Here is a 288,358-nt window from a genome sequence, read left to right as displayed (position 1 = left end):
CATGCAGTTGAGTCCTTTGGATCAAGTGAGTGGTCACATCACATTCAAAGAAATTGTTTGTGTGAATAAAGTGACTTAGTGTTTGCAGGATTAGGCTTCAGGGGGAAGGTCAGTGCAGAATGAGTAGCTTTTGGAGAACAGCTGCAGTGTTTCGAATGGCCCTGGTCTGTTGTCTTAACAGTCATTTCTCCGGACTACAAAAACCACACTGTGCTTTCCAGGATCAAGCTTTACCTTTCACTACCCTGATACCCAGAAGTATTTTATAGGTATAAAGTCCATCTGAGTGTATCAATTCTTTGCTATCTAAAATTCTAACTTACCTCATTACCTTTACTATCTTTCTGTAACATTATACTACAGTTAAAAAAAATGACCCTTATTAATTAGAAAACATTTGTTCTACAAATTAACTAAACACCTTTTCTCTTTCTTTTGCAAACACTCACCACTATATAGTGCCTCATTGTTTTCACTCCTTGAATAGATGTCTTTCAAAAGCACAAATAAAGAGAATTAAATGCTGTGTCAAATGGTACCGCATGTTTAAACACCTGCTTCCCTTCATCAGTCCTTCATAACATTGTTAAATGATAATTATACATACTGATGAGTAACGAATCAAAATACTGTAATCTATCATGAAAAGGGTTTTGCTAATATTACACATAAGGTATGAATGGAATATTTAGACTGTTCCCGTGAGAGAAAACATACCTCTGTATACAGAGCAAGACAGACACACGGAGAACTCACTGCATTTTTCTCTCTGCAGTCAGCATCATACAAAACGTAGTTTACAACTCATTTTGGATTTCTTATAACAAAAGGGTAGTTTGGGGCTTTTCTGATGTTTTGCTCTGAACTGAATATTGCAGCCACTTTCCAAATTCTTGTTATAAAAACTTTATTAAAATTGCCCCTGCCTGCCATGTGTCATTGCCTCCTGGCACTGCCCTCACTCCTGTGCTTCTTCTCACACCACAAACTCCCTGAGGCAGGGGCTGTCAGAGAGTCCTGTTTAAACAGCAGCTCCCAGGCGTGGTTTGGGGAGGCACAGGAGGCTGGAGTGATGCACCTCAGGTAGAAGATGGCCCACTCCATATTTCCACCCATTCGTTTTAGCTCGTTTTAGCTCACTGCTCCTCGCAAAAGCAACGGGACTCAGAGCAAGCAGAGGTGCTGCGGTAAAAGTTGAGTTTCCCTTTCTGTTCTACTCGCCATTTCATTTCCTAAATGGCCATTAAAAAATAGTAAAATCAAGTCAGATTAATTTTTTAATGCTTTATCTGAGCTCAAAAACTTATATATCTCTAAGGTAAAAAGAAATCCCACTCAAAATGGTGAAAAAAGAAAAGAAAAGCAGGCAAATGTTTTACTGGTATTTGCCAGTGTCCTTTACTTTCAACAAACAGCGAAGTAAATGGCCCTGCATAAGATTGTTTGAAAAGGGGGAAACTGTGGCAGTCCACACTGCTGTGTATTTGAGGTGCTTGGCACCAGAAGAGTTAATGCTGCAGGACTCACTATGCCCCAAAGTAATTTTGACATTTCCAGTACCACTTCCTATGCCCTCAAAAGTCACTGTGTGTGCAGCAGAACTATTGAAGCTTCTGTTTTCCACAGATTGTCTCTTATAGGCATTCTCTTATGTCTCATAACGAGTTCACAGTGCAACCTGTTCTTCAGTGGGGGAAAAAAAACAGGGTCTCTCCCTTTATTCTAGCCACCTAATCTAAGAAATTCGTACAAAGTTAACGTTTTGAGAACTAAACTTCTTGACACCAATCTCAGAAGTTGGGACAAACACATTGCGTCATCTCAGGACTGCATCAGCCTTGTTGTTTTAGAGAAAAATAAAGAAGTAAAAAAAAAAGAATTAAAGGAATGTCTGTTTCTATACTTTCCTTGTTCTGCTTCTAGTGGGCTAGGTCATGGGGTAAAATACGACATCCACATGCAAATTCCTGTCGCTCTCAGAACTTGCACTTGGTATTCCTGCTACAGTTGCAGATTTGTGAGCGGTCTCATGACAATAAACTGTTAGCACGTGGCAACTAGCTTGTAAGCAATCAATAAAGTGAAATGCAAGTGCAGAAAGTATCTATCAAGTAATATTGAATAATACATTTGTTAAATCCATGTCAAAGCTTAGAAACAGTTTGTTAAAAGGGTACTACTTTCATAGGGTTTGCTGCTCTCTCAGCTAAAGCTTCATTCAAGAGGTTTGTTGCCTTCTGATCAGAAGCAGAACAGAGAAGGAACAGCATTCATCTCTTATCTTTTTCTAATTCACATCTTCCACTATCTGATAGGTCAAGCAGGGTTAATGCTAAAGATAACATAGGGCTGCTACTACTACATCCCTCTGCACCAGACACCACTGTGAAAATTAAATATCAGCTATGCAGAACTCCTTGGGTGTCATCTGTTAAGAATGGTAGAATATTCCTCATGAAACAGCAAGCCCATTTTTGTTATCTTGATCTTGAGCCACACACAAGACCTACAAAATACCTTCCACAAACAGGGACTGAAATTCAGAACTCTAACCGATACGAGTGAGTCCCTAGGGATTCAGCAGAATTCTTGGCTTTGCAGCACATTCTGTTGTTCTCTCGACCACATTAACTTCTCATTAACACTTTTGGTGTTTCACAGGCAAAAAGTACTTGTCTCTCTCAGTCTTTAAGTGTCTCACAGTCTTGCTGACCCTCCTTTGCTGATATTCCTTTCCACTCAACAGGTAGCAAACACTCTTTTCTCTCCAGTTGTCTAATTGATTGATATAATCAGGTTAAAGTCAGAGCAGTTATTTTAAGTTTGTATTTAATTTGAAGGGTGAAGCTTTCTTATGAAACACAGAAGGACCTACGTAAAACTTACCTGTTATAACAGAAAACTTAGACAACTGTTTTCCAACAATGGTAGTTGTTTTAAGGGATCTATCTCTCTCTCTCCCCCAAGATATCTGGGATTGTTCTGCAGTTCTCTATGAAAAATAGCAAAAAAAAAATCACCCTTTTTTGAGATATGAATACTGATGTTCATAATATTTGCTACATGCATGTTACAGTGCAAGTTTGAATGCCTGAATGACATGTTTTGCCATTACGGTGCCAGTTCCAGAACTCTAATAAAATATGTGCTAACCACTTGCAGGCCTGTATCTTGCAGACTGTCTACCTTTCAGATGATAACTCAAATAATTACCTCCACAGCATAATCCATGAACAGGAGTACCTCAAAGCACCTGCCTGTTAGGTGAATTTGAGTCACTTGCACCTGGAGGGTGGTTCATGCAGTCCCTTTGCTGAGAGTCTTGTTCCCTGCTGTGCATTTCCTCACATCATGCAATATATAATAGTCTCACACAGTCCTAGACTGCAATTTCATATCATTTTATCCTTAGAGGTGTGATTTTGTCTTGAAAAGAAGCTTTCTTCAGAGTCTAAGCAAACTATCTGCAAGCTTGTCACTAAACCAGCATTCCAGCAATTTGCTGTTGTCTTATTCAGCAGCATCTCTTAATCAATATGGCTTAACCTTACACAGCTACTTCAGTGTTTAGAAAGTAACTTTGGCTCATGTTCTTTCCTGTATCACACAAATTTAAGATGCTGTACATAGTGTACCAATGCATTTATGTATAATTAATTATATTGGATTCAGCAAACACACAGTGCAGATGGGATTTTCAAAACTTCCACTTAATTTCAAGGGAAGCAGCATCAAGCTAACACTAAGCTTTTTTTTTTTTTTTTTTTTAATTCCACCCTATCTGTCTTTGACTAAAACCCTAGGAAGCAATTTAAAAAGCTGAGCCCCAAGGAATTTAAGCAGGCAACACAACAGGGCTAATTATGCTTCTCACTGACAGAGATGTAAATCTAGAGCAGTTCTTTAGATGTTAGCAGAATTACTCCAGTTTGCAACTGAATCTTGGGTGCTTTCACCTTGGAAAGTGAACTTCTAGACAAATGAACTACCAGGTCATATGGATAACCGGGCCATACTTTAGATTTCTTCTTGTTGTCAGCAAAATCATAGGATGTAAGCAGAAGTAAAGGTTGACCTTGCATTTATAGAAAATTTAAAATCTGAAGTCATGGAAATGTAACTCCATATTTTATTATTTAACTAATTACACTTAACTGAGTAATTTATTGAAAAGGCTAACTGCAGTATCAGCACTGGTACTTTAAGTATTGATACTAAAGAATCATCATTGCTCCCTCTTTTCCCATTCCTTTTGCGTCTATAATAACAACAGAAGTTTGATTTCCCCTCACTTTAAAGTATAATATAATCTCAGAGATATTATATGTTAAAGCACTACAGCATCGACAAAAGTCTTGTAAAATAATATCAATATTATCTGTTGTGTTATTAAATAAACGATTTGTCCTACAGCTTTTGTGAATGTGAGGTATCATGTAAAACTGGTAGGTAAGCAAGACAGCGTAGATCTCCACTAGACTTTCTTCCTCCAGCATAACATATTGTACTCTGAAGTAATATCCTTTACTTAAGTGATAAATTATTTGAGACTGAGACTAGAGGATTTTTTTGGTTCATGAATTCTGGCCTTTTCTTGAGGCTTCTCCAAGGAACTGATACTCTCTCATAACAAAATAGAGACATCACAGAACAAAAATATATCTTAGTTCTATTCCTACTAAAAATCAACATTTTTTAACAGAAGTAGAAGATATGCCAGACTAATAATCAGTGAAGAAAATTCAATCGTTCTTGTATTAAATTGATATACATCTTTACAAAATACCTTGCAACTTTATACATGCAAATAGCTGTGAGGAAAAAAAAGGAAGTTTTGGTGTTGCTTGCTTACTCATTCAGTTGAATTCCCACGTTGTCCTACATATTTCAGCAGCAGAAGTTTCAGTGAAGTTTCTCGTGAAGTTTGCAGAGCAGGGGAGGAGTAATAGCAGAGATAAATAGCACACAACAAAATACCTGCAGTCACCAGGAAAACTCTCATACTAATAGAAAGGGGGTGCTACATGCCTGTATATTATGTAGTTATTTGCTCCAATAAAACTGAGTGCAAATTGCTACCAAATTAGAAATACAATCCTTGTAAATGAATAATAGAAAGAATAACATCGCAAAAGTTTGGTCTATACAACTTTGTCTACATACTGACAGTGCCTAGGAATCTTAGGAATAAACTACACTTTTTCACCAGCACAAAAGTGCCAGTAAAATACCTCTTACATACAAACTAATAGCAGCCTTATAGTTCTTCGATTAAGTTGTCCTGAAGCTGTCCTGAAGGGGCATTTGAATTTGCTAGCAAACCCCCCACACCTTTTGCTGGAAGACCTTGTGTCTCCACTAGGGGGTATTACCAGTATAGCTATATTGCCCTAGTCAACCAGCAAAGTCTGCCTCTCCTCTTACTCTTCCAGTGTCCTAATTTGCACCAAACTCAGCAGGTTTTTGCCAGTCAGTGACTAGCAAACTCCCTGCAATGCTGCTGTCGGTCGGTGTGACATTCCCAAGCTGCTGCATTACAGAAAAATACCCTGAGAGATTGTGAGACCCACCCTCACCTTGCCCAGCAAGAACCTGTTTTGTTCTAGGTACTGTAGAGAGCTTGAACTTAAATTATCCGGGTAGCCCTGCACACCTATGCAGACATCCACTGCTGACTGCAGCAGCATTTGGACATCTCAAGGCTGTAAGACTATGGACTTTACTTTTGTATGCCCTGACAGCTGGAAGTGAAGAGGAAAACCAGGGTATAAGAGCAACTTGCAGTAGAGGAAAAGATGGTGTGAACAAGCTGCCACATTCTTTGATTATTCGGACTGCTGAGGAAAGAAAGGTATGGTGACAGAAAGGCGGGCTGGGAGTCTCCATAGGTTGGCAGAATAAAGGTGTGAACCCACTTGAATCTTCAGCTTCATGCTGACTTGGTTCATAAAGACAGACGTTCACTGGATAATCCCTTAGCCTAGGCTTTAATAGTCCACCTCCTCTCCTCTCCCATCCAGTCTACAGTCAGACTGTAAAAATTGTGACTGTTTATGATCTTTCTAATCATGCAGCTTGAGGGCCAAGAGGAACCAGGATCTACCACGTGCAACACGGTAGAGAAAACAAGTGACAGTTCCTGCTCCAAAGCCCCTAAAGTCTAAAGGCGATACAGGCAGGGAAAAGGGGCCAAGCTAAATGAACAGCATCTGAACGGCAGCAGCCACAGTAATGTTGGCTACATTCTTTATAGCTTTTCAGCAGGACTAGCTGGGTGTAAACATGAAGGAAGGGAGAGGGCTGCAAGCCAAGTAGCAAGGAACAACTACTACATCAACGCAATGAAACACAGGCTTTACAGTGACCTTTGCAAAAAGCAGTGGAATAACATCTCAAGTGACATTCTGTTAACTGCACCACCAGCTCTAGTGCCTGGCTGCTTCCACCCTAAAAAGCTTGTGGACAGTGACACGCAGAAAGTGACCATAGTTTGAGACTCTGGTGGTCAGAGAGGAAGAGAATGGGGTAACTGGTAATAGGGACTGCAGCCCTACTCCTGCCTCTTCCTTCTGCATTGCTCTGGTACTTCACCGAAGTGCCTTCTGTGGCCATCCTGAGACCCTTGAATTACACCCAATGTTGAAAAGGAATTAGATGCTGTCATTGGAGGAGCTACATGTTACACTTGAAAGAAGGAAATTAAGGAGAAAGAGTTTGGGGTCCTACTTTCCAGTTCACACAGATTTCAGTAAATAAAAAACAGTCAGCAAACTGGCTTTTTGTTATTAGCACTGTTATTAATTATAGTATTATTCATAGCTAGTAGTTAATTACTATTAATTATTAACAGTGAATCAACCTTATCTTGGCACCAAGTACTGCTTCTGATTCTCCGTTAAACCTCTCTAGCCACAGCAAGGTCACAACATGCATCCTCAGGGTATAAAATTCTGCTCTCACATGTAGAAACATAAACTAGATTCATTTATATTAAAGCAAATTCATCCACCTAAGTGAAAAAGGGCTTTAAAGTAGCAATACTGTACATACATCACTTGCAGTTACCGTCAGGTCCTTTTATTTAGAAGGGTAAAAAGCACTTCAGATGTGATGAAAATAAAATATAGTAGCTATGCTGATATACAGTAATTCTCTGTATTCGTGCAGGGGAAGGTCTACAGTGAGAGATGGGAAGCATTTCAGCCCAGATACAGATGATAGAGATACAGAGGAGAAACGTGCAGAGTTATGCACAGGTCCTTCAGTAACCGTGGATTTTAGACCGGCAGGAGGCAACGTATCGAAAAAATTGTTTCTTCAGACCATTCTTCAGACACATTTCCAGTCTCCCACTGCAGGCCCTGTAGGCCATCCTGAGCGACCCATTCAGTGACAACCATTTCTGCAGTGCACAGCAATGTCTACTAAAAGCATATAATACCAGGGTTTCAGTGTCATTTTGTCACCACGACTGCCATCGGCAGTGATAAAATGGTAGTGGCTGCAGGAAAGGCCAGTACCCATTGCAGCGGTCGCAGCAGGTAACCGGCCTCTGCACACAATAAACTATATTCAGTATAAACCTAGTCTTAATGCAAGAGGTAATGGAACGTATTACAGAGTGTAATTCCCTATTTAAAATACTCTGGTGAATTCAAGCAAGAGCTGCAATTGACCAAGTCAGAAAATACTAATGCAAAACTGATGCTCAATTCCAGTGCTGCCAGTTCTAACAGAATATTTTATAGGAGTATGCATCTCAGGCACAGCATGTTGCCTCCCATAGGCAGACTTAGGCGGGTTAAATCCTATTGCCAGGCCCAACATTTTAATGCTAGAAAGGCAGAGGCAAAAAAAAAAAATGGTCAGGGGGTAGGGCTAGAGTTGGAAGAGTAAGAGTATGGTGATCACCACTGAAAGTTGACTCCCCGAACTATTCAGAGAAAATAGGAAGGAAATGAGGACAATTAGAACAGTTAAAATGTAACTGACAGAAAGAGCTGAAAACCTTTTTTTCTTCCAGTTCCTACTTGTTTAAACAAAGCCCTAAGGAGCTACAATCAGAGAGGTCTGCAATGGATCCATGGCAACAAAAAGCCCTGGCCTATGGCTACCATCTTTCCCAGCACACTGACATTAATTTACTATATGTATGTGTACATGTTTCAGCAAAAAATCACTGGGCTCAAGCTTCAGTCACCAAAAAAGGGCGTCATTAGCAAATGAAAGAAAAAATATAACAGGTCAGCAATTTTCTTGATGAACTCATCTATTTATTTTTATTTGAAAGAGAAAGATGAAATTATTCTTGTAATTTTTGTGCTTTGTAGCTCCAGTGAAAAGAAAATTGCACCTATAAAACTGACTTTGATTCTTACACAGCAGATGAATAATAAAATCAATGCTTCAACATCTATATATTCCTAAAATACTCCTCATAGAGCCATCTGAACACCATATTAAATGCAAAAGCTCATAGTACTAGCAATGGTGCTAAAGATTACACTGAGTGAGCACAACTCCAGGTTTTGTTTGTTGTCATTTTGTGTTGCTTTATAATCCCTGTTTGGGGAAAAGGGATTACTTAATCTGTTAAAAGATCAAGAGCTATCCAATATCATGAGAATACTAGCTCCAAGTGTGATCAAAACAGAAATTCCTCAAAACATCACTAGGTATGAAGTATACACAAAAATTAAAAAAAAATAAAATAAACAATACACAAGAGACAAACAAAATACAACAACATATAAAAATGAACAAAACCATCCCCTACAGCTATGATAGGGATTTTTGGTATGTTATACAATAGTGATGTGGCACTAGTGTTTACTAGAAAGAGTTTTCCAGTTGTGGCTGGAAAAAGGTAGTCTAAGACCATGCTTTCTGTTGAATGTTTTCTTGCTGTCAGCTTGTAGGCCTAGCTTGCCCAGCAGAGATGTTCTTCCATGCATTCCCTCACTATATGCTCGCTCCATCTGTCACACTAGGACCTCTGGTATCTCACCTTTACCTGTCCCATGGCTAACCCTTCCCAGCTTGCCAGGAATACTACCGAGTTACCAGGCAAACACGTTGACTGTGGACTACAAGTTACCCTTTGTGCTCTTCGGGGTCCTCCTCCTCCTTGTAGCAGAATGACAAGGTCAAAAAGGAAGCAGCCTCCAAAACAGAAGCCATCCATTCCTGCACAGGACTTTGGTGAAGAGCACTGAAGTGCAGAGTAACCCACTATGAACGGGATGCCAGTAGAACAGAAAACCCACACAACACTGACTGCTACACAGTAGTCATTATGAGACTGTACTTCACAACACTGCCATAAATGTCTCTATCCCACAAGATTACTCTATTCAGGCAGGTTGTATAATAAGGGACAGCCTATAACGTATTAAAAAAGGAGTTTAATTTATTAGAATTCTGTTTTTGCAGGCTGAATATATTGTTTCTAGAAGAGATTTCAAAGGTATAACCGGTGGAAGGAGACTTTCAGGTGGCAAAATAGAAATTTTAGCTGATGGTGAGATTTGCTTTATACAGGTTTGTAGCCTGGCAGGTGCTCTCTCATGATCAGATTTTCTCAAGTAGCTTCTCAGCTCTGTAAACGTGCCACACTAGTGAACAGTTTCTGAAATCAAATACTCAACAGATAATTTATTAGAAATTGAATCATTTGGAACTAGACACCATTTAAAGCCAGAATCCCTGACCTAAAATTTCAGCTCCCTGAGTCCAATGCAAAGAGGAGGGATTTGTCCAGCATATATGCACTGACATTCTTGACCTTCCTAAAGTAATCATAAATAAGTAACCTTGTATATCAGAGTCTTATCTCAGTATCATTCTAATAGTAGATTAAAGCAGTGTATCAGTATCAGTTGGAAGCATTTCACCTTCCAGGCCAAAATCAGGAACCCATTGCGTGCATCCTAAAGCCACCCACAGAAGACTCACATGTAGGTAACACCACCCTCTGCTGTAATTGTGTCTACCAGCCAGTTCAGCAGTCTTTGCCCAACAACCACAGCGCTTCAGGACATGCTTACATTTTGGCACGTACATTAAAAAACATCAAAGTTCACTCTTGCAAAGTGCTGAGAGGACTGTAAGGGGACTGATAAAACCTCGGATGTCAGTAATGATTTAGAAAAATCTTACAGTACATATGGGATTTTCATCATGTGGGCAATACCTTTGGTAATCATTCTGGCCATAAGCACATGTACATGCTTTGCTAGAGATCAAGCAACATACTTGATGTTCACCTAGCTCTTTTGCTGAAACAGGACCCTCATCCCGATCCTGCTTACTACCAAACTACCAATATTACCTGGGACCAGTTAATGGCCTCTGACGTAGTAATGCCATTTAAATACTTTTGTAAGTAATAAATACAATTTACTGTCTTTCACTGCATAAATTCTGTCATTTTGTTTCATAGTGTAATTTTTTTTGATAGGAACATTTTAAAGAGTCAATTACATTTTAACTAATTTGTTTGTTTGTTTTTTTAACTTGTCTGCAATTTCTGAGAAACAGCAGTCTGCACAGTTAACTCTAGGGACTCTTCTTCACACCATTTATAATTAAGGTAAATGTGTTCTTTCAAGGTTTTAAGAGCTGTTGTGCATGGGGTGTCCAGCAGGACCACATTCATCACCATTACTGTTCAATATGTTTGTGAAGTCGCTTAAAGGTCTAATAAGGCAGAACAGGAAGGCTGCTGATGGATATCTCTACAAACAATACAGGATATTTTCTTTCCTGAGCCCTCAGAAGAGCTATAGTTCCAGCTCAAATGCCTGTAGGATCTCCAGGCCTTGATGTTACCATGGCAGAAGCGATAGCAAACACAGATGAGCCAACTCTTTATAAAAGAAAATATGAAATATAGTCTATTTGTTAGGGACATAAAACTTCAGACTGCCAAATCTTTTTGGCAGGCAGAGCCTCATAAAGCAAGATGAGATATTATTCACTGTTCCTTATTTCTAAAATATCTGCGAAAAAACACTATGTGTTCATGCACACACACAGATTTGTATTTGGAAAAGTTACTCTGATCAAGCTTACTGAACTTATAATTCAAATATTTATACTACAGTCAACATTCAAGGATTGCTTCACTCACCAAAATGCAGGAGCTTCTGACATTGAATATAACAGCCATTATAATGAATTAACATAAAGTCTCATCTTCATGGGAGTGAGACAATATACAGCAGCTAAGGACCTGTGGTCTGATATATATAAGACCTACTCACTCCTATCAATCTATAATAGCACATGGAAAGACACAAGTATGTGAAATAGCTTCTAAATATTTAGTTATTATAAAATTTATCCCTGTTTTCAACTTGAGCAGTCAACTATGTTGAAGACGCTTAGTGGCTGAGTGTGGGAGGCAGGATGTAAAGTTTAGGTTTTGCCCCACATACCCCCAAAACAAAAGATATGCTATTCATTAGAATTACTATACGTTTCAGTAAGAGAAGTATATGCCAACTATAAAAATGAATCCTGCACACTCAGATATCTTATGACTGTAGAAAGGCATCCAGTAACGAACCTTGTCACCCTGACTAGCCTAAAACAGTTTTCAGAATATGAGTAGTTCCCTCAGCAGGTTAATCATAACCTGAGGATAAACTGGTAGATACAGGTTTTCTTTGTCAGTTATATTTAGCATTCCACCTAAAGAGAAAGCACCTGCAGTATGGCAGTGGTTGTAGGGTTTTGCAAAGGTCTGACCTCATCATGATTTAGTTGGCCTAATACACAGGTATGATTTCTTTGTAGATTAAAGAAGCATTGTAATCAACGAGGAAAAAAACATACTTAAAAGTAACAAGTAGCTCAGATATTCATTACTAGCCATTAACCGGATTTTCTAATGAATACGACATTAGGCATTCATTAACAATCATTCGTGTTTATGTGGAACAGTGGCTGTATAATGAAGGTTGATAAATGAATAGAAATGAAATGAGGGAATTTTGGACACTTGTAAAGCAATTAACTTGTTTGGCATTAATTACACATTGAAAAGCTAAATCAAGTACATTTGGAAAGCCACTAGGACAGAGACACAGCCCAAGAGTAGATATAAAGACTAGATATAAAAGAAAAGCTTTATTTCCTTTAAATAAAGAAATACGGCCGTAAGTACAGTATTAATGACAAAGTCCATTTCTAGCAAAAAGATATCGGATTGCAGCCTGCATGTTAATAAAGAAAAAAAAGTTAATGAAAAGTTAAACAATGAAGCCAATAAAATAACCCCTCGCAGTTGACAATGAAGTGCAAACAGGTGGTGTACTAGAGAGTTAATGTTTTTGTTTCTTAAAGGAAGAACCACACAAGTGCCCACACACTTGAATATATGCTAATAAATGAAACCACCTAGCAAATTAGATGCTGGAAATGAGGGAATAGGGAAGCTCATTTTACAGTTATCAGGACACTTTCCTTCTAATGAGTTAGTAACCTGATCTCCCGAGGCACTTTTGACTGCATCATTTCTGCTCGGCGCGGCCCCAGTCCTGAAAAGAGAGGCTTTATGCGCCTCTTCAGCGGCAAGGAGGTGCAGCAACTTCAGTGGGATGTGACACAGCCCCAGGAGACATCACCCACACATCTCTGCTGCAAGAGGTGGACACACAGTATCAAAGCTCAGGAACAAAAGGAGAGAGATGACTGAGAAGCAAATAATGGGCAAATTTTCGCTTAGCTGGGAGTTGCTGAAGGAGAGGGAGTCTCCTTTAGTTTATTTAGGTCCTTCCCCTCTCTCTTCGCATGCCCCATAGCACTGCCCTCGACAGTGCAGTGCCACGCCACCCCCTGTCGTCACCCTCACCTCCTGGACACCACGCAGCCTCCAAGGCTGCAGGAGCAGCTCATCCTGTTCTTGTCCACTCTCTACATCAGTTCAAGAGCCCAAAGGGTGCTGCTGTCCCACGCGAGAGCTGGCATCTCTGCTGCCAGAGAGGTGGTAAAGTTTGGTCTGGGAAATGAAGTGATATATTGCAAACTTAGAGCTCCTTGGGCCATGGCAGCAGGTGACACCTAAAGAAAGGTGCCCCTCCGTCAGGATGTCACTCCTCCTAGCAGACAGCTGGCCTTTTTTCCCAGCATAAAGCCAATGACCAAACCGGTGCCAACTTCCTACCCATGCCATTGACAAACGGAAAGGACTTTTCCCTGCCCGTCACTAGTGCCATAAAACTATGATTTTAATTTTATCTCCATTAAAGACTCATACAGATGCTCACACATCCTGAATTAGATCAAGAGACCTGTCAGCAATGCTTCCTGTTTCAAATAGATTCAACAAACACAATGTACAAAACCTAGCTCCATTTCCAAGAATCATTAACAGCCTTTCTCTCTAGTCAAATGTTCTGCCACTGATTACACTTATATATTGCCAATATAATTGAACTAAAAAAAGCATACAGAAGATGACTCATATCCAGATATTTCTGCAATAAAAAGTTTTACTCATTACAGCAAACACTTCACCTGGCACGTGCTATCCAAACACAATCAGTGTTCTGAATTTGTATCTTATACTATAAAAACTGCTTATTCCCTTATGTGTTGCAAACATTTTCCACAATAGAAGTACTAAGTAAATCTCATCTTGTTGCAGTAAGTCTTGTTTGGGTTCACAATCAAGTTTTAATGGTTACATGAACCACAGGATGGTTCATACCAAAGATTCCCAACTACCACAAAGATATGACCAACTACCGTACTACAAATTACCCTCCATAAGTAGGAGTGGCTTCCTTTAATATTTATAAAAAATTTTTTTAAACTGGGTCAGTGGGCTTTTGCTGCACTGTTGTGAGGCTTCCATGCTACCTGGGAACCCTGGCAAATTTTCGGAAGGAATCAGCACCACTATAGGAAATCACGAATCCTTAACTAACATATGCTAACTTTTCTCCTAGGAACAAAAGCAGCATCTCTGTTGTCCCCTCACCAGAAAACACCAATCAAAGAAGACTCTTTTCAGGAACAAATGTTAGCTGGGAACTTCAGTTGTGTTTAATTAAGTTCTTCCGAAAGAAACTGCATGCTGTGGCACTGAAAAGGTTATCAGAGGTCAGCTGCCTGCCATGACTTTGTGACCTCCAAAAGGCAAAATAAAAGATAGTGGTATCCCTGCTGGTAAGATTGGCTTCCGCATTTGTTTCCCTCCCTTTCTGCTTTAATTTAATAGCAATCAGCACAATATGGCTGCTTTTCTTCTAACAATAGGATGGGCAGAAGTTAGATTTACAGCACTGCAAGGGGGAAAGCAGGAAAGAGGGGAAGCACGCTATGGCTCTTGATCTACAATAGGAACATCACTTTGATACCCATAAATAACTTGCAAACCTACTTAAGATTCATTGCTGTCAAGAGCAGACAGATGTGCACTTTTTAAAATTTAGTATGAACTTTATGGAGCATCTCAAATGCCCAGCTGTTAAATGAAACAACTGTCTTTAAAACTGAAAGATAAGTCAGGCTACAGATCCATACTGAAGATATAATGTATTCTCAATATTTCTTTGTTCCATTGTAGAGGAACTATTATCATAGATGTACGAACCAAAATTTAAATCACTAATACAGCAAGCAAAATTACTGAGTAGGTTGAAAGAACTCTTGCAGTATCCTCCTCCAGGTTACTTTGATCACAGTAAATGTGCACTACCATCTCTATCACTACCAAAGAACCCAGAATAGACAGGATTTGACCTGAAGTGTCCAGTGGAAATGTCTGTGTAATTCCAAAGATTTCAGAACATCTATGGTTATTCTGCCATCCTCATAATATACTTAAGGCACGCACATCCATATTAATAAGTTTGCTTCAGGAATTCACTTTCTTCTTTTAGTGACGATGAGTTAAAAGTGAGTTGTTTAACCTTCCAATTTCATTTAATCTTTTTACAGTGCAAGAACTGTAGACATGAGGAGGTAGCAGTTGTGGTGTTTTGTGAGGACAGGCAACTTTTTCTTTTTCTTTTTTCTTTTTTTTTTTTTATTCCTGACCTATTCCTTTCTCATTGCCCTTCATGCCTTTGAGTACTTCTCTGTTTCATTCCTGCACTATAAATTGCTTTCCATTGAACATTCTCATCTTAGGAAATTTGTCTGCAGTTTCCTTCAGATCCAGCATGGATGGCACCATATGCCTTACTGATAGATACCCCCACCACATAAAATCCTGGTCCCATCCAAGTCCGTGGCAAAACTCTCATTGACTTCAGTAGGGCCAGCCTGCTCCCCACCTTTTCACTCAAAACCAAGCTCATCCTCTCTCGATCTCCAGTGCCACCTGCATGCTTTCTCTTGCGTGAAGGACTCTTACTGCAACATCAGTGCAGCAACTCCACTCCCGAAGCCAGAGAGGAGGCAGGGAGACTTGAATCAGGCTGTAAGGGGGCAGTCTCCTCTCAGAGAGGGAGCCTGAGATCATAGTTACTATAAACACCATTCTAGCTTCTAAATCCTAGCAGTTGGGCCATTCACTAAGAATGAGAGATGATTCCACCCCTTTTTAGATCACTTACTCATCTGGGTTTTAGGAGAGGTCAGGGAAGGGGAGGATAATTCGCTGCAATACTGCAAAAACTTCCACTGAAATCATTCAAATTTTAGCTACAGTGTAGTCATACTGTGAATACTGGTTTCATTTTTAGCCTCATTAAATATAGAAAATATTTTTATATTTGAATAAATCACTATAGTACTGGATCTCAGGCCATTATCATGCTAAACAGCATGGAGGAAAAAGATATGTTATGGCAAGGCCCTGTTTTTTCCTCAGTAATCCCTTTAGTGACAAAGTATTGGCACTTTTGTTTGCTGGGTGAATTATTCACTGGAAAATGCACTTCGATATGCTTTTCCAAGAAGGCATATCTCTATATCATACTGATGTGCAAAATTTTCAAAAGCTATTATCAATAACTGTATTAATTCTAGCAGCAAGGTCAGCTTTACAGTTCAGAAGCACACATTTTAAAGTGATTAACAATTAGAAAACAGGTTCCAAGATTAAAGCTATGAGAGATAAAAAGACACAAACTACTTTTGTTTTTTTGCAGCAGCAATCAATCCTATTCTTCCCTGTGCTTGAATTTTCTCTTCTGTTGAAACACTATAGTCATGAGGCTTTAATCAATACACAAAGCAATTACTTTCTAAAGTAAAACAATCTTAGGTCACCTAAAGATAATGGAAATCATACAGGCACTTATTCATGTCTAAATGCCAAGCTTCTGGTTTCACTTCCAGACAAATCCAAATGACAAGGAGTACAATATTTATTTTCCCTAGTAACGCACCAGGATACCACAGCGTACACTTTAGCTGAGTGCAATCTCCTGTGTTTGTCTTCAGCTTGTTCCACATAATTCAGTAAAATACACAGACAAGTGCCACATCTGGATTTGTAACCTAGGCAGCAAATAAACTTAGTCTGAAACCTCATAGCAAAACATGCAGTTTGAAATTTTAACTACTGTGGTAAGTACCTCATTTATCTAACCCTACAAAGAGAAAAACAAAATACAGGTGATCAACATCATCTAATTAAAATGAAGTTGCATTGGTGAGTTTCAATTTTAATTACTTTAATTTTCTAGCTCTTATTTTTGTTATAAAATGGAATATTGAAAGGAGCACTGGTATCAGTACACTGATGTGGCAACAAACTCTCTACCCAGCCCTATTCTGAGAGTAAGCTAAAACTATCTTCCTGACAGTAGTTATGTTACTTTAAAAGCACAAAATGCAAATGAGAACACTTTACCTAATGTATCAACTTTTTAATGAAAAGCACATGTGAAACAAAAAAAAAGCATGAGAACAAGCATAGTTCATTTAAGTCAGAAAAGAGTACTTAAGAGTAATCAGCACTCTACAGCTCTGTACAGTTCAATATAAAGGTTAGCAAAACACTTTTCATGTTTTCATGACACTGGATTCAAGGCTATTTTGAAGACACTTACAAACATTTCAGTGTTTAGGAGACTTTATGAGTCAGTAAGTGAATAAGACCTTTAGGCTCACACTCACCTTGCTTGGTGTGGAGTTCTTTAATACTAATTGCTTTGAAATATTTTTTTTCCAAAAAGGATGGCAGGGCTGCCATGTTGAGGAGCTGGTCAAGTTAAAGATTTTTATGCCCCTCTGAAAATAAAGCATCTTTCACTTTCCCTGTAATAGCAACTCATTTATACCTTGTACAGGAGATTACTTGGTGTGGCTTGTTTGAGAAAGCAAAGTACCTTTGCTAGCACTTCCAAGGATTTCATAAGTGCATCTTAACCGCCTGTGCTGTTCCTTAAGACCCAGTGTTCAAAATCCCCAGGGAGAGGCAGAGTGCAATGGGAAAAATAAATAAATACTAGTCTGAATATTATCCACCCAGCCTCGATGGCAGCCAAGTGATTTTTCTCAGGTATTTTCTGCAAGGGTATGAGCTCATCCTGTAAAGGATAAACTAGAGGACTGTACACTCCTGAGGCCTCAGGAAAGCCAAGGAATTCGATTATAGGCATAAAACCTGGTTGTTTAAAGGATAAACAACAATGAGAAACTAACCTTTTGAAAAACTGATCAAAATTGTTCCATGTAAGAAAATTCAAGGTACCATTACTGTTTGTGGTTAATGAGGAAAGAACACTTGGAAAACAGGCTACATACTAGCATTAGTCAGAAGTGCCTGTGGTAAATTGCAATTTCTTACCACTCTCAGGCCTTTACACCATCTTTCCAAGGGGAGTAAAACAACCAGATCTCGCTGTTGAGACTCTCTAGGATGAACTCAAGTAGCCCTGGAACAGAATTCAACTGGGTATGGGGGAGAAGGGAAGATTATTAATAAAGCAGCTTACATCATCTCAGATCATTTCGCCAAGTGGTAAATTCAACCGTGCAAGCAAAAGATGCAATTATGGGCCCATCAACTTTAGCTTTGAACCTGCAAAGGATATGTGAATCCCCATCTGTAATGAGAGTGGTCCCACTGTCTCACAGTACTCAACAGAGTTCAAGTTAAGTCCGCGCATTAAACCTGTGTACATCTGGGACCTGAACCATTGCAGCCAATTTTACTGTGGAAACGAATATTGATGAGGTCTCCATCTGTATTAATATACTGGTATATCTTCAGAGGCCAGGAGGAGATGCAATAGGAGGAGACCTCCTTCCCTTCACAGCTTAGCTGAACCTTCCCTTTCCTATTTTAACCCCCTAATCTTCCCTGTAGACACAGAGCCAAATCCAGAGCCTCCCATAGAGTCTGCATGGGTGAAACATCAGGCAAAGGTGTAGTACAAGAGAAGTTCCAAATCACAAACTGGCATGTGCAAAAGGAGGAGACAGAAACACCTGGGTTTCTCTTTGAAGGCTGCTTGCTGCCAGGTAAGTTGGGGTGAGGGACATGTTCAGGAAGTTCAACATCTGAATTCCTCTACTTTATATACCAGGGGAAATTGCAACTTGCCTAGACTGCGCAAGACCAGAAGCAATGTGACACCTGTCAGCTTCTCTGCCTTTGATTCAGGGTACTGCTTTCACAAGCCAGCTCCCACCACATAATTTTTGCAATTGTTTTTCAGTTGCAAAAGTTTTCAGGTTTTACCCAAATGCCAAGCTCCTTTTCCAAACTGTGTTGCTTTGATATGTTTGGCCTTGAAAAACCTGCCTCTGGAGAATACCTTCTTATCAACCAAGAGGAGGAGTCAGAGAAAACTATCTGCATTAATATCAACTGCATTTAAAATTCAAGTTCACTGAAGCAATGCATTTCAAAATGCAACCTTTGAAAATAAATGGTATAAAAATAAGTCAGAAGTGTTTTAATATGTCAGGGAAAGACAAAGATAAAAAACAAAAATAACTTATTTTTTACAGCTACAATATAATGATACTTCATGTTCTGCATCAAATAAACAAATATGTAACTTTTTGAATTTCAAACTTTGGAACATATATTTTGAAGTCTTGAGATGTAAGGCTATTGTTGCAAAGAAGAAATTACACTGGCAGGATTTTTATTGATTTAAGTCAGTGCACCTTTACTGACCTTAGCAGGGGTGCACCTCTTTAAGGACCTGGTCTCAAACTTTGAATATTAATACAAATGATTCTTGGAGAGCAGCCTTCAGGCTGTTACAACAACACCATAGAATTTGCTAGTAGTGGCCTACATTGTGCTTCAAATCCTTCCTCCATTAAAAAGAAACTTGAAATACCTTGCCTCAACTCTCTGCTTTTTCATATGGAAAGAAAGGTGAGTTTTGTATGCTCTTTACTTACTATAACAAGACCTAATAATGTTGTATTATGATAATAAATAACATGAAGTAAAGGTTAGCAAAACGAATCTTTTAAATAGTATACATCTACCTTACTTTCCAGCACATTCATATCACAGTTTTTCATTCAAACCAGGGGTTTCTTTTCTTATAGCAACGTTTTTTAATCCAAAAGAGCTACAAACTGTAAAATTGCAATTCTAACATTAAATAAAAATTCACAAAATTTGTTTGGGATGGCCTACGCAGAATTAAACAAAATGTGAACACCAGCTGAGCAATATGACATGGAAACTACAACAGGGTACTTGCTGCCGAAGAACCTCTTTACCCTTGCAGTTGTCAACCACATGCCACTGCATGGAGGATCCCAGAATACTTCCCCTTGGCCTTAGACCCAAGTGGCCCAGCACAGGGCACTCTGTGAGACCTGGTCAGAGCTTACTAAGGTTGATGGAAAGTATTACTGCTGCTGGCTTTGGAGTAGGCACTGATCCTTCCTCCTGATCACAAGTGAAGCTAGAATGGAACAGATGAGTGCAGTAAGATCAAGTCACATACCTTCAACTATACTCACTAGTTCATTGAATAAATCTTTGTCTTCTGTGTGAAAATAAAACAGTCATTTCTTAGGAAAACTAAATTATAGCTGGAAAGAGGATTTGGGATTAGTCTCATCCCTCCCATAAAGGAAGAGCTGGATGGTTAACTAGATGATTTTTAGAAGAAATATTCTTCTCTTTCCTCTTACCTTTCCCTCCATTCCTTTGGCCATGATGGTTTTGGCAGGATCAGTTTAACACAAATTTTCCTATTGAGGATGCTGATCTTTTTTTCCTTCCCTAACCATAAGCAAAAATCTTGAATTTTCTTGTATTGAAATATTTGATCTGTTTTTCTCCAGAAAGGAAGTTTGTCTCTATTGTTGTTCATCATTTGGAACAACTGGGTCTCTCCCTGATAGCATGTAATGGCAATTCTTGGCCCTCCCTCCGAGTGGCTGCCTGACATAAGATACTAAGAGCTTTACAGAGAGCTCTGACGCCCTCCCAAAGAGATGTAAGAAATGTGCATCATGCGTAGAGGCCCCAAACTGATATGTGTGCATTGCTCTTCCGAGCAAGAGTGCCGTCTGTCTGTGTCAGCACAAAAACTCACCACAGAAACACATCTGTTTCAATTAAACCTGGATCCTCAGGCATAAGAAGTCCACAGTGAAATCTTTGCAAAAAAAATGAGGGAGCCCGAGGCTAAAATAGGATATATCTCAATGTAAGAGCAATAGCCCAGTGTAAACCACTTCAGTTTCTAACTCTGAAGCCAGTTGAGCAGGGGGTTCAACCTTGCAGAACAAAGATTACAACTGGGGCATCCTAGTTAGTTCTCAATTTCATCCTGATAAGCGACAGAACCTTGATATTTGTCACAGCATCAATTCTTCCCTCCCTCTTTTTGTTTTTATTTTACAGCCACTTTTGTATAACAAGCATTCCTGGGCAGTATTCACACAGCTTTTATTCACTGCCTAAAAGTAGAGAGGATGCTTTCAGTGTCTGGTTTTGCTCACAATTTTACACTGGCAAAGTTCATTCAAATCCCTTTAAAACCTCCAAACCTATCTCCAAGCCAAAAAGGTACAGCTTCAGAAGGCAAAAGAAATAAATCTCTTTGAAATGCTAATGGAGTAGAACATTTTCTGCTATTTCAAGAAATAATCTAGCTTTTGGGGAAATTTGTAAAGAGTTTGCTTTAATGAAGATATTTTAATTTATGACATGCAATTATAGTTCAGTGGAAACAATATTATGCTGTCACAGCCTTGTTCCTTACGCTGCGAAAATAGAAACACCATTATGAGAGAGGCTGCTGTTTTTAAGAACTCACAGTGTTTCACCAGCTTTGTTGAAGATGTACAAAGAACAAAGCTATGTTTAGATATTTCAAAGGTACCTTTTTCTTTTTACAGTGGCACTTCAGTTACTTTCCTGAAAGCGTTTTGAAAGCAAAAAATGTCTAACATGAGTCTAGAAGCTTTGCGGAACTGGAATAAAAATAAATATAGACAGTGCAATACTTGACATTGTACCAGCAACTATGTGCATGATTAAAAGACTACCTATGGCATTAGGCTAGGTCCGGTAACAGAGAAAAGACACTCTGCCTTAATATTGCTAGTCGAACTAAATTATGGATTTGGGAACACAAAAAAAAAAGGCTTCAAAAGAAAAATAAAACAATACTACTAAAATAGGCCTGATTATGTGGGTCACTAAGTACTGTGTATTTCCCCTGTAGCTTTTCATAGTAGTTACTGTTGCCAAGGGAAGCTTGATCCTCCCATTACGTATGTTTGTCTTTCACATCAGAGCCAGTCTCTTTTCTTTCTCGGCCCCAGAACTGTAACAGAAATAAAAATAAGGAACGAACCCCCATTATCACCCAAATACCTACAAAGCCGAGGGAGCGACCGCAGCGGGTCGGTGGGTCAGCCCCCGAATCATTGATGCACTTGCTCCAGCAGCCCCCTGCCTTTTGTAGCCGGGTCAAAGCCAAGACCTCTGCTGAGTGTCCTCAGTGAAGAATTAACAAGTGTGACAATTTGTGGTCCCTCCCCCCCAGGCCCCCAGCCCTGTCTGTGTGAATGCTGTAAATAGAGACATCTGGATGGAGGCCTTTCACGGCAGTAATTGAAAATGAACGTGGATCAAGTTCTGGCCCGTTGTATTCATAAATCTTCAGGCTTAATTACATTAAAGGGAAATCTAGGGCCCAGCTCTATGGAAACGGCAGATTCTATCAGGCTCTCAGATCATGAATCTTTAAGATAAGTGTTTTTCCTCTCTTTAGGACAGTCAGATGAGAAATTTTGATCAGGTCTTTCCAGCGCTAGAAGCCTGGCAAAGATCTATGATTGTTCTTTGTGGCTTTCTTTTTTGTTCACACGTAACGCAGTTTCGCGAGCGGGGAGTTGGAAGACGTGCACGTTTAAGGAATCGGACCGCTGCATTGCTCGGCATTGACGAGATCGATTCTGGAGGGCTGTGCACACCCTCAACGTGTAAGTTCAGGAGAGGGGAAAGGCAAAGAGAGTTCAGCACCATGATTTTTGCACACACAAAGTCCTTGGTCCTGCTTCTCAAGGCAAAGTGGAGTACGGTAAGCAAACAGGGTCTGCAACTCCAGTCGTCCGTTCATTTCCACATTCTTCAAAACAGAAAATAGACTTCGAGCTCAGTGATGATTTTCAGCACACTTCTAAAAATGTAACTTTTGCTGAAGAAACTGACAAAACTGATATTTTGAACAATAAATAAATAAATAAATAAATAAATAAACTAGTGGCAGCAGGGAAAAATTCTGGATTTTGAATGCAACTTTCCAGTTTTCCAGAGCTGGTTGTTCAGTGAAAATATCAACTCTCTCTACAGAACTTTTCCTCTCTTTAAGTAGCCCTCATCATAATTTGCAGACTCCACAGTGAATTTGGTATGGGATACAGGTTTTCAACGCAGCAGAAGTTTTATTGAAAACACCATGAATGGAATAAAAATACACAAGTGCCAAGGTGTTTTTGAGTGAGGTAAGGGATTTCCTATTCCCTACCCCAGAAAAAGTGCGAGTGTAGGCAGACTCCTTTGATTACGTTCTGCAGGAACTAATTCTATAGTATGTAAATAAGTTGACTATTGTGTCCCACAGACACCTAACATTGTCAGTGAACCACAATAAAGCCAAAGAAAACCGATCCCTTCTATTCAATACACGGGACACTGACTCTTAGTAAAAACACAGTACAGCAAATAATAAGGTCCTGTATCTTGCCCTTTATACTTATTCTGAATGACGCTGTGTGTTTTTTCTGGCTTATTATTTTATTTACACACATTTTAAAGCTAAACATTAAAATGCAGCAAAAAAAATTTAAATAGCTCAAAACAGCAAGAAAGCTCATGAGTTTTCAAAAAAAAAAAGTTTCCCAACTACAATATTGTTCCCATGAAATTTCAGCTTGAATGAACTTTGATATCATTGTTATAAATACCCTATTAATTAATAGCAGGGGGAGTTCCATACAGAAATCAAAATTAGGTATTCAGTCCCCACAGTTACCAGTTCTCCCCTAATAACACACATTTTCACCATTCCTTTCCTCAAAGAGCAGGGAAGTTCTGCAAAAATAACTGAAAGTAGTTAGCAAACAGGTCTCCCAAAACAACAGCCTGTCTTGCCCTCTACCTTAGAGGCACACTGCAATAAATAAAAGCTCCTGAAAAATATCTCCCAACTTGGAAGTGAGAGTAACTCATCCTCTTTAACAAATCTTGATTCGGTTCCAGAACTTGCACAAACTGCTTTGGCAGAAAACTATCAATAATGTTTGCTCTGTTGGGAGAAGAGCAGGGTTACTTTTAGCCTTCAAAGAAGCAGCACTCAAGTAATAAGTGTTTCTGATGTCAGCATTTACTGTCAAATTGACAGAAAGGGCTGGGTAACCAGGCTAGGATTATTTATTGGAAACTCTGAACCAGCAGCACTGTAAGCTTTTACAGAGAGGACAAGCTCACAATGTGACTGCAGTGTGGGAAGAGCCTCTGTGTGTCAGCAGGCTCTAGGGGCTGCTACTAAGCTCCAAAATTACAGGTATGTACCCAAGTTCAGAGACAGGTTTTCCACCAAAGCAAAAGGGCTGATAATGTTGAAGTATTCATTTTAAAGTAAGACCAGTCCCTCGTGTAGGTAGGCTTTTCTTAACTAAAAGATTTACTTGCAAATCTGCTGTTTTGCTCCAGGAATTCTACTCCTGGATTCTAGATTTCATCTTTTACCCTAATTGTAGCTTTAATTGCGTAATCATTTAGGTGTAGTCCATTTTGTAGAGATCTTGTCATGTATTTAAAGGGAACTCCACATTTTGAGCCCCCATTCTGCTGTCTTTACTACCACTGAACAGGAAGACTACTCCAGTCAAGGTGGCAGAACCACATCTTGGGGTTTTTTACCACCCACATTATTAATTACATTTAGGAGGTACCGAAGTTGCTTTCAAATGTTATCTCCCTTCCCCAATTCTGAATCTTTCAAAATATGCCAGTGATCACAGCTAATTCCTATTATCTACTTGCATTGTGCTCTTGTGTTCTTGCAAAAATTATATTGCTCCTTCTGTTACAGCACCTGTTGCCTCTTCAAACTGTTTTTCCTGTGTTTCTCTCTTCCACCAGTATCATCTCTTATAACTTCCCAGCGTACCCCCCCCTTGTCAGTGTGATTTTTCCATTCTTTGATATGTGCTCTGGCAAGCCTTGGTACAACAGTACTGAAAGCTCCTGTGTGCTGCCACACTCCTGCAAACGCTTTGACTTGTGCTTACATTGAGAATCTGACAATTCCTGCTGGCTTCAGTGCAAATGCCCCCATTTAAACATGGATATGATAATTTATGGGAGCTGGGGCTTTAAAACATGTCAGGGTCAGTTTGTGTTTATGAAAAAGAAAAGTAAATCATCAATTTTACACTCTTCTTCCTGGCAAGAAATATGCAAAAACATAAAGTTAAAAAAAAAATTAACTGACATGATGGATTTCATCCTGGTAGTAACTCAGAAGTGTTTGTCTGTAGTCTTCTGGAGGTAATAAACCTCTATCAGGATGTTTTATTGGCCTTAAATTATTAAATATACAACAGAAAACATCCATTGTGTTTGCGTACAGCAGTGAGCCGTACTTTTCTTTGTTGCCTGCACTGAATTTGATTGTGAGTTAAGAAGGTAAGTTAGTGAGTCAAGAAGGTAAGTTAATGTCTAGAGTGTTTTTTCAGGGATTTCTTTCTTTTTTTTTTTTTTTTTTTTAAGCGTACAACATGCTTACACCTGTGCTTTTATGAACAAGGTGTTTATATGAATCAGGATACATGCCTTCTGCACAATGCTGTTTAAATTCTGTAGGGACCTGGTGCCTAACTCCTACTGATATCCTTGACAATTGCAGCTCAGGTATCTCTTTTCCTGTACGTAAGAGCAAAGCCTTGAAAATGTGGAAAAGGGTGGATGCTCCAGAAACACTGATGGAAATACTTTAAAAAGTCCATTAACGATAGTTAACTTTACAACATACACTCTGCAACACAAATCAAATCCTAACAGTAGATTATACAGTTGTATGTTTTCTTCCCTTCTTTCCTGATCATAAACGTATAGCTGTTGATAAATCCCACCATGTGTAATAAACACCCACTATGATGGGTGTTTAGATGAACACCCATCATGAATATTATAGATACTAGTGAAGAGCATCTGGTCAGTCAGCAGCCAAGTAATGCTGATCCAGCTAGTCAAAATTCGCAGTTTGCACAAAGGTGTTTCATGCAGAGACTGTTCTCTTTGAGACATTAACATGTTTGGGATGAAAATGCTAGTCCTTGTGCAGTGGGCAATACCAGACCCTACTATCAGTTGCACTGAACTCTTCACAGGGAAAATAGTTTTATGGGAAACCTCTGTAATTTATAAGAGCCTCTGTGAATACTGATACAAATTTCAGTGTTATTGAGCTATATATCATGAAAGATAATTACTGGAGTATTTTAAGGTTTCGGCCTGAGCTGGTTACTGCACCTACACCTGAAACAGAGCATGTCCTGCATTGACCCAGGAGCCACAGCCATTCCTGGGATGCCTAAGCCCACTCCATAGGAAGAAGATATCAACAAGAATGTACTGCAGTAGCCTTTGAGAGAGAGATGCAGGGGGGTCTCCATATTAAACAAGAGAAAATTAAAAAGTCTAAAAACACCATTAAACCTACAAACAGTTTCCAGTATTTTACCCACCAGATGAGTTAAAACTTTGTTATGGGCATTCAAATATTTGACACCATTTCTCCTTTTACATTTCTTCTCCTGCTGACTCTACAGACTATATACAGACTGGCAGACCAGCCATAAAAGTTGATTTCTTGATGCAGTTCTGTTACGCCATTAAACAAGTTGAATATATTTGCTACAGGCCCAGAATCCTTGAAATATAGGTTTAGGGCATCATCACCAAATTTAATTTGCCCTTAACTGCACTGCCTGAATTTTTATATATATGTGTGTGTATATGTGTATATATGTGCACATGCATGTGCATGTATATGTGTGAATCTACATATATACATATACATACATACAAATATATTCCCAGTAAATTTAAAGTTTCAGGAAAAATATGCCCAAAACCCAGAAATCTTTTTCATCACATACAGGCCTCACACTGTCTCTGCATATGCTGAAAAGACCCAGTGACAGCTGGCGAGGTCATTGTAAATGAGGGAAAAAGAGAGTCCTGTCTCCATTACCAAATGGCAGCAACTAATCACTGTCACATCATGATGTGGTTCTGAACTGTCTACAGGTTTATTGTGGCCATTAACCTATTCAAATATTCTACTTGAGGAGAAAAAAGTGTGGGGCCCAGTTCTTGGATCCCAGTCTTCTGTAGTCATTTGAACCAATACAGAATCAGTGTAAAATACCACCAAATCTGACCATATCTATACCAAAATAAATACAGTGAGATAAGGTAGAGCCTAAATGCAGAGTATATTACTGTCTACAATCTTTATTCACAATCTTTTCCCCTGCAACTAATACTGAGCGGCTTTCACAACTTCCACTGAAAATCAAGCTCTTGTATTTACCGCATAGCAAGGGGAACACACCAGCCTTACTAAGGCTTTGCAAATTCACACACTGCTTTGCCCTCACAGCAGCTTGTTAATGCCATCACACTTTCGTACCGGTAACACTTTATGGCCACCTTGCAATAGTGCAAATCATTACATTGGTGCAGAGGAAAAGTAAAACAGACTACAGGAAGGAAGGTCAGGAATTTTCTTTTTCCTCCTATTTTTGGAATTAACCGTCTGTCATATAGTTACATTATCTTAACAATAGGAGGTTGATTCCCACGCTGATTTTCTTATGGGCTGTCAACACTACTGAGGATTATATATAAGCAATGAATAGTTTTTCCTATAGACACTACAAAATATTTTAAGTGAGTCTCACGAATCCAAAGGAGTGTTATCTGAGAGTCATTTGTTCTTTTCTTGCCTCAAGGAAATGAACTGCGTGAATGCGAGACAAAACAACATTATATTAAGCATACGCTTACACTGCATGAGGCTGACATTCCCCAAGAACTCTGTCCAGTCACTACTATACCTAGAATAAAATCATATCTAATGACCAAATAGACAGTGGGACCTCCTGTCAGTGAACCTCATACAAATCTTTGTACATGGAAAAGTTCTTGACACTATGTAATCAACATTTAGTGGTGGTTAGACACAGTGGGAAGTCTCTTCATCTCTGGAGCTCAGGGTAAAACCTGGTCTATCCACAAAGATAGCATAAGAAAGGAGGGAGGTTAAAACACAGGACTGAGTTTCAGAAGCCATGGCTTAAAATTGCCACAGGCCAGGCAATGTAACCCTCCCTCATAACCCTTGGAGATGGCATCAGGTCTGCCTACGCTCACATCGCTGTAGCTTGCATCAACGCACCCCAGCTAGCTCTAGTTGCCGAGCCCGGGTCCTGCAAGGGGGCAGGTGCGGCAGCTGGGAAATCAATGCTCTGTTACTGCCGAAGTGTTTCCTCAGCTTCTTGAGTATGTGTTTCAGCCTCCTCTAAACTCTGTACTGCCTCCGCTACATTAACCATACTCTAGCTACCTAATGTACACACAGGTGATTCATATAAACGTGATCTTCTGTCACAAGGACCTTCACCTCTTGGAGAGGCACCGAGACCATCTACCTGAGGAACTTAACCTACATCCCCCTGTGAGCCCTTCCAGGAGACTTTCTTCTCCACAGTCACAGAAGCAATACTGCAGACTCTAGACCTCAGAACTATACTTGACCTGTCTTTATGATGCACCTCACATTGGAAAATAGGAAAAAAGACTAACTTAGGTGCCTTTCTACTTTATAACTACCTTAGAGGCTCAATCTCATTATGTGCTTTTGCAGTATCTAAATCTCTAACAATGCAATCCCAGATGAAGTTCCTAGCTGATGCTCTACAAATTGCTATAAATAATGATCTTTTGTAATAACACAAGTAGTTATCTTATGGACAAATTCAGCCTTTCACATTCTTCTTGAATTGATATTATAAAAAGGTATTCAGTATAGAGGAAATTTTCAGAAAATAATCAATGGAAAGTCTGAGCAATAATCATCTTCTTCAAAACTGGACAGATTCAAGGAAAAGTTGAAAGTAACTTATGAACCCAAAATCTTGCATGAACTCAAAATCTTGTACATGACAAGCAGTGTGTGGGGATGCTTAATGCATCTGCCATTCTATAGCTGCATTTTATTTAGTGCTCTGGAAGTACAAATGCTTCCCCACTAGTGGAACTACACAGTTTCCAAAAGCTGTCTTCCATTGAGAGGACAATTGTTTTCTATAGAGATGAGAAACAAATACCCATGACCCAAGTCACCTTGCCCCAGCAGGCTTTTGCTGCAGCTTCCTCTGTGTAAATACAACAAAGTCTGGCAGCAGTCAATCCTGCCAGCCCACACTGAGCCACCACAGAGTGCATTGCTATTTACCCTTCCTATTAATCTGTCAGTGTTCTAGTCAAACACGTAAAACAATATGGTGCGTGCATATCTTGACTAGTCATTGCTAAGTTACTGAGGAGCAACATGAATGAGTGGAAAACCATGCAACAAACTATAACGCTAGATTTTTAAGGTATGGAATATTGGAGTTTTCAATTGTCAGTTTAAAGGAAGCAGCCATGGTGTTCGTAGCGTGGTGACAATAATGTGAAAGCTAGAAACTGGATCCAGTCTGCCTCTTTCAGCGTAGAATAAATGGGCAGTGTTTGTTTTGCTAAGATGTAGGTTTAATACTGACTCTTTTATAAGCTTCCCACCCTGTGCATTGAGGAAATAACTATGAGACTTGGGATCCCGTACTTCAGTTGACTCCACACAACCAAACTGCTGCCACAGTGCTGAAATCAATGACCAGAGTTACCAGAGATGTGGCAGGCCCATATTTTGAAGCATTTTGAAATATATGAAACACTATTTACAAACCCTGTTCAAGAAACTCAGTTGAATCCAAAAGCTACTTAGTGGAGAGTCCACTCTAGTACTCCTTACTTAGACAAATTCAGCTCAATCACAGTAATTCTTGCCCAGTAGAGTGTCTTTAAAAACAGCACGTACATTCTGACAGATTGCTGCGTCAAGTATATTGTTTGCCCTTCTCTGAGAAATAATATTATTTGATGACACTCCAAGGCTTTGTCAGAGCTGAAAATTTGCCCTGCCTGCTATCTCTTTAATTCTTTTTTTTTTTTTTTTTTTGGCATGAATAAAAGGAAGAGTGTATGTATGAGAAAGCAGAAATACAGGAAGTAGGCTATGGGGTGTATTCTGAGTGTCAAGAAGACTTGATCTCGATCAGAATAATCTTTGCATAGTCAGCAAACTCCCCAGAGCTGGATGAGAACTGGAAGAAAGCCTGACTGTAAACATTACAAAACTAAATGACAAAGCAGCAATAACATTATTTAGTCATTTCCAAAAATAGCTTGATTTTTTCTTTACTTTATGCTCAAGATGGCAAAGTTCTACTTTGGCACTGCTGGAAGAGGAGATTGCTTTTGCATATATATATATATATATATGCATATACAAACTTGCATGTATGTATGTACACATATATGTATACACATCAAACTATGTCAAGTAATTCATAACAAACAAATGCATACTAAGGATTCACTTTCGCAATCACTTCTATGCATAACTTTATGCATATAACTAGTGCCATTGACTTCAGTAATCCTACTTACACATGAAAGTATGTAGATGGATAAATGTTTTCAGATGTTAGCCTCAACATCTCACACTTGCCATGCTCATCATAACAAAAATACACAAGGCAGTAAGGAAATCCTAGATCAGGCTGTAAATTTTCCATGGAATTAGTGATTTACAAGGCGATAGATTGTAGAAACTAATTATGCTGTAATTGTCCTAGACAATATCAATTTCACCATGAGGCTCACTGTCTGATCAACTTCAAGTTGACCAAAATAGGCCGCAGCATACATCTCTTTGGACACCCAGAAGGCAAATGGTTGAGGGATGTCCAGAAAAATGTCCGGAACTGATCCAAAAGCAAAGAAAATATCTTCATCTCAGTCCATGCTCAAGTGACAACTAGCTAAGCATACAGAAAGTAGAACTACCCCTCAAAATCAAGCTCTCAGTTTCAAGGAGTTTTAGGCAAAATACCACCCTTTCAGTAACTTGCTGCTAGTCGTACTAAACTTACTCAATCTCGTTATCACAAAGGACAGGTAAGTACATCAGCATTTCAAGACAAATAAGAGAACTACAATTTATTGGTAACATTTTTAAGGTGGTAAAATCCCTGATTGCACTTGGCATCACTATCTTTTTAGACTTGCAAAGAAATGCCACAATTGTCTTCTGGTAAAGCCAAGACAATCTGGGAACTGCAGCAGCTGTCCTGCCCCATCTGATGGTGCAGCCTTGCAGCATACATGCTAGCATCTAGGCACTGATAGTATTATCCCCAGTCATAATCAGGATTTCTCAAAATGCCCCAAGGTTTGTCCATAACTAAAACTTTTGGTTATGCTTTAGCTAAAGATAATAGATCTCCATTTAACTCTAGGGAATTACTACAGTTGCTAACTCCTAATATAAGTGTATCTCAGAATGCTCCATTAGCCAATATGAGAGGAACTCATATGTATAAATTTGATTTGAAATACAGAAAAGCTTCCCTATGTCTTGTGTTCAGAGGCTGAAGTGCAACTGAAGTTTCTGAACATTCTTCAGTCGTAAATGAGTGACAATTAGACTTGCCGAAAGGGGTAAAAATTTGCAGCACTGAGATCTCGAATCAGAGTAGCGCATCCCTGCTCAGCAACTTCACTGAAGTTCTAAACTCATGAGCTAAAGTCCACCAAGGTCCTCAGAATGATTAATTTGTATTTTGTTTCAAGTCTGTAGTCAAGATTTATGTAAGGAGTAAAAAATATATATATATTTCAGTGTCCTTAACACATTCAAATCTCTCCAGAAAGAGAATCACTAGAAAAGCAGGTATATGACACTGTGAACCAATTTTTAAACCACTACACCTTGAATAGGCTTCACAGCACACACCAGACCCCTACCAGGTTAAGTTGCAACATAAGAGTTTTGATGCTAAATACTTCTTCTCCTTCTGCTGAAATTCTTGTGCTAATGTCTTCAGATTACTTAGACAGAAGTAAAAAGCTTCAAATTATCTTAGAAGAAAGAAAAAATCCTCTCTTTAATAAAATATATTCACTTAATCAAGATAAGAAATTTACCAAAGTAAAACATTTTTTGGTCAATTTAAGACTGCCGAGTAAAAGTACATACAGAGGGAAAAGTCAACCTTTAAGGAACTACAACTAGAAGGAAAAATGAAAGCTAGAAACAGAAAAGAGAAATGAGCCAAGGATCTGGAAGATCAAAATAAGTTACATAAATTTTCTAGTAGCAAGGAAGTTTATTTTATATAACATCTTGATTTTATGAAGTAACTAACAGCTTTGGCTATTTGGGGAGGAGGGAGGCAACTCTCCTGGATCCAAAGAACATCTTTGCTATAGCTTTCAAAAGGCAATCAAGAAACCTTGCTAGAATAGTTAGCTATTCTGAAGTGGAGAGCAGTATCTACTTCAAGGAAGTTTGGGGGCATCCCTCACGATATACCTATAGGAAGAAGAAGAAGTCCTGGGGTTCAGTGACATGTATTCCTCCAACCTCAAGCCAGTGAAGTGGAGGAACATTTTTAATGGTCTATGAATTACATTTTCTTATTTTACTCCAACATTTAAAAGGAAACAAAGCTTTTCAACAAAAACAAAAGCTTTTAATCACATTTGACTGGTTTCTAGCATGTTGCCATCATAAAAGTCTACACTGTAAGAACAGGCAGACTTGGGCTAGTTGGTATAAATCAGCAAGCTCCTTCAACTTCAGCACAGCTCATCACTTTACACAGGTTGAGGATATGGTGCCGTACCGCTGGCTGTTTCAGAAGCATACTTCAGAAAGAATAACAGAGCCTAGTTTCTGCCACATCTTCTCAGAACAGCACTGATATCCTACCAGATTACTAGGCTGATTTTTTTCATTTCGTTTTTCATTTTATTTCTCTGTCTCCCAAGCTCAGCATCCTCTAAATGCAGGTATTCATATTCAGTAACATTTCTGAGGCTTTTCTAGACACCATAGCCTCAGATAAGTTTAAAAAAACAGTGTTGTGCACAACTGCTACATGCAGTGTAACCTGAAAACCATGTCTCTCCCTTCTATTTATGTATGTTTTTGTGTGTGTCCTTCACAGCTCTCTCTTCTCAAACCACAGGTGTTTGCAGGCATAATGCTCCCAGTGCTGCAGCAAAGAGTTTATTGTGAAGAGCCTTTTCTTTGCCACTTGTCCTAAACCTGTTCGCAAAGTGCTACATGCGTTCTACCGATCACCATAAAAATCAAGGAACAAGAAGTCCTCTGTAAGCCTGCCCAGCAGCGCCACTATGACATTAGTTGCGACAGCTTTGTGACCCTGCATTGTCTCCCATTCATTCACAAGCTTTTTGCTTTGCTTTCCCTTTTTCCACTCCCTCAGAATGGGGGGAAAAAAAAGAGAGAGAGAGAGAGAGTAGGGGGAAGCCTTTATAGGCATTTTTATCTACTGTAAAAAAAAAAAAGAAAAGAAAAGAAAAAAAGCATGTGTGCATTGGGGTAATAGATTTAAAAAAAAACGCAATGTGACAGCTACTTTAGAGAACACTGCATGGAGTTACAGTAGCCACGGTTTCAAAAACCACCTGCAAACAAGTGCAGATACCATAGCAAACTACTGTTAGGATTTCTTTTTTCTTCTTTCTTACATGCTCCTTCTTTTTGTTTTTTTAAGATCCCTCTTACCATTCTGCACCCAAAGTTGGCAATGAATTTATGTGACAGCTATGAAGTTAGTCTTAAAATTGTGAATAGTGGCTAGCAGTTTTCATGCCCTCGGCGTTAGCATCTTCACACAGCCGTGAATACGGGGGCAGAGGCTGGTGAAAGGGATGGGAGCAAGGGGGGCAGGCAGACTGCTTGCTGGGGGTTTCTCTCTTATTTATCTGTATACAAGTATTTGATGCAGCAGGGGAGAAGGAGGAGACAGGAACATGATGCAAACAGCGAAATACAAACGCCAGAGCTCGCTCTTATGCACCTGTGAGCACATGCTTGAGAAGGGCCAAGAAACGAGCAGAGCGAGAGCCCTGGGGATGTTTTCATCTCCTTGGGTGCTGGAGGAGAAGGGAGCTCAATCAGGAGGGGAAGCAAGCGGGACACAGAGTGAAAGGCCTCAGGTTTTGCTTTCATTTAACCAGGTGCCTGAGTAGGTTTGAGGAGCAGCGGCACACAAGCCGTGGCTCCAGGGCTTGGCTTGGGAAGACAGGTACCAGAGAGGACAGGGTGTTCATGTCCAGGCACACTGGGGCTTTAGGAAGGGGAATGGCAGGCGTGGGCTGACGAATTTCATGTGTGCTTAAGTGGGAGAGGGAGGATTGCATGGGGTGAACGAAGAGGAATAGAAAGGTGCCTAATGAGCGTGGTGAAGGGCACCGTGAGCTGGCTGGGTCAGGCTGGGGCTGGGAGCAAAAGGCCAAAGAGCAGAGTAGAAGAAGGGTCCTCATTATCTCCTCTGCCCTGGCGCTGAATGTGGAAGGGGGCAGGACGGACGGATAGTGGCGCACGACCGGACTGGGGCTGCGGGAGGGGCGGCCAGGCCGACGCACAGGCTTTAACGAGCTGGGGGGAGAGGGAGGCAACTGCGTGTAGAGAAGGGCAGTCGTGGGCAGCCTTTCATTTCCCCTGCTTTTTGGCAGGGGAGACAGAAGAGGAAATAGCAGAGAAGGGTCCGAGTCCTCAATCTCCTCACCCAGCAGGAGCTGCAAGAGGTGTCGGTGGGCCGGGATGACGGCGGCAATGCTGGGGCGTGGGGGGAGAAGTTCTTAGTGGCAAAAACTCAAGCCTGAAGTTGAAGCCGAAGAAGAGAAAAGGAGCAATATGATCAATACGGTTTCATTGTCAAGCCCCCGCTTACCTCGGCGGGAGACCATCTGCTCCCTGTCAATGCATCACCTGCTTGTCTGGGCTGTTGGCGGGGCAACGGGTGGGCGGAAAGGGGGGAGATTAAGGAGGCCAGAGGAGCGGGGAGAGGCGGGGGGTCACTCCGCGCCGCTCGGGCAGGCAGGGGCGGAAAGGGACACCGCGCTCCTCGGGGTCTGCAGCTGCCGGCCGCCAAGGCAGCCCTTTGGAGCTGAGGGGCAGAGGACACCACCAGCACGCACTCACGCACACCCCCGCAAGCTCAGGAGTGCTCCAAAGAAACCTCCTCTTCCTCCTTTTCAGGGCTACTTCTCCCATCCCCGTGGGGGAAAATAAATAAATTAAAAAAAAAAACTGCAGTGGTAACCAAAACAGATGCCTCATTTCTTGACAGTTTGCAAAAGCCGCTTCCCACCACGGAAAGTCAGTGTTTTGCTCCAGAGTTGAACACAGAGATGCATGAACGAGCTCGCCACAACAGACGCTGGGGCAAGAAAGGGCTGCGAGCACGGCTCAGAGGGGCCCCCGCACAGGCCCGCAGGCCAGTGCTGCAGTCTGCACAGGGAAACGCAGCCCAGTCCTACCGCACTCCCCGAAAAGCAAATTCAGTGTAGAAGAACATATGGAAAGAGCGCGAGAGAACTGAGAAATCGTTTTCTCGGGCAGGAGTGCAAGGCCTCTCCTGCCAGGCAGCATCATAAGAAGCCAGAGGCTCCCTCCAAAGGGAAAGTTAAAAAATGAAATTAGATTTAAAAAAGAAAATGGAAATAAAATTAAGAACTTTGCAAAGAAGCACATAAAAATCCATAAAACTTAATGTCTGTTAAAAAAAAAAAAAAAAAAGCAGAAATGCTCAGGTGTTTCATAGCAATGAAAGCAATAGGTGACAAGTCTTTAAATACAGACTTATTTGATTCTGAATATTGTTAACATTAAATATCATCCACTTTATCAGCAGACAAATTATGACTTCCTGGATCTCAGACCTAGCAACACCAAAGCGCTTCTCCCTTCCCTCAGATACTGTTGCAGGAGATAAAACATTGCTGGTGTAGTGCATCCTCCCTTTTGGTAGCTACAGACCTCCTGGTTGCCTATCTGTCGCCGTACGTTTGGCCCTGCAAAGGGAAGGAGCTGCCTCCTGCTTCTGCAGCGACGGACGGGCCCATGCTCAGCAGCGGCCGTGCCCCCACGGCTCCTGCCTGCCCCCGGAGCTTGCCCTTGCAGCGCCACGACGGGCTGCACCAGCCCCGGGGAGCAAGCGCCAGACAGAAGCTGGCGGGTAGCACCAAAAAATGTGAATTGCCAATACCAATGTAAGAGATGACGGCTAGACAGGCAAGTCTCCTGCACTGAGCGTGAGATTTAATGAGACTGCACTTGATCACAAACAAACTTGGGTGAAATGAAGTGAAAAATAATTTAGGATAGATAGCTGCATGAGAGAGAGGGAGAGTGTGCCTGCTCCCACAGAGTTTTGCACAATATACAGCTTCACTGATTTGGGGGAGAGGGGAGACGTATATACATACGTAGAGCTTTACATACATATATGGACATGTGTACATACACATTCCCGTGTACAACAACTTCTCAAGAGACCTTGCATCTGTGCTGTCTCACAGCAGAGTTTCTGGAACAAGGCCTTACGTTCTCTGTGTGTTACAGCTGTATTACACCCATCCCAGATACTCACAGTGATCATCTTTTGGTTACAAACATCAAATGTAAGGCAGATTCTCCCAAAAGCAGGCTAGGGTTCCTCAACCTTTGACGGGAACAAGGGCCCATATGGAGTTACACACTAAGTCAACAACACCAGGATTTTGGACAATGTCACACTCTCCTGACAAATAAACAAATGAATAAAACCCTGTGGTGTTTCTTGCTGGTCTGCTGAGTTTCTCATTAGTAATTTTTCTTGAACTTTTCTAACCCCAAATAAAAGTTCCAGGTAAGAATGAGGGGTGTATAAACATGAGCACATAAGAAGCCAAGTTAAATGTTCACCCTTGCAAAAAGTTTTCCTCTTTACATATCACTCATCGGGAAGCAAATTTCTTGGAAGAAAAACTGTCATCTACATTCACTAAAACAACTGTATTTGGATATTGTTATGCATTGCAAAGCAAAAACTAAGCACGGCAGAAAACTACTTCCAGTTTTAAAAATATCTCCTGTTACAGGGAGTGAGTATAATATACGGGCATAAGTGCAGAGAGGGCACAAGTTAACAGATGACATGACCTTCCCCAAATCTTGTTTTACCACAGTGAAACCATAAGTCAAACCGGGTAGTGCTTAACTCATCCTTCTAAGGTAAAGTAAAGGCTATTAACCTAATACCTGTAAAGCTCTAAAGCCGTGAGGCACTACACATATGTTTTCATTAAATAATTTGTGTGAAAATGGCAGCTTAGTATACCTACAAATGAAGCTTATTAAATCACCACAGCAAATTTTTCCAAGCAGTTAAAATCAAAACATTCATTCCATGTGACCCATCAGGATGGAAAAAAAAGAAAAAAAAAAAAAAAAAAAAAGGTGTTTTCTTGTTAGTTTGTAATCACTGTTGAAGTAGTTTTTCATGTGGTACCACACTTGCATCTCAGAAATGTTAATGGAGTTTTCTATTGACATACTGAACACAACAAGAAGTACATGCTTTTAGGTGTCACAACTAATAGTCCTCACTGCTTGCATGAATCAATAAGGAGAAATCAGACTCTTAAAGATGGACGTTTTGTTGCCCAGAATGTTATTCTTTCATTATCTATCATACAGTTAAAAGCAATCCACAAAGAAGGAATACAGGATATTTGTATTCTGGATTCACCACACATTTTAAAAGTATGCTTCCAAGCTATTAAAAGGTGACCACATCAATTATAAGGTAAATGTGGAAAAAATAGCAAGAATCACTTCTAAGAAAACTAAAATCAATAGGTGGATAACTAATACAGAGAAACAAAGGTAAAGCACACTTCTCATGACAATTTGTAAAGTACAACTTCTGCAATCGCCTCTATGAACTTGCTGGGAAAGTGGTCTATATCTCTAGTGCTAGATTGTTTTTCTATTTTTCCGAACAAAAGACTTCAATGAATTCATTGCTTACAATTCAAGATGTAATGCATCAAGACAGAAAGCTTTCTTCTCTCTCTTGTGCAGAGATTCATAAAGTCATGTAGAAGACTACATCCACAAGGACCAGAGATTCTGAATGTCTTTTTGAATCTGAACTTCAGAAGTCTAAACAGTGAAACGCTCCCTACAGAAAGGAAGCAGAGTTAACATCTTTGTGCAAAGATAATTCAATCGAGCCAAAGAGTTTCATACCAGGTATTTTGTTAGCTAGAGTTCCTCAGACTTTTTACTATATAGACTGTGTTGATGTAATGCTTTTGAATTTATATGAGACATCTAATTTAGTGAACCACAGTTCCTTGATGAAAAGCAACTTTGCATGTATGAATGAATGAACATGACACATTAGATGAAGCAAGCACTGATTCATGGGCTGATTTGTCAAACTGGAGTAGCTGATGACAAGGATGTGTTATCAAAGCAATGAGAGGTCACCCTATTGAGGCAAGGGGACTACACAGGTTGGAAATTTTGGGGTCAGACATGAAAGGACCGTGTGCAGATGACAGAATAGTGAATTTTGTTACACCCACCTTCCAGTCAGAGGCTGTGTACAAGTATTGTACTTGCATGTGTAAAGGATGAACAATGTTTTCTGACTGGTAAGTGCTTTGTCCTATTTGAGAATTGCTGTGTGATATCCATTTTCTTTACTCATTTAGTCATCTCTTTTCTGGGCTGCTGCTTCCACTTGGAAAAAGAAAACAGCACTACAGCACAGGATGAGCAAGCTCTTGCAAGACCCTCAGAAATCCACTGGCAAAAATGTTCAGGAACTTTTGACCTAGGGGAGTAGGAAAACCCTGTCTAGATAAAACGTTAGCCCAACAACCACATTTCAATAGGTACGTTTGAGATGCAAAACTACAGATCGAGGATGATGGATACTGAAAGACGATTTGGAAATCATGTTCTCTATAATAGTGGGAAAGATTAGAGCTCTACTGAGGTCTGTACTTTATTTTACAGTGTTTATGGACAAGGAATGAGGAGGACCGCAAAATGGCTATTACAAGACTCTAGTCTCCTGTATGAAACACGGAGAGGTTAAGCCTCGAAAGGACAAGAGAGAGCACCTGAATTAAGCTCTGCTAGAGGGTTATACAGAGTAAGAGTGTATCTTTCTGCATTACCTAGAGCAGTAGCCTAAGGACATTTATTTCCTGTACTAACAGAATTTATGCATACTCAGAGCTTTTTTTAAAAAATGACAATATTATCTACTTGATATTATAACTCCCAGGCAGCAGATACACTGAGTACGACCCGTACTGATGATGGCAAGCAACTGGTGAAGAAAGACCTTTTAATGCATTAGACACAGAATCCTGATACCATGTTCAAATATTTTTGATATAACATGCCATGCTTTTAATCTGCCCTGTTTAATGTATATATTTTACATTCAAAAGTCTTATTTTTCTCTTAGCCAGTACTAACCATATTTCTGGTAGTAATTTCTAGGCTTTCCAGGTAACACAAGAAGTGCAAGCAGCTTTCTGCTGCTCCAAATCCATGCGGAGACTTCGGACTCATGCAAACATCTAGCCAGGGCAAAACAAATCTTAAGAGCTAGTACCACATCGACCTAAGGAATGACCCATGCAAATTTAATTGAAGTTCTGTCTGCATTCTGAAGTGAAAATTAGACTCCCTGTACAATCTACCAACAGTGATACTTAAAATAAAACAGTTTAGCAACATTTTTCTGCCTGCATATTAGGAAAAACTTTTTTACTATGAGGGTGATTGAGCACTGGAACAAGTTGCCCAGAGAGGCTGTGGAGTCTCCTTCCTTGGAGATATTCAAAAGCTGTTTGTACACAATCCTGGGAAATGTGCTCTTAGTGACCCTCCTTGAGCAGGGAAGTTGCACTAGATGATCTCCAGAGATCCCTTTCAACCTCAAGCATTCTGTGAATATAGTTTGATGTCAAAAAGGCATTCAGAACTGCAGTTTTGAAACAACAAACCTGCTTCCTTCTGCATCTAACATTAATGACAAACAGCAGGTACGAAATAATGGGAACAGAAAGGTTTTCATTTAGCCAGAAGGTTAATTCTGGAGAAGAGGAAAATCAGCATTCCTGGAATGCTAAGCCACAGCTCTCTATCTTCTAAATCACACTAATTTTCATAAATGTTGGGCACAGCTTTGAAAATATTTCTACAAGTAAGCCTCGCCTTCTAGCCGGAGCAGCCAGGCATGTGCCTAAGAACTGAAAGAGCTGTCTAATAGCAGATGGGACATCCAGAGAGACCAGGCTACTTGTGAATACTGAAACGTAACCTCCTGCAAGACACTACAGCCAGGACCAATGGGATGCCACATTCCTTGAACGCACTTAAAACTAAACGCTGGGGCTAATCTTAACCCCAAAGATCATGATTTTGACTGAAACAATCCAAAGTGAAATAGTCTCTTTAAGTTTTCTTCTCAGAACATTGAACAATTTTAATAAATGCAAAATTTTTGCATAGGATAACTTTAATTTTGTAGAATGTGACTGTTTCCTTGGGAAATCTCTTTGACAGAAAATTCCTAGTTGTTCTAATAATCAGTTTGTTAATTCACTGCTTTAACCATGATGTAGGCAGAGAAAGAACAAGGATATCCTGATGGATGATCCATCCCTAGGGCCAGCTATTACACTGGAAATATTTTATATTTCCTTCTGGAAATGCACAGGCTTCTCACATTTATCAGGAGTTTTACCGTTTGTATTAAATTAGTACTCAGGTCCCATTAAACATCAGACAACCTCTGAAAAGAAGGACAGCTTCTGATCCAAACGAGTTTGTATTACAGCAGCTTAAAGTAGTACCATACAAATACATATAAAATCAGTAGTAAATCTGTGAAACACCACAAAACATATGAACATTGTGTTATATTATCATTGACACTGAAGAGATCCCTCTCTAAGTACTACACATCGTATATAGCATATAATCCTGAGGGCCTTCCTTTCTAATAAATTTCTAATAAATTAAGCAGTTGAAAGGGAACAGCCTGTCTCCAAAGCACTTTTAGAAGCTAAACTATGTTCCTCTGCAATAGAGCTGCATTGTCACCCTCTTGACTTGAGTGTGTGTCCTAGGATTCCCTTTAATTAATTTGAGTGAAAAGAGATTATTAATTTTATGCATGTGATAGTTCAAATTGCTCTACGGTATGGAGAGGCAAGCCCAGAGTTTATTCTTCTTTTTGCAAAATTACCTATGGCTGGCAAGTAGAAAGCAGAGCTCCCTCTCATGGAAGAATAACGCATATTTAATACATCAGTGGCAGCTTCTTCTGTGAATCAAGTCGTAAGTTTGCAAAGAGAAGATGACATCAAATTCTTCTAAATATGAAAATCTGTCAGCACAGGTAAATAAAAATATTTGGATAAAATTTAGCGATAAGGAAAAATGACTTTGAAACACATTTAGCTGGATAATGAGGTGGTAATGAATGCAGAGCTGCACTTTGTATTCCATTCCGGCACACTGGAGTCAAGTCTGGGCAGGATGTGGAGCCGAGACTCAACCATTCCTGCCATGCATCACTGAAATGCACAGCATGGCCTCATGTTGATTATTGCTGTTTTCTAAGAGGTTGTCAAAACATGTAAACTGCCAGCAGGAGATATACTTTTAATAAAACTGCCCAGCCTCTGATTATATTTTTCTGATATAAAAACAGCATCCTTTCACATAAAATGATCAAGTGAGCAAGAGAGCATGTAAACCGATGCAGCAGCATTCCCAGAAAACAGGATTTTCATCACAAGTAAGCAAACTGGATATTTAGATAGACTAATGTTCTCCATGCTCTCTGTTATGTGACAAAGAGATGGCTTATTCTGAACTGACAAATACAATGTATTTGCACTGTGAGTTACCTTAAGTTTCATGTCAGTCAATCTCTTATTTTTTTCAGTTAATATGTCTTAACTCTACCTTTGTGGGTGAGAACAGACAAGCCCAGACCACTGATGCTTTTTTAATTTTATATGCGAATGGATAAGGACTGTAGCACTGAGGTTTTAGATGAGCCAAAAAACTCTCAGTCAGGTGAGCATGTCCCCAGGACTCTGTGGATGCATTCAGTAATGTCTCTTGTCTTTCTCTAAAAGAAAAGAGACAGACATGGGGCCTAACTTGTCCACAATCCCTACAGCAGTAATCTCTGGAGATGTATGAGTGGAGCGCCTTAATAATATAAGCATTTATGTCTCATTTCAGAATGAAATGAAGTACTTACAAACTACATTTCAGTTTTTCTATGAGATTTAGGATCCTACATTTCTAAGCTGCTTGTAGAATTTTACCCACTGAGTGGAAAACCAAGGACTAAGGAAATGTTGGGTGTTTAATAGACAGAAAAAGAAGATGAAGTCCCCCCTCCTCTGAAACAAACACTAAGTACTACCTACCCTCCATGCACTGAGAATGTGTGCAAATGCAGGCAAGCACATAGGAAAAATTATGATTAGTGATCTACATTCTGATAGCCCTTCCCTGAAGGGCTTACAGACCTCATTGTGGAGGAAACCATGAGCTCTTCTTCAAAGCCCCTTGAATCACAGCACTTCAGTTCAAGAGCTTGGCAAAGGAATAAGGATTGTAACATCCAGTCCCCACAGAATGAAACTCATTTTATCATGGGGCAAGAGCAAAAACAGGTTAGCAAACAAACATTGAGCTTTAGCCATACACAACTTTCTTTCTGTTTATGGTATGTTTTAAGTTGCATCTAAACATCTCAATACAGAAGTGTTGTCTTGTTACTGCAGTCTATTAGGATGGCTTTTGTTTTTATGTACTCCTTCCTCTCATGGTCACAGACTCAGTAAAAGTGCTACTGCTTGTTTAACTATCTTTCTTTTTTTAATCCACTAATAATTGTCCTTATTTAAATATAGGCTTTTCATAACATACCTGTGGGGGGAAAAAAAAAAAAAAACAAAAAACAAAAAAAAAACAGCAGCCTTTTCAACAAAGATAAAATAAAAATGGAAAAAAATTATTTCTCAAAACACTTCTCCCACAAGTCCCTGTCAATTATCTACTGAATTTCCATGATTTGTCTTTCAACCAAGTTTATCCAGGGTTTAATTTCAGGCAGAGTTTTTGCCTCTTCCATTAACTTGTTTTTTTTTTTTTTTTTCCTAATGGTTTACTCTTCCTTTGCACATCATTCTTCTCTGCAGTTTCCTCCACCTATCCTTTGTCTGCCTGTTCTATAGACTCCTTTTCTCCCCTGCATTATACAAATGACACAGAACTACCAAAAAGTCTATTTAATTTTTCTTCATTATAGGACAGATTTATAGTCCTGTAGAAAAATGAGCTGACATCAAGGTAACCCTTTATTTTGAAGGGGAAGTTTCCTCCAAATTAGCATTGCTAAACAGGAAGAAAGAAAAAAAGGATTACGGACATATTTTTCTTTGTCTACTCTTTTATTCCTAATACCAGAAATAAATTTTCTCGATCTCTGTTGCTGAAGAGGGCAAACTGCAAGGACAACTTTCCTTTTGCATCTCAGAATCAAAGGTCGAGACAAAGCTGGCAATAGGCATATCTGCACTGGCATTTGTTTAATGAAATCCAGTTGTGACTCAGCACTACTGGAGTTGGTAAACAGGTGTTTTTTATTTAAATGTATCATTTTCTAAGTATTCTAGGCTTCTTTTTGCTTTTTTTTAATCCACCTACCACAATGCCTTGAGTGACTTCCTGTCAGCGTGCCCTATGATTAATAATCCTTAACAAGCAGACTAAGATAAGTACTGTGCTTCATCCCTCAGCTGATGGAAATGTTTGTAAACATGGCAGAGGAAAAAAAAATTACATGATGCTGTCGTAAGTGGTTAGACACCAGGAAACTCCAAAACTGAAAGAAATGCCAAGCAGCCAAGCAAACACCCATAGCAATGGTTTACTATCTTTGTTCAGCCAATTGACTACAGCAAAAAAAGGCACAGGCTCCTTTTCAGTGCTTTCTTTCATAGAGAAATATGAATGTTAATCAAGAAGCTGTTAGAAAAATCAATAGACAATGTCTATCAGAGTCCTAATTAGCATACATAACCCAATAATACTCTTTATATAAGGCAAGGTGCTTATTACATTGTGATGGAAATCATGCAGCAAGTAGACTCAATGTGCATTTTTATTCTTTTAAGTCATTTTTAGCATTAGAGAAATTTTTCAACTCTTGAGAATCTCAGAGTTCTGGTTGGAGAGAAGTGAGAACAGAAAGATTCCTAATATCCCAAAGCGTCCTCCAACTATTAGACTCACTTTATCTTAATCACAAGATAGAGTTTTAAAACAATAGCCAGTTTTCCCTTGCACCAGTAATGTATTCTCTCTCTCCTCTCTGACTACCCATGTATCTAGTTCAAGTAGTCCCATAGCAAAGATTAGCTCAGGAAGAGCCCTAATTTTAGTTTTGCTTCTCCCAGAATCTTTAATTTCTCTCTCTCTCTCTTTTTGTTGTTGTTGTTGTTGTTGTAATTATTTGCTTCTGGCAACACACAGGCTTTTGCATCCAGGTCCTGCTACTCTCCAGCGAGTTTCACACTACCTTCTGGGGCAGCATGATCCTTCACTCCTATAGGAGCTGTGGTGTGGGACAGAGATGCCGTCCTCACCTCCCCAACTGCACTGCTCTGCTGACCCAGCCTCACAGGCTGACCCCGTCTACAGTAGCCTTGTCCCCTTCTTCCTGTGTTGACTTGCCTTTTGCTTACTGTGACAACTCTAGAGGTGTCATCCTATAGGAGCTTTGACACTGAGATCTCTTTTTTTCTTGAAGTTCTGAATGAGAAGACAAAATACAAGTATTTCAGCAAAGTGCTGATCCTTTCTCCAAATTTCATCCTGGAAAGGGTAACTTCCAGTGCATTGACAAAGTCGAGCTGTGTTGTTATGTACTATTTCTGAGCTACTCAATGATATGAGGTTTTCAATTGCAGACGGTAGTGAGGACCTGACTTTCAGAGAATTAATTGTCTCCCACAAAGCTGAAAGATTTAACTTCAGCTCACTCAAAAATGCTTTGTTCTTCTTTCTGGTTTCCATTATGGGTTTAGTGTAATACTCCTCAATGCAGTTTCTGCTAGCCCACTCTGCCAGACTTAACTGAAACTAAAACACACCAGCAATACAGAGCTACTGCTTACAGAAATAATTTTTTTATAGTCATCCTCAGTTTTATGCACACACTTCCTGCAAATAGAGAATGATGCACCACTTACAGTTTCCCCGCTTCCCATATTTCTAGGAATATCGTAACTGACAGAGCATTCAACAGCTTTTTTAGTAATTGTATTTACTCCTGCTACATGGTGGTATTTGAGGACCTTACTATGCTTGCACAAACTCCATTTTATTCAGTTTGCCTCCTAACATTTGGACATATGATCTTCATAACACCTACATTTTTGTCCAAGAAACTCATCCTTAAAGAATTCCAAAATACCAGAAAGTCCATATGTTGTCATCTCCTACCAGAAGGTGTACTATGACATAGAGGCCGTTCTTTCCACGTTTCCTAAACCAGAGAGGGGAAAAGTCTCTTGGAAGCTTCATTATCAACGTCAAATTGAAGTTTAATGACTGACATTGAGATTTTCTCCTACGCTGCAGTCAATGGTTGCAAGCTGCAAAGACACTCAGAAACAGGATATATATTCACTTCTTATCTCATACTAAGACCATGTTGCTACAGCTGGACTGCAGTGATAAGCCTACCAGGTAGCTGAGAGGTAGCTCACCTGGATGCCTGGAGGAGCATTCATTCTGCTCCATTGCATTTTAGCCAACACTAAACATCATATAAGCCATCCTCCAGTCCAACTATTTATTAACCCTCTATTTCCAGTCTTTCAGGAAATATCTTAGAAATGTTTTTAAAAAGCTTTTTAAAATGCTCTTGTCATTATTCAGAGAGATTTTGTTGCAAACCAGGCTGGTGTTCTTCAATTAAAAGCTGTATGATAATGCATATACTTCAGGGGATTGTTGAAGGTGATTCAATTTCATTGTTTCTTGATTTTTAAACATCTATTTCACAATGGTAATGTTCTCAGCATAATTTCATGTGGCATTTTAAAACAACTTACATTAAATTAGCAATGGAAGTATAAAACCCAAAGATAGAGGCATAATTATCCAGGGAGCCGTATCTTTAAGGCAACATCATGTACAACTTCTCCATTAAAACCTTATGGGCAATGTGGTGAATGTTAGATAGCACAAAATAGGAAACTTCCTTTCATCACTGTCTCACATCAGTGTGACAGCAGGACTCCACAAAGTTTTGTTTATGAGGGCCACATCATGAATTGGAGATCACAAAATTTAGCCCCAAGCCAACACCTATGGTTCCTGCTCCCTGTTTCTCTCCCCTCCTCCTCCCACCTTTCCCATCCTCTCTCATCTCTTCAGGTCCCTGGAACTCCGAGTCTAGACTGGTCCCCACCCTGGAACATGCTGGGCCTGGCCCCAGCACCACAGCACCTTTGGAAGAGAGCGTGCCAAAGCACTATGCACAACCCACAGGGAGATGGGGAGGCAGTGAGATGGTGCAGGGCACCACCGCTGTGTCTGACTGCCTGCTCTAGATTGCTAGGTCAGCTCCCAACGCAGCAAAAAGCCCTTTTGTCTTCCCATGAGAAGGATTTGCACAGAAACAAGCAGGCACTTTGGGAACCTCTGGTCTAGAAGCTCTTGGCCCCATTTTGCTCCCACTAAAGTCAGTGTTTTATCAGAAGACATCAGTGGCTACCACATCAGGTCTCAGTATGTTCAATTAGCAGAAGTAATTGCATGATATAAAAAGACTTTTTGCCCTTTTTGCCTTTTAAATAGGACTTTTCTCTGCCTACTTCATGCTAGACCCCAGGGTAAGTGAAGCCACAACATTGCCTTGACTATATTAAAACCCCATTAATCAGAAAAACTAAGCTAGACGTATTTCACATTTAAGTTACAAGCAACAGATGATTCCCTTTTCAACAATCTGCTCTTCGCAAGAATAAACTGGAACTCAGATGGGCTTTAATAACAATATAATGCTTTGGTAAATTAGGTACACAGGAGAAGATATATAGCACATTTTTAAGCATTCTTAGATGACTTCAGTCCAGTTTACCAAAAGTATGCTGTACTCCTAGGCCTTGCAGCCAGTAAGATTTGTAGTTCACTTACTTACAAAATTCATCTTTTCACATATTTACTGAATGAATTCACCATAATGAAATACTCATGACAGAAATATTTCTAGCAGTGCTTTGCTAATAATCCAGAACTTCTCTCTCTAATGTTTCAGTTTCTAATTCTTATTTTTGTATGAAATATGTATCGTGTATGCAGACAGTTCTATATACCTTTCTTTTTAAAACTGAAGATATTTGAAATAACTGAGTTCCAGACGATTTTTCTGGATGAAAATACAGAACACAAACCTGTTTTTTCTAAACAATGGACTACCATGCTGATATCTAATCCCAGTCTTGTCTGTGCTAACATAAATCAGGACAAAAAATAAAGCCAAAAGGATGACATGAGGTCAAACTAGTTTGAAATCTGACTGAAGACCACACACTTTTCATCCTTTAGAAACACTCATACCATTTTGCAGTTCTTTGTTTCCACAGATGAAATTAGACAAATCACTTTCACTTGCTTCTCATTACTAAGCTTCACTTTACAATTTTCATGTACCAGCATAAGACTAACACACAAATACTCATGGATTTAAATTGAAATAAAAGAAAATTAAATTAAATGATTCTCTCCAAAGGAAATTTAGACAAGTTATAAACCCTCCGATGCCATTTCCTTTGATGGTATGGAGGATTATCAAATAGTAGTTTTGAGGTACCCTTCAAATTACATATTTCTATCACAAAAATTCCTGCCTGGTTCTCTACTCACTGCATGGTGAGCCCAGGGAGCTTTCTCAGTTTCACCAAGGCATTAGGGGAACAGTTTCTTTAGCTTATGAACAGCAAAATAACATAGTCACTGTCTCAACAGAAGAGGCCTCATCTGAGACCTCACCGATCTCAGTGAATCAGTGACAGTTTGGACCTGGGATCAGCAAAAAAATTAAAAGTGATTCAAGTAATACCCAGTGTCCAGAAAGGCAAAAAAATAAAAAGTCAGGGCAAAAAGTTCTCCATTCTGCACTCACTGGGATATAAGGATCATTGGACAATATGGTATTCTGAGGTCACAAGGCAATACATTAAATATTATATATTTAAATGTACTTCATATGTTTTAACGTATGTTTTGCTGCAGTTACATTTTTTTGTCTATTTACTTTTTCCCTTAGTGTTTAAATTCAAGTGAAAAATCCTTAGAGAAAACATACAGTCGTGGTGAAATGTATTTCCCTGATTTGTTCAAACTACTATGGAGAACTTTATTTGGATTTTTTCCTAGTTACATTTTTGAGTTTTGTCTAATTAGCTTTGTTTCAAAATTTTTCCCTTTTTGCTTTAAATATTAGGACTCATAATCTACTGTTTGTGACACTCAGATTCCTTCCACAGCTTCATACGGGAGTTCATCGTGCCCTTCAGCTGCTCACAGTCCACTTTAAACAGCAGCTTTGTCCTCTTCAGTTTGAAATAAAAACCTTTAAAATTAAAGGCTGCTAGTTAGAAGCCAAGAGCCTACATCTGAACTGCATTGAAGTCTTTGGTTTTCCTTTTATTTCTGTGGGCTTTCGATCAGTTTCTACAATCTTCCTTGTTCACTTATAACCACAAAGAAGAAATTTGCTTTCCTTTATCAAAACCATAACCACTCAGATAAAAAAAAAAAAAATAGTAATGTTATAGAGTTATAGTTGTTTTATGATGTTATAAGCTAAAGACTCATTATGTTTCTCCTCTTAGACCTCTTCTAAGAATCTGAGTAGGACTAGTCGATACACAGGAACTGCACTGATTTTAAGAGGCTGCATGAACGTCTGCAGAAAACGCAGTCAGAAAGCGCTCTTGTTACAGCGTGTTGTTACAGAGCGCTTCCCCGACGCTAAGCCAAGCACGAGCCTGAGGTAACTCTGCCAAAGTTGGTGGGCTAAATCAGGGACAAAATTTGGCCCTTTACGTTTTGGAATCTGAACTGTCACTGCCACATGGAGCCTGGATTGACTTATTAAGAGTTTGACGAGAGGCACTTGGTATTCTGCAAGGAAGATGGCATTTGCGTATGTGTTGGGAATGGAGGAGTTATGGCGTTTCTATGGGTCCTGCGAGCCTTTTATTTCATTCAGATCCCCACTGCTGCACAGCATGAACTGACTGAGCCCCAGAAGAGGTTAACTAGCACAACAGCCATCATTTGTGAGGAGTGGGAAAGAGCCATGTGCTGCACCAGCTTCTTTTCAAGATGCCTGATTTTTTTTTGTCTTCGTACTGGCACAAGGGCAAGCACCCAACATAACTTGTCTTGAGGAGCTTGGCAGCACTCTCCTGTCCTGGCAAATGTGATGAAGCCAAATAAAGTAATCTGTACATTGTCTATTCCTTTGCCTGAGTGACTTAAGTTTGAAAGAAAAAGCAGGGGAGGAGACGGGGGGAAGGGGAGAGGATAAGACTTTTAGATTTGAGGGTCTGTTACCATTTATATTGTAAGCAGCTTACTTTGGACAAACTAACTGAAATTATCTATTGAAATCTCACCTATTAAGCAGAAATTATTTTCTGAGACAGCTCCTTCTTCTCCCATCCTCCTCCTCTCCTTTTTGAAGCCATCATTGCATAGATTTATTCTATTCAGCACTCACATTAGCAGATGTGAATGAAGGAATCTGACTGAGCCTGTCAAGGCAAAGAAAGCCATGAAAGAAGAGAGAGAAGAAACATTACACAACTATAATGGCAGCCACAATGGAAATATGCTGGCGTGGAAACAATTAATGCAATCAGTGCTCTAAGTTCACAGCTTACCCTGAAACCAAGCAGCCCCTGGAAGCACGAAGCTCTGGAAGCTGATCACAACATAAGGACAAACCCTGAGCCATGGGGGAAAGCACAAGTAAAAAGGCTTTGCTGTGCATACAAAGCTGCTCTAGGAAGGGACTTCAGCAACTGACTTCTTTGCCTTCACCTGCAGTCGCTGACACACGCCTGAGCCTTGCTCAGGGACGAGAAGGCGGCTGAGGGAACGTACTGTCAGAGTTTGCCTCAGTGATGGGGTGAACCCTTGCAATGACGCTACTGAGTGTCAGGGCCGTTTTAAGTGGCTTTCCTCTCCTGCACCAGTCTGAGGATTCCAAATCTTTTCCCTTCCCACACCAGAACAAAAAGTCAAAATCTTGAAAAGGTTTGCAAATGAATAGCCCAGGGAGGAGTGGCAGGCGAAGATCAACTGAAATATTTTCTTTTGACAATATCAGGTGTTCCAAAAGAGAAAAATGATTCTTTTCTTCGCTTGGAAAAATGAAAAGCTTTCACTTAGAAAATCTTGAAATGGGCAGTTCAAAGAATTTGAAAAATTTTCTCTCAGATCTTTTTTCAGACTGGTAAATTTGTCTAAGGCAGCCCTTTCCTGGAAACAGGCATTGTCATGATTAAATACTGTCTCCAGGAAAGAAGAAAGAATGTTTCTAGAGGTTTCTAACTAGCTCTGTTACAAGTACATCTACCTGCAGCTGGACTAAGATGTTCCTCACAGCACTTTAACTTGGGCCTGGAGTCACATAGGAGTAGTAAGTGCAGCATAATATTTGCACAGCAGAAGTGCTAGTTTTCCACAGCTCACACCACTGATGACCCGTGGTAACAGAAGCAATAACTGGACCAAAAAAGTAATACAGAGCAAGCCTTCTTACTAGCCTACACAACAACAGGTATAAAACAGGATTAAAATTCATGATCTAATTTGGATATATTTTTCTTCCGGGATTAAGCAAGACAAAGGAAGACAAGGGAGAAAAGTGGAAGTTTTCCTCTCTTATTGTGATGTAGAAGTAAATACAAAGGCAGACCTGTTGATGTGAGTGATCAGATGCATGGTGGTCTAAATCAATAATCATTCCTTGTGCCTCGAGGGCAGAGACCAGGCATGCCAGCGGAAGGAGTTGCTAAGGATCCCTTCTGAACACTGCTGATGATTTAGCCCATCCATCTCCTCCACCTGCAGGAGCACCCTGGAGAAGGTAGTGAGTTCTACCCTTTGCAGCAACATGATTTAAATGTCTTCTCCACAGCCTCAAATTCACAGGCTCTCTTCTGCCTGCTGCACAGTTACAACAGCACTTTGGTCCAATTGTCATTAAATCTCACATTAGGTACGTATACATATATTGTCATTCCGTTGGGCATCCATTGAACTTAACTAGTTCCTGTTCCCTCTGCTCATTATCCAGACTTACTTTTAGAAGAAACTAACAATCTCAATAATAGGTTGAACAGAGTTAAAAAAGAGATTTTTTGATGCAGATTATTTACAAAGGAACTCTTTATTTTCTAAAATTATATGTGCATGGATTCTATGATATGTTTCTAGCTTCTCCCTGCATTATACCATTTCATTTGCATCTTGTTTCCTTTTATTGCAGCAATAAAAGCATGGTATGCATCCTGTGCTTCTATTTATAACTTATCTTCTCGTATATACAGAAATGACCCCTCAAACGTTAAGGAGATTCATCAGGGTCTTTTTCCTTTCTTCCTTTCTTTTTAAAATCACCTCATTCTTTTGTAGTTATAAATAAGGCTTCTCCTTTTCCCTTTTGTGAAGTCTACGGTGGCTATCAGTCATTGCTGTACTTTGCAAACTTGCTACACACTAAGGTGGTAAATCACTGTCAGAACACAGCTACTGTATAGCTAAATGGGGCTCTGTCTCATATTAGTGCAGCAAAACATGAAGTGGACCTGCAATATCCCATTTCACCTAAAAATCCAAAAATACACAGTTAAGGGCTGATATTTTCAAGAAGCAGGAGTCCCCAGTACATCTTTTGTCCTTTATGTTTTCCAGAGGAGATGAATATGTCTCCACGGATTTTTACAGGAGTCTGGGTGCCCCAAGTCAGCCACTATCAGAGCACTGACTGCTTGGAGACATTTAGGACTGCTGCTTTGCAATCCCATGTCTGGCCCAAGAAACAGTCAAGGAACAGAGGGAAGGGGAAAGAGAAGGAGGGAAATGGTAGGTGACACAGAAAATCTGCCTGAAAGAACAAAGGCCGAACAATAGTTTTATTGTTACAGAAAATAAATGAGTTGCAAGTCAGTGGAAACATTCAACACTATCTAAAAGACAGCTTGTTAGAGGAAGTTTTGCTGAAAGCCAAAAAGTAAATCGGATATCAAGTGTTGCACAGCAGCTTTCAAATATCAGTCCTAGTCTCAGACTTTATATACAATGGAATTAGTTTTCTTTTCAAATTTTAATTTACAAATAAAAAAATGTATATACATCATTCAGTTAACTTTTTGCTTTGATTTATATGCAAACCCTAAGGAAGTATTTAAAACATACATAGGAACACAATTCTTCATTTCTCTTAGTTCAAAACAGTGTAGAAAACATAAAAAAGATGATACAAACATGCCATGCTAATTAGATTATTGTTAGAACATGAAACTTCTAACTATTTGACAAAAAAGCAGAGAAAATTGGGAGAGCTGCAGCAAGCCGTGGTGTTTGCCAGCTCCCTATTAAGACAGGGTGTAAATAGAGGTTAGACTCATGCTTCTGTCTGCAAGGAGGTCACATCAAACTGTTTTCACCCCACAGGCAAGGTGAAAACAAGACCACACATACAAAGAGGAATTGAGCTTCAGCTGGCATGACTGGAACCAATGCCAGTCAAAGAGTTCATTGAACAGTTCAATCATTTATCTTGACAGGATATGATTCTTTTCAGGCTCCTTCTAGCACTCAAGCACAGCCAGCTCCTTAAATACTGACACAGTATTTAATAGCTCTAATGATCCAAATGAATATTTGGTCTAGAAAATTAACTTTTGATAACAGTGGCTGATATGCTTTCTTATGGCATACTGAGTTTATCAAATGTTATGGTAATTTCTCACTGCGGAAAACAGAATGTCAGCTTTTATGGAAAAACTCTAGTATCATTTTTTCAAATGAACGCTTAGAGAGAGATTTACAGTGGTGTATACCACACAGGTTGCCAGAGTATGAATTTGACAGTTTTAATGCCAAAATATATACCTCTATCACTTGAGAGGAAGTAATAATGCCATTGGACCTCCAATTCAGCAGGGTGTAAATCATGTATTATGCATTCATCCCACTTAGTTTGCATTTCAAACCTAAAATTATTGGACAATTTTCACATTCTCATTAGTTATGTTACTGATATATTTCCCCTTTACATTGCTACATGGGGAAAAAAATGATCTTTTAGTAAAGAAGATTTAGCCAAGGCTGAAATTAGAATGTAGCAGGTCCGTGATTTCTAGTGACTTTGATCTGGCTGAACATGTTCAGAGGAATTTCCAGGTTTCACAAGAATGTTGTAAGTTTGTTATAGGATTTCTTTTCTGATCCATCCCCTGTTTACCCTTGAGACGTTGCTAAAACTTCAAATGCTTTCCCAAAGCTACATCACAGCACTGTGCAGCTTTCTGTGTTTTATCATTGATTTTAAGGAGAACATGGTCCCCCCTATGACATCTCTAGGCAAAATAGACAGAAAGCCAATACTGTATTCTTTCTTTTTAACCTACTTTTGAGAAATCTGTCCTTCTCTTGAAAACTAACTGGCTCTTTTTCTAGCTGCTCCTAGATGGGTTTCACAGATACCTCCCTAAGTTGCTCATCACATGTTTTTGCTCCTTGTTTTGAAAACTTTTCAATCATACTTAGGGGCAATTTCTCTACTATATGCTGGCACCAAACCATTCTTTGTGGGCTACAATGAACACACCATTCAGCCTCTCTGATAAATTCAGCTTTGGCATCATTAACATCACTCTGATAACTCTGAGTTCAGACAATTTAGGTAAAATATGCCATCTTGTTCAGTCATATTTCAAGCTTGCACCTAAGCCTAAATCACAGAATGGCTAAAGCCCCAAGCAAGACTTGGGCAGAAATGAAGGAACTCAACGCAAGCTTCTCACTAAATCAGCAACTACAGAGATACCATTTTAGGAATCCAACCATTTAGAAATCCATTTTTCAACACTGTAGCATGTTCTGTTCCAGAGCTGTTACACATTTTCCAGTAAAGAAACAAAGAATAAATGACGAAAGAGAATTCAAACCTCCCATTTCCTGGACAGCTGCTCTAAAAACCAGGTTGTTTAAGAAAAGACAAGTCACAACAGCTACACCTCCAGCATGCTCAGAAGAAAGTATCTAACATATATATGAACCACATATGTCCTGAATTTGGCGCAGACCATATGCGGAGACTGCTTTCCCTGTCTAGCACAGCAGACCAGGGAGACTTGTCATATTCCTTGGAGACACAAGAACTCCAATTCAAGGTATATCATTAGCACCAAACCTTAATAGGACACAACACATGTACTCATACAGGCATTGCAAGCACTTATGAGGAACAGAGTGACGTCTGTTTACCACTCCCTCAGGTTGTTCACACCAATTAAGCACAACTGGTTCATAAAAGAATGCTTCACCCCTCTTTAGGGTTTGCTCCACTCCTACCAGGCTAGTGGTGTTTTCAGGCATCCACAGCCTGAGAGAGCAAGGGGCTCCTCAATCCTCTGGATAAAATGTCTGGATGCAAAGCAACTGAGGCACCCCGGCGTGGATAGTGTTTCTGTGACTCTGTTTCTATTACACGTAGGAGCACAGATCATTCATGATCCTGGGCATTAATGTTTTAAGCTTCATGTAGCTGAGTTTTTAAATAGTACAGCAGTATGTCCAGGTACTTCAAAGTGTTAACTCAGTGAAGAGAGCAAAATCTAAATCCCTTCTGAAGTTAGCAACAACCAGAATTAGAAATTTCTGAATATTTCTATAAAGGATTCTGTGTGACCAAGAATCTAAGAGACAGAATAATCTTGGTGCATCTATCACATGAAAGGCAATTACAGAAAAGCAATCTGTACCAGCTGCTGACAAATAATAATTTAGGAAACAGAGAATAAAATACACCCTACCTGGTACCATAAACTGTAGTTTCAACAAGGGATTTTCATGGTGTTATTAAGTTTGAGAGACAAACTCAAGTGGTTTAAATAATAGAAAGAAGAAAATACAACTTCCACGACGTTGTGTCTCAAATCACACTTTCTTGTATATAACATATAGAGCAGACTCGTTCCAAATACATCTGAGATTTTCTATTTCACATTCTGCAGATAATGTTTGCAGCTCTGTACAAGTATCTAATTTCCAACCAATCTAACATATTACACTGGGGGGAGCATGAGGTTATAGAAACAAGCCAGTCAAAAAACAAATTATTCAAAGACTGCTATAATATAATAATGTAAATAATAATGTAATTCTATCTATTGTGCGACCTTTGCTTTCACAGGATAAAGCAGTAAACTGCTCACAGGACAGAGTTTTTAGAGAAACCCAACAAAATACCTTTTCTAAAGACTTATCAACTTTAAATAAAAGTAATTTTCTTTACTGTACTGCTGTACCTTTACTATATTGCTGCCATATTTTCCAACTTCTGCATGGGTCCCAGATGACTAAGTACTTTCAATATCTTTGCCTCAAAGAATAAAAACAAATTGCAGCATAAGTCTACACCAGCATTTTGCTTTTGGATAAAGAGATGATAGATGAAACAGGAAGTTTTTATAGCAAGATAATGACATGTCAGAGCATTTTGGCCAAGAAACTGAGATAATAGATTCTATTACGTGGCACTTTCAAGAACATGAATAGATGATTAAAGATTTGTGAATCCTTTAAGACAGACCTTTAAGATTCCTTGCTTCTGCAAGGAGTGTAGATCCACTGATTCCAATGGAGCTTTGCTCACCTCCATGACCTAGCCATCTAGGCTGCAGAGTGTAATAGGCCCTTTACAAAAGGCTCTCAAAGAAACTAAGTTTTTATAGGATAAGGTTCTCCAGTAAATTATTAACTGGCTGAAACATAGGAAATAAAGGGAAGAAATAGATTTCCAGTTTTTCACATTAGAGAGAAGATATCAATAAGGAAGTGAGATGTATGACTATGCTGAAAAACACAAGTGAAAAAGGAATGAATAATGAGGCAACACAATGTTATAAATTTTATGTTATAAAAATATTTGGGAAGCTCCATTTTAAGGACAATTCTGTGAAAAACTGCAAAAGGATTTCACAATGAGTCAGGGAATAAACTGTAAATGAAATTCTGTGTTAATCCACACACACAGAAAAAATAACCCTGGCCTAGGGATGGTCTTTAAATCACTATTTGCTCAGTAAATAAATCTGTGAGCCTTGTGGCTAGCTCTCTGGAACATCATTTCAATGTTCAAGAGTAGGAAGAAAGGCATACACAAATCATTAGGAAAATTGAGAACAAAACAGAAAAAAATATAACCTTACAGATACAATAGCCTTACAAAACTATGATGCACAGACATATTGAATGCTGTAGGCAGCTTTGCTCAGCCCATTTCAAAAACTGCAGAGGTGAGCTAAGAAAGGTTCTACTTCAGAGAAGGGTAAAAATAGGTCAGAAGTGGTGGATGACTCTCACAGGAGGACGAACTGAATAAACTCTATCTCTGCACCTGGGAAAAGAAATTACCAGGGGGATGGGATATGATACAATTCCACAAAATCGCAAACAGATTATTAGCTATTTCTCATGCTCCAGCAAGTATGGACACCCAACCACCATATCTGACAGCAGGTTTAAAGTGATGGGCTCTTTCACACAGCATGCAACTAAATTGTGGAACTCATTACCACAAGATGCTATGGAGACAAAAGTAAAATATAAAATAGCTAAAAGAGCCGGTTACTGGAAACATGGACAAGTATATCAGAAACATTATCCTGTATTTGGTCTGTTTCTTATACTCTTTTGCTAAACATCCAGTACCAAGCACTGTCTGGAAGAAGCTACCAGACTAGATGGGCCACTTGGTGTGGTTGTTTCTACGCTCATATTTTCATATTCATTAAGGGCTCATTCTAAATTCTGTCCTCACCCAGGACTTTTTCCAAGAATGCAAATTTGGGCATTTTGCCTCTTAAACACTGTGACAGGAGTTAATTAAATCCAACTCTGTAATGGACACACTGCTTAAAAACTTCTACTGTTTTACAGTACTGTTGTCTTTGGTGCAAGACTGTCATCACCAAAATCTCTTTCCTCACTTAGTCTTCAGTCCTGTGGTACAACATTAACTGAAGAATCTCCTCTAAAGAATTCATCCTCACTCTATAGTATCTCTTCTTCTTACTTATCAGCAAATCTGGAAAACTTGCTCAATAATAACATTCAAGTTTCCACATGGTATCCATCAATGGAAAAAGGCTGTACTGTATTGATCTTGAGTTAACAATAGTAGACCAAGGGCAAACTATAGTTGCTACTCTATTTTTGTAAAATTTGTATCAAAAACAGCTCAAATGCTGAGAACATATAAAGGCAAATCACATAAAAGGAACATGAAAAAATAAGCTTGATAACATGCATTACTTTGTTGCAAGAATTTCAAGAAAGAGTCAGCTTTTACAACTACACTCAGATGCTATTTACGCATCTAAATAATTATTAGGAGGTTTTCAAAAGGAGCTCAGCACTCAATGTGCTGAAATCTTTTGAAAACCTGGTCATAATAGTCACAATAGGAACTGAGCTCTTTTGAAAAACTACTCACAGTTGAGAGTGCCAAGCCAGTGAGAGCTGGATCTCAGACAGAAAACTTGCATCATAACATCTCTTGAAATACTCAGCAGTGGTTGATCAGAATAGACTAGTATCTACTCTACCCTGTGATTACAGCCTGTATCAGATGAACACCCAGTTGTGATTTTTCCATTATATTGATTTCCCAACAGGAAACTTGGGTCCCATAAAACCTTTTCTGAGAGAAAATATTGATTTTGAGACATCAGTTAGATTTTCTCTCAGAACACAATTTCCATGCTCTGCAGCTCCCAGGACCTCTAGGTAGCCTATGCTTCCTGGCCTGTGGATTCACAGAAGCCAAACTAGTTAGCAGGAGGAAATCTATGTCTTAAAAAATTATAGCTCTTGGAGGATTTTGTCCAGGGGGAACTTGAAAAGGAGAGACTTACTGTCTTCCTAGGGCTAGCCCTCAGCAGTCTTGTAAAATCTGTAGCTCCTCAAGCTTTCAGGCTTAGAGCTCATCACGGGTCCTTATTCCCACACAGTATGTTGTAGTCACCTAGGAACATTTTACATGTTTTCCCTTATCCTGTGTCACTCCCAGGTGCTGCTCCAGCAGGCAAGAGGACTCATTAGTCTTGCACATCCTAGGACATCTAAAATGGCACTAGATGGTTGTATTTAGACACCTAAATTACACTGAGCCTTTGGTCTCCTCAGCAAACATTCAGGTAGACTACAAGATCTTTGCAGAGCCCAGGGAGTCAGCAGATACTGCACCCAGCAGGCAAGGAGAAAGGTGAACATTTTAATTTTGTTTTTTCTGCAGTATGATTTATTCAGTTTGACCTGTGAATACTTATATTCTGATTTGGAATAAAACTAAGTTTTTCAAAATCTAAACTTTCTCTGCAAGAATGTAGAAAGTCTGCTTCTAAAGGATTCTAACTTAATGCTAGTAGAAAGTCTGTGAAACAGAGTTTTCTGCCCAGTTTTTCCCAACTGTGTACAGTTTACAGATATAAGACTTACATACCAACAAATGGAAAACAGGAAAAAGTTGCACTAGTAGACTACTAGAAGACTGATTTTTTTAACCTTTTATTTACATAGAAATAATTTTCTTTCATCATTTTAAGGGTAATTACTTTCAATTCTTTCAAATGTTCTCTTATTGTAGAATTACAAAAAAAAAAAAGGGAAATCTAAGAACTTCCCATTTACCCTCTCTACACATTTCATAATACTTCTAATCACTTTAATTCTTTTAAGTCTTCTATCTACTCCACATAGACATTTATCACTTCCTGTTTTCTAATAATTATCATTTGCATTCTCTGGAGCTTTCCAAATCCTTCCATTTCCTTCATAGGATGGATACCATATTCAAAAAAAGGATATTCTACTGATGCCATATCACAGCAATGCAAATTTGGAATTTCAGTCCTTAAAATAGTCTTTATTTACTTATTTGGTCTCCTCAGACGCTTCATCCCAGGAAGTCAAATCAGAAGCTAACATTTAGTTCACCGTAATATATCAATGTTACTGATTGAAATAAGGTTCATGAGGTTACATCACAACATTTTTCCATATTAATGCAATTTCCTTAACTGATGCCCAAGTAGAAAATTCGCCCTTAGGTTTTCATGTAATTATATATCTGCAGACCAGAATTTTTTTAAAAAAAGTTTGGATTGGATTGTTGTACGGTGCTATTCCTTGACTCTAATTATGGCAGTCAGCATTTGTTAGATATAACCACACTGACAGAACCACAAGGTACTACTGCCTACTGGGGCTGCAGGAATCTCTGGATTCTGGCTAGTCTTACACCACTGATGAAGTACAAGAAGGATTCACTAAAGGCAGTCTGAGTGCAAAAGATTCTATCTTTGCATTACTAGAATGTGGTTCATGCTAAATGATATTAAAATGTATTCTGCAGTCTTCTTGGAATGGAGATATATAAAAGTCATGGAAGACCACCTGACAGGTTCAGGATGACGAATATCTGCAAGACAAGTAATGTTGCTAGAGCAAAAGAGTTAGCATTGTTCCTGTTTAGAGTTTCACACCATCAGGCCTTGTTTCTGTTGCTTATAACCTTGGTAGATTTGAAATAACTGAATTAAAGCTCCCTGTGCTAGGCACCTGCCTTTTATTGGTCTCATTTGCTGGGGAAATGAGCCAGTTGTTTCTGAAAACAAGATGATGAAGTGTTTTCTCCACCTTGCAGAAACATTAACCACCAATTCATTTAGAAGATCTAACATGCGCCTGCTGACTGGACAGCAGAGGTACTGCCCTTGCAGGGCAACTAACTGCTACTGTCCACAATTGCAACATTGGGGTTAGCACATCTTTAACACGCACTTCTGCCAGGAGATAAAGACACGCACAGACTCACAGTCTCAGTGGCTGTGAGTACATAGACTCACAGCCACTGAGACTATCACCTACAGCTCTCCATGCGCCTAAGCAGCGCTGTCAGCTTTTATGGGGCTCAGATATGGTTTCTTATGATAGAACTTTTCTTACTTTGCACGTGTGCATGTGTAGATGTGCTTTTAATAAATTAGATGATTGTAACGCCCCCAAAAATTCCAAATTTTAAAAACAGTAAGGTTAAAAAGTCAAGCATGCAAAATCTAGGGAGTTCTTAATTTATAACCCCTAAATACCCTAAATCTGTACTCTTTAGATGAATACTTCATGTCACTGTGTCTAATTCCCACATGGAATAATATTTCTCATGGCATGGGGAACTTAATTCTGGCCTCTTCTTACTTCTAAATACTTTTCCATGAAAACTTTCAAAACTGCAGTTTTTCCTCTTAATTGGACATGTTCAAGATATAAATATATTTGAACATGAGGCGCATGTGCAGGTCCCTGCTAGGCCCTCTCTATTCCTGTAGGGAGCCTTGCTACCTGCTCAAGCCCTTAGAAGTTTTTTTTTTTTTTTTTTTTTTTTTTTTGCGGGTGTGCGCTCAGTCTGCTCTCATCGCCAGTTAGCCGACTTCACACCTTTGTGTTTACTTAGACTTTCCAGTGTTTTTAAACACTAACTATAGTCATTTTAGCATACCTTTTGTATAAATGTATAGTTAGAGAGTCAGTGGGAGGAAACCCCGTATGCTTATTTCCTCACAGTAAGATAATAAACTAACAGGGCTTAGTTTTCATCATGAAAGATTAAGCCGATTCTTTTACATAGAGCTTCAGCAGCTGGTCCTGCATATTTGAAGTTACTCTTTATTATTATTATTATTATTATTATTATTCCTGTTGTATGTCCAATGCTTACATCTTCAGTGGGAGCCAGCGAAGGGGAATAGCTCCCTGAGGTCTCAGCTTTTGAGACGAGGGGAGATGGTGCTGAGGGGGGGACACCGTGGGGGCGGGGGGGAGAGAAGAGGGGTCCCAACGGACACCCCCCCCCAACCGCCATCCCCCCGGATTCCCCTCTCCCGCCGCCGAGGGCGCGAGGCTGCGCGCGGCCATGGCCTGTGCTCTGCTGCCCCCCGGCGGAGCCCGCCCGCGCCGCGCGCCGGCTAACGGCTAACGGCTAACGGCTCGCCGAGGTAACGGGCTGCCGGAGCAACGGCCCGCCGGCCGTCGTCGGCCCGCTCTGTAGCCTTCGCCTAAAAATACGTGTATTGAACGGAACGGGGGTGGCAGGCGGGTGTTCTTCCCTACCAGTTGGTAACGGAGCCACAGCTTGCGGGCCCATCCTAGGCAAGGGTCACGGTGTTGGAGAGGCGAAGGCAGCTGAAGGCAGCCCCCACCGCAGAGAGGCTCCAGTTTGAACAGTTAGAGCAGAAAGGAAAGAGGAGAAGGTGAAAGCCAAGGCAGAAAGGAAGGTGGCTTGCCCACTTCTTTAAGCAACAGAGCCAAAAACGCAGCCCGAGCCTCCTTATTCCACATCCAGCCCTGTTCATTAGCCTGTGGTTTACAACCTTTGCTGGCCTGTAGCCAAGTGATACACTCCAGGCAACACCATACTTGGCTCTTCCAAGAGGTATCAGATACCGCTGTGGGCAACTGGTTACCCGTGAGTCATGGGTCAGGGACTATTAAGCAGACTGTGCTGCATGCTCATACTGTATTACCATATAGCATAGCACTGGGTAGATCCCTTTAACCTGACATAAACCACAGCGAGTTTATATTTCATAGGCATTAAGACAATGATTGATAACTACTTGTTTTTCCATTTGTGGAAATTATGCCAGCTAGTTTCTGCGTGGTTGTTTTTCTGGAGTTTTTTTTTCCCCCAAACAAGTTTTGAGATAGCTTTTTCTAGACAAGATAATTGGCTGAAATCAATTCACTATATCTATAAACATGCACATTTAGATAGCGTTATAAAGACTGCATTTAAAAGGAAGAAAGAATCTGAGCAAAGGTTGATTGTTCTCACTATCTTCAATTTGGTTCTATTACTAGGAAATTATTAACTATATTAAACCAACTTTGTTTAAGTTCAACTGTTCAAAACAAAAGCATTACTATGAAAGCACACAAGCTACATGTAGGCCAAAATTATAGTGAACTCTGCATTGTCAAGAACAAGGAAGGAAGTCAGCAGGTAATAACACCACAGCAATAACACAGTTTCTGCTACTTCCCCTCACTGCAATAACTCTCTTATCTTATAGTGCCTGGGATTCGGAAGCATCCCCAGCTCTACCACAGCCAGTTGCTAAGATCTAAAACTTGCACGCTGCTTTCCATCATACTACTCTACCATGCAGTTGTAGAAACTATTGTAGTATCTACAGCACTAGAAATTCATGTTCCACATCCCTCTGACTATCTTAGATATGAGAATCTCAGAATTCTCGTAGTATTTTGGCCTTACACTCTGCAACATTAGCAGAACTGAAGCACAAGACACAAATACAAACAGTCCCAGCTTCCTTCCTGACTGGATATTTACAAACTACAAAATACATTTGCTTGAGAATTATCATCAAGATTGTAGTGAGCCACCCTCTCATTTTGTGTAACCCTGCTGTTTGTTCCCTAGTTTCATCTCTCGATCACATCTTAAAGCTGAAGCTTCTTACACGCTGACATCCCAAGAACAGGAAGATGTTTTACAAATTTGTTTTGATATACTTATCCAACAACTCACCATTTTGGTAGATTTTATTCCAAATCTGTGCAAAGTGTATATGTTATATTTATGCTCCATTAAATATCAGCTTTAATTATTCTAAAGAGTGTTATATGGCCTGTGACAAAGAATCACAGTGTTCAAAAAGTCAAGATTTTGTATCAGAGTAATATCCTATGCATTTACCTTGCTGTCAGCTGGCTGCAACATGGGACCAGTGTCTGTGCATGGTCTATTGAGTAAAGCAATGCAGAAGATGCAGAGCAGACACACAGACACAAAGGTAGCTTTATTAATCTTTTGTGCCAGCTACACTTCCAGCTCCAGGTTACTAACAGTGCCTCCCTCCACCCCAATGGCACTGCTACCCAGGATCACTGAAGCTACACCCTGCTGAACATCCGGGCCTGAACAGGGAATGCTCCCCAGAAATCTGGGACTGATTTACATGTCTTATGCCCTGCCAGGCACAGGGCCTTACCTATGGCTGGAGCTGGACTTTTTTTTAACTAACATACTGTTATAGTATGAAAGGGTAGCACAGATACCCCTGAGCAGACCATGATTTTGTGGTCATTCTCTTTAGAATATGGTGCTTCATTATAAGCTCAGCTTTACAGCTCACCCATCAAACACCACCTTAAAAGTCGAAGTAAATAACATTGTCCAAGTTTGTGCCGTGTACACTACTCTCAACATGTCTCCCTAGCAAAGCCCTCTTTGCTATTGCCTCAGATAGAATGCCTTTTGTTTACAATTTCACCAGCTGAAAGACTCTTTTGAGAACAAAAAAAAGAGGGGAAAGAAAGAAAGCTGAAGAGGCCACTACGAGGATCTAATCTATGGCTAAGACCACCCCTTGACTAGCAGTCTGCATTGCCATCAGCTGTATGCATCGTGCACACATTCTGGTTTAGATCAGCTGTCTATGCCTTCTCCCTCATTAACATTGATAAAAGCGATGGCCCCTGTCAGACGTGCAGCATTCCTCAGCATACAAGCTGCAGCTGTATCTTTAATGCATCCTATGAGCTTGGAGAATTAATTAGTTCTGATAGTCACCATGTTTCAAAATGATGGCTGTCATAACCCCACAGATAAAATTACACGCCCCTAAAATTTTCCACATCACACATTCAGACTCTTCATAGGCCTACCACTGGCTGCCTCAGATGTATGGCACTGGAATTTAACTTGCCAAACTTTTTTAATCTCTTTGTTATGTTCCAATTAATTCTGGGTTAATCAAAGGCAGTATTTCCCAAATATTCACCCTCACCTTTCCCCATGCCTCCTCCTAGGAAACTTGGTTGCTTCTACCCCCCTTCCTCCTACCTATAATTAATATTCTGATATTTCTCTTGGATGAATCAAAATCTCCCTCCCTCTAGGAAGCTCTCTTCCTCTGAGCACGTTCTATATTTTCCTACCGCTCTACAAGGTATGCTAGCTAGTTTGAAAGCAAAGAAAAAAGGGACTTCCCTAGAACATGCTGTTGAACGTTTAATCGTAACTATTGAGTCCCCAGGGACAGTTTTCCTATTGTGACCAGTTCTAAAACAGAATCAGCATACTTTAAAACCAATAATTTATTTATTTTCTGATGCTTACTTACAAATTACTAAGAATAAGAATGTTAAATTTAGTTCAAGACTGCTCTCAACTTTGAAACTTGCTGCTCAGTTCATTCCCTAAGACCTCACTAAAAAGGCTGTGTCCCCAAGATAGGAGCTGAGGTGCTCAGTGATCTCCATGGCAGAAGTCTTATCTGCGGGTAGAATGGGATGTACCAAGAAAAAAGTACCAGCTTTTATTATGCAGTGCTCATGAATGTTCAAGCAGTAATGACTGTTCTGCTTCAAATTGCTCATATTTCTTTTTATTTCCTTTAAAATGGTGATTTGGTCATACAGTTGTGAAGTGGCTGAGCTTTGTATGAGTTTCTCAGAGTCCATTATATGCTGTTCAGCTATCTCCCATAGAGAAATCACGTTCATGTTCAGAAAGTTCAGGTGAACAACATATAATGTGAGTCATGTAGTCAATAACCAAAAAATGCAAGGAATTAAGTAGTGATTAAAGTATCTGCGATCATCATCTTTTTCAGTTTGCTTTTAAGGTGATCTCATTCTCCAGATGCCTGGCTCTGAGAAAGAAAAACTATCTTGTTGTTACAGTGAAATAAATTATAGCAGTAAATATTGTTTTCAAAAACACTTACATAAATTTAGATACTAAACAAGCTACTGCATCTTCTCCAGTTGTTTGGCATTTTCAGCTCACAGAAAATAGAAGAGCTTGGAGATACACAGTAGGTGGATGAAGAAATCAAAAAGGCAGCAAACTTAAGTCTACTTAAAGTAGCAACATTCAGTCCAGGAACACAATGGTAGTGAGGGAGGATGGCTCTGACAGACTGTGTCATGCACAAATGTATGCTATAGTACCTGATATTTGCAGTATTACAGCAAACACAGTCTTACTCTTCTTTTCCACCAGGCTGCTTGCAGTCTGAATGTTTTCAGAGATACAAGGGTGACCAGTAGCTGAGACAGTGAGCGTCCAAGTGGCCGGGATAGCCCTAGTGAGTCCCAGCTGGAGTCAAACAGATTCTAGTTTTACGGTGCCTTTGTGCCCACTGTCACTCCCACATTTCTTCTCTCACTTCCCTCACCCATATCAGCATTATCTGAAAAAACTCCAAGGGGATAAAATCCACAGACACATTTGTATTTTGATATTTGTAGTTTGAGGCTTACAAAACCTCCACACTCCAGCTGGACACAAAAAGAGGCACAACACAGAGCTAAAATAAACTTTCCTGCTGAAGCCAGGAGAGTTTAAAAGAAGGAAATGCAGGAGCACAAAGGTTTCAGCCCGGCTGTATGAGCAGCAAGAAAACAAGAATGTGATAGCTTGCCACCGTGACCCTGGAGGACAACAGCCCCAGAAATAAATGGGCTGGATGCAGGACAGGATACGAGCGAGTCGAGGGCAGGAGCTGGAGGGTGACCAAGACAGCACAGATGCAGCAACATAGAGCAACATTATGAGAGATGAAATTCCTGCTGCTTCTAATAGGAGCATGAACTTCTCAGCACTTTCCTAAGCGAACACCTATTATGGCCTGTGGTACAGCAGGGAAAGGGAAAGAAGAACATGGGTTCAGAAATGCTTAGAAACATTATGATCGCAGGTCTCTACAGGCTGAGACCTGCAATCCTAATGTTTCTAAAACGAAAGGATGAAACACAGGAGAGAGGGCCCCTTTCCTATACCAACAGCACAGCAGTACAGACAAGGGCACCAGAGCCAGAGGCCGCTTTGCGCTGCAGGTGCCAGCCGGACTGCCAAGGCAGTGTTGTCTGGCAGCAAGGCCATGCAGACAGCGCCCCAGGTTGGCTAGCAGGTGTGCTGCCAGCAGCAGCACGTGCAGCAGTAGGCACCACAGTTCATGGGCTGCCTCCAGTGGTCAGGGCGGCATCCTGCCACCCTAGTTCCCACCAAAGCAGCCTGTTCTGTTTGCTAGGTTACATATTAGATTGCAATTTTGCCCAGGCTGTGGCATGAGCTGGCCTGACAGAGTGATAGAGCCACCTAATAGCTTGCTATCACAGTCTGGCATAGTCTATGTTTAATCCCTGCAAATTAGGAAAATTCCCCATACCAATAACAGGAAACAGTAACTAGGCTCTCTGGAGCAGGGAAAGTGACCATTCTCTGACAAGAAGGGAGAGGAAGGAAAGAGAAAAAGGGTTTACTTCACACAAATGTGTAAATGGGAGGTAACAGCAAAAAACAGAGCTGATGCACATTGCCTTTTATCTTGATCTACAGAGCAGGAAAGGGACATGTTTGATTTACAGCTCCTTTCACCACTGCGCTGTCTGAGCTGGCCACAGGCAAGAAAGAAACCCTGCTGACTTCAAGCTGCTACAGAAGCTGTTGGCTCATGGCATGACACATGCAGGATCAGGCAAACGTGTTTCTACTCAGGTAACACAGATCCTGTCCAGATAACTACCCTGCCCAAACTCAAGCAAAAGGCAAGCTGCCCTAGTTGTTGCTGGTTGCACAGCTGCAGTATAGGGAGGATAACTTTTACTCCCAGATTCAAATTAATGTTCTGAGAGATTCCTCCTGTCTTTAGCTCAGACCAGATTGTATATTGTATGCAGTACTGAAACAATGTGAGAGACCTTGACCTCAGAATGGAGAAATGGTAATTCTCAAGGCCATATGTACCATCATATTGACCTCTAGCTACTATCTTGTCTGCATAAGCAAGAAATGATTTACTTTCCTCATCATATAGCAGAAAGGAACAGGATCTGATGAGTGTGCAGGAAACATCCTGCCTTGGCATCTCCTATAAGCAATTTTGCAGTATTCAGTTGATTATACTGCAAAATTAGGTAAATTTGTATATTACATATCTATCACAATCACAAGAGAGTTCTTTAGGAAAATAATATGGAGTTCAAGATACAAGGAACAAGGTTACATTTCATATATATTTCATTTATAATATAGTATGAATGCAACATCTAGCTCCAGCTATAAATAGAAATTTGGGAGAAAGGCGAGGGAGTAGTGAGGAGAAAGCAATAGGTTTCCAGCCACCATACCTCTGTGGACTGTTTAGTTAGAAATGTAACTAGCTTTAAAACAAAACTGTGTATTAAGACACATTTATGGAGTGCTTTGAGTGACTGAAAATGATAACATCAAGAGCACAAACTGAAGCTGTTAAACAGGAGGCAGCCTAATTATCAGCTAATTAAGAAATGAGAGCGGTTGCCCTTATAAACCTGAGCAGAGCAGCAGTGAAAGACTAGAAAGGAGTTGAAGAACTCTTGAGGAGAGAGAAACAGTTTTCTTTTCAGCTACTCAAAATGTCCTTCTACTAATCCCTTCTAATCATATGCACGCAACATAGCTGAGTTAATTTTCTGCTGACTAGTTCAAGGAAATTAGTCAAAATGATGCAACAAAAAAGGTAAAAAGAAAAAAAAACTTCTTTATGCAGCTAGCCACAGCTGGAAGGTGGTCTTTTAGCCTACTCAGATAAACTTGGTAGTATTTCTACCAGAACCATTCAGGGGACACTTATGTTATTAGAACTAATAAACCCACTTCCAGAGAGTCTTTACTCTGCCTAAGATCAGTTGAACAAAGGTAATGATAACAAGAACAGCAGTTGCTCCAATCCTCAGTTCATGTCTGTCTGAAAGAAGAAAACATCTTCTGTCATAACAGTTCAGTGTCCTTGTTTTTGCAATGTCAACAGCTTCAGAGAGAGGGATAAATGAATAGAGCCCTGTCAGGATATCCTGTCATTCAGTTAGGAAAGCTTTATCCAGCTTTGCAGTTAAATTTTTCAGCAAAGACCCTGCATTTTTCAATTTTTCTTGTCTAAATTTCATATGCTGTATCTTTCACTCATTTGCATTCAGGAAGAGAAGGGAAGAGTCATTTTAAAGTATTTGTCTAAGAAGGCAGAAAAAGTAGTAACTCTAACAAACATTCATTTTATGTCATAATTCTATTAATCGTGTCTCAAGGAGAAAATACAAGAAAGAAAAAAATACAAGATTTTCACAATGGAGAAAAACCTAGTTGTTTTATTCCTTATCATTTTTATGGTTTATTTGGTTGCAGTGAATTTGTGTTCAGCATCTCAAGCCCCAGATCAGGTAAGAAGAATCTTTTTATTCAAATAATTAATTTTTTTATGTTTATATTGCATAATGGAGTGGGGAGAGAGAATAGTTTTCAGATAGAAAACTTCTTTTATAGAAGAAAGAAAACCCACCAGAATAGTCACTCATACTGTATGATACTGAATCATAGACCAACAGTTCTACAGTTCAGTCCTCTGAAATCAACACAGCTGCAGCTATTTATTCCAGATGAGAATCTAGCTTAAAAGATGTGTCATGAGTATGTTGAAAAAGTCTCTAAAAACTGATGAATCTGGCAATAGTTCATAGTTGGCATTCATAGAAAGCAACAAAAAAAGCCATTAGATTTCTGATGTGTCAGAAGATGAAAGTAGAAATTTGCCATAGCAAATCCTATCCAGTTTATTAACCACAAGGAGAGAAAGCTGTTTTGGCAGGTGGAAAAATGCTATGGAATTTAGCCACTGAAAGTAATTGTATAAAGTTATAAATTTAAATATGAGATTTGTAAACTTTGGGGGAACCTGTGCCCAAAAGCATATACCATGTACAAATCTTTCAGATCTGTGGAATTTCACAAATTGCATTTCCACCACAGCTGTAGTGAGGAAGAAAATGTGTTACAAGTCTGACCAGGGAATTAGACATGCAGACATTTACTCATTTAAACTATCTCACAATAAGAGGCTTTACATTACTGCTTTCTGAAGAGAAAAGAAAAAAAACGCATATGTAGAACCTGGAGAAAGAGTTGGAAAAGGCGAGGGAAAGTAAGACAAAAAGATGGAGAAATTGGCTGAAAAAATCAAAAAGGAAATCCTCGCTCTCAGGATTTATTTTTAAATGGAAAAATACTTTGGAAAATCTAAACAAGACCTAGGAAATACATTATCTTATTCTGTCTTTTAAAAAGGACCATTTACAAACCACCTTTCTTCCATTTTTCCCAAAGGCAAAAAGGAAAAAATGAGAAAATGAGATGAAGTGGAAATAACCTCACTATTTTAAATCAAACACTTTTTTAAATCTGGGAGGGAGAGAAGGGTATAATCTATTTAGATTTTGTCTTTCAAAAATCTCCTTGAAATTTTTTTTTCAAGAATTAAAATTTGCAGAGGAGGAATATTACTGGCAGGGGTGCCTTTTTGATGAATAATACTGCAAAGAAATAATTTCAGCCATCTCTACCCAGCAGTTTTTTATTTCTCAGCCTTAAAGTCCTACAAGCCCAAGTGTTTTTACAGCCTCAAATTCTTAATGACTTACTCTGCGCCACTCTGAAGAGCAAGTCTTAAGTAGCATACTCGGATAAAGACTCAGATAAAGCAGCAACCACTCTGCATTTACAATGATTCTTCAGCTTTGATCATACTGCTTGGGCTTAGTTGAAATATTCATAGGAGTGAAGGTGCCCAGACTGCGCTGTTTATATTGTGTTTGTGCCTGAGGAGTCGTGTGTTAAGAATGGGTTGTCTAACCGTAGCACTAGTGCTGAAAAGCAGGGTTTTGAAAGGCAGTGTGCTTTAAAGGAGATATGGGCTTGAAGCTGGCTCATGCTGGCACCTTGTGAGGCAGTTTGGAAGAGGAAGTGAACCACAGCAATGCTCTGCCCGCATCTGCAGCAGCCACCCTAGACTTGAAACCTAAAGAACTGGAGCTGCTGGGTCCTGCCAAGAGGGTAGGCAGGCCACGTGACACAGCACCACTTGCCACTGCTTTGCTGAGTGCTCTAATGAGTACTATCCAAATTTTATCCAAATCTGGAAAAGGGTCTCATTTTTATTTCAAAGATTTCTGAAATGCATCTGCAGTTCAGTAAGAGATTTCACCACCCAGCTATAGCTCTGCCTCAAATCAGTTTTCAATAGTACATTTATAACAATTAAAAATCAACAAGTAAATAGACCTTGGAATGTACTTATAATTGGATGATTGTTATCAAGTGACATCCCTCAGAGTACATGTAATTTAATCTCCTTATCACTATCTGTGATGCATCCCCACAATCTTTATTACTGAAGTGTGGTGCTATCACAAACACTGAATGAATGACAACTGAAAAAAGGGGAGAAATCCAGAATTACTAGGCTGCTCTACAACTAGAAATCTGCCCAAAGCATTAGTGTATCTGCCCAGGTCAACTGTGAGCTTCTGCAATGAGGCTGCAGTATACCATGTGTGCACAGCAGGTCCAATACTGCCTGCAAGGCACATGGGTCACACACTTCTGTGTGGGAATCCCTGGACAGAATTACTAGAGGTACATACAAACAACAGCATACAAACAACAGAACCACTCTAGTGTCATGACAGGCTCTGTCCCTGGAAGTGATGACTGTGAAAAGACCCTTAAAATCAAACCAACTTAAGCTCCTGCTGTGACATTGATGCACAAAGTGCTAGTAGGTGATTTGATAGTGTGGGGCACTGAGTTGGGAGTATGCAGGCCCAATTCATTGCACACTGAAACAGTTCAGACAGGCCAGCTATGATCAGGAAGGCTATTGGCAAACTGGGCAGGCTCCAGAGGAGGGTTGGGAATTGAATCAAGAATTAGGAGGCAGGATTCATAGCAAGGAATTCAAGAAACTGTATTTACTTAGTTGCACAAAGAAATGTACTTTGATTTCAAGCTGCAAGTATCCATAGGGAGTGAGCAGTAAATCTAGTAATAGAACAGCTTCCTACCTATCATTCAATATATAGAGAAAAGTGGCTGTAAATTTAAGTGAGACAACTGCAGACAAATTACTACACAAACAGCATACCCGGATTTGTTCTGAATTCTCTATAACTGACAATTTTCAAATCAAATTAAGAAAAAAATTTATGTAAGGAGCTCCAATACCCTGTGTTATTTTCAAGTATAATTGTCCTTCTGGCTTTATAATCTTTGAAACTACTTAAAAACCTCCAGACTATTATTAACATATGTAAATATTTGCACGCTGCTAGAACTGGTTCTTACATACATGCGCACATGCACTCACATGCTCACACATACACAGTGGGCAGATAGAGTTATTCAAGATAAACATTAAGTATTTTCTCATGTTGGCCTGGCAAAGATTCAGACATATTTGCCATTGTCTTAATTGACTACTTAATTAAAATCCTATTCAGTGAGTTGACTTAAATTGCACTGTATCAAGTAGGGAAGTCTGTCATGCTCAATGTTGCTTGAGCGAATTAAGACCATCTACATGGATCCATGTTTAGAAAACAATAGATAGATGGTTATCTTAGAACAGGAAAGTGGTACGCTTTACAACGCGTCTTCTCCAAAACTGATAATTTCATTTATTATTTTTTGTTGGTTTTTTAAGACCATATTCTGCTTTGGATTATTTCTCATGATTTGTGCATTATGAACTTCTTTCTACACTCAACAAGTAGAGAGAAGAGGAAACCAGCATTAGATGGAGTTTGACAAAGACTTTTTGCTTTAAAATAGATTGAGTGATATTATAGCAGACAGCAGAGATCGTTTTTAGTATATAGATATTTTTGAAACTTTATCTCTACAATCACAAAGTACAAAGCTTCCACTGTGACAATACCCTAATCCCTTTCTCCTTTTAGCCACCTTCTCAATTCATTCACCACAGATTCACCCTTCAAGATACAACATTGCTGATGATAGGAAACCCACCTTTTGAAAGGAACAAAGCTTCATTTACTGTTCTGTGTGTGCAGAGCAAAGAGCAACATCCTCTACACCTAAAGTTTAATTTTACCTTTGAATTAAGAAGGTATTTGCTGGTACTTGTCTTTCTCTATCCTGCTTTGCAATTGTAAACCAGTTTCAGAATTAATGCTCAATGGGCTGATGCTGCCTTGGTAACCCAGCATTTTAAGTACGCTGAACATAGCATTTGGTGATAAAACATTCTTAATAGAAATATGACACATAGAATGGCTTATCCTACAGTGTTTGAAAGTATTTTGTGCACAGACTGCACACTGTAAAGACCTAATATGCAGTTTATTTAGCCCCAGACCAGAGGTTTGTAACTGCTGAACAAGATGTTGGCTGTAAGCAATAATAAAACTGAGTTAAGCTTGGCATTTTTCAGCAATGCCACTGGGGGCAGAGTTAGGTCAACTCTGAAAGCTTTTTCTTTCTTTCTAATTACTCTTTTCCTATTATAGATGAAGAAGCAATGTGATCAAAAGCTGCTCATTCGAATGAAAACTGAATGTCTACCTTGCTCTTTAAATCTCGAAACCCAGTGTCCTGCTGGATACACCAAAATTACGAATGGGACTGGGATACCAGATTGCAGGTAGTTAGTTCTACTGTCAAAGCTTTTCACCACAAGAATTATTCTCCATGAATTGGAAAATGTTAATTTGTATTAGAAATGATTTATTCTATGCAATTTTCTTAACAAATATTTACCTTTGGCTTCACCTCCTCCAGAATTCAAGTTTCACTTAGAGTCGTTTATGCTCAGGTTAATCACCAAATGATATAAAGAAGAAAGTGAACCCTGGTACTGATTGCTTATGAAATTTTCTTCTTGAGTGATATCATAAAATAAATTTCTTATTTATTCTGCAATTACTCAATATGAATGATAAAAATGATAAATAATAGATGGGGGCAGAAAGGACAGGAACATATTTCACAAAACCAAACTGAAATCTTTTATGATTTACAGATCAAAAAGGGGATAAATGTAAATAATTACTGGGTATTGAGTTTTTGGGGGTAAATGTAAATACCTATTTTGAGCTTACCTAGCTTTTAAAAAAAGCCTTGATATTTACTAACTTTTTAAAATACAATTTCAGATCAAAACTTACAGAAAACTGTTGCATGTAGACTGCAGAAATTAAAAAGGATAAATATATTATGCAAAGAAATAGCTTGAAGGATCTTTTTAGACCTTGCAATATAATATATGTTTTAATGAAGCAAAAAAGGCAGATCAATAAGACTGCATTTAAAGTGCTGTTTTCTGACACTGAAAGGAGATAAGACAGTTAAGAATTTCATTTATCCCCACAGGAGGTTATTAAGTACTTTAAAGCAACTCCAACTTCTTTTCCTCAGGTATTATCTAGAAATTAAAACACACACTCTTTCTTTTCCTGGATGTCGGCATCTTTGTATGAAGGAATTTGAACAACCTGAGTGCTGTCAGGGACACTGGGGCCCAGACTGTATGGGTAAGCTGCTTTTGACAGAATTTGAATATAAGTACAGCAGTGATTCTTCTTCATTTCAGAAACCATTTATATGAAAAGCTTGCTCCTCAGAGTTTATTATAGGATTAGAAACAGAGAGCAGTCTTCAGCCAGAACTTAGAAAATTTGGAGAAAAACACATTCAGGGATGCTTCTAAAAAATGAAATCATGGAAAAAATCCAGAAACTCAGGAGATTCCCCCCCCCCCTTGGTTTTGAGATTTTCAAATCAATTTGTTTCAGTCAGTGGCTACAAAATTACTTCTCATTTGGAAGGATCCCCATGATTTATTTTAAAAAATTAAAGGTTTCAACCTGTAAATTTAAACAACTTAGAAATACTTACGATTCAGAAGAGAGCATTTGTGATCTAAATATTTTATTTCTTTACTTTTCAATTTAAGATGGTCTTTTCTTTCAGTTCCACTTGAAACATTTTTTCCCTCCAAATTTTTAAATGTCCAGAAAATGCTAAAGGCCATTTCTCAAGCAGCAGTAATTGAGAGCACCTTTCCTCCAGTTGCACCTTCCTCAGGAAAAGTCTTTCAGAACTCCTGAAGTACTTCAGGCTACTGAAGTGAGCATCAAAATACTGACAAAGTTGCTCTGCCATGGCAGAGCAGTTCCTTCCTTAGTTAAGGGTAGTCAGGGTCTGGTTCAAAATCTGTGAAGTCCTTTCATCTATGAAATAGTTAAAAATAATTCTAGCTTGGTTCAAACTACGATTGAAATAACACTCATTTATTTACTAAACCAAAATCATGAAAATCCAACTTAATGCTACTTCTATAGGAAAATAGCCAAGTATGAAGTGTGTGGTTCTGTGCTCCTCTTAAGATAACTACTTTTGTGATTATATACCATTTTTCCATCAAACTGTAGCCTAAGTGTCAGCAGTAGAAAGGCAGTGCTACACCTGATTATCATTGCCAACCTCAGGGTGCTCTGCGAGGTCATGCAATGCGCAATCAGTGTTTCTAGGGAGCAAAAGAGTTCACCACCCAGTAAGACCCCAACCTTGCCTGTGCCCCTGCAGAAGGCTGTGAAAGCAAGGAGGCCCTCTTTTCCTTCTAATAAACTTCCTGGCCTTAAAAAACAAAGCTGCTGAGAATCAAGGTCTCAGCATTGTTCCTGTCTCACTCAGAGGAAAGCGTTGTTCCTGCTCTCACTTAGAGGAAGATAACAGCTCTTTTCATTATCGCAATCTCCCTAAGAGCATACAGCACGCTTGAAATATTCAGAGGAAAGCCAGTCCTTCCTGAGACTAGAGAAAAAAATCCCTGACTTGGAGTATACTTCACTTCTAGCATCTGATGGCAATGACAAAATAACCTCTTAAATAGCACTCCCAACTTCCTTAAATGATAGCGTGTGCTGAAATACATGTGCGAATGAGAGATGCATCCTTCCCTTCCCTCCCCATGAGCCGCCCTCACTGCCCTGGAAGGGAGCAGCAGCGCAGCCCAGCCCGGAGCCCCCAGGAGATCGGCCTTTCTCAGGCCAGGGCCTGCCCGTGCCTCGCAGCTTTGCAGGTGCCCTACACCCTGGCCCGCAGAGCCTCAGGTGCTGCTTGTTGCTCCAGCCTCTCCACACACTTGCTTCCAGCATTGCCAGAGCACAAACCGCCTCCCTCTTCCTGCGCACAGACCCCCTCTGTCACCAACCATGAGCTAACCCACCCCAGGTTCATGTCAGACACAGCAGGGCCAGGAGCGCAATTTTCCAAGTCTGAAAGTCAGAGGTATCTTGTAGGACACTTGTTCTAGTTCTCCAGGAAACATTATCAATGATGAGGGTCACATCTGTCTGCCAGTAAGCTTCCCCCATGTGTCCCAGCCTGCTGCCTGCCCACCCCGTGGCCTGGTGGTTTTGCCCTACTTCCACCAGGGAGCTGCCAACCCCACACAGGCGCTTACAGCCAGGGGCAGGAAAGGGCAATGTCCCCAAAACCTCCCCCCAGAGAAGAAGAACACAGCCTTTTAACACTTTCAGCATCCATATGCATTGTCCAAAACAGCACTAGCACAACCAAACTGACAAGAGGCCAAATGGCCTGAAAGTAGGGGGTTTTATTTGGCTTGAAGACAAAGGTGCTTACTAGAGACAATTTTTTTCATATTCTCCATATTAGCCGAACAAAGATGCCAAAGCTGAAGGAGCTCATATACACAGCATGTATAACATACGGGCCTCTGTGGGAGCTAATCTCTACCCCTGCTCATGTTCCCCTACAAGCAAATGTTAGGATGGTCCTAAAGAAAAGCCCGAGTGCAAGCTGAGTGGTGCACAGTCTTGGCAATAAGGATAAATTAGTACTATAAGGATAGACAACAACTAAGTGAATAGAAAAGGCTAGGAGAAAAGCCAATTACATCAAATATATAATAATATTTAATTCTACCAACTATTTCAGTCTGCAGGTAATCAGGTGAAGATAAGTAATCCAAAAAAAAATTAAAAAAAAAAAGTTGTACTTTGAAAATAATAAACTCTGTGAGGCAAAGAAACTGAGCTCAGCATAAAAATTTGGCCTCTAAACTATCACACCTATGAGAACTGAGCAGAAAACATCTCTTTTTACCATTTTTTGAAAAACATCCTGCACAAAGAGCTTGACACTTCTAAATACTCTTATTATGATCAGCGTTACTCTGGTGTCCTACTGACATTTAGGAGCAGAGTCCCAAGCATTGCCTCCTGCAGAGGAGTGACTAAGCACAAGTGCTTTATCTGCCTGACTAAAGTTGTAAAACAATATGGTAATTTGCTAAACTTCTGATAAAGATAAAGCTATCTCTCAGCAGTGCTACCAAAACAAGTTACAAGAGGTAGTGGAGACAAGGGAAAGCATAATGAATATCAAAGGCAAAAAAATGCTTTGTCAGCAATTTTTATAGTATGCTTTCTTTGTATTTATTATCATCAGCTGAGTTTTCTTGTGTTCTGCCTATTTGCACATATTTAATAAATGTATCAGTTCACTGAAACAAACTTCATCTGTAGCAACAGTTGGACAGTTTGCATCTGACAGTCATAAGAATAAGACAGAACTATCACACAAACCCAGATAAGAAGATTCGCTGAAACCTACTACCTAGATCAGAAATATATTTATTACTTTACCTCATTCCTAATTATTTCATCTCAAATCTTAATAAATCATCTTATTTCAGCATGCATGAGGTAAACTGAAGTTTTCATCAGTAAATATTTTGACTTTACAGAAGAAACTTACTCAGATCCAACAGACCTCACAGACTCCTCATTAAGGGATAAATTGAGAAATACTAATAGACTGGTATAAAGCAAAATCCTTGCTCTAGTTATGTGTGTGTGTGTGTATCCATATATATCCATATATCCATGTACATATATATATGGATCCGCTTATGTGCTCATCACTCTACCCAAATTAAATTCACTTTCATGAAAACGTCCTTATCACTTAAAAACACAGACCTGAATCAAGTTACTCAATAGGATCATAAATCTAGTGCTGCCCCTCTCAACAGGAGGAAGAATTTCAACACATACAGAACAAATCAAGATTCTTTATTACCAGTAGATCTACCAGTAAGGTACAGTGGAGAAACTATGAGGGCAGTAGGAGTTTGCTGCATTCAGATACTACCTGCATTAGGATTATGCTACCTAAATGGATACTCCAATTAGGCTGATAGTTTACGGGAAGAAACTGCTTATGTGAGGAAGTTAATAGCTTCCACAGAGAGGCTGCAAAGCTATAAAAAACAAGGATATCCCTACAGGAGAAAAAATATCTGACAGAACAATTTGACTAAAAATCACTGTAATATGCATTTTCTATACATAATCTTTTAGTAAAAATTTGAATATTGGAAAATCTCAGCCAAAAATTAAATTATTTTGATTTGAAAATGTAGTCATTGTTTCTTATTCTCTCATGTTGGTTGAGGTTTGTGATGACTGTCTCACATGGTGCACTATGTCTGTAATCACAATTTTAGCAATTTTTCAATCACTTATAGCTGTATTCATGTACAGAATAAATGGTGAGTTAAACTCCACTTCTATCAAAAAAGCTAACTTTTTTAAAGCACACGCAAAAGAGGTGGATCAGTATGGAAAAATCAATACAGTACTTCAGAATAAGAAAACTATTCTCCGTGCAATCCTTTGATTACAATAGCTATGTTAAGCTGAAGTACAAGAGAGAGGTGATGGCCTCAGCGAGGCCAATCTTATGGCAAAGATATTCAGGCAGTTCCAAAATAGTAGCTATCATTCGAGCTCCTTGTCTGACCTGAACCCCTACAGCCTCTATTGCCTTCACCACTGCTGAAGAAGTGCAAGCATAAAAGTCAGAATGAGCTGGTTAATTGCTTAAGCATTGTAATTTCTAGCATGTCCAGGAGGAGCTGCATCACCATGCAACAAAAGAGGACTCTGCTCCCAGGGTATAAATGGGAATGGAACATGCACCTGTCAGGTATGTCCTTCCTTTTTAAAGTAAAATATTTTAAAAAGCATATAATCTCTGCTAAGAAATAATACATATTATGCTCCATCAATGCATTAAAGAAGATTATTTCAGAAACAGCAGAGGTGATCTGCTTGGAGTTTTTTGCTTGGTTTGTACTAAACTTCACATTGTTATTTCTAAGTTGAGCATGTTCAGGCAATATTACTCAAGAGCTCTTCTGTCCTGTCTTCTTGAAACAGGTGCTTTGAGTTCATATATTTTAGCATGTGCTATTACTTACGAGTTCTTGCTCTAATTAGAAAGGACTTATACTTAGGACTATATGCTCATGTAATGTTCATTTGATGAAAGTACCACATGCAGTGCTTAATAACTGATCAGGGGAAAAAAAATCAGTCTGGTCTACTTCCTCCTCTACTGGTTAATCTTTCCATTACATCGAAAGCACTCTTTCTGCAAATGTGTGAAAAGAGATGGAGAATGACAAATAGTCAGAAAATACAACCTAACAATTATAATAAAGCTTTGGGCATTAGGCTTGATTACTGTTCTTGATTGTTAACTTGGTGCTCAGAGCACCTGGTTTGATTTGAAGAGCTAAAATTTAAAAGAAAAGACCTCAGGAAAAAAATCATTCAAAGACTTTAGTTAATGTTTTCTCGTATTGCAGCAGTCATTTCTAATTAGCTAACTGATGCTTTCACGTTGTAAGAATTTTTCTGTGTAGCAAAATATGTTGTTTTCAGGCTGCTGTCTGTGCCTCTGTCTATATAGACATAGATGAGAGATTTAAGGTTTGATTTTCTTTCTGTAATTCACAGAAAGGATTTGGTGGGACAGCCTGTGAAAAATGTGCTGAAGATCATTTATTTGGCCCTCACTGCACACCAGGTAAAGTCTGAGCTTTCTTTATTGAAGTGGGAGAAAACAAGGTGAATGAAAGTAGGTTTTAGATACAATGCGACAATAGTAGAAACGGGTAGAGGATCTGAGTTTCCCAATAAGAGCTACTATCTGCTTCTAGCAACAAAAGAGAGGAAAAAAAATACACAGCTGCTCAATTCCTCATTCACAAAGTAGCTGAATTCAGCTCAGAATTGTGCAGACAACACTCTTAGGGAAGTGCTACAAAAACATCTTAATCTTTAATATATTTGTTTTAGTCAACAGTCAAATAAATTAGGGATTAGAATCATTTTTGTCATCTTATAATAATTCCAAGTATGCCTCCAACAGAGGCTTTCTATGTTATCCAGTTATCATTCTACATGATAGATTTCCAGTTCCCTTTTCTAAATACAGATGATTATGACACCTAAAATATTGGGTGGGAAATTAATGGATACATATCTTATAGAATGCATAACTTAGAGTGATTTAGAGCTTTGTATGTTTTTTAAATAGGTCTCCTATCTGGAGCATTTGTATTATTTCATGCAGTACTCATGTAGTATTGAAATCAGTATGTGTGACTCAACAAAAGTCCATTCTCAGTCCAGCCACAAGTCCTATGAGCTTCGTATACCATCTACTGGAAGCCAGTAGTTGATATCTTGGGAAAGAATAGATGAAGCCAGAGATTATATCCAAGTCATCACATTTAAATGCTCCTACTGGATCCGTCCTCCATAAATTATCCGCTTTGTCTCTGAATCCAATTCTATTTTTAGTCTCCACAACATTCTCTGCAAGGAGTTCCATATTTCAATCAAATGTGAAAAAAAGTGGTTTGGGATTTTTTTTTGACTGGCTGATCTTTTCATTGGTTGCTCCTACTTCAATTAGGAGAAAGGGAAGTTTGAGGGAGGGATCAGAGCTATATGCACTATTCAAGATAATCATAGCATCATAATATTTTATATTCTGTCCATTTCTTAATGATTTGTTGTATTTTACTCTCCTTCCTGACTACTTCTGAGCATTAAACAAATTCAGAAAATTGCCTGCAAAGATATTAGGAAAGGTCTCTTTTTTAAATGGTAATAGCTCTTTATGTCCAAGTTTATTCCCTCAAGGCCCACAGAAATTTACCACCAAAAAGGGTCATGAATGGCCCTACCTGTGCTGGCTTTTCAACACTAATCCTACACCACTGCTGATTCAAAGGACCTTTTTTCCAGCAGTTGTCCACTGGATGCCAGTGTTGATACATGTAAATGCAACTGAGCCAGCTGAGCTATTTTTGTTAATCAATTCGATATTGTTAATATAATTACTTTCTGCACAGCTACTGAAAGATTCAACTGCATATTAATTTAAGGATCATTTTACACTTCAATCCTCAGATATTTGAGCTATTCTAAGTTCTTTAAGTATCTGTAAAGACTGTGTATTTTTTACAAACTGTTTTTCAGCAATACCTTTGACATTGCCAATGTGTTTACCAGGACTACTACATAGGTAAAATATTACTAATGATTTAATGTAGGCACTTTGCATGAGCACAGCATATGTTTGTAAAGGTAAGTGCTACATAAGCTACATCACTACGGCTTAAACATGAAGTCACCAATATAACAGTGCACGCTACAGGGTTTTCCTAGTGTAATTATTCAGGGCCTTCTTAAAAAGCATCATTACCTTAATTGAAACAGTTCTATTATAAAGCTTTTAAGTATACATAAGGCTTTGAAAATCATTTATAAAGGAGTCTCATAGTTGCCTGACTCTGAATATAGAGTCACAAGATCTGTATGCAGAAATGACAGAGTATACAGTAACAGGACCAAATAAACCCCACTTCAGACCTAGACCTATACAGTGACTACCCTTTAATTAATTAAATTCTGTTAAATAAAAAAGACAGAACTCATCTTTTTGAAGTAAACAGAACTTATGCGTAGAAGAGCAATTTATTATCTATTTGTTAGTGGTTTTGAGAATGGCTTGTGTTAGATGTTATAGTCAATTGTGGCTCAAGACTACATTAAATTTTGCAAGTTTTATATTATTGGTAAGTGTACTTGCTAGTTAGTTTGATGTTTAAAGCATAGGTCCACATATTAAACCAGAAGATTTTCACACATTCAAGCTACTATCAGCCCGCAAAAATCAGTATCTGTTATTTACTGTTGTATACAGCCATGAGAACTGATCTTCTCATTAATGGAAGTCATAAATTCAGGAACTTATGCCAAAGCATGGTTTTGAAAATTGCACTTTGTAGTATTTCACAAGTGTTGGCCAGCACATTATTTGCCATGAGTAACCAATAAAGGTCTCTTTCCAAACACTGCTGTTACTTAGTAACGTCAAGCCATGTCTCCATGTAGTTTGCAACTGTGTTCATGGAGTATGCAACAGCGGAATTACAGGAGATGGAAGATGTACATGCTTGTCTGGATACCAAGGGCTCAGCTGTGATCAGCGTAAGTATACTGTTTTCTGTGTAAGACATGTTCAACAACACTGATGCCATTAGAATTGGTAAGGTCAAACATAAAATTAGTATCACATTGGACACACTAGAGCAACCAAACATACACTCAGCCTCAAACCCTGTATGGGAACTTCCATAACCATCATCACCACCTCAATCATCAGAATAACAACTGGAGCAATAGGACCAGCAGTCCCTACATCAGAGGTACTTTGAACTGGTAAACTGCAGGATACAGAATCTCCTAATATAGCATGCAGACAAAGCTTAACCTGTCGCCCTCTGTCCCTCAGCAATAGCTGAATGCAAGGCCTTACAGTGCCCTGCAAACTCCAGGTGCTCTGCTTCTCCTGAAGATGGAACAAGGCTGGAATGTACATGTCTGCCCAATTACCATGGCGATGGCAAACAATGTGAACGTAAGTAATTTTAATGTCCATTGAGCTCTTAGGATACGTCTCCATTAGTATTTTAGTTCAGATCAGGAGTGAGCTTTTGAAAGAAATCTCACTATTGTCCGAAATAATCTATCCTTTGGTTCATATCCCAGAGCAGTCTCAGAGTGCACAAACCAGATTCCTTCTGGATGAAGATAAACTCTAGAAGGTGCTCCAGAAGCACATCAGTCTAGCTGCTAACAGGTTTCAGTCCATACACCAAAGTAAGGGTACTCAGATCCCCTGAAATGTATGGTGTGGATACTAGGCCATCAACACCAACTGCTGTTCTTACAAATCCACTCCCATCAGGTCAGTCTACTTGCTAAAGTGTGACCACATAGGTTGCTTCCATAAAAGTCAACGATAGTAACAAAGGGATTATATTTATTGAATGTCTATCATATGGTGGCTCAACTTCAACACTAAAAATAAACCCAAGAGTAGAGTTCATTTTAGTCTTTCCTATTTTTCATGAATTAAAGTTAATAACACCTCAGCTACAGGTAAAAGTCTTCACTAAAGTTGTCTACCTCCACTCCTCAGCTTGCTATTGATTGCTGAAATTGACCATATTACAAGAAGCCACATTTTCTTTCTGGTCCTTTCACTATGCCCAGCAGCAGCTACTCCTCTTCCTTTTTCTAGGCCGACTGCAACAAAGAATCTAGTTGTATCTGATGGTTAAAACTATATTTAGTTTTATCTTGGATCATGCTGGAAACACTCTTTATCCTATCTGAAAATACTTACATTGAAAATACAATCCTCCTGGTGCTAACTGTGGTGCCCTCCCCTCTGAGTGGGATTAAAGACCACTCAAGAGCAGGACATCAGGGGCCAGAAAGCCACTCATGAGGAGGCTTGGGGAGGTCCTTCAAGTAGGCAACATAGACAGCAAGCCACAAAGAAACTTTAGCAACCCACAGATGAAAAGGATGTTAGTAATTGTTCTCTTTTGGCTTTGGATTGATGCAACCTATGTGAATGCTATTCCTCTGTCCTCGTGCCTTTAGATACAGGGGTCACCTGTGGCTTAAAGCAGTCACTTTTACTTTTGGCCATCTGGAAAGCAAAGGACAAGCAGCCCCAGCACAATTAAGTACATAAGTGGCTGCCCCAGACTCAACAGTGGTGATGCTTGTTCTTGATTTGAGCATATGAGGGAGTGTACTTGTGTGTGATTTTGCACTGGACCAGAAGAGAAGGCAAGCAAGCAAGCAAGAGAAGGTGAGCCAGCAATGTTCCTTGTGGCCAAGAAGGCCAATGATATCCTAGGCTGCATTAGGAAAAGTGTTGCCAGCAAATCAAGGGAGGTGATCCTGCCCCTCTACTAAGTCCTGGTGAGGCTGCACCAGGAATACTGTGCCCCAGTTCAGGGCTCATCAGTGCAAGAGAGACATAGAGGTACTGGAAAAAGGCCAGTGGAGGGCTACTAAGATGATTAAGTGACTGGAGCATCTCTCATATGAGGAAAGGCTGAGAGAGCTGGAACTGTTCAGCCTGGAGATGAGAAGGCTGAGGGATGATCTTAACATGTATAGTATCTGAGGGGAGAATGTAAAGAGGATGGTGCCAGAGTCTTTTCAGTGGTGCCCAGTGAGAGGCAACAGGCACAAACTGAAACACAAGAAGTTCTGTCTGAACATGAGGAAAAACTTCTTTACTGTGAGGGTTACTGAACCCTGGAACAAGTTGCCCAGTATCTCTCTTCCTTGGAGATACTCAAAAGCTGTTGACAGAATCCTGGGCAATGTGCTGTAGGTGACCCTGCTTGAGCAGGGGGATCAGACGCAGGGATCTCCAGGGGTCCTCTCCAGCCTCAGCCATTCTGCAATTCTGTAAAGAGCTGAGTTGAGAGTTGTCAACTCTCTCAGTCCCAGCAGAAGGGAAAGGAAAGGAGACACGAAAACAGCGAGCACCATCACCTTTCAGGAGAGTCCTAGGCCTGCCACCTTCCAGCTGTAATATGTGATTAACTATATCACACACACCATATCAAAGTGGACAAAGAGGAGCATGAAGATGCTCTCCAAGCACTACTGGATTCTGAACAAGGACAAACAATGCCATTGTCTTGAAGAAAATGGCTCATGGAAATGACTAGTTAGCTTCTAGTCTGGTCCTGAAACTGAAAAGTGTGGAAAACATGGCTAAAGTACTTGCTGGCCAGTTTTCCATACAGCTGAACAGATGACATTATATTGCTTAATCACCGGAAATAAAACAGTGAAGGCCTATTATATTGAGAAATATTTTCCTGCTGATCTAACGTACACTTAAGAGCTTTTACTGACTTCATCTTATCTACTTGGCTTTCTCTGGTTAAAATCCACCAGAAAATAAGGAAATAGTTGTGATACTTTAATGAACACATTACATGTTTTAATCTGCTAATAACTCAATTTCCCAAGTTAAAGGATCATTTCTGTATAAAAGCAAACAGTTGGTTGCTATGTTAATATAAACACATTCCTCCCTTCTGTTTTCATTCTGCCACAATACTTCAGACTTGGCTGTTATGAGAAGTTTAGTCTACCCAGGCTTTGTTTGTCATTGAGATGCTCTGCTAGATCCTTGTGCTCAATTTTAGAACTTTGGTTAATAATTCATTTACTTCCTCCCCTTTTCTCTTTCTAAGCTATCAACCCATGTTCCAAAAAGGTCTGTGATTCCAATGCTGACTGCACTTACCTTGGACCAAATCATCACAAATGTACCTGCAAAGAAGGTTACAGAGGTGATGGTCAAGTCTGCTTACCCATAGACCCTTGTCAAGCAGTATTTGGAAATTGTCCTCCACAGTCTACCATTTGCATATACGATGGTCCAGGAAAGGTTAGTATCGAACTGGCGCCCAGAACATTTCCTGTGTCAACAGCCTAATAATATTTTCTCTCTTATGCCAAAGGCACAAGAGTACTAAAATAGGCCTCAGAAAGGCCAAGCTCTATTCCTAGCTTTGGCATAAGTCCTTTGATGACCCAGAGTTCCTTTACCCCTGTGCAGGCATGCTGCTTTTTAAACAGAAATAATACCTAATACCTTTCATAGAATATTTTTGCCAAAATTCATCTCCCCTAAAGGGACGCACTGAAATGAAGCTTCTCTCACTTAAGTTTGATTCATTCTCTGCTTGCAGGGAGCTTATAGGACAAGTAGGCTTCTTACACAGGTACCTCAGATATATGCCTAAAGTTAGCATATTTAGGAAAGTAGTCAGGGTCTTTGAGGACTACCAATGAAAAGCACCATATAAAGGCCACATATTATTAAAACTGTTGGGAAGTGGCTCAGATTTCAATGTTGTAAAACTTCCGCCACTAGCAAAGTATGACTTCAGCGGACCATGCCTGTTTTGCCTGGCCACCCTGAAAAGCTGAAAAGGGAGTCATTTAGCATTGTCCTGGAGTTCATAGGCATGTAAGTTGCTCCACTCAGGTGTCTCCCTGTGGCTGGCAACCAGAGCCTGATGCATTTCAATGATGCCATTGTAATGCCTCACTAGTTAATGATATGCTTTCACACTGCTTTCGGGATGTAGAGGACTGTGGGAACAGAAATAAAAAACCTGACCTATCCACACTGATCTGAAATGTTTCATGGTCACAGTAGTGAATCTAAAGGGGCTTTTATCTGAAAAGAATTTATTGGAGAGCCAGTAATTTTCTTGAGTGGGTAAAGCCTAGAAGGGGGTTGAATAAATATGGATAAGCTTTACATTTGCATCTGAACTCACCAGGTAATTAACTGAGGCTTTTGAAGTTCACTGGTTTTAAATCCTAGTTCCAGAAAAAAATGCTGAAATCTACAGTTTGTGTATATCTAATTTTTCTCTCCACTCTCCTATCCTTCTAATTTAGTCCCACTGTGAATGCAAAAAACATTACACAAACTTTGTACCAGGAAAAGGATGCAGCATGACAGACATCTGTAAAACAAACAACACCTGCCATAAGAAAGCTAAATGCTCAATGACTGCACCAGGACAAATTATGTAAGTCTTTTTCCTTGTTAAAGCTTTCACTCAGATTCTGCCTCTTTTCTCTAGTAAATAGGCTGTGAAGACAAATCCAATGGATGAACACCTCCTGAAGTAGTTTCTTTATTGAGGACAAGTGTACAAAATTTAATGGGCTTAGTGTCAACCAGTTAGCACAGATATAGATTTCATCAAACCATGTGCCAAACCACGTGCTAATACCTATGAAGTTTTAGTTTTATAACTCTCAGAGGCTATTTCTACACTAGTAAATAAAAAGAGCCAAGACCTTTTTATATTCCTTAGGGCAAGCAGCACAGTCTGGCTCACAGCTGAAGTCTTTTCCTCCTCCAAAACAAAGTATCTGCCTATTGGCAGTGGTCCCTGGCACACACTACCCCTTCAGCTGTGCCTGGGCATTGTCTGGGAGAGCACTAGCTGATGGGGGCCAAAAATACGCTAGGCAGCATGTTAAAAATTGATCAGTATTAATTAACATTGGATAGCACTCCAGCGCAGGCCTTGGCGCATTTCAATATAGATATAACCAGGGAATCTGGCCTTCTTGTTGTGAAAACAACATCCACCTATGCAGTTTCCTCAAACTTTGGATCAAGCACATGAAAAAGAACAAGACCTCTGGCAGACTATCTTCTCCTGTACATACATTTGCTACACAGATCTTACAAGGAAAGCCTGCTTAATGCAAAATGTAAGAACAGTATATTAAACCAAAGAATTTGAATTACGTATTTCTGTAGTCCAGTGATGGCTAGTAGAGAGTATAAAGAGGTACACTTGAAGTGTTAATTTTAAGGAGCTGTGGGTTAGAATGTGAAAGACAATAGAGAGCATTATTATAAGTTGGGAACAAATTATTTGTCATATAGATCTAATAGATAAGAAGTGTTCATTTGGGAAAGTACTTTTGCTATCTGTTCTTGCTTCATCATGCACCTTATTTTTACAGTGCAATACTAACACCACTTTCTTGTAAATTAATGTGTATTTCAAACAAGTTTATCTAGAATATACCCTAGCTGATTTCTGGAGCATGCTATAATACTCAAAAGCTATATGCACCATGTAACAGTGGAAAACAGTAGAGCCAGATGCAAAACATTTAACACTGAATAGTATTCCTATCTGAAGTCAATACCAAAATCCAAATTTTTATGAGTTGAAAAATTAAAATACAATTCCAGATCACATCAGTCAGAACCTTTCTTTCCTAGTTTATCACTTTTACACTGTTGCAATTTGATTTTCAACAGCTGGTTGTGGGGGAAAAAGCAATCCAAACTCCATGCATTTTGGACCTTTAATGTGGAGGGAAAAAAAACACTGAGGAAAGGAGTGGGATTCTAATCAAACTAAAACCACCTATTTGGCAAAATTAAAACTATACTGAAAATTTTCAAATTTCAGGAGAATCCACTTTTCAAAGAGGAATTTCAGAAAGAAAAGCACTGATTGATACACATGGCCACAGTAAATTAAGTCTTTCCGAAGCTCTAGTTGTGATGCCTGTGACATTGTTACTGTATTTTGGCTGCACCTAAATTCTTTTTCTCCTTTTTTTTTTAATTCCTTTTAAAACACAAAGTTGTAACAGAGCTCTCAGACTGTCATTGCCTCCTTACCCTTTTTTGTTTTTGATGTTTTTATTAAAGACATAGTTGCACTGTTAACCTTCCACATGTCATCACTTCTGCTTCCTCCATAATCAAATGATTTGTACAGGAATAAACCTGTTATGTAGACAAAGAGGTCATATTTATGGTTTGTGAACAAAATAACACAGCAACCTCCCCTCACCCCAGAAAAATCAAGCTTATCTCCATTTCTGTTCCCATATAGATTTTTTTCTGAGTGAGTGCTGACACTGTCTATGACATTGCTTCAACACAGTAATTAGTCAGCCTTACCCTGCAGCTAAAAAGTTTCAGCTGGTGCAGAATTGCACTGTATGTTAGACCATGCGTTCTCTGGTTTCCAAGCAGAACTAGCCTTCTGTCAACTAACCTTCATTATTGCCTTTTTCTATTCCACTCTGTACCTAGCTCTGCTTTCAATTTAGAAATTAACAGCTTCATAAACCAAACCTCTTTTAGAGAAGACTGAAGTAAAATAGAGGTACAAAAAGTTGGGATTTCTGTCTCCAGAAAGATGTAATTCTCTTCCTCCTCCTAGATAAACTGAAGTAGTGACAGTTCCTCAGTCTGTTTCAGTCCTACATATCCACTTACCATATAGTTGTTAAACCCTTTAAATATAGTTAGAATTTCTTTCTGTGTGCGCTACATGTTGAAAAGTGCCTAGTTTAATTTTAGCCATTGAAGATGAGTAAATCACGGTCAACCTCCAGCCAATCTCCCAGGTGCAGCCAAACAGCGGCAGAATTTGTAACAACTGTAACAGAGCCAAGACTGGCAAAAACAGACCGCATTGATGACTGCTCACTTTAAGACAGCTTGAAAGAGTCCAGATATTTAGAGAGTGCTAACTGCTACTTCCTGTAAATAGTCAGGTTCACATAAGGTCAAGGCTCACATAAGGACAAGCTACTCTTTTGAAAATAACAACCATTTGTACCAACTAACACCTAATAACAAGTATGAGTCAAACACATAGACCACCAATGCTTTCTACTCCCCCACCCACCCACCCCTCCCGCAATGCTGAGTTCCTCTATGGCAATAATACTCAATTTTTGTGAGGCATGTTTCCTCTCTCATGCAACAGAAAATGTCAGATTGACACCTGGGGTCGTTTTTTCATAAATTTGCTTTAGATATTGTTTTGGTTGTAACTAGCTGCTTCAAATGCAGCCCATCTCAGGCAATGCCTGTCACTCTCACAGGCACTATGACCCAAGTCTGCTCTGGAAGTCCATAGCACCACATGAACTATACATGTACTAATGCTTTTGCAGGCTGTAGTCTCTAACGGATAACTACAGTGACTGTGTTTCAGTAAAGAGACAGCAGCAGTAACAAGTAGACATCTGAAAACATGACATTTCATACTTCAGCAACTTAAAGGAAAAAAATCACATTAAACTACCACTGTTGCCCAAATTGATTACATTACTTAAAGGGCAGTGCAACAAGCACAATGACTTTGCTTTGTTGAAAGGATTGACACCACTAGCTACGTTTACCTACAAGACACACATAAAACTTTAACATAGTGTTGGGCACATACGGCTGTCTCACTGGATCCATGAGCTGCTATTAGCCCCTTCATATGTAACTAGCATTAATCCTGCTGAGGCTCACTTAGTGAGAGTGGGGCTTCACATAACCCTGCCACCTGGCATGGCTGACAGAAGGACCTCACAGCAGGTGAGCAGTCACCATACTTCCCTGCTCACCAAGAAGTGAAATGTGCTGAGCAGGCAGCTCATACAACTAAAGAAGTTTAAAGCAGCAGGAATTTAAGGGCATCTTTGCTGCAAAGTGATGCAATTTCACATCCATTGCACTGCATAGTCCAAGGCAATACAAGGCACAGAAATGGTTGCAGAGCAAGGGAAATCTACAGTTGGTCAAGAGATGAGGAAGCAATTTCACATCATTATCTGATAAGTGAAAAGATACGTACAGCATCCATTCACCAAGTGGTAACTTGACAGCATGCAGAAGCAAAGATTGAAATGTATTCATACTTCCTGAAAATGCTTTCAAAAAAGCAACTACTAATACCTGAAGCAGGTTTAGTTAGAGCCTTGCTGATGCCACAGAGCATGCAACTGTGTGTCAGCACACAACTGAGGTGACAGTCTCCTCACAGGTGCACTTGCCAGGTGGGCTACATCGGGAATGGCTTTGTATGCTATGGGAACATCATGGAACGACTTAGAGACTTGAATGCTGAAGTAGGAGGACAGTGGCAAGGAAAACTGACATCTGCCTTATCTCTCATGGGTAAGTAATGGAATAAAAGCAGAGCCAGCTCTTGATGGGTAGATTAATCATGTCCTGTCTATCCCCCACCCAACACCCCCAGCTGTAGGACAGAGCTGCTTGGAGGCACGAAACAGAGCACCACTATTCACCACAGACACGCTCTGGTTGCCCAAAGCACACTTTGCTCACTGGCCAAATCAATCTACAAGAATTTTTAAGTAAAAGTGCTAAATATGTTCCCACAACTCCACTCACACATCATTTTGTGTCACCTGTGGTTTTTACCTTACCTGTATCATTTCACTTCCTCTCCCTATCACTATTGCATTGGATAACAGAGATGTGGTCTAGAACAATGCACAGAAATACACCAAAACATCCAGATTCCCGGTATGGCCTCTCTTATCTAGTACCCAGCTGTCAGCAGTGGCATTGTTCTGGCTAGGAAGAGGGTCCAAGAGAGAATCAGGAAAGAGGGGAGAAGTGAGGGGAAGAGGGTGATCCCATCTGTGATCTCCATCACTCTCAAGAGCTTCCCTTCTGACTCTTTCAGAGTGCATCAGGAAAATCTGAGCAGCTCAGGGTTGCCAAATCACCTGCACAGCCAAAGTGGAGCCCCAGTCAGGGCTCACAGCCTAAGTGGCCTCCAGCAAAGTGTCTGAAACATCCAGCAAAGCTGTATAAACCCGAATGACAGACGGTAGAGCTGCCAGGGCTCTGTCAGAAACCTTGCTTGTATTCAATATAAATCCATGTACTCCCTGATCCTTCAAAAAGAGTGTTTCAAACTCTTATGCATTGGCATTTTCCAACAGAAATCTGATTTATTCTATTACCATTATTTTTGAAAAGTATTAAGGCATAGACAACCTAATTCTTCAGCCACACATTTGCAAATCTGGGTATATAACTTTGGATACTGACTCATGTTATCCCTCACTATCTACTAGTAAATTTACATTTACCATGCCATAATACTACAGCAGTAAAACAGCTGTCATTGTTCTGTACCTCATCTAATTGTACAGGTTACTGATAACATGTTTCAGACAAAAATGATGAAGGTTAAGGGAATAAAGAGCTAAATTCTCAAATCAGATTGTGATGTACAATCCTTTTCCAAAAGCAGATCCAAATACTTACTGTAGCAGAATTCAATATTCAAAAAAAAAATAAACCTTTAATCAAGATGAAACTGCCCTTTGCAAAGAAGATGAGCTGTAAATTCCTGGTATTTGGGGGGTTTGGAAGTATATCATGAGAGTAAGAGGAGGAAATGGCGTAGAAAGTAGTGAACAGGAAGGATGTTTACAGTGGAAGGAATTGCTGATAGCAGGACAAAGACTTTGGAAATCAGGACAAACTGTGCGTTTAATATTGACTGCAGAATGGTTCTTGGGAAAGGGAAGGCAAATTATTTGTGAGCTATCTGTTAGAAGGGGAAGAAGTATGAAAAAATATTAAAGGATTCTTTCAGTTTTGCTAAGTCACTCTCCTTGCTGACAATATAAACAAGAGTTTGCGATTGTACCAGGATGCCAAAAAATTAAGATGTCCAAAGGATTGAGTCTAGCCTTTAGCAGTTATTGCAGTCACCATATGAAGAAAACAACAGAAGTATCTCAATCAACTTCAGTTGCAATCCCACAAATATGAGCTTTGAACACTGCTAGAATTTAGTTTTTTGAGTTTAATTTGTAAGTATGAAAACCTCCCTCATGTTTAATATAACTTGCTTGCTCTTTTTCACTAAACCCAGCAACTAAAATAAATGTCCTTAATTCCTGACCAGAAAAGAAGAGTAATTTCACATAGCTCACTGAGGACAAAACCTGGCAGTGACCTCAATATTCAACAGTGAAAATAGAAATTTCTTGCTTCAGCATTGAGTACTAGTCTGCATTTCTCTATGGTCCTCCTTATGTGTCTGAAAAGTATCTGACATGCTGGGTGCCACCATTTGGTAACAACAATCCAAATTTTATATTGCTTGATCAAGTTTTGGACATAAACACACCATTTGATTTATCAGTCAAAAGCTACAAAGACACATTAACTGCACAGATTATTTTATAATATATTCACTCCACATTAATGTCTTTTAAAAATTAAGTAGAATATATAGCAAAATACTCCATACTATATTTTAAGACAGCATATTAAGCTGATTTTTAAGATATATACTCTAGTACATCATACCTATAATAACTATAAAAATGTTTTTAGTTCTAATTTTAAACCTCTGAAAAATGGGCTGAATATTAGAAATATTTAATGGTTTCAGCTACAGAATTCTAGTGTATGAATCTAGTGCTGTTATACCGCTGTCCTGAAAACAGAAATACCATCTGGGTAGCAGATGAACTTTAATTACCTTGCACTGCATCATTTTTTATTAGTAGTTATGTGTTTGCTGATCTGGCATTACCAATAGGTTATCATTAGCATTCCCCTCACCCCACAAAGACTGAATTAATGTAAAGTAGCAACCTGTTTCCCTGTAAAGACACTAATGCAACTCCAAAGAAGTCCTGTTTTCATGGCCATCACCCTGGTTAGCATGCTACAGAATCAGGGTTACCAAAAACTATTCTGAATGTTTTGCCTCAGCATCTCAAATATGCAAGTGCACCTAGATTATGCATCTGCTCTGCTTTTCTCACCTTTCAACACCAGATTTAAAAATCTTAAATTAACGTTTAATAATCACCTGTCTCCAAAAGCTTTTTAATATTCATTTACTCTTTTTTTCCCTCTCTTATAAGAAAATGTCTATGAGTGGCCACTGAGTAGTCTGGGACCATTTACCGTGCTTGTACCAACAAACAAGGGGCTCAAAGGTACAAATGTAAGTAAACAGAGAGGGCTCTGCATGAGTGGAATTTAACTCCTTCAGCAATCAGACCTGTGTTAAAAAGGATTCTAATTCTACAGATTCAGAAGAACCTTTTGCTTTAGTACTCTTCTAGCTTACCATATAAGTCTAGGAGCCACAGACTCTTTTCCTTACTTGAAAGGAAAGCAAAATGATTTTCTTAGTGAAGGTAGAATGCAGTCATTTTTCAAATACTGTTTGGATTGTCTTACATGTCATTACATAACATTTGTTTTTTATCTAGTTGAGACAGGCTCTGAATTCAGGTCTGAATTTTTAGCAGGAAAGTCTAAAGTGAACTTTTAAGTAAGATTGATAAAAATAATATTTTTAGTAGAAAAAAATCAGACATAACATTTTTAGTGATCAAACAAGGTTAAAACTGTTTTCTTTGTTTGTTTTACATTCTGGGAACAACAGGGAGAGTGGTAGGAAAGAACACGTTTGGGAAAGGTAATATTTTTTATTTATTTCACAAAAAAGAAAGTTTGGAGATGAAAATGAAAATCTTTCCAAAAATTCTGCCAAGAATTTAAGAAAAAAAGGACAACACTTTTCAGGATACTCTGACATTTCTATTTAGGGCTTAAAAAGTGATATGGTATCTGGATTTTTGGATACTTAGCATTCAGCATCTTCCACTGAAGTCAGGAGATCTCTCGATACACTCACTGCTTATACAGGGACATAAGGGTGTGATATAACCTGAACTGAAATCAAGAGAGGCTCTGCTCGGTTAAAACTATAATCTCATTTCAGAAGATATTTTTCAATGCACTGTGTAACTATTGGAGGGGGGAAAAGAAGAATCATTCACAGTGAGCTTTTTTTTTTTTTTTTTTTTTAATAAAGTGTGTATTGAAATAAATCTCTGTCCTTCTGCACTTCTAGATAAAGGACCTTCTGAATAATAAACAGAAAGCACAGTACTTTGTGAAACTCCATGTAATTGCTGGTCAGTTGAATACCAGTAGTTTGAATAATACTAATGTAATATATACTTTGACTGGCAAGGCAGGGGAGATATCAAAGGGAGAAAAGGTAAGTGACCTTCCAGCCTGTATCAGCAAGGCTTGTTCTTCATGTTTAAGTCTTTGACAAGGAGTACAAAAGATCTTTCCACAGCAAGGCATCAGGTTGCAGATAGCTGCTGCACTGCAAAATGCTAAAGCCATTGGCCACATACTGCAGGGAACTAAAGTGAAGCCAAAGCCTCACCAGCAAAGTTCTCTAAGTAAAGTCAGTGAAAATAGAAAGTTGCTTTTAGAGTTGCAACACCACTGAATGGGTAACGCAGACAGATCTAAAAATGTTTTCTAAAATAAAGCCATTTTAAATATGCAGACATGACCTGCAGAGCAGGGTAGGGACAATAAAAGAACCAAAGTGAAGTGGGGCAAGGGGAAAGCTGGGAGCTGATGTTGAAAGACTTTTTGTATTGCTTATACAGAGAAAGCACCGACTACACTGCAGACTCATGTTCCCCTGAGCATCCCTAGACATCCTTTGAATAATGCAGTAAATACAAGTCTTCAGTATAAATAAAATACACATGGCCATTATCATGAAAAAAAGTGGAGTAAGGTTCATTGCTGGATCAGTTTATTTGATATCAGAGAACATCAGGACAGTTTGATCCCACAGTTTCAAAGATTTCTTTTCTATGGCTATATATATCTATAGATATAAAAATATATGTTTTCTATACACTTGACTGAAATGAAGCACTCCTTATGTTTTCTACTACAATAACAACATCCAAGAAAAGAGATCTATTTTATTTTTTAAAGAATCTGCATTCCATTTATAACAGGAAAATGCCATTGCAGTCCCAGGCCTGTTAGCTTCCTGTACACTTCAGTACAGTGTGTAATCAGCAACATTTTGTTGTTTTAAATATATATATATATAATATAAGGAAATGAGTTGTAGTCCCTAAGATAATGGAAGTTGAACCATTTGCTACAATCACCTTTTAAATCATTTCCTGGCAGATTTTTATTAGTAGCAATCATCAGAGTCCTATTACATGCACTCCCTTTACCACAAGGCCAGTTCTGTCTGCTGTCCCTGTTTCTCTTCTGCACCTTGCTGTCTTGGAACAAAATAATACGGCTCTGATCCAAAGTCAAAGGCATTTTTTTCCATTTCCTCGATAGATGTTGGAAACAACCTCTAGTCTTACCAGACTTAGGTAGCCCAGGTATTAGCAATGAAAGTGCATATCAGCCATTATTCAACATGCATACTCTTTGTTGTAATTCCATAAGAAATAATTCATTATCTATTTCCTGCCTTATTTTAGGATTATCAATTAAGAATTAGAATTCAAGGAGGAAGCACAAAAGGAAAACTTTTGCAGGGGAACATAATTGCTTCCAATGGGATTTTGCACATTATTGACAAAGCCATGGATAACATGGACCCAACATTTGAAAGCAGTGAAGAGGTGAGACATAAGCTATATTACATGCAACTGCAGGACTGCCTTTTAAAATAGTTTTACATTAATTTAATGCAAAGGAAGATAACTGATAGCAGCTAGACAAACTCTGATGTGTCTTTGTGCTTCAACTCAGAAAAACAGCATTCAAAATCAAGGTGCAGTTTCCGCAGCAGACAAATATTCACTCTTCTGCCATGCTGATTCATGGAGGACTTGGTCATACTTACAGTTTCTGAGTTGTGCCTTGGTCCTTTGCAAAATGTGCAACCACAATCAAAGCATTTCACTTGAATCCCCGAATAACTAACTAGGAGGAGGGACTTTTTGACAGACCCCAGGCAAGACTTCCATTCAAATCAACAACAACAAAAAAAAAGGCTGAGATTATAGAAACTAATAACTTTAGATGCCTTGGGTTTTTGGTGCCCTGCTTAACATAATTCTTTGAGAATTCACTTCTTATATGATCTTTTTAAAAAATGTTTTATTTCTCTGTCCTTTCTCATTTAGAATACATATATAATGTTTTTCCCCACACACAAACATTGTTTGTATGCTCTGTAACTACACAGTATTTCAGGACAGTGTCAATCTCTTAACACCATGCAAATGTAGCCTAAGAGGACTCCACTATCTCAGCTGGGGCATCCAGATATCACAGCCATACAACAATAAGGAAACCTAAATATATTTATATTTTTAATAACTGAGACTCATACAATAATTCAACAAGTGTCTTCTAAGAATTGATGTTCATTCCATGCTCCCAACTAAAATACATCTTATATTCATCCTGTTTCAGGAAACAATAATATCAGTGCTTCAAGAAAATGGAAGATACAGCCAATTTGCATCCCTGATAGAGGTAAGGATCCAGAAATGCAATTCCATAAAGTTATTTTTAGATTGCTTTACAAAACTAATATATAATTTTATTTTTATTTTTAAACAAAAACAGAAAACTGGCCTGGGAGTGGCTTTACAACAGAATAATAGACCTTACACAGTCTTTGTTCCAAGTAATGATGCTCTGAACAGCATGAAATCCAGGGATCTGGATTACCTGCTTTCCACAGAGGTATAGTCTTCCCATAATGCAGATCAGTCTTATGCAGTATACAATTTTCCAGTTTTAGTATTCATTTAAACTAAGCTTCTATGATCTAGGCTCAAGTCATCTGCAACAATTAAAGATTGGTAAGATATCTAATACAGAATATAGCTTACTCTGCATCTGCCAAATACCACACATCTTTCAGCTTCTTCTGAAGCATCTGTTACTGGCCATTATCAGAAGCATGGTACTGGACTAGCTGTACATCTGCTTTGCTACAGAGTGGCATATTACTATACTGTTAACATCTCTAAAATGAGGCTTTTATAGTTTTTATTTCTCAGCAACATATTTTACAAAATTCATTGGTCTAGCATTTTTTGGCTACACATTGGGACAGTTTCCCTTTAAGCTGTCTATCTGCGTTTGAAAACAAGGAAAGGAAAGTTCATAAAATCCTATGGCTTATAGACAAGATAGCATTATGAAATTAGTTCTTCATCCTGCAAGTGTCAGAACAGCTTCCCTGTCTCCTGAAGTCCTCCATCAGAGGAGCAGAATTTGAGATTTTCTGTCTTATAAAGCAACACCAAACCTACACACCAGGTCCCCACTCCCTTTCTCTTTCCCTGACAGCACAGCCCAGACAGCCACATGGAAGAGCCCAATCCCATTCCTGAGAGGTCGCACCACTCAGAGGGGACAATCATGGAGACAGGTGCCAAAGGCTTCCCCACCGGCTGGGACAGGCCACTTGGTGATGCCCTGAAAGGCATATGTTGTCCTCCTCACCCCTTAGCACTTCCCAATGGGTAAAGTTCAAAGAGGAGGCAAGAAACTGCGGACAACTCTATAGAAACAAGATATAGTTCATAGCACAAGAAAGGCCAATGCCAAAATAAAATGATGCATACCTGTGATGGTACAGAGTAGACAAGTGCATGCCATGAGATTAACAGTGTTAACACAAAGATTTTTTGTACTGAAATGAGTGACATTGTTCTTATTTGTACGTTCTCTCATTAGTCAGTCAGTTTCATGCTCTTCACATTTGGCTAAAAAGACCTCTTTTATATTGTTGCAGGGTTCATGGAAGCTTTTAGAGCTTGTCCGATATCACATTGTTTCCAGTGTCCAGGTGAGCATGGCTGCTTTACTGTCCCACAGGTGTAACAGTATTTTCAAACTCTTTGCTACTCTGAAGACAATGGTTTTCTAACAATGACCTCCACTCAGTGTTACAAAGCAAGGCTACAAAGGAGTGCAGCTATGCCTTTGCCTTAAATAACAATAGTCATACCTCAAGGTTACTGAAAGAGAACACATACTTTTTACCTCAGTATTCAAAAGAAAACCCCAATAGGAGGCACAGGATAGTCCTCAAAGCACAGCAAATCAAAACTATCTGTGTTGTGTCACATTAATGTTACATGCAAGTAATTATTTCTACCTTAAAATATGTATCTTGTTGTGATAGAGTCTTAACCCAAGTAAAAAAAAAACAAAACAAACAAAAAAGACACCACATCCAAACCACACAGAAAACACACACACAAAAAAACACTGCCACCCCCCCCCCAAAAAAAAAGAGAAAAAAAAAAAGAGAAAAAGAAAACACCCTCAGTACTGTCAGCTTTGTATATCTACAGGAATAGGCAAAAGGAAGAGAATAATAATTTTTGTTCCTGAAATAAGGATCTCTGAGCCAATTCTGCTAAAATTAATATCCATCTTCTGTTTCTCAGGGTAATTTTGTCATCATCTAAGTAACTTCCCTATTCTTCACTCCTTTTCCTACTGGAAACAAAAAAGCAAAAAGCAGAATTCAGCAACATCAGCAGCAATTAAGGCTACAGCCTAAAGTTTCATCACTGCCCCAACCCCTGCTTCTAGCAATGAAGGATGAATTTGTATCCTTAGTGATAGGCCCCATATGGAGTGTCAGAGGCTGAGGTCACTCTGGCACATATCTAGATCACAGGGAGCAGGGGCATGAAATCCATTTGTCCACTCACATGATATCAGCTGTGCTGTTTCCACAATGATCTAAGGATGTGAACAGAACTATTTTCAGGGAGCAGTGATAACTTTACTTAGACTGGATGATATATTTGGGGGGGGGGGGGGAAGAAAAGAAAGAAAGAAAGAAAATGAACAATTTTTCCTGGAAACAAGCTCTTCTGAAATGGCAACCTGCAACCTCAGTCAAAGTTTAAAATAATTTCTCTAGCTACATTGTGTTAACAAATTTGTCATTATGAGACTACCCCTGAAGCTAGAAGAAAGGTGATGGGGCTATTCACTCCAGATAGGATAAGGGTGGTTTTACTTGTGAAATCCATCTGGATTTTTAAATAACTACTGATATTGGATTTTTTTCCAATCAATTTGCATTCGTTTCAGCTAGAGATTGCCAGCCTCATCTCAATAGAGCACGTGAGAAGCATGGCAAAGCAGTTCATCTACTTTAACAGGACCAGCACTGTAAGTCAAAGTCAGCTTCTACCTGAGAATAACACTCTCTGATTTAGGCAACCATTTGCACGCCAGGGGCAGGGTGGGGAAAGGGGGACACTCCTGAATCTTACAGAAGCAGAATAATTTTTTGCTATAACAAGTAAAATTTTCAGCCTCTCAGCCACTATTAGAAATCAGAACTATAAAAGGTGCAGAGCACATGACTGGTATATAAGGACAGCCTGCATTTCTTTTTTCTTATAATTAGCCCAAATCCAGGAAAAAAATATTTTAAAATGTTTTACAGATTTTAGTTATTTTAAACACTTCTCAGTGCATAGGTAGATATTCTTACAATCCTCCCCTTAGTCGTATATTCTCTGATCCTGATGAATTCAGAGAACACTTCTTTTTAAGAGGTATTACTTTGTTAGTGTGGAATTCCTCTCACATAGCTTTAGCCATCAGGGAGTTTATTTGTCCAAGATAGACTCCACAACTTCTGGAGGCACAAATCTCCTCCCATTGACTATAGAAGAAACCTGGACAATTACAACTAACTAGACACCTAACCTATGGACCACTAAAATTAGGTGAGATGATTCTCAACTCCTGATCAGACAAAGTCAGTGTTAAAAGTTGCATCACTCTTTCCTTAGTCTAGCATTGTGCATAATTTTCACTTAATATTTAAACAGCCAGATGCCTAGTCAACTTGATATTTACGTGAGTAAGAAACAACTAAAGACTTGATAAGGATCTCACAATTCAGCACATTAACAGTAAGCGTTCAGAAAACACAATTAAAATCCTTGCAACACTAAGTCATAGATCTCTAATAAAGAAGCCATTTCAATGGAAAAGAAAGAAAAATTAAAGTCAACATAAATTCTGAAAATCATGAACATGCAGTTAAAAAAAAATCTCAAATGACGTTAATTCAAGTTGTACCCTATTAACGAGCAAGCTATAAATTGACCTGTAGAAAAACTTATTTTGGTATGAAGATTTTTGTAGTACTTCTTCGCATATTTTAGCTAAACGTGAATGTTTGAGAGAAAAAAATGGATCTATGAAAATTATTTTTAAAGGCAGTGCAGTAGCATGAGTAAATTCAGAAGAGTATACTTTTTTTTTTCCTGTGAACTTGGATAGCTCACAGATTCTCTCTCACCTTTCCTCCAATGTCTGTCAAATAGAATGGGATTACCACAGAATCCAAGCCAATGACCACTAAAATCAGTGGGAAGACAACTGATGACTTCAGGACATTTTGATGAGACCTCTAATCATCAGTTCTAGAGGATAAGAGTGCAGATTAGGAGGAAAATTTTGGATACTTATGTTACAGATTCTGGATACTTATGTTATGATACAGAATATTGAGCAAAAAGGTGCAACATATGCATGGTTCTTGCATAAAATAAGCACAAGAAAATATAGATAGCCAATTACAAATGAGAAATATGACTAAAAATGTTTTAATTTAAATGTTTAGAGGTTGCAAAAATATGATAGCTTTTTTTTCTCTCTGTTATTTCACAGGGACAAGTCCTGGTGAATGGAGAAGTGGTGGAAGAAACAGATATTGTTGCAAAAAATGGTCGCATTTATACTCTTGCAGGAGTTCTTATCCCATCCACAATTGTTCCGATTCTACCACATCGGTGCGATGAGACAAGAACTCAAGTTGCAATGGTAAGAGAGTTACTAAAAATCAACAGCTTTACACTTGGTAACGTTCAGATACTATTTCTGGTAAGAAGAATGAATATCAGACTGAGATTTTAGCTTGCAGTAAGTGTTGCTCCAATATGCTATTACTGGATTGTATTCATACTCATAGCTGGGCTAGTGACAATCCCAGCACAATAATATAAAACAATCACTATCCTAACTAACAACAGTCCAGAGCCACAGCCTTGAAACAGATTCCCAGCTGAGCTGGACAGCATCAAAATTTAATGAAGAAAACACAGGAGTTGGCAGTCAAGAACTATTAATTCTAGTAGCATCTACAAAGAGCCATATGTGCAATATAATCGTAAACTAGGCAGAAATCCAAACAGCAGTCCCTGATACAAAAAGCCACCATCACCTAAAACACTCCAGTAATTCTCATTCCTTACCAGAAATCTATCTATTGGTAGATTTGGCAACTAATTAGTACTGTCTGGCACTGATTAATTCTAACGGTACACTGTGAAAAGTCATTTCACGATTAACTAAATAGTATCCTTCACAAAAAAATGTTTCTTAAACTAAAGTTAGACACTTTTGTCAGATTTGAAACCTTCAGGAATAGTTTAAAAATAGTTTAATATCCAAATCTTTAAACAGAGTGCTGCTACCAACCAGAATACTAGAATGGAGTAATAACTGGACTGTTCTTATTCTACCATTCTGCATTGTCAGCTCTCCCATGAGAAGAAAACAATGTAAAAAGTAGTATTTATGATGTACTATCAGTAAGAAGTGTCAAACCTTGTAATAACTGACAGTTTTGCACAGACACGAAAACTGTACATCCCTGAAGACAAAACTTTTATTATGTTAACACATAGGTATCAGTGTACCTGAATGCTGATTAAAAAAAAACGTAGGGCTCAAAATATTCAAAAACCTCATAGGGATTGAAACAGTACACTATCATCACTGTCCAGCATTTCTGAGTGCAGGAGAGTCAACAGATCCACAGTATCTGCTTGATGTGGGAACTTCAGCCAATTTTGATTACTTCTGACATAACATGCTTTGACAACTGAAATAGCAGCCCTCCCAAGCTATCTGCTTTACCTCCTTTCAGAGGTCCTCTCTCCCACAGCACAGCTGACAGAAAGGAATCTATGTCTGCACTTCAGATATTTCTCTGCAAATATCATATCTTCATCTACTAATGAAAACAGGCAGAGCTCAGAAATTAGGCATTGCACAGAAGTGCAGAACAGGAACAGGGAAACAGGTCTGCAGTGTGGCAGAGGGGAGAAATGGGACTTCTGTCTTCAGGAAGAGGAGGTAGCAGGTACATGTCAATGGCTAAGACAGTCCCATTTGGAGAAAGGGAATGAACAGTGACTCTGCATGACGCTGGATAGCAGTGAGAGCAATGTCAATAGAGGGAAATGCATTCTAAAGATCTCAGCCTGACTTTTAAGCTCTAAAATACCAAACAAATTCTTAGATGGATTTTTAGAAACCTGAAGAAAAGTAAGTCAATCTTGGTCATGACTGCACAGCTTAAAGAGCTTTTATAATGCCTAAACATATTTGTCAAATATATCTGACCCACAAACCTTTAAAACAGTGTATCATTGATACCTCCACTATTCAATAGTCAAACGCTTTTATAAGTCTGGTCCTTTATTCCTCTAAGTGCTTTGCAACACAAGTGACTACTGAATCCAGATCAGATATCATTTTAGTACTTAATTCTTTCCCCATCAGCTCCAGTGATAAATCTGTGAGGAAAATGCCATAACTCAAGTTAATAGACATTTGTCCAATGATTATGAAAAACATTGGAGTAATATACTAGATGCTTGCTCTAATATTTATCTAATTTGGTTGAGACATTAAAAGTCATGCGCAACACAGCTTTGACAAACTCCAGATCCACACACTGAAAGGTGATTCTCTCTGAAGTTATTGCATGCTGAGCTCGTTGGAGGACTCACCTTTTTAACTGCCAGTGGGGTTTATAGCTCCTCAGGGCTGTAATTGCCAGTCTCTGTCACCACCACATGGTGATACATTAGCTAGTGGTGGAAAGCAACCAAAAAGTGAGGACATTAAAATAGCTATATACCACTATATTATAGCAAAGTACTGGAACTATAACATGGAAGCACAGAATATATTTTTATTCTTTACCACCTATAGACAGATTTCTGTTCACACTACCTATATACGAGATTGTCAACTAATCTGTGATCTGCATAGGAAAAAATAAAACATTCTTAAAGAACCTTAAGCATATGGACTGCACCAGATGCTCGGACAATATAAGTTAACATACCATATTGACTTGAGCAAATGATACCAATTCCCTTGTTCCTGTGTTTGTCTTCTGTTTTGGGAGCTGCTGCTTGTTAAAAGGAGGGAGTGGAGGAATAACAAAAAAAAAAAAAAGAAATGTGAAGGTGGAAACAAACAATGACCCGACAAAGTCGGAGCCAGGAGACAAAGCCATGCCTGGCACTGCTCATCCATGATCAGTTTCTACCATGCTATAATACTTAAAAGTCATAGATCAGATATTCCTCAAAACTTGCAGTGGATATCACCCGTAAGTTTGTTTCTCAGCAGTTGGTATACGCCTTTTGAAATGACAGTCCTTCTTGTCTCCATCTAGGGTACCTGTGCAAGTTGTTTATTGCACACATTGCCTTCCTGTCCACAGGATTCAACGCCTATAGTAAGTGACATTTCCTGATAGATTCCTTGACAGTGTAAAATGCCTAGAGAGAGATGTTGTGTTGATTACTGCTTTCTCAGTACAGTGAGCAAAAGAGCTGAATATGAATATAGAAAACTGAGTAAGTACAATGTGGACAACAGTTTAGTCTCCTTTTGGCAATGACTAAAACATCTGATAATTTCAGCATTATTTTGTCTGCTGTAGCAAAATTCCTTACAGATCTCATAGCAGCTTCTCAGGTAAAGGAAAATCTACTTGGGACAGGTTTTGGAAGGAGACGAGACAAGAGAGGAATGAGTATTGCTTTGGCTGTGCTTTGAGAGTTAGCATATGAAAAATAGAGAAAGGATAAGTTTAAATTAGACCCACACCTGTTAAAAATTTCTCTTTGATTAAACCTCCTCCCAAAACTAACTCTCTGAAGAAATAGCTTCAGAATGGACCAAAAGCCTTCGATCTGCTTTGCATCTGAGAGATGCAGTTCTGGTTGCACATTTCTCCACATACGAAACTCGAGTCTGTCTGTTGTAGGAATTTTGTTTTCCAAGTTATAAATAATTAGTCCTATATAGTTATAAATAGTATAAATAGTTAGTCCTATATGATATTTTCAGTAGTTCTAATAATGATCTAACCACAGGTGAAAGGTAAGAAAACTCATATTATGCAAAAAGGTATAATTTAATAAATTTTTAAAATACGTAATATTATGGCAAAGTGCTTTCTGTTCTCCAGCTAAATTATACTATAATACTGAGATTGTATCACAGTATTGCAGATTGCTTAGGAATACTAATGCATACATTTTGTGCATGTTCCAGCCTTTCGCAAAACGGAGATGCATTATTGAAGGTGCAACCTTTCCAAAAACTGGCTGTGCTAGATACTGCAATATAAAAATAAAGGTACAGAGTTACAGTTCTTTAAGTTGAAATGTATATAAAAGTTTTCCATCATATTGTCTTTTTTGTTGTGAACTTTATTTTTGGAGATGAGAGACACTTGGAGATCTCCAGGTAGTTTCTATGCCCTTCCAGAGGTGGTTGAGAGGAACAGACAAATTTTTGCCATTATTCTTTCTGTTGCCTGAAGTAATTCCTCTCCATAATGCATGCTTACACTGAGGTTCCTTAGCTGCCAGATGTTATTTCTGAGAACTTTTCCATATTCTATAACTCAGGAATTAGCACATACAGCTCCTAGTCCAAACGTCGGCATTGCTCCATACAGTTTCACCCACAAAGAACTGCAGTTTGACAACGACCCTGTCTAGTCCCATCCATTCTTGTCCCAGGACTTCACAAGATATTCAGTAGCAATGAATGGTAAAATGCTCTCAAGAACCACGCTCCACTTGGTCTGTTTTGCATATCTAGTCTTTATAAAAATCATTAGTCACTCTGAGGTGCTTATAATTTTCCATAGTCTTGCTCCTGGGGCTTCTAAATAGGCTTCTACATTTCACAGCACCCATGAAGTAGCAAGCAGAGAAGTCTACAAATTTGTAAGCCTTGAGCATTCATCCTTCGCTAATTCATATTTACCTTGAATTACACATGTAAATACATTTTTTTTGTTTCTAATACAGTTTTTATGCTCTTGGATGAATAAACAGATTGAGCAGCCAAATCATGAATAAAACAAGACACAAACAGAAATATTTAGGGCTGTGTAATGATTAAATCTCATATTGGTGCACAAGGAAAGGAGGAAGATCAAAGCACTGAATTTAACTTTCACGGGGTCTCCCTGGGGAGTAGAACATATCTTTCAGTTCCCAATCTCGGATAAGAAAGAGAAATAGCCTCTGAATTACACTGCACACCTACCTACAGGCAAATATTAGGGTAGACTCAGTTACACACAGATACATTGGAATGGAAATTTATTACGCTCAGGAATCTATGATAACAATGGGGGAAGGACATGATGTGTTCTTCTCTCAGGCTGCCCACAACCCTTCCTGGTTCTAACAAGACTATTGAGACAGTTCTGGTTCAACACAAGCTTTTTAAGAAGCAGTTACTATTACAGGCTTTTGCTGGAGGACCGAAGCCTGGTGGAGTGTTGTCTTTTGTGTGCTGTCTCCACACCAAAGCTCTGGAAAAGAGGATGTTTTTAATGCATTGTATGGCAAACACTAGGTTAGAGTTATCTTGAAATAGCAAAATCTGGCACAGACAGGTAGTCCGGGTCAACTCACATAGAGGCCACATCTAGACAGCCCAGAAATGCAATTTCTGTGGTGTGATTTCTCCCCGTTTCTGTTGAAGAACCCTTACTTTTTGGCATTCTTAAGAAGTTGCTGTAGTTCCCACCCCCAAGACAATAACCAATGTAAGGGATTAGCGCAGAGCAGAAAGCAGAGCACTACTTCTTCCTAAGTGAACTATCAGGCCTCTGCAAATATTGAATAGCTCTGGCTCAGTCTGCCCCTATAAAGATTAAGTGTTATTTCAGGTGACAGGCAGCAGTATTTGCTTTATTCACAGAAACCAAAATGTTGCAAAGGCTTCTTTGGCCCTGACTGCAGTCCATGTCCAGGAGGTTTCTCCAAACCCTGCTCAGGAAATGGACAGGTAAGTGAAGCATCCAGCAGTATTCTGTACTTTCATGTGGGGGAAAAACTGACTGTGTCCCAAAAAGTCCCTTAAAATTCCTGTAATGCAGAAATTCTTGAGTTCTACAGAGCTACACACTCCATTTATATGTCCAGGGATGACCACGAAAATCAAATTCAGTTATACAGAAGAGGGCAAATGGATCAGTCTCCTCTCAGACCTCTATACTGTAGATTCCTGTGGTTCCAAAACACAGCACATAGACAAGGCTGGGATTAAGTGACTCATTGTGATACCCTAAAGCAAGCAAAGTAAGAAAAAATTAACTCAATTCACTGTTCTCATTTTAAAATAGCAAATGAAGGTGGAATGCACACCAATAGAGTGTAACTCCAACCACAAGGAAAGCTTTTGCTATTAAAGCTAAGATTATTCCTTGCAGTCTGCATTACAGTCATACTACAGACAGGGCTACAGTCTCTTCTCAGAGAGGAAAGAAAAAGATTTTATTTCACCTTACACATAAAAGCCATCTCTCTTCTGTATTGCAGTGTGTGGATGGCATGAATGGAAATGGAACCTGTATTTGTGCTGATGCATTTCAAGGTTCACACTGTCAGTTCTGCTCAGACCCTGGCAGATATGGACCTCAATGTGACCAAAGTAAGTACAGAAGTACTTCCTCAACTCAGGAGTATGTGATTTTTATTTTAGAACCCAGTAAAATTAAAGCAGGAGCTAACCACTAGCCATACACTCTCTGTGAAGGATGAGTAAGATGTCTCTGGGGCAGGTTTTCTTATTGCAGAGGGCTAGGTCATAAGCCCAGAATCAGTGAAAATATTCACTCGGATTTAACTGGGCTTTCTATCAGGTTCGTAGCTTGCCTTATATTAATGTGTTGTTTATTTCATTTCTATCTCCCTGATGTGAGTAATTGAAAAGGAATTGAAAAGGACTGCATTTAGGACTACTTAACAGCCATCCTTACAGAGTAGTTTCTTATCTATTGAATAGCTTATGGCCATAACAGCCGTCATCTATATATTGAAAGATTTACTCTTGCTATGTCAAACTGTACTGCATTTGAGAAGCTACAGAATAGGCAAAAAATATAGACATATTCTCCATCTACATAAGCAATTTTAGTCTTTTTGCTATGAAACAGCCTGTCACTCATGAAGCCTAAGGTTCAGAGACAAAAGCTGAAAGACAAATTCTATAAGAAAAGATAGCATTGACTAAGCTCCAGTCTTGTCAATGCAACATATGTTGGCTTAACTTGTTTGCACTTCTTGGGACTGCAGACAACATGTAGGTGCTTCTTGGTACTGCAGAAGGCTTACTTATTATTTGTGTTGGGCATACTGCTGTTCTTTCCAGCAATACTGATGAGCCCAAGCACAACAAAATGCTGGTAGATCTGTGCTGCCATGTGTACTAGCCCAGGAATTTCTGCACTATGCAATTTGTAGGGCTGAGTGGGTCTCTATATTAAAGGGCTTCCCATATCACTGCACAATTTGTTTGATGTATCTTCAATGCAATAACTTCAGCCTTTATAGCCTGAGATATGGTATTTTGGTCCTACTTTGCTGAAGTTCTTTAAATTTCATTGACAGATGGGTACACTATAAAGACACAGTAGATCTTAGTTATCCATAAAAGGCAGCGGAAAAACAACTATGTTAAATAAACAGCTCTCCCAATTAAGTGAGAATTTAAAAATTTATAAGGTTAGAGTCTAGAATAAAAAAGGAACCACTTCATAAGAAATGCTACATAAGAACTTACACCTTTTACCACAATGGAACATCACATAGTATTTTATCTCTGGTAGAATGCCTCTGCATTTATGGAAAATGTGATAACCGAATAGACAGTGATGGGATCTGTCTTCCTGGCTCATGTAGAAGTGGATATACAGGGAAATTCTGTGATAAGCAAATTGTTCCATGTGAGCCCTCCTTACAGTTCTGTCATGCACATGCAGACTGCCAGCTTAGCAATGGTGCAGTGAGGTAAGTAAGTAACTTGTACATAATTAATAACAGCTGTGATATAGCATTTCAGCACTTTCTTGATTAAAACAGCACCTTGAAGCACTACACAAACATTAACCAATGGAATACTGCTATGCAGCAAATAAGCATAAACATGCACTACCTGCACCTTCATTTGCAAAATAGAAATAAGAATTCTCAATGCCCTATCCTCAGCATTATATTTAACACTAAAAAGATTAATCATATGAATTTGACCCTTGTCAGAAGGCTGACTTCTTACTGACAACAATAAAGTCTCTTAGAAACTTAACTCTTATTTCTAACTTTCCCTAAATGAATTAAGAATTTAAATATTACTGAAAATGAAACTCCCATGTAATTGTGGGTAGAACGCTTAATCTGGCCATCTCACATAAGATTTGCATGTCACAGCCCTATGGGCGTCTGCACAGGCTATTCAATCTTGACATCATCTGTCATAAAACTCCACATTTCTACAGCTGCCTTGCCCTTGCCTGTTGCTCACCTTCATCTCCACGTGCAGTAAGCTTGCCTGTTACTGCAGTGTATTCATAGTGAGTCATCATGGAAAGCAGAATGTGAGATGCTGCATAACATGAGTGCTTAATAAAATTCTCTCCAGCATGGGTTATTCTGGGGCAGGAAAAGAGGGGAGCTCTTAGTCTTGCATACATTTGACAGAGAGTGAGACCTTGTGTGTCACAGAAAATGAATTTCCCCGGTTCATAATTAACTCAGCGCTATCAATTTGCCTTTGCAAACATCAAATCAGTGCAGAATTAATTTCACTCCCCATCTCATAAACAGAGAATAGATCCCATATTTGACAGAAATAACCTAATCTCAAATTTGGGTGGGAGCAGGGGAGAAGTACACACTTAAGCTATTTGCATCGTTAATCCAACGTTACCAATTTTAAGCAGCCTATATATAGCATGTTACAGAGGAAGACAATAGCTTAATTTTACAGTTGTCCTGTTACGCACAGTGATTCAAACTCCTCACATTTCTACAGCTGTGTTTGCAAACCTGGCTATGAGGGAGATGGAATGACCTGCAGCAGAGTTGATCCCTGTGCTAACCTAAATCCAGGTGGCTGCAGTACCAATGTAAGTAAGTGTTTTTCTCACAGAGCTTGTCACCATAGAAAAGTAGGGAGGTAAGGACAGCTTCGCAAGAAACCTTTACAGAAGGAATATTCAGAATTTTCAACTGTGGTTGAAGTAGTAATCTCACTACTACACCTCTTAGTAATCTCACTACTATTATTTAGATAATCCATATACATAAAGGTGGATGCCATATAGCTGCCTTGAATAGGGCATTCCCAAGGTAAGCTGTGATACTTCCCAAGGTAAGCTGTGATACTAGGGCATTCCCAAGGTAGGCTGTGATACTTTCCTGCCAAAAAAGCAGCAACACCGTTCTGCTTCATCCCAGAGTGAAGATAAAGCTATGACAAGAGGAATTTTGCTTCTGTTCAGAGATGGCTACAGGGAAGACTAAGTGCCACATACCCAAATTATGAAATACAAAATCTTTATTTAGCTCAGTTTCAAGTCAAGGCTTTGGATACATGAAGTTACTTATTTCTCACAGGAACTGTTCAGAAGCCTGTGTGAATGTGTACACTTCCAGACTCATATGCTAACACCTGATTCAACTGAGATGATTTTGTCTGACCTCTGCACTGTCTGTCCCTAGGCTGAGTGTATTCAGACAAGCATTGGAGTACACACATGTGCTTGCCAGGCAGGATGGACTGGTGATGGAAGAGACTGCTCAGCCATCAACAACTGCCTGCTGCCTTCCTTAGGAGGGTGCCATGAAAATGCAACCTGCATATATGTAGGGCCTGGTCAGGTAAGAGTCCTCTCACATTTGTTCTCATCTTCTACATTAGTCTTCTCTCAGTCTGTTCCTATCCTGTTTCTTTCACAAATTCTCCTGTCACTCTTAACCATAAGCTTATTTCCACACAGCTATCTCCACCCAAAACAGCCTCCTTCAGTTCCTATCCCAATGTTCGCTTCCATGTAAATGTTTTTTCAGCAGCAAATACTTCTTAGTAAGTACAATAGTAGTTTTAAAGTATGAAGGTCTTCTGGATATATAAATCAGTGTCATTCCACTGAAGTCAATGGAGCTATGTGGATAAACAGTGACTGAGACACTAATCCACCACATCTAGAATAATACACTATTTTAAACATTTTAATACATTGCTGTGTTTTGTTGGAATAACAGAATGACTGCAAATGTAAGGACGGATTTCGGGGGAATGGAATTGAATGCACAGCAATAAACTCATGCTTGGAACAAAGTGGAAAATGCCATCATCTGGTGAGCAATTAATCATTGCCTGAACAAAGTATTCAGATTCATATCACACCTCATCTGGCCTCCTGCACATACCGTAGAGTTTCCTTGCCATTTCAAGCCTGCACTTTCTGTTTGAGATGGAACAATGTTTTCCAAGCAGTGATAACAAGTGCCAGAAATGCTTTGTGAACCACGTCAGAATGGTGTGTGCACTGAGCATAGACTGCAAGGGCAGCTCTCAGTTCCACTTCTATGGAAGGGCTATCTTGAGCCTGGTTTAAGTGATGCTTCTCTATTAGCAGTTATCATTTGGATGGAATAGTCTGTGCTGAGATGTTTTCCTAAGCCATTCATCTCTATGCAGACATCCGTCAGCTTTATCAGTAGTCGCTCTGTTGTGCTGGGTAGTGCCTGCAAGTGCACTTAGACCTCCTTACCTCAGTTGGATGCTAATGCAGAGAATGCAAGGGAGCAGAGGATCAGCAAGACGGATCTGCCTTAGGTGGCTGAAGGGACAGGGCCCAGGTCCCAATTCATGCAGGGAGGAGGTAAGAGAAGATGAAGCAAGGGTTAGAGTCCTACAGTTAGTGCATGGAGGGCAGGTGAAGGAGTAAGTATGCTTTGCTTCATAAATAGTTATTCATAACAGCAACATGTATATTTTAGAACTTTGTATATGTTCCAGAAGCAGATGGCTTGTAAACCCTACTCCTGATACATGTGTATACCCTTCCTTTAACAAAGGAAGGCATCTATTCTGAATACACATTATACCTACTCTGATATCTTGTAGAGCAGCATCATTGAGTCTGCTGCTCTCACCACTGGTAGAACCTGACTCTTCTGATGGTTATACCCAAGAAAATTCAGTTTGGAAATTTCTAAATAAGAACATTCCTCCTTTGTTTCAAAACAGCACTTTATATGTATATATAATTTGTATATTTATTTGATCCCACTGATTTCAGTACAACTAAAGAATATGCTTAAATCCACTACATAGTTGTCTACTTTTCTGAGTTAAGGCATTTTCAATTATTCAGTTTCATCTTGCTAAATTATACCAACACAACGTATTTCATCAATAACAGCTCTTGAGTAGTGTCCTGAGTATTTGACAAATTTTCTCTCCTTCTCTCTGGCTCAAAGGCAACTTGTCAGTTTGAATCTTTGCATGGCTGGAAGTGCGTGTGTCCAAAGGGCTACGAAGGAGATGGTAGAATATGCTATGGAAGTGCAGCAGATGTAAGTAAGATGGTCATCTTTTCTGAGTGTAGAAACCTACTGCACAGTTCTTACACTAGATCTTAACAAGAGTGATATCAAAGCCACTATAAACCATTAGAAAAATATCATGCTCAATGGCGCTGTATACAGACAGTGTTCCTGCTGGAGACGCTGACCTATCCAGAAATGATCTATTGTGTTTAAAAACATAGCTTGGAAAGCAGCCTAAGGGATCTGAGCATTTAACTTTAAGACAATTTGAAAAATGCCAGCCCGAGAGGCCTAATCTGCACGTGTGAAGCATGCACCTCCCAGCTGGGAGCTACAAGCACCCAGCTCTTTTGAAACTCCGCCTTGAGCTATATCTCAATTGAAACAGTCAATTTATCATATTAAAGCAAACCATGCAAACTGTTAGACAGACAAAACCAAAACCTGTGATTTAGTGAAATAAATATATATTTTGTGGGGTAGGAAAAATGAAAATATCAACTGCCTCAGCCATTGGCAGTAATTATACAAGGTTCTTAGCACAATCTCCCATCATCTCTCATACCATCATCTGTCTCTATTCTAAGTATAGTGACAGAATCAATGCTCTTCAACTGCAGGATGCTATATAAGATGCTGTACAAATATCAATCAAAACCACATCTACTCTTTCAATTAATTTTGCATTTAGTTAAGAAAATATTTAGGTTTAGATTACTAGAAAATAACTGCTTAGTCTAAGGTCAGTTACATAATATGCTTAGACAATAGGTAGCCTGATTTTTAAAACACCTGGCCACTGCCCATTCCCACAGAATCACAGAATGGTTGAGGTTGGAAGGGACCTTTAGAGATCATCTAGTCCAACCTCCCTGCTCAAGCAGGGTCACCTAGAGCACGTTAGACAGGATTGCATCCAGGCGGGTTTTGAATATCTCCAGAGACAGAGATTCCACAACCTCTCTGGGCAACCTCTTCCAGTGCTCTGTCACTCTCATGGTAAAGAAAATCCTCCTCATATTCAGGCAGAACTTCCTGTGTTTCAGTTTGTGTACGTTGCATTGCTGTGTTCCCTTTACCAAAGAGTATTGGACTACTGGAAAAATGCATATATATTTTACCTTTTCAGGCTCCTCCATGTCACATCAGCCAAGCAGACACAGTTAGTTACCACAGGCTATGGCTAAAGCACTTTGGTACAGATATCTATATCTATGTATTCATTACTCTCTCTTTCTGTCTCTAATCAGGAGCTATCTACTCTGTCAGAAGCAGCTGCATTTAATCAATGGGTTAACGTAAGTACACTTCACGCTTGATTTTTAAGTATAGTCAAGCCTGCAGAAAAAAACTGAGCCTTTCAGCCTTTAGAAATGGGAAACTCAAAGCAATATTTACACAACACAGCAGAGGCTCAGTTTCTGTGCAGGCATCTAATTGCTTCTCCCACCAATCACAGCAGAGGCTGATCATCTGATTCTTAGTTTCTGCCTGAAAACCAATTTTTGATCCCAAACTCAAATAGGTAAGGAAGCAACACAAGTAGCAGAGCTAGTTACAAGTCCACTCTGTGAGGCAGGTGGCTGCATAAGCCGTATCTTGCTCTGTTTATAAATACACTTTAGTCCATATAACAGCATAGAAGCAGTAGGGTAAAAGTAGAGACCGAATATGCCCATGAACATCTTTCCTCATGCAATAAATACACAAGCAAGTGGAGAGGGAAGGCAGTGCCCATCCCTCCACATTTTCAGAGCCCTGTGCCAGAGAAATGCAACAGTCATTCTGCTGCCTGCCACAACAAGCAAGAAGGAAAAAATTCAAAGTCAGTACTGGCTTGACTGAGGTGCAGAAAAGGAAGAAGTAGATTAACTTGTTTGGCTTTAAACTAGGGAAGAAACAATAGCTTAGATTAAAAAAAAAATAGATTGATTCTCACCAACTGCTTTTTCATGTGCTATTTTCTATTACAAGGGCAGCAGTAACATTAGAGGTCCTGTCCCATTGTGCTTGGCACTGTAAGAATAAAATTTAGAAACAACTTCTTCCCCAAAGTGTTTAAAACCTAAATATGAAAAGGATACAGCACATATGGGGCTAACAGAAAGAAATGGTGATATGTTAACAGCATAAGAAGCAGGAGTCAGCATTTTACTTGTTTTTGTGCTATTCAAACAGCACAGGGGTCATTAAAACACAGAATTGCAACAGGGGCTTCAGGAAGTTACTTGATAACCAGGCTACTGTGGCTGACTTAAACCAGTTATCTACCTGCCCCTGTGCTCAGACTGCAACATCAGCAGTTCTGAAGAGAGAAAAACTAATGAAATAAATAAACCTAATGAAACTAAACCTAGTACTGTACTCATTAGAAAATTAAACAGTAAAAATCAGGAAGCAGATTATAAAGGATCTGTTGAAACAAGGATGTGGAAATTTTTGTTGCACTTCAAAGAAATGGTATCCCTTAAATTAAATAATGGCAGTTACAAACACAAGCAAAATAGGGAGATGTATCCATCTGTGTGGTATTTAACTTCATACTTGAGCAGGAATGTGAAGTTTACCACTTTTCATAAACAAGTATTTTTCTTGTTGATTGGAAAGTGTGAGAAAGGGATGCCTGTTGCTACTTCTATTTTTAAGTATTTGGAAGGTGATAGTGATGATGGCTAGAAAGAGAGGATTTTAGCAGAAACAAAATTCCCAGCTATTTAAGGAAGCTGATTCCTTTTTTGATTTAAAAAACAGTATGGGTATTGAAAGTCTATCCAAAATAAGTCAGCTTCCAGGCAGCGTGCAAGCTACAGTAAGGTAGGACCCAAGCTCATATTACTCCCTGAAGTTTTGCAATATCAAAAATGGCAAGTTGTGGAGCCTGTGAAAGGTTTGGAGAAATGCATGTTCAAATCTTTACCATTCCTCTTTCCCCTCTCCCCCTGCTCCCCCCCCCAACAAAAATCCACTAAACTGGAAAAATTCTCTCAAGTGAAGAATCTCCACATCCTTAAGGTAGACACTTGGAGCACAAATCAGTCCACGCATACTGCAAAGCCCACATGCCCACGCTAAAATTAGAGCTGTCAGCAGCTAGGAAACAGGACTTCACAAACCTCACTGCAGTTGCCTCCCTTGCTAGTGGGCACGGATATCCCTTTGACTTCTTGAAAAATCACAGCCACATTATATAGTCTTATTCTAAATAAGGTCCTTGTGTTTTGTGGGTTTCTTATTTCTTGGATCATAATCTTCATGTCTGTTAAATACTTTGGAGTGCTCTGTATGAGCAGTTTACTTGAAGATATCAGTAAGGAGTAGTGATTATAATACTTTTTCTTTTAATATTCAAATATATAAAATAAACCCCAGTAGACAGACTAACACTCATGGGAGGTGGCATCTCTTGTATGATGCATGACAAAAAACAGTTTCGAGCTAAATGTTACTTCCAGAATCACAGAATGGTTGAGGTTGGAAGGGACCTCTGGAGATCATCTAGTCCAACCTTCCTGCTCAAGCAGGGTCACCTAGAGTGCAGTACCCATGATCCTATCCAGCCAGCTTTTGAATATTTTCAAAGATGGAGACTTCATAACCTCTCTGGGCAATTTTTTCCAGTGCTCAGTCACCCTCACAGTAAAAATGTCTTTTCTTATGGCCATTAAATGATGACAATCTATTCTATAAAACACAGACGCTCATTTACCAGTTTATACAGTTCTAAGTCCTTTTATTCAAGTCATTGCTCAGTATAATGTTTCTTCCTCTCCAGGCCAGTAACAAAGCAATCACAAACTACATCTTGCTAAAAAGTCTCCAGCTGCTATTTAGATAGTCCTTAGTTCAACCATTTTACCCTTTTTACTTTCATGCAGGAGGCTGAGATAAACTCAGTGTTGTCCACCACCTCAAATCTAACTGTCCTCGTGCCTTCTCTTCAAGCAACTGAAAACATGGATGAAGATGAGAAAGCTTTTTGGATGTCAAAAAGCAACATCCCAACCCTATTGAAGTACGTTGCTGATTTGTCTTTTCTTCTCTTTTTTCTTTTTTTTTAATGAATTGGTTTGCATTACAAACAAAGCTTTGGATTTTTGAGAGAGGGACATAAGATTCTCTTTTTAGTTACAGTGATATAAATCACTGTAGCAACTCCTCTGAAAACAAAGACCTTATTTGTATAATGCCAGTAATATTTAAAGACCAAGCTGAGATGAGATCTCAGCTGAAATACACTGTACAAACGATCCCTGCTTTAAACTCCAATTTTAGAATTGTGCACCAAGCATATTTATATGAAGAATTGAGAAAATACAAAACATTCAAATCCAGTTAATTTCCTTTAGGTATCATGTATTGACAGGAGCTTACAGCTTTGCTGATTTACAGAATTTATCATCCTCTGATATGCTGCCAACATCTCTACAGAGCAACTTCCTACACTTATCTGAAGAAAATGGGGTGAGATGATTTGCAAACCACTGTGGTATCATACACCAAATTCTGACTGTCACTGCTGCCAGTGTTCTCATATTACAAAACCATACAGATATTACATACCTATGTTAAAAAAAAGACTATATCATAAAAATCAAAGGTATTGATAACTATATTGGGCCCTCTGGGAGAAACATTAACTTGCATCTTCTCCACCACTTTACTTAGCTGAGATTTGTTAATGACTTTATTTATTGCTAATTTCATAGTACTGGCTACAAACTCTGAACAGTCTTGTAGCAAAGCAGAAGTGTAGTCCCTGCCTGGAATAGCCTATGAACTAATTTATGACAAAGTATATCAAAGAAAACCACTAACTTATTCTAAGGAACTGGGAAAGGTTGGAGGAAGTAGTGATGACTGCAAGCCACACAAACATCTTTATAAATGAAAATAATTAATGCCAACTGACAGCCCCCTCCTCTCAGTCCTTTTAGTTAGTATTCCACATTCTGAGGAGGATTTTGTGGAAATACATATGACACATTTAAGCACATCAGCCCTTTTAAGGGAGGGGGAAAAAACCCTCCCCTCCCCCCCAAAGAAAAATGATGAAGAGGCTCCTTCAAAATAGCAGAAGCACAGGAGTGCATGAATCAGCGCCTATGGAGATAAGAGCTCAGCTGCCCTGAGAGGGGTTTGGGGGGGCCCCCTTCCCTAAGTAACTGCCCCTCCCATCATGATCAGACAGCTTTGCCAGCCTGCATGCGAGGAGCAGAGCCCCAAAGCCACCTCTTATGCATGCAGTCTCCTGAGGGCATCCCCAGCCTCAACACATCCTGGCACTAACAGAGTCACAGTGGAGTCCTAAGCAAGCTTTTGGAAAGATGTGGAAATTCATAGCACAAATCGCTGGGAGAACACTACCATTGCAATGTGGAAGTAAATCCTTTCTCTTTTCCTCCTTTTAGAACATCACGGTTGAAGGAGCTCACATCATAGTTGGTGATGTTGCATCCACAAATGGGATCATACATGTTATTGATAAGGTATATAACCACATAGAGAGGATTTATTCCTCTGCACCACAAGCAATGGAAAATCTCAACAGCTCTTGAAAAAATTGGTTTATGTGGAACAGCATTTTCTCCTACATCTGATCCTTGGAGCTGCAAACACAGCATGTGCATGTACACTAACATGGGATATCTGCTCCATTTTCAGGTTCTGACCCCACCTCGAAGCACCATAATGCCAAGGCTGCTGGCTCGCTTAGAACAGATGCCTGATTACTCCGTTTTCAGGGGCTACATTATTGTAAGCGGTCATATTGTTTTAAGAAGAGAAGCAGTTCTCCAGTTTATTTGCCTTAGGACCAATATCAGAATATCAGTGATCATTCTGGCTTTTTTTCTTTGTTTTTCACAACAGCAATACAGCCTAGCAGATGAAATAGAAGCTGCAAACACATATACAGTGTTTGCCCCAAATAATGATGCCATAGAAAATTACCTAAGGGACAAAAAGTCTACTGTGGTATGTATTATTCACATAGCAAGTCTTAACAAATCAATGTTTCATTTCAGTTTGAAGTGAATTGAGTGAAAGGTGACAGAAATAGGAAGCGCAGTTAGTTTTCCAGAATTACAGTAAGTTTGGGTTTGTTTTTAATGTCAAAAGGTGAGGACGGGTGGCTCCACCTATGTTTTCCTGCCTAGCTATTTTGTTCTGGGTTTTGTCCTTCTCTTAATTAAAACAGTGCTAATAATATCCAAGACATTTCATCAGTAGATTTTAAAAAAAAAAAAAAAAAAAAAAAAAAAAAAGGAGGAGATCAGTACTGGAATAACACTTAAACAATTTCCTCGGTGAACAAGTCCAGTCCACTGTCACCCCTGGCAACCACATCGTTAATAATCTCACAAAATGCTCAGACTTTCTTAAGACTATCCAGATGTTTGCCCCATCAATCCTGAGCACTGTCCCCAAGCCACTTTGCACCAATGGTTTCTAATTCCAGCTTAAAAGTACTGCTGGCCAGTTCTAGGATTGTGCTGAAGACAACTCAGTCTGGCTTAGCAGAAAAGCATCCTTAAGCAAACCCCATTGCTGCTGCTCCTCAGCTAAAAGCCCAACACAGGGCCAGTGCCTGGCCTAGGCACCATCTCCTCCTCTTGCTTCTGTGGCCATTCAGCACAGACAAGGCCACAGCCAACCCCCACCCTGCCTGCCACAGACCTCATTCCCAGAACCAGTTTATATTAATTTGACAGCACACCTCTGTCCAGTTTAATAGCCTTTGTTCTTATGCCAGCACTGTGCTTTGGCTGAAATAACTTCTCTGTTTCTCTGGTATTTATGCTCTGAAGTGTTTACAAGGTCAAGCAACCTTTTCAAGCTTGTCAGTCTCCTCTCAAGATAAGCTATCCTTTTCCTGAGCTATCCCAGCACCTCTGTTCCCCTTTGCTGCAGCTTGAAATGTTTTTATTGAATACAGGTATCTAGAATCCCACCTAGCAGATGAAGCTTCACCAGTAACTTATACAATTACATTATTTCTTCCCTATCTCTTCCATACTTACCCTGCCAGACTGTCCCTGTTTTTGTCTCCATGTATAGTAAAGAATCTGAGAAACACGGAGTTCAAATGACTTGCCCCAAAACATTTACTTAAAACTGGCAGTCCCACAGCAAAAGTTCTGATTACTACCTCAGCAGAGGAATTCACACACAATCAAACTAAATCTGCTCAAATGACTTTTGAAAGCTGGTTTAGTTAGTTTTGTGACACAACAGTATGGCTTCTGCATCACTACAAGAAGCATCAGTAAACAAAACTTTATGTAACTTTGAGACATCCATTGCATTGAGCTTGAGGCTTTGATGCTTTTAATATTAGTTAAATGCACAGCAAGGCAGCTGGAAGAACAGCAAAGCTTTCCCGTCTCCCAGAGCTTAGGCCAAAACACTAGCTGAAATCACACATACAAACATTTCCAGGCTCAAGCCTTCAGCATCTAAACAGCTCAAAATACACCATTTTTCTTTGATTCCTTTCACAGGATATGGCCTATTATTAACTTTCAGTGGCTGGAGTTTTTTAACAACCCATCAGCCCACCCCTCAGTGCTTTTGCTCTTAGATTCCCCCATTAATTGCAGTGCTTAGTTAAGGCAGAAAATAGGAGAGAGGGAGGTCTGGAGAAACATGTTTAATGTTGTCTTGTCTTTGAGTCAAGCAATGCCAAGCAGTGATTAATAGTTCAGGCTTATGCTGCTCCTATTTTTCTTATTTGCCCCTGCTAGGGAGTTAGTTAATACGTTTTACATGGATAGGCACAAATACACACACCCGCAGAAATCCTTTGCCTTTCCACTGCTTATATGCTTACCAGTATGTTTCTTCTGTCTTTCTTCCATCCTCCCATCTTGTGTGGTGTGGCTATCTGACAAATAAAATCAGAAGACAACTGTAAGGTTAAGTCTATCTAAACTTTCTTTTTTCTATAAAGCACATCAGGAGAACTCTACCTCAGTGGGAAGAATTTGGTGCAGTGAGGAGACCCAATAGAGGTGACTGGTAGAGCGGTGACTACTCACTCTACTGTTGATAAATGATGTTGATAAGGTGGTGAGAGTTAACTTTTCCTCCAAATCATACAAATCAGAAGGATTAAATAGAGCTGGGGAGTGAAGGAGGCCTATGCTTTAGTGGATTAGATCTGCCTTCATTCCCACCTTCTTGCCTGCAAATATTTGTCAAATCTATTGAAACAAAATGGAACAGAATCCACTTGATGAGATGTAAAGATCAACATTACATCACTCTGGACAAAACCAGGCAATATCACAAATACTGCAACCTACAGCTGCATCATGCTTTCAAAAGTCTTTGAAGGAGCTGAAGAGTTAGGAGCAGTATGAATATTCAGAATGCAACAGTATTTCTCACAAACAGCTATTTTATTGCAAGTATATATGAGCTGCTGTAACACTAGATCTGTTGGCTAGGCAGCTCCAAAATCCTCATCACATCTGCAAAACCCATTCTCTCACAAAACCTATTCCATTTCTGCATTCTCCTGCAAGTCAAGGAGAGCTGCGGGAGTCCCCTGCCTTGGAGCAAGGCACAGAAACCTTGAGAAGCCCTCACAAAGAAAATTATATACAGAAAATAATTTCATCATATCCATGAACATGAATATAATCCATCAATGAGTAGTAGAAAACTTTGCAATTAACAACTGTGGCTATCACTTTATTGACTGAGGATGACCTTAAAGATTTTAGTCCCAAAAAAGCAACCTATAAATCAGCAGGAATTTGTAGGCTTTTCAGAGGGTTCATATGAAAAAAAAATGCATGAGGGAAATATTATGAAAAGTGAATATGCAGCCTTTGATGTTAAATGATGCAATTAAATTTGGAGTGTGTCCTAAGAAAACATCTGATTGACTCTCCCTTAATTCCGTCAGCCAGCCCTATGCACAGAAAGGGGTACTTCTAGACACAAGCAAACCTTTGGTCCCTCCAGTTCAATAGCCTTTCCTCCTCTGTATATGATAGAAGTTGTTCTACAGGAACAGCAGATACTCCACAGTAGTAAAACTGAGCTAATCTGCCCAGTGTTCTTAAATTCAGGCAATCTATGTTTGGCTCATGCCCTGACAGTCTTGTATGCCAAATCACTATTCATACTTTTTTAAAAATGTAACTCTGAATTTAATCCTGTGTTTGCAGGACGAGGACCAAATTCGATATCATATTGTGCTGGATGAGAAGCTCCTGAAGAATGACCTGCACAATGGCATGCACAGGGAAACTATGCTTGGGTTCTCCTATCAAGTTGGATTCTTCCTCCACAACAGTGAGGTATCACTGTCTGCGCTTTCTCAGAGAAATAGGTTTCCTGCTACTTACTGATCCAAGCTTCAATTTTAAGCTGACATGCAGCCAAAATAAGCTATGCACCCCATAAGCCTCTGGACTTAAGTCACACAAAAGATGGCACTCAGATGCAATGCCTCACTCAGACCTGCTTAATTCAAAGTCAGCCTGAAAGGGATATTCGATTGGATTTGATTTCAGTTATGCTGTTCAGATCTAGCATCACATTTTAGGAACTATTGTGGACTTGCATATCTAGCAGCTACAAGCCTGCACTGCAAAGCAGTCATTAATCTGATTTCCAAGAGCCATTAGAAATCTGCCTTCAATTATAAAATGCTAATTCTATTTTCTGTGGATTTACTCCACTTTCAATCCCAAGAGCTGAAAGCGCTTGGCAACATGTATGAATTGCTCTTCAAAACCACTCATTAGAAAAAAAGTCAAGATTGGGTGACCCACCCAATTTGGTAGCACAGCCAGGAAGGCAACTTAGCCCTTCTTCTTTGTCCCAGAGCTCACTCAAGGCATAGGTAAAACAGGACAGAAAGCTCCCCACCAAAACAGTTTCAGCCCTGCTGCTTGCTGTGCCCATGCCAGAGTCTTGGAAAAGCATCCACTCAAGGGGCTGCCACTGAGGAGGTGAGTGTAGGAGAGCAGCCCTTGCTGTTAGATGACAGCAAGCCCTCCTTGAAGAAGCAGCTGCCGGGAGGTCTCTCCAGAAGCCCCCCACGTGCCCCAGCAACCCCTCTCACTGGGTTTCATCAGCATCTTTCTTCAAACCCTTCACCTTTACATTTTGCATTGGGAAGGGCTGTGCTGGCTGCCCCTTGACTCCTTAGTTGCTAAAAAAAATGAACTGGCTGCTTCTTATCTTGTGCTCTCCTTCACATCTACAACCAAACCAGTGAAGCTCTTAAGTGCACCAACTGGGATGTAAGCAAGTGCTTAAAGTTAACTATGCTGTTAAATTTTTCTGAAGCAAGATTTGTACATTGCTCCTTCTTTCACCTGTTACCATATATATAATCACTGAAGAGGTCTGCTGCTTTCTAACTCATTGCCTTTCTTTTGCAGCTGTTCATAAATGATGCACCAATAAGCTATGCAAATGTTGCCACAGACAAAGGAATTATTCATGGATTGGGAAAAGTTCTGGAAATCCAGAAGAATAGGTGTGATATTAATGATACTGTGATCATTGTAAGTTGGTCTTCTTTCTATAGATGCTTTAAGGACCACTGTAGAGGTGTATAGCAAAATACAGCTAAAACATAGAGGATACATGATACTGTATTTGCCAGTAAGAGACACATGCATTTTCTATAAAGATATTCCTACCAGAGTTCTGGCATCCTATTAAAACTGCTTTGATCCTGCAGTTAAGGTACTGACAATCTGGATAAAATATAATTAGAATGACACAGGAAAAAGTTCATTGCTGACATTTAGTTTTCAAAAATAATAACAGTGCACTATTTTAATACATCTTCCTAGCCAGGCCACTTGTTTATAAAATAAGCAAGTGGAAAATAACAGGAAAAAAAACATTTTTGCTTTCTAAGAATATGCTATCTTTTCATTCCAATTATAGATTACCTCTGCACATACATCTTAATTCCTCTTGCCCTCTGAATAAAGCATTTTCTTTCTTTCATGCTTTTTACATATTAAAAACAAATTGTTTTTACCTTCCTCCAAAGAATAAGATGTGATTTCCTTGGACTGGCAGGGAAAGGTTTCCTTTCTGTCTTTTCTCATAACCGGGTGAAATAGGACAACAAACAAACTGTGTACTTCCCTACCTATGGAAAATGATAATGTGTACAAACTAAACAAAGAGGACAATACAAGATTTGTGCTCTGTCTAAAGCAAACTTAAACAGGCAGAAAATTTTGGAGCCTGGTTCTTTTCCTTGGGATACATTGCTATATTTGAATATATTTCACTCTGGAAGCTTTTCCCTAGCTTTGCTCAGTCAAGTACTAGGCTTCTCACAGTTTTCCAGGGGAAAGCAAAAGACTATGTTCAGAATAAGAAGGCACTTAAAAATACATTTATACTTTATTAAAACAGGGAAACATAAGCACATACTTAGTTAAATAGGACTGTTATTAAACATATGCCTAAATCACAAGCTGACCTTACACATGCAAATGACTTAAGGTCAGATGTGTATTGACATTTGTAGTGTAAGATATACACACTGTATGAGATTTCCTCCTGCTGCCATTGCCCTTGTACCACCAAAAAAAAAAAAAAATCTAAGCTCAGGATTTGCCTCTTATTGTACTTTCCTTGGGAAACATTTCCTTAAGAGAGCACAGTGGAATGTCTAATAGAGCATTTTTGCCTCTTTGCCTCTCCCTTCCCTTGGGAGAAACCCTCTTTTTGGGAGTCCCTGAAGACCTACTGGTAGGGATATTCTTCCTTGCTGGGCAATCCTGCTACCCTGACCCTATTTGCCAGATGGGTTATCCTGAACTATGTGATTCCTGTCTGCCACTGTGGGTATAATTAGAAATATATTTTGATTTTTTTTAATAAAAACAGGTAAAATCTGTCTGTAGCCCTATACAGTCTTTATTAACTACATTCCATTTGTGTTTCTGAAGGAAAAGTGTGGACTTTGTTTGCAGCCATCAAGTTGTCCCCCCGGAACAAAAGAATTGGTAAGTATTTTATCATTAACACTAAATATTTTTTTGGTCAAAACTGAGCAGAGAGAGACATTGAATCTTGTGTGCTTTTAGTATAATTGCCTCACTTTCAAAAAAAGTGCAGCTAACAGAAGCAGTAAATAGATGAAGTGGTTTGCACAGCAGTGTCTTGGCTCTGCTTAGAACTTTTGGAGACCTTGTTGGAATTTGCGGGGGCTTTTTGAGGACTTCCATGGAACTAGAGGGTAATTGCTAACAGGAAAGAGGAATTAGGCAAGGGAGGTCTCATCTTCTCCTGGGAGAAGCTCTAGCTAGGTGTAGCTGCCGCTAACAGACTCTTTTGGTTGGCCCTGAGTAGAGAGAGTTTGGGCCTTTGATACAAGTGGCCCTTGATTAGGGTGGGTCAAGCACCCTGTGAGTCAGTGCTAGGGAGAGGCCTTTGTAAGTTAGGCCCAGAGTACAGCTAACAAATGCAGCAGTTTCTGCAACAGGGTCCAAGAAGGCACCTTTGTTTCCAGTCTTAGTAGTGCACACTTCCTCAGATATGGTCATGACATGCCACAAAGTGCATTCACCTGTAGCTATTGGAGTTGCTGCATCAACTGTGTCAGACTCTTTGACCCAGACAGACCCACTGAGAGCAGATGCAGCTCTACAGTTCTCAGGCTGCAGTGAGTGCTTGGGGCCTCTTCAAAAGGCCTGGGCTGATGGTCAGCACTCCTGCAGAAGGTGTACTGTTGTTGCTGAGCTGTGTTGCAGGAGGAAGTCAGTAGGCTGCGTAGCATCTGCAAAAATGAGCAGGAAATAGCGTATCCTCAGAGACCATAGAGTTCTAGAAGTCCATATCCCCCGCAGAAGAGGAGTTGCTGGAGGGCTCTGTGCCCCGTGAAAGAGTACATCACAACTCTGTAGAAGGTGGCTGAAAACTGGTCGTTTCTCACGTGAGGAGAAAGGCCCTTACTCCTTCTGAAGATTTGGAACTAAGGAACAGGCTTAGCACCCTTCAGGCTGAGGAGGAGCTGGGCATGGCTTCAGGGAAAGCAACTGGGCTGACAGACCCTGTGCCTTGCAAGAATGCGGAAGAAACAGCGATTGTTGTGGGTGAGTCCCTGCTGCAAGGGACAGAGGCACCTATCTCTCAACTTGACCTCTTGTCTAGAGAGGTTTCCTGACTGCCAGAGGCCCCCAAAACAGATGTCTTTGAAAGACTGCCAAGATTTGTCCACACGTGAGACTATTACCCTCTTCTGCTCTTCCATGTGAGCACTAATGATACTAAGGGCAAGTTGGAAATGATCAAACAGGATTTCAGAGCTCTGGGGATGGTGGTCAAGGGTCTGGGATCCCAGGTGATTTTCTCCTCAATCCTGCCAGTGAGGGGGAAGAATGGGAGGAGGAGTAGGTGGATTTTCCAAATGAACAACTGGCTGCACCTGTTGTTGGCAACAGAGTTTTGGTTTCCACAATCATGGGACCCTGTTTGAAGATCAACAACTGGTGGGGAGATATGGGATCCACCTCGCTCAGTGGGGCATGTGTGTCTTTGCCAACAGGCTGGCCAGCCTAGTAAAGAGGGCTTTAAACTGGGAAGGATGGGAGAAGGGGAGACTTACAGAGACAGGGGAGTCAACAAAACGTGGCTCGAGACAGGGTGCCTCCAGCAGGTACGTGTAACTGGGAAGTGCATATGAGACATGGCTATGGGGGATCCTCTTGCACCCCTGGGAAACCTGCCTGCTCAGCTACCTCTCTGAAATGGCTGTATGACCATGGATGCAGCATGGGAAATAAAGAGGAGGACCTGGAGATCTGTGTGTGGTTGCAGGGCCATGATGTCATTGCAGTTGCAGAAACATGGTGGGATCACTCACATGACTGGAATGCTGCCATGGATGGCTTCATGCTTTTTAGGAAAAACAGGCCAGGAAGGCAAGGTGGCGGAGTTGCTCTTTGTGTGGGAGAGCAACTGGAGTGTATCGAGCTCTGCCTCAGGAATCCCAGAGCCTGGAGACAAGGGAGAAAGTCTGGAGAAAGGAAGACTTTCCCTTGCTCAAGGAGGGTCAGGTTAGAGCTCATTTAGGCAAACTTGACACCCACAAATCCACGGGCCCTGACAGGATGCACCCACGAGTACTGAGGGAGCTGGCAGATGTTGTTGCTAGACCACTCCCCATCGTCTTTGAAAGGTCATGGAAAACTGGAGAGGTGCCTGAGGACTGGAAGAAAGCCAGTGTCACTCCGGTCTTCCAAAAGGGCAAGGAGGAGGACCCAGGCAACTATAGGCCAGTCAGCCTCACCTCCATCTCTGGTAAAGTGATGGAACAGCTCATCCTGGATGTTATCTCCAGACACATGGAGGAGAAGAAAGTGATCAGGAGTAGCCAGCATGGATTCACCAAGGGCAAATCCTGCTTAAACAATCTGATAGCCTTCTCTGGTGGAATGACTGGCTGGGTAGATGAGGAGAGAGCAGTGGATGTTGTGTACTTTGACTTCAGCAAGGCTTTTGACACTGTCTCCCATAACATCCTCCTAGATAAGCTCAGGAAGTGTGGGTTAGATGAGCGGACAGTGAGGTGGATTGAGAACTGGCTGAAAGGCAGAGCTCAGAGGGTTGTCATCAGTGGCACGGAGTCTAGTTGGAGGCCTGTGACTAGTGGTGTCCCTCAGGGGCCAGTACTGGGGCCAGTATTGTTCAGCTTATCCATCACTGACCTGGATGAGGGGACAGAGTGTCTCCTCAGCAAGTTTGTTGATGATACCAAACGGGCAGGAGTGGCTGATAAAGCAGAGGGCTGTGCTGCCATTCAGAGAGAAAGATGTCCAGGGAGGAACCTCATGAGGTTCAACAAGGGCAAGTGCAGAGTCCTGCACCTAGGAAGGAATAATCCCATGCCCCAGTACAGGCTGGAGGGTGCCCTGCTGAAAAGCAGCTCTGCAGAGAAGGACCTGGGAGTTCTGGTGGACAACAAATTGACAATAACGCAGCAACGTGCCCTTTCAGCCAAGAAGGCCAATGGTATCCTGGTTTGCATTAGGAAGACTGTTGCCAGCAGGTCAAGGAAGATGATCCTGCCCCTCTACTCAGCCCTGTTGAGGGCATATCTGGAGTATTGTGTCCAGTTCTGGTCTCCCCAGTACAAGAGAGACATGGAACTACTGGAGAGAGTCCAGCATAGGGCTACGAGGATGATTAAGGGACTGGAGCATCTCTCATATGAGGAAAAGCTGAGAGAGCTGAGACTCTTCTGCTCGAAGAAGACAAGACTGAGAGGAGATCTTATCAATATCTATGAATATTTTAAGGGAGAGTGTCAAGAGGATGGGGCTGGACTCTTCAGTGGTGCCAAGCAATAGAACAAGAGGCAACAGGCACCAATTGAAACACAGGAAGTTCTGCCTGAATATGAAGAGGAATTTCTTCACTGTGAGAGTGACAGAGCACTGAAACAGGTTGCCTAGAGAGGCTGTGGAGTCTCCTCCTCTGGAGATATTCAAAACCTGCCTGGATGCGATCCTGTCCAATGTGCTCTTGATGACCTTGCTTGAGCAGGGGGTTTGGACTAGACGATCTCCAGAGGTCCCTTCCAACCTCAACCATTCTGTGATTCTGTGGAGAGTTATACTAGTTACTTTAGCCTGCTACATACATTATTTGCAATCAACAGCCCCAATCCACCATTGATTTAAGCCACACTGAGAGCAAGGAAGCAGAATCAAGAGCAGCTCAAAGATAAAACTATCTTTACAGGCTAGTCACTAGGTGCATTGAGGCACCTGAAGGCTCCTCCAACCAAAAATGTTACCTCTACTGTACAAAACTGTAAGAGACCTTAAGCATAGTCTGGAGTGTGTTTGCTACAGGAGGAATTACTGAAGCTATTTTTTGCCCTATGGCAATAGGTGTACAGAAGGGCAAACTCAGCCTGGCGCTAGCAGTGCTGTGGTTTAGGGTCACAAGAAGACCTGGACACTAAGACTTCAGGTATCCTGGTCCAACATACAAGAGCTATGGATGTTTAATGTGTCCCTGTCAACCATGATGAGACCTAGAGTCTCTTGCTGTCTAAATTCCTCTAAGTCCCTCTGATGGGACCATACAGCATATTTTGCTTTTTAACCATCCTTTAATTAAACTAATTATGTCAATAATAGGATTCCAAAAGCGATCAAGTTTCTACCACTCCATTAAAATAATTGGCTGGCAAACTGCAGCTAAAGTACTCATAAGTAAAAGTCAAACATTAACATTTCATTTGTAACGAGCATCTGGATGCCTTATCTGAATCTCCTGACAGGTGTACAATGAGGCTTGAAATCTTTGAAAAGCAGACTTTGAGTTGTGTCCAGACTTCAAATAAAGTCTAGCAACAGCTATGTTTGCAGTATTTTGGCACTCAGATTTCCAAGTAGAATTAGGAAGAACAAGAAATATGTCAGAAAGAAAAGAAACAATTTTTATTTAAAATTGCAGAAAACTTTCTGTTCATTTCCAAGCAAAGGCAATATTAGAGGCATCTTTTAAATGCCATAGGGCACTGAGCTGAACTGACTATATATATACATATATATATATTTAGCAAAAATCATTTTAGCTGGTGCTTTTTTATTTCTAAGACTATATCCTTAGATTTCATTGTGAACATATGACCCAGACAAAGCATGCCGTGCATAAAGTTAACATGCACTTAAAAATCTTTTTTAAGTAACTGATCAATATTACACAAACTCATAGCTGTTTTTCTGATTTCTGTTCAGGTAGGGGAGAAGAAATATTGTGTCCTCTCTGAAAACAACAGGAGACTGTACACCATCCAGATTGGATGCCAGCCTAAATGTGCAAAAACCGTCATTGTGAGTATTCAGCATCGTTACTACTATTTGTATTGCAGTAAAATCCAGGAACCTCCATCCGTGACCCTCACTCTCCTTGTAGTAAGTCACTGTACATGCAGTAGATATAAGCCAGTTCCTGGCAAATATATTTATAGGCCTTTTATTTGGCCAGCTTCAACACCTAGCATACACTGGGTGTTAAAGCCTGCTGATCATTGCAGTGGTGGAATAGTGGGGAGCCAAGATAGCAGAGGGAGCAGCAGTTAAAGAAGGGCAACGCAGCCCTTCACTGTAGCATTCCCTCAACTGTTCCCTGGGGCAGTGGAGGGCACCTGAGTTGCACCAAGACTCAGGCTGGCAGTCAGAGCCTGGCCACAGTGACAAGCAAGGCCAAGCAGAGCAGACATTATTGCTGAAGCATTGCAAAAAAAGATCCCAGGTTCATATGTGCTCAAGAGACTACATCCCCCTGGTGTGTGCTTTCTGGCACACTTGGATGAGTGGAAGCCTCTGGTACCCTGATTCTGACCTCCAGGATGGTATTTCTTTGTTTTCAGACGAGGGAGTGCTGTGCAGGTTTCTTTGGGCAGCAATGCCAGCCCTGTCCTGGGAAAGCAGGGAATGCCTGCTTTGGGAATGGCATCTGCATGGATGGCATCAATGGCACGGGCACATGTGACTGTGGAGAAGGGTTTGTTGGCACAGCCTGTGAAAGCTGCGTCGAAGGCAAATACGGCTACAATTGCAATCAAGGTACTGAGTGCCTCCAAGCCACACAGGCACCTTTGCTAATCTTGTCAGTTGTGTCACTAGTGGTAGCTGAAGCTTTAAGAAAAATGCCAAGTATTGCAAGATTTAAAATTAAGTCACTAGTTAGCAACCTACACATTCAAGTTTAAAAACATGATGTTTTCCTTCAATTTTCCACTTGACTTGGGGAAGGTCCCTCGTTAGTTCTCCAAGGGAAAGGTATAAACCTTTCCTTTAGTTCTTCTAACTGTCCATTCTCGATCCTAGAAAGCTACGTCTTGGAATAAAAGGCCTCTCATTAATTCCTTTTCTTTCCCCAATATGGTATTTTCTTTCCCTTGTCCAGAGAACTCTTTGCTTACAGACAGTGCCCACTAGCCTTGCATATTACAGCTTTGGAACAACATTCAGTGTGAATAATTCTTTTTAATACTATTTTTTTCCACCAAAGTTTTCCTGTTAAAATACAATTTTCAGTTATTTTATTGGGGAATAGAGGAAAGATAGGTATAAGTTTTCAAATTTAGATTTATTCTGTAGGAAGCAGGCCAAAGAAACATTTCTCTAAACAGTTTAGAGCACACTGGCAGAATATGCAATAAACAGAATACCTTTGAGCTGTTTTCCTGCCCTTTCCATCACTGACTTGCTGTGCGCACACTGTTATCCCATGTAGTGCAAGTGATTTCTTCCCCACCTCTCCCCAGTGTGCACTTGTGTCCATGGGAAATGCAACAGCGGGATTGATGGGGATGGCACCTGCGAATGTGACATTGGCTGGAGAGGAGTGACATGCGAGAGCGGTGAGTAACACCTCGCCTTTCTCTGGGGAAGGAAGTGAGCATTTCAGGACATGCTAGAACTGCAGCCATGACCAGATCCTGGTACAGGAGGTCCACCAGGGCTACCAGATATCCAGCGGTTTCCCACACACAAAGAAGTAAGGGTGAAACACTGGTATACTCAGGCCTGTACTCAAGGAATTGAATAGCATACTAATAGAAAGCCAAATGAGTTACTAGAGATGAGACTTAAATGCATTACTTGGCTAATTATCTAGATGTGTCACACGCTGTCCCAAAGGAATATCACATTTGTTAAGAATGTATATTTTGCAGAGCAGGATTTCCTAGCACATTTTGATCCTCAGATCAAAAGCCTCTCAAGTGTTCCAGTAAGTTAATTTAGCTATACAACATTGAATATTAATTTATATTCTCATTAATACAATAAAAATTGCCAAGTAAATCAGTTTGTTGATTTAATATGGCTCCTATAACTAATTAAGTTATCATATAAAATATTTAATACCTATTTCAAAACTAATTTTATATAAATAGTATTAATATTATACACTAATTTTATATTTTAGTTTTTTAAACACACTAACAATAGTATTCAATATCTGTTTTAAATTTGCTCAGGGTAAAACAGTACTGAAAGTAACTTTATAGTTAACATGATGGAACTTCAATGAGATCTGAACAACATTCAGTTCCTTTAAAAAAATTTAAGCTTATATAATTAATCCCCACAGGGAAGACTCAGAGTAAATATAAATAAATATAGGTGCAATGCTTTCCTACTAATATGATGGCATGCCTCTTCCTCACAGCAGACTTTTAATGGTACTCAATGATTTGTACAGAGGGAGTCATTTATCTAAAGGGAGGACTCTCTTTCTTGGGAGAGATTCTGTAATAGAAGAGCAACAGACTTGGAAAGACATTGACCTGAAAGGCTCTGATCCCTGTTTTTTGTTTTTCTTTTTTTGTGTGTTGCAGAAATCAAAGATGATGCATGTAATACCTCATGCCATACCAGTGCTAAGTATGTATGAAATCCACTTATTTGGAGGAGTGGGGAAGAGAAAGGGGACCCTTTGCAAGGCAAAAAGCAATCTTACTTTTCAGCAAGATAATCCACAGCCCAGATAACACTGAAATTTTATGCCCCAAGAATAAGGGCAGTGAAAGTGTCAGGACACTCCTGCAGTAGGAATGAGGCAGAAGGGGCAGAGCTGAGACAGAAACACAGGGGAAAGTCTTAGAGAATAGGGATTGCTACTCCTGCTGCTGACATAGAAGGGAAGGATACAGGCTGTGACTTATGCTGTTAAAGATGTCTCCTCTGACTTTGCTGCCACTATGCATACCTTGATTTTCCTATAGCATCAGCAGGCCTGCCTTTCCAGTGCTCAAGCATGGGAAAAGCAGGTGCAAGACCACCAGTGCCTGCTGGGGCAGTTGCCACCTTCAGCTTTTCCTGAGGCTGCCGGTAGAGCCCACATTTCTGCAAGCTGCACACAGGTTACTAACTCCCTCCTGAAGTGTCTGAAACTTTGACAACTTGCAATGCTTCCTGATTTTCTGGAGGCTGGCACCATTTCACAGTGTCCATACAATATTCATGGACCAGGTTGAAAAGTTCAAAATGTGCATGTTAAAAGGGGAAATAAATGGGATGCTGTGGAAAGAAAAAGGTGAGATAAGTCCTAAAATGCAGTATACAACAAAATAGAATCTGCAGCACTAAAGAGAACAGGTGGACAGGGCAAGACTGGTCACAAAGGTGGATTTCTGAAGTGGGTTTTTACCTTCCCTTCTGCTTGCCCCCGACCATCACCACAAACATAGCTAAGAAAAACCATCAGCACTAGGGACTACAGCAAAAGCTGCATTTGACAAGAATGTCTCCTTTCTCCTCACATCAAAATGTGCAAAAAAATACATCAACAATGAGACTGAAATCAATTTTCAAAGAAATAAGTTATCCCCAAGTCAGCCATTTACTGAGTGCACTCATTCACTTGTTGACCAGACAGCAAGATTTCTGTAACTGAGACGCCAGAAAAACAAGGAAAGATGGTTGGAACATTGCCTTATTTTTGGCAGCTTTACAGGAGCAGGGAAATCAGAGACAAAAGCCCTTTCCAGGATATAATTCTCTGTCTTTCCTTATATGACCTGTAGTTCATAGCAGTGATATTTCACCAGGCTTCTTGGAAAAAAAATTCTACCTTCAGATGTACTTAATGGGATCCCACACTTGCTTGGGGTCAAGATTTAGTTTCTGATAGTAAAAGCAGATTCTTACTCATCCACAGCCACATTCATGTATACAATGGGACTAGGCACAGGCATGACAGATGTAGGGGAAGAGTGGGATTGTACTCGATATTTTGTGGCGTTGTCACATGATAAAAGCAGGAAGCAGTCCTTGTATTTACCAGCGTTTATGAAGCAGTAAATCCACACTTGTATACAAACTTTCCAGAAAAACAGACTTTAATCTGGGGCACCCAGAAGTCTGGCCACCATTCCTGTCTTCCTCAATAAATTACATGTGTATACAAAAAAATTTCTACACAGTTTTTGGCTTAGCAGGCACACAACTTTGGTATTCTATGTGAGAAGATATAACACTTCCATGCCCAATGCATACTTTTCAGTACTTAAAACATTCGAAATGCATTCTGAAAGTTTGATCCCGGTGCATTTTAATGGTTTTAAGTACATCATACCTTAAGATTAAATACCTCCTAGTTCTTCAAAACAGTGCACAGCGAGGACTGTACCAGAGACCTGACTACTTTCTTTCCCTTACGTCACTTCCCTCCTTTCACTTTTCTAGCTGCCTCCTTCTACCAAATGGCACCGCCTATTGCAAGTGTGCAGCTGGGTTCAAGGGCAACGGGACCTTCTGTGCAGGCAAGTGGACTTTGTTTCCTACCTTTTGAAAGAATGTGCTCGAAGCAGTCTGTGGTCATAGTGAGACAGAGAAGCTGTTAAGAGATGAGCACTTCCCTATACATCAGTTAGCAAACAGGAATTGCTGCCAGATAGCTCAAATTGAATAGAGTGCAACAGGTGCAGGTTCACAGCAAACAAACTACTCCAAATCTCCAGGTTGCGAGGTATTGTGCTGAGGGAGATCAGAGACCAGGGAAGATACTGAACACAACCTAGGCCCCATTTTTTGAGTAATGACGCCTGTGTTTGTCTCCATTTCCAACAAATTTTGTATTTGTCTCCATTTCCAACAAAGCCAAACAGAGGACAAAACAGGGCCAATTCAGGGTACAATAGCACTTCCAGCTATTGGAAGCTATATAGTCCTGTTACACTGTCAGCTTTCTGAACTTGCATAGATTTCTGGGATGACATCATCATCTTTAGACCACAAACCTCAGAAATGGGCATTAGCAGCTTATCCTAGGTGTTCTTCTGAGCGCATGGGATATCCAGATTTACAAAGTAGCCTTCCTGCTGCAGTGATTGTAATTAATTTTTATAGTTGCTTTACCTAATCCTTAATTGATTAAAATACTAATGCTCTTGGGGAAAGGAGCGTATTTGTCTAATAACAATGGCTAGCAGGGTCTTCATACAAGATCTTAACACCCCCTCACTCTGCCTGCTTTGCTTTTCTCTTCTGGCACAAATCAAGCTAAAAACCAGTTTAATCTCCTGTTGGGAAACCCATCATATGCATGAGGTCCTGGGTGACAAAGACCTCTTATAGTGCCGCTGCACTCACCCTTATTCCCCTGTACCATATGAATTCTGTGCAAAAAGGATTACAGGACAAGTAATCGCCCTGGTGCCTAGCTGCTGAAACAGGAATTTGGAGTCATTTGGGGGGAAAAAAAATGAAAGCAATGTTTGAGCTTGTTTAATTAATGCAGGAGATCAGAAAAGGCCCCTATCCTGCTCTCTTGGTAATTAAGCAAGGTTAATTTGCAAGCCTCTGACTTATCTAGAATTGCAGAAATGGCACAAGTTTGTGTTTGAATAATCCAAGAACTGCAGAAACAAGATTTACAGGCTCTGTTTCTCTGTCCCTCATTCCTCATCCAACCAGGACCTTTTGTCACAGGAGGGCCAAGTGGTATTAGACTTCAGACCTCCTGTAAGGGGAGGCCATTTGATCTGTGTGCAGAAAAGGGGCAAACTGAGGGAAAGCTTCAAACACCCTTCTAACCTAATGAAGAATGTGAAATACCCTTCTTCACTGCTGCAGTTAGAATGTGCAGAATGGGAAGATGGGAGATTAGTGAGAGCCAATCCTGGATGAATTCTTATCTTCCACACTTCTCACCTTTTCCTCTTGGAATCAGTAAGAAATAAATATCTAGCACTAGTGACATCTATGGACTCTTAAATCAGAAAGGTTCCTTGTTCAGAAAATGTCAGCACATACCTTTAAAAGATAGAGAAGACTTAATCTGAAGAGAAAAATTATTTAAACGTATTGGTTTCATTTGGATTTTTGTCACTGTTCAGCTATTGATGCTTGTGAGACCAGCAATGGTGGCTGCTCTGCCAAAGCAGAATGTAGAAAAACAACACCTGGAAATAGAGTCTGCATTTGCAAGGCTGGGTACACTGGAGACGGAATAGTCTGCATTGGTGAGCATTCACGATCTCTTGTATATCACAGGGAGGGAAGTTACAGGAGTGCATTGTCCTGTAGATGGAATATGATCCATTTAAGGCACAGGATTGTAGTTTCGATACTATGTCAAAGGCATATCAACATTCTTGCCTGCAACACCATGTGGCAGATATGACTTGGCAAACTGGATCTGTAGCAGTACAGTATAGCACCAAAGCTAATAAGGCAGACCTGCCTCTCAGCAGAGATAGCCCGGTCAGTGACAGTGTGATACATCTATGCTGCTCTGACCATTGCAGACTGAAAGAGTCTGGTACCACACCTCCCCACATACCATTCTAAAAACACTAACTGCAAGGTTTTAGCCTTTACCAAGGCAACTACAAGGCTCAGATTGAGGCATCAAATAGCTAAGACAGTCTCATTGATTCATGGTTGTCATAATCTGCATGCCCGATATGCTTTTCTTCTGAGAACCCAAGAAGGGAGATAAGTCACTCTTTTTGCTCTTGCTTCTGTTTTATAAAGAAATCAACCCTTGTCTAGAGAACAATGGTGGCTGTGATAGAAATGCTGAATGCACACAGACTGGACCCAATCAAGTGAGTACTCCATCAATGCAAATAAATGGGACCAGACTGATCGTTTCCGGTTGGGTAAAAACTTCCCCATCTGAACTTTCTTTTAAATGGAAAACTAGGTTTTGCATCAACAAAAATTCTGAAGTGTATGCTTCCCTCAAAAATGCACTCTTGAGTGGGGGAGCATTGAGGAGAGAAATGGGGACATAAACTTGAAAAAAAGATTTGGTAGAACAAATCCAAAAAATGTAGAGGCAAACAATGTTATGATGTTTCAAACTCAATACAATAGTGTTTTTCTCCTTCTGGAGGGTGTTTTTTTTTTTTGTTTTTTTTTTTTTTTTTTAATGTGAAAACCTGTCAGTTTGAAAGTATTATCAAATAATGTTTCCTTTATTGTTATAGAAACTGTCTGTGGAAAAATTTCATTTCAAAATAGCCCTTCTCCCAGCATTGCTCAAATACATTCACAGAGAGACAAAACAGGCTGAATCATAATTCTCATATAGTCATTCAGTCTCAACATTCTGTGACCATGATGACAAAATACCACATACTCTCCAAAGAAACAGGAAAAAAAAGAAAAGTGAAAAAGACTTAAAGGGAAGAGGAGAAAAATTGGCCCAGGCAGTCACATTTCAGATTACTGTTTCTATTTTTATAACAGTTCCCAAAGAAGCTGAACTCCCTAATTGCGGCACTTATTATCATCCCTGGCTATTAGCAGGACTGTAATCCCCCAACAAGGACTGCAGAGCAGTGTTTCTTAAGGAGCAAGGAAAAAAAAAAAAAAAAAAAAAAAAAAAACACAGACCAGGAGTCAGTCTGGATCCTGCCTTCCAGTTGCCCAGGGAAGAGGATAGGGCAGGGCATATTCCCTGTCAGCTCTTGTTGCTGATACTGATTAATTATCCCTGTGCCTTGATTGTCGTTTGCAAGTCAGCACATTTCTGATGGGAGCGTAGAGCTGCTTACTCATTCCCCATCCCTCTGGACAGGATGAGGGGTGGTTATTCTCTTCCTGACGTGGTCACTGGTGATAGAAGTAGTAGCTACAGTACGATTATGTATACTTCCTCACTCATGGAAATACACGTAACACAAGAGTAGTAATAACTGCCATTATAAAATCCCATCACTACACAGCCTAACTTCTGTGCTAGAAATTCATATGCTTTCTCAAGGAGTTTGAGTCATCCAGATTTACAAAATATTGCTATTATACTGCCTAGCAGTTTTTGTTTCTGCTGCAGAAATCTCCTCCAAAAATTTCATCTTCTACATATTAAATGTGGATTCTAAACTGAGTCCCATTAAGCAGTGAATTGAAAGGGAGGAGAAATCATTTCTTTGTAGCTGTGTTAATCAGCATGAAAACTGCAAGTACGAAAAAGAGTAATCATAACATAAGCATTGAATGTATTGCCACTGAATGGGAAGCTGAGTAGCAACATCAGGACAACTGTGTTTTGTAGAGGTGTTTATAGAGTTATTTCAACTGTTTTTTTTTTAGTTTAGAGGAATATCAACCAATGAAAGTGAAGCAAGGGAAACAATTTAGACTTTTAGCCAGTTACACAAGAAGGGTAGTAGTGCAGGGAGGTGGAAGGGGTGGTTTCAAATAAACAGAACAGCCAGGCCAGGGAAGGGAGAAAGCAAGATGGATAGGCAGGGAAAGAGCAGATAGAGCCTATCAGAAACTGTCACCTTTCCATGTATACATATTTCGTATTTTCACTTTATAGGCAACATGTAATTGCTTGAAGGGATATTCTGGAGATGGTAAAAGATGCACATATATCAGTCTGTGTTCACAGGTAAGTGTCATTTTTAAGGAAACATTTAAGTTCTAACTATTACATTTTGGGGTTTGGTGTGCAATCCAAACTCACGTATGAGAATTACCCCCTCTGCCCATAATCAAAGAGTTAGGCAAGCCCATCCTTATTTCAGTATATGCTTTAGCGCTGTCACTGTTCTAGAAACTAAGCATGCAACCAGGGCTTTTCTTGAATCACAGCCTGGATGTAATACAAGTCAGGACTCTGACTCATCATTGAGTCAGAAAAACAACTTCAAATCAAATCTAGAGAAACAGACCCTAGTCTGTAGTAGTTAAATGCAAGTCATGTCTTCTCAGCAGATTTTTTGTCATTGCTAGAATTCATACAAAAAGCTACTATCTAAATTTGTGTTTGAGACCTAAAGGGCTTACCAGCATTTTAGTTGATGAGAAGAAATGCAGGGGGGTTTGACAAGACACAATTAAAGATCATGATTCTAATGATAAAGCAGAGGAGAAATGCAATCTATTACACAAAGTAGTAATGCCAAAAATGATAATGCCACAAAAATCAAAGGTTTAAATTGTTGTCTCTTAGCGGCCAGTTCTAGCTGTTGGAGGAGTCAGGAGTTTAAGAACCAAGAGAAGAGTCTATCATAGGTCAAAAATTCAATTTAATGACAATATAAGAAGCTGGGGGAGGGCCAGAAAAATCAGTCCTTGCATGTTATTTGAAATTACATCTGCACAGCCTGAAAGAAACACATGATCAGAGGTCAACATCTACATCCCCTGAACTATTTATAGTCAAATTAGAGTATCAAGTCCTCATGTTGCCAGGTTATTACTAATGAAATCCATTCCACAAGCAAAGAGTTACCATGGGGCCTGAGCACATCTAGGATGACTGAAGCAGATGTTTTTGTCAGTGGTCCCAGCTTACATGCTCACCTGAGGCAATGATCCCACTAAGCAATTGAAAACAGCTCCTACAACCGTGCGCAGGCTGCTCTCAGGGGAATTTCCCAATGTATCCTTGTGCACACATTGTATACCATAGCTGTGTTGAAAGCTGCAGCACAGAGTAGGGTTACCCACAACACAGCAAAGCAAAGATGACAGAGCTGGGCGGGGGGAAGGGAATGAAAGCCTTACTTGAGAAAAAAATAAAATTATTCTTCATAGAAACCATTTCCCTTCTTTCTCTCCACCATAAGCAAATCCAGATTCCCTGTGGCATTTGCCATCGCATCCTTCACTTAGCACTACAGACTGAGAATTAGCCACATTTGTTTTTGCATGAAATAGCTCAGATGGTGCAAATATGTGGTTTGCAGTAACGTGGTGCTTTATGTTAGCCACGTTGCTCTAATTTTTGGTAGGCTGAAGCAGGGACATACCCACTTTTCTGTGTGCTTTGAGCACAGACAGTAACTCTCACCCTACCAGCCTGGGCTGCCAACAGACTTCATCTAACTTTAAAAGGTTGCAGAGATGGAAGAGCAAGGGCACTGAAGACAGAAGATGGAGGAACAGAAGCTCAAAATTATGAGCTGCTGCTTTCCATTGTTTTGTTCTAGCTCTTCCACCTGGCTAGTTACCGTAAAAAAGGTGGTTTTGAGAAGTGTCACTGACGGACCAGAGTCTCATCTGGCTTTGCCATGGCGAGACCTTTGGGCAGCAAAGCTTTGCGGGAAGCTGTGATGAATACAAGATTGCCAGCAATCCACCTAGACCTAGTCAAATAAATAGCAAGTAAATCCAAACCCACTACTTATGGCCAGGACTCACTATGGCCTTTCAAGTTAGGCCCTGCTGACAGCTCCAAAGGGAGCTCTTGCTCCTACCCAGGGCCCATAATAAAAGATCCTAAAGATGACTCGCTGGTGAAGAGAAATGAGTACATGGAGAGAAAACAAGATGTTTTCTCAGTTTTTCCCCCAATTCCCTCACAAGCCCAGGCAACAAGCTTATTTGTAAACTGAGGTGCCGACTATCTCATTTGTGACTTGAAGAGCCCTGAACTCCAGTCTGTTGCTCCTGGGTAGGGAAGAGCACTCCGTCAGCCCACAGAGGTCTCCAAAGATGTGCACTCAGGTGAGACAATCACAGCTGCTCCAAACCCAAGGCTGTACTAGTGATCCACCAAGGGGAGGGTGGGAGATGTTTTAGAGGAGAGCATACATGATAGTATTGCTAGCTGGCCTGGGCTATCAAAGAATAGCAGCTCTGGAAATCCACGTTCTTGGCAACACTGACGTGATTTACAGCCATAGATAGTTTCCTTCCTTGTAAGTCAATACTGCCTCAACAAAGCGCCTAAGAATCATATCCCTGAGGCCCAGAATAAGACTTGCCTGGAAATTTTTTAGATCAAATAAGACAGTGAACTAAAACTGTAAAGAAGGAGTCAAAATCTGTCCCATGGATAAAAGGAGAGTTGTTTGTTTTAATTAACCTTAAATGCTTTTTTTCCTGTTTGCAAGAATATATATTGTCAGAAGTTTCAACAAGATCTAGTTTCAAAAATTTGGTGGGATTAAGTTCTTCAAGTCTGAAAAAAAAAAAAAGTAATAGTGAACTAGATTTGTTTTGTACATTCAGAAATGCAGCATTAAGGTATTTTAAATTTTGATCTTACAAGAATAATGGAGGCTGCAGTGAATTTGCAATCTGTAATGACACTGAGCTGACAGAAAGGACCTGCACCTGCAAACGTAACTACATTGGGGATGGATTTAAATGTCGAGGCAATATTTTCCAGGTAAGGCATTACTTGTGTTTACTGCCCCAATTGTTCTTCAGATTGTTATTTAATAATTGTCTGTTAAAACATGCCAATTTTGTCCTTGATAAGTGCAAATTCTAGGATAGATTTACTGATTTATCTCTGTCCAAGAATACAAGAATGGAAATTGTAAAATAGCCATAACCACCAAAGAATCAGGGGATAATTTAGTTCAAGGGGACTCCTACAAGTAGTCTGGCCAACATCCTGCTCAAGGTAAAGCCAACTTCATAGTTAGATCATGTTGCTCAGGGTCATGTTCAAGAACAATTATTTTATACCAGGTATTGTATCCACAGAGGTATAATGGTTGCGGTATGAGAAGCGTGATTGTACATATAGTCTTTCATACAACACCAATTGGCACTATAAACCAAAGACTACACTGGAAAGTGTAGTTTTCAGTGATTTATAGTGACAACTTAAAGCTGGCAACTTAAAGTTGAAACACATTGAAAACTTGATTTTCAGAACATAGCATTTTGCTTCAAAAATCAGACCCTTTGAAAGTACTTCAAGATTGGCACCCACATTAAAAAAAAAAAAAAATCTTTCCTAATACAACTTTCCATTACAATATCTTTGGTACACAAAAAAATAGAAAAATGCATTTTTCTGTAACAGCTTCCATTTTCCAGTACTGACAATCCAGTTATGGGCTTGTTTCATGGCATCTTCTTAATAAAAAGATGACTTCAAGAGGAAAAGAAAAACTAAACTGATGGATGGTTGTTATGAAAGCAATATTAGGGAGGTAATACTAGTATTTTTAGACTTCAAAGAAGGTTGTTCTTTGATAGAGTAAGGTAAGAAAAGAACAACAGGAACAGTGCAGGCAGATAGCTTTTTTTTTCTAAGCCAAAAAATCCTGTCATGAAACTTCTCACTTTTCCAAGTGTTGCATTTGTATTCCACAGACTTTGCTCCACATTTGCAGTACTGTTACATAGTCTTGTTCTTGGTTGCAGGAACTTCTCAGGGACTCTAGAACATCTAGGTTTTATTTTCACCTGGAGGTAAGAACCTTGGGAGTTTGGTTTTGGGGGGTGTTCCTTTTTTCTCTTGAGGGCATCAGGGCAAGCAGGTAGAGATTCAGTGTGTACCCAACATCCTTCAAGTTAATTAAGATTGGACTGGGATCACCAATCACTCTGCTATTAACTGCTGTTAAAAAAAAAATCTCTAGAGAAGTAATAATTAAGACCAAGACCCCAGGGAAACTCAAGGCCTCCATGACAGGCATAAAATTGAAGCCTTTGCCCATTCACTGTCTGAGATCTTCTAGCATTTCTGTCTTTCAAATTCTGATGTGAACAGCTATCTTCTCTATCATCTTCACACACACACACACCACCCCAAGGCCTGTCCAGTCTGACATGCTATTTTCAGTCATCCCTCTGAAACATTCCCAGGATGCTGCTACGTGTTGCAGGACAGCTGACACGTTCCTCTATTTCTGACTGCCTTTTAGAGAACAGCAACAATAAATCTCTGTGTACTCACATGCATCGGAACGGCACAAATTTCTGTGTTGACCTGCAAGTACACAGACCCATATTCTAGTTTGAATTCTGCTACCATGGTAGATAGATGACTTTATCTCACTTTACCAGAACATTCCTTATTTTAGATTGTCAATGGTCATTGTAAAGTGCCTGCAATACCCCAGGTCAATTTATACCTCAAATAGTAATAAATCCACAGCTAGGTACACACAACCCTATATCAGGTAAACAGATGCACAAACACATGTATTCACTTTTGAATATTGCAGGATGAAAGGGTTTTCCATTCTCCCTTGCTCAGGAGGGAATAGCACTCTTCACCTTTCTTACACTTAGAATTGGTCAAGAGCTTTCCCCTTTACTCTCCTGTTTATTATTGTGCAGAAAATGAAGATTTGACTTTAAGCTGAAAGAGCAAACAGAAAAATCCTCCATCTTATATTTGCATACAGTGGTAAGAGATAAGATTGTGAAAGAAAGTCTACCCAGTAGAAAAGTGTTTCTCTCACTCTTATATTTCAGAAAATAAACCGAGCGTGCAGCAGTACTCGAGCTGCAATCACCATTTCTCATTTGTCAAGTTGCCCCATGCTCTGTCTGTTCACTAGGTGAAGTTACTTGCATTAACAACTCATTACTGCTTTGTCTCTTAAATTTTCCAGGCCTTGTCTATCAGAGATATTGCAGGCCCCGGCCCTTTCACTCTATTTGTACCTCGCACAAATGTATTAAACACTGACTCACGAGTAAGTAGGAAAGCAGCCACAGGCTTTCTTCAAGCCATCCCCAAGTTTTTGGATTGCGATGCCTTGCTCACATGCTTTGCAACTCCTCCGCTTTCTGTTGTAGGTTAAGGATTGGCTTGCCAGGGGAACAATGGCTCAAATCCTTCGGTACCATATGGTGGGTTGTGCCAGTCTATTGTACAATGACCTGACAACAATTGCAAACGTCACTTCTCTCCATGGGGACCCTATACAGATCAGCTATTCTCAGGTAAGAGAGCAATAAAGAAGTAGCAACCAGAATAAAGCTTTTAGCTTTTTAAAAATCAGGAAAATCCCCTTCCTTATTTGACATACAAAAGTGAATAAATAGAATTTTTAAAAGTAAATAAATAGAATTTTAAATTGCCCATTCAGATAAAAAACGAATGCTTCGTATTTGCTATGCTAAGACTGTAGTTGCATGATCCCTACTTTGATACGAGTTATTTTGTCCTCTGACTGCATATTTATGAGCATGACCGGAGTTTGAAAGGGCAAGGGCTGACTTATTAAAACTAGGGCTATTCCTTGTTGCAAAGAAAGCAGTGAGTAAGCTCACTATATCAAAGAAATTTGGCATCAGCTTCACTCTCCCACAAAAATTTTTTTGTTACCTTACAGAACACTGTGTACTTGAACAATAAAGCTGAAATTATATCCAGTGATGCCGTTGGCACAAATGGTGTGATCCATGTCATAAATCAAGTTCTGGTCCCACCGCAGATTCAAGATTTTCCCTCAGGCAATAGGAAGGTATGTACAACTCATTACAAATGCTTTCTGAAGCACTCAGAATGCACCATTCTTATCTTGGGAGTTTTTCCACATTTACTGGTAGATATATGTCACTCTCTCTCTCACACACACACTCTCTCACAGCAGTGATGCTATAAACCCTTATATAAGAATAATTTAACATTGCTGAATAAATGCTTGTATATTTAAAATTAATTCAAGAATTTTATTTATTCTAAGAACAGTATAAGAGGACTTCTACACAGGGCTTTTACAGTATCTTTGATTTCATAACAGTGACTTAACAGGGGAAAGCAAGCTAATATATTCTTTGTTCTTTTTTAAATGCCCATATAATGTATTTATTAGCATATTTCCTTCTTTACAGGAAAGCCTCAAAATGGTTGCAGCCAAACATGGATACATCCTGTTCAGCAACTTGCTAGAGGTAAGACTAACGGATCGTCAGCCATCAGGCACAGGTTTTAAACACTTTTTTGGACAAAAGGACAGACTTGGCCCACAGCATCACTGACAGGATGGTGCTCAGTAAATCAGAGGGCTTGCAACAAGGTATGTGACAAACCTGGTCTTCATGCAGTCCAGGTCCCATAGGGGACATCAAACAGACTTGCCGTGACCTGTCTTCTCCCAGCTCTGCTCCGAGTTTGACCTAAGCACAACTTTGAGACCAAAGCTGTGCCTGCAGCCTGATTTTTAGTGGGAAGTCTTGGGTACTAAAACACTTTTGAGAATTGGGCCATGCAACAGCACTTCAGCAGCTCAACTCAAGCATCCAGTTTTTAAAGTCGTGGCACTTGCAGCCATTGACCAGGACAATTTAGGGTCAATGTCATTTTAGAGGGGCAGTTAGTTCCACCCCTCCTTGTTTTGTTTTTTGTTTGTTTGTTTTTGCCAATGTTGCAGAATAACAACATGCTCAGTCTGATTAACGATCCCATTCACAAACCTGTCACGCTCTTCTGGCCCACGGATGCAGCTATCAGAGGCCTCCCACAGGAACAACGGGACTTCCTGTTCAAAAAGTCCAATACAGACAAACTGGTGCAGTACCTCAAATTCCACATCATCCGAGATGCAAAGGTAAAGCCTTTGATTTTTAGAAGTGTTGCCAAAGCTAAGATGCAGAAGACCAAACACACATCTCTTCTATTTTCTTCCCAGGTGTTGGCCTACCAGCTCCCCCGCTACAGCTTATTGAAAACCTTGCAGGGCTCCAACCTCAGTGTTAGCTGTGGGGATAACAGGGAGGTTGTAAGTATTTGCCTTTCCATCATGTTTACCCTTAGCCCTGGCAGCAGAATCTACTCAGGCAGACTTCACTATGCCTATGCAGAGCTGCCAGAAGGGGTCAGCGGCAACAAAAATTATTTGATCTTTGCCAGTCCATGCTAACGGCTCCCAAATCTGGGTCAGCCACTCCAAATGATTCAGCAGGCTAGACTGGTAAATAAGACCGTTTGTAAGACTTTTTGGAGCCATCATTTTCCCTGCTGTAAGATGTCATTTGTTCAAAATAGCTCTCAGTTACCTCAAAAGACAAACACCAGTATATTCAAGCTTTTCCCTCAACAAAATACGCAATGCAAAACTGTAAGATGAACCTGGATTTGGGAGCAACCTCATGAATGCAGCATCTGTCTACAAACTCTAGTTTGTAAGTACTTACACACTAACATGCAGGTGTGTGCAGAATCAGGTAAAACAGAACAACAGCATGTTTTTCTGTGCAGAATTACTGGATCATAACCTACATTTCCTCTAGCTAGTATCCACCTCAAAGTGAGGCCAAATTAAAATATGCATAAGACAAACCAACAGGTGTAGCGTAGGTGTGCTTTGTGCTCTAGGAGAAAAAAGGATCTGCCATCTGTGATGTTACAGGACCCTGAGTTGCAAGAGGTCCCAAAATTGATTTCCAGCTCCTGCAGCCATCAGTGTTACCAATAGGATAATTTGACACACCATTTCATATTGGGAGCTTCCCTATAGAGGGAGAGTAATTCCTAATTCCCATTCAGCATCTAGCTTCAGTTTGACCCCAAGGAAAACTGGGTCCCGATTTGTTATACCTTTCCTCTTGTCTCATCTTTTAGGGTGCCCTTTTCCTGAATGACAGGCGGTGTAAAATAGTGCAGCGGCAACTGGAGTTTGATGGAGGTATCGCATACGGCATTGACTGCCTGCTGATGGACCCCAGCCTCGGGGGCCGCTGTGACAGCTTTTTCACTGTGGATTTCCCGGTCAGTCTGGCATTTTTGACCCCTGGTTAAGGCATGGCTTGTGGGCCAAACCCTATCCTTACAGAATCCAGGGATAACACTCGAAATAGCTTCATCACTATGGAGATTAAGTCCTATCATTTCAAGCTGCCTTCATCTGCTGCTTCATATTTGCCACACCATCTAAAGCACAAGTTAAAAACAAATGCAGTGCTGTGCCTAAAAGATGTACAGAGATAATCTTGTATCAGTGCTAAGGAACACAGGGGATAAGTAGTCTCCATTTGAAAGTAACTTAGCTAGCTCTGACCAGAGATATTTCTTCCCAGGCCAGAACAGTACATTACAATGCAAGCATGGATTTTTCCCGTGTACTTTTGAATAATGCATATTCACCCTATGTATTTGGTCATACAGACTTTATATAAAGTTCCCTCTTACAAAGGAAGGGTATTATCTATCCCAGTTATACAAAGCATTAAGAACACAAAACAGTTACCTAGCCTGTAAACCAGGTGCTAGTTGTCTCACATATCTGCTTTCACAGAAATATGTTTTAAGGCATCTGAATATGCTTTCTCAGTATGAGGGAAATTTCCTGTACATGTCCTGTAAATAGGAAGTTTTGAAATCCATAGATTTCTAGACACTCACAGTACACACAAGACATCCATACAGTATCAGCAAGGACTATGTTGGTATCCAGAATGAGAAGGGAGCTTTCTGGAATTCATCACTGATGCAGAGTACCCAACTGACTTGATTTTTTGGAGAAGGGGTGCTTGATGCTAGAACCAAAGTATTTGCAGTAAAAATGTGACTTCCCTCTCAGGTTCAGTGACTGATCAGCTTTGCATCTTCCTTCCCTCCCCAACTAATGTTTTTGTTTCTGATAATTCTGTTGATTCCAGTATTTTCAAATGGAACAATTTGAAATTGTTTCAGGACCAAATTTATTTCAATTTTATATATTTGTATTTATGTGTGTGTGTGTGCACGCATGTGTGTACCTAGATGAAACAAATGCTTTCATTTAGTCAGTCTCAAGCAGAACTTTTGTATATCATGTTTGCACAAGATACATTTTGTGTCATGGTTTGTTAAATGAAGTGAAACAGCTATTATTTCTACACGTGATCAGCACTTTCTGACAATTAACCCTTTTTCAGTATTCCAAATTAAACTTCCAAATCTGGTTTGCCCTGTGTTGATACTTGTTTGGAGACTGTCCACCATCTCCTTTCCACAAGTGTTAAACTGGCAGCAAATTCCTCCTTCCATTTATTCTGATGCAAATCTCATTTCTTACATTTCACTTCAACTCAATGCAACTATTTCGTTGTCATTTTCCTTTACTCTTTCTTCAAAGTTCTTATCATCTGTATTAAGAATACTAAGTCCACATTCTTTTCTGCTCATATTTACTGCTCATGTAAACACACACTCTTGACCATTCCAAATAGCCTTTTGTTATTTTTCATATAAGTTTGTTTGTTTTTTCTCTGTTTTCTACAACAGGGGCATTGTGTTAGCTGTTACAGTAATTCTAAGTGCCCTCCAGGGACAAAACCAAAGGTAATACATTAAAATCTTGCATTTAAAGCGTCCAGCTTGCTGGTCTCTGTACTTCATATAATCACAAACTAGAGTAAGTTTATTTGACCAAAAAAGGGGGGGAACTCTGAACAATGAAACCACACAGTTAAATGAAGCCATAAAAACTCTGGGCCAAAGTTTTCCCTTGGTGAGCATATACATCCTGGTTATGGGGGAATCTTGTCAGATGTTCACATCACATCCACTGAAGCAGGTGCTTCAGCTGACTTTGAAACCACCCCTCCATCCTCATTTATGGTGCTCAGGAAGTCAAGAACAAAAAAGAAAGGTGATGGTCTCATATCTGCACTTTTCACACATCAGAAAAAATCCTGACCACTCATAGCATCCATGGACGCCTCAGACAGCTTTTTACTTACATCAGGTCCTAAGAAACACAAATCCTGGGCAACTACAGGTATCATCAGTATTGTGACTCTTCCCAGCAATAAAATTAGCTTTGAAACTAGTTGTTATAATTCAACAAGCTGATCTATGAGCAGAGGAAGTAATAGGTCCTGTTACCCAGGGATCTGGGTCCCCTGTTCCCTAGCCACAGTGATCTCAGCTCCTCACTGAACATCCCTCAGATGTTCAGTTGCTGCTTTTGGAATTAGTTTCCTGGCTTTCCCTTAGCAGGAAGGTAATCGGGGGCCACTGCTTTTGCTCAGCCCCAATCATTATGGATCAAAGACCAAAACAGAATGAAGCTGCTTGAGCCTTCTTTCATTGGGACAGGAGGCTAGAAGAGCTTAAATCTTTTCCATTTATCAGTTTGCCTTCCAGAAAGATATCCATAGCCAAGTGTAAATATTTGTCAGCTGCTCGCTCTGGCTCACCTTAAGAAATAGCTTACTTTGGTGTATCCCCACATCCCCAGAATTGCTTTGCCCCTCTCCAATATTCCCACTTCTGGCATGCGGACAGCTCAGAGATTTAGGTAGTAGATGCTGAAACATCCATAAATTACTGCCTGTTACATTAAAAAAAATTTGCTTTTCCTGGAAAAACAAGCAGCTTATCAGATGCTAAGTGAGCAGCTGGGGCTTTCAAGCAACAACAGTTTAATTCAGCCTACATCAACAATAATACAGTGAGAAAAAAAAATTTTAAAACTTCACAGATCACTCATCTTGCTGTGTTTCTCTCCCTTTCCATGTTGGACCATGTAACACCCAGGAAGGGATTCACAGATGTACATATGAATCCTACGGGCTCCGGAGAGACGGCTGCCGCAGAAACTGTTCAATGGTGATCCATACCACAAAGTGCTGCAAGGGTTACTTTGGACGAGACTGCCAAGGTAGGATTTTCCTGCTGCAAGTTTGTGTCCTCTTAATACCCAGCTAACAGGAAAGCTGACAGAAAAGGAAGGCCACTGCTCCTTAGACTCAATAGTTCAAACAGAGGATAGGGAGCAGCAGGGAGGAATGTATCCCTGCATTAATTACTGCATTCGTATCCAGAATTAGCATGGTCTATGCAGGAGAAATGGGCCTGGAAACAGGAGCTATGGAAACCTGAACTATGTTATCTGTAATAAGAGACATTAATAGAGACCATCTGCAAAACGAGTTCTGTTGCAAGAACTAAAGTACACAAAAAGTATTACTGATATTTTACTCCAAATAATCTTTTTCACATGTTTACAGCAAGTTTTAAACTCCATGGTAGTACTGAACCAAGTGAATATTAAAAAGAGTAGAGATTGCTGTATTGTAAACATACCTAGAGAGTCTTAATCAGTCACCAGCTGAAAGTCCTTTGAAAACAAACAAAAAAAAAATCAGCCTGAAGGTAGCAACATCAAAACATACTAAACACATGCTTTAGCATTCCTCACTCATCTGCAAGTGCACATGCCACTGGTAAGCTCAGACATTGCCCAATATAGTTCTAAGCAAGCATGAGAGCACTTGGGAGATTTTTATCCCCAGCTGTTTGTTAACAGATACTAATGAACTCTGGGCTCCTAAATCATTGGGCACAGTTGTGGTTCTGTGAGGAAATGCAGCAAATCCTCCCAGTTAGCTCCTAATTTAAATGAGTATGAACTTCAAATGCCAGCACTACAGGGGAACAGCATTAAGGCACTCATCAGCTCATGTAGGTCCAACTCTCCCAACCTGTTAGCTGTATCCATGTGTGCTGTGTCTGAGGAGCTTCAATCAGTCAGTTGTTCCCTTTGATTTTCCTCAGCTCCATTCAGGTGACATGCCACACTGAGACCCTGAATATGTGATATTTTGAGAAGGGAGGCATGCAACAGTGCAGTATCAGGCCAGCTGAACTGATGACCAAAGTGATTTGCCTCCTTGTTATCAAGGGCAGCCCAGCTACAGTTTGGGCCCTGAGCAGCAGCAGTGCTTAGGGAGATCCCAGTGTAGGTATCAGCTAGCAGACTGGTCTGAGCATGCTTAGCCCTGCCAGCTCCCTCTTTTTCCAGATTTCACAAGCAAGAACTGCACACATACTGATCCCAAACATTTTTGGCCAGCCTGAGCTGCCCTGCCTGCCCCGACACCTCCCAGCCCAGGGTAATCAGGTCTCACATCAGCAGTGTGCTGGTGTGTAGACATGCAGGTGGACCTGATCAGAGCATGAGCTAGGGATTGCTGATGGCACATACATCTCTCTCAAGGGTCAGAATAAGCAAGCTCTAGATAACAGTTCTTAATTCCCAGAGCTGGAAGAGTCCACTACATCTTTCTACTACAATTTATAAAAGCATCTGAAGGCATTAGGAGCATGAAATTGCACTCAGAAGCATCACAACTGCTTTTGTGCAGTGAATATTATAAGGAGTATTATATATCTCTGCCTAGCAGAGATGCATTCATAAGCATTTCACTGTTCAAGGCCTTTACAGCATAACAAATGGTAATAACAAAAACATGCACTTTAGTTCATCAGCCACTTTTTATAAACTTTCAGCTTGCCCAGGAGGGCCAGAGACTCCTTGCAATAACCACGGCTCCTGTGATGATGGGTACTCAGGGACAGGAGAGTGTGACTGTGACAGCGGCTTCAATGGGACTTCATGTGAGCTGTGTTTGCCAGGCAGATATGGCTCTGACTGCAGACGTATGTTTAAGTTTCACTTCTATACTGTTTCCCTTTGCAAGCCCAAACTATTTTGTCCGTGGTTGTTTTTTTCAGTAGACTAAGCAAAGCTTCTCCATTTCATCACTAACATTTCTCCCGAACTCTTCCTTACACAGAGAGATGGCACAAAGTCTCAGAGGAGAGATCCACAAAAGGGAGGAAGAGAAGGTGGTGAGGACAGAGACTTTAGTCAGCCCTCAGTGCAGGGCTCCTCCTGTTACTTGTATACAATACGCAAACATCAAATACAGAGCCTTAGTCAACACATCTTTTCAGCTACAGCACAGCCTTATATCCTGTCCCAGTAAATGGCAAAACAGTATTTTAGCAATGTGGTTTATAGAGGAACGTAGGAGGAGACAGCCAATGAAGAAAAGATAAGTTGAAGATAGTCTGTGAAGAGGGACACCAGCCCAGAAGATGCTCACATAACCTCCTTTGCTATGTTGTAAATGTAACCTAGATGGAACAAGCCTCATGTTTCCTCACAGGGGTCAATGTCACCCTTTGAATTTAAATGTTTTCCCCAGTATAAGACTTTCTGATGGCAAGCTGCAGTCTTAACTCATCCATCCTAACACCGCACACACTGATAGTGCCCATGAGCACATGAAGTTATGGGGTGTAGGCTGGATAGCCTTAGAGCAGGGTCAAGGCACCAGATTTCAGCACTCAGAACTGTATTTATCTGCACTTCATCCATTTTACCACACACCATAGCATAAACTCCACATGAGCTGTTCATTAATCTGAAACCCAGATTAATGGTACTTCCTTTTTGAGGAAAGTGTTATAGCCCCTTATTTTTAATGCATGCTTATCCTAGCCATAAACAAAGTATTTGAACTAAGTGAATAGAAGCCAGAGGGTAGAACTCCATTTCAGCAGCACCAGGCTTTCACAAACTTAGAATTTCACCAAATCCCACATTATTTTTCTATATAAACAACAACATTAAGGAAAAAAATGATGCTATTTTGTTGCAACACACAGAGCCATCAATAACTCCTCAAGAGGGACTCAATACACAAGCTATTATAAGGCCCAAACAGTATGTGGGGGAAATCACCAATAGAATAAAGCAACCCCTCATGCTTGAGCTTGTAGGACATAAGGGGCAACAATCCACATACAAAGGAACACAAGGAATTCAGAAGAGTTCAGTCATAAAAATAACTAAAACACAAAAAAAACATTACAGGTGACTTACCTATGTTTTACAACAAAGTTCACTAACCTCATATGTGGTCTTCTTAAACAATCAAACTTTCTCCCACACAGTATCTAAGCACATTACTTCCACGCACCTTAATTCTCTCATCTAAAAGGCTTTCCCACAGCTAGCAGCTGCTGCTCATTAGGATGAAATTCAGGCCCATTCGTTAACTCTTTCCTGCCACAGTTCTTCATGAAGTTTGTTCCTCCATTCACAGGCAGATCAGTATTTGTTTTCAGAGGTGCCTTGAACTAATGTGCATTATAAATCACAGAGGAAGTCAAGTTGGAAAAGACTTCAGGAGCTCTCTATAGTCCAACCTCCTGCTCAAGGCACGGTCAGCTGTGAGATCAGACCAGGCTGCTCAGGGCTTTATCCAGTAGGGTAAGCCCCCAAGGATGGGGATTGTCCAAACTCCCTGGGCAGCCTGTTCCACTGCTTGCATATCACAGTGGTGAAAAGGATTAATCTAAATCCTTGATAGAAAATACTGTGCCTGAACTGACAATCTAGATGGTGTTTCTCAAAGAAAAGATTTTCCCTTTTCTCATTGACAGCTCTGAAAATGATTGATTTGTGTTCTTTTTGCAGTCTGTGAATGCAAGGCCCATGGGCAATGCGACGAAGGATACTCTGGAACAGGACGATGTTTCTGTGAAACAGGATGGACTGGTCGGCTATGTGAAACCAAGCTAGGTCTCTGTCTCAGGTCAACAGGGGGTTTGCATATAGGAGATGAAGAAAGGTTAATAACATCAGCTCTCACCTGGAGCTAAGAGAGCTATTAAGAGCACTGATTGGGAGACAGGGTCTGTGTCCCTAATTCTGCTGCTGATTGAACAGGTCCCTTCATTTCCCTGTTGCTTTGTGTGCGAAATGGGAATATGAATGCTTACCTTCCCTGTAGAAGTGCTTAGGACTATGTGAGGGAAGGTACTACCTGACAGCTAAGCAATCAGAAAAATGTTCATACAGGTTTTTCAGTTGGCAAGAATGGTATATTGGCTTCCTTTCTGTACTAAACAAGGACGTTGCAACATAAATAGTGTGATGTTTTCATCCCAGCTGTTCTTCATTCCTCACAGCTCTGCTGCCAGTGTGTTCTCCAAGTTGTTCCACCAATGCTGTCTGTATGGAAAACAACACATGTCAGTGCAAGCCATTTTACAATGGAGATGGGATCACATGCACAGGTGAATTCTCTCCTGCATTCACAGCATGCTAAAAGAAGGCACATTCTTCTGCCCACACACATGCATTCACCTCTATACAGTTACTGTCTGGCATGAAATGTTGCCTATCAAACCTAAAGACTTGCAGCAAGCAGAGACCGGAACAAATTTAGACCGTACAGACTGGTTTTTTCTAAAGCAAGTGGGTGGGCTTCGTCAGACTTTTGCAAGCAGGAGTATCAGCAACAGGTGAGCTAGCTGCATTCACATTCTGGAGAATGACAGGATTTTCAGCAGTAATTCACTTACAGGATTTCTTTGGTGAATTTTGGCAAGCAATTCTCTAGCAACATTCCTGCAGAAGCCATTGCTCTTTGTGAGCCAGGCACCTCCCACCCTCAGAGGTCACCCTGGCTAGAGCAGTATCCCCAAATGTGCAACTCTTACACCACCAAGAAGCAAAGCAGAATCTCTGGGAAATGCTGCCGTATTTTTAAATAACAGAAGTGCTGACAAGGGCTTCAGTGCTCTATCGGCTAGCTATTGCACAAGTTTAGGAATGGCCCAGGAAACTTAAACAGTATTTTTTTCCCAAATAAGTGTTCTAGTCTCTCTAGGGTGCATTAACAAAATGGAGGTGGTTTACCCTTGTGAAAAACATCTTCTTCTAAGACACACCCCACTCATATATTTTCCTTTTTCTTTGCAGCTGCAGACCTTTGCATACAAAACAACGGTGGGTGTCACAAGGCAGCAGACTGCACACAGATTGGAGTGAAAGTCTTTTGTAGTTGTCAGAAAGGATACAAAGGAGATGGCTTTACATGCCTTCCAATAAATCCTTGTGCTGATGGGTTCAATGGAGGCTGCCATGAACATGCTATTTGTACAGTCACAGGACCTGTAAGTTCAATGATTTTGGTCACCCCAGGGAAGTCTGAGGCAATTTTTACTGATGCCAATAGAAGTCTTTTAATTGGCTTTGCTAAAAGCTTGATCACACTCTGTATCTCTAAAAATCATTTGTTTCCCAAAACAATGTTTATATATGACCAGCATACTTTCCATATTATATTGGGCACCCTCTCAACTGAGGGTGAGGAACATTTGGTTTTGAAATCTTTGCCCCAAAGAAAGGGGTACTACAGCAGATGAGATATTTTGCATGTAGAATTTTTCTATCACATTTTTTTTAGATATCCCTATTTTGATACCTCTATTTGCAATAAAAGTTGGGTAGCTTGAAATGGCATATACTTTGGTAGCTAAACCTAGGGACAATTGAGAGAATATGTCACTTGCTGGTTGCTTAGGACTCAGCTTAACAAGCTTTGCAGCCACATGATACAAATTCCTGGGGTTGCGAGGTCAAAGCTGTATAGGAAAATTTGTGATGATGACTTTGATCCAGTAGTTGTCCTGGTGCTTTCGAGATAATCTATCTATTCTATTTTGCTGACTTACCTGATCTGTCTTCCAGGAACTATCTAGAAAAGCCTTGCTGCTAATCTATTCTAGCTGCTAATAATCACAATCCCTAGATGTAACCGTCTCCTACTTGGTTTATATTTCTCAGTTTATTACAATCAGTGGACTGCTAAATTCCTTTCATGCTTCCACGTGCTGTCATTTAAACATCATTTTGATTGGTTTGACATCCATATTTGTTAATTACAGGTCATATAATTCTCCAATGCATATTATTAGCTTTGTAGATAGAATTACACTTTGGTCTTAATTCAGCAGAGCACCTAAGTATGTACGTAAGTCTTCTGCTTAAAAGAATAAATGTCACCATGAAAGTAAGCAGTCTGAATCACAGTTGTTAGCAGCAACTTTCATGTTTGCACGTTCCTAGATACATCAAACAATTTTTCCAACAGTTCAAAATGTTGCTTGAAATACCATTTTTATGTTTAATACTTGGCATGGCCTTTTTATTCTCTATGCAACTAGGATAAACGCAAATGTGAATGTAAAAATAACTACATTGGTGATGGACTGAACTGCTCTGTGATGCAACTTCCAATTGACCGCTGTTTGCAAGACAATGGGCAGTGCCATCCTGATGCTGACTGTGCCGATCTCCACTTCCAAGGTCAGGACTGCACACTCTCGAATACGTGCGCACATGCACAACACAGTGGTCCTTAAGCCTTAGTTGTTCAGCTGGATCAATCCATGTAATCATCCTTGTTCCTGTAACGTCACACCGAAGTCAGTGGGTCTGATCTGAATCCATGCAGTTATAAGCTCACTCAGACCTCTACCTACATCCTCTTGAAACAATGAGATTTAAGCAGAATTAAAGTTAGAACACATGCTTAAATACTTTGCAATACTGGTTTTATGAAGCAACAACTGAAGGCATTCCAGGTAGAAATATTACTCCCAAGGGACCACTTTGTGCTAGCTATATTTCATAAAATTCACCAGTAGTTCTTATGGCAAAGTTCCCTCTGCACCCAGAAACAGAAATCCAGTCATGAAGAGCTGGTTCTTCTCTTTCTTTGCAGATACCACGGTTGGAGTTTTCCATTTACGGTCTCCACAAGGGCAGTACAAAATGACTTATGAGAAAGCGAAAGAGGCCTGCAACAATGAATCAGCCACCATAGCTACATATGATCAGCTGCTGTATGCTCAGAAGGTGATGTAGCAGGAGAAAATCCCCTGGAGTGGATGTAGCCAGGGTGTAAATGGCGAGGGAGGAGAGAGGGGGAGGCTGTGTGTTAATAGCTTCATTTTCCCTCTCTTCCTTATCCTCCTGCCCGGAGTTCTGTTTGGCTGGGACCCCAGTTTTTAGACTGTTTATTGGCTGTGCAAGATCAGTGATGTTAGCTCAGTTTGGAAGCTAACTGCTATTAAGATACACAGTGAGAACAAGGGGCCCAAGTCAAATCCTCAGATAGGACAGAGAGCTCTGAGAGAAGCTCAGAAAGGTTCCAGAAAATTAAAACAGAAACATAGCAATGCAGCACTAAGTATCAGATTTTTTTTTTTTTTTTTTTTTTTTTTTTTTTTTTTTTTTTTTTTTTTTACCAACTACAAAGCACAGAGTAAATCAGACAGGATCCTCTACCCGTAGTAACATCGCTTGGACTATTCCTGTACAAAACACCTGTAAAGATCTTACTTGCCTTAATTTCTCTCTCCCAATTTTATTTTTGTGGTAAGCATTCCGAAGTGCTAATTTGTTAGCCTTAAGCAATAGCCCCAAAACTGGAAATACCTGTGAGAAAAAAAACTGCTGACTTGGTTTCATGCCTGTTCACACTGCACTGAAAGAGGCTGCCAAATTCTTGTTTTCAGTGATAGAGGGTAAGATGGTATTAAAGAGTGTTTTCATAGGAGTTTTAATTGTAAATACTTCTCAAAGAAACATACACTTTAGAATTAGGCTTACATTTTTCTTTTTCTTTTACGTAAGGTTCCCAAAATACTGTTAACTTACAATAGTCATTTCCATATTCTTTTTTCTGAATGTGTTATAGATAACACATGGTTGATGTCAGTGAGATCAGCATCACGCCTTGGGTTTGTAAAACTTGTTTTTAAAAGAGTAGGTCAGACTGACTACCTGTGGCTCATTCTCAGCTGCGGAGGAAAGAAAGAAGCCTGCAGTTTAGAGAGACCCTTTAAGCAAAATGAGAGGCTGAGGCAGGGCCTGCATGTAAACCTCCTTCTGTGGCTTATAGGCCTGAACCAAACCCAGTATCTCCTCTGCTTCTTGAGAAGATTCAGATCCCAGTTGGAGCTGTGGGTCTCAGACATCCCTGCAGCTTAAAAATATCCCTTAAAGCATCTAAGTCAGCAGTAGGGGCTAGGTCCAGTATTCCTGGGTACTTCATTTCTATGTTTACCTGGTTTGTCAGCAATTCCCATGTTGACAAAAGAAAGGATTTCATATCCCCATTTGGCTTTCATAAACATATGCTATGCTTAGCTCTGATCCTGCTCTGGCTTTGAGCTCAGGGAAACTTTTCCTGGGAAAGGCTCCCTTTGCCTGTATGGGGAGCCACTGACTTTTGCAGGGACCTTACACCTTCCGCAGCCCCTCAGCACACAACAGACTGCAGAATGACTGGCCAGAGGGCCAGCACAAACCTGTGCATCTCTCAAACCCTCAGAAATAGGACTAGTGAGGTTGGGTGCTGCATAAGCATGGTAGAGTAAGCTGCTGTCTCCATCTTCAGCTTGGTCTTTCCTCTATATTTTTAACCTTATGCTGGTTTCAGGCAAGATACCACCTTTGTGCAGCTGGTTGGTTAGACAACGAAAGAGTTGGCTACCCTACTGCCTTTTCCTCCCCAAACTGTGGAGCTGGATATGTTGGAATAGTGGACTATGGGAAAAGAGTCAACCTGAGTGAAACCTGGGATGTTTTCTGCTACAGAGAGAAAGGTAACAGAGCCCTCCAGTATTTCACTCTAGTTAAAAGACAGCAGCAACCTGGTTTTCAATCTCTTTGGTCAGCCTCAGAGACTGCCAGCTAGCATTGTAAAAGATTCTGTATTCTTTTTTACTTAAAAGAAAAAAAAAGCCATCTGTTGACTGGCAAGTCATTTTTCAGAGCAGTCTCACCTCTGTTTGCCCACTCTATTATCTCTGCTTATACCTTCCAGAAGTGAACTGCACCTGCAAGACAGGCTACGTGGGAGACGGTTTCTCCTGCAGTGGGAATTTGCTGCAAGTACTGATGTCTTTCCCAACGCTGACAAACTTCTTCTCGGTACGGCCTATAAATTACACATGTTGTTTGGAAGGATGAACAGAGTGAAGCAGGTGCTGTAATGTTGTAACCCAGTTGAAAGCCCATCTCTGCTTTGCCAGCACACCACATGTCAATTTGTTACTGTTCTTCTCAAACTGCAAGAGAGAGGAAATACAAATAAAATAAAAAAAAAAATACACCAGCAAAGCAAGTCTGGACCATCTCCACTGTTATTGGGATGCTGCTGACATTTTAAATGTTACAATGGCTTTTTGTAGTTTTATCAAATTGCTACTGGGGAAAGGCGAAGCATTAAAATGCTCCCTTCTTGCTGATACTCAGAAGGACATATACATGTGCTCGTGTAAGTAGCCTCACAGACAAGAAGTGTCCAACTTCTACAATTCATGTTAAAATATAATTATGAGCAGCTAAAACTGTATCAAATACAAACTTCTCCCTTAATGTCACTCCAAAGTTGCTTCACAGAAAGTTTCTGTGTCATTACTTATATGGTATCTTTTCACCTGTCATCACAGCTCACAGTTGCCCTCTGTTAAAGCTGAATTTTGTTTCTGTCTAGGAAATCATGGCTTACTCTAACAGCTCTAGGAAAGGGAGGGAGTTCCTGCAGTACCTCACAGACCTGTCAGTTCGTGCCACTCTCTTTGCCCCAGATGATAGTGGGTTGACAGAAAACGAGGTGAGGCTTCTTTCTTTCTTTCTTTCTCTCTTTTTTTTTTTTTTTTTTTTTTTTAACCTCTTTTGCTTCCTTATGTTAGTAACACTTTTTTAAGCAGCCATTCAGGGCTTCTGTACTCCTGGTGAGATCTTAATTAAAAAAAGATCTTACCTAGTATGACATGACTTCTGTGTATCATATCACCACATGGTTTAAAACTATGCTCCTGAAAGGGATGAGTTTGTTTTATCCTTTTCTCTTCTGCAGTCAGGAATATAGTATTTGAATCACTGCAGTGAATTTCTGAGTTGAAGTCTGCTCCAAGTTATTGTTTCCAGAAAGCCCTGCATGATTGTGGTATTTCTTATAAATACATGAAAGGAGTCTGCTCCTAGCTTCATTTGTATCCTTATCCTTTTCTTCCCTTAAATTAAATGTTACTTTGAACAGCTAAGGTACAACTCCAGCTACTGAGAGAAATGAGGTTAGCACTTCTCTTCAGGAACCAACTATCACAGAGCAATGAACCTGTCAAATGGAAGTTTGGGCATTTAATAAGTGACCTGCAAGTGATTTCTCTTCACATAGGTTTATGTTCTGGTTTGTATGTTCAAGCTGTTTTGAGTATCTCTGAGACTCATCACTTCAAATGTCATCATCCAGAATAAAATCCTTTATCCAGCTAGAGTAAAGGTATTGCCTGCTTCTGAGTACTGCGTGCACCAGAAGGACAGAGGAGCCCAGTGTTAGCATACAGGTTTCCTGAGAGCCTCTCTCTCATATTTCACTTGCTGCAGCATCAGTAGCAAAAAGGTCACAGGCATTTAGTTTGTCCGCAAATCTGGTAGATTAATGAAACTGGTTAATGTTCCTTGTATTTTTAGACACTTTCCGGGAGAGACATTGAATATCATTTATCTAATGTAAGCGTAATGTTTTATGAAGACTTGACCAATGGAACCACTCTTCTAACGCGATTAGGGGAAAAACTCCTAATAACAGACAGCAGAGGCCAGGAATACCAAGTCCTCACAAATGAACAGGTACTTTTTTTAAAAATAAATCTCCACTGAGATATTGAATTCAGAGTCTTGAGGCAGATAAGGGGAGCTGGGGTTTCTGATGCCAGCTGGCAAATAGCTAAGAGCAAAGCTCTGATCTGCTGAATTTGGAGGAAACTGTTCAGGTAGCACTAGGAATCGCAACATGGTGGGAGACAAGCTTGACTCCTGGACTGGCAAGACTACAGAAGTTAGCAGTGGGACAGGAGGAAAGACGAGGGCAGGAGCTTATCATTAAAGAAGGCTGTTGGCATTTTTTGATAACTTTCCAGGAGAGGGAAAACTAGAGTTGCCTTGTTCAGATCAAAAGCAGACAAAACACAGGTTTGCATTATTTATTGCTTTTAACAAAAAAAAAGCAAAAGTTCACATCCTTTTTTGCAAAGAGGATGTGCTCTTAATATTTTAGGGGAAAATATACTCCTAAATCACTCCTCCATTTTTTTTTTTTTTTTTTTTTTTTTTTGAAAAATGCTCACTGCCCAACCATTTCAAATGCTGTGGCAACAGTCCCTTGAGACTGAGATTGGGACTCTGCTGTGGGTGATGCTGTACAGCTGAACATGAGAAGAAACAAACCTGCTTCTACAGGCTTGAAGTTTAAATATGCTCTAGAGCATGGCACTTACTTAAACTAAGAAAAACTGAAATATTTTTAAATCCACCCTATACTCGAACCTAGTAATCACATTAATGAAGTACACCCTCAAGTGAGATCAGTTGTGCCACCACAAGGCTAACCTGTATTACTCATAAGAAAGCTAGAAGCTCTTTTTGATCACCTTGAGAACCTCTCAATTCAAACAAAAAATCCCTGGTGTTCCCTTATTTCCTTTCCTCAAAAGCTGCCAAGGGAAGATTTCTAACTCCTCTAATCAGCTAAATCCATGCTGATAGCATTACTTTTATACCTCTGTTTAAAATTCACTACAATAAAATCAGTGTTCCTCGAGCACTGCAGGAAGAGTGGCACCAGCGAGTGTTCGCTGAACGTGGCCGTCCTCCTCACGCTCTGTCTACAAGAAAAGTCAAGCTGCAGTAACACTAACCAGGGTGCCAGCATAAGAAAGGCAATGTGGCAGTCACCTTCCAAGCACACTCTAGCCAGCTAAGCACTTACCTTTTCCACAGCACCATGTAACAGCCCTACGTGCATTCCCTGGGCTGTGAAAAGGGGCAGAAGTAACAGATCGGGACATAGCATGACTCCACCATCCTTTCTGTGGTGCCACTAAGCTTGTCCTTCTGTAAGCACAGAAAGTCATTTTGTGCACCCACAGAAAACCAGGCATTGCACAGGAACAAACAAGATTATTCACAATATTTGGCTTTTAAAAGATAAATGCTTCAAATTTAAAATAGCATTTCAGAGAGGGCTAGTAAGATACAAAGCTTCTCAGCTTCAGCCCTCAGTCAGGCTTAGCATATATTGTGCCCCAGGCACAGGGGAGAGCACAGGCAGCAGCTCTCTGCCCACCAAGGGGAAGCTGTTTTGTGAGGATGCAATGTAATGTAAAGCTTGCAATAGCAAAGACTGCACATGAATCCTTCCTCCCAAAATGCAGAGCTGGGCTAGAGAGGCTTAATACAGGCCTGAGGCAGTCAAAGGCTCCCAGTATCAATAGCATTTAGAGAAACTGTGCGATAGCAGTATGACTGAGCCTGTTGCTCTCTCTCCTCACATCCTGATGAGCCACCAAATGGGACTAGCTTAACCTGCCAACTCTCTCACTGTAGGCCACCAAATAAACTATGGGTAGCAGTTTTCCACCACTGTCCTCCAGCTCTTGAGGATAAGCAATGTCTGTGCAAGTGACATCCTCAGCATAGAAAGTGGATGGTGACTGAAGGAAGACAACTACACAACCTCACTTGAGGGAACAGCATGGATACAAGCTGCAGCCTGTCTGGCACATCCTCCTATACAGGAGTAACAGCACTCATAAGCAGAGTCCAGCAATTGCACAAACATTGCAAAAATGTCTTGCAAAAAAAGGGACAAAAATACTTGAAGGCAACATGCAGGTAATGATGATGGCTCCTTCCTGTAGAGGACAGCCTTGACAAACCTGGGACCATCCTAGGCTGGTATCCATTGAGACAGTTGTATAATCCCACAAGAGATTTTTCCTCTATGAATCAGTAACAGTCATGGGGGAAAAAACAAGATTAAATTGTATTCCACTCTCAAAGGCAGGAGGGTCAAAGCTTAGTTCTCACTGTTCTTTCTCCCAATAGAACAAGATCAGATTTGTGGATGGAAGTGCTATTGTCCAGTGGGATATAATTGCTTCCAATGGGATAATCCATGTTATTTCAGAGCCTTTAAAGGCTCCCCCGGCTCCTGTAAGTACATACTGATGGGGGGGGGGAGGGTTATATCATCTCAAAGCCTCTGCTAACTTTTGAAAATTCCCAGTTTTACTCCCCTACATACAGTTTCAGGTTAACAGTTTCCTTTTTAAAAGAAATGTAGAAATTTAGAACAAGGTATTGGTGAAGGATGTTCATAATGTTTCTGTCTAAACATGTTGTTGCCATCTTCCCACCCCCCCCCCCACCTATGGAATCACTTACGCAATGTTCCCACTCAAAGCTTTATAAAGCTCCATTTCAGTTCTTCCAAAATGCTCATTCAAGGTCTTAAGGAAAAATTTTCACTCTTGGCTTTTAATTCATTACTATCCAAAACAAGGTGTTTTGAAAAATGGTATGGATTTTTTTTTCCAAGCATGCGTGAATTCCTGCAATGATTCTAGTTATCCAATTATCTCAACCCCTAGACCTAAGACCAGCAAAGCCAACCAAACAACATGTGGCAAAACAGCAGTTTAGAAAAGGATGCCCTCCTTTCAAGGCAGGCAAGTAGAGACAGCAGTTGCATTGCTTTAACCTGGAGTTAAAATAGCACATAAAAATGGTATAGGCTCTAGCAATGTGGATACAAGCATGTTATTCTATTTATTTCACACTAGCAAAGTTTACTACTTTGTCTGAAAGGGAAGAAAGCATTTTCTCCAGCCACAGAGCAACTAGGATGCTTCACAAAAATGATTCCTATCTCCCGTGGGAAAAGGGCATAACAAGCACCTGCAGCTCCGCATTTCCCTACAAAACATTTTCCTTAATGAAGCATCCAGATCAGCAGTGTTCTACCCAGCTCAGTTCCAGCTTGGCAACTCAATTTGCAGCCCAACACAGGCTCGATATTGCCCTTGCAAAAACACCCAACATTTAATCTGAAGAATTTTCCCTTAGGAATCCTTCAGCCGCCATCCAAGGAATTAGTTCTGATCCTTCTCTCCAGATGCTCCCCTTTATGGCCTGTCTATCCCAGCTCTGATTTAGGAAGTGACTTGACTTACCACCTTCTTGGTCCACAGGATTAATTCTACTGATATCATATTTCTCACTTTCATTTTGTTCTGAGCAACCATTTCTCCTTCAGAAGCAGATCTGCTGGTCCCTAAAAGCTCAGTAATATCCCTGCACAAATTTGGTTCACAAAAATCCCTTACGTCCTAGAGCCTGAGAAGTAAGAAAAGATACAGTTAGATAACAGTGTAAATTACAGCCTGGAAAAAGGATTCAAAATTATATGCAATTTCTGTCAATCTATAGCAACATGATACTACATTTTATTAATACCTTTCAAACACTAGAGGGCAACTAAACCTTTTTCAGTATTTAGCCGTCAAGCTGCATCATGTAAATTACTTTGTTTTCTAAACAAACATGCAAAAGGCATACCATCAGTTAGGACAATAATGGGATTATTTTTGCCAGAGTAAATTTAATAATTTGTTTTCTAAGCAGTAGGCCCCAGAGCTAAGACTTCACATGGAAAAGCAAAAGTAATTGCATACGAAGCTCTTTCCCATCACAGATCCCTTTTCACTTCCAGAATTATCAGCAAAAAGCAGTCCTTTGGACAGACTGCCTCTCAAGTGCCCAAGTGGCCTGGTGTCCCTCAAAGACAAAGTTGTTCTCACCTCAAAACAGTCACCTTGATGGTATCAAATGATATCACTATCACAGAGCTGCAGGAGGCAAACCAAAACCATTTGGGGGTGTTTTTCCCCTTTCGATTAAATCCAGATTAAGTTTCTCTCAGTTCTTCATATTTAATCTAAGCTGTATAATATGTAGCTTACGGTATAGTTTATTATAGATATTGCAAATAACCACTTGAACTGGCACTTATCTTCACCAGCTTGACTGCAGAATGACTTTGAGCTGAAGGCATGGTATATTTTGGGACCTGAAGAAAGCTGGTCCTGGACCACTCATGCAGAGCCCAGCCCTGCCCACCTTCCATCTAGGCCAACACCAGTCTAACGAAGAGGGTGACAGGCCAAATTTCAGAGGTAGTTTGATTTAAGCCCTTTGGCAGGGGTTTGAGAGGATGACGTATCTTCCAATAACAGGCAGTAACACAAAAATCTCCCCAACACACAAAGTGCTGGGTAATAAACTTGAACCTGCAAGGAGATTTTAGGTTGTGTAACATAGGTTTTTAAAGCTGCTTGAGGGAATTTGCTATCTACTTTTCCTCTGCAGGCCAATGAGATTTCAGCTTCCTTAGCCTCTAGAGCTCCTTTGAGAATCTGACCAGAAAAGATCAGGTAGGCATGTTTTGTGAATAAGGTGAAGCTATACTACAGACTTAGTGTCCAAAACACAGTTTAAGGAAAAATAAAATCTAGTTTGTAATTATTAGAAGGATATATTCAACTGTCTCTAGGGATGATGTACAAGGAAACCCAGACAGAAAAGTAGTTCAGGACTAACACAGTATCTTGAAGAGACACTTCATAGATTCAGGTGCTAGAAGGCGACTACTGCTCATCACCATGTAACTCACCCTCTTCTCCATGCTTCCAGGTTTCTCTTCATGCTAGTTCTGGGACAAGAATATTCTTTGGCATCTTTCTGGTTATTGGAGTTGTGGCTTTTATTGGATATTCTTACCTCAGATTCAAGAAGAAAGATACGGGCTTCTGGCATTTCAAGGTAGGAGGCAGAGAAGAATGCAAAGCAGAGGGCCAACACTTCCCAAACGCACTGCACTTCACAAACTCACAGGTTCCAGTTTCTAAGAGTTCTGTGTATTTTATTAAGTCAGCAAATATTCTTGATTGCTTCACACTTGAGATGTTCAGACTAAAGCATGGAGAAAATGTTATTACACCTCAGGGAAAGCCTCACGCACCTTTCATGGGCACTGGCTTTTGTTTGCCTACTGCAAGCCAAGACTTCCCCATCCAGGGGGCCCTAACTGCTCCTGTCCTCACAGACATACTTCCAACACCAAGAGCTGGCCAAAACCTTATAATAAAGCAGCACCAATGCATAAGTTTGTGTCTCACTAAGAAGATCAGCTTTAGGGAAGCAGGCAATTTCAGCCACTTAAAGTGAACCTGATTTCTTTTCTTCCACCATTGCACTGCTAATAGGTTTGCTCCTCTGGAGGAGGAAACATTTGATAGAAAGCAGGCCATATTCAAAGTCTAGCAAACTGAAGTGTCCATCAGGACTCAAACATGCAAGTTTTTATACTAATATACTCTCATGCTTGTTTTCTCTCTCTGTACTTAGATCAGATATTAGTAGTCAGCCAACCAATTATTAGCTGTACATAGCATCTTCGTGATGGGAAACAAGCCAGCAACAACAAAAGCCACTCTGCTGAAAGACAAGGAGAGACAGCAAAAATAATGTGTTACAAGAAAACCCACAATCGATCCAAAAGAAAGTCTGTCTAGAAGCAACCAGAAATCCCTCCCTGTTCTAGCCCCTGCATAACCTGGGCATTGTCTTCTAGAAATGAAAGAGGAGCTGTGAGCCAAGTGGAAACACTTGTATTTTTATCTAGTAGGAATGAGAGCGCTCAGGAACAACTAGTTACCTTTTATGGTAGGCACAATGCCAATGCAACTCTTCCTCTCCCATTCTTAGCTGTCACTTAAAAACAATGAAGGAGGGGAAAAAAAAAAGATACTGATGTTAACTGATCTGGTTAGGATAATACAACAACACAGAAACCAGCTCAAACCTGGAGACAGTGTGATTTAGATGACAAAGCCAGTTCATTCACAATGCTGAGTGCAGTAGTCGGTAGTAAAGCTTAAGTGCCCCACTATTAAGTGCACTGTAGTAGGAGAATGGATATTAAGCAGGTTTGTGTGATTTTATGTAGTCAAAAGATGACACTGACGTAACATCACTGGACAAGTCACAGCCTTCAAATATCACCAACCCCTCATACGAAAGTTCTTCTGCACTGACTCCACCAGAACCTACTTACGATCTTTTCTCAGTAAGTGCTCATTTTGATTTGAAATTGAGACACAACTGTAAAATCATGGTAAGAGGGAAAGACTTTATGGAAGGAAAGTGTTTAGCTGCAAGTTGGGAAGACATTTATGTTCCCAGCTTTCCAATCTCACCACTGCTAGGAACAGCATAGCCCTACCTGTAACAAAAAATGAGGTGAGTCTGCAGCTCTATCTAAAGTAATAAATAATGAGGCTATAGCCTACCGTCAAATCTTTTCTTTAATCCTTCAAACAGATCTGAATGAAATAGCACTTCAAACGTTGCTGGGTGCCAGTGACTTGTCTGTGCAAACACTATTAAAAGGCTTTAAAATATGTTTTTACTTCTGCAGACACAGAACTGAATGTCATGACAGCATTCTGTAGAGAGCCTGAACTGCAGTGGGAAAGGAGTGAGGAAAGGAGGGAAGGAGTTCAAATAAAACAAGAATATCTGGATAGCTTTGATGGTCTCATTTGAGAAGAGCCTCATGTAGATGCTGAGTCTAAAAAACATAAGCAGCTTTTTGAATACACTGAAAAGCCTTTCTGGCACACAAATGGCACATGCAAATTCTGTATGGACTCTGTATGGACTAGCTTGTCAAAAGGGGAATTTTGTTTGTTGAACAGTATTTTGAAATCTCATTTTTTTCTTCTTCTGTTTTATAGGATTCAGATGACCAGCAGCAGCTTGTGATGAATGGTCCTCATGATCAGAATTAAAAGTCTGAATTTGAAATTAGTCAATTATGAAACACATTTCTATTCACATTTACTGTGTATAAATAGCACCTATTCATTTCATGGAATAAGATTTCTTGTTATTAAAAAAGAAAAGAGCGTGATTTCGTTTAAGATGCAGTCTATAGATTTCAGTGTTACCAATTTCAGAAGTGTTGGCTATATCTAGTATCTACTAGAAGTACCAAACACAAAATTAAGTCCCAACTAACCCACTCAGAAGCGAGCAGAAGCTTATTTCTCTGCCAAAAGCCTAAGACTTTCACTAGCTTGCAGCACTATTTTACAGCTCTTCTGTACAAAATTTAAAATGGCCTTGAACATACTGCAGTGCTAACTTCACAAATAACCTAAATTTACTAGTGCTCTGGCTCCATGCCTTCATTTTGGCATGGTTACAACCTCAACTGGAGAGCATGAAACAGAATGTGTTAACTAGCACAAGTGACCTGTATTTTCTCAGCACTTGAGACATTTTTTGGAAAAGCAGACAAGAAGTGGACAAAAAGTAGGGAAGAAATACGTACCTCACCACTTCATGTTGCATGTTCAGTTTCTTTTAGTCTGGGAGGAGGAAAAGCTGGTTAAGTACCATATTTCTGCCAAGCACATTAGCACTGCCTGTCAACCAATACACAGCAGTAGCTGCTGTTTTTACTATGCTATTAAAGCAAATCAAACTTGAGTTTGATTCTCTTTCATTTCCTCCCCTCAAAGCCTTAACACCACAGCAAATTGCGAGAACACTACAGAGACCACAAAACAGCAAGAAGAGAAAGCTGGCGGCAGTAACGTTCACATATTACACACTTCTCATGTGTACTGTGGAAGAGGGTATCATTTTAAAAAAGCCTGAGTTCCCTCCAGGATGCCTCATCTCAGAATAAGGTTTTAGGCAAAGCTGCAAATCACCCAAAGCCAGCGCTGTTCGTGCAGCTATCAAGCACAAGCAAGGCAACTTAATGAGAAAGTATGACCAAATTGAAGAGACAAACTGATGACATTTCCCTAACTCTTCCCCTTCCCCCTCCACAAGATGCCCTTTTAGTTTTACTTGAAGGTGCTAAAATTTAGAAAATGAACACACGCTTACATGCACACATATATTTGTTCTCCCCTTCTTCCAAAACACCCACAGAAATCAAGGCTCATAAGAACCAGGTGATAAAGTCCAAGCATTTATTTTTGTAGTAATCATTAAATATTTTTATCACAAAGTTTCAACAGTTCATTAAACTCTTTTACTAACAAACTACTGTCTTCTGAGTTTTTGGTAGAACAGGGCAAGAGAAAAAAATATATTTTTCTTACTCTGGTGTTCAAATGAAATATACCCCCCAAAATTAATATAAAGAAACACTCCCCTTTAAACATGCTCAAAAATCCATCTGAAGTCAGTAGGATAATGTTACAGTACTTAATGTAGACAGCAGAGGTGTATAGCTCAACGTCTGACATTACAAAAAAGCCAAAACCTTTTTAAAAGTTAAAGAAAGAAGAGTATCCTATCACTGAAAAATAAATAAGAATACACCTTAAAACTCTCACTTAAATTCATATTGTATACAGTTTTCTTAAGGAACAATCTTCTGATAACTGAATTTTTCATGCAGTGTTGTTTATTTCAGGAAGCCATGCAATATAAGCAAGATTTTACTTCAGCTAGCTGTTGTCACACAGCTTTGTACAGTGATCAACCATAAATTCTGACTGTTTATAAGTTAAGATAGAGGAGAGGAGAGAAGAGAGAAGAAAAACCACCTTGAAACAAAACGTATATATAGCACATGGATAGTATCATCCAATCCAATTAACCTGATCCTGCTTAACACAGGCAAAGCAGGCAAACAAATCGACTCCTAGCCAGATTTAAGAGAACAAACATCAAAGACCCTTAATCAGCAAAACATCATCAAATTTCATAAAGCACCACTGTGTAACACACCACTACTAATTGCTGGTAGTAAGATGAAGAATGTACAGGGGTTCTTTTTTTTTTTTTTTTTTTTTTTTTTACTTTGTTTTTGAACAGTGCATTGAGATCTCTGGAGCATGAAAGGTGCTACCCACAGTAACACCAAGTTCTGTCCTAGCTGAGCATTTGGATAAAGAACCAAAGGCAAATCAGGGATATTTGCATCCCCAAATTTCAGCTTACAAAACAGCCAGGCATTATCAAGTTACGCTAACTACTTCTTGCACAGTCCCACCGACGATTCCCCCAATAAAGCCAGACAAAGTTCATGCAAATTTTACCTCCCCAGCGCCAACAAAGCAGCAGGGCTGTCAGATGAACTTACTAATTTCAACTATGTTCACCTGTTTAAATACACACATGCACTTTGAGTGTTGCGTTGTCAGGTTTGAACTAGGATTGCACCAAAAAACTACAAAAACAAAACTACAATCACCTTGGAGGATTTCACACTGATTTCAAGCATACAGGAAAACTGTTTATGAAATTGTGCAGGCTGGATTAAAATACATTCTTCACCTTGCAAATATGCATTTAAAAATATGAAAGATATTGCATATGAAATTTAATAGAGATACTTGCACACAAATACAGACAGGTTAAAAGACCTAAACAAGAAGAAAACTTTTGGTCACCAAAAGTTTGTTTACCTGACAGTCACTACAGGAAGCAAGTTATGCCCTAAAAGGAAATGAAGAATAGCATGTGCTGTATTTTTTGTTAATTATAAGCTTTTTAAAATAGAGCTTTTAATAACTAGAACTTGAAAACCGTTAATCAAATTGTGTATTCTAAAATGGCTGAGGTGGAAAGCACCAGTTTACAAAGAAAAACACTGTTTCCTTTGGACACAGAGAAAGGAAAGCGTCTTTGTTTAAAAGTAATTATACAGCAGTTCCATAAAGTGCCTGTTTGAGAAAACACATCAGCAAGTGTTTTCCTTGTGCAAAATAGACAATTATCAGCGCAAATCTTTGGAACTTATCGGGCTGCACAACATGTGTGTTCATGCACTCCCTATAATTATAGTAATTCAGTAAAACCTCTAATCTGCAGTCAAAATTATTTTGCTTGATGCAAAACATCTACCACCCCAATTCAGCTTTGAGGGTTTGAGCAAGAAAAAAAAAGTAATCAGAAAATCCCATTTTTCATCTTCTCATGATAGTTTTTTCTAAGTCATTTGTCCATTGTGCGTGTTTACTTTTAAATGTAAAAAAATTACTGAAGGCTATATGAAAATATGTTCTATCCACGGGAACAGCAAAACCATTGCATACCATTTTTGTAAGACACTATTTAAGAAAAATTAAAAGCAGCATTTAGAATACTTGTCCATCTAAGGCCTGACAAGAGTTCTGCCTCAGCTTTGAAATGCACAGTGTGCATTTCCTCTTGAAATGGCTTCATTATCAGGGTGTAGGTATTTTAAAAGGTTTTGGAAATTAAAAAGAAAGGTGTCTAAAAGTCAACACAAAGAAGCTGAAGCACCCCAAGTTTCTAGCCACACTTTCAGATTCAAGCTCTGGTCCATCTACAGCCAAGCAGAGACATTACAAGAACAGAAAACATAGACAAGAAGAGCAGCCCATCGGGCTGAGCGCGTCTCTACTGTAATCACTGCAACGCAGCCGAGATCCACACAAACATTATTCTAGCTAGTTCAGGTTCTGGTAACGCTCTAGCTATACCAGCTAGAGCTTAACGCTCTAGTCAAACGCTTACGCCATCCCTGCCAACCTCACCAAAACTGGCCAGCAACTGCACATCTCTTTAATACCGGATTCGAGCTTTTTAGCACCAAGCTCCATTACAGGCTCCAGCCAAGGCTCCTTCCTGATCGGGGCCAGAAGGGAGAACACCTGTATTTTTTGTAAGTCACAAGGCTGCAAATAGAAGTTCCCAATGAACAAGTAAAAACAACAACCTTAAAGCATCACCAGCCTTCCCTTGCAGCCCACTACTATTTTAGCAATCTGTCATCTCTTCTGCTTTTAAGAAGAGCTCTCACCATTTCTGAGCAAGAGAGGTGAAATCAGGTACTATGCTTATGACAGCAAGTATGAGTTACATCAAGATAATAGATTTAAGTGACTTAAAGAAAATACAGCTACATTCAGAAAAAATATTACATATATTTGCCCATTTTAGAGAGAATAAGCCAAGTGCTCATTTGATCTGAACTGTCTCTTGTAGGAAGGGAATTCTGAATGTACCAGTGCACAGCTGGTCAGACCAGGCAGGAAGTTCATGCTGCAAAGGAGTCCTTCTCGGATAGAATGTGTAATCAAGCTCATAGTTCAAGAGACAACTCAGTGATGCCATGTAGATATCAGCAAATCTAGACAGACGTCTTAGGAAGTAAGTTGGATTCTCATCAGTTCTGAATAAGCTTCCAAACTGTGCGTTGAAGAAACTCCTGTTCATTTCCCTGTTCCCCCCAAAAAAAAAACATAAGGAGAATGAAGGGAACATATCTGCACACATCTCTACCACTCGTCTTCCAGAATCTGAAGCAAGCAGTTCCTTTAATCTGTTCTATGTATTACTCTCTTGCCGTTGCACTCCAAACCACCTTAATACACCATGTAAGTTTTCTATGTGTAGCCCAAACCTGGTTATCGCAGTGGGGAACAGACAAGCTTCATGTTTCTCCCACTAAAAATAGAGGCAAGCTGCTTCCGACTTTGGAAACATGGTATCTCAGGCTTTCATTTCTGGAGATTGTGACAGAAAGCCTTTATCTTCATCTAAATCCAAATGATCATCTGTTTGTCCCAAACACATAAAAAGGCTAAAGATACACAAAGATTTGGCTTAACATACACAAAAAGCTTATGCACACCTTGGAATTAGCTTTTATTACTAGCCAATGCCAAGTATCATTCCCCTTTTATTCACTTCAACCTGTTCTGGAGAAGGTTGGTGCTGATGCAGTTGCCACCTTTGCCAACAGCATACTTCAGACACTCTGCATTTAGGGAGCGCTCCCTCATTATGGCAGATTTTTATGAGTTTTAGCTATCTCCTATCTCTGTGAAGAATCCGCTAAGTGCAGTCTAGTGCAGAACCCAGTTTCCTGAGAAATATTGTATGTAATAGGAACAAGTTATCTAAAACAAAAACTGAAGTGGTTTAAGTGATATTTCCTAGATATAGACACACATTTTTAAATCATGCAGAAGGTAAGCTGTGTAATCAGTAACAATGGTGACAGCTGAACGAAACAGAGGGACAGAAGAACTGAACAGAGAAGGAATAGTATTAGGCCTGATGTTACCCTTTCATGCAGAAAACCAGCATCTGTTCTGCAGAAAGAAAATAGGGAAAAGGGTTCATATGCATGAAGGATCAGAGGGGGGCAAGAGCTGTGCAAGAGACAGGTTGAATATTGCTTTACATAATTAATTTTAAAAGGTCAGCAACTACCAAGGAACATAAATCAGGGATGCAGAGAAATTCTAAAGAAACCTGTAGAAAACATCACAGAAGACCTGGTTAACCATGAAGCATATTACAAATACTTGATTTCCTATTTCTTACCTCATATCCTTTCTTTCCTTCTTCCATTCTTCTAAAATCACTTGTGAATCAGGATCACGGTGAATCTGGAACATAAAATGCAGATGTCAAGGAGCTAAAGATAACCTGGCAAATGAACCTTTCCATTAACAAACCCTTATCAGCTGACAAAACAAATGCAACACTTCAGAAATCATTATATAGGAGTTATCTAGACGTGTTTTAACAACCAAAGGCCATAATCAATCCAGGGTGATTATCAGTGGAGGAAAGAGACAAGAGTTTGAGGAAATTCTCAAACTAGCTGCCCAAATACTTGCATTTATTTATCTACTAACTGGAGAGCCCAAATGAGACAGAGCACTCTTGCAGGGTCAATGTCCAGCACTTAGAGGCTTTGCTGAATCCCTTCTGCTATATAGAACTGATTACACACACAGAACAAACCTGCATGTGTTCCAGTAATCCAGTCAGGGTTTGTAGCCAGGTCATGGTTTGAATGTACCTCTCTGTGTTCATGATTTTAATCTCTGATCGTAACTCTGGAATAATTGCACCAGTGCGCCAGCCATGCTTCAGGGTCAAATCCTGTTTACCAAGAATTACAAAACACAAGTATTAGTCTTAAAAAAAAGTAGGTAGAATTTGAGCTCTCTTCATCCCAAAGAGTATTAAACTAACTGCTTCTTATGTATCAGCAGAAACACTAAGCAGTGGGACCTGAACTGTGCCAACATGCAGTAGATTTTAAAGTGCAAAATCCCACATTTTGAGACAGAGAATGAACAAAGAACATCGGAACACTTGCGAGTACTTACTCATGACATTTAAAAGAAATGGGGGAAATTTGAATGGCAAATGAGACCTCTGTTGCTGACAGAAGTATCTGCAGGAAACTACGTTGGGGTAGTGCCCTTTTCCCCTTACACTCAGCTGACAGAAGACCTCTGTCAGGATTGCTAGCTAGTCAAGCCTCCCCTGACAAGGATGGTTGAGGCACCTGCTACTTGTGCTCTTTCCTCCACCATGCCTGAGAAGAACAGACCTGCCTTATTCCTTTGGCTCTCAGTCTGCTGAAGCACCCACACTTATGTTTAAGGTCCACTGCCTATCTATGCTTGATTATTTTCTTATCGAGCAGGTTAAGACAAAAATTTTGACATTTTCTTCTGCTGAAGCATGATACCCACAGCTTGAAAGAGGCCAACAATCACACACGTAGAAGGAAATTCATACCCAGGCCTTCATAGGCACTCAACTACAGAAGAGTTAAACAGTGGCAATTTTTTCTGAGGTAACAACTGACAGTACCTGTGTTTGTAACGTAGTATGGAAAAACCTGGATAGTCGGGCTAAGAATTATAGTAAGATCTTGGGAAGAAAGTTTACCATTTGTGACAGGAAGATTGTCTCCTGTCATTGAAAACAGAGAAACATTCAGCTCTTATTACAGTTGCTAGTAAATGTCATCCATTTCAGCCACATCCTGTATGTTAGGATATCCATGTTTACTGTTACATCTGACACAGCCAGTATCTGGATCAGAAATATGAACTTGCACATTCCTGGGCTCAGTTTGTAAACAAGTTAAATGATACAAGTAAGGTGGAAAATATGGTCAGCCTTTTATGGGATCAATTCTCTTAACTGTGAGAAAAGCATTATGGCTTAATTACCGACTCAAATTCTGTCAATTAGAAATCTCAAATTAATCTCAATACAATTCAAGTATTATATTGAATTGAGGAGGGAGGGAGGGAGGGAGACAAACATAAAGCCTTGTCTTTGATGCTATTTCATGAAAGGTAAACTACTTACTGCCAAGTCACTGTAAATATGATCACCGAAGTACAGAACCTTAGAACCCCTCCAGCCAGTAAGCTTCAGAAATTCATACAAGTTACCCTGCAGAAACAGATTTGCATGCTGTAGCATCACGTAACTTGCACAATCACAGACATAAAAAGAACAGTTAATATACATCTAAAAATGTTTATCGCCCTCAATTTAAGTATTCTGAATCCCAAGTTCTGCAGGCAACTTCAGTAATACTATTATTTTTCATGAGCACTTTAAGAGGCAAGTAAACCGCATGAATACATTACCAACAATGAATCTGCACTGTTATTTAATTGTAAGAATAATCCTGTTAAATAATACATCTACTTTTTAAAAGCTTTTAAAACAGCTAAAGAAGCTTTAGGTTCTAGGAAATAAGTACAAGATTTGAACTGAAATGAAAGCGTATTAAGTCATACCTGTTTGTAAATCTGGCCTTTCTGCAGTTTGTGAATTTTGTCCCAAAGCAAAACTCCCCTTTCATTCACCTTCCGAAAAGGTCTAGAAAAGTATTGAACAGAATTATCAAATTCCTGTAGAAAAGTTGTCAATTCTTAGGAGATTAGAATTTTACTATTAAAAATATTCAACTTCTAAATGAAAAATATGCTCTATAGCATCTGAGTGTTTTGTAGAAGCCAGAAAAAAGCAAAGCTCTGTCAGCTTTAGGCGGGTAAACAAGATGCTTCAATACAGAACAAATGTTGAAAGCTAACTCAGGGAACCAGCCTTTCCAGACAGAAAGAACAATGTTGATGGTCTGTCATTAAGAAGGAAAGAAGAAAAACACAACAAGAATGAAAGAATGTTTTGCTCAGTATCTCACTTTACAGGCACAAAGCAGAGGGATTTTAAGCAGCTAAAGAAGGGAGGGAGGAGAAATGATAGAAATTCTTTACAAAAAAATAATAGAAGAAAAAAATTAAAAGCAGAATCCCACCGCTGTCTCACCCTCACATCATACATATGCATAAAGAAATAGGTCTTTTTCAAATGTCAAAGCAGAGGATACAAGTTTCAAATGTGTTTACTTGATGAGGCAGTACAAAGACTCCAGCCCACTAGTCAATCTGTCTTTACGTATCATTTGTAACTAACCAAAAACAGAAGCAATAAATAATGTTTCCAGAAACAGAGACTGATCCTGAAAAGTTCCAGAATTTCTCTAATTTAGTAGGAAAGGAATGCACTTCACCAAAATGCAGGCTAATGGTGTTAAAAGACAGTTCTTTGGCAATAACTCAGCCCAGTAGACTTGCAATTACTACAATGACATTCTCAAGAAAGAAATGGTGCTATCTGGACTTCAGAATTAAGGGTTTCTATGTTCTGTCATGACCTTAAAAGGGATTTCATCAAATACAATAGCCTTATATGCAATAAACAGCTTCAATCATTCTTTACTAAATACCCACCTTCGCTTATCATTGAAAAAGTTTGGTTTATCAGCTTGTACAATGACAACATCAAAGAGATCCCTCCAGTCTTTGCCTACTATGAACTTCATGCCTTTGTCCCTACAAAGGGCAGAGGGATATTAACAGTGAAGCATAACAGCAGTGTACTTATTTATGCAATATAACAAATTACATCAATATCTCATCCTCCCCATCCCTCATAATGTGTAGCTGAACAGCAACTGTTCCCTTACACAAAGCTGCTGGGACTGTTTGTAATGAGAAACATCTTCTTGCCATGATCAGCCAGCTTTGCTAACACTGCCCGAGTTTGTTCAGCATAGCAGATGTACTTCTCTATGGAGACAGGAGAAAACAAAATATTAATTTAAAAACAACAGCAACAGCTATTCAAGACAATATTTTCTCATGTTCAGTCAAGGGTTCAGAGCATGAGCTTTTACTTTAAAAAGTCCACCTTAAGCAAACATAAATATCTCTTTCAAGCTCTAAAATTTAGAATTTATAATCTCATATAAGAAAGCCATAAAGGTCATTATAATATCAGAGGAAAAAGAGAGGAAAAGGCAAAATAGAAAAAATAGAAGGAATAGGAAAAAATAGAGGGACTAGGAAAATAGAAGGAATAGAAAAAATAGAGGGAATGGAAAAAATAGAAGGACTAGAAAGAGTAGAAGGAACGGAAAGAATAGAGGAAATAGAAAAAATAGAAGGAAAAATAGAAGGAATAGAAACCAGGAAAAAAAACACCAGGAAAAAAAACACCAGGAAAAAAAACACCAGGAAAAAAAGAAAGAACAACTAGGAGGAGAAATGAGGAATGGAAGAAATAGAGGAAAAGACAGACAAGACAAACAGAAAAGACAATCTCAATTGTACTTACCAATGTCTGCTTCAATTGCTCTGTACATTATTCCTTTGATGTGGACATCCCGGATTGAATCCTGTCAGGAAAGCATTAAAGAAATGAAGAAAATGAAAAATCTTTTCAGTTATAAAAACATGCCCACTACATAATTTTGTATTTATTTATGTACACACACACAAAAATTATAACAATTACTTTTCTGCATTCTACCTTCAACTTTAAAGAAACGTAACATGCTATTAATTATGTGTAAGTCACCAGTAGACAAAGAGTAAGCTTATCCTCCAGGAAAATAACTTCAGACTTTGGGGAAGTACAGAACTCCATAGCACAGGGACTGCCTTATGTAAGGACTGCAACATTGCTCAGAGGGGTAAAGTGGGATGAAAGCCCTTAGCAAAAAGCAGGATCATCACAGATTTCTAATGACCTCTGGAGCAGAACACATTCCTTTTTTCTTGAAAAAAGAAAAAGCACTTGCAGTCAGTTTTCGGATTATGATCACCCCTAAATAACCTGTCATTTAAGTAAGAAAGATTTATGAACAGATGAAAGAAGCTAAAAGCAAAGGAACCATAGGGAGCTCTGAAGGTATTTGGCAGCTCTCCTAGGCTGGCTCTACACCAGACTCTCTTAAGACAGTCATACTGCCATTTTGGTACTTATGTCCAATAAATTCTCACCAAATCCTGCTATGGGGTTCCAAAACAGTGATAATGCTGAACAATTAGAAGTACAGAGGTTTCTACAGCACTTCCACAGAAACCACAAAAGCTAAAGCTTTGAGAAGCCTTCTGATTCTATGCAAGCATGCACATAAGGGAAAATTGCTTCAGCAGTCAAAAGATTGTTAAAGTCTATCTGACTTTAAGAAAGTAAGAAAAAAATTCAATGTTTAAGACCATCATATTATAGGCATAAAAACCATACAAGTTTAAGATATGTTAATAAGGGGCTGTGAAAAGATTTTGAACAGAAAGGTAGTGCAGACAAATTCCATTAAGCTACTAAGCATGACCTTTTCTGTTCCTAAATAACCATGACAATTTTATCTCCTCTGTAGGATACATCTTTATGAATCAAGAGGACAAAATTCTTCTCATTATCACTAAACTTTTGAGGGGAGGAGGAGAGGGAAGAAGGTAGAAGAGATACCAGAAGCAAAAGATAGTAAATGATTAGTGAAAATATACCGGTAACAAGTGAAATCTTCAAACTAGAATTCCCTGCAGTCCCTTATATTTCCTGCTACTGAAAAAAAGTATGCCTTTAAATATCAAACAAAAGAAGCTTTATCAGCATGAGTGCTTCATCATTTTCCTCCCATTCCCCTCAAGTCTACAGAAAGAACAGCAGTCCAGAATGTGTCAATTTAAAAGCAAATTTCAAAAGCGTTTCATGGCTTTTTCAAGATCTGCCATCATTTTGTTTACATTTTTATGGTTCTACAGGAATAATTCTATACAAAAACTAAAGCTCAGATATTTTACTGAAGCTGATACAGCAGTAGAGGCTCCTGAAGTGCTCATGGAGAAGATTAGCAAATGTAAAGGTTTACCTAAACTTCAAAGTTCATACCTTGACATCTTTGTACAGATGAACAGGCTCATAGTCTATGTTGTTTTTCAGAAAGTGCTCATTTACACAGGAAAGGAGTGTCATCTCTGGCAAGGAGAATATATCCATGAATTGCTTCATTGTGTTTCCTTGTGAGCTCTACAGAGGGAAGGGAAAGAAAGAAAGGGGAAAAAAAAGGTCAGACATTTCTCACAGTTATAACACTTTTCTGTTTATTTAATGAACGTAAATGAACTTATGTTCATTATATTCAAGCTTCTGACAGGTTGCAGATATTCAGCTTTTACCATCACTGTTCTCATTGATTTTGGATTCTCTCTGGATTAACAGACTTTCAATACAGTAATTAAAACATTTAGCTTTATTTTAAAAAATAATCTTAAAAAAAAATAATAAACAAACAATATAAAAGCTAGTATTCAGATAAAATTCAAGAAAGAGCTTGGGAGATCTCTTCACTGGACATCTACACTTTTACAAATAAAGATCATAGGGTATTAAGGTGAGAGAGTTGAGGGGTTATTTTGTTGTTTGCTTTTTGAGTAAGTGAAATAATGACTAGGGCTGCAGAACAACATGCCTCCTTGAACAAGAGATAGTAAAAATATTAAGAATTTACAATAACTAAAGCAGGAATGGAAGAAAAGATTTATAGTCTGCAGAAGTTGTAGCTACAGTTAAGTTTCACAAAAGTTGAGCTGAGGATCTCACTATACAGAAATAAACACAAACCAAATAGTTTAAGAAGAGGGGGACCACATACGCAGAAAACAACTAGACATCTTTCCTCAAGACTGCACACTGGTTAAGATCAAAGGAAAAATAGCTCCTCGGAGACCAAGGCATCCCATGACAAATGCCAGACACGTTCTGTACTGCTTCAGCTGCTAAAGAGATCAGATTTGAGAATTTTAATTTCCTTAAGCAAGAGCAAGTGTAAGTACAACAAAATGCTCCACAGCAGAATGAAGAATCCCTTCCTGCCCTGGAGATCTTTCAGGCCAACATGGAATTAACACCCATAGGTAGAAGAGTTAAAATAAACATAATTTTGGTTATAAAAACTGCATAGTTCTTCGTATGGAGACAAGAAAGGAAACTGCTAGTGAGAACATCAACTTTCCACATAAAGTCAAGTTCTGAACTTAAAAGCTTTTATCTTTTATCATTTACCTTTGTCACATCCTCTCACTGCTACTCTGTCAGCTTGCCTATGAAAGATCCTTCATTTACTTGCTGCTACGTCAGCTAAGCCATGAAGAAGTACATAGCTTGGGAAGGCACCAGATATGGTTCAGTTCCCAGCCTTTATCAGATTTTGTGTGCAATACTGAGTAAGTCACTTGATTTTTTAAATGTTCCACTTCTCTACCTACACAATAGAGGGTGGATGAGGGAACAGTGAAAGAAGAAACTATAGCAAATGGGAGAAGGAAAGGATATTGGTCATTTAAAATGGCAAATCTAGCACTGCATCTAGCATCACTCAACCAGATATTACAAAATATAACTGTTAGTAAAAACAAGATCAAAATACAAGTCAAAAAAAAAAAAAACAGATTTCATTTTTAGAGAGTAGATTGTTTTTACCTTTCCATAAAAGTCACTCATTTGTTCCAAAGGGACGTGGGAACCATCATACATCGCAATGACTTCTTCATCTGGGACAACACTGAGGCCTCTGGCAAACATCACTCGCTTTAGTTCAAAGGTCGCATTAAAATTTTCAAGTAATTACTGAACTAAAGTCTGACATACTAACACTTCAACTTGAGCTTCTTAAAATACTAACAATGTCATAGAAACACTTCAGTCTGTAAGTTAAGACAGTGCCTCTCCTTACAGGACCAGTAACATTTTAACAAGCTGATGCACAGGAAACACATTCCAAGTTTAAGTTTGCCTCTTTTTTTGCTTTTTTTTTTTTTTTTTTTTTGCCTTTTTTTTTTTTTGCTTTCTTAAAAAAAAAAACTAATTAGTCTCCACTGAAACTCTGCCTCAAGGGTTTGTAAGTAGTTAAGAGTTTCCAGCTTTTTAACACAAAGTAATTCCTCACATTGCATTTGTTTCATAAAGCACAGATGACGTGATAGTTTTTAAACCAGATTATTCTGCAGCATGACCTTGAAGATCTAAGGAAAAGAAAAACATACACAACCTCTAACTAAATAATTTCTTTTAAAACCCATCAACACTTCAGCTCCCCAAAATTTTAGATTTGAAGGACTATTGACAAGTAATTAAAATATGGAAGCTTAACAACTGATAGGGCAGGAGGAGAGATATCATCTGTCCCCGAATTTCTTTATTAACTACTATGAGATTAATGCCTTTGTCTGGTTTGAAGATTTTTTTCTTTAATTACAGTGTCAAGCATCTACTAAAACACTACAGACATGGGAGTAATCCTCAGAGGACACAGATGTGGGGTTGAGGAGGTACGTTTTGCTTAAAAATAAAGAACACACACACACACAAAAAAAAAAAAAAATCAGATCTGTGATCCCTTTTTCAATGCCTACTTGAGATTTTTTGCAGCATTTTATAAAGGACAGCCAATTCCAATGCCTCTCTTTCTTGGTCTTACCTAAAATGTTGCAAGGCATTTTAAAAGATAAATGATTAAACCCAGAGCTTTAAAGTGATCAGAGTTTACACTCCCTTTGCAGCGCAAGGGCATGATACACAAGCTTCCTCAAAACTGCTACAATAGAGTCCTACGTTACCTAGCTCTTTTACTATACATCTCAGTGCTATATTGACTTGTTCATAGCTCTGTGCTGCTGTACATAGGACCCCAGCATCCTCATGAGTCTCATGCACAAACACGCAGCTATCTCAATATATCCCCCCTCCCCCCGCAAAGGAAAAAAAAAAAACTATTTAATATCACCCACTTTGCAGCAGGAAACAAAGAAAAATGTCACTAAAATGCTAAATGTATACCAAGTAATACAATCAGAATAGAGGAGGACTGACTCATGTTCTAGTCTACAGAGCTATGCCAAATGGAATTTGAATACTGCTAAGGAAACTCTTGTAGATCAGGATTTATTTAACACAGATCAAGAGAGGACAATAGATATTTGTGAAATCCAGAGAACAGAGAAGACTGTGTATGGAAAGCTGTAATTAGTTTTGCCAAAAGACTCATAGTCTTTATACAGTTCACAGTCCAGCTGTATAAATACAAACCTTATTTCATCCTATACAGAACATCAACAGACAGCACTAAGAGAACATCACGGCTCTTCTACAGCAGTGCTCCAACTGTTGCCCTTGGAGATTGCTAAGCAAAGTTGTATACTTTAGGCAAGTTTTTTGCTACTTTCAGTAGTAAAATCAACATATGCATATACAGAGCACATGCAAGGTTAAAACTGAGAACTAAAGATAAGAACTAATGTAGCTAAGTTTAGCATTAGGACAGTTTAGAGGGAAAGACAAAAGAAGCATAAGTGAAACGATAGTTACTCACACATTCCCCACCAAGCACCAAGATGCCTGACCCAGTAGCCTGTCCAGGATTACTTTGGGTGACGTGGAGGACAAGGGAAAACAACTATTTAATGGTTTTCAACACCTCTTCTAGAATCTTCTTGACTGGTGGCCATGTGTAGGCTTTGGACACGCCTTCACACTAAGCGTTGAGAGCAATTGGGATCTTTTGCCTCTTCACTCTGTCCCACTCTGCAGGTCATAAGGCAACACTGCTGATCAACTCATTGCCCCCTTGCCTTCTCAGCTGGGTTGTGCTATGGCTCTAGTTGTACCATTACTCTACCTGCCATTTTCTCTCAAGACCTTCAGCCTTCTTTTTGTTCCCCCATAGGACTATCTGGAGCAACAGCATGTAGCTTGAGCAGTTTGATGACCAGCTGCCCCAGATACCATTAACGTATGCCATTCTTTTATCCCTTCTTCTATCATTTTTTCCTATACTTTCACACATACACATTTCCATTCACACTTTACTCATACTAATCTTATCATTCCTGTTACAAACCTCTACTAATAAATGCATCTCTGGTTACTTCAGCTAGCCTTCATTCTAACAAGTTAGCATTTTTCCAATATTCAGGACTGACCTAGCTGCCTCTTTAAAAAAAGTTGCTCAGTTCCAACAAAGAATAATTACAGGACCACACCATTTTCCCTACACTCAAGGGCATACTGACTTGAAAGCTTGCTCAACAAATTGCTAGCACAGAACTTAAAACTTTAGACTTATTGGACAGTCTTTATTTTACAAGCGTAAGAATTTAAATTCTTTTTTAATCTTCACAGACATTTTTTCATTTTTCTAGTTGGGAAGGGCCCTTTGGGGAGGGGGGGAAGTCTCTGCAACAATACCACAATCATGCTAACAGGGGCACTGTGACTACTATTTATATAGAAAGCAATAGTAGAGAAGTCACCAGTATATTTTTAGATCTCTTTCAGCACAATGTAACAGCCGGAAACAAAGTGAGTCACCACTATGTGACCACCGGCTTGCCAACTTTGCCAGGTCTGAACCGGAGAATTAGTTCTACTTTATCAGTCAGTAAATGTATGCATGTATGTACACTGAAGTGCAAAGAAACCTCTTTCAGTAATATCACAATGTTCATTCATGCCTATGCTTTTCAGTAGTTTCTAATGTGAGTCTAAGATGTACAGCATTAAATGCAACTATGAGACTCAAAAAAAGTGTACATTTGCATTATAAGTAGGCAATAACTTCACCTACCTGTAAACTGTTCCCAGTTGAATATAATGAAAAGCATCGATCTTCATTAATAATGCCTAAGCAAAAGTACAGAGGGGAAATCAGACAGCTTTTATCATGCCAGTTATTTGACATTAAAGTATTAGATAAATTTGCTTTCTTTTTTTTTTAATAACCTTTCAGGTTCAAGAGCAGCTGATCACCTTCAATTCCACTTCCTTCATAGCTTTCAAAATACTTTCTTTCAGCTAGGACTTGCAAATCACTAAGAAAACACATTGTCCAATGATCAGAGATTAGCAGTGAAGAAATAGCATTTTCTAATAACAGTAGCCTGCTTAGATTTATTCTTTTGTACTCTGAAGTTGACATATTAGTGGGAAATAAAGACAACAAAACACCCAAAATGTTGAGCTATATATATATATATACGTATATATATATATATATATATGTATGTATATATATATTAAAAAAAACTTGCAATGAGAAATAAAAACAAAATCCTTTCTCATCAACACACAGCAAGAAAGTGGAAGACCTAAAAGACTTATTTCTTTGGCTAAGTTTTCAGCACTACAGAATTCAAAGTTATTTATACATACCCGGTGCACATCATAATGAAGTCCTCTTATTGCAAAATTGGGATCATAATCATATTTTCTTATTTCTGCAGGATACTAAGAAGAAAGGACAATGATTTTCAGTTTAAAACCTTAACATACAAGCAAATCAAGAAATTGTTTCTGCAGGCATTGAAAAGTCTAAGTTTTCCATGCTTCTCATTTTCACTAATCATTAGAAGATGCTTTTGATAGATCATGACATTTGCATGAACATATAGTGTGACATGCAAGTCATAAAAGTATTAAAAAAAAAAAAAAAAATCCAAGACCACGTTTTCAAATGCAAGGCAAGTGTAAAGCTAGATATCTGGGGAATCTGTGATGATCACTTCTGAATATGATCCTCCTTTTTTAAAGAGATGCTTTAATATATGCACCTTTGTCTTCCCAAACACTGTCTGTAAAAAAAAGGGCTGTAAGAGCAGAATGTCCAACTAGACTTTCCTAGCTAGAAACCCAAATATACAGCCTGATTTGCAGAGATGCCTAGAATTTGTTGCTCACTTCTGTGGGGGAGAAAAATCAATACAATATCGTTGATATTAATAAGAGCAAAAAAAAAAGAAGTCTCTGGCATTTTCAAGAAAAAAGAACACAGCTATCTGTTTTGATTCTCTACATATGGATCATAATGCTGATTTTATACTCATGTATAAAATGTAGACCTCAGGGGCACTTAAAGATATAGTGCACTGCAGATAAATACAGATGGGTAAGAAGAAAGAAGAGAATTCACAAAGGCTACTCCTACCTTGAGAAGCCAGGCTCCCCTATTAGGGAATGTAAAGAGAGGCTCCCATAAAAGGCAATTCAGATCACAGACCTAACATGAGAGAAAAAAGCCACTCTTTCTATTGCTTCTGAAGACAGTGAAGGAGCCTGGCTTTCCTAGCCTGAAGTTAGCCTTTGGTAATATGATCTGAATGGCTGATAAACTGAAAGTTACCCACTACAGTATCAGAAACTTCCATAAGCCAGAGTTGAAAGCTCTGAAGGCTTCAGTCTGACTTTGAAGCTGCAGAACTACAGCTATGACTACGCAGTGCAGTCATACGTACAAAAGACTTCAAAAACGCAAAGTTGATGCTTGCAGCCTCTATCAAGAAAAAATTGCATCTTCTGCGTTGTACTTCCAGATATTTGACTTTACAGATCTACAAGAAATACTTGCCTGCAAAGATTTCACATCCAGCCAATGGTTTGGTAGGAAAGTAAAATACCACTAAGACATAAATTCAAATTTTCAAACATCCCACCATGTTACATCCCAAAACATCCCATGTTACATCCCAAAACAAGTGCACTTTAACCACAGGTCTCCACTGTAATGTCAGACTTGCATATATTGAGGTTGTACCTCCCAATGGAACAGTGCACCACAAAAATCAGAGCCTGAAAGCAAGCTGGTCATTAAACACCAGCATGCTGAGTCACTTCAGTAGAACATCACATTGACCCAACTATATTTCTCCTGGGAGTTCCTGCACTATGCATACAGCCTTACTGTTCCAGAAAATTAGGTGCTTATAAAAATAAATCGCATTCATCTCTTTTAGTAACAGTATGTAGTTTCCCTCTCTCCTCCTTGCTCCATAGCATAAGGACAGAAGGGAAAAAAAAATAATTATCAAGAGTGCCCAGGGAGAGCACTTTCACATGTACTCACTTTTGATGCAATGTGTTTTTGTTTGTTTTAACAGCCTTGAGGATTTTGCTTTATGCCTACAACTATAAAAAGCAGAAACAAAGAATTTCTGGTGCTACATGTTATGACTTGGTCACTAAACTGACTTCCTAATCATATACCAAGGCACATTTGTATATATTCTATTTTCTGTGCTCTTTTCTGTGGTGATTACAAGCATCACCACTTACAAACACATTCTTTAATGCTGAATAAGGATCTTCACAGATTACTTTTCAAAAATATGGGCTTCATCAGTTCCTCGTTTTATACACGCATAATCTCATTAGATTGTACTCTGGACAGCATTCGTAATAGCTCTTTGTGTAGAGATGTACATGTATTAATTTGTGTCATGTACTCTCTCCTCCAGTGGTTTATAGATAACACAGATAAGGCATGGTCTACTAGAGAAGCTTTCTAACACTATTCAGAAGTCCATTTTCAGTTGGTTACATTTCTGTCAGGCTTTAACCATGAGCTGACTAGGAAAAAAAATAATACATGTGAGGTGCTTTTTCATCTGTTTTAAAAGGCAAGATGCTTTGGTCACTTCTGACAAAGCTAGAGAAAATTATCCCTTTTTTAAAAAAAATTTAAACTAACTAAAGGTGATCCTTCATTCCCTCATACATTCTACAAATTGGCAAATGCATTTCAGACCTATTCTCCACCTTTTGTGTTATACACCTTTGAAGGAACAAAAAGGAAAGTAGATTATACAGTCTGAATAGAGGCGAGAGAGAGACAGACACAGTTGGACAGAGACACACAGACACACACACAACCTCCACTTCTCCGAAAAGTGAGTGGGTATCTATGCTGAAGAAGAGTTGCCCTACAACTGCTGTAGACTGTGCTCTTGCACAGGCATCTAGAATTAGAAAAAACAGCTGTTCTTCTTAGCTTATCAGCTGTCTTCCTTACTACTGCTTCCAGAAAATATAGAGGAGGCTACCAAATTAGAATGAAAAACAGCATTAAAAGCCTAAAGCAGGGTTGGAAAGATGTGTAGATTGGGTCAGGGACTTGAAGCAGAAAAGGGATACAATGAAAAAAAAAATATAAAGGAAGGACACAGCATATGATCAATAAAAGACAACATTGTACCACATACGCTTAATATGACCAAAATGATTAAATTTCCTTGCTCATACTTAACTCCTTTAAATTTCTGCATGCTTGAATTCCTTACTTGAGTTTATTTTGATGCAAGGCTACCTTTTTGAATGCATGCCAATGCATGAGAAAAAGATGGAGCCCCTCTTGACACACAAACCAAAGTTTCCTTACAAACCAATCAAAATAATGATGAAATTTGCACTCTTTATTGGTAGAAATGCATCTACCTGGTCTGAAATAGCAGCCCAGATAAGGTAGCAGAAGGCCCTTACATAAGGAAAGAAAAAAAAAAAAAAAAAGATCAAAAGAGTTTTCATTCAACACCCGCTGCCACCTCTGAGGCTAGCATTAAGTTGATGTTTATTGTATCTTAGACTTCAAAATTCCTTGCTTCCTACACCGTATTTTGCAGTTTCTGATGCATTAGATTACACTGCCATGACCAAAATTGGTCATCTTTCAGACTGACTCTAGCAGTCAGAACAGGCAATACGATCTAAAGGCATTTCCTAATGCTGAAGTCAAGAAAAACATTAACACCATAAGCAGCTACAGAGGCTAGCATTAATGAAAACTATAGTCTCTCAGTCAATTATAGTAGGAAATGATAATCTCAACAAACTATCTCAAAATAAAAAACACGAGATTCTAATAGAGACAAAAAATCAGCAAGTTATTATTACCTGAATTCATTCAAATAGTAAAGACTGACCACTGTTAATTGTTGTCTACAATACTTACTCTTGACTCCTTCTGTTATTGTAATGTTGGATTTTACAAGAAACAAATAGCATTAATAAACTGTAGAATAGCATTAATAATTTATTTACACATTCTACAGAAACTGCTATCAAGACATAGCAAAATTTCATGGGGGATCTAGTGGTGTATGCTTGCAGGGCCTGTAAAGTTTTGTTTGCTCTTCCAGAGATATTTATAGATGTTTAAACATAGCTCTTAACCTTTGGATTGAAACATGAAAATAGAATGCCACCACCCATTCATGTTTAGGTTGTACAAAAGTAATTAGTTAAGCTAGTCTCTGTATTTTTGTCTTTTACTTTTCTATAATTCCTATAGCGCATTAACCTCCATATTTTCTTCAGTCTCTTTCCCCGCAATACTTTGTTTCCTCCACATCCCCGGATATCACCCATCTCCCTCCCTGCTTCCTGATGCACAGTAACTTCTCACATCCCTAAACTGTACAGTAACCAGTTCCAAGCCATTTAGATGTCAACTAGTCACCAGTATGAGTATGTGGCTTGGCCAGGCAACAGATTAGTGCTTCCTCTTAGGAGACCGCAAAGCTGAACACTTCTTTGTATCTCCCTCATGTATCCAACCACTGAAGGCATCATCCTTGCAAACTCTGCCCCTCTAGGTAACTTAGCCGAGATGCCCAAAGCATACAGAGTGCCCGACAGGCACACAACACAATCAAATGTCCCTCATCCCCTTAAGATGTTAGGCTAAAAATATTCCATACGGAAATTAATTATTGCACTCATGGCAATGCATAGAACAGTACCATCAACCTTGAAGCTTCTTGTATGTTAGGATAAGGACAATAATAGGTAGTTAGAAAAAAAAAAGAAAGAAAAAAAATCACCCAAAACACACTGTTCCTTAACAACTGCCAGACTATTCTGCTCAAAACTGCAGCTGAGAATAAACAATGCAGCTGTTGCACAAAATGTGCCATAAGGCAGCTAAGGCAGGGACTAAAGCATGAAAAAAATGAGCTAAGCCCCTCTCAGCAAGAAATTATTTGTTACACTTCTTATTCACAAATGCTTATTGTTATTTCATTCACTTTACTTACCCGGTGCTCATTAACAAGAAGATCTCGTGCGGCATTGAAGATCAGTGTGTGCAGATGCTTAGAATAAAAGACTAAGGTGTAGTCATAATCAAACCCATAGATTTCAATGTCTGACAGGCTCATTTCATTGTTTGAAAAAATTGCATCAGGATTCAGCATGTTATTCATAACTGAAGGAACTAACTCTGGGAACAGGGAAAGGAAAGGGAAAAAAAAAGCACATTATGCCAGTTATAGTTTAAGTAATAAAAATCCATTAGCAACTTTAAACATAGATAAATGTTGACGGAAACTATCAAACTGATTCACGCAAACTGTACCAGGTAACCTTTAACAATTTGATGTTACTGAAAAAGTTGTCCCTAGTTTGTCTTGGTGACCCATAGCTTTTATTTAAAGCGTACTTCTGTTTGCACAGTTGAAGTAAGAGAATATGCATTTCAGGATCATGCTCAGAAAAGTCCAGATCAAATATATGCATTTTTGCAAATTCCATTAACACATTTTTATTTTATTTCTGCTTTTGACAATGAGCTTTGGAGGGTTTTTTCTAATTATTCTAGTAGCCTTGTCTTCTCCCCCCATTATTTTATTCTGTTCAAGAAGCAGAACCTACAGAATGGAGTTTTTTGTTTTACCTCCCTTTGGTTCAATCATTTCAGGGTTATCATGTTACTCAATTTCAACTCAAGTAAAATTTAATTTATTACTATGTATTTCAAAAAAGTTACATACACATTACTATGCATATCAACCTCCCAGAAAAAAGCAAGAAACTGAAAATATTCTGCTTATTGTCAACACATTTCTAATGTGCTTAAATTACTTTCGTTTTTAAAGGTATGTTTCTCCTGGTATTTGTTTGAAATGAATATTTAAAAAAAATAAGAACATTTACATATAATCATAATATATTAGGTAATTTTAAGACTGACATCAACATCAGGATTAGGAACGTTGGTATTTCTTGTTTAGAAAACTTGGAAGAGCGGTATCAGGGAGCCTAAGGTTACCTTCCTGGAATCATAAAACATGAGGAAGTTCTCCTTTCTTTCCTTCCCATATACTATCTTTCTCTGATTTAGTTATGATATTCCAATTCAGCCTTCTCTGGGAGCTGAAAAAAAAGAGCTTTCATCTTAAACCTGTATTTGAAAGGGTAACTTTAAAGGGAATATGCTTTGCTTTGTTACTTTCTACATATAAGACTGGAAGGAAGCAATCAAGTCTATCTTAACACCTTTATCTCTAAGGACAAATATACTACCTGCTTTACCATGGGAAGAAACAGTCTCAACAGGCAGGTAGGTCTGGGTACTCAAGATCTGCTAGAAAGATAATTTTCAGAACTCTGGCCTATTTGTAGAAAGGGAAAGAACATTTCTTCTATAAAAGCAGTATCTTAATTACTGCAGAGTTGGCAGGCAGACACAGTATTAAGAAACTTACAGAGAAGCCTAACAGAAAATAGTAATCTAAAACAATTCAGCTTTATCAGATGTATATACACAAGTTTTTAATTATGAAAAAGTGAGAAAGAACAGCAAGTTCAGTGCGTCAAATTTCACATTTCAAATAAAGTTCAGCATCTTTTATACTGAAAGAAATCTCAAACACTTGTTACACTTAATGTGCCATGAAAAGCTGTTTCATAAACAATCAGTTCAGAGGATTTAGCAAAATAAGCTCAAACCAATCGCTTCTACTTTTGCCAGACACTGATTATGGTAATGCAAGAGATAAATGTTACACTCACTTAAGGTAACAAAAATAATTAAATGCAATTTCACATACCACTATTAAGGAAAAGGTTCTTATTCTATTATAGGGGCTATTAGCAATTTAATTAACTACAAGAAGTCATAACCTTAGTTTTATATGAACTACCAAAATCATGTTACAACATTCATTTCTATATTGCACTTTAAACATTTTTTGTAGTGTCAGCTATGCAGCCTGTTGAATCAACACTTATTTCAAAAATGAAGACATTTCATATAAATAACATGACTTAATGGCTTCTTGAAAACAGAGATAGTATAAGCAAATTGTAGCTATTGTTCTCCTAACATTACTACTCTATGCTCTAACCTCAATCTGAAGCATTATTTCGGTGTGGTTAGGGAAAAAACAGTTCCAAAACCAGGGAACAAAACAAAATTTCAAAATAAAAGGCATTCTCTCTTCCTTTCCTTTACCCCACCCTCCAAAATCTGAACTACTCATGTAGAGTCTTCCATACGGGAAGGAAATTTTATCTATCTTCTTTGTTTTGTGAAATGCTGCCACTGCTTTATGTTTGCAAACTGCCAGCACAGTGAAGCCCTGGTTCATGCTTAGGACCCTTAGGTTGCGGGAGGATAGATAATACATTTTAAAGAGGCCAAAACATGCAAGATGAAAGTATTCTCCAGTGAATACTGCCACATGGGGGACACACTACTTGCTTCTTCTCTTGTGGCTCTCTAAGGAGAGCACATACTGATGTAATTTGAAATATCTGGCCTTTGGATGATAATTTCCATGGCCTATCAGGCTGCAATCAAATAGCAACCGCTTTCAGTCTCGGCACAGTGATTCCTAGGGTATGTTTCTGCATAAATGATGCATCTGCATAACCAGTGGTGTCTGACCCTTAACTTTTTGCCCAGCCAGGCTGAAGGACAGGGCTTCGTTATCGCTGCTCGGCTTTCAGAAGCCTGCACAGAGTCAGGCACTCATCACTAGCACTGTATCCCTCGCTGCCGTATCTCAGAGCGGTTTAACGGCGCTGCAGGCAAAAGAAAGCCCATCAGCCAGGACCGCGTTTTTGAACGTGGGGGAAGGCAGCCCGACGCTTCCAAACATCAGACCGGCTCCCCGGTTTTCTCCTCGGCTTGGCGCTTCTCCGCATCTCCAACGCCCGCGGCTCTCCTCCCCCAGCCCTCCCGGCTCAGGTGCGAGGCGCCGCGAAGGGGCGGCAGCCGCGACCCCCCACCCCCCGCCCCGTCCCCGCGCGCGGGGGCCGCGGCCGTTGCTCCGCCGCGCGGCGCTAACGGCTCCCGCCTGTCACGCGCCCCTTCCCCCGCCGCTGGGGGGGGCGGGGGGGGGGAAGGAGGGGCGGGAGGGAGGCAGCCGCCCGCCGCCGAGGGCCCCCGCTCACCCTTGCTCGCCCTCTTGGCCTCCCGGTAGCGCGACCACAGGTAACTCTTCATGTCGGGCGGCGGCGCCGGCTGCCGCTGCTGCGGGGCCGCGGTGCAGTAGGCAGCGGCTCGCGAGGCGCCCGCCCGGGCCCGCCGTCCGCCCGCCCGCAGGCACCGCGCCGCCGCCGCTGCTGCCATGCTCCGCTCGGCGCCCGCCGCCGCCGCCGCGGGCTGAAGTCACTTCCTCGGGCCCCGCCCCGGCGGGCCGGGCCGGGGGCGGAGGGGCCGCGGGCCCCCGCCCAGAGCCGCGGCAGCCGGCCGCCGCGGGCCCGGCCCGCACCTGCGGCCGCAGCGCAGCGCCCAGGTGCGGCGCGAAGGCGGAAGGACGCTCGCTCCTCGGCTTTGCGGCGGGGAAGTACTCCAGAGCCCCGCTTCGACAGATCAGCGAGCAGATTAAGCTCCGCGCACAAGCTGGATGTAAGAGATCAGTGTGCAGTATAAATAATACCAGGACACCCACACAAGCCAAGTGCCCTTTTGAGGCCCCCATCTCCTTGCGAGGCGCGTCCGGAGCATAGCTGTAGACCCTAAACAGAAGAGAAGTCAACAAGGGTTAGTAAGTTTGGTTAAAAAGGATGCATGATGATACGCAGGAAAGAACAAAAACCAGACCACTTCTTCCATGGAGCAACTACAGCTTCGTATGCAGAATTTCTATATTGCTTGGAAACTTTAAAAAAGCAAGATGCTCTTTTTCCAATATGGTAAACCTCAAACATGGCTTGTTCTCATACTAGAAGAGTTCCTTCACATCCCCCATTATCATGGCTGAAAGTTATTCAGCCTTTCCTCTCCTATACATCTCTAAACTTCAGTAGTCCTATGCAAATCTAGAGATTGGACAAAAATACTACTCTGAGCATTCTCATTTTTAAAAGAATATCATCCACCTTTTATAGGCAAAAAACCAAATCTTAGATTACAAGAACTTCTGTCAGGGGGTAGCTACATGCTCTATCCTCTCCACCTAAGTCTAGTTTCTGATAGACATTACAATTATGATTGAAAATTTGATACCCTATGGATTTACCAGACTTTTTAAAACTTACGGAGACCAGATAAAACTTTCAAAGCAACCTTCTGCCCCTATGTTATCTCTTAGACTGTCATTGCAGTATACAATTCTGGTATATGTTTTTACAAATCCCTCAAGATAAATTCCACAAGCAGGGGGAAAACAAGATGGTCAATGTTTACCAAAGAGAGACAAGGCAAGAGAAAAGACGACTTCACAGAGAATTTCAAATAACTGATACTTGCTTTCTCTGATCATTCTAATGAGAAAACTTTTCCAGCAATCTCTTGCTACAACTCCCTGGGGCAGAGAAGACAAAGACTCCTTATCAAGGCCTTCCATGTGAAGCTAAGGGAAAAAAAAAAAACAAAACAAAAAAAAATTGAAGTTCTCTGTGAAATTAGGAGACTCTGAAAGTCATTCCAGAGTCATGGCATAGTTTTAGAGTACTGTAGGCTTTCTTCTCACCCCAACTCCTAATTAATCACTTTTAACAAAATAAAAACTCAGTAGAACTGGACAACTACTCCACTCTGGACTATTAGGCTAATTAATCCCAGGTGCAATTCAATTGAAATTAATACAAAAAGACACATTGTTCTTCTACTGAACACAGCAGGTGAGCCCGGACTGGTCTCCACGTACCAAGAACACAAATATTGTGAACAATAACCATGTTGGTAGGTGAGCCATTCCCAAGGCAAGTTTACAGGAAATGCTCTGAATAATAATAATAAAAAAGCAGTAACAGAAGAGTTGTTTCCATCAGTCAATGGAAGTGTTGCATTTCTGACGTAAACAGTAAGAGAATAGTGCAGATCCATGGATGTACGTTCCCTTACTGTGATACCAGCATTAAGGTTAGAAAATTTATTTTTAATAGAAGTCTGAATAAATACTATACAATGCTCTATAACATGACATGTCACTCACTCAGTGAGTAAAGGCCTTAAACTCATGGTCTTTTGTTTTTGTACACTGTCAAATTATAATGATAGTATTTTTGTTTCATCCTTATGCATAAGACAGTGAAGAACTGGGTCCCACATACAAAAACAAAAAAACACTATTGGCCTGGGTAGAAGCCCTTGTTTTTGCTGCAGAGAGCCCGTGGTTTGCTCCCCAGGTAGCCAAGAACAACCTTCTGTTAAAAAGATATGCATGCTCAAGTGTTTAGTCTCAGAATCTAAGATCATTCTCTCTGCATTTGAGGCAACCTGCTTTTGTAATACTACCATTTGATGTATTTTATGTGCTGTAATTTTTTTAAAAAAGTTTTTTTGCTGCAATTCTGCTAGCTAGAACAACCTTCATAGGGTGTTTGCTTCTCAGTGATGATCTGTTAAGGCCAATGGGTTATTCACAGAAAACAGATTAAGGTAACTTAAGCATTAGCAGAAAGACGAGAAGGAGATAAGACCTGAAGTGTTGGTGTCTAGAAGTAAGTTTTTAAACAACACAGCTTTAGACAACTCTATCCTTTCCCTTGTCTACTAGACTCTAAATAATGATTTTAGAAAAAAAATGTAGTAAACTGGCATGAATAAGCATACATGAAAATTCCTTTTGTCCATAGAATACAATGAGGATACAGTCCTTCTAATTTTTTTTATTTAAACAGAATGTGATATATAGAAGTAAGAGGAATTCAATCTACGTTTCTTCTAAAATTGCACTTAAAATGAAATACCATAATCCTGCAGGCTAATGTAATTTTAAAATGTTGCTTCTTAATCAGATCAGTCCAACCAACCCTAGCTGCAGGGTGACAACACACAGACACACAAAAATCCTGTACTGTACAGTGTGGACAAATAGAATTTCCCCCTCAGATATTTTCAGAATTGACCACACCTGTGATGCCTACATGGTACAAATTGAAAGAGAAAAGCATTTAGGTATAGCTGGTAATAAATCAAAAAGAATTTTAAAAAAAGTTTCACAAAAGAATTATCCTTTAAGGGTAATTAAGGATAATTTAAGGATAATTCTTCAAGAATATGAAAGGGTTGGCTTACTGCATAGAGAGAGCAAGAGACAGCAGGCATAAAACAAAAAGGCATGCAATAATGTTAAGTATGTCCCACTTACCCTGATTTATATCTGACATTCTATTCAGGGCCTGTGGGGTCATATAGGTTGTAAAGTGGGGATAAAATACAGAATTTCCTTTAAAAGAAAGGAAATGTTTAGAAGTTAATATTTCTATTTTGACTGAATTTTGTGACTGGGAATAATTCGAACAGAGGCCACATACTATCCTCAGTTGACAAACACCAACTCTATTAATACTGTTGAAGGTACAAGACATAGATACTATGTGATCTCCATATGTTCATACATAAAACGTCTCTAAGAGCCTGTTAATGTTTCACATTTGGCATGCATTACAAATTAGATCTATAATTACACCACACTGTGTAATTTCTTTTCTTTTCTTTTCATAGTTTGTTCACATAGGAGAAACACGCAAAACTCCCTGCAGTCTGCTCAACCCTGTCAGCTCCTACTCACTGCTGTGATTACTGAGAGCACTTAGCACCTCAAAAACTGCTTGAGTAGTGTACCTATGTTCAAGCAACTGCAGGACAGACTTCTAATCAGCTAGTGGAATTTAAGTAAAATGCAAGTAAAAATTCAAGTATAAATTCTGGAATTCATTAAGATCCATTGGGATCCATTCAAATTAAAATGTAATGATAGAAAAGCCGATAACATCTTATTCAAGCTTCTGTGGTACAATATTCCAAGTAAAACAGCTTTGTAAGCAATAAAAACAGCTGACATTTTATCAGATAGTGGTTTATTACAGAGATGAATGAATGACCTTGGACTGAGCAGATTGAGCAAGAATTACACAGAACCAGTCACTTGCAAAAGAATCAAGTCTTCCTCACTGCCTTAAAAGATTGAGGAATGTTATTTTCTCCATCTTAATATATTGTCAATTTATGTAAATCTTCCTAAATACATTTATAAAAATTATTTTGCTTAAAAGACCACAGAATCATCAGATGCTCATAACAGTTTTCAGCCATTACCAATAGGAGTCCCCTTTGAAACTGCATCCTGTTACTGCCTCTCAAGCTTGTCAGTACCTGTCCCCTCAACAAAAAATTCTGTATGGAAGCCTGCCCTTCCCCTTCCTTAGTTTTGTATTTCATAATTGTCTTCAAATTTAATTCTTGATTCAGGAAAACGCTTGAATACAAACTGCTCACAGCAGCATCACTGGAATGCTTTATGGTATTCTTGCACTAACGCAACTCTCCCCTCCTCCCGCTGGCCCTTAACCTATTCTTCTGAACCTCACGCCTTCCCCATATAATTCACTTCTACGAACAGTCTTTTCTTTGCATTGCTGTTTGAATGGCAAGAGCTTTGGGGAAACTAATAACTCACTAACACACCAATTTAATTTGAGTTCAGAGAAATTAGCCTTCTAAACCATATTCTTTTGATACTTCAGCTTAAGGAGACTTAGTATTTATATCTATACAAACTACTGTTTTGATTAAGAATGAAAGAAAACAATATGTATCTGTCATGCCTGATTTCAGTCCTTTATGTCCACTGAAATCATAGCACTGTACACGTGACAAACAGATTACCACAATATTTCTCACAGTGTCTATTTCAACAATGAGCATATTAATGATTTTTTCAAGTTCTTGAGGGTTTTTTTTGTTTTCCTTTTTTGATTTTGGCATCTAACTATATGGATGATCCTTCAAGGAAATGTACTAAACAACTCGTTGCTGCTTTGAAAGAAATGCTATTGTAGAATTATTCTGTAAATGATGATTAAGCTACCAGTGCTAAATATAACTTATTTAAATTATCTAATTAAAAGAAGATCTAGCTCAGGCTGTCATCGTGTTGCTTTCTAACCTTACTCAGAAAGGGTTAGTATGTTCTGTATTTTAATCATTTGTATGCAGTATAGAACTCAAGTTTGATAACTACTTGTTCATTTGCCTGACTTTCTAGCTTTGCAGTCTAACTTTGTACTGATGGAAACATGTAAAATGGAAGGTTCATTTTGTCACTGTCATTTAAAGAAATGCATTCCAAAATACGTATCTACTTCGGAGCAAGCTTACCAGAGAAATCTGTGATCCCCATAGTTGCTTTTTGCTAGCACCGTTTAACACAGTACATGATCCATTACTTGACAGGTGAATGCCAGTCCAGCAACTGGTCTAAAGGAAATCTGACCCTGCAAAATAAATATAAGCATCTTTGAAGTATCTTATACCAGATCTCCAAGTAACATTTTTTTTTCCAGCTGAATTCTAGATGTTTAACCTCACAATGCTGTGAAATTAAGGTAGTATCTCAACTGCAATTGAAGAACGTGCACCATAAGCCAGCAAAGATTCATGCAGAAGTTACCAACTAAGAATATGCCTGTGTTGGCAAAGCAGACAGTCCCAGGCTTTCTCTACCTAAATTCACAGAAGAACAGGGAAGTGCAGAGAAACACAGTAAAGAAATTTCCAAAGTGCCTGAAAGAAAGACAGGTCATATCCTAGGCATATCTGTCCATCACTGCACTCAACTAGTTTCCCTAGGCTTGCACAGGCTAGTTTAACTATATCCATAACTAAGACAACTCCATCTGGCTCTGCACCATGAAACATCATACTAAATTTCACAGTGTAAGCACATCCTAAACATCTGGCCAAAGTGACAGTACCAAAATCCCAGTTATGCCTATGCTCCTATAAAAGTCAAGATACGGTTTTATCTTTTATCTTGCTTGGCCACACTAGGCCATAGGATCTTCTCTCCCCACTTAAAGTATTGACCTGACAACTCATTCCCAGTACAGCAGCAGGAAAACACTCTGAATCCAGCTTTTACCTCACATTTCAAGTTGTTATTTTAAATCAGAACATTTTAATTAGCAATCTATACTTTTTCCTAGACCTAACCTCCAACTGGAATTTTATAGGTAGGTAGGTAGGTAGGTGTGTGTGTGTATATATGTATATATGTATATATATATATATATATATACACACACACACACATATATATACACACTACTGTAACAACCTTCAAGATCACATACTAAAGCTTTGCCAAAGTTAAAAATAACTAAAATCAGTCTTACTAAAACTCTGTGACACTTCCTGTTATAAGAGGCAAGGCCTATAATTCTAAGAAGCCTTAAAGAAAAGGTGTTCTTACCTTCTTTTAAACATCAGTATCTCTTAAAGTCAAGAGACAAGGTAAATGTATGCAGTAAGGCTTCCAACTGAATACATCACAGATGTGTCATAAAAATGGAGCCTCTTTTCATAAACTATTTTCAAGGAAATAATCTATTCTGAGAAAAAAAAATTGCATAAATTTACTCTAATACCAAACCTACTGGATTGTTTCTTTACCATGCAGCCCTATTATTTTGTCACTTCTTGTGCATCTGCAAGTTTTGAAGTTGCATCAGAAAAGACTAGTGAATGCTTCAGTCACCATTGTCCTTTAAAGAATGGAAGAAAAAAAGCAAAACAAAGACTCATGGACTTGTTCACATATTTTACCACAAATTAAGACAGAAGCCTCAGTCCTGCAACAAGACCACACGAGTGAACTCTTCTCTCCTCCCAAAGTCTCGTGAACATCAATTGCGCTTTATGCAGATATAGGAGTACGTTCACAAAGCACAGTACGTCGGCAGGTCCAGACACGCACATCATCTGACTGTTGCTTTTGTACTAACTTGTGTCGATTCAATTGACTGCTCGGTCTAGTTTTCTTCTTCTCCTGAAAAGGAAGTTAAGATTTCGGTAAAGTAGCAGATCTGTTGCATGAACTCCAGTCTACTCTAGGTATCTGTGTACAGTATTGTCATAGCTTGCATGGTTTGAAAGGCAGCTAGATAAAAGTAACAAGAGTAACAGTGACAACACTTTGTGTTTCTGTGATAGCTTCCACCAAGGGATCTCAAAGCACTTTGCAAAACATCACTACTTATGCTGCATAAGTGAGATGAATAAGGCTTACATCCGTTTTAAAGATCTGTGCACTAGAAGAGAAATAAAAGTTATTTTACTTATCCCCAGTAAAAAAAGCAAATTAGTGGCAGAGCTGGCAGTACAGTTCAACTGGTCTTTGTTATTAATCTTTATGTATGTAGGAAATCAAATATCTAAAAATATTCTATGCTTGCCTCTGAAGGCTGGAAAACCTTATCCTGTAGATAAGTAACAATTAATTTTCAATTTCTGCTAGCCTCCTGCAGCATCCATTATTCTTGCCTTGAAAAATCCATAAATTATCAAATTATATAAGTTTACTTGAAAAATATGAATACCCTCAAGTTGTAATACTAACTAGTCAGATAATGAAAGTATAGATTATGTTACTACCATAAACAAGATTTGAATAATAAAGAGGAAAACTTATGCAAGGAAAATCAAAGACATTTTACACTGCTGAACTAATATAAATGTGTTTTAAAGCATAAATCATATTTTGGCCTTTTTAAATTATTCTCTGACAAAGAAACGTATGGTGACCTCAAATCTCATTTAGCTGGGAAAATTGCACTGGATTAACTTCAGTTTCCAGATGCTATATTTAAAGATGTATAATCCCATTTAAAGTCTTATAATCCCATTTCATTACAATAATTTTGTTAAATTTATTCCAAATTAAATTGACCATTTGTAATATCCTTTGCATAAAAAGCTTTTGTGTTAACTTTATTCTAATTTGTATTGTGGTTGAAACAAACCACTTCCTTCCCAGAGTTGGAGAGGGAAAAGACAAGAACTCCCACAGATCAGTGCTTCTGTTTGTTCTTTTTTTACCCAGTGATGGCAGTAAAACGTACTTGCTAGACAGTATGACTACATTCCTTTTTTATAGTTGCCTTAAGTTCAATCTAGTAACATAACCGTAAGTTTAACATGTTAGCTACTTTTGTCCACAATCAAATCCATTAACAAATAATGACAACTGTGTAAAGGCATCTGGGTTTTAAAATAAGCCCCAGTATAGAACTCTCCATTGTAATTAAATTAAAATCCTATGCATTTTGGCATAAAAATCATAGGCTGCCTCACATGAAAAAAATATATCTGTATCAGGTTTTAGAAAAATAAAATAGGCTCTTATTCATTAATCAGAAAGTGATATTAGAATTATAACCTCACCATTAAAATATGCAAACCTTGGGATGTATCTTTAGTTCTACTGATTTTATTTTGCTATACATATAATGCATATTCACTGGAAACAACAGAAGTTCAGAACTACTATATCTGTTCTGCATCCTGTAAAGATATTAACAAAACTGATTCAAACAGATCTAACTTTCCACATCTTCCAAGTGTGAGAACAGCTCCTGAGAGTTAGTTAATCAATCTAATTTGGTGGAGGGAGGGAACGTAGCACACGCATCTTTCATTCAGTCTGTATATTTCTACAGAACATTTTAGAAAATCTGTTATATGTTATCTTTGAATTGATCTTTCTCCTAAAATCAGAGTTGTCTCATTAAAAAAAAAAAAAAAAAAAAAAAAAAAGCTATAATTTTTTGTTTCTTTCTGGAGATACTAGTCTCTTGTAATCTTTCAAAGATTCTATCACAACAGCATCACAATATTTTACAATACTAAGACTTGGCAAAAAAACAGGCTGCTGGTATTCAACTGGTTGAAAAGCATGCAAAATTACTTTTTTCCATTGGGCCTAGATTTGGAAGTATGTGAAGGGAATTAAACTGTTTGATTCACTTCTATTATAATTTTCTGTTAGCTACAGTTTGATAATGTTATTACCTACCATCACAAGAATATGTGAACACCAATATTAAGTGAGGTGAAGGTAAAAATAGGTGCATCATATTTCTAACATTTCATAAAATGGTCTTTGATGATCGTCAGTGCATTTCCAATGTAATTTATGCTGATAGGTGGCAATGAAGATCTTCAGTTAGAGCTCGTATCATTTTGCAGAGGATGAGATCAGACACAGTACTTCACTGAGCACTGAAGCCCCATGCAATATCATGCCTCAGTCCCGCTACCCCCTCTACAGCTCTCCTTTCAACAGGGCATCGTTGTGCATTTCCACAAAATCCATCACATCACAATTGTATTGTAGTTAAACTGCGGTTGTAACTAACTTCAGCATAACTACACTGGCTCTGGAATCTGTGAAGATTTACGGGCGTATTTGACTCTGCAGTCTCCTTGAAGCTTTAGACTACTCCTTGCACATAAAGTTACTCACTTGGGTAAGTGTTCATGGATGTGAGTTTAAGGAGGGAAGACACAGGTGCTCTGTCTTGCCAGAGCGTAATGATGAAATACTAGTATCTAAATAGTGAATAGCATTCAAAGAGAAAAGTCGGTGAAAGGATGTATGACCTTTTCCTCATAGCTTTGCTGCCAGTGTTACTAAGTGACAAAAATCTGCAGGCACTCTATGCTGCAATTCCAGTGATCTTTCAGATAAAACTAGTACAGCATCAAACTGCAATCAAAGCAGTTTTCTGAACCCTAGAATCAGTTTTATTGGACAAATGACTGACTGCTTCATTTTATAAAAAGTAAATAGTTTATAGCATTTTTTATTCCATGTATTTTCTAATACGAAATTAAATGTGTTAGTCTTTGTTCTCTGTTTTCTGATTAAACATCCAGCCAAGAAATCTCAGCATCCTAAGGAACTGAACCGTATGTTGTAGACCTTATTGCACAATTGCTGGGTTAATGAGAATTATCTCACAGAAGCTCACTACAGACACCATCAGTGATGACAGTCCCTGCCAGGTCATTCTGTAGTCTGTGAGAACGTGGACTTGGCAAACAGCATGATGTCCAAATCCATCTGCTGACCAAACACGGCAAGGTGAGTTATATGTTGTAATTAGCGTACAAGAGCACCACAAAGCCTATCAGCCTATTTATGCTGGGATCTTCCTACCGATAAGAATTGTACACAGATGGTGTTACAACTACCTTCTATGTCACTGTGCCATCTTGCAAGCTCATGGTGTATCTTCTTTGAAATAAAGACGATCAACATCTTTGTAAACAGCCTGCCAGCAAAGAGCATCATCACTCCTTAAAATCAGTGACAACTCACCCTACCTAGGGAGCCCTTCCCCTTACCTTAGAGTCTCTACATTTCAAAAATCTCTTATTCAAATCCATTCTCTGCAAGTAACTTCACATCTCTAGATTTACTGTACAAAAACTGGAAGAAATACAAAGCTTTTTTGTGTATTTTGGAGGTTAGGAAAATTTAGTAGCAGGGTAACAATATACAGAACAGCAAATTAAACTATGATATAAACCTGTCAATACCAAGCAACATACCTCTTTAAGTGACAAGAATATGAAATAATAGGCTTGATCATGCACATTTGAAATCAATACTAGTTTTGCCTGTATTTCAGTGTGAACAGCCACAAGTTAATTACTACAGACTATGTTTTCAGAACTGTTCAATGCTTAGCAGATCTCACTTAAAAATATAAATAAAGCAACTGCTGGGTGCATACTGACTTTAAAGTCTGGCTTAAAAATTGTCTCTAAACATTCTATTAAGCAGTGTTTTCTTTTGAAAATCTGCGTGCCTATTAATGCACCTACATGAACATAACAGGTTCTTCTGAAATCTTGCTTCAAGATTAATATTAATCCTATTGAATATAATACATAATATTGAATATTATAACCTATTAACACATCATTCTTAAAACACAAGTTAGTCAGAAAAAGAACACAGACACATTCTCCCTCCAAAAATCTACTGCCACTCCATTTAAAGACTTGACTAGTTTGATAGGATTGCTAAAGGCAGCGTAATATCTACAGTATTTTCCTGGTCATCTTTCAGCTTCTTTAAAACAACTGTGTATTTATCATTGATCTTAATAAAAACTCATGACAAAAAGCATTCAGAGTTTTAACAATACCTAGGTCTCACAGCTGCAGAACTTCTGAGACATTTGGTACAAGGCTGTTAAAACAGATTTCAGCATCTTTATCTCAAGTGTTGTTGTCTTTTAAAAGAACACCAAACAAATGCAGAAGACTCACTTTTTCTTTTCTTCTTCTCAGCTTTAAATGAATCTAACTCAGGGCTGACAGCATTTTATCTTATGTAGCATTTAGTCAGTTCTAAGAGCTTGTTTTCTCTCTAACCTAAACTTTATTACTGCCTGCTCTTTCTAATATTAGCATTCCTACAGGTAGTCTCAGTCTGTTTTCTGTTGGATACTAGCAGAGTGAATAGAAAAAAAAATCATACTCATTTTATGAAATTCTCAAAACTATTTCTTAAAATTCAACCTTCTAAGCCCACATCACAGCTCTGGAAAAATAATGCAGAGGTAGCTCTGCATTATGATGTGTGGTAGCTCTGTTGTAGCATTCATTAGTATCAAATTGCTGATGATTAAATGAGACTCAAAGGAAACTGCAATTTTTTTTTCGATATCCCACAGTAATTCTTTCACATTGTAAAATCATAATCATTCATTAGTCATTTGCTTTCACAATTACTGAGAGTTAAAACTACATGTAAACTTGCTACCTTTCTAAGTGGTTTCTAAAAAGAAAAACAACCCACTTTTAAATCTTTTTTAATTTTTTTACAGCATAATTACAGTCTAAGCAGCATTGTAGCCCATAGCTAGGCTTGTGCAGCCGGCTCATCACCTGGTTATGACACCCTCTCCCTTCCAATTCTATTTGTCTTTGGAAATGCACTCTTTTTCCTATTAAGCATTTCATCCTGCAGATTATTCTGGAGGAAGACAGTCCCAGATTAGACCTGCAAAAGGGCTTGCAGGAGGCTGGAAGAACAACAGTTTTCAGCAGTCTTGCCACCAAATGAAATACATTTCTTGTAGGCTGAAAAACTCCCAATAGATGGGGATAGTGAGGCAGCTAATGATGAAACACTTATAAAGCAAGAGATGCAGCAGACAGACAATTGAGTTAGCACTTACAATGGCTGAGAAGAGCCTGACTAAAAGCACCTAAGAAGAGCTGAGTGTATAATTCTGAGTATTCAGCTAATAGGTATTCTCACTCACCCCTATTAAAAGCCATTCAACTTTGTATGCAATAATCAGATACTTAGTCTAGAGATACAAATGACAGTCTAACATGATAGAAAAAAAATGAAAGGATGTAGTGTGACCAATGTATTTAGAAAGTAAAAACAAACTCACTGAGGAAAAAAAAATATACATTCTGGAAACAGTTTTGTCTTGACAAATAAGCCATTTTTTCCCATTTTATTAATGTGTAGCTCACTTACCAATCTGCTTACACTCTATAGTGTAAAGCAGAAGCAGTAACTTCTGTAGCAATGAAAATAAAAAGGCCCACTTGATTTTCCTAAATTCACATCATAACACCTGAAAGACTACAGTTATTTCACATTTGCTTGAATACTTAAAGCATTAAAAACCTACAGCATCTCTTTGCCAAATAACTCAAAGCAGAAAATACCTTTTCAGAGAGGCAGAGCCCTCCTACATAACCCTTCTTTACAACCTTTTTCTCCTCTACCCATATGGCTTTAGCTGCCTGTGTTCATGATACGCCCTGATATGACACAGCTGTGTAACCTGAATCAGACTTCTGCAAAGACAACTAAACTGTGAGAAACTGCTGGGAGGAGTCTGATGTGGGGCCTCCCCCCATACACCCTCTGCCCCTTGGCTCAGGAGCTGCATTGAAGTTCAGGCCTGCCTATGCTATCAATTCCTGCCTGGCTCATGATCCCGCTGTGCCTGGCCAATGCAACTTCCCAGCTTGATCTCAGTCCTGCCTGGGCACTACAGACTGGTCAAGTAGCCATCAGACTACTAGCCAAATGTGGTTAACACATCATCTAGGTAAGTTCTTCTTGGTTTGGTACTGGGGGACAGCACCTCTTGTCAGCAAGGCTGCTGCCTTGCTGTCACCCTCAGCTCCCAGCTGGCTTGGCTGCTCCTTGACGTGGATTATAACACAGCTGCTGCCAAGCTTTTCATCCCTAGCAAGAAGGGAGTTGATAGGGGGAACTTAGTTACCACTAACAGCTTTAAAGACATTATTTAGTGTCACTTCTGTATGAATCACTTTTCAGCAATGTTTTTGTGTGGCTTTTTTTTTTTTAGAATCTCATTGCACAGAAAATATGGGATTCTTGAAAGTCTTCCTCACTATGATGTAGCCCTTTAAAATCATCTACAATATTTAAAAGTTAATGCATGTGTACTTCTGTAGACTGGAAATCAATTTTCAAGCCTGATTCTCTACTGCCTTCTGCATTAGTCTCTATGTATCATTCCAAATCTGTCAAGGAAAAAAATGGATGTTTCATGCTTAAAATACATTTCACAGTCCCAATAAGAATAACTTCCTTCCTTTTAAATATATTTGAATACATAATTGGTATGTGGATTGTCCATTGATATAGACCTGAATTTCACAATAAGAATCTTGAAAGAAAATATTTTGCCTTGAGAAAGTGCAAAGATTTTTAATTGACATTCTTTTCCATCTGTTTTTCAGCTACTATATTTGATCTTACATGTAAGAAGCAAGAACCATAGCTCACAAATAAATTGTGCCCCTAGCTGAGGCCTTAGCACTTATTTTTTATGTTCAACAGGTCTAGAGTTCACTGGCTCTTGCAGTTTACTTACAATGTCTCCAACTGGAGGAATAAAGACTATTTTTCCTGGCACAAATAAATGTTGCTGAAACATATCTATTAACCTTCACTGGTAGTATTGCAAAGACTTTCTCTCTCTCTGGGACAAAAGAAAAAGAAGTCAGGAATAATGAACATATAAAGCACTCTGCTGATGTGTTTAATCCTCAGCTATTTAGCCTTTCCATAATCAGTAATATGCTACTTACAGTGTTAACAGAAATCCACAGAAAATATCACAGTAGATTCTTTCTTAAAATTAACAGGAACTAGCAATTTAAAACAATCTTTGCTGTTTGAATGCAGAGGGAAACTGTGATTTATTAAAAGAAAAGCCTCACAGTCCACTAGGGTGAGCTATCACCCAACAAACAGAGCAGTCATTGCCTCTCCAGGTACTCCCCAAGCTGCTCAGGGACTTTGGGTCATTCTCTCCCTTATTTTCAGGTAGGAAAAAAGAAATCGTATTTAAACATTAATGCTTTCTAGTTAAAGCTTCTTTTATCTTCCAGGTTAGGCTCGTGAACAAAACACAAGCACCAGCCTGCAAAAAGTGCGTTTCCCAAGGTAGGCTTTCCAAGGTCTAGATAGTAACTAGACCTTTGTGGATAGGGGCTGTACTCCAAAAACTTTTAAGTGATAAGAAAGTTGGCTAAGCTTGCATAAACAAACTGTAAGCTATATTGACACATCTCTGTGACAGTATGCAATAACGCTAGCAAGTAGATCCTCAGCTGCTGTAAGCTAATATAGTTCTACTGACTTCAGTCTAGCCATGCTGATTTATACCAGCTGATGATTTGACACCTCCTTATAAATAGTGTTTCCGTTATTGGAGGACTGCAGTTGCAATTTGGAGTGGAAGAGCCAGAAGTGATGCTATTTATACCATGTGTTCTTTGAGCCAAATTCTCTGCAGGTGTAGACAAACCCCATTTAAACTAATGAAGATGTGCGCTGTTACATGAACAAAAAAATTGACTGTTTTATCTTTTCGCTTCTTTTCTAAACTAAAGCCTCAGTCCAGCATAACATGTAAGCCCGTGCTTAACTTCAAAGATATGAATGGGTTCATTGCTTTTTAATTTCATTGAATTTAAGCCCTGAAACTGCTGTGAAACAAAAGAGCTTGTGGCAAATGCTACAGCTTGCGTGCTTGTTATGACTTTCCTAGTCTATAGAGAACAGTAATACACATAAGAATAATGCTGCACTCCTTAGACTAAAGCAATATTTCTTGACATATGTCTTTTATTCTTAGCTACAGCGACATGATTATGAACATATTACTGCAGGTGCATGCTTCCAGTAATACTGAAACTTACAGTTTTTAGCACTTGAAGAATGAGGGAGGTTTTCAGAATATAACACATCTGTACAGTGTTCTTCTAGTTATAATTCTTCACAGATTTTGCTGCGCTTTGTGCTAGGCTTTTTAAAATCCATTGCTTCCTGTCAGTTCACCTATTACAAGAATACATAGTAGAAAACTTCAATGGATATCTTGAAGACTTCAGCAATAACTAAAAAAGAAAGAGAGAGAGAGAGATTACCGAATTTTCATTAACAAGACCAGCTCCAATGGCATCATCAGTCTCAGAAGGAATGGAATAAAGCAGACTACATGCTAAATACTAAATGAAGAATAAACAGTTTCTACCAAACTTAGGGCAAAACAAAATAAATAAATAAATAAAAAATGTGAAAGTAAACACTGACTTAAAAATTGTGTCTTAACGTTTTTAAATAGGTTAATACTAAAAAATATAAGAGAATGGCAAAAGATACATCTGAAGATTTTTTCCTAATGCTATTTTGGTGGTGTTGTAGACAACAGTCTTAATGTTAAAAGAAACATTTACACCAGAAGTGCTTGCTGAAGGAACAGCTTAGACCCCAGTCTTCCGAACACCAACTTTGATCACATGCATAACTTGCCTAACATCAGTGACTCTTTCATCACACTCATAGGACATACATATTTTTATAAGCGCAATGTTTTCTGCGTGTAGTGTCTGAAAAGTTAAGTATTTCAGACCAAGCTCCTACAAGGTGCTTTGGACGTTCTGACAATTCCTAAAAATAGTGGGATGAGAAATAAAAGGTTGAAAAAATGTACATAACTTTCAACATGTTTCATTGTAGATCAGTTTTTTGCGATGCAGAGTGAAAGATTAATTTGACTGAATGTTATTGTGCCCAAGGCTCTTCAAGGATCTGGTTCTGACTGTATTTTACACCCTCTGAATTCAGGTCCTTATGTATTCAAATTATTCAAGTTAATAAAGCTCATATATAACATATGTATTACCTAAAAACGGCCACATTGGATGAGTCTGGTATCTTCTCTCCAACAGAAGCCAGCTGTGGATGCCCTGGCAGAACATAAGGACAAGAGGAGCACAAATCAATAAAAGCCCAGATAATTCCTGTTCGCGTTATTTAGCTCACTAGTCCTCTGCTGACTTATCTGGCTTTTTCATAAATAAACAAAGAGGGTTTGACACAAAGTTAGTATTGAGACTAACAAAAATAATAAAAATAAACTAAAAACGGTTTCTCAAGTCTTTGAATAAATAATGATAAATAAATAAAATAATGATAAAATGAATGATGCTATATAAAATTAAGACTACTCAGGTCTAGTCTCAAAGTGTACCAAAGTTCTTCTGTATTTTCCTTTATTTTCTTTAAGAAAATATATACGTTATTATTTTCCTCATATTTTTCCTCAAGAAATTAGAACTAAAATAGGCAAACTAAGAACAGTGATATTACTGTAACAATTAAAAAGCAACATTCCAACTTAATGTCATTATTAAGAGTAATCTGTGTATCCATAAGCAAGTTTTTGCTGGTTGCAGAATACTTTTTCATGCTCAGAAATTACTTAAATATTCCATATGACATCTAATGAAATGTCACATTACGGACACCATATAATTGCTATAGTTGCTCCAATGTCATGTAATAAAACAAAAATGCCTGGTAGCTTCTACCTAAAGGATTTCACCCAGTTGGCAATCACAGGTGACTTCCCACTACCACAGTCTCCAGAGAGTCACAAGATAAACTTGCCTTTTCCAATCTTCAATCTAAAATCAACAAAGAATCTGTCACAGCAGGAAATACCTCTTTCTGTGCAAGTGGGTATTTACATAGCCTCTCTTATTTTATACTCCTGCTGTACCTCATAATATCCTTCCTTCCATTCTGCATCCGACTATACCATATTCAAAGGCATATATCATATCTATAGCCTATTTTAGCTGAGGTCAAAAAGTCCTGGAGGGATTTGGTGCTTGAGGAGCTGAAAGGAGAGCTCGTGCCTAACTGGGTCCAGGATTCCTACCTTGTGGTGGCAGCCAAGCAAGCAGCTCTTTGAACAGTAACCCACTGTCATCGTCCACTGCCAGAGCTCAGGGAAAACTTGTTGCTTCTCTCACAACTGTTCCTGTTGCCTTTGATGGGGTCATGAATACACAGAGCAATAGTTTCAGCAGGGTATCTGCTCTCCTTTCTCTCAGCTATTATGATTCACCTGCGGGGTAAGGAAGATGACAAGCTGAGCACACCTGGAGCTTGATCATTACAGCCCACAGACTGTATCAAGCATATTTCATACCACTCTCTAATGCTTATTTTTCTCCGAAAAGAGTTTTTACAGATTTGCTAGCATCATCACATCAACAAGTGATAGATCTTCCATACTACTGATACGCTGTGGGAAGAGTCAGACTCACAGCACTATAGCAAGAGCAGCTCTGTGGATCTTCAGCAGCTATCTGGCTGAGCTTTACAGATATTCAGCTGTGCAAACTGTGGCATTTCAAAAACCCAGGAAAATCAGAGCAAAAGCAGGAGGTGAGACTACCGTTACTAACAGAAATCTACTAAACAGCCATATCAGGGAAGATGACAGGCCTGCATTTATAGTGAAAAGGGTGAAGAGTCATCTTCTATCTGAGCATCAAGGTCAGACACAAACACTGCTTATTTTCTTTCACATATGCATAATTCAAAGAACCACAAGTTCTAAATTCCACTTCATCTACCTTTTTCTTATTGCACTCAAGTGAGTTCCGAATACATAAAATGTACTAATAAGTTACATAAACTATGACCAGAAAAAGAAAATCTACATAAAACTAACTATATGATTGTTTCTTTAGGAAGAAAAAAAGATTCAAAAACAGGTCTAAAGAATCAGTGTGTTATGTTTGTATGTAAAGCTGTACAGTAATTGAGTAGCTTTTCACAGTGCAGGAAAGCAAGCAGCACAGAAGTCCTTTTAGTCAGACTATTAAGAATCTCTCTTTGGTGGAGATTAATAGTTCTGAGATTAATTAAGTGGGTAGTGGGTAGAAGATGGATTTCTACTAAGTGAAAAGAGACTGAAGTCAAAACATGGCATTTTGTTCAATAGCTGCTCTTGATAAAAAGAGAGTAGGTAAGAATAATTTGTAGCGTACGCATTTAGAAAGACACCACAATTTACAAACAACAGTATTTTTATCTTGCTTGTATGTAGTTTCTGTTAATATTTTCTAAGATTTGGATAATCACCTTGAAAAGCCAGCTACTAGCAGCACTTTTTGTTTTATATTCACAAATACTCAGTCCCAAATATTGTCAAGCATCTTAAAGAAGTGGGTATGTCTCCAGTTTGTTTATACGTACAGTATTTAGTCCCTGAAGCAGAAGTTGCAGAAGGAAAGAAATGCCATCTCTTGATTTATTGTTTTAATAAAGATACAAATGAAGATCAATTACAGAGAATTCAGATAAGTACTTTACAATGCATGATAATACAAGAAAGACAGAACTTAATTTGGTGGTACAAACTTCAGGCTGCATTAGTTATTCTAAAATAAATCACTCATGTTTATCAAAACCAGTACGACAGTACATGCTTTATTAGCTGTGATATAAACTTGAGCATTTTTATAGCCTGCGAATAAAATGGAACTTGCATTAGTTACAAATTTCAATTTTCCAGTATATTAAAAGAGGAAATATCCTGCCAAATGAAACTCATTGCTCAGTTTTATGGTTTCCTTACATTTACAATCGTGTTTGATGTCTTTGCTGTGTGTAAGTTACACTCCAAGATTCCAGAAGCGGTGGCTCAACCCACCACCATCAAAAGGAGAATATTGCCTTCTCCTGGTGTTCCTGTTCTTTACCTTGCTCTGGTGTCGGGCATGTCAGACGCAATATAAGCTGATTTAACCAGGGAGTATTTTGCTGGACTACAGAGTTAAATCAGCTCAGGAAGAGTCTGACACAGGTCACAGCCAGTACAATGAACAAACTGTCTCTCCATTTTGTTACAGATGGAGCCTAAGGAGATTAGCTCGCTAATTTAGCTGGTTAAGTCAAATACCTAAAGTTGGACCGTGTGAACACCTCTCAATTCATCTCTACAGCTATTTCTGGCAAGCTAATGCGTCTTGTTAGCTACAACTCATAGTTGGGATCATGTGGCGTGCTTCAGTTAGCAGACCAAACTTCCCCAAGGACAGGTGGATGAGCTGATAAAGTTGCATTCAGAGCACTGGAGAAAGACTTGTTCTAACATTTTCATGGAAAAAATGCTACCTGTATTCTGTTTTTCTTATCACCAAATGCCCCAGCATTTTTAGTTAAAAGAGCAAATAGAACATTAAGTATACTCTTTCAATTATTATGCATACAATCATCAAAAGTATATATAACTGCTTTAAAGAATTCCTTAATGTAGCTAAGTTCCCATACTAAAGAACTATTACTTCTTAATAGTTACACCATTGCTTCGGTGTTAAATTCTGAAAAGTGCTGTCCAGACTCATTTTGAACGGCAAGTGTGGTCAGTGCACCTAAGATTTAAAAAGCTCCCTGAAGAGTGACAAGCAGAGAAGAAATGCTAGTCAGCTTTGCATTAAAACCCTAGAAACAGCAGTTACTAGCAGTTCAGTTTAAAAAAAAGAGTTTTTAATTTCATAGTATAGTTTAAAATTAGATAAACAATTTTAAAAAGTTCAGTATTCAGTCAAAGAAGATACTTTTTTCAATTGTCAAACTGCAAAGAAACCAATTTGTGAGAGCACAAGTATTCAGCCTCCTCATTCTTACATATCACTTCTGACTTGAGTAATTCAACTGGGCTTTAATGAAAGCAAACAGTATAACGTATGCTTAGCAATCAATGCAGCTGATTGCCTCACACTTCTTACTAGTTTATGACCTCTAAATGCAAAGGACAAAACATAGGTTTAGTAAGATTCCTATCTCCTTCAAAAATCTCATGCTACCTTATATAACCATTAGAACAAGGAAACCAAATGAATTTGGACTACACAAAACTTAATCTACAATCTCTGTTGGTTTAGCAAAGTCAAAAACAATTGGTGTCAATTCATGCTATTTCAGCTACCAAAGTTCAAAAAGTTTGCAATAAAGCATTATATTTTGTCATTGGCAAAAAAGTAACTGCTAAACCAAAACTGTCATAAAATTTGTTAATGCAAGAATTCTCCGAGCTGGAAATCTCTTTATTCTGTGAATCCCTAACTCATATTCACACTTGTAGAGTAACGTATCTCACTCTAGGCATCATACAGCCTAATTCGGAAACATAATCCTGAAACTGCTTGTAGCTGACTTTTAGGAAAGACAAACCTTCTTCATTTAGCTTTTTGGACGACCAAATTATATTTTCACACTTGAAGACTGGAAAATATTTTCAATTAGGTGAGACTGGTCTTTGTAAAATAACCCTCCAAGTTCACTCTGGTCTTCATAAATATCTAACAGTCAGTTTTTTACTTGCACTTCTGACCCTGACCTATCCTATACTTAATTTTTCATAGTCCTTCTGAGACTTCCTGAGAAAGTAAATTTCCCTCTTATTTCTCTTATAATATTTGATCAGTGGAGTAGCAACCTCTGAAACAAAACTACTGAAACTGCAAATCATACAGAACGTTTTCATGGATTATTTTTAGCTTTTAAAATAATTATCCTTGAGCTAGAATCTTGGCTTCATTGAGAAGAACGCAAGGATAACTGTTGCCTACTGTAATACAGAGGCTATTTTCTAATTCTCTACATTTTGATTATCAGTACAAGATACAACACTAAATTCTGAGGCTGAAAAACTATCTGGCCCATTGTATAACTAATGATGAGGAGTTTATTCTTCCAAAAGAAAGTTTTAGTTGCCTATATATGGACTAAGTTCAATTCCTTTGAAGTTATTAAGTATACTGGACTTTTATCTTGAACACCTCGGATCAAGTTTTCAAACAGATTCCTCTCTACTAAGTACATTGATTCATTGTGTGCCATTTTTTTTCTTTACTTTTAAAGCTAAAGTTGAACATTTGTATGACACAACAGGTGACTGGTAGATGAAAGCTAAGGCAGACTTTCACAGGAAAGCAAGGGGAACTGTAAGGTGCTTCAGGTAGCTTACTAACATTCACAAGATAGTGTATTTGATCACTTGTCGACTTTCACTACTTAAAAATGCTAACTCGTTATCAGCAATACACTTCACGACTTGCATGTGGTGTTACTTTAGACGTTAGTATTTTTTAAAAAGAAGGAAAATCCGGCCTTCTACGCATCCAGCCCACTTTTTACTGTTCCACGAACACTAGCTCATTTGCACGTTAACGACCTGGGTGACACCGACCCTCGCGGTGCGGTTTAGGCGCGGCTCTCCAGGCTCCCTCACGCCCTGCAGCCAGCCAAGCCGCCTCAGGCAGACGCTCAGCCAAAGCGGCGCGACGAGCTGCGCCAGCCACAGCGCCGCGACGGACTGCAGCTCCCGGCGCGCCCCGCGGCCCGCAGCTCCCGGCGCGCCCCGCGGACTACAGCTCCCGGCGCGCCCCGCGGCCCGCAGCTCCCGGCGTGCCCTGCGGCCCGGCTCGCGCCTCGCCGGCCTTGGCGGGCGGCAGGAGCAGGCCCCAGGCGCCGCTGCCGGCCTGGGGGCCGCCCCGCCTCTGCCGGCCACGGCGGGCCACAGCCGGCGCTGCTGCCGCTTTCTCTGCCGCAGTTTTAACGTCGCTCCATGTGTCTCCCGTGACTTCCCTGCTTCCCCCCCCACGCCATTCCGTACCTGGAGGTGCGGCGTGCCGGCAGGACCGGAAGCGCTAGTTGCCATAGCGACTGTCTCTCCGGTAAACATTCCGGGTGCCCCCGGAAGCGGTTGGAGTCGCCCTGCCCCATGTGGAGATTTTTCTTATCACTTCTCAGTGCGGCCGCTCTCGCTGCGAGCCCCATGGCCTCAGTGTTTAGCTTTTATGGCTTATTCATTTTAAAAAATACATACTGGAAGGCCATGCGGCTCGGCCCCGTCCGCGGACGCGATTGGCCAAACGCATCCCTCCCCAGCCAATCGGGGCCGGCCACGCTCTGCCCGCAGGAAACCGCACATGGAAAGCCGCGATTGGCGGCGGCGGCCCCACGCCCCGCCTCTCGCGGCTCGCCACTGGATGCGTGTTTGGCGTGGTACGCTCTGACTGGCCAGCCGCGGAGAGCCTCCCCCCGCCCCTCGGCGCCGCGCATTGATAAGGCTAAGGGGGAGGGCCGCGGCCGGCCCAGCGGGAGCGGCGCGCGGCGGCGGCGGAGGCCGGTTGCGGCAGGCTCGTGAGCGCGAGGCAGGTGCCGCCCGGGGCTGCTCTCCTGTGCGGCCGCAGACCCGCGTCGCCATGAAGCCGGTGTGGGGGCTCGCTCTCGCGTGCACTCTGCTCCTGGCCGGTGAGTCCTGTGGCCGCTTCCTCACCCAGCGGCTTCTAGAAGCTTCTGCGTGTGGCGGTTGCAGGGGCGGTGGGGGGGGGGGGTCTCGCCCAGTAGCAGTTCCCACCCCTCCCTTTTTTGTCGGGGGGAGAGCGGCGAGCTGAGGCCGAGGAGAACCTGGGTGGGGTTGTTGGAGCCCTCTGGGCCCCGCAGGGTCCTTTCCTTCTTATTCGCCTTGGCATATACAGACAGGCGCTGCCTCGGCTGTATCCTTCGCAGCTGTAGCGAAGGGAGGGGGGAGTCGTGTTCGGCCGCGTGTCTTGCTTTCTCCTGAGCTGCTACTGGCGCTCCTGTAGGGAGCGGGGTGGTTCGGGGCGGGGGAAGGTACATGTGGGACTGCTCATGCGCCATCGGGGGAGGAAGGGGGGGGGTAAGGCCAGTGTGTGTCTTCTTCTCTCCCTTTCTAATGCCCCTGGATGGGGGTAAACTTAACCCAGAGGTGGGGTAGAAGGACGGATGAGCTTGAGTCTGAAAATCCTTGAGAGTGGTGAAGAAGAGTTTTGGTGGTGTGGAATGGGATTTTGGTTCACCTTATTGGATTTCTTGTTTTTTCAGCATCGGTTAGAGCTGATGAGGTGGATGTGGATGGGACTGTGGAAGATGACTTGGGTAAAAGCAGAGAAGGGTCTCGAACAGATGATGAAGTTGTTCAGAGGTTGGTAACTGGGAGTGTGGGTCAGTTATTTCTTAACTGTTAAGTCTGCTCTTTACTTTAAGGGTTATTTCTTACATCACTAATGCCCAGAAGGTAGAAGGTATTGTGGGAGGGGGTAGACTTTGAAAGATGTGCTCTCATTAAACTGGAGAGATGTAGTCATTTGGGAGAAGTGCAGTAAAACTGTATTTGTGAAGACACTCTCCTCCTCTGTTTAGAGGAGAGCTTGAGGTAACTGGATTCAGAAATACTTGGCTTATTTTGTCTAACAGCAGTAGTTGCATAAGAGCGGGTAAATAGAGGCTTATTCCTGTGTGTAACTGCATGTGGTAAATGGTATCAGTTTCATGCCTACTAATAGAATAATTTCATGCTTATGAACACTTAATCTTTTGTGAGGTGTACCATGCACTGATTACAGTGTTTCTTTGTAAGGGAAAAGTTTGATTTCCAAGTAGGATTTTCACTTGAGTCTTTTTTGGGTGGAGGTTAAGCAGTAGATGATAGTTACAGTTGCATGTATCTGATGCTATGTAGCTTCTTGCTAGCAGTGTCAGTAATTAGGGGTTGCACTGTTGATGTAACATTGAGCTGTGTTGCTAGACTATAAAAAGAGTGGTACTGTGTATGAATAAGACTACTTGACATGTTTCCATTGTTTTCACAGAGAGGAAGAAGCTATCCAGCTAGATGGTCTAAATGCATCTCAGATAAAAGAAATCAGAGAAAAATCTGAAAAGTTTGCATTTCAAGCAGAAGTTAACAGAATGATGAAACTTATTATCAATTCTTTATATAAAAATAAAGAGGTTAGTGTCTTTATCAGTAGAACATGCTAGGACTATTTGTGTGTGTGTTCTTGAATTTCTGACTACTGATTTCTATTTCAGATTTTCTTGAGGGAACTTATTTCAAATGCTTCTGATGCTTTAGATAAGATACGGTTAATTTCCTTAACTGATGAGAGTGCTCTTGCTGGTAATGAGGAACTTACAGTCAAAATCAAGGTAAGAAGCATTAGATAACTCTTTCACTGAGGACAGCGGAAGGAGAATAAGGTAGCATTTCATTAAACTAGTGGATTGCTTAATATGGATGCAAACAGAAATGATGACCACCACATCAGGACACTTGGAATTCACTTCAGTGACTTTTTTTAGTCCACTGAAAATATCTCTGATTTCATAAAGAGTAATTGAAATATTGAAGTACTGGAGAAACAGATTTTTTTCTTAATGCTCTACTTACTGTGAATTCTATTTATTACAGTCAGGCAAGTTTAAACTGGAATTAGTTACTAGTTTCCTTGTCCTTTCACAGTAGTATATTGTGTCTAAAGGTTCGAAGTGAAGTCCAATTGGGTCTTTTTTCTTTCTTTCAGTGTGATAAAGAGAAGAACATGCTTCATGTTACAGATACGGGTATTGGCATGACAAAAGAGGAGTTGATTAAAAACTTGGGTACCATTGCGAAGTCTGGTACAAGTGAATTCTTAAACAAGATGACTGAAATGCAGGATGATAGCCAATCAACATCCGAGTTAATTGGCCAGTTTGGTGTTGGCTTTTATTCCGCTTTCTTAGTAGCGGACAGAGTTATTGTTACATCAAAACACAATAATGATACGCAACATATTTGGGAATCAGACTCAAATGAGTTCTCTGTGATTGATGACCCAAGAGGTAACACTTTAGGACGTGGCACAACCATAAGGTAAGTATTGAGTCAATTTCCTTGGATTAAAAAAAGCTGTGTCTAGATAGCTTCATTGAAACTTCGTGGAATATCTGAGTGACTTTAGCTTTGTGACTACGTACTGTTTGATTCCTATAATAAAGTTATTGTCAGACCAGTACGAGTATCTTAACAAGTAATTACATGTGAAATGGATGCAGAGTGTTAATACAATTTATTCAGCTCATGAAATGTCAAGCTAGGAAAGCCACAAGCATCTTGACAAGTAACTGATGACAAGTAATTTCAGGCACTTCCAGCAACCTGCAGACTTACGCAGTTTCTCAACATAATTGTGGCTAAATGAGACTGAATCAGGAGATGTAGAGCTTCATCTCTGAAACAGATGACTGTTCATCTACTGGTGGGGCTGATCTGATAAAACTATTAATTGGAAGTAGCTTGACAGCCCTTTCCTCATCACCTCAAGCATATGAGTTTACTTGATCTAGGCTTTGCTTTTTAGGAGAACTGCTTCCTGAAGAAATTGATCCTCTCAGTGCTCTAGTTTGAAATGGAATGAGAGGCATCAATAGCCTGATCATTATAATAGATGTGATTTGAGATTTTCATTTAGGCTTTTGAACTTAGTACTATACTCCAGTATTTAAGAATGGCTATTCTAAAAAGGATTGTATTTTTGATGATGTGCGTGGGGAGCTTTTATTAGTTCATCTGTGACTAGATAAGTTTGAATCACTGTTTCAGCAACAGTAGAAAGGTATTTCTGCTTCTGTAAAACAATTTTAAAATAGACTAGTCTAACACTTGAATTTTTTATCTTTAGTCTTGTCTTGAAGGAGGAAGCGTCAGACTACCTTGAGCTGGATACTGTTAAAAATCTAGTCAAGAAATATTCACAGTTCATAAACTTCCCCATATATGTGTGGAGCAGTAAGGTTAGTATCATTACCACATGAGCTTTGGTGTTTTTTGAAAACAATTTGACTAGATATTTCAGGAAGAGTGAGGGAATATTAAAGCTTTTCTGTAGCATGAGTAGTGTTGGATTTCTTACTTGTCTTAACGGATCTGAAAAAAACCTGTCCAAAGTTTCTAAAATTCTTTATTCTTTTGACTCAGTGGGAAGGAAAAGAATAGCTGGTATTTAACTAGTTACTTATTCACTGAAAGCTAGTGTGTAGCTTAAACTAGAATTTCAAAGGACTTGATTTTGCTGTGGCTCCTAGAGAGTATTTCCTCAAAAGAGGCAAGACCCTGTTCTAATTACTGGGTAGGGGGAGAACTTCCACTGGCTATGCAGTGGAGTTTTGTCTAGTAGTTAGAAGCTTTGTTAAGCTGTCAAGCGTGGCCACAGTGTCCTTATTTAAAAAAAAAAAAAAAAAAAGGCAGTATTTTAACTGTTACTGTGACAGTTTAACTGTTTTAGTGATACCATTTATGTAGTGCTAACTTTGAATTGTCTCAGGCTGTGGTTAGGCTGTATACCCAATGCTATTAAAGCTGAATTAAACTTGACTATAGTCAAGTATTAAGAGAACTGTTTTAGTGATACCATTTATGTAGTGCTAACTTTGAATTGTCTCAGGCTGTGGTTAGGCTGTATACCCAATGCTATTAAAGCTGAATTCTCTTAATACTTGACTATAGTGGTCTCCTACTATATTGGAGGAAAGCAATGCATTCATGAAAATGCAGCTAAAAACATAGCTGCCTACACAGAAATGCTTGCCATAGGCAAATCACAAGTTAAACTGTTACTCTGAGTGGTTAAGCTATTTCAGAGAATACTAGAAGTTACCTGATAGGAAGCCAAACAGGCTGAGTCCTCTCCTTTTAATTGTCACTAGACAGAGACTGTTGAAGAACCCATTGAGGAGGAAGAGGAAGCAAAGGAGAAAGAAGAAACAGATGATGATGAAGCTGCAGTGGAGGAGGAGGAGGAGGAAAAGAAACCAAAAACTAAAAAGGTGAGTTTTGTCAGCCTTCAGAGGCCTTGTAACTCAGTTATTTCAGCATTTTGAATAGTTTTTCAGAGATGCCCTTCAATGTGCGTGCACTTCCAAAATGGCCCTACTTATGTGTGTGATGTGTCAGTAAAAAAAATGGTGAATAAGACAGATTTCATTGAAATTAAACAAATGACTGCCTTGGTACTTGAGGTTATCAATTGTTCCTGAAACAATTAATTGTAACTATTTTTGAGTTTATGCATGTTGAACTTGAAGTGATAGTGAATTTCAATAGTCAATAATGTTGAATAGTTTGGATTGAATATACTGTTTTCAAAGGCTGCTTGTCAGAATGGCAGTGGAATAGAAATCCTAATCACCAGTGAACGCAGTAAAATATATTGGCTGTACTGTAGTGTAGACTTTTTGCCATGTGCTTACACTAAATGAATATGCTTAGGCCTCTGCTTAATTTATTTCCCAGAAGTAACCTGTACATAAAACCTGGGTTTTTTTGGGTGTGTTTTTTTTTTGTTTGTTTTTTTTAAACCATGCTATTTTATGATCTAGAGTTCTCTTTGATGGAATTTCTTTGACTGACTGACTTGTACAAAAGCATGAATCTTTATTGAAATATGCTGTTTATGTACTTAGGTTGAAAAGACTGTTTGGGATTGGGAGCTTATGAATGACATAAAACCAATCTGGCAGAGACCTTCTAAAGAGGTCGAAGAAGATGAATACAAAGCTTTTTACAAAACCTTTTCCAAGGTAATTTCCAATGCTCAAACTGTTTCAGAGTAGTAGATTTACTAGTGTATCTCATGCTGTGTAAATGAAGTGGTGGCCAAGTGCTTATAGGATGGGCTTGTCTTTCAAGAATGAGTTAATTGGTGTCAGTATGTAGACAGAATTCCAGATAGCAAGCCTAAGATTGCAAGATGTAATCTTCTGTATTGCTAATTCTTCAGTTGTGGCTTCAAATAGAACTAGTAAGATGCCCACATGATTTGTATTTCAGCTAAGTCAGGCACTCCTGTCTCATAGATTCTGATGAAGCATGCTGAGATGGTTTTATTCTTTCATATGTACAGCTAGATCTGGTAAACACATTTTCACTCATTAAAAACTTTTTCACAGGATCATGATGATCCTATGGCTTACATCCACTTCACTGCTGAAGGGGAAGTAACTTTCAAATCCATCCTGTTTGTTCCTAATTCTGCTCCACGTGGCCTGTTTGATGAATATGGATCCAAAAAAAGTGACTTCATAAAGGTAAAACAAGCAAGTGTGTGGATTCTGTTCTTTTTTTTAAAAAAAAAAAAACTCCATAATAACCTGATTACTGTTTCTCTTGTAATACAGCTGTATGTTCGAAGAGTATTCATCACAGATGATTTCCATGATATGATGCCTAAATACCTTAACTTCGTTAAGGGTGTTGTAAGTATTATGTCTTAATTGTGTTTGATGTTGATATTCAATTACTGTAAGTTACACTTAATTTATTTTTTAATTAGGTGGATTCTGATGATCTTCCTCTGAATGTATCTCGTGAAACACTTCAGCAGCATAAATTGCTAAAGGTAAGCTAATTAGATCATAAACTTCTATTAATGGGGGAGGCCTGGTTCAGAATGAAATTATGCAACAGTAGCAAGGTGTGGGAGACAACTTGCTTAATTTAGCTTTAAAAAAGTAGGAATGTGAAGTCAAAGTATAGCAAACCCCAGCACTGCTGTTCTCAGACTACCTCTGTTCACTTGTAAATCAGAGGCATTAAGTATCTTGAATCCACCCCTTAATGTGAGGCATCATTAAGGGTTACTCTATAATGAATCCCATGAGATGAGTGGGATTATTGTGGCAATGGCTAATAGACCAAAGATGGTACTTGAGGTTATCAAGTGCTTATTGTTAAAACTTGGTGTTACTACTTTTTTTTTTTTATTAAGGTGATCAGAAAGAAACTTGTTCGCAAAACCCTTGATATGATCAAGAAAATAGCAGAAGAAAAGTACAATGACACGTTCTGGAAAGAATTTGGTACTAATGTAAAGCTTGGAGTGATTGAGGATCACTCCAATCGTACACGACTGGCTAAACTGCTTCGCTTCCAGTCTTCTCATCATGAAAGTAACCTTACAAGCCTTGACCAGTATGTTGAAAGAATGAAAGAGAAACAAGACAAGATCTATTTTATGGCAGGTGCCAGCAGGAAGGAGGTATGTGAGTGTGGAGCAAGGGGGGGGGGAGAAGAAAGTTTTTAGTCAAAAAATCACTGGAGTCTGTGCATTTACTATAAATGTGGAGTCTCTGTACTTACGCTACTACTGCAGTTAAGTAGTCTTATACTAACATATATCAAAAATGTGCAGTTTTAGTTAGCTGCTGATAACACAACTAAACTGTTGTCTGTTCCTTTTTGTCTCCTTAGGCAGAGTCCTCACCATTTGTTGAACGTCTTCTGAAAAAGGGCTATGAAGTGATCTATCTGACTGAACCTGTAGATGAATACTGTATTCAGGCTCTGCCAGAGTTTGATGGCAAGAGGTTTCAGAATGTGGCTAAAGAAGGAGTTAAGTTTGAAGAAAGCGAAAAATCCAAGGAGAGTCGGGAAGCCTTGGAAAAGGAGTTTGAACCACTTTTAAACTGGATGAAAGACAAAGCCTTAAAAGACAAGGTACAAAATGTTAAGCTGTGTAACTACTCTTTGTGTATGGTACTGTATTTCTTGCTGTAACACTTGCCTTGTTAATGCTCTGGATGTGATCTGATAGGATGTGATAATAGCTTCTCTGGCCATCCTTAAATGGAAGGCTGTACAAAGTTGGCTAAAAGACCTGTGATTTCAGGAAGATACTGAGCTAGATTGCTTATTGTTAGAAAGCTTTTTGGACACCACTCAGGTGGCCAAGTAACAGTTTCAGAACTCTTAGTAAGAGCTTGATTCTGTGAACTAATATTCAGGCTCTTTTCTCTCTAGATTGAAAAAGCTGTGCTATCTCAACGTTTAACCCAATCTCCATGTGCACTTGTGGCTAGTCAGTATGGATGGTCTGGTAACATGGAAAGAATCATGAAGGCTCAAGCCTACCAAACTGGCAAGGATATATCTACAAAGTAAGCTGTATATTCATATGTAGTAGCAGACATGAAATGTAGTTGATGGCCCTGCTGAATTGGTGTGCATACAGCAAAATTCCATCTGATTCTGATAATCCTCTGTTTTTAAGGCAATTTGTAACTGCTTATAAAAGCAGTCTATATCACTGTCTTACACTGATCACTGTTTCAAAGCCTAGTATGTAAAGCTGCTTGGCAAGACTTTGATTAGCAGTGTTTGCCATCTGTCATTTGATAATAGAACACATACTGACTTGACCTGAAAGCTTTTGCAGTTAAACTAGTGCTCAAGTTCTAAAGCTCCCCCCCAAAAAAGTTACTGTACTACTATACCTGTATTCAGTGCTGAATACATGTATAGCACTTAAAACTGGGGTTTAAAGGTGTAGTTATCCTTTAAAGCTTAAATATTGATGTATTCTTTTCAGCTACTATGCTAGCCAAAAGAAGACATTTGAAATAAACCCTAGGCATCCACTGATAAAGGACATGCTGAGGCGAGTCAAGGTAAACAGATAACAGTTGTAAAGCATTGCTTGGCTGCCTATGAACTAGTTAACAATTCTTTTAATGCTTCCATTTTAGGAGAATGAAGATGACAAAACGGTTTCGGATCTTGCAGTAGTATTGTTTGAAACTGCAACTTTGAGATCAGGATATATGTTACCAGACACCAAGGAATATGGAGATAGAATAGAAAGGATGCTTCGTTTAAGTTTAAACATTGACTTGGATGCAAAGGTTAGTTGCCTTCAACTGAAGGGTGTTCTTCTAATAAGTTTTTGTGTGTGTGTGCTTAAAACAGAAGCATTTTTTGCTTAAAACACAGAAGCAATGGTAAACTTGCTTTAAAAGACATTAAAATGAATCTGGCTTTCTGCACATAGGTTGGCCAAGAGAAGGCCAGCTCAAGTTCCTGGCTGAGAGAGTCTGTCCTTGAAGCTTCTGTCCTTTCCAGTTTGAGATGCTTGCTTCTGCTTTCTCTTAAACAGTGCCTAATCATTAACTAAATGGTGGTTATATGGGAGTAAATGAAGGGCCAAACAGATACTTTGCAATTCTGCTTTGGGGGGAATTAGTAAGTGGGTGTGTATCTTCTCATAATGCTGTACAAGAACTTGTTATCTTGCTAGAGGAACCATGGCAGTGAGCATATCAGTGGTAACAAATAACTTGTCCTACCCTTAAAGCTTGGAGCAAATGCTTCATAAAATTTTCGAACTGATAACAAGTACTTTAATAGCCTGTGCTACTCAGTTCACAACTAGCAAACATCCCATGCAAACAGATTTTTGAGAATGCATAGCAAAGAAGCTGTGACTATCTTGCAGGTGGAGGAAGAGCCTGAGGAGCCTGAAGATGCAGCTGAGGAGGAGGCAGAGCAAGATGAAGAACAGGTGGATGCTGAAGAAACTGAAACACAGAAGGTAAGGTCTTTGATCTTTACTTCCATGCGGTTCTGGCTGTGGTGCTTTTGGCCACAAACCTGTTAACTTTGCTTTCTACAGCTAGTACATAGGTTTTTTTGAACTTTCCTTAGAAAACAACTGCAGCATTAATAGCGCTCTTCCTTAGTATACTATGCTGTTAAGACCAAAGCACTCAAATACGCAGCAATGCAGCAGACTTAATAGCTAAACAGTTAAACTCTTCAGTGAAGTGAGCCTTGACTTAATTGGCTAGTATTAATGTTCAGAGCTTTAATGATGTCTTGATGGGTATGCTAAACTTCAGTATTATGGTTTCTGAATGTCACTATTTTCTAAGTTACCATGAGATGTTAATTGGGCCTGCCTTTCAGGTGCTGCCCATCTCTTAGAAAAGTCCTACAAGATTACCTCCAACTTTACATAGCTTTTGGTGATACACTTGCCTACTAATACCTGTCAAATTCCCTAAGAATTAAGCTTGAAGAACAGTAGTTACTGTATAGTAGCTGCCTTAGGTAATATGGCTTTTAAATTCAGTGATGGCAAAAAACATATCTTTAACAGAAGTTGCATTCTACTTTGACTGTTGTATTAGCATGCTTAAAATTAAGGTTTCTGACAGTCATCTGGAAAGTAGAGTTGCTTCCTCAGGTAGAATAGGGCTATTAACAGTGATGATAATATGCTTGAAAGGTAGCTTACAAAGTCAAAGTAGACTGTGCTTTAATCCTTGAAGCATTAAAATGAAATGGTAAACTCTAGCTGCTACTAATGTTTGAGCAGCCTGAAGTAAGGGTTTTTTTGACTCTTGGAAAAGATTTAACATGTCATCGTTTGAACAGAAGCTTAAATTTAATCCTACATTCAAGTTTCATTACTTCTGTTATATAATTTGAAAGTGTTAATTGTACTGTCTGTGAACTCAGTTCTTCAGGACAGCTCTTACCATACTCATTTTCAAAAAGAAAGATTCTGATTATCTATTTCTTGTCTCCACAGGAATCTACAGATGTGAAAGATGAACTGTAAACTACATTCAACTGTCATCCTGTGTTGGGAGTTAGGGAATGTGAATTAGATTGTTCTGGTTTTTTTTTTTCCACTGTAAAATGCTGAGGGATGGTATGGGGTTAGGGCAAAGGAGGATTTTTTTTTAAGTTGACTTTTCTAAAAACATTCCTCACGAATGTAAATTTGTACTATTTAACTGACTTCTTGGTGTAAAATCTTGCCATGTACAAAATAAAATGTTCCCAAACACCATGTTAACCCTCTAAATTTCACATAGCAAGCTCATCTTGTGGGTTACTACTGAGCAGAATTGATGGGTTTGTCTTGATTTGCTTGAGTGTTCAGGTCTGCACAACAGGAAGCTTGCTGTGGTGATTCAGCAGTCTTTTCAGACTGTTGTGAGTCACTTTCACTGCTGTATGCCTGTGGCCAGGTGTTAAGCCTGCCATGCTTTTGAGCTAGAATAATCTGATGTTTGTGAACTACATTTTAGGGAGACTCTGTAGAATGAGTATTCAGAAGTTATGTAACTACTGTCATCTTGAAATAAGAGAGAGGGCATTTAAAAATAGATACTGTGTTGGAACTGAAGTCCTGCTGCTTAGCATGAAAGGTAGTATTGTAAAGGAAGTGTGGTTGTAGCAGCCTTTCTGAAGTTCACTGCCTATGTAGGGTAGCACTGAACTACATAATGGACAGTGGTGGCCTTTGAGACAAGTGAGAATGATCTCCATCCATTAAACATGTGAACAGACAGAAAAGTGGCTTACTATGTGTGCCTGTGCTGTTACTGTTTAGTAACACTGCCTTGTTCCTGTGTTGTTCACCTAAGAAATACATTAGTTCTGCTTTCTACAAATGTGGAGTTCTTGGCTGTGACAGTTACTTCTTAACACTGTTCCCAGACTCGTTACTCTTGTTCTTATGTGTTTTTAGTATGACTAAGCACTATAAATGCTTAGTCTAACTCAAGCTACAGCTGCTGATACCAAATGGAATAATATGGCAACAAGCAAGATTGGAGGCACCATTTCTATTTTGTTAGCTTTTATGTGGTGTTTGCATAAAGCACTGCATTTTTCACTAGTGCCTCTACTTTAAAACAGATTTTCACAGGGTAGGTAGAAAATGTTTACATGGAAGTTTTTCTGCCTTGCTCTGAAGCTCATAGAAGTAGTACTCCTGTGCAGCAACTCTAATGACTTGGAAGAGTGAATCTTAGGCATCTGTGACTTAAGTTCAGACTGAAGTCTGAACTTAAATAAGCTATTCTAATTAAGTTCAAACAGTGGCCTAAGGAACTTCTACTCTATATTGCCCAAATAATTTTGTTCCCTTGCAATAAATACACTGCACTTGTATCAGCATGGTTATGGAGTTAGGGTTCATACAGAGTTGTTTTAAAAAGTACGCTATTTGAGACTTCCAGGAATGGGAGCTTTGTGTGTGGCTTTTTTTCAGGATTCTTCTTTTGTTCTCACTGCAGTAGTCTTAGGTATTGTTTATAACATGGCTCTTGTATAAGCATCTGAGTGGTCTAACTCCAAAAGTATAGTTCAGCAGCTAGCAATATGTTGGCTTTAATAGCAGTCTTCGTTAGGTTTTCAGATAGCGTAGGAGCACCATCAACTCTTAAAGTACAGTCCTCTTAGAAAAAGAGTGCAACTTTCTTTGTGCTCTGTAGCAATCAACTGCTCCTGAGATTTTTGACTTACAGAACACAGAGCATTAGAGTTTGGAATGTAAAGAAAAATCCCCTACAATGTTAAATATACATTCACAACTCGAGTGGATGTGTAATCAACATCCACCCTTAGTTATGTTTGACCAGCTTGAGCAGCGTATGTGACTTACTTACATCTACTATATGTATAAGAGCTTTATAATAGCTGACAGTTCTAGAAAGAATATTGGAAGCATAATTGTTTGCTACAGAACTCTAAATCTGTTAATTATTTGTCCACTTCTAGCAACCTTCGCTCTGTTCCACAGTTGAAGTTCTCAATGCCTTGGTTTCAGGATGCCATGTCTGATTCAATTTCAGAACTAATAAAAGCACACTTTGAGGGTCATGGTTCATGCTTCTTAATCTTCCTCAACTGAGAGTGTTGCATGCAATAAGGCTGTGTGCTGGCTGCCTTCCCTGCTCTGGAGTGACAAGCGTTTGCTATAAATAAGCTCCGACATGCAGTTTTAAGCTTTTTGGCCAGCTTGATTGGAAAAAAGTGTATCAATACTGGAAGAACCCTCTGCTCCCATAGAGGTCTTTGAGGGGAGGGATATTACCGTTTGTCTAATGTAGTGGTTATTCTACTTGTGAAGAAATTGCTTTTGATGTAAGTTGTCGTCTTGCTATTTCTGTTCCTACAGGGGTGTTCAGTCATTCTCGTGTTAGAGGCTGGGGTGGAACAAATGTTCCTTGTTGCCCAGTTTCCATTAGCGTTTGGGAATGCTAATGAAATTCATGGTAGGCTTCTCTAGTCCAACTCCCCTTGCTCAAGCAAGGTCACCTAGAGCATGTTGGATAGGATCACATTTAGGCTGGTTTTGAGGAGGTTATGCAACCTCCATGGGCAAACCTGTTCCAGTGCTCTGACAACCTCACAGGAAAGTTTTTCCTCCTGTTCAGATGGAGCTTCCTCATGTTTAAGTTTGTGCCTGTTGCATCTTGCCCTGTTGCTGGGCACCACTGAAGAGAGTATAGCCTGATCCTCTTAAGGTATTTGTAAATGTTAAGATCCCCCCTCAGTCTTTCACAACCAAAGGCTGCTAGGCCTCTTCAGGTTAGATGAGAGATGCTCCAGTCCCTTAATCATAGCCCTTTGCTGGACTCTCTCCAGTAGCTCCATGTCTCTCTTGTACAGAGGAGCCTAGAACTGGACACAGTACTCAGATGAGGCCTCACCAGGGCTGAGTATGAGGACAGGTTCACCTCTCTCGACCTGCTGGCAACACTCTTCCCAGTGCATCCCAGGATACCATTGGCCTTCTTGGCCACAAGGCACACTGCTGGCTCATGCTTAACTTGTCCACCAGGACTCTCCTCGGCACAGCTGCTTTCCAGCAGGTCAGCCCACAGCCTGTACTGGTGCATGATGTTATTACTCCCTTGGTGTACTTGCCCTTGTTGAACTTCATAAGGTTCCTCCCTGGACATTTTTCCAGCCTACCCAGGTCTCTCTGAATGGCAGCACAGCCCTCTGCTGTATCAGCCACTCCTGCCCGTTTGGTATCACCAGCAAACCTGCTGAAAAGGCACTCTGTCCCTTCATCCAGACTAGTGATGAAGAGGCTGAACAAGGCTGGCCTGCACTTCCTGAGCTTGCCTAGGAGGATGTTATGGGAGACAGTGTCACAAAGCCTTGCTGAAGTCCAAGTAGACAACATCCACTGCTCTCCCCTCATTAACCCAGCCAGACGTTCCATCAAAGAAGGCTCTCAGATTGGTTAAGCATGATTTCCCTTTGGCTTGGAGATCGTGTCCATGATGAGCTGTTCTGTCACCTTTCCAGGGATGGAGGGGAGGCTGACTGGCCTGTAGCTCCCTGAATCCTCTTTCTTGCCCTTTTTGAAGACTAGATTGACATTGGCTTTCTTCTAGTCCTCTTCAGTTCTCCATAACCTTTCAAAGATGATGGAGAGCAGCCTAGCAACAACATCCACCAGCTCTCAGTACCTGTGGGTACATCCCATCACAGTACGTCGATTTGTGGATGTCAAGTTTGCCTAAATGCACCCACCTCATTCAGCAGCAGGCCCACATTTTCCCTAGTCTTCCTCTTGCTACTGATGTATTTGAAGAAGCCCTTCTTGTCATCCCTGACACCTCTTGTCAGATTCAATTCCAAATGGGCCTTAGCCTTCCTTGTTGCATCCCTGTATACTCTGAAAACATTCTTACAATCCTCCCATGTGGCCTGTCCCCTCCTCCACATTCTGTGTACTTTCTTCTGAGTTTTGCCAGGAGCTCCTTGCTCATCCATGCAGGTCTGCCCCTATTGCCAGGCTTCTTACTCGTAGGGATGCACCACTCTTGAGCTTGGAGGAAGTGATGCTTGAATATTAACCAGCTGTCTTGGACCTCCCTTCCTCCTAGGGCCCTAACTATCGGATTTGTCCGAGTAGATCCCTGAAGAGGCCAAGTCCACTCTCCTGAAATCCAGGGTTGCGATCCTACTTACTGCCTTGCTTCCTCCCTGCAGGATCCTGAACTCCATCTCATGGTCACTGCAGCTAAGGCTGCCCCCCACCTTCACATCTCCAACCACTCCTCCTTTGTGGGTTAGTACAAGGTCCAGCAGCACACCTCTCCTCGTTGGCTCCTCCACCACTTATGTCAAGAAGTTATCGTAAGTGCTCTGCAGGAGCCTCATGGACTGTTGGTGCCTAGCTGTGTTGTCCTTCCAGCAGATATCAAGGTGGTTGAAATCTCCCATGAGAGCCAGGGCCTGTGATCATGAGGCCACTTCTAGCTGTCTGTAGACGGCCTCATGGACTTCCTCTTCCTGATCAGGTGGCCTGTAGTAGACACCCACAGCAGTGCCACCCACATTAGCCTGCCCGTTAGTATTCACCCATAAGCTCTCAACTTGCTCTTCATCCATCCCTAGATACACTCCAGTTGCTCTCCCACAAAAAGAGCAACTCCGCCACCTTGCCTTCCTGGCCTGTCTTTCCTAAAAAGCATGAAGCCATCCATGGCAGCATTCCAGTCATGTGAGCGATCCCACCATGCCTCTGCAACTGCAGTGACATCATGGCCCTGCAACCACACACAGATCTCCAGATCCTCCTCTTTATTCCCCATGCTGCATCCATGGCCATACCGGCATTTCAGAGAGGTGGCTGAGCAGGCAGGTTTCCCAGGGGTGCAAGAGGATCCCCCATAGCCATGTCTCATATGCACTTCCCAGTTACACGTACCTGCTGGAGGCACCCTGTCTCGAGCCACGTTTTGTTGACTCCCCTGTCTCTGTAAGTCTCCCCTTCTCCCATCCTTCCCAGTTTAAAGCCCCCTTTACCAGGCTGGCCAGCCTGTTGGCAAAGACACACGTGCCCCACTGAGCGAGGTGGATCCCGTATCTCCCCACCAGTTGTTGATCTTCAAACAGGGTCCCATGATTGTGGAAACCAAAACTCTGTTGCCAACAACAGTGGTGCAGCCAGTTATTCATTTGGAAAAATCCATCTATTCCTCCTACCACCTTCCCCCTCACTGGCAGGATTGAGGAGAACATCACCTGGGATCCCAGACCCTTGACCACCATCCCCTCTGTTCTACAGGGACAGCTGAAAAACCACTGTTCCTGTTTCAGTTACAATTCAAGTGGAAAGTGATAACCTTCAACAGAAACAAAAACTACAGAACATCTTGACTCTTCTGGAAACTTCGTTGATTCTCACTCAGCTTTGTTTAGGTATAGTGAAGGAAGAAAAAGCGTTTCCATCAGAATTGGCCTGATAACTTAAATCTGGAGAAATATATGTTTTCATTTGGTGTAACATTTGAGGTTTAATCAAGGCTTTTCATATGCCTGTCACTTAGAAAGGTATCTACCAGATAGGAAGTCTGTGGTCTGCACTAACATCCATATGGGCACACAGGATCAGGTGAGATCTCATCCATTGCCCCCAATATATCCCAACCCCCTATACTCTCTTTTTTACAGAATGTTTGAAATGGCCAATAGTTTTTAAAGCCATGTTGAGGCTCAGACACCCAAATGGAGTACAACTGAACATAATTTAAGTATAATTCGTCCATACTTATTTGGCCCATTTTAACGAATATGATCAAAGGGTCAGATTCTTCAGAGCGGACCAAAATAATTTCCTGTTGGAATTACAGGCAGACAGTTCATGTGCCAGCTCATAAAGCTACCGCAACAGAGAGAATCCAATGCAAGAAGTGCATCTTATTTATTTCTATATATGCAGTAATTTACTGTATTAGATTCTATGTTAGATCCAATAAATCTGAGTTCAAATCTTAAAAAGGGTGAGAAATCCCAATAGGCAAATAGGATTCTGCTACAGAAAAATGGATAAGCTTATTAAGGCTGATGAGTGTCTACAAAAGCTTGAGTTTTGAATGTGCTAAACTTTCTATGCTTGTTAATCAGCTTAAAAGTTTAAAATTCTATCAGACTCAGCCAAGGTAAATTTACATCTTTTACTGCTCTGAAGGATACTTACACTGCAACCAAAAAGTCAGAAGTGTGGTGTACAACTCTGGACTTTTAACAACTGTATTCTTAATACATTTATTTTTATATTACCTGTAATTCTACTATAAAGAAACAGGAAAACAGTACTAAGGGAGTAGAGTATTTCACAGTCAGATTTGTAGTAAAGATTGCAAAGTCCTGTGAGATCTTACTGGAAAACTGTTAAATTCCCTTTGCAGTTGAACAATTTTTATAGTGTGTCTTCACAACTTAAGTAAATCGTGATCACTGCTGTGAAGTTTGAACTTGGCTTGATCTTTCTTTTAGACCCAGCAGTTCTGTTCTCAGTTCTCCAGGCTTAGGAGGTATTTCAGGTATACTCTGTTAAAAACAGAGAGATATCAGTGCTTTGACAGGAAAAAATTAAAACCCAGCATATTAACATACTCTGTAAGAGACAAGTACTACATGCACATGGAGAGTGTATTTTGCTCATTCTTGAGTAAATCTTTACTACTTTTTTAAGTAAGAAGAAGTAATTTGAAAAAAGTGAAGAGAAAGGAAAAACAAACAATTTGATTAAAGGGACACAGTTTCTTCTCATCATCTGAGAAAGCCAGTTCTGTTGAGATGACCACTATAGTTTTAAAACACTTGCTGAAGTTTCCATGTATATTCTATTCTCTCTCTCAGTGAGAGAAGAAAAGACTTACCAGTTTATATATAAGCACATACATATACATATATACAATCAAATAACCTGTAATGAAGTACATAAGTTGAAACTGTTAAATTACATAAATTCTTTGTGCATAGATACATTAACGAAAAAATCATAGTTTTTGAGATGATTGCTCAAGCATAGTGAGGTTTTAGTTTACTTCTAATTAGAAAATAGCACAATGTTTCTAAACAACAACAAGTATACAAAAATAGGAAGTGGAGAGAAAGCTTACAAATGAGAAGGGCTCCAGGAAACCAAATCCACCAGTACTGTACTGGGTGGGGGGCCTCATCTGGAGCTTAGTTCTCTGTGATAAAAATTCTGACTGTCTGCAACCCTATAACCCTATAATCTTATTAAACCGTTGGTCATCTTGGTTTGTACTAGAAAAAAATAAAACATTTTTATTATAGTCACTTCTCACTACTTCTACATACTCCTTTCAAAAAAACTTCTCGCAATCAAGATCTCTTCTGAAAAGTGTAAGATAACTATTTTTTTATCATGTTGCTAATTCGAAGGACATTCCCAAGAGAAAACATAGACACCTGCTTGCTTCTTGTTCTGAAGCTCCTAAGTATTAGCTGCGACCTCTGCCCAACGTGTCTTTTAAAATAAAATTTCCACAGAAGACTCTTCATCTAACATGCATGCTCTTACGTCTCCATAAAGCGATCACAAATCCAGACTCCGTAAGCACTTACAAGGTCAGGTCTGTAGTATCTGTGCACGACCTCTGCACCCGCAAACATGGCCAGCATACTCGCCCCCAGCGTTTTCAGGTAGGTCGGCCAAGACACGCCCGCGGGCATGGCCGCGCCGCAGGGGGGAACCGGGGAGGAGAAACCAGGCGATCACCGCCTCCGCTCCAGCGAGACCCGCACGGCTTCACCCGCGCCTACGGCAGCCGCGGCCCTCGCGTACACAAGCAGCGCCGCAGCAGAGCCCGCGCCAGCCCCCGGCGTCCCCAACGGCAACTCCCCGGCGGCCGTTGGCGTCGCCGGACCGCGTGACGCGCCGGACGTGCGTCACCACCAGCCTCCCCCAACCCTTTCCCGGCGTGCGCGTGCGCAGTCGGTGCGCGGGGGTGGGCACCAACCTGCCGAATCGGCTCGGGGAAGGGGGGGGGGGGGGGGGGGGGGGGGGCGGAGGGCGCCGCTCCGCGCTGCGCTCAGCGCGTTTTCACTCCTAGCCCGCGGCGCTAACCGAGCCACGGGAGGCCACCCCCCGCCTTACAGCGCTCAGTGCGGCTGGGCGGAGAGGCGGCGGCAGCGGGGGGCGGCAGCCTGGCGCGGCCCGCCTCGCCCCCCCGGTGAGCACGCTGCCGCGGTGGCTCCGGGTGGCGGCCGAAGCGCCCTCGCTGGCCGCCGCCGCCCCCTGTCGCGGGGACCCCCGAGGGGTTTCGCACCGCGGTGCAGACGATGCGGGTTAAGCCGTGTCCCCCGAAGCCCTCCGCGGAGCATGTGGCCGGGGACGCGGGCCCGGGCCGCGCCTGCCTCGTCCCGACCCCCCCCCCCCCCCCCGCGGCGGCGGCGGCGGCCCCGGCGGCGACAGCAGGACGGCGCCGCCCGCCTCGCCGCGCGCGCGCCCCTCCCCCAGCGCCTCGCGGGGGGGGCCGGCTCGCTCCCCATTGGCCGCCGCCGCTCACGTGACGCGGCGCTGCCCGGCAGGTCTGTTGGGGAGGCGAGGGTGCGGGGGGAGGGGGCCGGGGGGCGGCCGGGCCGGGCCGCACCGCAGCGCGCTCCGCCACGCTCGCCCTGACAACTGCCCGCTCGGCTGCGCGGAGGCTCCAGGCCTCGGCATGGAGGCCGAGGAGCTGGGCAGGTACCGGTGGAGGGGGGGGGAGGAGGAGGAACGGGAGCCGCGCTCGGGCCTGGCGTTGGGTCGCCTTTCGCCTCCGTTCTCCCCCCGCCCAACGGCCGCGGGGAGCCGGGGCCGCGCTCTGGCCCCCTTCCCCCCGCCCCCGTCGCGGGCGTTGCGGGGGGGAGGGGCGGGGCGGCCGCGCGGGCCGGGCTGACGTGTGCGCGCGGGCGGGGGCAGGGCTCTGCGTGCGTGCACAAAATACATGTTTTATTAATAACGCGGAGAGCAAGTGAGCAGCCCCCGTGCCTGGAGGTCTTGGTGTGCTGCGGTGTATGTGAGGGATGGGGAGTGCGGGTGTGAGTGGGCGTCTGCTGTTCTTGGGGTCGAGGAGGCTGCGGGGCTCCTTGTACGTAAAGAAATACGTGGATGCGGCCTGTGTGTCTAGGGGTGGAATTTGCAAGTGACTTTGTTTATTTGTTTCCCGGTGGACATACGGGGCTTTTTCGTTTCATTTGTAGCTTGAATTGATTTGTTTTTCAGCCAGTATTTTTTTTTCTTTGTTGAACTGAAAATATTTATTTAAACGTTCTGTTCGCCTGTAACACGTTCCATAACACATGCCATTCGTTTGTAACGAAACAACTGTGTTTTCGTACCTAGCCAAGAAAAATGATTCTCAAAAAAAGTTTAAAAGATGCATACGAGCTTTAGGGGTGAGGGTAGATGCTCTTTTTTGTCCTCACCACCGAGTGGTTAGACGGCTTGTCTGTGCCATCGTGCAGGTTTTCCTCTGTTTAAAGGGAGTTTGATCAGTACCTTGTAAGAGGTTTTCTTAGTGACTGTTCTTAGGTTGGGTACTTTCAAGTCTCTCGGACACTTTTGCTCTGTGTAATTAAGCATTTATTGGCATATGAACTGAGTTCTGTATGTTTCATCTGTGTTCTCTAACACCTATCTGAAAATCAGTTTTGCTGTCTGGTTCAGTAGTTGCACAAGTATTTTATACCAGATGGAACAATTTTAGCTGGAGAGACTGATGTATTTACTATACTCTGAAAATATCCTGTGGCTTTGTTAGACTGCTCCCCAGGAATCTGGGAGACCTAAGTTCAGATTCATTTCCCTTGATTCAGAGCAGTTATTTGATTCAAGGTTAGTGGCCTGATCACAAGACTGTGGGCTGTTCTCAGATCAATCTGATCTATGGTAGGATTCTTAAATATTAATTGAATAATAGAGAATGATGCCTCCCCATCGCAAAGGTGGTAAGCATGCCTTTGAGGTACTCAGGGCTAAAATTATTGGGTGTGTTTATGAATGGCTTTGAGGTGATGAACATTTCCTGCAAATGTACTGTTCATGAAAACTATTCTACATATTTGCATAACAGTGGAACATTATGGACAAGAAGCAGTCTATATAGGTAGAGGGAATGGAAGTATGAAGCAGAAGTTTGTATTGGTGTCTGCAGGCTGTATGTGTCTAGTAGATATCTAGAGCAGAAGGAATATGTATGACAAAACATCGGTGTGTGTGGAAGGAGGCTGAATCAATGTGCATGAATGATTTTCTATAGAATAAGTGTAGTACTTGTGCTGGGATCCAGAGTGAGGTAACTGGACAGCATCTGCCACACTATTTCTTAAAGCTGTTTAGTGATCTGCATAGTAACAACTGCTCCATGTGTTTGTACTGTTTTGTTCCTCATTCTGTACATCCATTCTGTGTTGCATCAGATAAAGTAACTGATGTAACAGTAAGAAAATTTAAAAGTTGGGAAGCCTTTAAGTCCAAAGAGTTTTAACTCAGTTGTATTGTACCCAGTCACTACATTTGATAGACAGCTTGCGCTGCTAATGTATTCTACAAACTGTTTTTCCAGAGTTAGGGAAAGCTGTATGCTGTACTTACAATGTTGCAATCTTTAACCTTTTGTTACTTAAAAAAGGTTGGGCGGTTCCTGTTGCCTTCCCATACCCAGTAAACAGTCTGACTGCTTAGTGGATTTTGGTAATTTACTGACTTCTTAACAAACTGTATTGGAGAGTGTACTTGCAGTACATGCCAGCTTTGATGGAGACAGATGTTTATAGACTACTTGGTCCATCACTAAATTTCTAAATTGTTGATGAATTATTCATCTTTTTTTTCCTTTGCCTTTCTAAGATATTACTCACATCTTCAGCAAGTTCAAGCTTTTTATACGTTTCCGTTCCATCCAATGATGACTGCAGTGCCCAACATGGAAATCATGGCTGAGCAGCCAACTCTGGAGGACATTCCAGAGCCAAACTTGGCTCAGGAACCTACTAAAGGTAGTTTGATCGGACTATATTAAGTGAGCTAAAAAAAAAATTCCTGATTTAAAATTTTGTTTTTGTTTTGTTTTAATAAACTGCTTCTTTATACCTGTTGGATTGCATTTCCTTGATGCTCTTTGAGAAAGTATCGAATGTGTATTCTTTCAGTATATATTGAGTATGTATTTCATTCAGTATAAGGACATATTATTCTCATAACATTTGTTACTAAATAGCAAGGTTAAACACGTTTATAATCACGTAGTTCAGTTTCACAAAATTATCTTGTCCCAAGAACAGCAAATTTTTGTTTTAATAGGTAAAAGTAACATCTTCATGTGGTTTCATATTGTTTAATATTAGGTTAGAGAGGGAAGATTGTCTTCGTCTTTTTTTTCCCCCTAGTCTGAGCTGAAAAGGTTTTTTTTTTAATTCTGAAAGAAAAAGAATTAACCTCTGATTCAGAACTTAATGCAGAAAGAATTGTGAAAGAATTAACTACAGTATAATATTGTTTGCTTGAAGTATTTTTGTTAAAAAGGTGTTTCTTTAATGTGTCATAATAATCACAAATACTGAATTGCTAATATGTAACTCAGCAGTAGTTGTATTTTTTTTAGTGAGGCTCAATTTTCCTTAAACAAGTGCATAAAAGCTAAAAAGTGTACTGTATACCATGTGTGTTTTATAATTTATGTGCTTCTACATTGCCCTCCTTCCCTACTAGGATTTTTTTCATTTAGGTTTTACACTCACTATGCCAAGAAAAGATTCCTTTTAGTTCTGTTCCTCTGGTGCTTGCTCCTCACCAGGTATAAAAGCCAGTGATCTCTGCCATGCTTTCACTCTGATTGTACAGCAAAAATTCATGTACTGAGAGTTTAGTCTTGCTTTTCATATATAGGTACGGATCAGAGCTGTCTGTATCAACATATTAGTCAGTTCATGCAGTGACATTGACTGCTTAAGTAAGTGCACTTAAGATACGCCAAAATCATTCTTAGTTATAACACTTGGCCAGATGAAATCATAGTAGGAAAATCTCCTATTTCAGATAGTAGCAACTGCTCAATTATTCACTACAGTTACGCATCTCAAATGCTATATTTAATATAGATAGATATCTTTATTATTGGGATAATGTGATTTGGCCATGAGCGTGCTAGTTGACTGCCCTTTGAGTATTTGTAGATAGTTTTAATCTTGAGTTTTGAAGCTGTCCTATGATGTCTTTGTAAGAATAGAGATTAGGGTAAAATCTTCAAAGGCAGGGCTTGAAAATTATTTGTGAAATCTATAGGAGTAAATATGGAAGACAAAGATCTGAAATCTTTGAAAGTAAAACTTTCAAGATTGCCCTCTGACAGGCTGCTCTGGCATTGTGGTCAGGCAGTTCATCTTTAATGGCAGTGCCTCCGTGGTACTATTTGATCACTTGGAGAGTTAGGAGCATGTTCTCCTGCTCTATTTGAAATCCTCTGGCAGCTCTGACTTGGATGCATCTCTTGCGTTTTGCCATCACATAAAAAACCCTCCTAGATCTTCCAAGAGATAGGAAAGCTGTCTATGTGCCTCACTGAGTTTGCAGCTTTCTAGTCTCCCCTTCATTGTGGGTACACTAGAGCTCAAATACCATTACAGCTTTCCTACACAGTGGCTCCAAGAATGTGATGGGAATTTGGCATGGCTTCTGTCCTTTTCCTTGCAAGAAAGCTGAGTACAAACAAGAACAGTCCAGAAACATCTACAGATTTAGTAGGGCAATGCCCTAGTATCCACTATATTTCTTACCTGAAGAAGAATCACAAGAAATTTTAAAATTGAGACTTCACCTTATTATTAAAAGTAATAGATAACTTTCACAGAATGGTTGAGGTTGGATGGGGCCTCTGGAGATCATCTAGTCCAACTCCCCTCCTCAAGCAGGGCCACCTAGAGCGTGTTAGGCAGGGTTTCATCCAGGCAGGTTTTGAATATCTTCAGAGAAGGAGACTCCACAACCTTTCCGGGCAACCTGTTCCAATGCTCTGTCACCCTCGCAGTGAAGAAATTCCTCCTCACATTCAGACGGAATTTCCTGTGGTTCAGTTGCCTCTTGTCCTGTCACATAACACCACTGAAAAGAGTCCAGCCCCTCTTCTTGACACTCCCCCCCCCCCCCCAAGGTATCTGTAGACATTGATAAGATCCCCTCTCAGTCATCTTTTCTCCAGGCTAAACAGGCCCAGCTCTTGCAGCCATTCCTCATAAAGGAGGTGCTCCAGTCCCTTAATCATCTTCATAGCCCTACATTGGACTCTCTCCAGTAGCTCCATGTCTCTCTTGTACTGGGGAGCCCAGAACTACATGCAGTATTCCAGATGTGCCCTCACCAGGGCTGAGCAGAAGGGCAGGATCACCTCCCTCGACCTGCTGGCAACACTTCCTAATGCAAACCAGGATTGTGCGTTGAAGACATTGGCCTTCTTGGCCACAAGGGCACATTACTGCCTCATCGTCAATTTGTTGTCCACCAGAACTCCCAGGTCCTTCTCTGCAGAGCTGCTCTCCAGCAGGTCAGCCTCCAGCCTGTACTGGGGCATGGCACTATTCCTCTCTAGGTGCAGGACCCTGCGCTTCCCCTTGTTGAACTTCATGAGGTTCCTCCCTGGTCATCTCTCCAGCCTGCCCAGGTCTCTCTGAATGGCAGCACAGCCCTCTGCTGTATCAGCCACTCCTGCCCGTTTGGTATCATCAATAAACTCACTGAGGAGGCACTCTGTCCTTTCATCCATGTCACTGGTGAAGAAGTTGAACAATACTGGCTCCAGTACTGACTCCTGTGGGACACCACTAGCTACAGGCCTCCAACTAGACTCTGTGCCATTGATGATGGCCCTCTGAGCTCTGCCTTTCAGCCAGTTCTCAAGTCACCTCACTGTCTGCTCATCTAGCCCACACTTCCTGAGCTTGCCTAGGAGGATGTTGTGGGAGACAGTGTCAGAAGCCTTGCTGAAGTCAAGGTACACAACGTCCACTGCTCTCCCCTCATCTACCCAGCCAGTCATTCCATCCTAGAAGGCTATCAGATTGGTTAAGCAGGATTTCCCCTTGGTGAATCTCTGCTGACTACTCCTGATCACCTTCTTTTCCTCCACCTGCTTGGAGATGGCATCCAGAATGAGTTGTTCCATCATTTTTCCAGGGATCGAGGTGAGGCTGACTGGCCTGTAATTTCTCTGGGTCCTTCTTTCCCTTTTTGAAGGGAGTGACATTGGCTTTCTTCCAGTCCTCAGGCACGTCTCCAGTTCTCCATGACCTTTCAGAGATGATGGAGAGTGGCCTAGCAACAACATCTGCCAGCTCCCTCAGTACTCGTGGGTGCATCCCATCGGGGCCCAGGGATTTGTGGGTGTCAAATTTGCCTAAATGAGCTCTAACCTGATCCTCCTTGAGCAAGGGAAAGTCTTCCTTTCTCCAGACTTTCTCCCTTGTCCCCAGGCTCTGGGATTCCTGAGGGCTGCTGTTAGCAGTAAAGACTGAAGCAAATAAAGCATTCAGTAACTTTGGCTCTTTGCGGGTTGCTGCCAAATATCTTTTGAAATTTTCCTGTTACGTTCTGCAACTCGGCATTAATGAACAGGCTAGAGAGCAATCTGTAGTTGTTCATGTCATGACCAATATCTGTGTTAGTTAATTTCTAAGCTTTCAGTGCCAGAAGATAAGGAAGCTTCAAGTGAATAAAAAGTGACTTCTTTATGTTTACACTTTGTAAATCAAAAATTCCTGTTTGGTCTAAATGGTTCAAACAGAGAGTCTGGATCTCTCAAATATTACCTAGTTATTTGCATCAATGAACAGTATGTGTTCTGTAAACAGTAAATTGTGAATAGTTTATGCAGTGCTTAATGTGTGGGATTGCATTTGTGACAAATGCATAGCTTACACTATACATAATGTTTGAGACCTGTTGCTTTTGATGTGCTGTTTAGTTTCTTCATTATGTCACATAGTCTGTAACAGTAAGCTTTTATACTTGGAAGCTGTAGTGTATATAGTAAACTAGAACTTACTATAATGTTTCTTGAAACTTAAAATTTAATGATCTGGCATATTCTCCAAAAGAAATTAAACTATTTCCAAAAGATTGTTGTATATAGCATGTAAACAATATTCTCTAGCCCTGAGATTATTCTCATTGGTTTGCATCTTTAGTTGGCTTAGTTGTCTGAGAAAAGTGTGTGCCTGTGTTACAGAGATAAACAAGCTGGCTCTATGCTGAACCTGGAAAATTGAGATTTGTCTGATAATTGTTTATATTCATGAATATTTAGAAGGTATTCATACACGCAATTCAATCTTTGTGAATGTCCATACTGTAGCATTAGAAATATTAAAAAAAAAAAATGAAAGAAATTTGTTGTGTGTTTCAGAAGTTGCAAAAGGGAAAGGAGGAAGGAAAAGAAAAGCCAAAGCAACTGAGCCAAAGCAACCCAAAAAAACTGCTGCTAAAAAAGAAAAATCAACCAAGTCTAAAGGCAAACAAGAAAAGATCACAGATACTTTTAAAGTCAAAAGAAAAGTGGACCGTTTTAATGGTGTATCTGAAGCAGAACTTCTTACCAAGACTTTACCTGATATTTTGACCTTTGATCTGGACATTGTAATAGTAAGTAACTCACAGTTACAGGATTAGGTAGAAATGTGAGTAGTCTATTCACTGGCTGTGACTTACATTCCTGCTGCTTACTCATCTCTGTTAGTTTATTTTGCAAGATCCGGGCATATAAGTATTAAAACTGTTTCCTGTGTACAGCAGCTTTGCATTTCCTGTTAAAAATCATAGTACCATAATGAAAGTTTCTGAGAAGTACAGGGTCAAATATAATACATAGTCGTGAAAGACTGTTTACACTTTATTTACTTGAAGCGTTAATTAGTGCTTGTAAACCATGCTATGAGCTGCTCTCCTGACATTGCACATTTAAACTGAGGCCCTGCTGTACAATTGTCAGTTCTTTAAATAACAATGGAAGGTGCCATTTACATTGTTTTGTTTACTGGCATTAGCTAAGAGAATTGAAGATACTTGCTTAGTGTAACTTGATCAAATTTGAGTGGGTGTGAGTGGTATGCCATCTTTTCATCATTAAAATGAACTGATGTCTTGCTTTGTAGATTGGCATAAACCCTGGCTTGATGGCAGCTTACAAAGGACATCATTATCCTGGACCTGGAAACCATTTTTGTATGTTTTTATTTTCCTTTTTATAGGATCTGCATAACTGTGTTAGAACTTGTGACATTTTAATTATGCTGTTTTCTTTTTTTTCTTTCTTGGTGGAGAAGAGGATTTTGCTTTTAACCATCTGAGAGTGACTTAAATCCTATAGTTATATAGCATACATAAAAAAGAATAACATAAAGAGGAATAATTAGTGACTTTCAATGGAGGTTTAGAATTGTCATGTAAACATGGTTTACCAGACTCTGTTAACCAATAACTTCTTTGCATGTTAGTGTACCATTCAAGGAATAAAAATTAAATACGTAGTACTTAAGTTATCAAGGGTAAGTCAATGGGCATCAAATCGTGCTATAAACCAAAACCGGCAATGGCCACCCTACACCCACATGTTTTCCAAAAATGCATTTCAGCTAGCGTTTGTTTATTCATCTCTGCTAAACAAGCTTGATAAAGCTTGATAAAGCAACACTTCTTCCCCAGCAGGCCTATGTATCTAGCATACCTGATTCTGCAGACAAAGACTCTTTTTTTCCATTTAAGTAACACTTCTGCAGCACGTTGTCACAAAGAAGGATCATATCTGAACTCTGTTGAAATGCTCTGGTTTGGGTACTGGGAACCATTCTGACTTTGGTAGCAAGGAGCTCCATATGGGCTCATTTCAGCTCTGTGATACTCCATCCAAAATGCTTCTGCAGAGCAGCAGATCAGGCTGAAGCTATTTTGCTAGTGTTCTGTAGACTGGGACTAATAGTCCTGTTTACCAAGAACCAGACCAGATCTGCATGCTCTGACAAATCCCTATGTTTGTAAGTGTTTCTTGGGTCATTAGGAATGAGCTGTAGTTGATTTGTGCTTGAGAGAGAGAGGCAGTGCACATCACCCAAACTAGACTTGTATACATTAATGTTAAGATGCAGGGGCCCAATGCAAGGAGAAGTGATGGCAAGTTGTAAAAGAAAATGACCATTTGTTGTATTTGCCACATTCTTTTTCACAAAATCTGTTCTCTGTGTTGATGGTATTCCCTGCCTTTTTATGTGAATTGCAAAATGTAAAGCTCTGTAATGAGCTTTTGGAAAAATCTCTTGCCATACTCAGGATCTTGGTGATGAATTCCTGTTGTTCAGTGGGAATTTGTTATCCTTATGAAATAGATAAAATAAGTGTGGCTGTTTTAAATTTGTCTAGATAGGGCAAAAGTCTTTCCATATGACCTGAGGCTCTCCTAACATAGACTTCTTTTAGCATTCCAGTCCTGTATGCTGGAAAACTATTAAAAAAAAAAAAAAACACTTTTCTTGCCACTTCATAGGGAAGTGTCTCTTCATGTCTGGTCTAAGTAATGAACAACTGAACCATATGGATGACCACACCTTACCACATAAATATGGGATTGGATTTACGAACATGGTGGAAAGGACAACACCTGGAAGCAAAGACCTCTCCAGGTAGGATAACAGGAGAATATCATATCTGTTAATCAAATAACAGTTATGGTTGTAATTTTGAGTACTATTTTTTTTCTCTTTTAGCAAAGAGTTTCGGGAAGGAGGGCGAATTCTGATGCAGAAATTGCAAAAGTATAAACCTCGTATAGCAGCTTTTAATGGAAAATGTGAGAACCTTAATTTTAAATGAATTTGGTCTGTCAGGTGCTTTTTCTGTCCATTTACCCTACTTTCATTTCATTTTAGGTATTTATGAAATTTTCAGTAAAGAAGTTTTTGGAATAAAAGTTAAAAATTTGGAATTTGGATTGCAGCCACACAAGGTGCCAGATACAGAAACTGTAAGTATTGATGCTGCGGAATGAAAACAGAGCACTTTTATTTTGGTTATTTCAAAACTAATTAAATCTCAGGACTTGCATCCACTTACAGCAATGGCAAAGTTTGTCCAAAGTATAAAGTGGGATTGGACAATTTTCAGACACATCTTTTAGACAGCTCCTGCAGACTTGCTAATTTTCTTTTGAAAATGGTGTGTTATAGTTAGCAGGTTAGTATATTCTCTGGAGGGCATCTAAAATTTGAATAAAACTTACATGCTTTCATGGTAACTCTCATTTACTTTCATCTGATTATCTGTGGCCCATTTGCTGTATGCTTTTATTACTGAATGTTGATACCGAACACGATCACGGTGCTAGAAGTGCTAGAGTGGGGGAGAAAGAATAGTAAGTCCAATGTTGTGCTATTACACACCACAGATGCAGCATTACTGTATCTGGCCATGCCCAAGTACTGTCATTAGCCTAGGTCTTCTTACGCTAATGTGCGGCTTGAAATTAAATTGGACGCTTAAGGTACGAAAAAACAGTTTAAGGAAGGGTATATTCAGCACAGACATCTAGTGCGGGAAGATATCTGAAGAGACCAGCTATATAAATCATCCCAAACAGGTTTGTTTAATCTGTTTTTATAAAATTCCAGCAAAGGCAATTATACTGCTGGCCAAGGTAGCTTGTTCCAAAGCTTCATTTGAGTTGTTTTCATTATCTATTCCAAATTACTATTGCTGCAAGCTTAAGATGTCCTCACCGTGGAAAGCTGCCATCAGAGCCTAAAGAACTGTTGGTGATAAAATGTTTTTTCCTGAAGAAGCTCTTAAATACTTCTGCAGAAGATGTATCATATTTTTAAGATAAACAAACAGTCCTATTTACAATTTCTGTTCAAAAATATTACACTGCAATAAACATAATGGATAAAGTTCCTTTTCTCTGCATGAGCTTGAAGTCTTTAGTTAGGCCTCTTGGCAGAGGCAGAAACATTAAGTTGGCTTCATCTGCACAAATTTCAAATGCTGGCAAGTGTGGTGCAGAAACACTCAGCCAAGAAGCCAGGCTAACTAACCCATATTGCGTGTCTCACAGGGTTGGCATGTTTGCGCAATATTATGTAGTCCGCTGGACTTTCTGGCTCGGATCTCCGTTTGTTCAGGGAGTTCTTCAGGGTGCTCCACTGGCTGACATACACTTGTACTTCTTGTAACTTGTAACACTTCTCCTGGTGAAAATTATCATAGCTTCAACAGTTGGTAATCGGCCTCTCTCTTTAGGGCAAGATGTTTAGCTGGCCAAGACACTGTAAAGCTTCTTTTAGTCTCTCTCACAATGACTGTGGGCATTAGTTGATGTTTGTACAAGATAACATGAGCTTAACTGTGAAGTTATTCTCAATGCATTAAATATTTGTTTATAGTTCAGGGTCTTACTATGCTGTTTCTCTTGCTCTTTGTCTCAAGCTCTGCTATGTTATGCCGTCATCCAGTGCAAGATGTGCTCAGTTTCCTCGTGCACAAGATAAAGTTCATTATTACATAAAGCTGAAAGACTTAAGGGACCAACTGAAAGGCATCGCACCAAACACAGAGGTGCAAGAGGTGCAGTACACATTTGACTTGCAACTTGCACAAGGTACAGTGATTATTTTTTTTTATCCTTTCTTAAAATGTAGTGTATTGTACAACATACATAGCAACACACATAGAAGTTGCACTAGCAGTTGCTTGAGCAAAAGGAAACAATTTAAAGAAAAAAAAGTCCCTTCCATCTACCCTAAATCAGGTAGTATAGAACTATATTCCATATATATACAGTTCCATATTCTTAATACAGTCCTGATTATCTGAGGACAGCTAGAATCATCTTTTGCATAGAATAAAAATATGTCTGTTTTTTCAAGTGTTCTCTGATAAAAATGTTGATATCTTTCTTCAAAATATCTTCTTTCTGCAGAGGATGCTAAAAAAATGGCCGTCAAAGAAGAAAAATATGATCCAGGTTATGAAGCAGCATATGGAGGAGCTTATTGTGATCGTGCAATATATGAAAATGAACAGTGCAATTTCTCTTCAAATGGAACTGGTAAATTGTGGTGCTTGTGGTACTCAGTTTTCACCATTCACCATTACATATGAACATACACTTAGTTTTCTGCCCTCAGGAACTTCCATAATCAAACAAGATATTTAAAGCATAGTAGTAGTTATATAACTGAGAGAATTTATGGTCTTTTGGGGGAGGGAAATATAAAGAAGCCACTTACTGTTATTTAAATAAAAAAAAATTGTTTGCACATTCAAACTTTGATTTCCAAATTCAGACTTTCAGACAGCTTCCTGAAATCTGACAGATACAACTAATGACTTGCAGAGTAAACAAACATGTAACACAGTTTGGTGTTCTCTAGCTTTTAGTGAGGGAGTAATGTAACAGCGAGAGAACAATAAGCTTTAACTATTCGTAGTTTTCGTGATCTTTGCTTAACAAAAGTTCTTACAAATGCTTGAGTAAAGCATAGGGTTTTTTGTTGCTGTTTTTTAATCCTGACAAGTTCGGAAAAAATGTAAGTAAATAAAAAAAGATCAAAGAAGGAACAGAATGAAGGATTAATCTAGTAATCTAGCTGTAATTAAGAACTTGGTGGTGGTATTTTGGAAGTAAAATTCCTAATCGCAATTTAAAAAGCAATGAATAATAATGGAGAAAACAGTAACTGCCACATTCCCCTGAAATCGTGAATATTCAGCCCTAATCTCACTGTGTACATTGAAATTTGCATTCTGTCTACCCTTCTTCATCAAGAAAATGTCCCTTCTTTTAAAAGAAAAAATTTATTCATAGGGAGCGCTGCAGAATAAGATTAAAAAAAAAAAAAAAAAGGAAAGAAAGCATTTAGACTTATTTATATCTGAGTGTGTTCAAATATATGCAGTCACCCTTCAATGAAGATTCTAAGAATTTAGAATCTAGTGAAATTATCTAAAAAAGTAGATAACAAAAATAAGCTTGCACTCAGCCTAAGCAGGTAGTCAAAAATAGGAGGGAAAGATGGAAACTGCAAACTTTTTTTAAAAAAAAAGTTAATGATATCAACTGCATTTTAATATTTTTGTTTGTTTTTCAGCAGCAAGCAATCCACAGTACTGTGAGGGGTCATCCTTTGGTGAAGTTCCTAATGGACAATGGATGACGCAGTCCTTTGCAGACCAGATTCCAGGATTCAATACTGGAATGACACAAGAAGAAGAAGGAAGCAGTGCATAAGTGCTGTTTCTTCTCAGCTATGTATACATGCTGCAGTTTTAATGCAGTGATCAAGATTGGTACCTCGGTTCTCCCAACTGAAGCATTTTAATAGCATTTTATTTCCCCTAGTTATTTTATTATAGTCAAAACTAATTGTGTGTAGTAGGCTAAAATCAATGAACTAGATAATTTTAAGAAACTCCAATCTTTTTAAAAAAACAAAAGTTAGCCCTTTTTTGTATATGAGTTTTATATTTAATGTATATCCTTTCTTGCAGTTCTTGACAAACTGCTTTCTCATTTGTGAAGATTACCTTGGCACGTTAATTTTATTCTGTAATTTGTAATGTAGTAGTAACAGCAATGGTATACTTTTTACTGATGCCTCATATATTTGGATATGTCATAATCCTTTTATATCCAAAGAGAGGAGAAGGGAAAGTATACCTTGATATTACAGGTAGCAATGTTTTTAATCATACAGAGTTAAACAAATTGTGTTTTTAAGTCTGCCTGTTACCATCTTAAAAATGCAGAAGGTTGTGTTCTGCAGCTGGGAGTACTGAGTATTTTATGGGCAAGAATACAGAGCTCTGTCTACTTAGTGACTGTACCATATCAGGACTAAGGGACTAGAGACATCATCTTCTCAAGTCATAATGCTGGGGAGGAAAATTTAGAACCTAGAATATTCTATCTGAGCTGTCCTAATTTCAGATCTCCCTACAACTCCATTCTTCCGTCTGAAATTCCAACGCAAGAAACTGGAATTCTTTAAAAAGAAAAAAAATAAGTGGTTCTTGAATTCTGTGGCATTTAAATTCTTGGCCTTTTTTTTACGTGATTAGTCCCTTCACCTGACCTATTGCTAGCAACATCACTAGCAGGAGACAACCCCTTTTGAACAGATTATACTGCAGGGACTTGAAAGACCACTTCTCTGTAAAATTAGTGTATGGTTACATTATCTGTATCTGCAATGTAAATCAAACAAAACTGTGTATCTTACAACTGGCACAACATGAAAGAAGATTGCGATTTAGCAATTCTTAATGTTCATTTCTCTTCAATCTGGAAGACTTCAGAGAGTGTTCTCCTTACTCCTCTTACAAGAAAAGAAATATTAAGTTAAAGATGAGCAAAGCTGTTCCAAGAATAAGAAGGCAACTGTGGAAACTACAGCTTTCTTTTTGAGGAACTTGCTTAAAACGTACGCTCTTTGATGATGTGGCCAACATGTGACTGAGAAAGAAAAGAGATTCCACACTTGTGCCTAATCATCATCATCTTTCCCTCTTTTAATATATGAGGAAGAAATGAAGTAAAAGCAATAAGCTGATCAAGACTTTTAAGTTTTGATGAACTTATGAGAGTAGGTGCTTCACATACTTGAAAAATAGATACAAACAGTATCTCCACAGTCCATGCTGGTCAGAGATTCCTATGCCAGTGTTCTTACCCTTTCCTCACAGCCATTGACAGTTGAAACACACTGAGTGTACCTAGTTAGTGTAGATTCTAATCCTGCTGCAACAACTGTCACTGAGATCACACACTGTCAACCTGTTGTGAGGCAGGTATGATGTTTACAGTTTTCTTCCCAAATTATGTGGCTTAATTCTAAGCGTCTTAAATCAAGGAAGTGTGCATTATGATTCTGATTGTGTTTATTAGCTTCAGCATAAAGCTGTTCAGTATATTGTCCAAATGGTAGAGGATTTGTCTTGTCTGTTATTTAAAGTGTACTGTATCATGTATCACTGTTTACATGGACATTTTCCTGCAGGTGCTCAAAGTATCTTGTATCAGGGATTTGTTACAACTCAATTTTATTTTTCAACAAACTTAGAAGCATGTAATTTAGCATTGCTGAGTAGGTAATACAGTAGTATATAACTACTGTAAGGAGGGTTTTTTCAATTTTGAAGGGAAAGGTCTCTTTAAAAGAGATACCTACTAGGCTATCTAAGTATAAAATATAGTTAAGTGTACAATGACAGTTTCACTAAATATTTTAATTCTATGTGTACTCCCTCAGAATTGGTGCTCTTTTCATTACAGTAATGCAGAGGTTCTTAATCTGTCTTAAACCTACAAATGTTTGACAATAAAATCAGGAATTGTATTGCAGTGTCTTAGAATGTAATTTTGCATTTTGGTAGCGGTGATCTGTTTATATTACCGGGTATGTAGTACACGGACTGCACCAGCACAGTGCTCAGAGAGACACTACACTGCAAAACAGTCACCATGCAAGAGAACTCCACTTACTTGAAATGCTCCGTAAGTTTTAATTTCAGGCTGCTTAATGTGGGCTAGAAGACTAAATACAGACTAGATTTTTCTAGCAGCAGATATTAGTCTTATTTATAAAGACCTTACATTAAAATACTATGTCTAGCACTGAATTTCACCTCTGTAAATGTTTAATGAAAGTACTTCATTGTCAAGTAAATTTTTTTCTTCACCTTACTTGAAAGTCAAGGTGATCTGAATTGCATAGCTGTCACTCCACCCCTCTCCACTTATAAGTGCATATAACTGATCATCAGTTTATAGCACTACTTAACAAATACTTTGTTTTTTAAAATCAGTTAATTACACAATTTGACAGGTCATATCTCCAATTACCACGTACTGCACAACATCATGTATGAATGCATTAGACTGTTTTCAGTATCAGCTTTCAGGACGAGTTAATTTGAACTTCCCTAAGGGATCAGGAATAAACCAGTTTTCCCAGAGATCAGTGTGAACACTGGGGTAGTCCCAAGGTTTATATCTTCCATTCCAGTGAAGTAATTTAGCTTCTTGAAGAAAATGCTCTGAATAGCGAGTATCAGGACTCCAACCTGCATCACGGGTACACAAAAATTTAGTTTTCAATAATGGAAGACGCTATGAAGTGATGTTCCAAAAAAAAAAAAAAAAAAAAAAAAAAGTCCAAGTCTAATTAGTATGGTTTATTAGTAGTATAGACAATAAATTGTACGGTTATAAATAAAATAGCCTTTTTGAACTTCATGCTTTTTTTTTTCCTCAATTAGAAATGTAAAATGACAATTTTTAACATTTCAGCATTTTAGCACAGCTGGGGCTTAAGAAAGTTAATATTCATTTTACTAAAACAACCAAGCCATTATCTCCTTTCTGGGTGAAAATTAACTTTATCTCCTGAATAATACCACCAGCCCAGGGATCACATATTGTTTCACTCAGACTACTAAAAACGTGTCTGACTGAATATAGGTAAAGAGACTGACAGACCTTACATACATTCTTTCTCTGGTTTATGACAATATAGGTTAGTTGGTCTTTAGTCATGAAACTTTGTCCTAGTATTTGGGGTTTTTTTTCATTTTTTAAATCCAATTAAATGACTATTAGGTATTTTCTTGCAGGAGTGCAATCATTTAGTTTACTTGACCTCTTAAGATATTTACATAACAATACCCACACACACTCTTTACTATCCTGAAGAGTATCAGAAGAAGAGAAATAAGCGTATATTACAGACTATGGACCTGACGCAATGTATAGCATTAAAGTAATATAAAGTTCTGTACTGGAACCTTAACACCTCTCACTTTATTAGTTTCAATGGCAAATGTTGGAAAGTTAAACTTACCAAGATGCCTTATGTGCCACATGGGATTAATAGTAGAATGCTTCCCATAAAATACAATCAGCATTGGAGAGGTGGCCACACCTCCCCCAAGGGTGCTGCTGTACAGATTCTCTCTGCAAAGGGAAAAAAAGAACGCAAGAAATGTTCAAAACCTCAGTCAAAAGAAACCCTATTTTTAGTGTAAAATCAGATGATTATAAATACTCTGGCAAAATTCAAAATGAACAGACTTTTTCAGTATATCCCTTTCTAATGTTGTTAAGTGTATTTTCAACTCCGATTCCTACTGAATAAATTATTGCTATCAAACACATATTGAGAGTCAGACTTGATGTGATGCCTATTCATGGCACAAAATATCTAGAGTCTAAGGCTGACAACATTTACAATAGTGAAAAGCAGCTAATATAAAGGAATTGCTGTGAACATATTTTAACCTTTTTTCCTTAAAAAAAAAAAATACAGTTGCCACTCTTTCATTCCCTCCATCTTCCTTCCCCAGCCCTCCCAATTTTTAAAACTATAGGTCATCTTCAAGTCAGATCTAGCAGAGGTGGATAAGGATATAAACTAATATTTGAAAGATGGTAACTTCCTACAAGCTTTGTGAAAAATCCATGGCCAAGTAAAGCCAAATTACTGCAGGGAGAGGCTTAAAGAAATAGCAGCTGGCTGTCCAGCCACAGGGTGCTTAAAGCCTGGGCAGTCAGTATATAGGAGAAGCTACACCAGCTTTAACAGATCATGCCACCAGCCTACCCCAACAAGGAGGAAACCTGGGAAGATTTTGAGATATGCTTAGAGGATGCAGCATAGAAAGTCATAACTTCCTCTCTCTCTCTCTCTCCCTCAAAAAAAAAAAAAAAAAAAAAAAAAAAAAGTTTCTACTGCTTGTTAAGCAACTTGCTTCACTTAGCTTGAAAAAGCCAGCTAAAAAGAATATGCAAAATAAATCATCTTTCGAGATACAATTTGCAGTAGTATTCGTAGATGTTTTTCAAAATATAAAAAAGTGTAACAGGATATGTCATACAAGCAGAGTGAGACAATAGAAGTCTGTTTCTTCATTCGTATGTAGATCTTTTGCATTTTCCTCCCTTTGTTCATTTGTGAAAATAACAAGAGATTGATGTAATCCAAAAACATAAACTGTTCAGTTTAAATTTAGCTTTACTATACTTAAGATTAATCCTGTGCAGAGAAAGAAAGTAAATATCAAATTTTAAATAAGGCCTGACAGTGAACTAACATAAAAAATGAACGGCAATTGTTTCACTGTTTTCATGACCTATTCATGGTCAATGTTCTATGTCAATTCTGGTCCATCTATGGAGGAAGAAGTATTTTCTGTTGGCATTTAAGAAATGTAATGTACATTTACAGTTTGGCTGGCATTACAGTAGGAAGGACTCCACAAAAACATGGAAACATTCCTTCCTCTCTAAACCAGCTTCAGGAAGGGAAGAGTGTAGGTAGCATGATCCCAGGTGAGGTCAATCACCCAAAACAGGAACCATGTGCTGCCAGTGTTGCTCAGGATTACGTGTGGCTTGTGACTAACTACAAGACTAAAATTCTAGGTTGTCATTTTACATTATGCGATTGGTCGGATTTAAGCAGATGGAAATTCTGGAACATGAGTTTCTCCACTTCATGATCTCTCAGTGAAAGATTGTTTACAGTTACTAACTTTTAAGAATTAAAAAAACATAGAAAATTAGGTTGTAAACGGGGTTCTAAAAATCATGCTAAAGTGCAAAGCTAGATGTCTATACATACTCCACATTTCTTTGCATCCACTTTTCCAACTGCTTTGTAATCCGTTGATGCTTCCATTCAGTCATGTTAGCAACAATTACTCCAGGATTAAAGGAGCAGGTGCTAGGGCTGATGCCAAGATCCCTAATTGCTTGCTTTCGGTAGTCCAGAAATCCCATGTATGTGTTCTTGAAATAAAATAAAATAAAATAAAATATTTATCCCTTCAATATCTGTACAGATACGAGTAGATGCATCTACATACCATTCATACACAGAGACTAAATATGAGCTTGCAAAACTGAGTTTCTGGATGATGATTACCTGTCTTGATTTCCATAAGGCTGAAAGACAGGACACTCCTAGCTTCTGAAATACTTTCTCCACAGTATTGCTCCATAGAAGTTCTACAAAGCTCTTTCCTCACCACATTTTTGTCTTTCTGTAGCTTATTCTAAATGATGTAGCATCACACTTGTACAGTGTAATTGTACAGGAACTCAGTGATTATTCTGGGGAATTCAACTCAGGAATTAGCTTTCAAACACTATTTTCCTGAGCTTCACTCCAAATTTCACAGAATCACAGAATGGTTGACGTTGGAAGGGACCTCTGGAGATCATCTAGTCCAACCTCCCTGCTCAAGCAAGGTCACCTACAGCACATTGTACAGGACTCTGTCCAGCAACTTTTGAGTATCTCCAAGCAAGGAGATTCTACAACCTCTCTGGGCAACCTGTCAAGTGCTCTGTTACCTGTGCAGTAAATGAGATTTTTTCTCATATTCAAGTGGAACTTCTTGTGTTTCAGTTGGTGCTCATTGCCTCTCGTCCTATCACTAGGCACCACTGAAAAGAGTCTGGCCCCATCCTCTCTACACTCTCCCTTTAGATACTTATACACATTGGTAAGATCCTCCCTCAGCCTGCTCTTCTTCAGGTTGAACAGTCCCAGGTCTCTCAACTTTTCCTCATAAGAAAGATGCTCCAGTCCTTTAATCATCTTCGTAGCCCTACATTGGACTCTCTCCAGTAGCTCCATGTCTCTCTTGTACTGGGGAGCCCAGAACTACATGCAGTATTCCAGATGTGCCCTCACCAGGGCTGAGCAGAAGGGCAGGATCACCTCCCTCGACCTGCTGGCAACAGTCTTCCTAATGTACCCCAAGATACCATTGGCCACCTCGGCCACAAGGGCACATTACTGCCTCATCGTCAACTTGTCCACCAGAACTCCCAGGTCCTTCTCTGCAGAGCTGCTCTCCAGCAGGTCAGCCTCCAGCCTGTACTGGGGCATGGCACTATTCCTCTCTAGGTGCAGGACCCTGCGCTTCCCCTTGTTGAACTTCATGAGGTTCCTCCCTGGTCATCTCTCCAGCCTGCCCAGGTCTCTCTGAATGGCAGCACAGCCCTCTGCTGTATCAGCCACTCCTGCCCGTTTGGTATCATCAATAAACTCACTGAGGAGGCACTCTGTCCTTTCATCCATGTCACTGATGAAGAAATTGAACAAGACTGCACCTAGTACTGACCCCTGGGGGACACCACTAGTTACAGGCCTCCAACTAGGCGCCACCGATGACAACCCTCTGAGCTCTGCCTTTCAGCCAGTTCTCAAGTCACCTCACTGTCTGCTCATCTAGCCTGCACTTCCTGAGCTTGCCTAGGAGGATGTTATGGGAGACAGTGTCACAAAGCCTTGCTGAAGTCAAGGTACACAACATCCACTGCTCTCTCCTCATCTACCCAGCCAGTCATTCCATCCTAGAAGGCTATCAGATTGGTTAAGCAGGATTTCCCCATGGTGAATCTCTGCTGACTACTCCTGATCACCTTCTTTTCCTCCACCTGCTTGGAGATGGCATCCAGAATGAGTTGTTCCATCATTTTTCCAGGGATCGAGGTGAGGCTGACTAGACTGTAGTTCCCTATTAATTTGACTCATACAGATACCATGCATTGTCTTCACTAGATGTTGCATAAGTGTTCATGATCTACTGAGAGCAAAATGGATTTAGTGAAATCCATTTTGGGGGCTGGACTAGATGATCTCCAGAGGTGCCTTTCAACCCTACTACATAATGTAGTAGAATCCAAAGAATAATCAACCTTCAAACTACTACAGTTTCTATTCTGCATAGCATGGTATTATTACAGAATTATTAGAGGAAGTCGTTCTTCTTAATTACCTGTAAAACTATTACATATTTATCCAAAAAAGTTAAACTTTTCTCTGTGTAAAATTGCATTACATTTGTGGGTAAATATATTCACGATTAGGATTTCAAAATGGTGTCTTACCTGCATCCCTACACTTCTAACCATTTCATGTGTAGAAGGCAGATCACAATCATCTGAGAAAGCTGCAGCATGTCCAGGAGCTAACTTAGTATCGTATAGTTCCTGGATGTCACCTGATTACAGAAAGGTCAAAAGCATAAGAATAAACCTTCTTCATTGATGCACACTTCTTAGGATAACTTCTATTCTCATATGTTACTTTAAAACCTACCAATCTTATGGGATAGCCTAGATGTTAAGGAAGGCTGAATTTTGCTACATAACACTATTTTCATATTTGAGTCCTATAAGTGGATGTGTAAGTTTTATCTTTAGATATTATGATCAGTATTTAATGCATCCATGTTCTGGACTGAATGTCCAAAATCAGCTAAAACAAAAGTTGATTATACCAGTAAGCAGCCTGGTTACACAGTTAGGCATTATAGAGCTCACCTTTGGAGAAGGAGGGCATGAGTAATTTTTCTGAACGTCCTCAGCCTCTTAAAAGCACCACTGTTGTCTCCTACACAGACTAGAGTTTTCCCGACACTGTTGTGCCTATACCTCCTAGCAAGATACCTGGATTCCCAGCACTGACAAATGAGCATTAGCCAGTTGAAACATGCTTGTCATACTTGATCGTACCCTTCCAGCCTGGCAGACCACCCAGCTCCTTTCTGATGCAGGGAGATACATAACACATGCATCTTCCTCATCATCTGACTAGCACATACCCATGATGTGACAGAAAATTTCTGGGTATGTGGGAAGTACAGTGCTGCCACCGTGCTGCTACAGCAACTGAGTCTGCAGCCAGGATCACTGTTTTTCCCTGCCTTGCTGCTGGCCATGGATGGGTTGCAAAGAAGATTAATTCTCTTGGAAGGCTACATATGGCCCATGAGCCTATGGCTCTAGCTAGGCCACAAAAAAGTAAAGCTGCTATCACTGGAAAACCTCAATACTGGACTAGCAATTAGAAATATTTCCCATAAAGCAAATACTGGAAATGTTACTTCTGAAATAAGCAGAGAATATTTAATCATCCTCTCACCAGCTGGCTGAAAAACTTGGGATAGGATTCATGTCCTGCTAAGAAACAGAATTTGAATTAAGGGGACACTTATTTATAGTTCAAGACTGACAAGCCTTAATAGGTATTTCCTCTTGATTCTAAACAGCTTCTGCTTTACAAAACATAAATTACAAGAAAAGAAAAAACAAACACAAAAATACTGGGATTCAGTATGTTTAATTTTCACTGCTTTGCAAAAAGCAATTGACCAAAAAAGAAATAGTCCCAGAGTTACGATCTGAAAACCACATTTACTCCTTACCCTGTTAAAACTCCCATTCACTTCCACAGCCATCTGATAGAGAGCAGTCTTGCATTACAGTTAAGACTTGGGAGCCACTGCCAAAACAGACACTCCCTCCCTCTGCCTCAACCCTCCTATGCCCAGCTTCATCCCTTCAACTAGGCCCTATGGTGGGTTTTGTGTGTGTGTCTGTGTGTGTGTGCCTTTTTTTTTTTTTTTTTTTTTGCATATTTGCATAGCTAGTTTTCTGTCAGGTCAACCAGCTGAATGAGTTTTATTTGGCAGCTGCACAGCTGCTAGACATGACACAAGAGAAGTAACAAGAGCTGCCTGGGGACCAGCAAGACCACTTCCATAGGCAGCAGCCTGCCATTAGCACTAATGGGAAACGGCACCTTTAGCCTGACGTTCCACAGACACTATCAACCGGCAGAAGTGACACTCCCAAAGAGCGAGAATGCCCCACCTCTCCTCTGCTCCCAGCCCCCCATTTGTTTTGTGCTGAAACACTGATTTGAATCCTACCAGGGAACTAATCTGGATCAAATATAATCATATTTCTAGTGAATGTCTGTAAAGGAGGAGGGATGCTGGGGGTGAGCTTAAAGTGATAACGGAATCACAGTGTAACTAAAGACTTTAAGGACTTTTCTAAGAGTGAAATATTGCTGTTACCCATTGCTGACAGACAGAATAACAAAAGCAAAAAGCCAAGGTGACCACTGGACACATACATGTATAAATGAAATCCACTTTATTCTTCCCCCAAAACTTAATGTTGAAGAAACTGTATTATGTTTATTGTAAATGAAAATAAGACAAGGCAGAGCAGATTAATCAAATTTTATAAAGCAGGTAACAGCAGCCCCTCTAAGTGCAGATGTTCTGAAATCTGCCACTAAAGAGATGAAACTATGGAAAGCTGCAGAGAAGTTGTGGAGAACAAAATATAACTTTTCTCTGGTGTGATTTCACGAATCTTAATGGTCTTAAGCAAAGATTGATTGAGGCCAAAAAGTTTATTGTACTTATCCTCATTCTTTATCAAAGCAAATTTTCATTGGAATCTCACTTCAATGTTTAACAAGCATATGCAAAATGTTATTTGTCATAGTTAAAAGATACAATAAAAGTAAAATCAAAACAGAAGTGAGCTGAAGAAAGATGATAAAGCAAGGGAAGACAACACCTCTCCAGAGAAATTACAAAATATACTAAGAAAGGAAGCTGAGAAGAAAAAAAGAAAGAAAGAAAGAAAGAAATTCATCCTTAAAAAATGACTGTGCCTCTAATTAGATTTCTTTCTATATGGAAACAAAAGGGTTTTTCAGGATTTGAATGTCTTCTGACTGCTCTCACTTGCGTAGGAAACTGAAAGCTTTGACTGGAATTCTGTAAGTTGCTATGGAGTCTGAGCTGAAGATGCTCAAAATCACACTTTCAGGATTAAGATTTTAACTCTATTATTTGAGTAAACTCCTCTCACTCTCAAGAATAAACAGCTACTCTGGATAAGGCACTACTAGCATTTGTAGGAGTTCAAATACTAACAGGAAAGCCAATTCATACATTTAATTATAAATAGCCTCGTATTAAAACCTATTATATCTCTCAGCAATTGACCAAATTCAATTACAATGAATTTGTAATACATCCTATTTTGATAAAAATCAAACATCTAAAAGATATTTGGAAAGAAAATGTTCTTCAGAGTTTCCTTTAAACAAACAAACAGATAATTCATAGTTTTCCGGAGTGCAATGCTCCTAGCAATTTTCTCAGTTTCCATTATATTTCTTATTTCCAAGCAACTGTAAACTGTTTCACTTTTAATTCTGCTGAAAACTGCTTTTCAAATGACATCTTACCTTGCACAATGACATCATCATCCAAGTATATGACTTTCTCATGTTTCTGGATAAGCAAGGGAAGATAAAATCGAACAAAGTTCAGCTATAAAGCAAAAAAAAAAAAAAAAAAAGAAAAAAGAAAAAAAAGTAAGGACTAAATGATAAAACAGTTTAATGCAGTAGTCTCAAACTTCTTCTGTCACTCTGTTAACGTACAGTTTTGGTTTGGTTTGGACTAGCGCTCTTTATTGAGCATAGTCAGCTATCTAGCATTTGCTTTCTCCCTCCACAGTTTACCAGTATCTTGATTTCACTATTATGCCCTCTTCTATTTATCATGACCCCAACCAAGCAGTCCAATACAATTGCTGTTTGCAACATGCTTCATACAAAACACTTCAAAAAGAACACAGTAATCATTCCACTCTAGAGGAATGATTTGACTAGTGGCACAGATACAGAATAGCAATGTCTGCAATAACAATAAAGAATATAGCAGATGGAAAAGGGACTAAGAACATAAGAACAACCATACTGATTCAGACCATTTTATCCAGTATCTGTCTTCAACAGTGGTCCTTAGCAGATACTCAGAGAAAATTAAGAGCAAAGGAAGCACATAGAAAAGTTGCTTCAAGTACTTTCCTAGTTTTCAGTTATTTTCAGCTCAAGGGATTTCTTGAACCAGATGTGGTTTGACTGAATAAAAACCTCAGTCCCCACTAAATCTGTGTACATTTTTTACATTCATGAGATTGTTCAGCAAGGAGCTCTACAGGTTTAGCATTTGTTGCGCGAAAAACAGGCAACGTATCTTGATTGTTTTGACTGAGACTCCTACTAATTTAATTTAATAGCTGTTAACTCTTGCATCAGAAGAGACAGTGACCAATCATCCCTTCTTCACACCTCTCTGCCATTCAGTTTTGTAGACTTCTTATTTTCTTACTCAAAACCACATTTCCAGGCTGAAAAGTTTCAGCCCACTCAGTTATTCCTTGAATGGAATATTTTCCATATCTCTGATATGTAGAAGTTCAGAGAAGGGCGATGGATGTAAACTTTCATAATAGATTAGAGCCTCTTCCAAGGGTAGTATATCCTTTTGAGGTAAGGAGACTAAAACTGCACATAGTATTCAGGGCAGGAGAAAACCATGGATTTATATTGTGGCATAATGAAGTTCTCTTTTTGGTTCTCGGTTCCTTTCCTAGTGATTTCTAGCATGTGATTTGCCTTTTTCTGTTCTCTACTGCAACTTCTGTGAATGTTGGAAGTCCTTGATTCTATCAATCCACTGCGATTACAGACAGCCAATAATATTTAGATCAGTCTTTACCCTCTGAATTAAGCCCAGAGATCACCAGAACGCAGCCAACTCAGTAGCATGGCGGCACAAAAAACATTTTTATATCTTTCCTCTGATAAATAGTGAATATACTCTAAAAGATACACTACATTTAAATCATCACATTTATTCTACCAAATAGATCAAACAGACGATGTTCCCAATCAGACAGACAAGTTGCAAGGAGCTTGTTACATTGTACTTTTCCTTTTTGAGTGAGGGCTCAGCAATTAGAACTGATATGGCTTCTCTGGGGTCATACCTCTCCTCCACAATGGAACAGAGATCATTGTAAAGCCTGTAATGAGCATTAAAACCTTGTAAAGTTGTTATGTGGTATTTGTTTACTCACAGGCTGCAGTAGCTCAGGGCGTGAGGCATCTTGTCTGATTTTTCCTTTTAGTACCATAGGGTTGAATTCCACAATCTTAAATTTTATTTCTTTCAATTTAGAATTTTCAATCCATTTTCTGTGATGGACAAGACGTAATAAAAGAATATTACAGACTGTAGCAAGTACTTCTAGTATTAAATTCATAGACTCATAAAATAATAATAGACCTTGGGAGCTCACTTGATCTATCCCACCCCAAAGCAGAAACAATTATGTCTACAGCTGTTGCACATAGACATTCATTTAACATGTTCTTAAAAAAAACACTGCCCAAAATAGAGACTCCATATGTTGCCCAAACAACCTGTCCTTCACTATCCCTAACATTAAATACTATTTTCCTAACCTTTCTTGCTATAACTAAAGATCATTTTCTTCTCATCTATCTGCTGTACAGGAAGTTTCATCTCTTTTGCATAGATTTTTACGTCCTTGAAGATGATTGTCAAATCACCTCTAAATTTTATTTTCTTTAGACTAAACAAGCCAAATTCTTTCAATATTTTTTCACAAATTTCTTCACATCATTGTTTGTTGCTCTCCTCTGTCCTCCCTTCTAAATCTTTGCTGTAGTAAGACACTCAAAACTAAATGCTATGCTTTTGCTGATGTCCTAATCATGACAAGATTAGAAAAAATTTCCTCAGATACACGTTCACATGTATAGACCACTATCTTTGCCTTTTTTGTGTCAATGCAGTCAGTTGTGTAATCAGTCATAATTCCACAGTTTTCCAAAGAATTGTTACTGAACTCATTCCTCACTCTGAGCTGATACAATTAGCCATTCCTACCTACAGTTATTGCCTTGACATTATCGCTACTGAATTTCATCACTTTGTTCAGCTAACTTTTCCGATTCACATGAGTAATTTGTTTTCAGCTCTTACTCTGTTCTCCAGTATACCTGCACTCTCTTCCAGCTTCATGGTAACTACAAATTCATAGAGTATATTCTCCACTCCGTCATCCAGGTTATTAATGAACTAGACTGGAAAAGCTCTCTGTGGAACCCCACTTATTACATCCATAATTTCATTTTGACACTGAAACTGTGGGTACGAGGCCTAGATAAGTGGAGTAAGTCAGAGGTGAGAATGCCTTAGGAAGACAGACTCTGCTTACACTTTGATTCCACCTTCACTCTCTCATTCACCCTCTTTTAGACAATATTTGCAAACTTTAACACTCAAAGATGTTTTCACTATGAGCTACTTTGGACCTCTATTTATAACTCTTTTTACACTACTCCCTCTTCCCTGAGATTACTTCAGACAGTAGGCTTCTCTGCTCCTAAGTTTTAAGGCACATCCCCAGGTGATGTATAAGTGCAGAGCCACAAAGTAGTTCTGTGACAAAAGAGCTTGTATACAGCATCATCTTACTACAGGCTTTCTCTTCTGCAGCTGAACTACAGACAGGCACAGGTTTGGACATGGTCTGACTATTTCATGCCCCCTTATACCAGTCAGTGCCTCAGGTAGGCCAAAACGGTACCTTTGCCTACACACAGGAGACCCTGGGAATGACTATCGATACCACTACTTAAACGAAAAAGAGAAATGTTTTCCTGAAAAGTCCTCCAAAGTCTGTACGCCTACGCTAAGGAGAACAACCTGGTCCTAACTACAGCAGAAGATAACATTGATATATACCGAATATGTGGGATGGTATTCTTCAGCCCAACTACATAGAACAAAACTTTTGCCTCGGTGTTGCTGTAGATGCTACTGATCGCTGCTATAGCTGCACCCATTCTGCCTGCAGCAGCGCAGATTACGACCGGAATTTCTTCTTCCATTTCCTCAGGACTCTCCAAATCAACTATAAGCAACAAAACTACACATTATCATAGAGAATTAAGCATCTTTTTATATGATATATGAATATGGGTCACATAAATTAGTATGAATTTCCATAACAGCAGAACCATATCACAACCACCCCATATCGTTACCACATTCAATACGTATCTCCACCTGGAAAGACACACAGCATGAGCTCTAGCTAATCCAGAACCACAGGCAGGTTGACTGGACAGCTGAACACTTCCAAAGAGAATATATAACAACTGAATTCTCTGAATGTTTTCCTCAGCAGGGGCAACAATTCAGTCTGTTCTGCATGTAGCTGCTTATTCATATTGAACCTATAGGAGTTTCAATATCCATGAGATTTCTACTTCTCAGTCAGTTATATTTATATTGAACAACATGTTCCAATGCTGTCAAGGGAAAGAGGTAAGTGGAGAACATAGTGCAACTGCATGAACTTCACTTCGTTGGGAGGCAGGCCAGAAAGGAACAGTGGAAAATTTTGTACCAGCAGGAAGTGGCTAATAATAAAACAGGAAAAAAAATCTCTAGAAACAGTACTGGTAACAGTTCACATTAATGCTACGGAAGATTTTTCCTCTAACAGTGATGAAAGTACAGAACTTACATGGACAGATCTATACTGGTTGAGGCATGACTGTTAACCTCTTAAGAGCCACAAGAAAACTACAATGGAATAAAAATTGTTTATACCAAATGTTGTTTATCTTGCGAACAGAGAATAAGCTATTAATATAATATTGCATGCTAGTCCATCTGTATCAACTCTTAAGAAGTTTCTGTTACTATAAATGTTCCAGCAAAAACTTCTACTGTAGGTTACATTGAGGTTTAACGATCTATCTGAAATGAACTGGTAGGCTACTCATACTCTCAAAGGAGCAAGTTCTGATCAATTTTTGTTATCACTTGGAAACTCCAATAGTGTTCAGCACAAATAAGGATATACACAGCTTTCATTTAGGTCAGTGCATCTGAATAAAAATTTGAATCAGAATAGCATTCTTAGTCATTACTATGAATATTCTAACCAAGGAATTGGGAAACAAAAAGTTCTGCATCTCAGCCCATTTGCAACAGCATAAGTAACCCAGCTACTGCTGGGCAAACATGAATTCTTAAGAAAAAGCACTGCCCAGATGAACCAACATGAAAAACAGCACAAGAACATAAATAAAACAGAAGTTATTTACCTGTTTCATTCTTTAATGAAGATGACACTTTGTGAACTTTATTATACAGAATGGCGCACACAGTTAAAACAAGAAGTAACAGTAAGATCTGGTTAACTGAAACAAAAGGGAGAGTTTATTAACAATCTGTATAAAAGTTGTAGTCTGTATAAAAGAGTACTGACTGCCCCAAAACCTGCATTTTTCTAAGTATGCAGCTGGTAGACAACATATTCCCTATTTACTCTTTTTAATCAAATTCTCCTTTCTCTTGCTCTTTGATCACACTTCAAAAATGTAAAACTCTTGTAAGAAACAGTATCTCTCCCCTGTTGCAATTATTTCTAAACATCTAATTTTCATGGATCATTTGCTCACTGAATCACTAACCACCCAATACTTACGGGTTATCCATACTAGAAAATTTACATGTTTGTGAATATTATTAGGAGCCTAGAACTTTCTCTTCTTGGCTACTTTGTCATATATTTATCACCATGAGACTTCAAGAATTTTTATCTAGCCCTCTCTATCTCCCCCACTCCTTTGATAAATCTTCAGACACTAAAAAAAATTGTAGTTGATTTCAACATTCAGATCTTCAATGTATATTTGAGGAAAATTCTAAAAGTACTACAAAAATAAATCCAGCATGCCACTGAAAGTAGGTATGTTCCAAAATATTTGAAAACACATACACATTTTGACACAAGTGTTTTAATTAGCAAAATCAAATCGTGCAAGAAGGAAAGACCTTACTGTATATTACGATTTGCAGTTCCTACCAGACTATGTTCTACAAGTTTAAGTCAAATGAGGGTGTGTACCAGGACAGCTCAGAGAGTAGCACTGGTATAGGAATACATTACCTTTTTTTTTCATCAGTTACTTTACTGCTTCGTTTCTGACTACTTTGTTACTTTTATACCATCATAAACACATTAAAAGCATGCATGTGAACAAAAGGACGAAGTTTTGAACTATTTGACTCAAAAGGGCCAGTTAGCTAGATGTGGGCATGAGAACAAACTGAAATTGGTACATATGCATCACTGAACCTACAATGATGTGAATCAGCTGAGGAACCAGGCACTAATCCTGGTGAAGATCTGGGTGCGTAACTGAAGGCACACACTGGTTCATTTTCAGTCACTGATCCTGACAGCTGAGGGGAACCCCAAGCTCTTCTGGGCTACATCCCAACCGCAAGTATCAACAGTATTAACTTGCAGAATTCTGCAAAAATCCAGGTTCAGGGCTCTTAGCCACAAACCCATGTGCATCTGGTAGTTAACTGCACTCTCAAACGGAAATTTTAGGATGCTTCTATGTAGATACAAGAATGGATAATCATGTCAAGCGGGAGGCAAGGTTTTTGTGATGCTACTGAACAAAAGTTAAGGTCCAAGTGCTCCTCCTCGGAGGGGTAACATCAGAAGGACACAACCTATGGAATGAGTCGGTAATGACTAAAACGGAAGTGTGAGACAACAAAGCAAACGTCCATCCATATACCTCATGCAGTACAGCAGTGAATAATCTTAAGTTAATGGGCTTTGTAGCCATACTTATCTGACCTGGTTAACAGGAAAAGGCTTATTGGTATACTTACAGTTAAGCGTAATTTTGCAGAACTAGACCTATAAATTTGCATGCAACTGTTAAAGTTTTAAGAGAAATTGTATGTGACATCTAAGTCCTGTTTCAAAAACATATAAGCCCAATCAGTATTTGAAATGTTTTTAATCTTTCTTACTTTTCTTCAAAAGAGCCATGTGTTGTTTTGGATAAGAACTGTGATCTATGGTAAAAAGAAAAAAAAAGGGGAAGGGGGGAGAGAAAGAGTATGAATACCAGCAGTGAATACTAGTTAATTATTTCAGCAATATGGTTTTGTATTATGAAATTTTACTGTTGACATGGTAAAACTGAACTCTATCTTTATGAATAATTTTCTTTGAATAAGTAACTCTAACACTCCAGACCACAGCCATTATATATTAATTTAAGCTACTTAATAGGTTGAAATGAACAGTATTTTAATAAATTCAGTACAATCACCCACATCAGTAATTACTAAGATTTAATACATTTTAAAAAAATGTACAAAAATATTTACAAACTGCATCTGCGGGTATTTTAATATGTTTACATTTATCTCTGATCTCCCCTAAACCATAAAAACAATCACAAATACTACATGTCGTGCTGGGGTATTAAAAATTTTTACATTAGAGCAGTGTCTTTCAGGCTGAGAAAATTACAGAGCAGTAGCAAGAAGATTTTCTAACAGCAGCACCCTTTTAATAACAGTAGCACTAAGAGGAGAGTTTGTATAAAGTGGTTAGTATTTAAGTATACTATTTGTGATGCTGATGAAAACTAGGTAGTCTTCTCTAAAATTGTACTTCTGAACAAGGTGTTAGAGTGACTAGGACTTTATGCCTTAGAGGAAAGAACACAATATCTGAAATACAGAATTATGGAAAACCGCAACATTTACTTGAATTTTTGAAACAAACATTAATGTTTTCCTTTTGCTCTCTGGCATCGCAAATCTGGAAAAAAAATGACCATGAACTTATTACAAAATCAAGCATTCAGCTGATTGCACAAGTGCCACCAATGGGTCACAAAGATGTTATGTTGTATCATTATTAGCAATCTAAATATTCCCTCATCTTTAAGAATAATTTTAACAGAAACACAGAACAGAAGATGGAAGACACACATATTTGGATTAGAAAGGGATTCTCAGACTGACCCAGCTGCAAATTCTCCCATAGTTGTGTTCTTGTTCACACGAGACAAAACCATGGCCCAGCTCTTGCACCAAACCTCCCTGGTTAAATTGTCTGCAGCTTTAGCCAGCCCATCTTCCTCAGTGTTCCTCCAGCAAAGCAAGAGTCTACTGCAAAATCTTTTTTCTTGTCTCTGTACTGTAGCAATGGAGGTAACTTGCAGTTGGAAACAGTTTGTTTCAGCAGAATTTCTTTGACATTCTCACCTTCACAAGCTTCAGAAAACTAAGAAGCTGAACTGAAGCTGCAGGAAAAGCTAGAGAGACTTGTGAGAAGTTGAATGATAAAAAAAGAATTATTTTTTCTGGGGGGGAGAGGAACCACATGGTCTACCCTTCCACTATGGTAGCTGTATAATGCTACAGTTTTTCTCTTTTTCCATACATAGAGGTAAGGCTATATTACCAATTTTATGCATATGTAAGGTTCACTCTGACTCCTTGAGAAGGAATCAGGAAGAGTGGAGCAGCAAGAATTCTTGAAAGCGGAGTCACAAAAAATGACTCCATCTCATTGGTTAATGCTGATATTGAGGGAGCATCCTAAATTAGTCTCTACTTTGACTAGTAAGTTAAATGATTACAAAAAAATAACAGAGCTAAGATGCGACTTTCTTTACAAAGCACTTATGTTTGCATACATTTCAGTGTCCCAAAAGATGATTAAATCACAATGAGAAATCTAGTATTTTTGAGTGAAATTGCTCTCACATCTGCAGTAAGTACTCCTCTACATTCCAATATCCCCTTCTCTTCATGTGGCATTAATTTGCATAAATAGAAAATCAGAGTACCAGTCAAAAGAACTTTCTGTTTTGGAAATCCTTCTCTCATGCTGCAAGCAAGTGTTGTCTTCTTACCCCGCTGAAAAAAGTTTTCTCATTTAGATAACAAAAGAGACAAAGGAAACCCCTACACCTTTACAGTAATCTTCTAACCTCACTTAAGCTAGCAATAATCCTCCACTGATTTCAGTGGGGCTGACTACAGTCTTTTAATTAACATTTGTAATGATAACCACAAGTAAAACTGATGGTCACTGCAAGAGGAAACTGAGCCAGGCAGAGCTTCAAGATATTTTCAGAAATGATTAAATCAGCATAAATTACACCACGATTTAAAGTTTGAAATCCAAACCCAAAAAGACTGTCATGCAATTAAACTTTAAGTTCTAAAACTACAAAGCTCCTAAATCTCAGCAGATCAGACTGATTACTCATTGATTTTTAGAGAAAGAGTGGATTATTTGTTCCTCTACAAGTATCTCTCCATTTTTCCCTGAATTTAGACATCAATTCCTGCAACCTGGCAGCCCCTAACTCAGTTGCCAAATCCTGCAGCAAAATAAGGGGCTGCAGAAGGGAAAGCTCAGAAACAGTGACATTACTACTCAGATATTTCCTGCTTAATTAGTCTTTTTACCTCTTCAAGGCAGCACAGTATTCGGGACTTCTCTCTCCTGAAGAGTTGTAGAGTTATTTACTTGGATCCTAGATAGGCCACGGCTGTAATCATTCCTGCCAAAGCTTCCTTGCCCATCGCCCTGCTTTAAAGCACCCTGTGCAAGGGCCTTACTGGGCACAGTCACACTTTAAGAAAATGCGGCTCCTTTTTCAAACTCTTCAAAGTTTACTTTGGAGTTGGGCTGGTTTTCTTTTCGTTCTCTGCTGCTGAGGAACAGTTTGGAGTCCAGACGCTGCACTGAAGGAATGAGAGCCCATAAACCACTTCCAGATGTGCTGAACGGTGATGCGGCCCTAGATCTGGCAAATGTGCCTTACAGCTTCATCTAGCAGATTGCAAACAAATCCCCTAAGGAAAAAAAAAAAAAAAAAAAAAAAAGAAAAAAAAGAAAGAAAAGAAAAGTCTTAAGGGGGTTGGGGAACAAAAGCAAAAACAACTGTTCCAGAAGTTACTTCAACAGCCTACTTGCAGGTTAAGTTTCTAGTCATTATTTACGGTAAATGTGAACAGATAACTAGTGTTTAAGTGCCAAACAACATGCGCTGAGTCCAAACTGAAAGGCAAAGTTTTTCCAGTGTCTGCAGGATTCTTCCACGTATAAAACTCTGGGAAACTTGCAAAATTCAACTCTGAACATGTGTTCCGGCTTGAATTTCCTCCTTCCCAAATCCTTGAGAAATTACAGAATGTAAACCAGTGGGTTTTGTCTGGACTCAGAGGGAACTTAGATTAAGATAACTAGAACATATAGATACTCTGCCACCTAAACTCGCCTGCAATGTTTTTGCAGTTTTATTTCCATGTCCCTCCTTTTATTTCATATCCTTTCCCTGCCTTCTATATAATATACTGTTTCATCACAAGACTTTCACGAACACTGAAAATGAATGCTTATTGCTTAGAGTCTAAACTCCTTTTCATACAGTGCAAAATTTACGAAGAGTATTTAGTCAAGCTTTGAAAAAACAAAAACTGTTGTTCTGTTTCTGTGATTTGAAAATGCGGATTTTCAACTGCTATGTCTCAAACACGCCTAGGTTGTATTATCCATGTCTTGATTTAGTATGCAAGTTGATCTTTGGCAGCACTGCTTGAAGAATAAATGCAGAAGTGCAATATATAGTTATGGGTCTCATGTAGGTGGCTACAGCTATCAACTGTTACTACTGTTACCTTTTTTTTTTTTTTTGTATTCCATTGCTTTCTTTTGTGTTCCTTTCTTTCTTTTTTTGGCTCGTGTTCCCTGAAACCCACCCCTGGCTTGGTCAGTACACATTCCATTTGTATGTGCATCCTGAACAGCTCCAAGTCGCGTACAGCTCTACGTGCCTGCAACGTACTGATGGGCCGTATTTTCACCAGGCAAGAACCTCTGCATTATTGGCAACCCTGCAGCACCCTCTCTGGATTTCCCTCTAGCTCAGGTGTTTACATTACACGCTCGCATGAGGCAGGGAAGAAAAAAAGGGAAAAGAAAGAAAAACAAAGCAACCTCGGTCCTGCAGATTGAGATCTTTGGCTTTGCTCAGATCATCTGTTGTTAACTGTAAAACTGAAACCAAACACCTCAGCTTCTAATCTCACTCTTCAGTGTTTAAGCAACAACTCATTTCTTTCCCAGCTCTATCAGTCAGCGTGCCTGCCTATAACGGGTCAGTTAAAAAAAAAAAAAAAAAAAAAAATCGGAGAAGGATTTGAATGCACAACAGCCAGCGCTTGAGGCCCTGGGTGCCCTAAAATGAACACCATCTGAGCAACAAACGCGGCGACCGGAGCATCCGGAGCACCCAAGGGCCCTGCGGCGGCTCTCGGCCGACCCATTCACCGGCTGGGGGTGGGGTGAGGGGGGACCGGGCGAGCACCGCCTCGCCCTCGGCCGCTGCGGGAAGCAGACCGGCGCTGCGCTCCCCATCTCTCCGCTCAATTCCCGCCCCCCCCCCAAAAAACAACGCGCCCCAACGGCGACGCGACGGCCGTTGAGCGCGAGCCGCCCCTCCGCCCCCCCACCCCCCACCGCGCGCCACCCACCCCGCCGTCACGTGACCCGCCCCCGCGGCCCCGCCCGGCCCCGGCCGCCTCCCGCCGCCTGGGCGCGCCCGCCTGGGGCCTGTCCCGTCCGCGCGGTGCATTGTGGGAGCGGCGCTAAGATGGCCGCGGCCGCCGCTGGCCTGAGCTGGAGGCGGGTGTCCTCGTTTACGGGGCCGGTGCCGCGCTCCCGGCACGGGCACCGCGCGGTCGCCATCCGCGAGCTGGTCATCATCTTCGGGGGCGGCAACGAGGGCATCGCCGACGAGCTGCACGTCTACAACACGGGTGCGGGGGGGGCGGGGCCGCGGGGCGCTGCCCGCCGCGGGCGGAGGAGGGGCGGCGGCGGCGCAGCAGCAGCGGGGCCGCGGGCGCCGCCGGGGGAGGGCCGCAGGTCCCGGGCAGACCCCCCGCAGGTCTGCTCCGGGCTCGCCGCGGCCTCCCCGGCGGCGGGAGCTCGGCTGCGGCGTCAGCGGGCGGGCGGGCCCTGGCTTAAAATCCTGCCTGGAGCCGAAATGGCGAGGGAGGGATCCTCCGGGGTTGTGCTGGGCGATGCTGATGGGGCGATTCTGCTTTCCGGGAAAAGCAGCTTGGAAAATGTCTCTGCGCGCTTCCCATCGGTGCTGTTTTGCCTCGTATTGGGGCGTGTGGCTCTCCACTGGGCAGGCCTCGGTAGAAAGGCTGGAGGCTCTGGGTTTAGCGCCTCCCGCCCCCCAACACTCTACCCCCCTGAGTGCTAAATCCCCACCACCACCACCCCTCTGGCGGCGGCTCACAGAGTTGAACGTGCTGGAAAATAAATCTTGGTTAGAAAAGTGAATATGTTGGCATTGGGAGCCTTTCCAGACGGGAAACTGCCGGAGGCCAGTTTTATTCGTGAAAGATTAGATGCCTGAATAGTTACTGCCACAGGGTGCTGTACAAGGCTGGAGAACTCTTGCATAATTTCAGTGCTTGGCCTTGGATGGGAGAGCTAGGTGCTTCTTGGTTTTTCGTTACTGGCTGACTGCAGAATATAGCAAAACCATAATGGTAGAGCAGGCTGACTATCCTTTTAATTTATCGGCTCTTTAGAAGTACTCAGTGTTTTGGGGTATTCAAAAACACTCCACGAAAAAATAGGTGATGAAATTTTTGTCGGGTATTTCTCAGACAAAATTTGGGAGTAAGAAAATGTTTTGGAGGTAGTTCATTCAAAGGAAAGTATCTTCTGTTCTGTTGGAGATTTTAATAGCAAACACATTTTTCTATGGTAGCTTTTCCAAAAATGCATTTCCAAAAAATGTCTCAAGTTCACTGCTGTGAAAGATAATCTAAAGAAAGCTCTTAGTACAAATATACTGTCTCTTTTAGAACAGATGTTCTGACAGGTGCTTTCTGAGTGAGTCTTACACAGTCAGGTTTTGATTTTTTTTTTCCTCCTTTCCACTGAAGGTGTTTGCCCCTTTGCAACAGTGGCAGAAACGACCATAGCTCAGTTGTAGAAGTTCAGCCTGGTGCTTTGGCTCCAGCTAACCTTTGTTTCTGAAGGCTGAGATGCAAGGTTGTTACCTGGGGTGCCTGAGTTTGGGCACCTGTTACTCCTGCAATGAGCATGGTGTTTTTTGAGGATAATGGCATACAGTGGGGACATCTTAATCCCCTGCAGGAAGGTTCATGGGACATGTCCAGTTTATTGCTTTTCTTCCCCCTACTCATGAAAATAGCTTAGGAAAAAGGTGACTATCTACTTTAACTCTTTAGTTCCAGAACAGTTTAAATTAGAATATGCTGGTGCTAAATGAGGCTGTCTCTGTTGTTGTTTCCTGCCTCTGTGCCTCTTCTCTTCTGTGTGCCAGCACAGAGCTCTGTAGATGTTAGCATTGGTCCCAGAATAGTGTAATTAGTTTTTCAATAGGGCTGTTAAGTCCAGGCATGCTGCCATGCTGCTGAAGCTGTAATAATTCTGTTTCTAGAGCTAGCTCTTTCTGAGTTAGCATGGCTGTGTCTTTTATGTGGAACTGCACTTACACTCCTCATTAGCCTCTCTTTTTTGCCAATTTTATTAAATTGATGTGTGGCCCTTAGTAAATGGCTTAGTCATAGTGCTCTCATGTGCTCATTTCATGTATTAGCATTAGTTTGATAGAGGTATTTTAAAAATATTTTTTTCTTCAATTAACTGACTTCTTTAAAAACTCGTTAAATAGCCCATTCACAGTCATATGCAGGGAAAAGGTAATTCTTCAGGAAGCAGAGAAGTTTAAAATGCATTTTATTTCTCAGTGTTTGACACTTTTTTTTTTCCTCTGTTTTCTTTCTAGCTACAAATCAGTGGTTTCTTCCTGCAGTAAGGGGAGATATTCCTCCAGGCTGTGCAGCCCATGGATTTGTTTGTGATGGTACCAGAATACTAGTTTTTGGAGGAATGGTTGAATATGGAAGATACAGTAATGATTTATATGAATTGCAGGTAGGAAATGTATGAAGACATTTCTATTTCAAGGACTATTTTATTTATGTATTTTTGAACAAACGCATTTTAAATTATGAGCTGCAGTAGAAAGTTAGATGAGATTTGCTCTGTTTAAGGGAAAATAAACTGCAAATAGATATTGAAGGTGGAGAAAAGTTAAACATTTTTTTAAAAGAGACTTCTAGCAACAGCAGCAAAGAGAGTCTAAATGAATTGTGAAATATTTGAAGTATTTCATGACATTTAGCACTTACATATTGCTGTTAATGTACGCCTTAAGAAAAGGATGGCATTCCCTTAAAAATCATTCAAAAATAAATGGTCATTGATGTAACCTGGGAATTCAGATAACATTAGTTTATTGACTGAACAAATGTAATTGAAGATATTTCTGAATGTATTTTTTTTGTCTTTAAGGCAAGTCGATGGCTCTGGAAAAAAGTAAAACCTCAAGCGCCTTCTACTGGATCACTCCCCTGTCCTCGACTTGGCCACAGCTTTTCTTTGTATGGTAACAAGTGCTATTTATTTGGTGGCCTAGCAAATGAAAGTGAGGATTCAAATAATAACGTTCCCAGGTATGCTGATCTGGCCTGAATTAAATATCCTTAAATGATTAGATAAGACAGCTTCTAAGAAATGGAGTATTCCTCTGTACTGTGAAGAGTACACAGGGAGGTTGTTCTGTGTACTCGGTACTGACATCCCAATTCTTTGGGGGTTTAGGAGCACTGCATGCTAAGAAGCTGTAACATTTCTTCTGCTAGTCTCACTAACTGAAAGCTGTGACACTTGCAGGGAAATCTGAACAAACTGTGGTGTATTCCTATAACATTTTTGGTAGTCTTTTTAGAATGGTTATCTGTTAGAATTCCTTAAGCAATCACTGTCTCGGAGTCATCAGTGAATTTACAGTACAAGTTCAATTTCCTCCACAAGGCTGTGGAAAGCAGTTACAAATCCATCTGGAAGCTCTTTAAAGTAACAGTTGAAGTCAGCTTTTCTTATCAGCAAATACTACTATGCCAAAGTTGAAGTTTTTATTTCCACATTCACCTGCAGTTGAGGACACCAAGGAAGCTACGGGCAGGCAATTTGAATCTCATTAGACAAAAGTTTTCTGGTGTGAATACCAGGATTCAAAGACAATTATCTAAAAATAACTTGCCGATAGATTCAGCAAGCAATGACTTAACTGTCTGTTGGCCAACCTGAAGACTTCAGGAAAGAAGCAACTTTCCTCCCCCCATCCTTTGTCTTACAGTTACAGAAGTTCATGTCTTTAATGCTCATATCATAGTGCATTTCTTACAACTTTGCATTTTTTTCTGAGTTTGTATGTAGCAAACTTTGCTAAGTGTTGTTAGTAATTTTGAATGTTTCTCTCATGGAATACAACTATCTCATATCATATGAAAGCATACTTTCTTAGAAGTAACAAGTTGTAAATTATTATTTTTTTTAATCTGCCTAGTTGTGGTCCTCTCTACTTCTAACTACCACAGTACTCTTAAAAGATATGCTAGATTGAGTCATGGTCTTTCTTTTGTTTCCTTTTTCTTTTAAATAGTAAGTTGGATTTGCTTGTATTTTGGAGTTTGAGGGTGATGGTGTTGTCTAGAATGCCATCAGATGTTTTGGCAGGACAGTAAAATACAACACTCGTGATAGAATTCTGTAATATTTGGAAGTGTTGGAGGTCTAAAGGTTGCTCATAATCTTGTTTATAAGTGCATTTTTCATATTTTCTCAACAATACCCTAGATATTTAAATGATTTCTATGAACTGGAGCTACAACATGGTTCTGGAGTTGTTGGCTGGAGTATTCCTGTGACGAAAGGGATCTTACCATCTCCCCGAGAATCTCACACAGCCATCATATACTGCAGAAAAGATTTGGGAAGTCCAAAGATGTATATATTTGGAGGAATGTGTGGCTGTAGGCTTAATGATCTTTGGGAGCTTGACATAGGTGAGTTTATTTGCTGTTATAAGTCAGTGCAGGGGCCTAACCTCTGTGAAGAAAAACTAAAGTATATGAAGATTAATGATGTGATGTAGCACACATTTTGTTGAGACCTGCACTGTAGGGTTAACACTTCTGTAATTTTTAGAATGAGGTAGGTGCTGTACTGTTTGCATATATTATCCTCACTGATATTGGTTATGCTGCAAGATGTCTGTTTCCTTAGTGCTTTACAAACTGTCACTGTGATAATTAAGTTTAATAACTATAACAAAAGTCATCTTAATGTATGTTTCTGATAAACAGCTAAACAGGTAGTTCGTTAGTATTTTCTGTGAATTTTAAAAGAAGCCTTAAATGCTTTTTAGTGGTTTTTTTTTTTTTCCAAGCAGCCACTTTAAAAAGGTGGAATCTTCTCTTGCTGAGTATAGTTAGAGATATGTTTTCTCCTACAATCCATGAATTGAAATACGCAGTAATAACTTGTTTGAGGATTTTCTATTCTTTTTTTTTCTTTTAGAAACCATGACCTGGTCAAGACCAGAAACTAAGGGGACAGTACCACTTCCTCGAAGTCTCCATACAGCCAATGTAATAGGAAACAAGTATGTCTGTTGTTAAAAGCTCAACTATAGAAAGGTACACCTAGTAGGAGAATGATGGTGCTTACCCACTACTGCTCAGTATAAACCAGCAGCCCTGTAGGTTACCTTTCTACTTCTATTATCCTACCTCAGTGGAAATTAAAAAGTGCCACTGTTATGTAAGGTTAGCAAACTATTAGTGTTCCTAGCTAGCAGGATCTACCCAACACCCAAGCAGTTTTCCAGGATTCTTAAGGCACCTTTGTGAGTTCTCGGTTATTTTCAGCTGCACCTAAGCTGGTTCTGTCAGGAGCCAGCTTGAGTGACACTGTGACACAGTGAACTAGCTCTGCAAAGAAACTACCCAAAGATTAGAGCTAGCTCCAGGAAAACCCATTCCATGCTTTTGTGGACAAGTTTTGGTCTGTATTCTGTCCCTTGTTACTTTGTTTCTTGACAGTATGACTTATTTTGAGAGAGAGTTTTGACAAAATGGACTTTAGATACAGATTTCAACCTACTTTATATCAGTTTGCAAGTTGAGGTGAGGAGGAAGAAGCAAGGAGGGAAAGAAGTGAGAAAGATATCTTCTGACATGAGAACTTTATTATTTATATAAAATTTTATTATAGTCTGTACCATGACTTTAAATTTTGATATCTGAATTCAAGTCTGATATTTTGACTTAGATATCTGCCTTCTAATTTTAGAATGGTTTAATGAGAGGTCTACAGTAAAGTGTTGTGAAAAGTTCATGTAAACATGTAATTTTGGAGAGTATTAAGTTTGTTCTGTAAACAAAATACAGTATTAACCTCTGTTTCCAGGAGTTATGTTTAATAATAATAAAAGTTTTAAAACTTAAAATTCACTTAAAGTCTTCAAAAGCTAGATGTATGCAGCAACATTTTATGAAGAGTGTAGGTATCAATAAATTCAGAACTGTAACCAGAACTATAAAACTCTTGGAAATCTTTTGTTTTGTCCTAGTTTGAAAGAGCACATGCAGCAGGCCTGGAAATGTTAATTAGCTGGAAATGTTAATTAGCTTTTCTCTTTTTTTTTTTCTTCTTCCCTCTTTTCCTGTATTTCAGAATGTATGTTTTTGGTGGATGGGTTCCACAGTCAGCAGGAAGTGAAATTTCTGCTCATGATGGTGAATGGAAATGTACCGGTTCATTTTCTTATCTAAATTTGGGTTAGTGCTTCTGCCTTTCTGGGAGTGGGTATTTTTAATTAATACTTTCTTAACACAATGAAGTATTTTGAGAACCCCGAGTAAAGTTTTAAGATGCAGAGTTGTAAACTGTCTTGACTAAAGACCTCAGTTTTTGCATCTTTCTTAGGATGTGATTTTTACTGTCAATTTACCTGCTTGAATACTTACTGGAGAAATTGAGGACACTTCCCCCCCCCCCCCCGAACGTTCAGCTAATTTGTCAATGTAAATTTTTGTTCATGCAACTTTAATATTAGGTAATGTAAATACTCCTGCTTCATGTAGAATATAGCATGCAAGACAGTATCTGAAATCAATGTGTTTCTAAACTGTGACAGAATTGTCCCTGAATCTTCAACTTCTGATCTCATGTTTGTCTGAGAGAGATATCTAGTTATCAGAAAATTGATCTTGTTTAAATTGATCATGTACTGCAAATTATTTGGAATATTGGTTCAGGTGACTTTCTCTTTGGTGTAATTTTAAAAGCCAGCAGATGCTGAAAATTTAAATGCAGTCATCTATAAAAACGACAGAGGTGATGTATTTTCATTTATTCTACGTGGTTAAGTGTACTAACATATGTATATCTTGTTTCAGTAAACATCTAGAAACTGAATTTTTCAAGTTTCATTTACTAGATACCACAGAATGGATAGGTCTGATTTCGGATTGCCAGGAAGACAAAAGTAACTTGTTACCAGGGCCAAGAGCAGGACACTGTGCTGTAGCTGTGGGTACTCGTCTGTATATCTGGAGTGGTAGAGATGGTTACAGAAAAGCTTGGAACAATCAAGTTTGCTGCAAAGATCTTTGGTACCTTGATACTGGTGAGTCAGAAATAAATAAATAGACCTGTACTGTGTTCCATTCCATATTTTATTAGCATATGGAAAGCTGGCATCGTGTTCAGAAGCTCTAAAGCTGTAGCAAGCTTAAAGATGCTTTAAATTCTAAAGCTTATTCTAATGAAGCGCCCTTCTTCTGTTGATTGTTGAAGACTACAGCTATAATTTAAACTGGAAAAAACAGGAAGGCTTATTTAGAGCCTCTGAAAGAGAACTTTGGCTAAATTCTGTATCACATGCTAGAGCTGGTAGATACAGGGTGTACTAAAGAGTATGTTACCTAAACTCAAGATTCCTGGCCTCTTCGGAGTGATCTTTGCTGCTTCTACTTACCCTTGCTTACCAAACATCTCTTCCTCTTGGGATCATTGCTGCTGCTGCTTCCTCGTTTCCTGGACTGCACAATGATACTCTTTGAGTATGGACTGGTCCCTGAGAAGGGACAAAATTGTTGCTGGGTTTGGAGGGAATTCTGGAGCACTAATCAATCGTTAGTAGCTGGCATGATGATTGTTCATTTGTTAGGAGGGCTCTGAGATGGTATTAAGAGAGAGGGAACTAGAATAGTGCTGCTGAGCGGGAGTTGTTCCTTGTCCTAGAAGAGGGATTAGAACGATTACCAGAAGCTTTGGACAGTTTAGAGCAATAGAAATCACATTTTGGGGTTTACTTTTTTGTTTGTTGTTTGTTTGTTTGTTTGTTTTGTTCCTTCCTTATCAGGAAGATTTCTCTCAGATGAGAGGAGTAGCTGGGATGGGATATGTCTGAGAATGCAGCCTGGTCAGGCATCAGGGCAAGAAAAGGGGCCAGGGCCTTAGCACCGTATCATGCCAGACCTGCAGCCTCTGCAGAGGGAGTTCAAGGGAAAGTTCACTCTGGCTACAGAGAGCAGGCAGAAAGGAAGCCCAGTCTTCTGTGAATTCTTTCTAGGAATACATAACGCTTTGGGAGCCAAAGAACTGTGTGCACCCGTTCTTAGAAAGGGAGAGGATCTCCTGTCTCCATAATCCTTAAGATGATGTGTATAGAACCCAAAGACTTACAGGCAACAGAAGAGCCGTTAAGGTTAAGAAAAGACACCAAAATTTTAGCAATTTTAAACACTCTAGAATGGCAATTCATCATTCTCTGACTTGATTTGTAAACTCTGACAACTATTTCTTCTTGTAGCTGGTATGTACTGTACATAGATGAAAAAGGAGCTATTGATTTGTTTGCATTATGCAGTTATTCCTTAAAGTGATAAAGGAGGGCAATTTCAAGGCAATTTCAAATGTATCTGTTTTTTGGTTTCTGTAGAGAAACCTCCAGCACCATCACAGGTACAGCTGATTAGAGCTACAACCAACTCTTTTCAAGTGAAATGGGATGAAGTACCTACAGTTGAAGGGTACCTACTTCAACTACATTCTGACTCACCAGTGCCGTCAGTGGCTGGAACACCTGGTACTGGGGTTCCTGAGACATCACTACTCAGTTCACAAGGTACTGGTCAGATCACACCACGCTAATGTTGTCCAAAGGTGGAACAGCGATTTACATAAGCACTTAGCAGGAATTTAACAAATGAACAAAAAATAATTATTATTTTGAGATGCTGAATCTTTAGTTATTCACAAAACTTGTAATAGTTCTGTATGTTATGTATGAAAATTTCTGTAATTATTGAAGAATTTTAACCTATCTCTGTGAATTACGACCATAAGCAGTTTGAATGGATATATTTACATGTATGTATTTGTACAATGCTGGGTGTGGTTTGAGAAAGGAGACCACAGCGAAAAGATTTTAACTGACTATTTGGCCTTACAATTTCATTTCAGTCTTGCAACCAAATCTTTTTTTGTGCAACTTTGAGTCTTGCTCTTGCTTACTGGAAGAGATTCCACGTGACATAATATTAAGCTTTGTGTAACTGATGGGAATTTGCTTTTGTTTATCTGAAAGGTGGCTCTTCTGTACATCAAAGTCCACAATCATTGACTAGCGTCCCTTATCCAGAAATGAAGGTGGATCATCCCAGCCAAACAAATAATGTCATTCCTAACAATGTAAGTGTAAACTAAATAAAAAAGCCCAAGTGACATAGTAGCATGGGAAGCAAGAGAACTGCCAAAACAGTTGTTCATTTCCAACAGTTCCTGCATACTACTTAAGCCTTAAAGAAGAAAAAAATCTGCTAAAGTGGTTAGTTTTCTGACATCCTTCTCACTTCTGTGATTGACAGACAGTCTTTAAAGACCTCTACATGGTAATGCATGGAGGAAAGTGCAAGAGTACTGGCTTCCAGAATGCTAATTGGGAGCCTGGTACCAGTAGAAATATTTTCCATTATCAAAATGTTGCAGAAATTAATGTGGCAGGCAAAAGACCTAAGTCTTTTTTCTTAAGGTTTTGTTGATATTTTACTTTATGCTGTAGAAAGAACCTAATACAAACATATTATCTGTTCTGATTATGCAGTTGTATGCATGCTACTATTTTGCCAGTTTAAAACGAAGAGAGGAAAAACTGGATAGAGGATTTTAAGAAATTCAGACTTTTCCTTAATTATGTTAGGCCTCAGATCAGTACTGGATGTACTGAATACCTTGAATAATGTATTCTTGTGGAAAATGCACATAGATGCACTGTGAATTTTGCTAACGGTAGAAATATCTTAGTTATGTACTGGTAAAGCGTTTGTTATTGTGATTTCCCTCCTTTCCCCTCCAGGAATCTAAATGTATGCATCAATGAACTTTCATCTAATAGTGTAAAAGTGTGAGCCCACCCTCAGATAAAATTTAGAATGGGACAGAGACACTTTCAAGCCAACTTACAGATTATAAGTCTTCTTTTAATGCCTAAAATAAGGTGTATTAAGAAGTTGGTTGTTTAATTTAAAATGCCAGGGGGATTGGTTGGAGGATTTATTTGTTGTTTTTGAGCAAGCATTTTTGTGCCATGTTTGCAACTAAAATTTCTAGTCTTTGCAGTTAACAAAAACAATACATTTGTTAATGTTTAGGTCCAAGTTTCCCTTTCATCCAACTCATTATTAAAAATGGAAGGAAAAGAAAAAGTTGCAGCACCTGAAAGCAAGATTACACAAGAAACTATGAAAAGCCATGCAGATGCTACAGGATTCAAAGAATCAAATGCCCCTTCTCTTCTGCCTGTTTGTACTTCAAGTAAGATATTTACAGAATAAAAAATAAAAAATGAGAGTTAAAATTTCGTGACATAGAATGAGATTATATCTATTTTGCCATTTAAAGTTATTTTAGCTGCCTTTTAAAAAATAACCCTTGTGCTAGTTATTACTGTACATATGCTTTAGAATTTTGAGGAAGTAAGGAGAAGTGAGATCGTAAGTTGTTTGAAATGTTGCAAGTAACGTGAAATTCTCAGTATATTCAATATTATGATGGCAAATGTGTCTGTGTCTAAGCATAAATAGCCCTATTAACATCAAAGACCAGATTGACAGGACCAGATTCATCTCACTCAGATGAGGCATTTAGCTTAAGATCACAGCAACTTCAAGCTCTCTTTGACAGTACTTCTCTGTTAATAGTAAAGAACTATTAGCCTATATAAGATCTGATGTGACTTAGAAAGGTGCATGTTTATCTAACCACAGAGGAATACAAAATGACTACTGTCAGATTTAGACATCTTTCTGAAGTACTTTAAATTTGGTGGGTTGAATCCAGGTCCAATCACTTGACCTGTTTGTTCTTGTTGTTGTTTTTTCTCAAGCAATTTATATGTAGTTGGCATTGTCATTTTCCTTGCAGTATAAATTCAATTACAGTGTGGAAAGTTTGAATTCTAAAGTGTTGAGCAAGAGACAGACTTCCACAGTTAATGATCTTGAATGATATAAAATTGATATTTTAAGTCTGCTTGATTTGTGTGGATACTTATTCTCACATTAGGATTCTTTTTCTGAATTAAACCATTCTTAACCAAATAGATACAGAATAACAAGGTTGAAACACATGAAATTACTGTTTTAGTAGAACTAATATGTATGTAAATGTTTCTAAGTATATAGACAGACTATTGTTAAAACTAAATATCCAAGGAAAGTATTAGGAGTGACTGTAATCAGCTTTAATGTAAAACTGGGTTAAACTCCGCTTTTGTGTCAAACTAAAGCCATTAGATTGAGATTTGTTAGGGATCATCAATATTGAATTTTGGTTAATATTTTCTTTGTTTAAGGTCCTCAGACTTCAGCAAATGTAGGTGAATTACATGACTTGGACAAACGAACTGTAAATCCTGATGCTTCTGTATCCAGTACTGTCTCCAGCACACAAACTATGGTAACCCAGCAGGCTGTTAAAACTGAATCATCAAGTACAAATGGGGCAGTTGTTAAAGATGAAACTTCACTAACAACATTCAATTCAAAATCTGAAGGTTTGAAATGTGTTTCACATACTGTATTTTGAGCCATATATATCTAAGGCCATCAGAGTTCCTCTAGTGTGGTGGGATTCTTATCTTGACTAGTACCTGGGATTGAGATAGGGCTCTGGGCATTGATAACTTTGGGCAGCCTAAGTGATCTCTGCCATGATTTACATATCTTTTTTTAAATGAGGATATTCCTTTTTATATTTTTGTAAACTCCTTTGACTTTTGTAAGTGAAAAGTCTTTATTTATGCAGAAGTCCATCTTTTAAGTAGGAGGGGTAGCCACTTCTGGTGCCTGTAGCACATTTGCTTTCCTTCAGTGATTTTTGTCCAGTTTACATGGTGACGTCCTCACAGTTTGCTTGAGAAATCAATAAACAGTGATACAGAAACTTAATATATTGATAACTTTTTGTATATTTTTTTCTTGAAAAACAAGCTGTGCTTTCTATTGTCCTGTGTAACCAAAGAACTATATTTTCATATTGACCTTATGTTAGTCAATATAAGTAACTATACTTATGTTAGTAGTATTTTTACCAAAGAGTATTATATTTGAAAGTAAAACCCAGAAACACAAGAATAGAATACTAATATTTCCTTGCTTTGTTCATGCACTTTATCTTTTTAAGGTTCAATTTTAAATGTAAATAAACAGTCTTTTCACATTTGTTAACATTATGTACAAAAATGAATTGCTCTTCTTCAAAATTCATTCTGAATTAATGTCAGAAGCAAAGTTTTCATGCTTAGATTGTTCATACAGTGTCATCAGTGTTGCCTAAATTGAATGTTTAGTTTCTGTTCACAAATATTCCATATTGATTCCATAATTCCTATTTCTGTCAATTGTTAGGATTTTCTCAGTCCTGTCTTGTCTGCTCTTTATCTACAGTTGCCTGCAATACCATGCTCTTAAAATTTTTCTGTGAATATGAAGCAAACCAAAATTCATTGATCATGTTATGAATAAAAGTGCGTGCAAAAGAAGTCTGAAACATACTTTTGCAACAGATTATTGTAAATGGCTATCTGTGACAACTTTCATACTCTGTGGACTTAGTTTGCAATTTTTCACATCAATTAATCTTTAATCTTTTTAAATTTTTCTTTCCAGCTGCTGAGACTGCTTTTATCACTCCTTCAACAAGGGTTAATGCTGGACAGACGAATGATACACACTCTTCTGTAAGTCTGCAGAAGTATAATCAAATTGATGTATTTATTGTTCTACAGTTGATTAGTTCTAAAGGTTCTTCTATTTTCCTTTGATTGTATCTCTTTGAAAGAAAAGGTGTATTTAGGGCTTGGAATGAATAATACAGGGGTGAACATTTTCTGTTGTAGAACTGATTGCATTGTGTGGGTTTGATTTGTGTCTAAGTAGCAGTTGTGTAGTTGGGAGAAGATATATAAGTATGTGTTTCTGCTGTTGAATCATCAGTTTATCAACTGGCACAGTAGAATGGTCTCTGCTGCATGATGTGCAAATGTAAAAATGTTTTTCTGTCTGCATAACTAAATTTAATATGAAGTATGTATTGGATCAGATGTAGTGTTAGCTGCTGATCTGTAGGTTTGAAACATAACTGAACTGACATCTTGATGTTTTTCCCTAGAGGAGATGGGGACTGGCTATGCAAGCTGTAAATACTGCCTGAAAAAGTAAATGCCTACTATTTCACCTGCTTACTACTTAACACACAAAACCAAGGTGCCACTGTTGCCACCAAAAGAGAGGAGCTAAGGATGGGAAGAAGCAGCTGCTACTGAAGGATTGGGGTGCTTTTGGCAATAGCAGCTGCCACTCCCAGCCCCTCTTCCATGCTAGCAGGAACAGCGTCCGTGTGTGCTGGGCAGCATTGACCATCCAAGGACCTTCCTTGGTACTTGGAGATGGGCAAGAGAGAAAGGCAGTTTGTCTTTCTGGGACAGTCAGGAACAGTTCCCATGACCCCCTCCACCATTGCCCCACACTGCGGCAGAGGCCCTGTTCTCAGCTGTGAGCAAGTTTAGCAGCTGCTTTTCTAAGAGAATGTTTGGGGCAGAGGGATTGCAAAATCCCAGATAGAGCTACTGAGGTTGGACCATGCTGCAAAATTCCTTTTGACCTCTGAGATGAGTTAACTCACAACTATGTGCTGCTACAGACACCTAGTTCTAGACCCTCCCTGTTTAAACTAGACCGTCAGAGATGTCATGCCAACTACAGCTGTTCTGTTTTTTCTGTAAATGATGGACTGTGTCTAAATGGATGTTTAAGAACCAGCTGGTTTTGAACAGTATTTTAATAACCAATGTCTATTCTTTTGAAGTATAACAAAGTAACTTACTGGTGTGAAAGGGATTCTCTTACATATACTTGAGTCTTGAAATGTAACTTTCTTATATTACATTGAAGTATGGATACTATACATAACATTTTGCTTAAAATACTAGAAAACTCCAGTAAGACAGATGGCAACGGGGAGAACAAGGGAACGACAGTGGTATGATGTTGGAATTTTTAAAAACAACACTGCTGTGGTGAGCCAGTTCTACTTGCTGCCAGAGGAAACACTGATCTCTAACAAGGTAGCTGATAATTTTTGCAAATATCTATTGTGTAATCTGTTGCCCATATGCTTGACAACAAAATGTGGGATTTTCTGATACTGTAGCAGAAACTGGTCCTTATAGGAGTTTTGTACTTTGTGACCGCGTAGTTTCTGATAAATTTTACTCACTTTGTTGTTGTTTCCTAAACCAGATGCATTTTCTTCTATCATTTTTCTATGATTACATGGAGGGTCTTACGGTGCTATTACTAATTCTTTCCATGGTTTTATCTGTAGCCTTAGAAAAGATTTTTAAACTCTCAAACAAATAAACTCTTTAAAAAATATGAAACTCTTTAGTATATTGTTTAAGTACCACACTAGAATGTATTAATCATTTGTGAGTAAAGATTTGTAAATAGAAACTTCAAAGCATAATCAATGAATAAGACATAAGCTAGAATGTTTAAAAAGCCTAAACATAGAATGGTGGTGGTTTTTTTTTTTTTTTTTTTTTTTGTTAGCTCACTCTCATTTAATGCTATTGCACATAAAAGTTTACATATGAAAATGCTATACACAAACTTGAAAAATATCTGCAGTTTTGATGGCAAAATTGTGTATTAATGATTTCCTAGTGAACTAGACTCACAGAATCAGAGAGTGGTTGAGGTTGAAAGAGACCTCTGGAGATGATCTAGTCCAACTCCCCTGCTTCAGCAGGGTCACCTAGAGCATGTTGCCTGGAACCCTGTCCCAGTAGCTTCTGAGCATCTCCAAGGATGGAGACTCCACAAGCTCTCTGGGCAACCTGTTCCAGTGCTCTGTCACCCTCATAGTAAGGAAGTTTTTCCCTCATGTTTAGATGGAACTTCCTGTGTTTCAGTTGTACCTGTTGCTTCTCATCCTGTGTTGGGCACCACTGAAAAGAGTTTGGCCCCATCCTCTTCACATCCTCACAAAGAAACATAGCTGATGAGTATATCTCACATAAATGGGCAGAAATACCTACAGCCAGGAGGCTGCTTCAGTTAAATAGGTGCTTGAGCTCATTTCAGAACTAAAATCCTATGTGTCAAGTATGTGTAAGTGACCACTGACACTTGTATGTAACCTAGCCTTCATCAAATGGTTTCCTTCTGCTAGAAGTGATCTCTGCCTTACTTCTAGAGCTTTACCTTTTAGTAACAGCTTTTTAAAAATATGCTTAAAGCTCTTACCTGCAGATACGGCACACTAGAGAAAATAGAACTAGTGGGTGGATCTTTGGTCTGTAAGTACGTATTAATAGGTAACCTGAGCACCCCTAAAGCCTCTCGGCCTTCTCTGTATACTTCTGTAAATACAGATTATGCTGTCCTGTTACGTACTGTGTCTATAATATATATATATATATATATATATATATGTATATATATATATACATATATATATATATATAGTATATAATTTTTTTTCTCCTTGACTTATAAGAGCCTTAGTATTTTTAATAGGAGGATGTTTGAGGAGCAAACCGATCTTACCATCGGTTAGGCAAGAGAGATGGCTTGTAGCTGATGTTAAGCGTAGATGAAGATAATCGACATCAAACCAAGAGGTTTTCTTGAGACAGTAAAAAAGAATAGAACGCTTTCAGAAAGCACTTTACTATAAATATTCCACCTCTTAAAGAGCTTAGTACATTTTGGTGTTTTATATGGATTGTGATTTCATATACATTATTCATGAGAAATATTTTCATAGAAAGTTTCAGAGGTATGTGAATACGTATGTTAAGCATGGAAATACATAAGCTATTAGAACGCGTAATGTTTCATAAACTTATTTGTTACTAGCCCACAGTGCTTTTCTTGTAAAATGCAACTCATAGCTATAGAAATAACTGTTTTTGGAAAAAAAAATAAGACAAAGGAGTATAGTAATTACATTATAAGATACACATTTGAAGAAAAAACCAAAACTTTACAGGTATTTTTTTAACATGGGAGTAAAACTAGCCAAGAGGTACAACTCAATTTCAATGCCTGAAAAATGTTTTTGATTAGAGACTTAGTCTCATAATCTTTCTTAGATCGGTTATTTTTATGTAGGCCAGCATTTCAGTCATAACCTTTCTGTAAATTCTGAATTAAATACAAAAGTATTTTAATAAACTTAATTGAAACTGAGAATTGATTTATCTCACTTTATTTCACAACTGTGTATATGTTTTAGATGAAGAGTGTTTAGAATACTTCACAATTTAATACGACTTACTTTATTTTCAGATGGAAAATGCAGATGTTCCGGACTATAGATTACTTAAGAAACAGGATCTTTTTCCAGGCACAGTGTACAGGTTCAGAGTTGCTGCAATTAATGGTTGTGGTGTTGGCCCTTTCAGTAAAATCAGTGAATTCAAGACTTGCATTCCTGGTTTTCCTGGAGCTCCTTCAACAGTCAAAATCACTAAGGTGAGAAACAGAGGTAATTCTAGTCCTGCTGTATAAAATTCTACTCACAAACTTAATCTAGGAACTCCTGGTTTTCATTGTTGGAGTTTTTTGAAAGTGAAAGTTTTCATATTAAATAGTGTCATTTAGTTGATGAATTCTGCTCAATGAAATAGTCTTTAAAAATCTTAACAATTATTTAGGTTTTAATGATTGTATTGCCAGATACACATCTTTATTAATCATCTGAGAATTTTCCCACAATTTTCTCTTATTGTACCCTTAATTTTATAGGTCTTTACACTGTTTAAAAAAAGTCCAAAAGATGCATCATTGCTTCCAAAGAGTCATAATGTTTTGACTTTTTATTTTATTTTCATATAAAACAACAAGTGAAACTATATGGCTATTAGAAGAATGAATTGGCATATTAAGATGCGTTTCTATCTCAAAGCTGCTGACTTTTAAACAGATATCTTTTTCAAACTGCTTACCCAACAAGTTCCACCTGTGACCTTTAAAATCAAGAGTTTTTATTGGAGAGCTTCTTGATTTGTTTTTGTTTGCTTTCTGTGTTGTTTTTTCTGGCTTCTGTAACTTGTTATATGTTTTAGTAATAGGTGAATTTTCTTGTTTGGGATTTCACTTTCATGCCGTACTGTATTTTTAAATAGTGAAACTTACCACCTCTAAGATGTGCTGTGTTTGTATTTATGGAAGTATAATTTTACTTTAATTATCTTGAATGGCCCAGAAAATGAATGTTCTAATTTTCCAAAATGTCCTTTGGCATCTTTGGCTCTGCATTTGTACCAGAAGGAAGCCTAAATGCTCACTTATTCTGGAATAAAGAATATCGAATGAGTTAGAATTTTCACATACTCTTCAGAGTATGTATGTGATTGGTGGGTGTGTGTGTATAAATTTATGTATAAAAAATACAGATATATCTATAGTTTAGTAACTACCTGCATAGTATCATAGTTTCTTTCTTTTTCTTCAGAGTGTAGACTGCATTCATCTTTCTTGGGAGCCTCCTGCTTCACCTTCTGGAAATATTTTAGAATATTCTGCTTATTTAGCAATCCGTTCCACACAATTACAGGAAAATCCAAATCAGCTTGTATTTATGAGAATATACTGTGGTCTTAAAACATCTTGTATAGTGACTGCTGCCCAGCTTTCAAATGCTCATGTTGATTATACTTCCCGGCCTGCTATAGTGTTCAGAATTTCTGCAAAGAATGAGAGAGGATATGGACCGGCTACACAAGTTCGATGGCTTCAAGGTAAAGTCAGTGTCAGATGCAGCATTTAAATGGAATATAGCTATGGTGGAGAAAATAGGTTTTTATGCCTCTTGAAAACCAGCACATTCCTCAGCAATGCATGTAAAGTTCTGGAAATGTCCTGTTGTTCTGTATAGAAGTTTTAGGAACATTTGGTTGGTAGATTTAGCATAGCACTAAAGGAATTTTAGTGTTTGTTCACAAGCAAAGACAAGCAAGAGTACTGAATACTGTTTATTAAATCTTACCCAGTCCCCCAAATGACAGTAGCTTAGCAGGCTTCTGATTTCCCTGGCCTTTATTTCAGCTTAAAGGTTTTCATTCTAAGAGTAAAATAATCTAGTTATGTTCATGTCTCTCTTTTTTGGTGGTGGAGGAGAAGATTTTAGAGTTTTCTTTATTCTCTAAATCTTCTTCCGTTCCATATCAAAATAATTTCTCATGAGATGATGTAAGGTATGTTTTTGTGACTAACATAGACTTTTTGAAGTCCGTGTTACAGCCAGGAGAGGTTTTGCCATCTCCTGCCTGCACTTGAATTTATACAAGATCATAATGAAGTAGGTATGGGAATGGATGGGCTGAAAATAAAGATTAGTGTTCAGCCTGGTCAGTTCCTTGGTGTGGCCTGCTGTGCTGCTGTATAAAGGCTAGTGCCAGTGCCCGCAGAAGAGAGACATAACTGATTGCTGAGAGGGGAGCTGTGACTTTTAGCAGCAGCATATAATCCCACAACATATGCTGGGTTAAAGTGGTTCTTTGCTCCCAGTTTCCACTTTATCTACTTAGTAATTTCTCATACCATCAATTAAGTAGTTTCAATTTAGGGTGCTGAAACTGGCATTTTCTTGGCTTGTTAATTCAGTGAGCCAATTAAGGATGTGATCGGACAAGATGGCTAAATCAATCTAACAGGTCGTTGCTGCCAGAAGAGGTGCTTTCACCCTCTTTCCCCTTGTCTGCGTTACGCAGTGTTCTCTGTCTTGCGTTGGCTCTGGCAGACCTCCTAAGTAAGGAAGATCAGAGGCCTAAAGCAAGTAGATTTGCGGGCTTCTCCCCTTATTCCACCCCTTCCCTTTTCTGGCTCAGTGTCAGGAACTGTCTCTGCTCAGCAAGAAGTCCTGAAGGATGGAGGAAGGTTAGGAGTGGCAGAGCATGCGCACCCCAGGGGGAAGCAATGAACTGCTGTACCTGTTTGGCTGCCATTTCTGAGCTGGAGAGCAACAGTGAAGAAGTTGTCTTCTGTAATGTTTACTATACTGAGCCTGTTTTAACCCTTTAAGTGGCAGGGGTTTTGACAATGATCCACATGTCCTGGAACTCTAAAACAGTATTTACTGTTATAAGATGTTTGAAGGTGTAGCTGAGATTAAATATGAAATGTTTAACAATGTTTCCTTCTTTTTGCAGATATGAAAACATCAAGCTCAAAGTAGAAACAACATAATAAGTTTCAAGTTTTGAATGTAATGTTTAATGTAACTCTTGTACTATTTGTAAATGCTACAAATATTTTATTTTTGCATTGTTTTTATCTTAAAAATTATATAACCTTTTTTATGTTTGAAACAACGTTACACAGCCTTGCTCAGGTATAACTACCATATAGAATTAACTATATTGAAGATGGTGGGGTGGAGGACCATACCCTATCCAGCAGCCCTTTCTGGCAGTGATAGTTAAAAATTTCCTACTTTCAAACTTGGAGGGGAAAAAATGGCAAATGCAGCAGTATTTGATGTAGAGTCCCTATGATTCTTCCAGATCTTGCACAGATAATTCATAAAGATTTGGTATATGAGCAAGTTCTGATTGGTTTCAATTTCTTACATATTCTTCATTGTGGTGTCTTGAGTACAAGGCAAAATTTTCCAGTTATTATATAGTAACTTAAAATGTATAAATATTTTAATATATACTTTTTTTGTAAAGAAATAATTTTCTACTATTTGTAACAAATATCTTAATCTTGAAAAATATCCCCTGGACATTTAAAAGGAAAAAGATAAACTTAGTCATTTCTCCTATTACAAAAAACATAAGTTCATTGTAAATGCACTACTAATATTTAGGATTATCCTTTTGTAGTTGTACAAATCTAAAACTTGTAAATACCAGTGTTTACAAGAGACCTTTAGGGTCACGTGTTAAAACTTCCATGGGGTTCATTCTCTCTCTCTCTCTCTCTTTCTCTTTCTCTCTCTCTCTCTCTCTCTTTTTTTTTTTTTTTTTAATCCATATGCTTTGCTTTTAGCATATGCTTGCTTTTTGCACTAATAATAACTTACCTCATTCCTGTGTTTGTAATCACTTATGTTGCTTTCATAATGTTTCTGTAAAATTTCAATCTGAATTTTAACCAAAGTTTAAAATACTTGGTAAGCAATTTTGCACATATTATATGGCAACTTCCAACATATTTATTCTAGTTAATCTTCTTAAGTGCTTGTTTGCTTTACCAGTATATTCTACCAATCAAGTTCAGTATCTCCCTTTTTACTATGCATCATTTTACATTAACTAGCTAGCTGATAAATTCAAAAAGCATTACTTCTAGGAATAGGTTGATCCATTCCTGTGCTAAAAGAAAAATTTGTTCACAGTAGTGAAATAAAGGTAAACATTTTTAATTCTATTTATCTATCTATATATAACCATATGTTTACCAAAGTGTAGAGGAAAATGGCTGAGTTGGACAAGGTCGCTAGATGAGTAGATAGAGGCACCTAAATAGGATTTATTTTAGCATAAAATCTAAATTACTCTACTGTGCAATGAAGTTTATACTTTGCACTTTAATTTTGCCCTGAATGCCAAAAGACTATAAATCAAGGTAGAAATAATTGCCTCTGCTAGTTAAATTTGTCTTAAGAACATTTGTAAATAATCTGAAAGAATTGACGTGCCTGTTTTGGTGGGAGAAGTATCACTAAAATATTAGAGGAGAGTTGACAGCTCAAGTGTCCCAGAGCAGATTTTATAGCCAGGTTTTAGTTGCCCTGAAAGGCAGGGTTGTAACGGAATTGCTGATACAGCCTTAATTATTGTAACACATCACGCTCTGTAGTAGCATAGAAAGTGCTGGGGACCATAAATCACTATAATAGTGTTAATTGCAGCATAGGAGTAATATGCATCATTTTACTCCCAAGAAGAATCTTGTGTTTATGACAATGACAGATATCACAGATTCACTCCAAGCAGTGTTTATAGTATGAATGTATAGAACTTTTCCTGAAGTTAACTGGCTTTAAAATATTTGTGTTTGAATGGTCCATTTCATCAGGTATCATCTTGCTACCAATAATGTCTGATAACTAAAATGCCATACACATGAGCTGTAACGAGGAAAATATAACTTGTTTTTTCTTTTTAGTACTGTGAAAGAAGCCTTTAGAGAAAACACTTGTGGCTTTTTTTTTTTTCAGTTGATAGCTGTGATTGTAGAGCTGTTATTTAAGAATAAAATCTGTCGGGTGTGTCTGGGTGGAGTTTTTTTGCACTTGATTTCACATACTTTGCACATTTTTTTTTCCAATGGCTATGTCACAACTACCAAAGGGTAAAACTGTGGCGTTTTAATGAAATTATGATTTCCTTGTAAGCGTACTTTCTCCAGCTGACTTTACAGACGATGTCACTTTCTCTTCTCTTTGTCCGAGTTGGGTGATGTTGAATAGTGAACATACGCAAGTCGTCTTCAGTTCCTCACGGTTCTACTTCAAAATGAAATTGTGATGCACACTGTAAAATACACATTGTGGTCTGTTTTTTAGAACTGTATTTATAACATGTCTAAATCCCACCTAGCTCTGCCTATTAACTAGATATCAGACAAATACTGACTTTGATTTTTAAATTTATTTAGAAGGCTGCTGACATCAGCTCTCTGAGAATCTGTGTTATCCATGTATTTCATATGACGTTTAAAGGACATAGCAGAAACTGCAGTCTATCAGATTACAGTATCCATATTGTAGTAATGTCTAGGTTTACTAAAGTTGTTCTGGAAGTTGTGACTGTGTAAGCATAGAGCAGTCAGGCTAGTTGAGGCAGGCATTGCTACAGCTTCACCTTAAGAATGTTCTTGTGAAAGTGGAAATAAAGTGAACAATAACCTACACTTTGTGTTTTCAAAGTAATTATAGCAATATCTTTTGAATGTAGTTTGGAGTAGAGCACACGATCATGCCGTGAACTCTGAAAATATAATAGGTATTACTGTTGTTCTCTGATCCTTTCAGAATAGCGAATTTGATGTGAACTTAGTCTTACGGCCTGTTTCTTTAATGACCTCTACAAGAAAACTGACATTTTGTACAATTAAAGTTGATCAGTCTTATTTCCGAGCATCGCTTGTTCTTTGTAATAAAGTGGCTGCCCTCTCAAAGGCATTGTAACACCGCGGTGTACGTCTGCTTTTTCAAAGCGTGCAAACTGTGTGGTTCTGCGCTCCTTCCGAAAGGAGGACGATAAAGACTTGAATGCATTTGCCTGGGAAGTGGGTACTTCAGTGTTAAGCTCCGTAATACTGAGTGTCACTCTTCCGTAAGAAGTGCTTCCCGGTTTGTGTTTTTGGTTACCCTATGTTGCTTCTCTTAGATGGTTTGTTGGTGGTGGTGATTTTGATTTTGTTGTTTCCTGTTCACCCCGCTCTCTTCTGCTGCAGTCGCCGTGCTCCCCCGCTTTTCTCTGCCCCCTTCAGCGTCTTCGTGCAATGCAGCTTGCAGACTGCTAGCTCTGAAAGCAGCTTTTGAGGTTAGTCGCCCTGTCTATACAGCAGCTACGTTGCGGCGGCTCAGAACAAGTGGCGGGGTTTGGTATTACGTTATTACGGTTTAAGAGGATGGGATGTGAGCGAGGACTTGCCGTGCTCAAAAGGCTTGCAACAAGGATGTGATTCACGTGCATGTCCAGCTCTACTCAAAATGCCAGAGTCTTGGGACAAGCTGCTAAGTTTCGATTGCAGTTGGCTGTGGGGAATCCATGGGGAAATATGTTCTAATGTTTCCAGAAGCACGGGAGGAGTAAGTGAACTGACAGGTCTTAAAAAAAAAAAAAAAAAAAAAAAAAAAATCATTTCTAGATCTTTTGAGAGGCTCCACATAAATAAGCACCAAAAGCTGTCGTCTTTCCAAATTGATTCCTTCCTTGTGTTCATAGCTATTACAAGAGAGTAACTGTTGTCTCATTTTCACGCGTTTCTGTAATCCTTGCTTTAGCTGAAAATAAATGAGAAAAAACTAAGCAATCACTGAAGGATTCCTGCATGGCATTATTTCTTTTCTGCTCTTAAAATTCTCGGAATGAGTTTCTTCTTAAAGCAAATTTGAATGTGCTGGCACTGTGTTTGCAGTTAATGTATTCCTCCTTTTCTGTTAGTAGCTGCAAAAATGAAAAAAAAAAAAAACTTTTTTTGGTGCCTTTTCCACTGATCCGCAGCTAAGCGGAGAATCCTTTATAAGGATTTCCAGAAGTCAGCTGCACGCAGCAGGACCGTGGGCTTAAACGAGATCCTCCTGCCCTGCGGAGGAGGCTGGGTGGTGCTGTGGGAGAGCCCCGGCGCTCGCGGGCAGGGCGGGCGCTCTGTGCCTGGGCGTATAGTGCTAGGGGATAGATGCAGCACTGCTTTTTCCCTCTTCTTCCTCCCCCGAGGGAAGCAAAAAAGTCATAATTTAGCAGTACTGCTATCGGTGAGGGTAGTGGGAACTGCTGCTTGGAGGAAAAGAGAAAGGATTACGGGGAAACTTGCCTTTTGAGCCTGGGAAGCACAGGAGACTGAGGGAATTTAACTTCTTTTTTCCCCTATGCGTCT

General features: G+C 39.5%; 7 protein-coding genes across 13 annotated transcripts; 4 read left to right on the top strand and 3 right to left on the bottom strand.

Annotated features, from left to right (window-relative positions):
- The first annotated feature begins 68,174 nt into the window (after nucleotides 1-68,174).
- Nucleotides 68,175-166,212, top strand: STAB2 (stabilin 2). The gene is made up of 69 exons (XM_062589474.1): nucleotides 68,175-68,267; nucleotides 72,408-72,541; nucleotides 73,315-73,430; nucleotides 77,831-77,916; nucleotides 78,732-78,801; nucleotides 81,183-81,278; nucleotides 81,583-81,708; nucleotides 84,368-84,564; nucleotides 85,590-85,723; nucleotides 89,504-89,637; nucleotides 92,385-92,467; nucleotides 93,386-93,535; nucleotides 94,800-94,943; nucleotides 95,743-95,805; nucleotides 95,899-96,018; nucleotides 97,079-97,132; nucleotides 98,398-98,478; nucleotides 99,997-100,149; nucleotides 102,803-102,865; nucleotides 103,690-103,773; nucleotides 105,361-105,447; nucleotides 105,981-106,092; nucleotides 107,270-107,450; nucleotides 108,472-108,565; nucleotides 109,161-109,319; nucleotides 109,704-109,799; nucleotides 110,928-111,023; nucleotides 112,247-112,294; nucleotides 114,872-115,008; nucleotides 115,343-115,457; nucleotides 116,405-116,482; nucleotides 116,658-116,750; nucleotides 116,865-116,969; nucleotides 120,173-120,304; nucleotides 121,397-121,522; nucleotides 122,936-122,992; nucleotides 127,739-127,834; nucleotides 128,374-128,569; nucleotides 129,274-129,369; nucleotides 130,351-130,396; nucleotides 132,200-132,276; nucleotides 133,852-133,977; nucleotides 134,492-134,565; nucleotides 136,290-136,361; nucleotides 138,972-139,091; nucleotides 140,084-140,131; nucleotides 141,283-141,366; nucleotides 141,470-141,616; nucleotides 142,009-142,140; nucleotides 142,511-142,570; nucleotides 143,050-143,226; nucleotides 143,308-143,397; nucleotides 144,240-144,386; nucleotides 145,884-145,940; nucleotides 147,141-147,264; nucleotides 148,896-149,045; nucleotides 150,874-150,978; nucleotides 151,368-151,475; nucleotides 152,164-152,357; nucleotides 153,411-153,552; nucleotides 153,971-154,104; nucleotides 155,693-155,858; nucleotides 156,080-156,186; nucleotides 156,752-156,871; nucleotides 157,735-157,893; nucleotides 160,150-160,257; nucleotides 162,796-162,924; nucleotides 164,111-164,230; nucleotides 164,901-166,212. The coding sequence occupies exons 1-69, from the start codon at nucleotides 68,175-68,177 to the stop codon at nucleotides 164,952-164,954; spliced, it is 7,662 nt and encodes a 2,553-aa protein (XP_062445458.1). The 3' UTR covers nucleotides 164,955-166,212.
- Nucleotides 166,213-166,573: 361 nt separating this feature from the next.
- Nucleotides 166,574-189,399, bottom strand: NT5DC3 (5'-nucleotidase domain containing 3). Its single transcript, XM_062589488.1, has 14 exons — nucleotides 189,283-189,399; nucleotides 186,141-186,325; nucleotides 181,489-181,563; nucleotides 180,905-180,960; nucleotides 177,763-177,853; nucleotides 176,173-176,310; nucleotides 174,610-174,670; nucleotides 173,960-174,062; nucleotides 173,724-173,825; nucleotides 172,728-172,809; nucleotides 172,288-172,374; nucleotides 170,917-171,057; nucleotides 170,491-170,555; nucleotides 166,574-169,378 (listed from the first exon to the last, which is right to left on the bottom strand). The coding sequence occupies exons 1-14, from the start codon at nucleotides 189,332-189,334 to the stop codon at nucleotides 169,117-169,119; spliced, it is 1,500 nt and encodes a 499-aa protein (XP_062445472.1). The 5' UTR covers nucleotides 189,335-189,399; the 3' UTR covers nucleotides 166,574-169,116.
- Nucleotides 189,400-211,592: 22,193 nt separating this feature from the next.
- On the top strand, nucleotides 211,593-223,743 carry HSP90B1 (heat shock protein 90 beta family member 1). 2 transcript variants are annotated; one of them, XM_062589453.1, is made up of 18 exons: nucleotides 211,593-211,760; nucleotides 212,355-212,454; nucleotides 213,122-213,263; nucleotides 213,345-213,461; nucleotides 213,836-214,167; nucleotides 214,976-215,087; nucleotides 216,000-216,119; nucleotides 216,756-216,872; nucleotides 217,242-217,379; nucleotides 217,470-217,547; nucleotides 217,625-217,690; nucleotides 218,060-218,329; nucleotides 218,542-218,787; nucleotides 219,091-219,227; nucleotides 219,659-219,737; nucleotides 219,816-219,971; nucleotides 220,562-220,657; nucleotides 221,660-223,743. In XM_062589453.1, exons 1-18 carry the CDS (start codon nucleotides 211,712-211,714, stop codon nucleotides 221,687-221,689), a joined length of 2,385 nt encoding a protein of 794 aa, XP_062445437.1. In that variant the 5' UTR covers nucleotides 211,593-211,711; the 3' UTR covers nucleotides 221,690-223,743. The 2 variants fall into 2 exon arrangements, with proteins under 2 accessions (XP_062445437.1, XP_062445444.1); XM_062589460.1 differs by lacking the exons at nucleotides 219,659-219,737; nucleotides 220,562-220,657; nucleotides 221,660-223,743 and having other exon boundaries at nucleotides 219,816-219,944.
- Nucleotides 223,744-227,829: 4,086 nt separating this feature from the next.
- LOC134137064 (ubiquinol-cytochrome-c reductase complex assembly factor 6) lies at nucleotides 227,830-229,583 on the bottom strand. Its single transcript, XM_062569551.1, has 2 exons — nucleotides 229,267-229,583; nucleotides 227,830-228,219 (listed from the first exon to the last, which is right to left on the bottom strand). Exons 1-2 carry the CDS (start codon nucleotides 229,372-229,374, stop codon nucleotides 228,124-228,126), a joined length of 204 nt encoding a protein of 67 aa, XP_062425535.1. The 5' UTR covers nucleotides 229,375-229,583; the 3' UTR covers nucleotides 227,830-228,123.
- Nucleotides 229,584-230,278: 695 nt separating this feature from the next.
- Nucleotides 230,279-245,854, top strand: TDG (thymine DNA glycosylase). 4 transcript variants are annotated; one of them, XM_062589414.1, is made up of 10 exons: nucleotides 230,279-230,386; nucleotides 232,532-232,680; nucleotides 237,078-237,313; nucleotides 237,823-237,892; nucleotides 239,208-239,343; nucleotides 239,428-239,510; nucleotides 239,590-239,684; nucleotides 241,142-241,313; nucleotides 241,635-241,763; nucleotides 242,806-245,854. In XM_062589414.1, exons 1-10 carry the CDS (start codon nucleotides 230,364-230,366, stop codon nucleotides 242,943-242,945), a joined length of 1,233 nt encoding a protein of 410 aa, XP_062445398.1. In that variant the 5' UTR covers nucleotides 230,279-230,363; the 3' UTR covers nucleotides 242,946-245,854. The 4 variants fall into 4 exon arrangements, with proteins under 4 accessions (XP_062445398.1, XP_062445403.1, XP_062445388.1 ...); XM_062589419.1 differs by lacking the exon at nucleotides 230,279-230,386 and adding an exon at nucleotides 230,655-230,695; XM_062589404.1 differs by lacking the exon at nucleotides 230,279-230,386 and having other exon boundaries at nucleotides 231,405-232,680; nucleotides 242,809-245,854.
- GLT8D2 (glycosyltransferase 8 domain containing 2) lies at nucleotides 239,706-263,677 on the bottom strand. Of its 2 annotated transcripts, XM_062589433.1 has the most exons (10): nucleotides 262,736-263,677; nucleotides 260,270-260,314; nucleotides 258,535-258,630; nucleotides 257,162-257,330; nucleotides 255,465-255,582; nucleotides 253,783-253,867; nucleotides 250,614-250,726; nucleotides 248,335-248,501; nucleotides 246,556-246,668; nucleotides 239,706-245,779 (listed from the first exon to the last, which is right to left on the bottom strand). In XM_062589433.1, the coding sequence occupies exons 2-10, from the start codon at nucleotides 260,286-260,288 to the stop codon at nucleotides 245,607-245,609; spliced, it is 1,053 nt and encodes a 350-aa protein (XP_062445417.1). In that variant the 5' UTR covers nucleotides 260,289-260,314; nucleotides 262,736-263,677; the 3' UTR covers nucleotides 239,706-245,606. The 2 variants fall into 2 exon arrangements, with proteins under 2 accessions (XP_062445417.1, XP_062445424.1); XM_062589440.1 differs by lacking the exon at nucleotides 260,270-260,314.
- A 1,246-nt stretch (nucleotides 263,678-264,923) lies between these two features.
- HCFC2 (host cell factor C2) lies at nucleotides 264,924-284,421 on the top strand. 2 transcript variants are annotated; one of them, XM_062589383.1, is made up of 16 exons: nucleotides 264,924-265,090; nucleotides 267,106-267,254; nucleotides 267,675-267,835; nucleotides 269,022-269,230; nucleotides 269,745-269,829; nucleotides 270,903-271,006; nucleotides 271,669-271,857; nucleotides 273,175-273,360; nucleotides 273,823-273,926; nucleotides 274,886-275,048; nucleotides 276,088-276,288; nucleotides 277,403-277,473; nucleotides 278,725-278,859; nucleotides 281,090-281,275; nucleotides 282,258-282,543; nucleotides 283,954-284,421. In XM_062589383.1, exons 1-16 carry the CDS (start codon nucleotides 264,925-264,927, stop codon nucleotides 283,977-283,979), a joined length of 2,421 nt encoding a protein of 806 aa, XP_062445367.1. In that variant the 5' UTR covers nucleotide 264,924; the 3' UTR covers nucleotides 283,980-284,421. The 2 variants fall into 2 exon arrangements, with proteins under 2 accessions (XP_062445367.1, XP_062445360.1); XM_062589376.1 differs by lacking the exon at nucleotides 283,954-284,421 and having other exon boundaries at nucleotides 282,258-283,893.
- The last annotated feature ends 3,937 nt before the right edge of the window (nucleotides 284,422-288,358 follow it).

Source organism: Rhea pennata, chromosome 1 (assembly GCF_028389875.1).
Source record: "Rhea pennata isolate bPtePen1 chromosome 1, bPtePen1.pri, whole genome shotgun sequence".
NCBI classification, from domain to species: domain Eukaryota; kingdom Metazoa; phylum Chordata; class Aves; order Rheiformes; family Rheidae; genus Rhea; species Rhea pennata.
Note: the sequence above shows the minus strand (reverse complement) of the source record. Positions and strands in the feature narration are given on the sequence as shown.

Coding starts and splice junctions, on each gene's coding strand:
- STAB2 (XM_062589474.1), top strand. CDS start 68,175: ATGGAGAAAAACCTAGTTGTTTTATTCCTTATCATTTTTATGGTTTAT. Junction 128,570..129,273: donor CGGCTACAATTGCAATCAAG/GTACTGAGTGCC, acceptor ACCTCTCCCCAG/TGTGCACTTGTGTCCATGGG. Junction 142,141..142,510: donor TTCCCTCAGGCAATAGGAAG/GTATGTACAACT, acceptor CCTTCTTTACAG/GAAAGCCTCAAAATGGTTGC.
- NT5DC3 (XM_062589488.1), bottom strand. CDS start 189,334: ATGAAGAGTTACCTGTGGTCGCGCTACCGGGAGGCCAAGAGGGCGAGC. Junction 186,326..189,282: donor GGCCAAGAGGGCGAGCAAGG/GTGAGCGGGGGC, acceptor CCCTGTTCCCAG/AGTTAGTTCCTTCAGTTATG. Junction 169,379..170,490: donor AAGGAAAGAAAGGATATGAG/GTAAGAAATAGG, acceptor TGGGGGGAACAG/GGAAATGAACAGGAGTTTCT.
- HSP90B1 (XM_062589453.1), top strand. CDS start 211,712: ATGAAGCCGGTGTGGGGGCTCGCTCTCGCGTGCACTCTGCTCCTGGCC. Junction 213,264..213,344: donor CTTTATATAAAAATAAAGAG/GTTAGTGTCTTT, acceptor TTTCTATTTCAG/ATTTTCTTGAGGGAACTTAT. Junction 217,380..217,469: donor AAAAAAGTGACTTCATAAAG/GTAAAACAAGCA, acceptor CTTGTAATACAG/CTGTATGTTCGAAGAGTATT.
- LOC134137064 (XM_062569551.1), bottom strand. CDS start 229,374: ATGCCCGCGGGCGTGTCTTGGCCGACCTACCTGAAAACGCTGGGGGCG. Junction 228,220..229,266: donor GATACTACAGACCTGACCTT/GTAAGTGCTTAC, acceptor TGTTTTTAACAG/AGTATACCTGAAATACCTCC.
- TDG (XM_062589395.1), top strand. CDS start 232,494: ATGAATTATTCATCTTTTTTTTCCTTTGCCTTTCTAAGATATTACTCA. Junction 237,314..237,822: donor TTGATCTGGACATTGTAATA/GTAAGTAACTCA, acceptor CTTGCTTTGTAG/ATTGGCATAAACCCTGGCTT. Junction 239,685..241,141: donor AGGTGCCAGATACAGAAACT/GTAAGTATTGAT, acceptor CTTTGTCTCAAG/CTCTGCTATGTTATGCCGTC.
- GLT8D2 (XM_062589433.1), bottom strand. Junction 257,331..258,534: donor TTCATTAAAGAATGAAACAG/GTAAATAACTTC, acceptor TGTTGCTTATAG/TTGATTTGGAGAGTCCTGAG. Junction 245,780..246,555: donor GTGGCACATAAGGCATCTTG/GTAAGTTTAACT, acceptor CCCGTGATGCAG/GTTGGAGTCCTGATACTCGC.
- HCFC2 (XM_062589376.1), top strand. CDS start 264,925: ATGGCCGCGGCCGCCGCTGGCCTGAGCTGGAGGCGGGTGTCCTCGTTT. Junction 273,361..273,822: donor ATCACTACTCAGTTCACAAG/GTACTGGTCAGA, acceptor TTTATCTGAAAG/GTGGCTCTTCTGTACATCAA. Junction 275,049..276,087: donor TCTGCCTGTTTGTACTTCAA/GTAAGATATTTA, acceptor TCTTTGTTTAAG/GTCCTCAGACTTCAGCAAAT.